At 40.1% G+C, this 288,358-nt stretch overlaps 11 protein-coding genes across 14 annotated transcripts; 5 read left to right on the plus strand and 6 right to left on the minus strand.

Annotated features, from left to right (window-relative positions):
• Positions 1-40,312: 40,312 nt before the first annotated feature.
• On the plus strand, positions 40,313-52,111 carry LOC137278121 (uncharacterized). Its single transcript, XM_067810261.1, has 5 exons — positions 40,313-40,488; positions 42,551-45,312; positions 47,509-47,631; positions 49,359-49,515; positions 50,676-52,111. Exons 2-5 carry the CDS (start codon positions 42,583-42,585, stop codon positions 50,867-50,869), a joined length of 3,204 nt encoding a protein of 1,067 aa, XP_067666362.1. The 5' UTR covers positions 40,313-40,488; positions 42,551-42,582; the 3' UTR covers positions 50,870-52,111.
• Positions 52,112-54,146: 2,035 nt separating this feature from the next.
• On the minus strand, positions 54,147-54,524 carry LOC137278906 (uncharacterized). The gene has a single exon (XM_067811407.1). The coding sequence runs from the start codon at positions 54,522-54,524 to the stop codon at positions 54,147-54,149; it is 378 nt and encodes a 125-aa protein (XP_067667508.1).
• Positions 54,525-54,928: 404 nt separating this feature from the next.
• On the minus strand, positions 54,929-55,948 carry LOC137278907 (uncharacterized). Its single transcript, XM_067811408.1, has one exon. It carries the CDS (start codon positions 55,946-55,948, stop codon positions 54,929-54,931), a length of 1,020 nt encoding a protein of 339 aa, XP_067667509.1.
• Positions 55,949-64,833: 8,885 nt separating this feature from the next.
• Positions 64,834-113,481, plus strand: LOC137278122 (sacsin-like). Of its 2 annotated transcripts, none has more exons than XM_067810263.1 (9): positions 64,834-64,927; positions 67,770-67,823; positions 71,882-71,988; positions 72,342-72,467; positions 73,020-73,167; positions 80,588-82,108; positions 83,216-94,197; positions 101,130-101,418; positions 112,325-113,481. In XM_067810263.1, exons 2-8 carry the CDS (start codon positions 67,814-67,816, stop codon positions 101,415-101,417), a joined length of 13,182 nt encoding a protein of 4,393 aa, XP_067666364.1. In that variant the 5' UTR covers positions 64,834-64,927; positions 67,770-67,813; the 3' UTR covers position 101,418; positions 112,325-113,481. The 2 variants fall into 2 exon arrangements, with proteins under 2 accessions (XP_067666364.1, XP_067666363.1); XM_067810262.1 differs by lacking the exon at positions 64,834-64,927 and adding an exon at positions 65,623-65,683.
• Positions 113,482-131,925: 18,444 nt separating this feature from the next.
• On the minus strand, positions 131,926-161,342 carry LOC137278130 (ADP-dependent glucokinase-like). Its single transcript, XM_067810280.1, has 5 exons — positions 161,145-161,342; positions 151,425-151,650; positions 150,576-150,641; positions 135,243-135,659; positions 131,926-134,363 (listed from the first exon to the last, which is right to left on the minus strand). Exons 1-5 carry the CDS (start codon positions 161,315-161,317, stop codon positions 133,815-133,817), a joined length of 1,431 nt encoding a protein of 476 aa, XP_067666381.1. The 5' UTR covers positions 161,318-161,342; the 3' UTR covers positions 131,926-133,814.
• A 214-nt stretch (positions 161,343-161,556) lies between these two features.
• Positions 161,557-177,917, plus strand: LOC137278123 (metaxin-1-like). The gene is made up of 7 exons (XM_067810265.1): positions 161,557-161,699; positions 165,130-165,199; positions 165,522-165,598; positions 168,809-168,901; positions 172,789-173,045; positions 173,554-173,711; positions 177,218-177,917. Exons 1-7 carry the CDS (start codon positions 161,616-161,618, stop codon positions 177,484-177,486), a joined length of 1,008 nt encoding a protein of 335 aa, XP_067666366.1. The 5' UTR covers positions 161,557-161,615; the 3' UTR covers positions 177,487-177,917.
• Positions 177,918-190,961: 13,044 nt separating this feature from the next.
• On the minus strand, positions 190,962-195,177 carry LOC137277835 (matrilin-3-like). Its single transcript, XM_067809797.1, has 5 exons — positions 195,114-195,177; positions 192,765-193,319; positions 192,261-192,362; positions 191,409-191,510; positions 190,962-190,984 (listed from the first exon to the last, which is right to left on the minus strand). The coding sequence occupies exons 1-5, from the start codon at positions 195,175-195,177 to the stop codon at positions 190,962-190,964; spliced, it is 846 nt and encodes a 281-aa protein (XP_067665898.1).
• A 32,720-nt stretch (positions 195,178-227,897) lies between these two features.
• On the plus strand, positions 227,898-234,360 carry LOC137276888 (acetylserotonin O-methyltransferase-like). Its single transcript, XM_067808535.1, has 7 exons — positions 227,898-228,124; positions 229,668-229,839; positions 230,463-230,603; positions 230,784-231,005; positions 231,245-231,385; positions 232,113-232,235; positions 233,295-234,360. Exons 1-7 carry the CDS (start codon positions 228,035-228,037, stop codon positions 233,516-233,518), a joined length of 1,113 nt encoding a protein of 370 aa, XP_067664636.1. The 5' UTR covers positions 227,898-228,034; the 3' UTR covers positions 233,519-234,360.
• A 3,507-nt stretch (positions 234,361-237,867) lies between these two features.
• Positions 237,868-242,710, minus strand: LOC137278908 (beta-1,4-galactosyltransferase 4-like). The gene is made up of 8 exons (XM_067811409.1): positions 242,690-242,710; positions 241,150-241,390; positions 240,800-241,032; positions 240,480-240,670; positions 239,341-239,460; positions 238,995-239,099; positions 238,367-238,501; positions 237,868-237,913 (listed from the first exon to the last, which is right to left on the minus strand). Exons 1-8 carry the CDS (start codon positions 242,708-242,710, stop codon positions 237,868-237,870), a joined length of 1,092 nt encoding a protein of 363 aa, XP_067667510.1.
• A 2,116-nt stretch (positions 242,711-244,826) lies between these two features.
• Positions 244,827-251,474, plus strand: LOC137276889 (uncharacterized). Its single transcript, XM_067808537.1, has 2 exons — positions 244,827-244,965; positions 248,233-251,474. Exon 2 carries the CDS (start codon positions 248,259-248,261, stop codon positions 251,385-251,387), a length of 3,129 nt encoding a protein of 1,042 aa, XP_067664638.1. The 5' UTR covers positions 244,827-244,965; positions 248,233-248,258; the 3' UTR covers positions 251,388-251,474.
• A 10,836-nt stretch (positions 251,475-262,310) lies between these two features.
• LOC137276890 (uncharacterized) lies at positions 262,311-276,503 on the minus strand. Of its 3 annotated transcripts, none has more exons than XM_067808538.1 (7): positions 276,382-276,503; positions 268,500-268,581; positions 268,275-268,382; positions 267,623-267,754; positions 267,046-267,257; positions 263,796-263,935; positions 262,311-262,829 (listed from the first exon to the last, which is right to left on the minus strand). In XM_067808538.1, exons 1-7 carry the CDS (start codon positions 276,433-276,435, stop codon positions 262,724-262,726), a joined length of 834 nt encoding a protein of 277 aa, XP_067664639.1. In that variant the 5' UTR covers positions 276,436-276,503; the 3' UTR covers positions 262,311-262,723. The 3 variants fall into 3 exon arrangements, with proteins under 3 accessions (XP_067664639.1, XP_067664640.1, XP_067664641.1); XM_067808539.1 differs by lacking the exon at positions 276,382-276,503 and adding an exon at positions 272,627-272,707; XM_067808540.1 differs by lacking the exon at positions 268,275-268,382 and having other exon boundaries at positions 276,382-276,483.
• Positions 276,504-288,358: the final 11,855 nt, after the last annotated feature.

Raw genomic sequence — 288,358 nt, forward strand, 5'->3', positions numbered from 1 at the left:
TGATCAGTGGATTGTCTGGTCCAGACTCGATTATTTACAGACCGCCGCCATATACAACATATGTCATATTTGGGATTTCACTTTCTTAGTAAAGTACAAATTCTAGTACTTTTTTCGGTTGAGTCCCATCCGGGATTCGAACCCGCACCCTCAGAGTCAGGCACCTAATCGCCAGCACACAAAGTCAGCCGCCTAGCCCTCTCAGCCACCGCGACTTCCACAAAAATGAAAGTCGGACAACTGGTAGTCTAGACTGCGTACTTTGTGTACCCCTCTGATGAGTGTAAATTGGCACGGCTCCCACGGCCGAAAGCTATGATTACACGATGCCATTTAGAAAGTGGTCAAATGCAACATATGTCATATTTGGGATTTCACTTTCTTAGTAAAGTACAAATTCTAGTACTTTTTTCGGTTGAGTCCCATCCGGGATTCGAACCCGCACCCTCAGAGTCAGGCACCTAATCGCCAGCACACAAAGTCAGCCGCCTAGCCCGTTCAGCCACCGCGACTTCCACAAAAATGAAAGTCGGACAACTGGTAGTCTAGACTGCGTACTTTGTGTACCCCTCTGATGAGTGTAAATTGGCACGGCTCCCACGGCCGAAAGCCGCCATATAGCTGGAATATTGCTGAGTGCGGCGTAAAACTCAACTCACTCACTCACTCTTATCAAAGACATGGGGCAGGTTATAATGCGTGTATGTTTTCCATCTTCTGATTGCGTGGTAGGGCACTGGATTTAGACTCATTAAAGCATTGGCTCCTGGGGTTTGAGGGTGCGAGGTGTACTATCTCCAAGGATAAAGATCCAGAGGGGCTTGAGGTGTCGGGAAGTATGGGGTTGGGGGTTGCGAGGTGTACCATCTCCAAGGATAAAGATCCAGAGAGCTTGAGGTGTCAGGAAGGAGTCCACTTGTGACCGGCCGTAACAACCTTGTGTGCAGACTCTTCCACTCTTGTCACAACCCCTAGTGTACAGTACACAACCCTGTGCACTTAAAAAACCCACCGATACGTCAGTAAATGACCAGGTGGTGGCCACATGAAAACGTGAAAATATCTACTTGCGGGTACAGCAACGGCAGTACATTTGTACAAAGTACTGTGTCTATGTGTCCCAATCCACCCAGGTGTAAATGGGTACCTCATATGGATGTGAAAACCGCAATAACTTGGTGCGCCTAATAATTGCAAGACTGGTATGGTCCCTCAGGAGTTGAGACTGATAATCAAGTCAGGGCCGTAGTTAACTTTCCTTAATAAGGTGGCCACTATATAACGTTAAAAGAATCATATGTTAATATATACTTTGATGCATGAAAAAGTAACCTGTAAAATATTCCCCCTTGGAGACTATACTTAAAGAGCATTTATGCATAGCAAGTTAATGTGCCTAAATAATGAGTTTGCTCATATATATTAAGCAGATAATACAATTTTGTGTTTCTAAACGTTGAAACTGCAAGCTCAGTATTCAGTGGAGTTTATAGCTTTATTTTCATGAATATTATTGGAATGAGTTTAACAAGTTGATGACGTCACTTTCACCATTCACAGGTGTAAAAAGTCTCTTTGGCTTTGGTGAGACATGATCTTCCATTACTTAAATGTCAATTATGTAAAACTAACTGGCAACATTGAAAGTCCTCCCGGCAAAATTGTATATTGTTGATAAACTTTGCAATGAACTTCGTAAATATATACGAATATGATCAATTTGCTGTTAAAATATTTGCTGTTGGAATTATGAACAGTGTTGGAATGATAAATAACCATATTTTCTAGTCAATACATATGACGCGACAACCTGTGTCCAGCCCAGCAAGTGTGCTCAGACTGTGGTCAGTGATTGAAGCGGACGTAGAAGTTACCTGTTGCTACTGTCTCTGTTGAACACTCAGATGTAAAAATATCGTCCAACAACTACTTTGTCGGTGTTTCTTTACTAACTAGTATAAGACATGTTTAGAATACAATGGTAATTTTATCATAATATGAAGTCTATACAAATGTGTTGTCAGTCGGCAAGCGTCTATTCCTGACTACAGACAGCGAACAAGCTCCACCTAACAATTTCTTACAAAATGTTTCATGGCGTGTTTATTTCATTGTCAGTCAGTGTAAATTTGCATGGAAAACATTTAGAATACGGACACAAATAATTTCAGAGCGTTATAATGTCTATTTATATCAGAATTCTGACACAATTCCCACACAGACAAAAATGGCAGCCGATATTCAGTGCGCTGTTTCACTGAAACGAGGTTGACAATAAAATGTCTAATTTGTTGTCTAAAGTCGGGAAATGTGTTAAATTGTAAACAAAACGTATATTTCCAGGTCGTCAACTACAACTGGACACTGCTCGAACCAACACAGACATGTGCCACAGACGGTCAGCTGGTCAACTCGCAGCCCGCCACAGAACGCAGACACAGCGGCAGGTTAAGGAAATATGAGGGTACATGTGCCTCCAACTCCATCCTCCTTCCTCCATCCCCTCTACTGTCACCCCTGCCCCACACACCCCACAATACTGGGAGACACACTCTAGGGCGGGTGTGGTGAGTAGAGGGTGGTGGCTTGTCCTGGAGGTGGGTGTGGTGGAGGAGAGCCAGGAGCTCCTGGTGTGTCGGTGTAGGGAGATGTGGCACACACCCGGGGAGTCTCTGTACCAGTGTGTGGCAGCAGGGGGAGGAGGGGAAGTGTTACAGTAACACAATGTCTGACACACCCGGCACACAGGCCACAATCCACTATGGCGTTGTGCTGGATGTGGGGAGGGGGAGACTCGCCTTCATCGACCTGGACAGAGAGGTTGTTTTAGCCAAGGTGGATGTTGAGTGGAGGGAGTCTCTTCTTCCCATGTTTGGTGCTGAGCCGCCAGGTCTCTTCACAGTCAACATGAAGGTGATAAGTAGGGCAGATATCACCATGACTGACACCAAGAAGTCACTTATCTATGACGCCTTGAATTAGACAATAAAATAAACACGGCATTGTGTAAACATGTAAGTGTGATTTATTTATTTAAATTGTCAAATGTAATTGTAGTGATTGAGGCAAGAATGTAACGAGGTCAACTAAATGTGAAAATGTTCAGATTCGAATCTGAAGTCAAAGTTGAGGTTGAAACATGGAAAAATGTAAGTTTGCGCGTCCACGTTTTCACGATACCCCGCTTTACAAGCGTCATAGAGATAAATATCCATCCATCCATCCATCCAGACAGACAGACATACAGACATACATACATACATACATACATACATACATACATACATACATACATACATACATACATACATACATACATACATACATACATACATACATACACACAGACACACACACAGACACACACACACACATTCCATGCAGTGGTCGCTGGGCCCATTTTCTACCAACACGACGCTGCAGCGTTCGAAATAATCGACGGCCCGGAGGCCCAGCGCCGATTGTTATTGCATCGGGCCTTCAGTTTGAAATATGTTTACGCCCTTGTAGCCCTCAGTATATTTTCTCCAAAAAGAGTCTTTGGAGAACCATCCATGAGTGAGTGACGAGAACGATTAATTACAAAAATACAAATAAATTGATAGCACATACGTTGTAAAAACCTGTCAACGAAGGACAGACTATAGAGGACAATACAATATAAAAATGAACTATAGGTAGAAGATAGATGACTATACTAAGGACCATGGGGACTTACAGTACATTTGCTTCTTGCATGGACTCTAGCTGGATTTACATCGTCCCTTACCTATTAGACAAATCTAGTCATAGAATAAAAGAACACTTATTCTACGATTATAAACCTGGAAAACTTAAATTTACATAAAATGTTTTGGGACTTATGTACCCTCTCAGGAAGACAATGCTTTTACAGTACTTCAACCCCCTTTGAGGGTACAACCACTAACCATTTGAGTTACTATTTTAATCTTCCAATCACAAAATATTTTATGTACTTACAATTCATTCAACAAATCTAATTCCTTTAAAATGCAATAATTAAAGGAGGACTAACATTGCTGAAAAGATCCTTCATAGTTCGTGAATTAAAACACTGATCCCGTGTGATGGAATACTCAACACAATCAAGCAGGACATGTTTGACTGTGATTCTTTCATCCCAAGGGATGCAGAACGGAGGATCCTTGCTTCTCAAAAGGTATTCATGAGTATATCTCGTATGGCCAATACGACATCGCTGCAAAATGACCTCTTCAAATATGGACTGACAACCCAAGTGGGTATACCCAATATAAGGTTTTATTGCATGTAATTTATTTACACCCACTTGGGTGTCCCACTTCTTTTGCATCAGATCACGGATATACGATCTAATTGTAGCTTTATAATCAGAGTATGGAATAAGTGGTGTCATAGATTTGTTGAATGCTGCCTTGGCTGCAAGATCAGCCATTGTGTTATCAGCAAAGCCTACGTGGCTTGGTAACCAACAAAACATGATGTCGTACCGGCCAGTAGCAAGATCATTATACATTTCTATCATTTCTATTAAAAGTGGATGTTTACATAACAGGTTTTTAATTGCCTGGAGGCAAGAAAGAGAGTCTGAATAGGTTATATACTGTTTATGTCTAGGATGTCTTTCAATATATTTGAGAGCCGTTCATATAGCGTTTGCTTCTGCTGTGAAAATAGAACTGTTATCCGGTAATCTGAAAGATATTGTTCTGGATCCAATGACAGTGTCACAAGCAACTGCGCCACCATCCTTGGACCGATCTGTAAATAAAGATTTGTATGTACTATAGTTAATTTTGAACTGATTATATTCTTGCTTATATTGTAATTCACTTGTTTCCGTTTCTTTAAACCTCGTTAGTGTTAGGTCAACTTCGAGTCTTATTAGCTGCCAAGAAGGAGACGAAAGAAGACGGGAAGGAGATATATTGGCTAGCTCAATGCCGCCAGCAGAAAGAAAATGTTTCACTCTTGGTCCCAGAGGCGGAACAAGAGAAGAATTTTTATTGTATAGATCCTCCTAAAGAGGATTAAAAGACAGTTAAATGCAGGATTGGCCTCCTTAGAATATAGTTTTGTTATATATTGTAAGGAGAGTTTTATACGTCGTTGAGTAAGAGATGGCTCATCGGCCTCGACGTACAATAGGAGGAGTTCTAAATGACCCAAGACAAAGTCTTAGACCTTGATGGTGGATAGAATCAAGTATTTTGATGTTGCTTTTACAGGCTCCCCCATAAACGATGGAGCTATAATCAAGTTTCGAACGGATGAGAGATCTGTTTAGGTGGAGTAGGGCACTTTGGTCTCCTCCCCACTTAGAACTGGAAACAACTTTTAACAGATCAAGTGCCTTCCGGCATTTAGTTTTAAGGGATTTAATGTGGGGTAGAAACGTTAAGTGTGAGTCGAAAATAAAACCCAAGAACTTGGCCTCCTTTTCTACTTTATGCGCTTAATACTTTCTGCAGAAATGCAAACAATTTGTTTTTGTTATAGAAAATTTAAACTCGTTTCCAAGTGACCATTTTTCAGTTCTATTGAGACAAATCTGTAATTGCCACTCTTTTGCATGCATATTTCTGCCTGAACAAGAAACGTTAAAAACATCCACAAATAATGATCCATCAATTGAATCGCTTAAAACCTTAGATAGTCTATTGATTTTAATACTAAATAAAGACACAGCAAAATACTGCCTTGTGGGACACCCTAATCTTGATGAAAGTAGTCTGAGAGCGTTGATCCCACACGTACTTGAAACTGTCTGTCAGTTAAGAAAATAGATATGAATTGACGCAAGCGCCCTCTCAACCCAAAAGAGTGTAAATCTTTAAAAATACCAAGCTTCCAAGTAGTACCATATGATTTTACAAAATCAAAAAGTTTGATTCTGCATGTTGTTTTTTAATGAAAGAATTTTTAACAAATGATTCAAAACGACACAAGTGGTCAATTGTGCTTCGGTCTTTACGCAACCTACGTTGTATATCAGTGATGAGATGGTTGGTTTCCAAAAACCAAACTAAGCGATTATTCACCATTCGCTCCATGGTTTTGCAAACGCAACTAGTTAAGGAAATAGGTCGATAATTTGATGGATCTTTATGATCCCTGCCAGGCTTTGGAATAGGAACAAATATGGATTTTCGCTATGAAGGGGGAAAATGTTGCGTTATCCAAATATGGTCAAAAAGTAACGTTTCGAGACATGATTCAGGCAAGTGTTTTACGATGTGGTAAAGGATATCATCAGGTCCTGTTGCAGTATCGTGAGCCTGTGATAGCGCAGCATGAAGTTGATGCAATGAAAATACCTCATTATAATCTTCACCATTATCAGATATAAAATTCGCTGTTTTCTTTTCTTGGTGTGTTATTACATTATTTAAGTTATGTACAGTCAGATGAAGGCAAAAATACTTTTCTGCTTTCTTCCTCTCTTTCCTAGCCTGTTTGCATTCATCATTATACCACGGTTTATGGATGTGCGGGTTTACAGAGGACTCGGGAATAGTTTCATCAGCTATATGTTCTAGTTCGTCCAAGAACATTTTAATTGGATCAGGTACATCCATGAAAATGTCTGGCTTCAGTTCTTCAAGGCAGGTGGCCTGAAAAATAAGGACCAACTGGCCTTTGAAAAATTCCATCTTGTTACAGGCGGATCATCGGAAGGGCTAATTGCTGTAAGTACTGTTGGAAAATGGTCACAGCCACAAAGATCATTATGAACTGACCATTCATATTCATTATAAACGTTTGAATCAGTGAGTGACTGGTCTAAAGAAGAATATGTTCCCGTTGCAGGGTGTAAATATATGTCAGAGCCATCACTGAATGTACATAAATTATAATTAGAGATAAACTCTTCAAGAACTTTCACTTTACTGTTGGTATCAGGACTTCCCCATAATGGGTTATGTCCATTGAGTTCACCCATTATGATACAATATTTTGGTAATTGGTCAAATAAATCTTGAAGATGAGTCTGGTGAAGAAAGGAAGAAGGAGAGATATACAAGGAACAAAAACAAAAAGTTATATGTAAAGTAAGACAAACAGGAACAACCTGAAGATTGGCTTTAAGAGGAACAAGGCTATGAATCATACCATGTCTCATCAATATGGAAGATCCACCAGTAGTTTTGTCACCAGGGGGTGAAAAAGAATGATAAGAATGGTATTTACGCAACTCAAACTTATCATTTTGTTTGAAGTACTTTTTTTGAAAACTAAATGCTGATAGTTTATAGTCATGTGCTAGTAATTGTACTTCATTGAAATTGGTCCTAAGTCCTCTGCAATTCCGTCGGATTAAGGAGTTATTGTTCATTTAATAGCAGGTGGTAGTACTGGGGACAGACGTTTCCCCTTCCGAGGCGAACTGCTTCTATTTCGTGCATGGCAATGAGGAGAGGCGTCCATGTCTTCTAAAAGTTGAAACTTCCTATGTGTTTGTACAGGATCACGTGATCCCTTTGTACTCGATCAGATTTTTGTCTGTAATCTACTTTTTGGCATTTTTCACAACAGGAGATATTGTTTGCGAGCAACAACTGCAGAATATAGTACATCTGGTGGCTGAGGGGAGGCTACATTTATTAAGTGTTTTGCCTCATGATACCTGACAATCTTTTGGATTTGGATTTTGATAGTGTCATATTCACGTTTCCAGTTATGACATGACTCTGACGAAGACATATGATCTCCAAGACAATTGACACATTTTGGAGAAGACAAACAGTCAGAACCTTCATGATCATCTTTACCACATCAATAGCGTGTTGTACGATTCCTACAGGATTGGGCACCGTGATCAAACTTTTGACACTCGTGACAACGAAGTGGGTTTGGAATATACTGTTCCACTTCGATGTTACAATATCCAGCTTTTATGTACTCTGGGTGTTGGGGTTGTGAAAAAGAAATTAAGTATGTTTTGGTATTTAAAGTTTCTCCATTTTTCTTAAACGTGAATCGTTTAACACGAGTGACTCCTTGATTTTGCAGTTCAGTAACTATTTTCTTTAAACTCATGTGGGCAAACCGGCGATCTCTGTCTCTCAAAATGCCCTTTGCTACTGTTCAGAGACTTGTGCGGAGAAACTGAAACTTCAGTATTGGTGAGCTGTTTTGTGGCAATGAGGGTAGCAGATTGTTTTGCCATTTTACACTCTATGAGGAGAAACCCTGATCTAATTTTTCTAACAGCTAACATCATCAACAAGTCAATAAATTGCTTTTGATGTCGCAAATGGATTTAGTTTTGGCGGTTCACCGTCAGTAGAATCTACTCCATGTATTTGCTCGTTTATGTTTTTTTATGTTGAGCAATGGTTGATAATGGAAAGTTCACCATCCCAACTCCCCTACCTCCACCGAGTGTCGAATGGACAATCCTATACACCAGATGGTCTCCGACTATCAGCACCAAGAATACTGAAATCGTATACTCCAGCAGAAGATTAATAGAAAATTAATCGATCCATCAGATTGGCCCATGAGCCACCGCCTTCTGGGCATAAGACTCTAGGCAAAGTTCATAACATCATTTCAAATCCAAACGTGTTATGTGAGTGAAAAGCCAAGGCCAAAATTGAAACAATACAAAGTCAATCAAACAATCAAACTTTATTTCTCTACAAGGCCATCGGTCCACAAAGTCAAATGTGTGCAATTACATGAATAATCCACGCCAAAGTGGTGTGTAGAACAACAGGAACACAGTTGCAGGCCCCTATTGCCCTCAACCACAAGGTTCCTTTCCTCCACCGACACAGGGCCGCAACCCACGACAAACGGGTTGGTGGACCAAATATCCCCCTGGGTTCACAACGGGGGTGAACGGCTCTCAGCGTTACCAAGCACCCACCACGAGGAGGTGGCCGTTCTTGGGTGCTGAACCATCCATGAATCATCACGTTCCGGTACCTAACAGTTCTACTTTCTGGTATTTCAGCGCTATGCGCAGAGGAATGACAAAACCAGTCTTGACTAAAAATACAAATTTCTGGTTGCCCCATAGTGTTCGTTTATTAATTTCATGGAAATAGTGTGGAGCAAGGCACAATGTAGTTTATTTTGTTTTTATTGGGTTGACTTAAACAAACTGGGCCTGCAGATTTCATTCAGATCCTATAGAGTAGAGACCAAAAGGGATTGAATACATTTGGTAGCACCACCATTAGTTATCATTCGGAATATCCTTGGAGTAAAAGTTCACAGCGACTTGTTGGAACATATCGACTGGCTAACATGTAAAGGACGCGTGTGTCATTGAAACGTGTCTGTATCAAGCATGAGTTACCGAATCCAGCAGAAAAAGGTTAAAGGTTTCTCAGATATCACGTTCATGGGTCATGTAACCTTCAGATACAGATTCACTTTGTCACCTTTCTACATGTAATTTATCTTATATACATACCAGCATTAATCAAACCCCATCCCCTGAATGTGCATATTTGAAAAAAGAAACAACAACGATGAAATAAATATCTGAAATTTATATTTGGTAACATTTACTTCTAATCTGAAATGAATGCACCGATAAGGGTATATAAGCAATCTTGTAAATATGGTCATACGACCTATAGAGTCGACTATTGACATCGTGGTTAGTGTCCAAGCTAGTATCAATGTTGCGTCAGGACGACCTTGAGTCATGCACGCCAATAACTTACCATCGTTTATTTTTAAACGCCTGCGTCTTGTAATGTCTAAAATATTAAAACAAAAATAAGCCTTGCTCGTAAATATTTTCATCTGATTTCAAACACCAAATAATGAACTATTCCGCCGATCACATTCATGTCCACAAGAAATATTTCCAAATTTCACTTCAACACCATCATTTGATATTCCCTCAACTATTTTGACAGACAAATAGACGGTCCGCTATGTTACATAAACGTTATTATAATTAGGCATTCGTTTTTGGAATTATGAGAGACTAAAAATGTACAAAGTAAATTTACTAAAATACAATTGAAAAAAAAACAACATTAAATGAATAATATGCACCGGTAAAAGCACTTTATGATATATAATATCCTTACATAAATTTAGATGGCTTTGCAGGTTTTGGCACTTACATGTACAACTGTGACAGTGCACAATATATCTTTGTATTCTTCATATTTGTATATTTATTTGTATGTATGTATTTTGTAGATGTTTGCCACTTATATCTTTCTGTGAGTTCACATTCATTTTGAAGAGCTGCAATTTTGAAATGTCACATTAATTAGCTTTCATGTCATGGTTCAAACTGATGTAACGCACCTGGCAAGAATAATTAACACAGGCCATATACCATTGAACATGTCACTCTTAAAACTCAAGCTATTGTTTATTGCACCAGTAAATGTCTTAATGACACGTGGTATAGACATCCAGACCACAACTGCAATAAATCCAGTCTAATTACCCCAAGCTAATTAGCCACAACTACTGTTGTCACGGCCAGGTGACATCAGCTGTAGGAAGTTGTAAAACAAACCATAATTAAGTCGTTGTAATAATCCTGTCACGGTCACGTGACTACCCTTCCGAAAATTCATTTCGGCTTGTTCAATCAGTAACCAATAGTAAAAATATCCGATCTTGGTCAACCAATCAAAATGGTAATTAAAACACCGATTGTACCTTTTTGGCCAATCACAAAAGAATTCCAACATTGATCAGTGGTGTTTCGGCTATAAAAAGAGGTCAGTGATTTCTTGTCTACACACTTGACCTCACAATAAATTTTGAAACATCTCCCTGACTGATCATTGACTTACGGAATTCTACATTCTATTTAAGGTAAGCTTTCTTGTACAACTCTTATATTATTTAATGCCATGACTAAAATGTCTTATTTATGAATAGAAAGTGGCAATATCATGTATATAGTGTCTTTGCATGAACATCGTCATGCATAATGTCAAAGTCGTTACTGACTATGTAATATTGTATTTGCATGAACATCGTCATGCATAATATCTCAGTCGTTATTTGAACATGTAAGTGAAGTAGATGTGCTGTCATGGATTAGTTGTGCCTGTGTTGCACTCATGTATGGACACTTTAGGTGTACTTTGCATCATCATTATGCTGATAGTGAACTAAAGTGAATATTTGGTTCAATAGCAAATATCATTTATATATGTTTTACATAACGACAGCTGAGGCACAATTGAGATATGTGTTAAAAGGATTTGTATGAATATGCTTGCCCATTATGATTAGTATTTGATGTTATGTTGAAAAAGGAAATGTTATAACTGTTACAGATTTAAGCTCGACGATTTGAGACGCTAATTCCCCATCAAAATGTGTATATTCGATTATTGTTTAAATATCTTTTATGTATATGTATTTATGTATACACACTTGACCTCACAATAAATGTTGAAACATCTCCCTCACTGATCATTGACTTACGGAATTCTACATTCTATTTAAGGATCTAAGCTGGTTACCCCACACGAACCAGTTGACACAACATTAAGGCCGTCCAGGATAAAACTTAACATCACCATCTTGCATATTGCCATCAGGCCACTTATCATTACATTTAGTGGAAACATTGTTAATAAAAAATCATTATCAACGGGGCATTGAAGTAATACATGTATCTCATCTTCTTCACAGTTGGTAAATTAAAACACATGACTCATTGACGATCACGTTCGTGTAGCACCCAGTTTAAAGTCTAATCGGTGCAACCCCACATCTGAATACTTCATGAGATCTTCTGTTTGGTCTCAAGATTCACGACTGACGCATCGTCAGATACGTCGCTGGTGACAAGAACGGCGGCGTTGGACCAATCATAGTTGGACAAACGTTGTGTATTCGGATGTTTCAGGGTCTACCTCGGACTGTTGCAGTGCAGGGTAGAAGGAATGAGGCTATCATAACACAGAAGAACTTTTGGCTAATAGCTCAGTAATGGAGAAGGATTGGGTCACTGTGGTTGGCAGAACATCTATGATTTACACGGTTGGCACTGCCACGATGACAACATCCTGGAGGCACACGTGGTGCAATTTACACGTCCACATAGACGTCGTTTTGTCTTTTTGGACCACAATGGAAGAGTGAGTAAGCATGGTTTTACTCAGCTTTCAGCACTGTCCCAGCAACATCACTGCAGGGGACACCAGAAATGGCCTCATGTTGGGAAACGAATCCGGATGTCGGCATGACGAGCTAACGCTTCAGCTGCCGAGTTATCTTAACGCAACCACAGTGGACGAACACATATAACTCGTTTTGTTAATGAGTACCTCCAAGAGGAGAACGTAACCACCTATGATTAGCACTTCACTGCAGGAAGAATGGGATGGAATAAACTAAGTTGACATGATACTTTTGATTTTGAGTATGCCTCTGCATTGTCTTGAGAAAGGAAGCGCATTCAGGCGGTATTAGGTTTTTAGACCACGCCCTAAAATTAAAAACGGGTTCAATCAGATTGTGGAGTGTTTGATTTCAGTCCTTACTCCTGGATATGTAACTGCTGTTGACCATTATTTCGTAAATAGACTTCATTCATCCAGGGCATAGATGCAGTCTGCAAATACATTTTTCACCCATCGAATGGATACCTTTACACAATAACTTTCAATCTCCAAAACCTAAGGGTGATCTTGGACATGTAGCACCAGCCTCTGAATATACCGTTTCGACTGGAATTTTCAGAGGGTTCTTTGAGTACAGTAAAGTAAACGTATGCCCATAGGTGAATCCAGTTTCTCTATGTAAGGCAATCGCCGCGTGATTCCCTGCGTATGGATACGCAACCATGACGTCTCCATCATAAAGCGTTCTGAAAATTTCGTATCCCACTTCATCATTATCAGCGTACGTTGGTCCCAGTTTCCACCCCTCATTGGTTTTCTGAAGAACACCATAACAGATGACGTCATCAGAACATTTATCTAAGACTACATAGACAGTCGCCGCTCTAGCAATGGTGCACCTATAGAAGTAAGTAGTTCTCTTGTCTGTATGTCTCTTTGCATTGTATTCCTCGACACCATTCAGGGATATATCAGTTAATGGAAGTATGCAAAGCCGAGTTTTCAGTGCAGGAGAAAACATCATACTGCTTTTTTCTTGGTCTCAACATCAGAATTTCATAAAAAGATCTGAAAAGTTTAAAGTTATTGTGAATAGTAAGTATTAAAACGTTTCTCCGTTGAAGTTTTGATACCGCTGTTCCCACCAACGTCATGACTATCCTCTGGTGGTAATGCATCTTCTCTACCACGCCTAACCCAACTTGAGAAGTCTCGTTGTCGATGACTTCGAAAACGGCAAAACAACCTAGATATGCAAAAATGTCAACAGATGACTTCGTGTAATAGTATGTCATTGTTTGTACAAACGAATTATACATATCAGGATAGGTGTAACAGGGGTTTTAACGTCACGTCAAGTTAATTCATTATTAGCGACGTGAATGCACACGCGAGTGGCTTCTTGCTGTCGCATGAACTTAAACCGGTTTCACTGTGCTCGTCCAGGATAACATTCAGATGAGCATCTAATCTAATCGAGTCACTTAGGATCTGAGTCAGGGATGTTACTGTAGGTGTTCACACCAGATATTGACATTATGGTCGGTTATTGATACCAATATGATTTCTTGTGAGGTGCACGCCAGAATGTTGCATATAACGTCGTAACGGATACGTCACTTTGATATGGGTGGCCGGAAGCTTAACGCCTGAGAATGTCTAGGACTGGCCCACAACGAAGCACATGACGCATGTGGTCTCGCCTTAGGCAAGTGAGTTTGTTCAAAATTGCCTCTGTTCACCCAGCAGAAAATGGTAATAATATGCCTGCTTTGTTAGCGCTATGGGCATTCACCTCGTGAGTGGAGTTTGGCGCAACGGAAATGCACATATTATCATTATTAATGATAACACTGGCACTATGAAAAATATCAGGTGTGTATACCTTTAATCTGATCTTTGATCTCTTAAAATATTTTTGCTCACAAATAATCCTGCCGTCGGCTCCTTCAGCTGCCCACCGTCTCAAAGGCTTTATTGAGATATTCGATTGATAGGTTCCACCCTTCTTTGTTGACCAGCTCAGCCACACGTTTCACGTCAGACCGAAGTGCCAACTGCCTGATGAGAAAGCCAGCCATCATCAGTGAGCAGTACATCAGAAAACGTTAGGACTAGCTCTCTTGCTGACAGGTAACAGGTGTAACAGCTTTACACTTGGGTGGCATATATATTCAAACAGTTGCTACGTTTATCAATACACATAAATATGTAGACACTATGATCTCACAGCTATGGCAAGAACTATAGATTCAGCTATAAAACGCCTCAAAGTGTTTTGCATGAACCTAAAGACTGAAATCTTAACTCAAAATAGCTAACCAGTGCTATTGTATGACTGTTATATGATAATAAAGGTAGGATGCACACATATATTTCTTGCGATAAATATCAACAGCTGTATTCAGTTGAACGTCGGGTTAACAAGCTCTTTAAAAAAATCAGTTACATTTGATAAAACACATTGCCGCATATTATTTGTTTCTTGTGTGATGGTGCCCTCAGTAACCTTATAGCTATGAGGCGGTGGGTGTCGTATATTAAAGTATGAAACATTTGAATATACAGTTAACAAGTACATCATGCTACCTTTACTTCGTGAGCAGGTTTAACCTTACTATCAATGTTTGTTTCTTTGGATTTGGTGATTAGTCGGATTCAGGACAGTGGGATGTTTTCATAGCGTCCCGGTCTCAATCTGAAGTGGGGGCACTCCAGTCCGGAACTTAGCAAGGGCACTCCTGTGGGCACGAGGCATTTAAGATATTCCTCAGCAGAATATTCAGATTTAGATATTCAGATACGCAACTTATTCCTTCCATTTTGTGTGAAGTCGAATTTAACCCGATTGTTCCGCGTCAGTACATAATCGTCAAATACAATTTTTGCATAGCTCTAGAAAGAATCTCTATATCACTGTTAAGATTATAAATATAAGATAAATTATTCCTTGTCATAAAGTCTTCAATTCTGTTGGTCCAGTGCCGTTCCCATGTATGGTGAGTCTAAATAAAACCACATCTCTTAATGTCGTCTGGGTGCATATTACCACTCTAACTCTCTACATTCTCTGAGTAACACCTGTCACAAGACCATTTGTGTTGGTGCACATTAACGGTGTTATGCAGTTGGTGTATTCACGAAAGCTCATAAACGTGTCAGTAGATTGGCTGTGTTGTCAATAAGTGTGGATTGGAGCAAATACTCAAACGAATTAATAAATGAAAAGATTAGTATAATCCTATACAAGACGTATGTTACAGAATGTTTAAATGGTGTGTGTGTTAGAGAGAGAGAGAGAGATAGAGAGAGAGTGCGTGCGTGTGTGCTCGTTTATGTTCGGCGTACATACATTGTAAATTTATCATTCATACATAAAACATAACATAAACAACTGTACACTATGCTTTGCATTTGGTAACTGCGTAAATGTAAGAAATTCATAAAGTGCTACACAATCATACATCATCAGTGTCCACAATAATAGTTCATTTCATACACAATTGACTTTAAAGTCCAACAAGATGGGAAAAAGCTTTTCCATACTCTCTTATGGTCTTCCTTTCTGTTTGAAGATGTTGTTTTAGTCTGTGGTGACCTCGGTGAGCATCCACAATTTTACCATCAAGACACCAAAAATAATTAACTTAACAGTTAATACAATTAGTTTGTTACCTCTTTGCATGGAATATTTAGAAGGGGGAAGTTAGATGTAATATGTATATAAATGGTTGAAACATATTTAATCGTGAAGACAAATGTATTGGTAAACAAGTTAGAAGCTTATGATTTGATACCTAAATAAATATGTGAATAAATAAATATATGAACATATATAGGAAAATGCAGTTGATCATTGCACTCTAACATACATACATTTTTTGCCATCGTGAATTTGAGACTTTACATCTACAAAGCCGTTCAGAATGTCTGTCAGCGATATTTCTTAAGAGGGCACATTCAGCTCAGGTGAGTATATTACAGATAACGCAAGTATATCATTTGTAAAATCAGTAAGGCAATCCTGATGATGCCATGCGTTCCTTCAGCAGCAAGGTTGTTGGGAACTCTTACACTCAAGACTACTATATCATTTAGCAGGGAGCTCAATACACAGAGATGTAGAGTATCCCTGCATTTAGTAACTGTTTAGTATATTGAATTCACGACATGAGAACAACAGCCCAGCTAATTGGATAATCAATTATTTATTACATGTCATCCTTCCCAGGTCTTAATCAGGCTATGGGGTGGAATATATTCCCCAAGTTGTGGTTACGCTGAAGGATGACATGTTGCGTGTAATTTCACGAAGCAAGTTAACATTCAAATTTTGTGTTTTTGATTGTTTTGATGTATCTCTGATAATAATGTGTAACATATTTTCCCCAAATTTGTAAATGCAATATTTTTGCATGAGCTGCAAGTTGAACATATGCCATTCTGTATTTTAAGAGGCACAAGGTGGATAATAACTTATTAGTATTCGGTGTTACCACTATTGATCACGATATAAAAAAAACATTATATGAGCTACCAATATGCCAAATATTCCACCACTATTATTACTAGAAACATATATTCCATTACATTCCATTCACTTCTGATTGTTCAGTCATTTCTTTCTCAATATCAGTACAGAGTCACAATTCATATTACATCTATTACATTATTTTCAGAAAGTTTCGTTCCACGAGATACCCGAAGTAATACAACATATCAATAATGCCCTATGTTCCAGGGTGGGCAGTTGTCTCTGGAGGTTTGATGTTTCTTTTTCGTTGGGAGCAGTGTCTGGCCAGCACTATATTGCACCAAGTTCAGTTTAGTGATTTGCATCTCGGGATCAAAATGAAATTTATCATCTCATTATTATCATCCACCATTGGGATGGGCCTTTCCAACAAGTTACTCGAACCTCCCATGCCAACCCTCCAACCTGTTATTTGTCCTGTGCACATGTCTGTCATGTTGTTCCATTTCTGATAGTTATTGTTTAGTTATGTTACATATAGCAGTACGTGTTAACTGCAACTAGCCCATGTACAACAAGTGTAGTCCCACGAAACATAAAAATATTACGTTAGGTAGGTACAGTTCATTAGGCTGCATGGGACTTCACGCCTCAATAATTTTATGGGATTATGATTATTGTTGCTGTCAACAGAAACAGTAAAAATCAAATATAATTGTGAAATCTACTAAAAGGTGATCTATCCCATCTGTATCACTGGTTTTATTAGTAACGGTTGGATCGACCACAAGATTTATTGCAACATATATTTCCTTGTGTTATGTGATCGCAACACAATCTGTATTTTTAGTATATTATCACAGGTGACAAGGTGATATTATTTATGGTTATTGTTATTCACTGTTCAATACATCAAAAGTTTACGAGTCGGAATTCTTTTCTTAACCGCTGGTGTATAGTGAAAGAAACACCCATGCATCTTCACTTCACCGAACACAGTAGTAAGAGCATCAGCATCCAGTATCCTACCCCTAACAGAGTGACCCCTGTCCATTGAACAGTGATCTGTCCCACTCGTGTTTCACGCCCCCTTTACCTCGTTAATTATGTCATCTGGGCAAACTGTAATTAGCCTTTGGGGTTTACTAGGTGTGAATTTGAGGTCTCGTGAACCGTTTTACCATCACGCACCAGTTATCTCCCCTTGTGGATATTTACAAATTTTAAATGTCTTGTAAACATCATCTTTCCAAAATTGTAAATATATTGTAGACATCATCTTTACAAAAAAGTTACAAGCTTATAAATGTGAACTTTTTTCCAGTGCTGGTTCTCTTTGTGAACGCCAACTTCCGATGTGCGAGACGGGGTACAGCTTACACCCTGTTCCAAATTTCCTGTGACAAGCATATATTCATTAAACACAATGCTAGCGCTGCTTCCAAATTGCGCAACCGCCAAGTAGGACTTCTGAGACCGGGCCCCAAGTCCTCGGAACAGGCTTAAGTCTGAGTTTTGACTTTAGAGTTTTAACTTAAATTGAGAAAACGCATGAACTGAAACAGGTATTAAACTCAAATATAGTAGACAATCGAGCTTGGTGAATTGAATGCCTAAGTTGTTTGGACGTATATATTTTAAAATGCATCTGAGTTCAATATTCCACTGTTTGAAATTGTCTCTGTTTGAGACTGAGTAAAAACTGAAGTTCGTTTCGAGAATTCAGGGCCTGACAAAGAGTCACCAGTCTCGCGACGTGCCGCGACCTACTTATGAGCCCTATAGTGACAGGTTTTTCACTGCAACGGGAATGAGGCGTATTCTCTTTGATCACGATTTAGAGATTTGCTTCAAAGTTGGCATTCAGATAAAATGTATGCGATGCTGGACTAGGCATTTGATTGGTCAAACTGTATCCATTAACCAGTATCTTCCAAACTGAAATATAAGATTCCTCTGACTGGTCAAAATTGTGATAATTAGCCATACTCAACAACAGACCAGCGTAAACCCATGGTGTCCACGTTCCTCTTGAATTTCCCAAGAGCAAAGTCCAGTGTAAACATGTGCCACGTCGTCACTGAAATAGGTTATGCATCAGTCATTAGGTAGACTTGAGAGTGAGTGAGTGAGTGAGTTAAGGTTTAAGATCAGCTATATTGTGACTAAAACAGAGTATAGATTTATGATGATTTAATGATAATGATAATGATAACGATAACGAGCAGATATTTAACTGAACGATTCAGCACGGCGTAGAAATTCGAGGAAGACAAACTGTATATTTGTATGATAGAATATACAATTATGAAATACACATATCATAATATAGTCCGCTTTCGAATTCTAAATTTAATTTCCTGAATCCCAGCAGATGACTAATGAATTCATGCTAGCATATTTGTGAAACATATTACTAAAAACACTGTAGTGTTCAGCCGTGGATCATTGCATTTTATGAAGAAATAACATTCAGTTACGATGTGTTTGTGCATAATTAATGACTCAGTTATTTGTTTTTGACTATTAACTCCTACAAATGTAAATAATATGAACTACAGCTGAGGTGAGGTGACATCTTTTCCCTCTTCTGTCAAGCAGATATTCCTTTCCCCTCCTTGAGCATTCATGTAGACATGCAGGAACGTTACATGTAGACATTCTCGAATGGTACATGTATACATGCTGGAACGTTACATGTAGACATACTGGCGCGTTCATGTAGACATGCTGGAACGTTACATGGAACCATTCTCGAATGAGACATATAGACATGCTGGAACGTACATGTAGACATACTCGAATGTTACATGTAGACATGTTGGAATGTATATATGGACAAGCTGGAACGTTCATGTATACATGCTGAAACATTCATGTCGACATACTAGAACGTTACATGTAGACATGGTGGAATGTTCATGCAGACAAGCTGGAATGTATATGTAGACATCCTCGATAATTTATGTAAGCATGCTGGAACGTTAGAGGTAGACACACTGGCACGTACATGTAGACATGCTGGATCATTACATGTAGACATGCTGGAACGTTACATGTACATATGCTGGAATGTACATCCAAAACGCTTGTATGTAAATGTAGACAACCTGGAACTTTCATGTAGACATTCGGAAATATGCAAGCAGACATGCTGAAACGTTCATATACTAGTATATGCTGAATTGTACCTGTAGGTATGCATGAGCGTCCATGTAGAGAACCTGAAGCATTACATGTAGACATGCTGGAACATTATATCTAAAGTACACAAGTACACATGCTGGAGCGTTCATATGGACATTCTGGAACGTACATGTAGACATGCTGGAACGTTGCATGTAGACATGCTTCAAAGTACATATAGGTATACTTGAACGTTACATGTAGACATGTTGGAACGTACATGTAGACATGCTGGAATGCTGCATGCAGACATGCTTCAAAGTACATATAGGTATACTTGAACGTTACATGTAGACATGTTGGAACGTACATGTAGACATGCTGGAACGTTGCATGTAGACATGCTGGAATGTACACCTAGATGTAATGAAGCGTTCACCCTGGAACGTTAGATGTAGACAGGCTTTAACGTTACCTGTAGACATGCTGAATCGTACCATAGAGACATGCTGGAATGTACATGTAAACATGCTTTAATGTGCATGCTGGATCATTACATGTAGACATGCCGGAGAGTTCATGAAGACATAATGGAATGTACATGTAGACACGCTGCAGCGTTCATGTAGATATGCCGGCATTTATATGTAGACGTCTTTGATCATTACTTGTAGACTTTGAAAAACGTAACATGTAGGCATGCTGGAAGGTACATGTAGGCATTCTGGAACGATACACGTAGATATATCGGAAGGTACATGTAGGCATGCTACAAACTCACATGTACACATTCCAGAAAAGTTACAAGTATACATACTGTAACTTTCATTCTGACATGCGGGGACGTTTCATGTAGACATGCTGGAATGTACATTCTGGATCATTACATGTGGACATGCTGTAGAGTTCATTTAAATATACAGGAATGTACAGGTAGAGTTGCTGCAGCTTTCATGTAGACATTCTTTGATGTACATGTATTCATGCTAGAGCGTCCATGGAGAGATACTGAAACAGTGCATGTACACATTCTGGAATTTTGTACGTAGACATGCTGGAACGTTATATGTACACATGCTGGAATGTTAAATGTAGATATGATGGAACGTTCATGCATGCTACAGTCTGACATGTAGTCATGCAGGAACGTTTCAGGTAGACATACTGGAACGTTACATATAGACATGCTTGAGCATTCATGCAGACCTATTGGAAAGTTATATATAGACAGGCTGGAACGTTACATGTAGACAAGCTGAAATATTCATGTAGACATGCTGGAACATTCATATAGACATGCCTCAAATTTACATGTCGACATGCTGGAATGTGCCTGCAGAGAAGCTAGAACGTACATGAAGACATACTGGAACATTCAGGTAGACATGCTGGAACGTACATGTAGGCGTGATGAAACATTCTGGAAGATTACGTATTGCCATGCTGGATTGTTACATGTAGACATACCGAAACGTTAATGCAGACATGCTGGAACGTTTCATGGAGACATGTTGGATTGGACATGTAGACATGGTTGAATGTACATGCTGCATCATTGCATGTAGACATGCTGTAGAGTTCATGTAAACATACAGGGATGTACGTGTAGACTTGCAGAAACATTGATGCAGACATGCAGGAACGTACAGGTAGACATGCAGGAACATCCATGTAGACATGCTGGAACGTAAAATGTAGACATCCTGGAACGCTACACGTAAACATGCTGGAACTTTACATGTCGACATGCTGGTACGTTACATGTAGACATGATTGAGCGTTCATATAGACATGGTGGAATGCTACATGTAAATATATTGGAGCGTACATGTAGGTATATTAGAACGTACATGTAGACATGATGGAACGTTCATGCAGACATTCTGGATGGTTACAAGTAGACATGCTGAAACGATAAATGTAGACATTATGGAGCGTTATATGTAAAGATGCTGGCAGAGTCATGTAGACATGCTAGAGGGTTGATGTAGACATGCTGGAATGTACATGTAAACATTCTGGGTCAATATATAAAGAAATGCTGGAACGTAACATGTAAAAATGCTAATACGTTACATGTAGACATTATTGAATGTTCCATGTACGCTTGCTGAAACGTTACATGTAGCATGCTGGAGAGTCACATGCAGACATGCTGGAACGTTACATATAGGCATGTTGCAACGTTACACGTAGGCGTACTTGAACGTTACATGCAGACATGCTGGAACGTTACATATAGGCATGTTGCAACGTTACACGTAGGCGTACTTGAACGTTACATGGAGACATGCTGGAGTGTTCACAGAGACAGCTTTAAGGTTACATGTAGACATGTTTAAAAGCACATGTAGACACTATTTAATGTACATCTACACATGTTGGAACGTTACTTCGAGACACGCTGGGATATTCATCAGACTTGCTTAATCTTTACATATAGACATGCTGGAATGTACATACGGGAAAAGTACATGAAGACATGCTAGAGTGTACATGTATACATGCTGGAGCGTTACATGTGGACATGCTGGAACGTTACATGTAGAAATGCTGAAACACTGTAACATTGTGGAAGGTTACAAGTAGATATGCTTAACCGTTATATGTAGTCATTCTTTGACTTTACTGAAACGTTACATGTAAATATTCTGAAACGTCACTTTTAGACATACTGGAAAGTTACATGTTGACATGCTGGAATCTACCTGTAGACATGCTGGATTGTTCGTGTAGACATACTAAAATGTACATGTAGACATGCCGGATCATTATATCAAGACATGCTGAAAGACATGCAGGAACATTCCTGTAGACATCTTTGGGCGTAAATGTTATACATGCTGAAACGTTACATGTAGACATGATGGAACGATACATGTAGACATGCTGGAACGTAACATGTAGACATTGTGGAAGATGACATGTACACTTGCTGAAATGTTACAGGTAGACATGTTGGAACGTACATGTAGATGTGCTTGAACGTTGCATGTAGACATCCTGGAATGTATATGTAAACATGCTGGAATGTATATTCAGAGAAGCTGGATCATTAATTGTAGACATGCTGCAACATTTATGTAGACATGGTGGAAAGTACATGTAGGCATACTGAAACGCTACATGTAGACATGCTGGAGAGTCACATGAAGACATGCTAGAACACGTATGTAGACACGTTGGAACGTTACATGTAGAGTGTTCATAAATGCACGCTGGAAGGTTACCTGTAGACATGTTTAAACGGATTTGTAGACATTCTGGAATGTACATCCAGAGATGCTTGAACGTTACATGTATACATGCTCGGACATTCATGTAGGCATGCTGGGACATTCATGTAGATATGATGGAATATATACATGTAGACACGCTAAGTACATGCAGGAACATTACATGTATAGACATGCTGGAATCCACATGTATTCATGCTGAAACATTATATGTAGACGTTCTGCAACGTATGTAGACATGCTGGAGCGTTACATGTAGTAGTATACATAATAGCGGCACGAGACCAGGTGAAAGTAATAAGTAATTAATATCAATAACAAAGATCTAGACCCCTATTAGAAAACACCAAACCTAAAAATGACACAAACCGTCTCCCATTAACATAAGCTCACAGTGGAAGGGCGACAACCACTGTGGGCTTGTATTCCTATTACTACACATGTGTCTAAATAGGGAATCATTCGATAACTGGGTCACAGCAGTGCGCGGTCGCGGTGACTGAGAGCACAATGAAAATATATAGGGGTGTATGTCTGAATAACCATATCAGTAATTATGTGTTACATTTGTTATAGTTGCTTTATCGATACGGGCTCAGTGTCGTATTCATTTCTTATGTAATCGTCTAGGTAGGCTTCTACACACACACACACACACACACACACACACACACACACACACACACACACACACACACACACACACACACACACACACACACACATATATATATATATATATATATATATATATGTGTGTATGTATATATAAGTGTATGTATGTATATATATGTGTGTGTGTATATATATATATATATGTGTGTGTGTGTGTGTGTGTGTGTTTGTGTGTATGTACACGTGTATGTATTTTTTTCCATTTCCAGTTTTATTCCCTCTCTATAACGTATATAGTACAATGATATGCATATATTCACTCGCATACATACATGTATACACATACACATGCATATACACATGTGCATACGTATCTAAATAGATACTTCTAATATTTCCCCCTTCAAATGAAAAGGGATGGGTTGGTTTACAGACAGGAATTCTTAATATTCCTTCACTCTGCACATTACTAATACAGTCGTATGTATTCAAGTATACATAATTTGGGTGTCCCCTGAAAAGAAGGTTACAGGTAGGTGTTGTAGTTCTTTCATTGTGTACACAGGCAGAACATGCATGTGTAGGCAATGTAAATGTGTTTCGGTCACATTGGGCATTTTATGTTTCACCGGGTCATGAAAATAAAGTATAATCTTATTTTGTTTCAAATAATTTATGAAAGGATGACCAAAACAGAAAAAATGCTATTAGAAAAAGTTCAAGCTGTTTATCTGGTGGCTACGTAGTATTTTATAATTTCTCTTTGGGCGTGCTTAAAGTGAATACGTTTATTTTTCATACATTGGTGTGCAACCACTTGTTTTGTTATCAGACACACAACATTTAGTGGGTTATTGCGTTTTCACTGAAATCCTAAAAGTATGTTTTCTGCGTTGAATGTAATTTTTCCGACTGCAGCAATGTTCAGCCAAGTGGGCAGACGTCCTGAAAGGTCTCATACATGGCTACACTCGTAAAACAGATGCATGACAGACTCCACAAACAGTACACATGATGGCATCTCTACGCACAGTCTTGTATAGAATACGCTGGTTGGTACTATTCCATAAATTATTTTGTAATGCAACCATATGAGGTCACTACTGTTTGTACATCTGTGTGCCATTAAATAAATATGTCCAACATTTTGGAGTTACACGGCCTCTGAAATATTGTTTCCCACCTGTTATGTGCATATGATTTGTTGTAACCTGCGTCAATCAGTGAAGTGTAAAATAACTTTGGTTCTCTTCACTGTACTTTGCGGTTGAAATTCATTAAAGGGAATCCTATTAGACTGCCTGGACTTTATAAAGGAAAACTTGTTCCCCACAGAGCATATTATACTCTGGCATCTTGAGAAATTACTTTTAATATCGAATGTCCTTTGTAATTCATGTGAATAAAAAACATACTAGCAGGATCAAGCAAATCATATACAAAGTGTATTCCTCCTTTGTACCAATTTTAATAAAAGACTGTCTGGTCTCCAATTTCGAGAAAGTTGTTGAACCATGTTGAAATATCCTTATTTTCCAGCTATTTATTTTTTATCCAAGTATTTCCCCATGCTTCTATGACATCCTTCCGGACGGATTTCTAATTGTAGGGACAATGGTTTTTGTGATATATTGAGGATGGGCTAGCCATGTCATATAGTTTTCGAGAACACAATTATCAAACAATGGTTTCCATTTACCACTTTCTTCTCGTAGTCGTTTTATCCAAGATATTTTGGGGCAAAAAGTATTTCCTTTCTATTTGGTACATTTAGTCCTCCATACCTCGATGGCACGCTTAAAACATCTCTTCTGATTCTTTCTGGTTTACCTCTCCACATAAATTTAAAACACTTTGTAATTTTTAAGTATCATATCAGGAAGCGACAGTATGGCAGAAAAGGATGGTTAAGTTTAGAAAGTAATAGTGATTTCAGAATTATATTGCTTCCTATTTTATTTAGACTGCAAACTGACCATAGATTCATTTCCTGTTCTATCTTTTTCAATTTTTCATAGTAATTCAGTGGCTGTGCCCCTTGCATTACCTTTGTACGAACTTAGGTAGCACTGATTGTATCCCCACTGTTGTGACCCGTGAAGGTCCCGGGGTAGAATAGGCCTTCAGCAACCCATGCTTGCCATAAAAGGCGACTATGCTTGTTGTAAGAGGCGACTAACGGGATCGGGTGGTCAGGCTCGCTGACACGTGTGACCGGTTCCCAATTGCGCAGATCGATGCTCATGTTGTTGGTCACTGGATTGTCTGGTCCAGACTCGATTATTTTTTACAGACCGCCTCCATATAGCTGGAATATTGAGTGCGGCGTAAACCAAAACTCACTCACTCACTCTTACGTAGGTTGTTGAATATGTTTTCCCCTTTTCAATGCATTATTCAATCCCCTACATTTTAGCGACATTATCCTAGATATTCTATCAATTTGATATACTGTGAAAAGCATTCATTAATGCATACATCTATAAGGCATATAAATATAGTTGAGAGTGGGTATTTTCCCGAATTGAAAAGGAAGTAAAAAGATAAGTACTTCAGAAGTAAGAGTAAAACTATTTCTTCCGTCTGGTAGGACATAAAAATGATTTATAAAGGAATCGCGTCCTTCGCATGGATAATATGCCTATAGATACTTTGTAAAGTTCGTGCAATCTTTATATTTGTCACTTCATGTCACGCCACGGCCGAGGTGAGTTATTACACCCTCCTGTCTGAAATGGATGTTGTCATTTTTTACAAGTATGTACCTTTCCTGTGTAGTTTCTTTGCTAGGAAACATATTCTCCTAAAGGTTCTCGATTTCGTGTTATTTATAATAATATATACTCTTAAGAAAGTAGTGTAACTGTACTTTCAATGTACGATTGGCGAAATCGGGAGATATATGGGATTGAATCAAGGTTGATACAATAATGTTTTGAGAATGCATCACCACATGGATTTCATTCAGAGGAAACCTGTTCGTGCAGTTATACCCCTTGTTAGGTGACTGGAGTGTATGAAAATGACAGGTAAAATTTTCAGTTAGTAGTGTGATTTCACCCTGAAAACCCTGACCATGCACAGATGCGAGAAAATTACTGGAAAAAAATGGTCGACCGTGATTTATCGACCTGCTTGAAAAAAACCGTCAAGATTCATAATGACACCCCATGTACGTGCAGGAGGCTCCCACGTTGTGCACGTGCTTCCCATGCATTGGGTTTGCGTGTGGTGATAACGTGAAATAATGCTGCATACACAAGATGAATGTCATTCTAACGTTCCCCAATGGGTTGTCTTTCTACCAGACTTCAAAGCTCAGGTTCTCCTACTCAAGTAACACCTCATATATAGTGACTGGAGGAGTACCTGTACTGTTGATACCCGGGACATTGGTTTGCGAGATCCTCCAGTTGCTCGCCTGTTCCAGCCGGTTCTGTAGTGGCGTCAACGGGTAGTCTGTGGATGCGTCATCTGGATCCTGCGTCCAGTGTTGCCATGTGTGTGGGCTTGTGAGCCGCCATGGCCACTTTGGGTCCACCTTTGCTTACCAAGGACGAGTTGAAGGTTCAGCTCGCTCGGCAGAGGTACCAGTGGTCACTAAGCAGCATAGCGTTTGCTCGTAACTCAATACGTAGGATACCCTATACACTTTATACTGTCTACACACCACCCCAATGGGCGTCCATACAATGTGCATTCTAAAACCGTCACAAAAAGCATAGTACTTAATAGAATAGATGAAATTTACTAGTCAGCCACCCTTTGATTTATCCGTCTTATATACTTCTTACCACCATCACAGATACCTGCGTTTACAGATAAAACTTACGATATCGTTGTTATTATGAACTTGAAATTGTCATTTAGATGGACCAAAGCATCGATGGCCAATCGTGAGTATGCCACGAAGGTATTCGTGGCAAGTACGTAATTTGACCAGCATGAACTACAAACAGCCGTAAAGACAGATACATGCCTTGCACCTTTGCTGTGTTAGCTTCAGAGATACTGGTCACAGATTTAGTCCGATGCTCGTTATCACTGTGACCATTAAGAGGTTTAACATTGAGGAACGTGGTCAGTTGGTCTGTAAACTTCCAGTTTTCAATAACATATGCCATTTAAAAATGGTAAAACTTTGTCCAATTTTCCCGTGTTAATACAATCAGTATGGGAACTGTACCTCTGTCTCACAAAACCGAGGCCTAGATGTATCCCTGTAGCAATTAATACGTGAACTATACCTCTATAATCCACAAATCGCGGCGTAGATTTATCCCTGTAACAATGAGTGAACTGTACCTCTATCCCACAAAATCACGGCGTAGATGTATCCCTGTTACAGTCAATACTTTTTTCTCTATCCCACATTATCGTGGCCTCTACAGCCCGTTTGAATCAGAAACGGACCGATGAATTGCAAATTCTATCATTGTACAAACTTGCCACAAAAATATAAGTAGTACACATGTTTATCATTTACTAATACCAAATATCCTTCTGACAACTGAAAATTGTCCAGACTCCACCTAAAAAAACTGTTTAAGAAGCTAGCAACAGCTAAGAAACAAGCAACCGCTACCTTTGTTGACACTGGCAAGCTCGGTTATAACGGCGGCTTAGCTGATTGGCTACTGTGAGAATGCGGAGGCAGCAAAGGGAAGTAATGAAATTATCGGGCCGACCCGTAGATGCATCCAAGTTCCACTACACTATATCAATATCACATGCTCCCCAAGCGAGGACCGTTTGGAAACAAGTCAAACGGACAGAGGTCTGTGACAGCTGTGATTGGATGAAATAGTGTAAGATGTTTATGTGTTTTAAAAGCACATCCATCCAGTAATTAAAACTGACCACAATTTTAAGTATTCAGTGCTGTCATTTTTATCACCATGACTCATGCTTATGTGTGCACCGATATTTTCAAGTAGGTGACGTTTGGTGCAGAATGAAGGGTTGATGTGTTCCGCTTCCTGTGATGGGAAAAACAGCAGGACGAGTTGGACAGAATTTGTGTTTTATTGTAGTTTAAGGGTCAGACTGTAACCCATAGTACATGGCTTGGGTGTTAATAGCTTGGATATTTGTTTTAAAATATAAGGTTACTATGGAAGTCTATGGAAAAAACATTTGGTGTTGTGGAACCTCCAGGGTATAGTGAAAACTTATCGGAACGTATACCCTGGAGATACTGAAGGTGGGGAAACACATGCCTGATGAAAAATGAAGTTGAAACATTTGATGATTAAAGTGTGCGATTTTTCCGTACTGAAGCCGAAAGGGGCAAACCGTGTTATACCATTAATAAATTCCGTAAGCGGGCATTAAAAGTTTTAGGAGTATCAGCAAGGGTGCTGAAAAATGTTCTGGAACACAAACACTGTCAGAGTGATGCGAAGCAGGTAGGAGTCATGTCAAAATCACACAAATTAAAACATTTGGACAACTTTCGAAGGAACCTTGTAAAGCAGTCTATCAACACGCTCTATTCTGAAAACAAATACATGTCGCTGGAATTTTTGAAAAAGCATTTGAATCAAACACAACCTAAGACTATCAAATACATGCGCTGGAAATTTTGAAAAAGCATTTGAATCAAACACAACCTAAGACTATCAAAGTACACACTCTGGCAACTCTTACACTCTTTCGGGTATCGTTGTAAGAAAATTTCGGGGGAGAATAGTTCAGTACTGTGTGAACGCCCTGATATCGTTCGCTTGAGAAATTATTGTCTCAGGGTAATCAAGAAGAAACGCGAGGAAGGGTTCGAGCCAATGTACTTGGACGAGACCTGGGTCAATGTCTCGCTCACTGCCAGCAGTCAGTGGGTACCCGATGGGGGTGATAAGGGGTCACGTAGAAAGCTGACTCCAGGGAAAGGAGAGAGACTAATCATTCTCCATGCTGGCTGCTCCAGCAGAAGTCTTTCTCCCAGGCTGCGACTTGGTATTCTGGGCAAAGTCCTCAGATATAAAGACTACTATTCCGAGACGAATGGGGCGGTTTTCCTCGACTGGGTTAAAAACGGGTTGGCACCAACTGACAGTAAAGCCCCAACTGTCGAAAAGGTGATATAATATCATGGCTCGTCAAATTTCAGATCACACGGCCTTCAAAGGCAACGAAGAATCAGCTGTATGAGATCATAAAACCCACAAAGGTGAACCTTTCTACAAAGATGACAGTTACATAAAAAGTAAGTGTCGCGATATTCTGCGACGTCCACCCTATCACTGTGACCTTAACGCCATTGAAATGATATGGGGTATTGTCAAAGGAGATGTTGCCAGATCAAACACAACTTTTAGATTAAGGTAAAAATAGGTTTTGATTAAGGAACAAAATCACGACTGAAACTTGGCAAAACTGTGTCAACAATGTAGCTAACGCCATTGAACAAGGTTACCGGTCTCGTGATAGCTTACGACAGGCAACTGTGGCACTACTTGACATCCCTTTAAGTCGTGATTTGACACCACGACAGACGAGAAACCTAAAGATCTCCCAGAATAGATTTTGAGATGTCCCTGCCATGATTGGCTGTTCCGTTTCTGTGGTTTCACCTCGCCGACAGATAACAACTTTTGCGTTTTCAATGATGATAGTTTCTTACACACCTTTTTTGGAGGAAAGAAAGCTGCTTGGTATTAGTAAACGGTACACATGTGCACTATTTATATTTATGTGGCACATTTTGTACAATGATAAAATTTGCAATTCATCGGTCCGTTGATTGTAATGTCCTTGCTAGAGTGTGATAAGTTTTAGTTCAGATTTGCTGTCATTTCCTCGTTATCTGCTGCGTCCTGGCGTGTGTAGATCCCCTGTCTGAGCACATTTATGGGTGCACTCTTTTATTACCAGTTAGACTTCAGGTGTTAAGGAAGGTAAGGTAGGTCGATGATCTCTGTGTTAAAAGGAGTATGTCAACGATTCAGGGAGAAACAGATACTTTATACGCTACCCACAATAATTCAGGGAGAAACAGGTACTATATATACTACCCACAACAATTCAGGGAGAAACAGATACTTTATATATTACCCACAATAATTCAGGGAGAAACAGGTACTTTATACACTACCCACAACAATTCAAGGAGAAACAGGTACTTTATACACTACCCACAACAATTCAGGGAGAAACATATACTTTATACACTACCCACAACAATTCAGGGAGAAACAGATACTTTATATATTACCCACAACAATTCAGGGAGAAACAGGTACTTTATACACTACCCACAACAATTCAGGGAGAAACAGATACTTTATACACTACCCACAACAATTCAAGGAGAAACAGATACTTCATATGTTACCCACAACAATTCAGGGAGAAACAGGTACTTTATACACTACCCACAACAATTCAGGGAGAAACATATACTTTATACACTGCCTACAAAAATTCAGGGAGAAACATATACTTTATACACTACCCACAACAATTCAGGGAGAAACAGGTACTTTATACACTACCCACAACAATTCAAGGAGAAACAGGTACTTTATACACTACCCACAACAATTCAAGGAGAAACAGATACTTCATATGTTACCCACAACAATTCAGGGAGAAACATATACTTTATACACTGCCTACAAAAATTCAGGGAGAAACATATACTTTATACACTACCCACAACAATTCAGGGAGAAACAGGTACTTTATACACTACCCACAACAATTCAAGGAGAAACAGGTACTTTATACACTACCCACAACAATTCAGGGAGAAACATATACTTTATACACTACCCACAACAATTCAGGGAGAAACAGATACTTTATATATTACCCACAACAATTCAGGGAGAAACAGGTACTTTATACACTACCCACAACAATTCAGGGAGAAACATATACTTTATACACTACCCACAACAATTCAGGGAGAAACAGATACTTCATATGTTACCCACAACAATTCAGGGAGAAACATATACTTTATACACTGCCTACAAAAATTCAGGGAGAAACATATACTTTATATGTTACCCACAATAATTCAGGGAGAAACAGGTACTATATATACTACCCACAACAATTCAGGGAGAAACAGATACTTTATATATTACCCACAATAATTCAGGGAGAAACAGGTACTTTATATACTACCCACAACAATTCAGGGAGAAACAGGTACTTTATATACTACCCACAACAATTCAGGGAGAAACATATACTTTATACACTGCCTACAAAAATTCAGGGAGAAACATGTACTTTATACACTACCCACAACAATTCAGGGAGAAACATATACTTTATACACTACCCACAACAATTCAAGGAGAAACATATACTTTATACACTACCCACAACAATTCAGGGAGAAACATATACTTTATACACTACCCACAACAATTCAGGGAGAAACATATACTTTATACACTACCCACAACAATTCAAGGAGAAACATATACTTTATACACTACCCACAACAATTCAGGGAGAAACATATACTTTATACACTGCCTACAAAAATTCAGGGAGAAACATATACTTTATATGTTACCCACAATAATTCAGGGAGAAACAGGTACTATATATACTACCCACAACAATTCAGGGAGAAACAGATACTTTATATATTACCCACAATAATTCAGGGAGAAACAGGTACTATATATACTACCCACAACAATTCAGGGAGAAACAGATACTTTATATGTTACCCACAATAATTCAGGGAGAAACAGGTACTATATATACTACCCACAACAATTCAGGGAGAAACAGATACTTTATACACTACCCACAACAATTCAGGGAGAAACATATACTTTGTACACTACCCACAACAATTCAGGGAGAAACATATACTTTATACACTACCCACAACAATTCAGGGAGAAACAGATACTTTATATATTACCCACAACAATTCAGGGAGAAACAGGAAACAATATATACTACCCACAACAATTCAGGGAGAAACAGATACTTTATATATTACCCACAACAATTCAGGGAGAAACAGATACTTTATATATTACCCACAATAATTCAGGGAGAAACAGGTACTTTATACACTACCCACAACAATTCAAGGAGAAACAGATACTTCATATGTTACCCACAATAATTCAGGGAGAAACAGGTACTTTATACACTACCCACAACAATTCAGGGAGAAACAGATACTTTATATATTACCCACAATAATTCAGGGAGAAACAGGTACTTTATACACTACCCACAACAATTCAGGGAGAAACACATACATTATATATTACCCACAATAATATAAACAGTTCTTGTCGTATGGATGCTTGTTTGAAGAGACTCCCCCTGTAACATCAGCATCTATCAACTGCTTGACCCATCAGGTGTATTACTACTCTTGAGCTCGATGAAAAACAAGATCGTCTCCGCCACTGACTTATCGAGGCGTTTCCCATTCTCCCGGCATAACGAGGAAGTAACGTTATGAAATGTAAGGAGAGGAATCCAGAAGGAAAGGGAGGGGAAAAGTTATGATTTCTTCAAGTTGGTAAAAACTCACCAATATTCGTCACACTGGAAGACATGGATTTCTCAGAAACAGCCGTGGGATGGTCTGCCAGTGATGCTGAAGGGCCGGTGTCAATGCAGCACTTGCCCTTGGTCATGGCACCACTCCTTCGACTATGTTCAGTTTGGCTCAAGTCTTTCTCCTCGACGTAAAACCGTTGACGTCCACCTGCAAAGGATACGTTAAACCGTTTGGGTGCAGACGGGACGGTGTCTTGTCCCAACTGTCCTTTTTGTAGGATCAGCAACTGTTTTCGCATCAGATTTCGCAAATGTGAGACTCGGATATTGCGGTCCTGTCGAACTGTCGTCAAAGGTACTGCGCCAGGTCGTGGACAAATGCGACACTTCCGGTGACCCGAAAACGAGAAATGTCAAAGGTTCAGAGAGAGAGAGAGAGAGAGAGAGAGAGAGAGAGAGAGAGAGAGAGAGAGAGAGAGAGAGAGAGAGAGAGAGAGAGAGAGAGAGAGAGAGAGAGAGAGAGAGAGAGAGAGAGAGAGAGAGAGAGAGAGAGAGAGAGCGTGCGTGCGTGTCCCAGGGAAAATGGTGTTGATGTGGCAAGTGCTTTGTCTGGGATCCCAGAGATCTACATGGAAAGTATAGCATGGATGGGAAATTCTTGCAGATTGACTGGTGCTGTACCCTGAATGCAATGGAATGTTATACACACGGTTTGGTGTGTAATCCTCTGAGGTAGCCAGTGCAGACATCGGAGTATGTGTTCTCGTTTCGGGCACATGGCTACAATTCTTGCTGCTGTGTTTTGTACAGGCTGTAGTTTGTTGGTAAATCCGAAGGGAGATCCCGTTAGTAGAACGCTGCAATAGTCCAGACGCGATAATACCAGTGACCTCACAAGCTTAATTGTAGCATCTTTGAGATGAGCTTTCGGATCTTGCTGATGTTACGGATGTGTATGTAACATCTCTTGGCTAGTCGATGTGAATGCTTCTCAACTGACAGCTTGTTGTCAAGAGTGGAACCAAGGTCTTTGACTGTAGGACTGGGGGTGATCTCGTTGCTTCCTACTCTGAGGTTGGCTGAGTGAGATTGGTCTTCTCGGTGTCTGTTCTTCGATCTGAGGAGAATTGATTCTGTTTTTTCCTTGTTGAGCTTCAGCATATGTATGTTCACCCAGGTTTCCACGTTCTGGCAAAAACCGGCAGGTGTATCCACAAGTACTTTAGCGTCATGATGAGTTGGTTTGAAAAGTGTGTACACTTGGGAATCATCTACAGTAAAGTGACGGAAACGAATGTGGCTGTTTCAGGCCTAAACACCACACCCAAACAAGAACACAGTAGAAAGAAAAGAAAGCCAAAAACAGTTGGGGAAGAAGGCAAATACTCAGCAATACTTCATTTTGTATATGTTTTGGACGTACGGCAAGTCAGTATGATGTTCTCAGCTATATATACCATTCAAAAGTAACGGATACTCCATTTTGCGAGTATGCCACTAGCCAATGCCAACGCATATGAGAAAAAAGGGACATATATCGATACAGATGAAACATTTCCCATGGAATATACTGTCACATTTTCCTTTAATTTCTCTTCATCATCCGTTCCCTCCTTGGCTTCACCAGTTGCATTTTATCAATCATGTAGATCCAATGTCTACACAGTTTTAATAGTATACATGTAAGACAAGCAGGTATGGTATAGACATATATGAGACCAGTAGTATCATCGAAAGGAATATGCCCTCTTTCAGAACATTCATTGTTGACCGAATCTAATGTTAAGCCACAGGCAAACAAACTGTAGCGCAAATGAAGACTGGTCATTTTCTCTATGTTGCGCTACCCATTGGCACTACAGTTTGCCTGTGGTTAAGCAGAGATGTAACTATCTGCGATCCGGCATGTCAAATGCATGATGTCCAAACGTGAAAAAATTCTATTCTTGGGTGACAGTAACCTTGCCTGACCGAGCTTGGATGACCTACCTGTCCAATGGAGCGCGTGTGGAAAGGATAATTTGATGACTTGTTGATGATATTGAACAAGACCACGGACACCCCTTGTATGAAAGATATGGATAATGTAGCTATCAGCGTTCAGGTAGCCAGTAGGATTTATATTACGTTGTTCATAAAAGTATCATAATAGTCATGCAATCAAACAGCTGCGTGGATGCAAGAGTCTTAAACGTCACATGCAGCCAAAAAATCAAACATGATTAAAACACAATTATCACTTATTCATGACATATAATGTACACATGAGCATTAATGAAGCACCATCCATATTCATGCAATAAGATTGTGTTTAACACAACACATTGGTCATCATGATATGGACACCAAACACATGGTTATAATTTCGTTAAATTACCAACACTGTTGCTACTTTCGGCTGTAATTTATTGACGGTAATATGGGGGCACTAAAAACGTTATCAATAATCATGTCCAAGACTATGGTCACACAGATTACATATGTGGTCCAAAGTTCACAAAGTTCTCAAAAAAAAACGTTCACTGTTCAATCCCAAGTCAACAGTAATTGTGACATCAGTATTTGGTGTATCCTCCTATCGCACAAATGCTGCAACCCTCCTCAATGAGCATCTGTAGATTTTGAACAGGTGGATCCGCTGCTTGAAACGTACGCTTCTCGCAAGCACTTCTCAGGGCTTCTCGCAAGCCAAGGTAATCTGTCAACTGCGTTGTTGAGCGTTGTGCGAGTATGCTATAACAGCTCTTGAAGGATGGGGCCTAGCATTTTCGTCCATAAATACTGGCCGTCTGGCGAGGGGGTGGTTATCAAAATGCGGGACAACAGCAGCTTCCAGTACTTTCTGTTGGTGTCTCTGACCATTGAGTGTCCCTTGAATGGTGATAAGATTCAGCTTACAGTCATAGGAGATACACCCTCACACCATTACAGAGCCACCGCCAAAGGGTTCAGCTGCATGGATCATCCGCTGTTGATAAGCCTCATTACTCCTTCTCCAAACTCGCCAACGGCCATCAGTAACACGAAGAAGAAAAAGGCTTTCATCGGACCAATGGATCCTGCGCCATGTCCTCAGATTGTGATTTTGCCGTTGATTACACCACGCCAAGCGTTGAGCCTTGTGTCTATCAGTGAGTAAGGGACGTCTGATTGGACGAGTCCAGCGGACCTGAGCCTTCCTCGGATGGCGCTGGTTGGGAGACGAGCACCCACTCTCCATTGTTCTCCGAGATTTTTGGCATTGGTCATGAGCCTGCGTCTCACTAGGCGAACTAGGGCACGGTCATCCCGGGGAGTGGTCTTTCTCTGCCTTCCTGATCGTGAACGATCCTTGACGTAACCAGAGGCCGCATGTTTCCTTACAAGGCGACTAATGACAGTGTGACTGATATTCAATCTGGACCCAATGCCGCGACAGGACAAACCAGCTTCATACATACCAGTAATCTACCATCTGGTGTTTTCTGAAAGCCTCGGCATGTCCAAAAAAGTTCAATTTCAGAACTGTTCACTTATTGATGTGTCGATAAGAAAGCAATGGAAATACTTCGTTTCACCTTTTTATACCCCTTAGTCGCTTGTACCATGACAGAACATTAGCATGAAAAGCATACATTTGAGTCAGCAAGTGAATTTCATGCTAATTGCAAGTGTATTTAGATATAACTGGTTGACTTCTCTGTTTTGATCTTTTTTTTTTGTTATAATCGACAATTATTTTTGGTGGTGCTTAATTAATGCTCATGTGTATACAACTGAGCTTGTAAAAAAACAAAACAAAACAAATAAACAAAATTATAAGCATACAATCGCGATTCAAAAGTGCAATATTTTGTATTTGGGCTTGCTTCCCTCGAAAAGAAGCCCTCGGAAGAGCGTATCCAATCATAGCGGGTGAGCGTGCACTCACGTGTAACGACGACATGTGATTGGCTCGTTCATTTGCTGATACACTGAGGGCTCATTGTGTGTACAGAAAGATGATCTGTTTGATGGGTATTTTAGAAGTATAGCGAGTCACAAGAAAGTAAGATTCTTCATGGATTCTTTTACTGTACTTGATGCGTCTTTTTAGTGTGGATTACTATACCGTTGTCAAACAAAATCATGCACACTAGAAGAAGTTGTTATCCGTAAAGAATGTATGTAGGAATGTTGGGTTTTGTAAATATATGTTCTCCGAATTTGAGTTCCATCCAGTCAAAAATCATCTCAGTAGAGATGGTAAACTACTGCGTGACAGGAAACTCGTTCGTCCAAGTACAAAGCAGGACTTGAAACTCCACCAGTTTCCGTTAGATCGAGTCATTCGAGAAAAATGGATGTAGTTTGTTTGCAACCCACAGACATAAAAACATGTCGCGTATACAAGTATCACACCTGCCTAATTACATAATTTTGCAGAGACAGGACTCAGGTGCACGAGTCATAAATCAATTTATTTTGTTTATGGCGTGTAGCCTGATAGGTGTTAAGTTGATATTGCATGTGATCAATGATTGAAGCTGTGTATTGCATATTGTATTGCAGGTAGACAAATAGGTGTCAGTAAGCCAGACAGTGAGATTTCTCTGAGACAGAGGCTGCTTTTTATGTAACGAGTAGATTATTTACTTGTTTGTGTACACAACCAAGATTAGACTACTGCTCGCGTTCTCATACCCAAGGCATGCATACTGTTTCAAGCTCTGCGAACCTATTCACTGCGCATGCTTTATGGGCGCAGCACAGCTGTTGAAATTACTTTTCTCCCCAGCGTTGGGGGAAATTTTGTGAATCGTTTGAACTCCGATTTCAGGGGCTTTTCCTTCATCGCGGTTTTTTTCACTTTCTAGGTTGAATTGGCATTTTTGATGAATTGTTTCGGTGAGTGCATACCGAAAGGTAAAAGTTTTGTTTTATGTTGCATGTGACTTTTAATGATATAGCGATTTAATGATTATGTTAAAATGTTTTGTTTTGAGTTTTCCGGAAATATAACATACACATACTCATACACGCCCGCAAGCACATATGTAGACACATTGTTCAAAGTGTCAATCCTGTCGCTCAGATAGTATTCAACAACACATCTTTGTGGATGTGTGTAATGGATATCACCTGGGTATCATTCACCAATTGTCACGCAGCCAAATCCTCATGATATACTGACCTACCCTAGCTGTAGCAAACTACTTAACACGAGCTACAATACTGCATTAAACATACATAATTAGAACATTTCTGGCATACATTTCCACACCTTTCAGTGTGTGTTATTTCTTCTTGAATTCCAAGTTAATTATTACGTCGTGAAAACACAGAGAACACGTAAAACGTGTATATACACAGTAACCTGATCGGGGTTCCTTTGGGGGAAGGTATAGGTATATAGCACTTATCGACTGTCTTCTGACCTGGATAAATAGAAATGTCCACGGTACGATAATGTACTCGGTGAAAGGATAATGTATATACATGTAATAAGCATTCTGCCACACATTCTACATGACATCACCCATTGCCGTGACAAAGGGTGTAAGAAGTCCCCTCAGAACCAGCAAAATATAACACTGAGAAGTCTGATATTTGAATATATATGTATTCAGCGAAAACAAAGGCAAGATACAAAAGATTCACAAGAGAGGTTTCATGTAGAATACAGTTGGGTCAATCTGAAGTAATGGTTCACAAATATAATGTCAACTCACCAAAGTCCTGATGTGAGAGTGAGAAACAGTTGAGCGGTCAGGCAGCGGTTATGTAGATCAAGCGTTGGCGGAGATACAGAGTTATCTCTGTGTATTTCCGTGTCGACAACATTGCAACAAGCCTTTAAACACACACACACACTAATGTAGAACATGGACAGTTTTAAGATGTGTATAAACTTGATACAACGACATATACGTATTCCTATACACCTCATATTCAACTTCTATTAGGACTTCAATACTTCGCTTATTCAATTTCAGTTTCCGGTGTATGATGTTTCTATCGAATACTATCGCTCCTTCTTCAATGTATCTTTTATTTCTAGTCAGTGTTACCTTTTCTTATTTCATGCTTTTTCCTGTTTGCTTCCTTTAGCAACCCATGCTTGCCATAAAAGGCGACTATGCTTGTCGTAAGAGGCGACTAACGGAATCGGGTGGTCAGGCCGGCTGACTTGGTTGACCCATGTCATCGGTTCCCAATTGCACAGATCGATGCTCATGTTGTTGGTCACTGAATTGCCGCCATATAGCTGGAATATTGCCGAGTGCGGCGTAAAAATCAACTCACTCACTCACTGTTTGCTTCCACTGTTGCATCAAGTGTTATTTTAAAGTTTCTTAACGCAATTGTCTTGCCAACACAGCGAGTGAGTGAGTTTAGTTTTACTCAGCACTATTCCAGCTATATGGCGGCGGCCTGTAATACTCGAGTCTGGACCAGACAATCCAGTGATCAACAGCATGATCATCGATCTGTGCAATTGGGAACCGATGACATGTGTCAATCAAGTCAGCGAGCCTGACCACCCGATCCCGTTAGTCGCCTCTTACGATAAGCATAGTCGCCTTTCATTGCCCAGACAACTGATATTCATACCTTGAAATGTACAAGGGTTATAAACACGTGATTTCGTGAGAGAAGACGCCTTGGCGTGGACAACGTGCCATCTCTACTGGTCACCTCTTTCAGTGGCATTAAACTAATGCCACAATAACATGACAAACGTTAAGCATAACAACGTATTTTACTTCGTAGAACATCCTGCTTGACAACGGCATGAGAATCTGTTTCGAAACATCGCACTTACGACATAAACGAGGTTGTTATCCACTAGTTTGTCAATTTGAAAGTGTGAATATGACATGTGTAAACGGTGATGTCGTCTGTGTGGTGTCACCACCAAAATTGCTCGATACAGTCCATTTGGGTCGAAAAGGGGCAACAAGGTGTTTGAGAGGCCTGTGCACAAGTGCCGATAAACTTGTGCTGTGCCGTCTTCATTCTTTTTTTTTCATTCTTTTTTCACCTGGTTGCCCCTCTTTGCACTTCCCCCTCGTAAAAAATAGTGAACTGTATCAATATTTGAATGATAGTTTGTGAAACAACTTTTTTTTTTATTTTTTAGAAATAAATCTGCAAAAAAGCCCCACACTGTCCACTGTTCCCTGCACCATTATCAGTGCACAGCTACATACTTGACCTCTTTATTCTGACTAGCCGTGGCAAGGCAAGAGAATAACTGAATCAATGGTTTACTCACATGACGTCACAACATAGATCCAATCAAAACTACCTTCACCGTGTCCTCTCAAAAGTAGGACACACATATCCGGCTGCTTTCCTTAAAGCGACTCACTTACATCTCCTCCCACTTTGTTGAGACGTGTACAGTGACGGTGATGGGGCGGACATTCTAACCTGTTACTACCCTGAATGTTTACAAGATGATTTCCTAATTTCTTTCTCTGCGGACTGATCGGGATGAACAACCGACAGCGTAAGTACATCAATTAATCTGCATCTGTTGTTTGAGAATGAGAACATTCATACTACTGCATTATACTATTTTGCTGAGGGTCACCACTCTAAAAGTCAAACTGTTTTCAGCTGATATTCCGGTATCAAGCCGATATTCCGCACAGACATGGTTAATAAACACAACCCCATTGTCAAGAAAGAACGGAACAATAATCAGATAAGATAAGACACAAACTGGAACCTTTTAAACAACTTATTATTGAGTCGTTCCAGTGTTCAGGTCTCGTGTCACTGCTCAGTTGGCGGAAGGACAGCGCACCGCGAAAGTTTGGTCATATGCGCGTTCCATATCAGTTAGGTAAGGTTGTGGTCTGGTGATCGAGTGGACCATTCGATGCTGACAACAGTCTCCTGCTTTAAATGGGCGTTGAAGACCTGTCATCATATCCGTCATACAGCATGCTGTTGGACATAGGGTCGGTTCTTCCAGTAGAAATGATCCCACCTCAGATCACGGTTTAGTCCCATTCAGACCATAGCAGCGTTGGAGAATCTATGATGTGGGTCCTGTCAATGGCAAGGAGGACAACCTCGCGTGGACGATTGGACAGTGTTTGTTGGAATTCCGCAGATCGTTTCTCCGTGGTGGCACTGTCAGGACAAAGAGAAATAGTGATTACCAGTGTGTGTTTACCCGAGCGTGGTGATGTTTCCACGAGTAATTAAACTTGTCACACAACTATATAAGTATGAATCACCAAATAGAGAGGGTTCACCGAAGAACTGTGTGCTCACTGTATTAGACATGCGTATCGTCAAAAGTTTATCCTTAACAAACTTTGAGTAGTATGTACAGACAGTTGTACATATCTCCGTCCGATTACCAAATGGGCCCTTTGTGTACACATGTGTGAAAGTCATTCTGTGACATCAAGTACACACATAGACATAGGTCACCCTTTTTATCACAGTCCTCGTGACACTGTAATCTCGCGATTAAGAGCGTGTTATGGACATTGGACGGGCTACAAATAGGGCTTACATATCCGGATGGGCGGATGGTGTGGCGTGCAATAACACGAACACACAGAATCAGTGACAAGGAGGGCTTAGTGGGTGTGTTGTAATTTCACCCCCTGTGCAACCCAACAAATACCCGATGGCGGGAATTCCCCGTTATATTCCATTTCATCAATGTGCTCCTAACAGATGATCTGATGATATATCCGGGTTGAAATATTCAGTAGGACTTGAAATACTAGTGACTCAGAGGTGACTGCAACAAACAGGATTGTTGCTGAAATATATTTCCTTTCTGTCTAGTCGTGACAGCAAGATAATGATTGCGTCCTAGTCTTCGTTTTCTGGTGTCCAGGTCAATGTTGACATATGGCCGACATGCAAACACAGTTTCCACATGGCTAACACCGGGAAGTAAGCCGCTTGTAAACCCTACCTCTCCTGTTCTTGTCACAACATCAGTCAACCTGAGTACTCTAGAAGGAAAGGCTGAAAAGCTGAGACAGTACCAGAGAAGAAATGTAAACATAGCTCATATAACCCAAGATAAATATAGAAAAGTATATTCTGAAATTTTATGAAGTACACATGTTCATGAAGTCATCTCAACTTAAACGTCACGATATAGCTGAGATATTGCCGACGTGACGTTAAATACTAACTTACTAACTAACTCTACTTGAACATTTAACGTACCTGTTAATTTGGATGTTTGCGTGTTTGGTATGATGATTTTCTTTTAATGTGAATAGTACAAAATGATTGTCTGCGTATCAGATGAGTAATAACCTCGGTAGGCCTGAGCGTGTTCCTAGCAATTTGTTCACAAGATACTGCGTAGGATTTTAATGACGGGTGTCAATCGATGTGTCAATGTGTGTTATTCAACATTCAGGGAGTATCCCAGTTGTGAAATATTACTACTCTCGGCCATCGTATAGGCGGACACAATACGGTTTAATGCATGAGCAATGGCGTGAAATACATTTTGCAGCTAATTCTGTTTGGACCATAACACTTTCCAGAAAGAGGTTCGGGATGTGTCTGTTACTGTTTTTCAGGTTACTTTACTGGCCAGGCGCGTTTACCATGAATGATGGCAGAGAATCAAGCCATCTACCAGATGGGCATCACTCCTGGCATGGAGTACATCATGGGTCCAGAAGGCAGGCAGGCTGAGCAGGAGGCTCTCCGGGAGGACAAGGATCGCTCCTACAGGGTCATCCTCAACATCGTGGGCAGGGAGAGACAGGGCAAAACCAGTCTCAGGAAGATGTTAGCATGGCAGGAGTTCAGAGAGGATGAGGAAAGCACAGTTGGTATTGATCACGAGTTAGTGGAAACTGTCGGGGTACAACCGGCGTCATCCTGGTCTCTGCTTGATATCCACATGGCGAACGAGAAAGAGTTTGATGCAGTCCTCGGAAAACATGTCTTGGGAAGACTGAAGGAAAAAACGTCGAGGCTCACCGTTGGAAAAGTTGTAGCACCAGTGGTGTGTTTTGCTAAAATTGCGGCTGTGACTTATCCTATTCTTGGATTATTTCTCTGTGCTGTTTCAATGCAAAGCTTGAAGGGATATCCCTGGGTCGGAATTATTGTAATTGGACTGTTTTGTGCTTCAGGTCTTGCTTTTGGGACACGAGAAGGATTTGGAATTGCAGTAGGAATATTCCACCAGGTCCTTCTCTGTGAGGCACTTTTGAGATGGGATGTTGGTGGGACGGTATTCAATCATTTGAAATCCGAATTTGGTTCAACATGTGCAATTTTCATGGGATTTTTGTGCTACGGTATAGGAGAAACATTTCTGGCCTTTTCGTTTGGAATGTCACTGGGAGTAGGTATTGTCTGCACATTCTGTCTAGCTCAACCACCTCAAGCGACCGGAGAAGACCCATATCAGTTATTCCTGTCTCCTCGTCTTCACATGTTCATTATGGGGTGCTACGTTGGACTTGGATCTGTCAGCTACAGGTCTGTGTTGTTATATGTTGTAGCTCCACTTTTAGCCATTGTGATACAAGTTCTACCAGAAGACTATGCCTTTCTCTTAATGTGTGGATTAGGTACGGGGCATTTTCATGCAGTTGGACTCTCGGCAGGACAGAATACCTACTGTATCATAAACACACATATCAAAAGAATCACGGACAGTCCTAGATGTCGTCGATTTATTCGTCACTTTCTTGGATCCATACCGGGAACATTCATGATCTATCTATTCAACTGGAAGTTATCAGTCGTCTCATGGAATTATATTTTTATGTCCTTGTCTGTTGTAGCGGTTATCGAAATTTTGAATAACCTGGCAACAGGGACTAGAGCTTGCACCGTCAAAAATCCAAGTAAGGTTATCGAGGCGAGAGTAATAAACACCAGTCTAAAACTAGTGCTCCGTGACTTTGCTGGTCATCCCCTATACTACACCGCTCATCACCTATACATGACTGGGCAGTGCATGTACCTTCTTGTGTTCAGTATGCTGGACGCTTCAAGAGACTTTGACCTAGCTTTTGCATATCTTCTGCAATGGCTTTACTCTATCTATGTCCACCATGATTACCCAGACATCAGGGTCTTCATTGTTGGTACTCACAGAAATGACCCATCCCTCAATCAGTCTGTGATCATAAAACTAGGCCAGCGACTGAAAGAAGCATTGCCAAGACAGTTTCACAACATAGTGGTGTGGAATGACAATGACACTCCTCTATTCCCTGTGGAGAATTCTGTAAGAAATGACAAAGATAGCGATCACTTGAATCTGCGAAGGAGAATATTGAGAGAAGTAAGATACATTAACGTTAAGAAGTACCCAATAAAGTACATCTACTTCTTCAAACTCATAGAGAAATTTCGCAACGATGGGATATGTATAAAAAAATATGAAGATGTTTATGACATATGTAAAGGAAACGATTGTCTTATTGATTCGGAAGAAGATTTTGAAGAACTGCTAAAGTTCTTCTCAAACACAGGAGAAATACTTTACATTTCAAAAGACAATATCCTGCGGGAGTTCATCATATTGAATCCTCACGCCATTGTGAAAGTCTTAAGTCAGTTGACAACTGTGCCGAAAATGTCTCAGCGTGAAAGGCACATACTTCAGGATTGGGAATGTTTAGAAACATTCGGCATATGTACCGAGAAGCTTTTCAGAGAAAATATACTACGCTCACATCAAACTATAGACGTCTTTGGGGGTTTTGAAAGGGCAGCGTATTTGTTCGAAAGTTTCAATCTACTATGCAAGATACAAACAAAACCAAGTCAGACGATGCGAGATCGGCTGTATCTCATTCCAGCGTTGCTACCTAAGACCCTTCCTCTGCCAGATAACTACTGGCCAGATACAAGCAACGATCACATATTTTTTGTCCAGTGTGTGCCTGCTCTTCCACTCCCAGCATTCCTTCGACTTGTATGCAGATGTGCTGCTTTTGATGACAGTATTATATCAGACGACCAAAGTATAGTCCTTAACGCGTGTCAGACGAAAGCACTCTTTTCTTACAAGGACAAGTTCAGCTATAAACTGGAGATGCTAGATTCTAGTACTCCAAACTATCGAGACGAATCTCCAGACACTACGTGTGAGAACACGATTCCAAGCACTGATGCTGAATCCGTGCAAACACCTGTCAAGCAGTTCCTTAGAATCGTAATACGTTGTGAGAGTGGTACTGATTATGTTCAAATGTTATATCTTCTCTGGGACCTTTTGAAAAGAATCGTGAAAAGAGACTTTGCCAAATGTAAGCTGAAGCTTGGGGTTGCGTGTCCATGCGAACCACCTCACCAGGACATGAAACATCAGGTTGGTCAGACTGTTTAACATGTTTCATAATGCATAAGTCCAACGTTAATGTGGAGAATTGGAATCATCGAATTATTTAACATTCTTGTCAGTGATCAATGCGACATCATATTTTTATTGGTTATCACGCCATGTTGGAATTTCCTGTACCACGATGGCTGAATAAACCTGATGCTCCTCATATGGCAGCACCCAACACATCTGTGACACATATACACCAATCATTTGATGTTACACTAGAGATATAGTACAAAGAAATATATAAAGTGAAATTAAACCAGCTATTGGTTACACCCCATTGTGCCGTCAGTCCAAGGCAGAAAAGGTCATTATGTGACGCCATTCTAGATATACACGCGAATACTTATCATGTTAAAAAGGTGAGGATCCTCCATGTCCTATCTCCTGTTCTGCTCGACTTTTCTATTTTTTCATCAACACAAGGGATAAATGTTTCAATGTGAAATCAATCAAGAATCAGTTATTAATGTCAGTTTTCGTTTAAGTATCAGTTTGTTTGTTTTTTAAATAGACTTTTTGAAAGTGTTTGCTAAATATTTTTTGTATGTAGATAAAAATCAGAGCGCTTAAAGTGATTGTGTATATACAGCAAGATTCATGCAGGAAATGGCGTTCTATAGCCAATTTGACATTGCTTTGTTGACAGTTGTGAGCAGTTTTAGATTTGCATGCCAGTTTCATAACTGATTCTATGACATTCTAGTTGTATTAATTGTCCTTCCGATATTTAACTTTGGAGGAAATTTCAAAACTTATTGAGATGGAAAATCCTTTTTGGAATGATGTGCTAAAAGCATGGAACCTATTTCACAAACAACATTATGTTGACCCAAACAACATTAAAGAAATTCTATCCCAACCACAATGGTTCAATCACAACTTCAAAAACTCCACACACTTCTTTTTAAAAAATGGGCAGAGAAAGGGATTGTGAATATTAGGGATATATGTGATGAGAATGGATTACTATCAATAGAATCTTTAAGAGAGAATTATCATATCAAAGGTACTTGTTTATATTTCAGATACTTACTGAACGTATTACCCTAATCTTGGATACTTTAAAGCGGTGTCACTCTATTCCAGTCAGTATTATGAATATTACCCAATGCCAGAAATATTTGGTAAAAGCGTCAAAAGGCTGCAGAGTTTTTTTTATGACAAACTTATTTGTAATGATAAATGTCCAAACATTTGTAATGAATGAAACCTTTTTGTTTCCCGAAACTGACTTTGATTGGAAAAATATGTTTATAGTATATAGAAGGGGATTGCAAAATACAAAGCTTTTAGACTTTACACAACAGTCTGTGTTGTTTTTGCAAAGATGTAAATGAGGGTGTCATGTTTACTGGGACTGTCAGGTGACTCAAACTTTTTGGATAAATTGTAAAATTCGGCTTAATTTTTATTCACATCCATTGGAATTATAAAAAAAACATGATTTAGTTTGGTACTCAAGGTGAAAATAGATTTCTAAATCACATCATCATTGCTGCAAAGAGACATATTCACATATGCAACATTAAAAATATGCTTCCAAAAATAACTTTATACATAAAAACTCCATGAGAATTATTCTTTGTGGAAAATTATGTATCAACAAAAAATAATAAAATAAAAAACGTCCATCATAAATTGATCTTGCTTGCCCCCGTACTTCAGTGACTCATGCTGTACAGATTGGTACTTTACATTATCTATACACCATCTATTTAATGCATCATGTATGTTTATAAAATTATCATTACAATAATATCTCATATGTACATTATGTAACTGTATTACTTTAAGCAGTATCTATCGCAGCCTTGCACTTGCATATCTGTATTATTTTGATCTTGGGAACCAATGAAAATATAAAACAAAATATATATAAAAACAAAGTGCCCTTCGTCGACATATTTATTTTGTGCATTTATTATTATCAGAACAATATATTTAAAAAACAAAATGCCCTTCGTCGACATATTTATTTTGTGCATTTATTATTATCTATTATTATTAAGTTTGTCATGAATGTATAACATGTTTAGTCACCATTTGGCTGAAATACTGCCGATGTGACTACAGATCTTCACTCACTCACTCACTGCTATGGGCATGTCAGCATTTGCATTTGCTGTTGTATGTATGTGTGCCAAGTTGAAGAATATTTACAATTACCTATTTCAGACGAGGTTTCACATCCTGTCACTTGGAGACGACGACGTTCACGATGGAGACACTGACAACCAGTGTCTCAGGGTAAAACACCATTGGTGCCGCGGCAGAAAGGTGGCTATCAGAAACGGAAAGGTAACGGACGGTCAGCAAAAACATGAGAGGGTTAATGAGTCTTGTTTGTACTCCAATTTTAGGTGAAAGTATTTTCTACTTCCGGTTAATTGAAATACGTATTCGTAAATGAACTAGCGGGCAAAAGAAAGTGATCATCCTTGTTAATGATCAATAAAATCAAAGCAGAACATGGAATGTTTTAAGTTATAGTACATATAATGAAGCCAGTAATTAGGACAATGCACCAATAGTGTCTATGTGAATCTCATCACAGATGAATAGCACAGGGGTAGGACTAGCACAATTCAACACAACAAGAGTCAATCATGGAATGTCTCAGTCATTTCAAGTCTCTGGTCATGCATACACATCCTTAATACCGAGTTAGACCACCTGTAGGAGCAATACACGCTCAGACTCGCCGCCTCATCGACGCCGTTAGAGGACGAAAGCCGTCATTCGAATCCTATTCCAGTCATTCTTGAGCGTCTGCAAATTCTTGTCGTTTCGCTGGGGATCGTGGTCGTCTTCTCACCTGGCGATACAGGTGATCCCACAAGTGTTCTATGGGGTTAAATCCGGTGAGCGTACGAGCTGGCCATGGAAGAATTTGGATATTCTGGGCGTTCAAGACGTTCTGGACAATCCGCGTTGTATGGGGCCTGCTGTTGTCGTGCTGCAAAAGTGTTCGTAGCTGTTGCTGGCAAAGAAATGGTATTGGCATGGGTTGAAGAATGCCATCACTATATCCTTGTGCGTTCAAGTTTCCACGTGTTACGACCAATCGTGTGCGTTGATTCCCACAAATTCCTCCCGACACCATCACACCGTCTGCTACAAAAAGGATACCCTTCTTGGACGCCGTTCGGCGCTAACCTTTCTCCCTTGCGAGGGTATACTCGCACCCGGCCATCATTATGGAACATGGTGAATCAACTTTCTTCTGTGAAATCTAGTCGCTGCTAATTTCGTACCAGCCAGCGATTTACAGTCCTGGCCCTTTGTAACCTGCTACGACATCGAGCTCTGATACCTGCTGCACCGTAGCACGCCGTAGCACATCGACTGATGACATGTCCAAGAGCCGTTGCCATGATGACACGGTAGCGTAGATAAAGAGTTCGCAAATGACGGTCTTCCTGTCGGGTCGTCACACGTGGTCTGCCTGACCGTGGCCTATCTTGGGTGCTGCCAGTCTGCCTGTAACGCTGGAACAGTCTGATGATATTGCCACGTGTACAGTTCAGGGTCCTTGCAATATGGCTGTTGTTGGCGTCCATAGCCCTATACCTATGGCCCTCTCCCTCTCTTTTGCGCTGTTAGCCGTGCCATAATTTCAATGGTTTTCTTTCAGCGTATGGCCACCCATTCGTTGCCTTTTCATACCAGTTCTCGGCAAGCATTTTGCAAAATCTCCGAGATGCACGTTTTGATCTTTTCGCAAATTCATGTGCTTCTACTCAGCCAACATGCTTGCTGCGATTGAGCGCACGATTAGTCAGTGCCTGAGCTGACCGTTTCGGCCTAAAAGGGTTTTACTAAGTTGAACAACTTTGCCAAAAATTCTAAATGAAAAGTGTTTTCTTTCTTTTGCCCGTGAGTTTATATATTTGTCAAATACTGTAGTGATAAGAGCTGCCTTGTTGTTTAGCGTTTAAAATGAGAAAGTAATTAGAAATTCACCTTGATCAAATACATTAGCTGCTGATCAGCATACTTACGCTGTAACACATGGATGACTGTAGGCATCACTTGTGCTCCAACAAGAGCGGCAAGTCTTTCCTGCTGGCGGCTGCAACATGACGACACTTCTGAGTGACCTCCCATATGTTGTGACAGGACGGGTATGTGACTACCTCAGTGTTCCGAATGCCCTGGGTAAAGACTGGCGATACCTGGCAGGTAAGAATAACGTTTGGACATTGTTATCCACCATTGCGTTGTGACAGATTACATGAGATGGTTCTAGAATCATGTGAATTGTATTTCGTGACACTGTAAATTTATGTCAGGGATTAAAATTACAGTGAATATTTTGTCGGGAGCGTACCCAGAAAAACAGACCGGCCAAATATATGTCTTCTTTTGATGTATTTGTGATTTGGTCAAAATATACAGTAAAACACACCTTCAAGGATTTTTTATGCAATTGTGGCAGTAAACTGAACCTGAAACCAATATTATATCAGTAAAATTATATTCCAGTATCCAGCATTTTAGCTGCAGCGTTTACCATAGTCCGTTTGGCGAGACGTACGAGATAGGATGGAGACGGCAGAGCGCTGATTAAGGATTAAATAACTATGGGCACTTGAGCACGAGCTTCTCCAACATCAGGCTCTGCCTCTCTCTGCACTTCTCCCTCGTAACAAACAGTACACTGTGTCCATATTTTAAGGATTGTTTGTTAAGCAACATTGTTTTTTATACTTTTAGGACAGAAATTCTGCAAAGCCTTACAGAGTTGGTCCGATGTTTTGATTCTGATCAGCGTTTTATTTTATGTTTATTAGTCTTCGAGTTAGACTGCAATTCACTGGTCCGCTTTTGTGTGAAACAGACCACATATATGATTAATGGAGTGTCGAACAGTGATGTGTCAGTTTAATCGCGCATAGCTGCAGGAGATTTCACGCGGTGTATAAATAATACACTATAAATAATATATATGCATCCATTCTCTGTCACCTAACATTCATTTAGAGGCCATGATTATCTTTAATGCAGATAACGGGGAGTTCGTGATATTTCTCACAATTCGCCGACCTTTTAAGGAAAGCAATATTGCATGAATGAGTGAGTGAGTTTAGTTTTACGCCGCTTTTAGCAATTTCCCAGGAATATCACGGCGAAGGACACCAGAAATGGGTTTCGCACATAGTACCCATATGAGGAATCGAACCCGTGTCTCTGGCGTGACGCCCGAACGCTATAACGACTAGGCTATCCCACTCTCCCCAAACTGAATGAAAATGGCAAAAGAGTGAATAAAATAGATTACAAACTTATGTCATTTATGTCTGTAGATATGTGTGCATACGTTTTTACATTCTTTGTGTTAGGAATGCTTGGAAAGACGTCACACGAAGTTGAGCTCATCATGTTTCGCTGCCCCAAAGACCCATGTTGGGCGCTACTTAACGACTGGATCTCAACACATCCTCGAGCTGCTGTTGCCGACCTGGTCGTCAAACTGAAGGAAATGGAGCGTCTGGATGTCATCAGCGCCCTGGGAGTAGACTGGGAGAACGTGTGACGGTAGTCCATGGACGAAGGAAGGACATAGGGTGTCTGGGTGAGATCAGCGCCCTGGGCGTAGACTGGGAGAACGTGTGGCATTAGCCCATGGACAAAGGAAGAGACAGGGTGTGTGTATATAATCAGCGCCCTGGGAGTAGACTGGGAGAACGTGTGACGGTAGCCCATGGACGAAGGAAGGACATAGGGTGTCTGGGTGAGATCAGCGCCCTGGGCGTAGACTGGGAGAACGTGTGGCATTAGCCCATGGACAAAGGAAGAGACAGGGTGTGTGTATATAATCAGCGCCCTGGGCGTAGACTGGGAGAACGTGTGACGGTAGTCCATGGACGAAGGAAGAGACAGGGTGTGTGTATATAATCAGCGCCCTGGGCGTAGACTGGGAGAACGTGTGACGGTAGCCCATGGACAAAGGAAGAGACAGGGTGTGTGTATATAATCAGCGCCCTGGACGTAGACTGGGAGAACGTGTGACGGTAGTCCATGGACGAAGGAAGGACATAGGGTGTCTGGGTGAGATCACCGTGCAGGGCGTAGACTGGGAGAACGTATGGCATTAGCCCATGGACAAGGAAGAGACGGGGGTGGGAGGGGGGTATATCATCAGCGCCCTTGGGGAACGTGTGGGGGAACGTGTAACGGGATCCTAGGGACGACGTGTGGATATGAGCCGGGTCCTGCGCTTCCTTTATTTAGAATATGTGATGGTGATCTTCAGTTCAAGATCGTGACTGAACGCATTCAGTAGATCATAGAAGAACTGGGTCCCGATCCTCAAATCTTTCATAACGTTACGACCTGTCGTAACTCTGTAGTTCATCGTGGGCTTACGAATGTCGTAGAGCTACGAACATTTCTTGAACTGGGACCCTGGGCTCAACCCGCTACAATGGCTTTTGGCTTCAGTGGCGTTACCAGTGCCATCAAGGTTCCAAAGCGAAAGCATGGTCTACAGCGCACTCTGATCACAATTCTCACAGGTGCAATACTCGTACATTCAGCTGTAATGGCGGTCCACGTGGTCAGGAGATTGTTGAGAGCTACGATCGTTGACCAGGATAACACATCATTTACAGCATCAGCAACAAGCACGGTTGGACGTGCAATATCTGCAAGTGTTATATGTGCAGGACTTTAAACTCCGGTGATATATTTTCACAATATATGGAATAGGTAATGGTGTCTCCTATAATTTTTTAAAATATTTTTACTCTGTATTCCAATAAATAGTTGGTTATATGATTCATTTCTTGTTACCTACGAATCAAGAGTCGAGAGACTGCACATGTACATTGATGAGTGAGTTATTCCTGCATAGGTCTCAAGTAGACAATAGTGACCTGCTAAACAAGTGCTTGATTTCGGAATTCTTATCCCGGCCTGGTGAGGATAGTTCACACTCTGCAAGGACAGACTGTAATACTTTACCACCCCAAGTCGTCTTATTAGACATTCACGGAAGACCCAACTGTATCAAACTTTAATGAACCTTTAACATGTCATTAATACTCCATTGCGCGGGTATCCATTACCGGAGATTTCATCAACCCTGCAATGTACCGTGATGTTCTTACTGACTCGTTATCTCAATAAAAGTGCTTCAAACTTGGTTCGAAATCCTAACTCCCTGTGAAAAATAACAACTGATCATGACAAGGTTACTCTGCCATACGGCCTCATGACCAAAGCACATGAAAGTACATTTCAGCATTGTTCGCGTGACAGTTCAAGTTGGTAGATTTCTTTTCAAGTATATGGACAGTTTTTTCATACACTACCCATTAAAAGTTTAAAATCACTGGTGTAAATGTAGCCTCTTACTTCAGTCAGTTTTTAAAAACTAGATTTGGCAAAATAGTCCACACTATTTATAGGTACAGTAATTCTACTGCAGTGGTGTGCACAATGGTTCGTTTCACTAGTCCCACTTTTCACTATCCGAACGTTTTTGATGAAAAACGGAAGTGTTCGGAGTAACGCAGCCAGACTGTACTGTTTATACATGAACTGACGTATTGTAAAACAAATTCGTAACATTGAAAAGATTATTGCCATGAGCTCAATAAATGATGAAATTCAGTGAAAATTTGAGAATTTTCAACAACATTTCACACCAAAACGCAGCTGTTCACATGCACGATATTTGCACATGCCTTTCAGCAGTTTGATGCATGATCACCGTGCAACTGATTTGCATAAGGATTACAATTGATTCCCCCAAGTCAATGGGAAAAGTCTTCTTCGATGTAACCATATATACTGAAAGGCAAAAGAAACGTCGTAATATTGGAAGTGGCATTGAAGTATCAATGGAGTATTGGAACCTATTGCTTTTAAAAAGAATATATGCATCGGAAGTCAAGTTGTTTCAAAGGCATTTAGAAGTTGGAGGAATCAAACTAAAAGTGCTTTATGGTTCTTTATGGTTTCTTTATTATACAAGGTCACAACGTTTCGAGACAGATTCTAGTCTCTTCTTCAGGTGAAGTGAGGGTAAAACTAAAGGGTTGCAGTATATATACACATAACAGTAGACTGATAACAATGGGTAACAAGATATACAGGTTTCTATTGATTGATGTGCAGGCTTCGATTGATAGATGTACAGGCTTCAACTGATTGGTGTGCAGGCTTGTGTTGATTAGGTTAACGAGTTACAGGTAAAGATGTTTGGATAAAGGTTAGTCACTGAGGATAAGGTGGTTCCATGCATTGGGTAAGTAAACACCTCCGTCTCTGTTGATTGAGGGATTGTTCCGCTTGATTGCAATGGCTTCTAGGAGCTTCCGTTTTTTTTAAGTCATTGGCGTTCCTAACTAATGTCCTGGTGTTGTCCCAAACAATCTTGTGATTGGGGTTGTGCATGATGTGTTCACATACAGCAGACTTCTGATCCAAATTTTGAACTGATGTTTTGTGTTCTTTTAACCTGATAGCCAGTGGTCGACCAGTTTCACCAGTATGTGTCTCTTTACAACTGCATTGGATCTGGTAGATGCATCCTGCTGGGTTGTTGCATTTAGGTGTTGTTGGCCCACGTCCATTAGCTGATAGTAGCGTTTTCAGGTTGGTGTCGCTACGGAAGGTGACGTCTATTCCTGTTGTTTTCTTGATGAGACGGCTGATGCGATGACTTATCTGGCCATGGTATGGTATGTTAATTCTGATGGGGGAAGGTTCTGGTTTAGTTGACTTGGGAGTTTCTTTCAGGGTCTTGGTGATGGTGTTGCTGACTAGATGGGGTGGGTACTCGTTAAGGTCTAGGAAGGTTGGTTTCAGGTGTTGTGGAGGCTGTCTGGGCTGCAGACCGCTTTTGCTCTTCGTGCCAGGGTAGCTACTATGCCTTTCTTGATCTGGGGATGATGGTTGGACTGGTGATGAATATACTGATCCGTATGTGTTGGTTTACGGTAAACACTGGTGGCAATGGATTGTTGGCGTCGGTGGAGAAGAATGTCCAGGAAGGGAAGCTGTTGGTGTGTCTCTTCTTCCATTGTAAACTGAATTCTTGGGTGTTGGGAATTCAAGTGTTGCAGCAGGGCCTCTGGATCTTGGTTGTCGTCCAGGAGAGCTAGGACATCATCTACTTTGCGGAACCAATGCTTTGGGGTGAATGGTGCAGTTTTCAGGGCAGTTTCTTCAAAGGCAATCATGTATATTTCTGTCAGTAGTGGTGATAGAGGGGATCCCATTGGCAATCCATGGATCTGTTGGTAGAGCTGGCCATTCCAGTTGAAATATGAAGTCTCGAAGCATTTACTTACGAGATCGACGATGCTTTGGGCTGTGAGTTTGGTGTCTAGGTCTGGTAGAGATGTTTCCAGTCTAGTAGATAGGATGTGAATGGCTTCTTTGATGGGTATATTGGTAAATAGGTCTACCACGTCGTAGCTGACTAACTTTTTTGTGTCACTGGTGTTTCTCAGCTGCTGTACGAGGGATGCCGAATCTTTCACAAAGGAGCTGCCAGTTTTTCCCAGTGGGGCTAGGATGCAGGATAGATGTTGGGCCGTGTTGTAGTAGACGGATCCTCAAGAGCACACAAGGATTCTAGTCTTTACAGGGTTCTTTTGACGGTGGCACGGGCATATGGCGGTTGGGAGTTGTTGGGATTGAGGTGGTTGAATATGGAATCACTGATTTCTCGGTTGGTATGGAGGGTCTTCAGAGTTTTCTTTAGCTGTCTCTCTAGTTTGGCTGTAGGGTCTTTGTTTAGAGGTTTGTAAGTTGTGGGGTCTCCCAGGGTCTTGTCTACTAGCTGTATGAATTCTGGAGTGTCCATGATAACTGTGGCTTTCCCTTTGTCTGCAGCCGTGATGGTGATCCCCTTGTCCTTTCTAAGTTCTTGTATTGCTTTCCTCTCATCTTTGGACAGGTTGTTCTGTTGGCTTGGGGTTTTGCGGATGATGTCAGCTATTTGGTGTCGTAGGTAGTCCACATTGCCATTAGGGGCCAGTTGTTGCAGTCCTTTCTCTATGTCGCTGATGTACACATCTGGGTTGGGACGTGGGTTGGTCAGCACATAGCTTAGTCCTTTGGATAGGAGTGAGATCTGTGAGGTTGTCAAGGGTTTGCTGCTCAGGTTTATTACTGTTTTGTTCAGGTAGTCATCTCTGTTTTTCCTAGCTGTTTTGTTCCTGTTTTTGACATTATGGTTGAGGAGGTCTTGGAATTTCTTGATGTGGTTGGTTCTGATCTTGTCGTGAAGTGACTTGGATGAGGTGGCCGTGATGTTCTGAATCTTCTCATATATGTCTGACTCCAGTTGGTGTTTAAGGGTTGACTTACCATTCTGTATGGCTTGGTGGAGGTGACTCCTGCCTTGCCTCAGGTTGCTTATCTGGTGTTTCAGTATCTTGCTGCTGGCTTCATGCAGGATCTTAGCAATAGCTGGTGCTGACCGTCGGAGGGAGGTTTTCAGTTGCAGGCCTTTAGGGACTAGTTTGTTATCCCGGCATCTCAGAAGGAATGTAAGCTGGTTGTCATTTCGAGTCTTCTTGATTAACAAGTTGGTGAATCGGTTGAGCGCTGAGACTGCCGCATCTCCATGTTGATGTATAAGTTGTTTCAAAGGCATTTAGAAGTTGGAGGAATCAAACTAAAAGTGCTTCATGGTTCAACTTCTTTATTACACAAGGTCACAACGTTTCGAGACAGATTCTAGTCTCTTCTTCAGGTGAAGTGAGGGTAAAACTATGTACAGGCTTCAACTGATTGGTGTGCAGGCTTGTGTTGATTAGGTTAACGAGTTACAGGTAAAGATGTTTGGATAAAGGTTAGTCACTGAGGATAAGGTGGTTCTATGCATTGGGTAAGTAAACACCTCGATTGAGGGATTGTTCCCCTTGATTGCAATGGCAAACATCAGGAATAGACGTCACCTTCCGTAGCGACACCAACCTGAAAACGCTACTATCAGCTAATGGACGTGGGCCAACAACACCTAAATGCAACAACCCAGCAGGATGCATCTAACAGATCCAATGCAGTTGTAAAGAGACATATATTGGTGAAACTGGTCGACCACTGGCTATCAGGTTAAAAGAACACAAAACATCAGTTCAAAATTTGGATCAGAAGTCTGCTGTATGTGAACACATCATGCACAACCCCAATCACAAGATTGTTTGGGACAACACCAGGACATTAGTTAGGAACGCCAATGACTTAAAAAAACGGAAGCTCCTAGAAGCCATTGCAATCAAGCGGAATCAACAGAGACGGAGGTGTTTACTTACCCAATGCATGGAACCACCTTATCCTCAGTGACTAACCTTTATCCAAACATCTTTACCTGTAACTCGTTAACCTAATCAACACAAGCCTGCACACCAATCAGTTGAAGCCTGTGCATAAGTTGAAGCCTGTACATCTATCAATCGGAAGTCAAGTTTGAGTGAAACTTGAATCGTGGTTGTATAGCCTGTTTTGTCCATTAAAGTATTGTTAGAGACTGAGGTTTGACATGTTTTTGTTTCGCAAAAGGGAATAGTTTGCTCAAACACAACACTGAAATCGAGATGCACGTGCATCCATGCATTCGGGCGTGTGCTGTCGGCTTGAAAGACAGTCGTTCACTTGATTTCTGAACACAGCATTTAGGGCCAGGTTTACGAGAGATCAGCGACAACAAGCTACTGGACTTCTGGTCAACGCTGGTCAGCGTGCTCGAGCCATTGCTAATGACTTCAGTTGCAGCGTACGAACGAGAGAACATCCTTCACAGCGATACCTGTCCAAATTCTTAACCTTGACTCCAAAATAAATGTAAAATCCTTGCTCAATACGTTTAGAAGAGAACTACCTTGATAGTTATCTCGATCAGAATTATCCCCCTTCTTAAAGAGAAGTAGAACGCGACGTCAACAACTGATCTTCCCGCTTGCAACATACCAAGGGCACGTTCACAAAATCAAACCAACGCTTCATGAATCCGGGAACTGCCCTTTATCTAACATTGAAAAGGATATAACTTCTAAAGGGGTAGTAACACAAAGCCTACTTTTAAAGGACCCAGAGGCTATCCCGTATGGACCTGGCGCATTACCGAATATCAAAGAATTAATAATATTGCTTTCCTCATCTCACCTTGTGTAATGGGATCTGACAAAATATCAGAGTTATTACAATCAATACATTCGGCACAATCATGGTTGGTAATGAAATCAATGACACAATCTGTAAATTCTCAAACTGAGGAATTATCAGGCCTTTGAAATAAGAAGACCACGATTCAACAGTTATACTGTTGCCAAAAAAATTCACTTTACACCAAATATACTTTACAGTTATTTTTCTCCTTCGCTGCTCAGTTAATTTCATAAACAATTTTGCTTGAACAAAGCGCATTTTTATCTTTACAAATATTGAACCTGAGCACTAAAGAAAGCATTTAAAGGCATTTCAATTATGGTCAATCGAACGTTCCATACATCCGATTTGAATAATTTCCATTAGCTAACAAATTCAGATTTTATGTAACATATGGTGTTTATTGTACTCAATATTCCGTGAAGGTTTGATACAACCAGGAGTCGTATTTTCCAACAAGTGAAATAGTTGAAATAATACTCGTTTATTTTACTTACGCTTTGTGCTACATCTTACAGGTCATATTTATCAATAGACTTAGAATTAAGTTTTGTGATTCTTTATACTGAACTATTTTTTTAAAAAAATATGATTTATAGCTATATGTGCTTGAGTGGGAACTAAGGTATGCCTTGAGCTTCGTTGCAAAGGTGATTGTCTTATTGGCGATTCTCGATATACACGCGAATACTGTAAGTCTCCATGATCCTTTGTATCTGTACAGTCAATATCTACAGTCAGGCAATGTGTACAACATGACTTGAATAACCATAAACTATATACATTGCCTGATTCACTCATTAGGTACATTGCCTGATTCACTCATTGTGTACATTGCCTGATTCACTCATTGTGTACATTGCCTGATTAATTAACCCAATTACGGTACACATTGACTAATTATTGAACAGGGATTATTGAAAAGACAAGATTAGCATGGGTTTCGTTCTGTTTGGTTGAATAAGTGGCGAATATCTAACACACTAATTAACTGAGCCACTAATGATTTTATTTCAAACGGTTTTAGAACGCAAAATGTTCTGATGTGAAAGAAATATTATCAGCTACGGAACACAAAAATACAAATCAATAACAGGACTTTAGTAAAACAATATCTACAGGAAACACATTAAGATGCAAGATTCGAATCGTTTGATTCACACAGGTTGGCTGAAGTGTACGATCCGATAACCATGCTTCGATCAGTTCAAAATTAACATCGAGGTGTTCGATAAGATGCCTACGTCATTCATTGGTCCATCGGGGCCCCTGGCTTGATGAACCTCGATGTTTGTCTTTGGAACATAACAAACATCGAGGGTACATCAACACATTACCCCACCCCCTCCCCCATCACCCTCGTGACCAGTGGACAGCTAATAGTGTCTAGGGTGTGTACTGACATCAGTTGAGCCTGATGTCTTCTGCAAGTCTTTATTTCAGCTATATCGTGAAGAGGCAAGGAACAGCCCAGTACCTTGTAAACAACAAGAAGTTAACATCCATAACAGTTTACCTTATTCCCTGGGCTCTCGGTTCCTCAAAGCGATCGTAACGCTACGCCAGTCGTAACATAGACATACGTACTGGGCCCAGTTGCTAAATACTAATATCTACATGCCTCTCAAGAACGTGACTATTGATCGCCAATAACTGAAGATATGTCTGTCTGTCTGTCTGTCTGTCTGTCTGTCTGTCTGTCTGTCTGTCTGTCTGTCTGTCTGCCTGCATGCATGCCTGCCTGCCTGCCTGCCTGCCTGCCTGCCTGCCTGCCTGCCTGCCTGCCTGCCTGCCTGCCTGCCTGCCTGCCTGTCTGTCTGTCTGTCTGTATGTATGTATGTATGTATGTATGTATGTATGTATGTATGTATTTATGTATGTATGTATGTATGTATGTATGTATGTATGTATGTATGTATGTATGTATGTATGTATGTATGCATGTATGTGTGGGTGTGGGTGTGGGTGTGGGTGTGGGTGTGGGTCAATGTCTACAACCAGTCAGTGTGTACATTACCTGATTCACTCAATCATTGTGTGCATTACCTGATTCACTCAATCATTGTGTGCATTACCTGATTCACTCAATCATTGTGTGCATTGCCTGATTCACTCAGTCAATGTGTACATTACCTGATTCACTCAGTCACCCTGTACATTGCCTGATTCACTCAGTCACTCAGTCATTGTGTACATTACCTGATTCACTCAATCATTGTGTACATTACCTGATTCACTCAATCATTGTGTGCATTGCCTGATTCACTCAGTCATTGTGTACATTGCCTGATTCACTCAGTCAATGTGTACATTACCTGATTCACTCAATCATTGTGTGCATTGCCTGATTCACTCAGTCATTGTGTACATTGCCTGATTCACTCAGTCATTGTGTACATTACCTGATTCACCCAGTCACTCTGTACATTACCTGATTCACCCAGTCACTCAGTCATTGTGTACATTACCTGATTCACTCAGTCACTGTGTACATTACCTGATGCACTCAGTCATTGTGTGCATTGCCTGATTCACTCAGTCATTGTGTACATTGCCTGATTCACTCAGTCACTGTGTACATTACCTGATTCACTCAATCATTGTGTGCATTGCCTGATTCACTCAGTCATTGTGTACATTGCCTGATTCACTCAGTCAATGTGTACATTACCTGATTCACTCAGTCACCCTGTACATTGCCTGATTCACTCAGTCACTCAGTCATTGTGTACATTACCTGATTCACTCAATCATTGTGTGCATTGCCTGATTCACTCAGTCATTGTGTACATTGCCTGATTCACTCAGTCAATGTGTACATTACCTGATTCACTCAATCATTGTGTGCATTGCCTGATTCACTCAGTCATTGTGTACATTGCCTGATTCACTCAGTCATTGTGTACATTGCCTGATTCACTCAGTCACCCTGTACATTGCCTGATTCACTCAGTCAGTGTGTACATTACCTGATTCACCCAGTCACCCTGTACATTACCTGATTCACCCAGTCACTCAGTCATTGTGTACATTACCTGATTCACTCAGTCACTGTGTACATTACCTGATGCACTCAGTCATTGTGTACATTACCTGATTCACTACTGCAGGCAGGTATGCAAGTCACTTGCCTATCACATTTTCATGGAAAATCGATTAGATCCTGAATTACGTTTCAGCATTTTGCAGTCATGATAACGGCAGTGTGTCATCAGTGCGTCAACCAGTGGTCTACATCGGTACGAGAAGATAAACGCTGAAATAGTTATAATAGCTTACCACGAATGTATGATAGGCAAGTCACAATTCCAGTCACATTACAACCCCTTTCCACTTGCTGCCACTTACAATCTCATTTCCACTAACTTCGAATTCGTGTCATCGGGCTTCATTTCCAATTCACACTTTTCAAACTGTGTCTTTCAGTTCGCTGGTAATAATTCAAATGTTTGAACGTGAAACTTTGCCGTTACAGGAACGTTGTGTTGTTTTGCTCTGATTCGCAACCCGATGTTAGCTTGGTTGACTGACAGGTGTTTGGGGGTGCTCTATGATGATTAGCTAATAGTTTGGTAGGCCTGTCATTTTATGTAAATGTGTCATCTGAATCATGTCACGCCATAACCGAATTCTTACACCGAAAATGTTAATCTGTGGAAACAAAGATATCTGTTTCGATGAATTTAATTGTGTTTAAATAAAATATTGTTGAAAGCCTGTAGTATTTTTCGTTGAATTTAATTATAAGGATTGACTGTGCACTTCTTTCGGGAATTCGTTGCATTGAGGTATGAAACTAAAAACCAGTGTGCAAACTTTAGTAGGAATCCGGTAAAGTTTGCAGTCAGTCCTTAAATGAATACTTTTTCTCTGATGATACATCTATGTATGTATCTGAAATAGGATCCCTATCTTTCGACTCTAGAAGAACGTTAGCAAAACCCACTCAAACCCATCCATGCGTCGTGCAAATGACGTTAGTGCCAAATCAGGTTTTGCACGTGCAGTCGATCACGTGATCTTCGCATCGAGGTTTTCTTCATTTGCACGTGCTTGCATTGGCCCCAAGAGTTGAAAAAACACGTTCAAACCACAGTTCTAACGGTACTTTAAATGCCATGATTGTCAAATGTGCAACGTGAACGTTGCGTGTTGTAAGCGGGAAGATTGGCGTCGCAAGAGCAATGGGATGCAGCCGTCGTACTGTGTTTGACTTGCGAGGTCGTCTACAACGAACTGGCACCACTTCTGATCGCTCAAGGTCGGGTCGTCCACGTGTGACGTCACGTGCAGAAGACCAAATCGCCCTACGTCACCTACGTGCCGGCTACACGAACCAGGGCTGAGATGTTTAGAGGTCGACTGTCCTCATAGACCATTCGTAATCGGTTGCGGACTGCCAATCTCCATTCTCGACGTCCATATTGTGACTTGACATTCTGTATACTCATATTTTGGAACGGCGGTGTAGCCTAATGGAAGTGATTGTGGCACTGTCTGTGTATCAAGTACATCACTCAGATCTCAGCAATGAAATAATAACAATTTAACCATTGAGATCTTGACATATAGCTGAAGTCAGATCAGTCGTTCGTGTGCGACATACATATTATCCATCATATGTCCAATGGTACACAAGTATGGATCAAGGTTTCTTTCACATAACACATACACTAGTCTTGTCGTCTGTTATCTACATTTTGATTCCTGCGGTTGGGAGCAGACTTTCCTCACTTCAGTTGTACTAGGCTGGATGTTTCCTCGTGTATGAATAAGAAGACCACCTCCAATTTGTTGGGGTACGCCTTAATGGCTTGCTTCTTCAAACGCGTTGGTTACCCTTCCGCATGGATGTTAGTTCCAGGACCGTCACATCTGAAGACGTTCCACATGTCCAGTGGATATAGTCCGTTTGTCCAGGTGGACTCGAAGTACTTGTGGAACTCCACAACATCGTCAACGGATGGAGCCTGTTTCACAATGTGTGACAACACATGTCTGACCTGGGAAACAGGGATAAAATGAAGAGCTAATATTATCCTGAACTACTGTCTGACTGTAGAATCAGCTGCATAGCCTGTAGCTAATTTCACATTCTGTAACTTTCAACACAAGCACTGTGCATAATGAAAATCAAGAAAACTTTCCCTACACTTCTAAAGTCCTGCTTCACAAGGGATGGAATCAGATGGTAGCTTAAAGCTGTAGCCTTGTCCAACAGCATGTGTAGAGTCTCGTGTAGGTTTCAGCAGTCTTGTTCGGCAGGAAACCAAACACCAGTGGTACCATCACTCCAAGAACAAATGTTCGAATGGTGAACAGGGATGGTAGAACAGAGCAGGTGATGTCTGGAATATTCCATCTACATGCCGACTGAGTTCTACAGGCCAGCATTAGAGGCGAATACGATGATCTTATCCTCCCCAGCACCATCCTCTCCGAGAAGGAATCGATCACCCAGTACAGTTGACGTCCACTCGTCCTCCAGGCTTATCTAGGTTCTTCTTCATGGCATCTTGGGGAACCACTTCCTCCGCTCACGGTACAGCACTGACCTCACGTTGATGAAATGTGGCAGGTTGGTAGCAGTCTCTTGTAGGGTGGTTAGTCAAAAGACGAACCTTCTCCTCCCCCTAGATGACCTGCTTCCTCTCTCGCCCTCTTCCTCATGTTGCCCTTCAATTTCCTCGCTGCTACTTCTCCAAAGTTGGGTGGGTGAGTGTGACCGTGACTGCTATGTTACGGAATCATATTGAATTTATTGCGACATGGCCACTTTATAAGAGCAATCTGTCCTGCCTCAAAACTTCTCCTCAGCGTTTCCTTCTCACAACCCTCAGCTGCTTAATGAACATTTCCTCCTGATCTGTGGTCCGTGATTCTCTATCATCTTCTTAAGTACCAGTGGGCAGCTACTAACAACCAGCAATTAACTGCTACATAGTTAAAAAACAACCTTCTCCTCCTCCTCTCCCAACTGACTACTAGCGATTAACTCTTGCATGGTTAAAAAAACCTCCACCTCGTAAGTATCTGTAGTCACCTACTGACGACTCCACCCCTCTAGCCCGCTGTTGTTACTAGCCACTAATTAGTACCTCTAGTTAAAACAACAACCGCCAGCTGCTCAATGAACCAGCTGCTGGGGAGTCAGTACAGCTAACAGAACAGCCACACGAGAGGAAAGAAGTACTAATTGATGGCTTGTAACAATAGGGAGGTAGAGGGACGGGGGCTAGCTAGAGATGCCGTATACTCGACATTCAACGACGTAGACCAGCCGAGACGTAGAAATGCAGCAGATGGATTAGGAGGGTCACCGACAAAGTGTTTAATAAAACACTTCAAATTACACACAATATTTCACAATCAAAACAACTCTCTTCTTCCTTAACATTTACAACAACAGAATTGATCAACATTCAACTACACATACTACCCGAGAAGCAGCAATGGAGAAGAAGGAAAACAAGGATAGTACACACCATTAATTCACATTCACTACAACTCTGTGCAACCTGACGGCTTCGTTGAGTCTGTCCTTAATGTGTGCATGCATGAGCTGTCTTTAGTTTCGTATCACTGAAAACAAAGCATAACAACTTTGCTATACACAAAGCAAGTGATTATGAACATTAATATGTTTCGAAATCGCTAGTATTCAATTATTTATTCATGTCTACGAAACGACCGTCTACGAACCAGTCTGGGTTACGAATCCACGTACGTACAGCGTCTGCGAACTGGTTCAGCCTACTAAAACCCCGCCTCCTGAGTCTGAGATTACAAGCACTGGATTCATTCACGAGTCACCGTATTGTCAGCAGATTTGTCACCATACCAGTGCAAGCCCACAAGTAATAGGCGACATGAACGTGCATTTTATCAGACCAAACCCTCTGTAAACAATCATCATTAAGGCGCACTTGCCTTTTGTACTATTTTCTTTCTTTGCAGCGACGCTACAATGGGTAGCAAGAACGTTAAGGTTCCAGACAGTTACTCTCTCTCTCTCTCTCTCTCTCTCTCTCTCTCTCTCTCTCTCTCTCTCTCTCTCTCTCTCTCTCTCTCTCTCTCTCTCTCTCTCTCTCTCTCTCTCTCTCTCTCTCTCTCTCTCTCTCTCTCTCTCTCTCTCTCTCTCTCTCTCTCTCTGACAAATCATGCACGAACACAGTTGAAAAACATTAGGCCTACACTGCAAATGCTATCACTGTACGTTAATGGCTTGATCGATGGTCCCATTTAGATTCTATCACTCTTCATATGCCTGTGCCCGAATAAGGTGTTTTGAACGTATTTCCAAGAACGATGGGCGCCTTCGGTGAACTATGGCTGGTGTTCCAGGAAATCCACGGAGTTATATCATCACGTGACAGCTACATTACTCAAAATCTGTTTCAAACGGTGGCGATATCACACATGCAGTTATCAGCTATACGCTTCAAAACGATTGTGTGAACACACTGTGAGTAGGAATCTGAAATCCAGTGACTGTTGCTAGATGCCTAACTTTCCTTGTCATTGTCATTCAAACATCGCCTATAGCTATTCATATTGATGTCAGTCTCAATATCGTTTATATATTCAGACACAATATATTCAGTCCAGTACGATCGTCACGAAGATCAATCCATAGTCTTAGCTCAAACAAACTGCTAAACCACTGCTGCAACGACGAAAGATTTGAAGGCGTACATGTATGTACAGTATGTACATTTCAATGGCCAACTGTAATTACTGTTTGGGGAATAGCGTGGACATATAGAAAGGTGACCTTATTGGACTAATTCCTAACCGTTCGAAACCTTTGAGTTGATAGTAGGTAACATCTTAAATTGACAATACTGAGACCGAAATACCGAACTAGATATGCTTTCCGTATTCAGTATCAAAACTCCTTAGCTGAGAGGACACAAGCGATTATGTCACAACGCGGGCTAAATATAGCAAACACTTCTGATTGGTTCAATAAGTGGATAGGAATCTGAGTGACGCGTTGCACAGAGAACCTCCTCATAATGTTGCAGGGTACCTATGTACTTTTGAAATGTGCTTTATTGCCTGCCCACCCAACTGATTCACTAAGTTTCTCTTTCGTCATGTAAGTGTGATTGTGTTGACTTTTATTCTTCACTTTTAGGTTATTGAAGTTGATATTATTTGACAGTGAGTTTAGTTTTACACCGCACCCAGCACTACTCCAGCTGTATGGTGGCTGTCTGTAAGTAATCGAGTCTGGACTAGATTATCTTATGATCAACAGCATGAGCATCTTTCCACACAGTTGGAATACGATGACACGTGTCAACCAAGTCAGCGACGCTGGTCGACCACCCAATACCGTTAGTAGCCTGTTATGACTAGCATGAGTTAGTAAAGGTTTATTCTAACCCTGGATTTTTACAGGTCTCGTGATATGATAAGATATGTGTACTTTTTAACTGAATGTTTTAACTTTATCAGTAGTTTGTCCTTTCATCTTTCCTACCGGCAGACCATTAATTGTTGTATTCTGCCTTTTCACTTTTTACCTTCTTAGTTGCTCAACAATTACTATTCGTGACTTTCCCCGTCGTAACAACTGTGGGGCTGCAGATAATTATTTGGATCAGGGATAATCTGTATATAGATCTAGTCTCCCTGTTTTGACTCAGGGTATTTCATTCCCCAAAATGAAAAATGAGGAATAAAATGCCAGATGGTAACAGAAGGAGGAGCGTTTCATGTTGCATGATTTTATTACTTTTCCTTGCTAACCGAAACGGTTTTCCAATAAAAAAGAGTTTCTTTTGGTTTGTCTTAATTGTTACTGCTGACGGCAGGCAATAAATGACAATGCATGGTGCATTAAATGTTTTTCTACGTTAGTTTTGGGCAATCACGTAATGTATCCCAGTGTTAGGGGTTTTCAACGGTATCAGACAAAAACGTAATTTTCATCTTTATTATCATTTTAAGTTTTGATTTTGCTAACCTTGAGTGATAAAGGTATATTCATCTATTTCACAAAAAAGTATCGTGTGTTTCCAACAAAAACAGCTTTTATAACATCGTATCAGCGAAACTGCAGTCGCTTGTCACATCCGGGTATTTTTGTATGTGTTTTCGACGGTGAACCATACTTTTCCCTCCGCATCGCGAGAGGGTGATTTGATCACGTGGCTTCCTGTTTCATACATAACCTGTCACTAGCAGACGACTGATCTTGTTGTGTTTTGCTAGCTATTTTATGTTATACAGACAATTGATTTTGCATCTGAAGTGGTATTAACGATCGAGGGTAAATAATGTTGTTGTTTATCTGCTCTTTACATAACTTAATTACTTGATTTCAATTGTAAATAAAACGTCTCACGACAGGAACTGGGCATCCGCCCTACCGATGAAAATGTGCACTCCGATCGTGCACAGCTAGCTTTGGGATACAGTAGCCCTGAAGCTGAGTTAATACTGATCCAGACCGGTGTGATATTAATGCTGTTTTAGGGTTAAATTATAAACTAACTGTGGAGTAGACGTGGATTAGTATTAATAACGGAGATCAAAGGGCAAAACTCCACGAGCTTTGCTTCGACGCAAACAATCTTTACGGATGTGCAGGATTGAGAGCTGAAGACAATTTTTGTGAAAGAAGGGGTGCGCACTTCATATTTGACCCGTTTTCAATGGTTATTTGATAAGCTTTTAGATCCAATGAGGTGGGGGCGGGTTGGGGATGCAGGGGAATCTCATAGCGATCGATAATGCCAGCCAATGAAAGTCTTCGTTACACTTTTAAAGCACACACCCATTCGCTCTGACTGAGTTCGGTATTCAGGGTGCTTAATTCGTTTTGAGGGTAGTAAACCGAAGTACAAAATATTGCACTGTTGATTTGCGATTATACTCTTATAAATTTGTTTTTATTTGTGGGTTTTTTCATGATCAACAATATATATTATATGCCAAGAATAGGTAGTAATTAGGTTTTAATTATGTTCATTTATTTATGATTTAAGGATGAATTACACGTATCCCACATATATGAACCTGAGTTCATAATGAATAAAGTTCTGTGATATTACTTTTAAGGCAGCACAAATGGATACAAAATAATAGAAACTGAAACATTTAAGCAGGAATATTTCAAACAAATTCCCCTCTAATATATCCCACAAACTGGACTCAAAGATATACATATAAGAATATGAACAAAAGCAAGGAAACTATTAGTACCCAATGTGAAAGTTAACATGTCTGTAAAATTCACTGATTCAAATGATTATCTGTCCCTGGCGGTAATCCTTGCCCTGTTTTCAACATTTCAGTGGTGAGAAGTAAGTTGTGTTCCCGGTCAGAGGGAGTCCACACCATGAGTCGGGGTAAGTTGACATCACAGCAAGACCATATATGTGTGGTCTCTGTTGACATATTCCTTGTTGTGTGTGTGTGTGTGTGTGTGTCTGTCTGTCTGTCTGTCTGTCTGTCTGTCTGTATGTATGTATGTATGTATGTATGTATGTATGTGATTAAGGCTGGTTGCAAGAGGTGTACATATTCTTCTGGGCTGTGAGCACTTTCCATGCTGCTTGTTGTGTATGTGACTAAGCTTAAGGCTGTATAATGATTCCAAGATTGTTCTATATTCTTCTGGGCTGTGTACAGTTTATATGCTGCATGTGTGGTTATTTGAAATCACCCTGATGTTTGTCTTCAACATGGCAGTCCAGCACTGTCACCTAGGGGTTATTAGATGTCACAAGACGAGGTGCCAGCTGAGACAACTCAGCATGACATGAACTGGAGCCACAATGTGCATGGGTAGCAAATATGGATTTGGATTCCATTTCTGAGTGTCAGTTGACCTTTGACACACATTTCATTTATTTGAACCTGTTACGGTAAACAAAATCGACCCCATTTTCCGTTGGTATATTTTGGAAACTCACAGAGGTAATTATGTGTATGCATAAATATTTTTAAAGCAACAACAAAGTTCCATTCATATCCCCAAAATAGCAATGAACCTTCAGTTCTTTTGGCAACCAAGGCAACCAAACTGCATGCAATATGGCAACTACTCCCTTGTTGTAATCCATGTTGTGTGGTATACACCTTAGTGACACACGTGTCATCATTCACCTGATGTTGAATTATTGAATTTATAACAGGCATAATAAGTAGTAGCACCACTCTGACATTACCTGATGAAGGTTCCCATTTGATATTTCTCATGTCTGTGATAACTATTAGGGTTGGGTATTGCCAAAAATTTTGTACTGCAATATATTGTAATATGTGTTGGCAATATGTATTGCAATATATTGTGAAAGTGTAACACATGGTTTAAGGTAACAAAATGACTGTTGCCACTGGCTGGAATCAGATGTGATTGTACAAGAGATCAATTGGAAATGCTTCCAAATTGAAGACTTCGCTTTAAAGTTCGTAACTCGAGGAAAAGCATCTTGCTTTATTTATATGACTTAAGAGTCATGCAAATGCAATTGTATGTCCAATAGAGATTTTTAAATCTATGAACTATGTACAGTGATATAAAGGAAATATGACTGTTATTAGTATTTTTGACTACATCACATAAATTACTGATCATGGTCACTTGAATTGCTGATAGCTGAACTGTTTCACGAAAAAATGTACTGCAATATATTGTATTGCAAACTTCAAATTGCAATATAATCGTTAATTGGTATTATCGCCTACCCATAACAACTACATTTAGTCAGGTCTGATGTGGCAAATGTATTGGGTGTTATGTACTCCGCATTTGGAAACAACAAGAATGGAATTATCAGAGGGGTTAAAAACACTGAACAGAGGATTAACTGGTAGTACACTGTGTTATATTACACAGTGGATTTGTCACAACTTAGTATTTGTATCAGCATGTTTATTTATGCAGAATGAATACACCGATATCCTTTCAACATGTGTCTATGTAACAATGTCATTTCTTTAACCATCCATTATGGATTGCTCATCGTTATACAGCCTCGATATATCTCCAGGGTATACATTCCCATAAGTCTCATGCAACGATGGCTCAGCCCGATAAATGTAATACCTCCCTTGGCTGGCTGTTTATCCAAACAGATGTCTACGCTGGGAAGTTAAGCGAATTCACTTTCGCATTTTAAATTATCTAAGCAATTAAACTTGGCAACACACACCATGCAGGGGTTCTCTGAAGGAGGTAAAAAGAGTTCTTATGTGTATCTTTTTAAAGTTTCAGACCTATCAATTTGTCAGTATGATTTCCCTCAAATCTGTGTCATACTGCGTACAAACCTTCACAGCTGCAACCACTATCTTTGTTGACACTGGCAAGCTCTGTTGTAACAGTGGCTTAACTGACTGGTTGATAAGAGACTGTGGGAGGGTATAAAATTATCAGACTGACCCGTAGATGCATCTAGGGTATAGTGGAGACTTATGTTGGAACATATATCCTGGAGATATCAAGGAGGATTGTTATCGAACTGAACGAGTTTTTTAAAGATGCCTGGACATTATGAAGAAACTACCTCAGCTTATCAGTGAGACTTGCCAATGCAAAAAACAACTCAAACGCACCTGTAACAAAATTGTGAGACCATTTGAGAAATTATCATGAGTTATATGCATATTTTACAATTCTAGAATGTCAAAAGACATGTCACATGGAACACATTTCTTTGTTAGATGTATGTGAATGGGATATTGTTCCTTTGTGTTAATATTTATGGGTATATTCCTCCAACATGGTAATTGCTGTAGATATATTAGCTGTAATTTATAATCATGATCTGCGTTTGTTTTCATTCATTTGTTGCAACACTGATGGACAAGTTCTCAAGGGCAGACATGTTGATCTAGGCCGTTTACAGGTTTCCCAATGGCAGACATATTGATGTCGGCTTTGCACATATTCACAAGGGCAGACATATTGATCTGGACTGTGAGCAGGTTCTCAAGGGCAGACATGTTCATCTGGGCTGTGCACAGGATCCAAAGGGCAAGCATGCTCATCTAGGCTTTGCACATATTCTCAAGGGCAGACATGTTGATTCGGACTGTGCACAGTTTTCCCATGGGCAGACAAGTTGATCTTGGCTGTGCACAGATTCCCAGGTGCAAACATGTTCATCTGGGCTGTGGACAGATTTCCTAGTGGCAGACATATTGATCTGGGCTGTGCAAAAATTCCCAGGGACAGACATGTTCATCTGGGCTATGTTCAGGTTTCCAGTCGCAGGGCCATATTGATCTGGTCTGTGCACAAGTTCTCAATGGCAGACATGTTTATTTTGCCTGTGCACATATTCCCAGAGGCAGACAATTTGATCTGGACTGTGCACAGGTTCTCATGGGCAGACATGCGCATCTGGGTTGGGAGCAGATTTCCAAGGGCAGGCATGTTCATCTTAGCTGTGCACAGGTGCCCTAGGGCAGACATGTGCATCAGGGCTGTGCCCGTATTCTCAAGGGCAGACATAGTGATCTGGACTGTGCACATATTCCTGGAGCAAACATATTGATTTTGGCTGTGCACATATTCCCAGTGGTAGACATATTGGTCTGGATTGTGCAGAGGTTCTCAAGGGCAGACATGTGCATCTGGGTTGGGAGCAGATTTCCGAGGGCAGACATGTTCATCAGGGCTATGCACATATTCACAAGGGCAGGCATATTCATCTGGGCTGAGCACAGATTCCCATGGGCAGACATATTGATCTTGGCTGTGTACAGATTCCCAGATACAGACATGTTCGCTAGGGCTGTGCCCAGGTTCCCAAGGGCAGATACCGGTATGTTGGTCAAGGTTTTGCACAAGTTCCGAAAGGGCAGACATGTTCAAATTGGCTGTGCACAGATTCCCATGGGCAGACATATTGATCTGGGGTGTGCACAGGTTTCCCAGTGGCAGACATAGTGATCTCTGCTAATCCCAGTGGCAGACATGTTGATCTGAGCTGTGCACAGATTCCCCTGGGCAGACATGCTGATTTGGTCTGTGCACAGATTCCCAAGGACAGACATATCGATCTGAGCTGTGCACAAATTCCCAAGGGCAGACATGTTTGTCTGGGCTGTGCACAGATTCATCTACTATTTCCCTGTTTCAAACAGCAAAATTTATTTGCCAAACCATCAAGCATCGAAGGCACAAAAGGGCACTTATAATCATAATTACATATAATCTGAAATATGGGCAGTAAGAATTCTCTCTCTGTATTGTAAACTATGAGATCTGTTAGAGTGAATCTGCACTAGTCAGCCTAAAATTACTTATGATTTTTCTATTGTGTTAAACTGCATGTTTTCTGTGCATATACAAACTTACAATCTGACATGAAACTGATCATTCCACATGTTACCCCTGATACATGACATCTTCACTTAACAAGCTTCATTGTCACATCACTCTCACTCTGTTTAGAATCTGACTCAGAGGATGATGGCTACACCTGCATGGAACTGCCAACCCTCATCAGGCAGCTTAAATCTGTGCTAGACCAGTACCCTGATGATGGACAGATTCTCAAGGTAAGTCAGTGTTGAACTGCTACCCTGATGATGGACAGACACTCAGGGTGAGTTTATGTTGGACTGCTACCTTGATGATGGACAGACACTCAGGGTGAGTTTATGTTGAACCAGTGGCTCTATCTGTGGGATGAAGAGTCAGTGTCTATACTGGTTTGTCCCACTGATTTTGATTTACATGCCATTATTAAAGATGTAACAAGAGGTTATGACAATAACAATAAAGTGAAACAAGCTGATCAACAAACACTGATAGAATCAAATTCAGCTCTCTGATATGGTGTGTCTGACCACAGTTTCTTATCACTGGCCATTGTTTAAATTCAAATACCTAAAGGTCTTGTCTTCAACAGGAGCTCATCCAGAATGCAGAAGATGCAGATGCCACCGAGATGCGAATTCTGTATGACACTCGAGATATCCGGCCTAATATTGATCCAAGGCTCCGCAAAAAGAGGCAGTACCTGGCCTCATTACAGGTTTCTGTAGATCATTATCTTTGCAAATGAAATGTGTTACCACATTCTTTTTACACCTAAACAGACAGATCAAGCTTTAAGTTAGCTGATGTTGTGTGTAACAGAATATATCAGAATATATGTTAACATATTAGCTGATTATACAATGAAATCTATTTCAGAGTGCTCCTAACTGAAAGAAGTGCACCTAATGCAGTAAAACTCATGCTAATCTCTCTCCTAGACAAGCCAAGCCCTACACTTGTTCTGTTGGCAGTGAGGTTGTGTCAGCATATATACAAAGATGTCAGTTTGAAATTGTCTTAAGGGTGTTGAGTAAGCTTGGCACATGTGTGAAAATGTATTTGTTTCATAAAAGCAACATGTCTAAGACCCAGGTTTGATTCCCCAATGTGTGAAGCCTATTTCTGTGTCCCTAGGTAAGATATTGCTGGAACTAATCTTCACAAGTAATGCACTGTGCTGTGTTCAGGCCCCAAATGTTCACAAGTAATGTACTGTGTTGTGTACCGGCCCCAATGTTCACAACTAATGCACTCTGCTGTGTTTCAGGCTCCAGCCCTGTGTGTGTACAACAATGCCTTGTTCACAGAAAAGGACTGGTGTGGAATCAAGATGCTACATAACAGTGTGAAAGAGGAGGAACCACTCAAAGTTGGGCGCTTTGGGTTAGGGTTTAAGTCTGTGTTCCACATAACAGGTGAGTATGCAGTATCTCGCTGACATTGTATTGATAAACTCATGAAGCTGTGAGCAATAACAACTGACAAAACCATGCACAATATGTGATATGAGTGTCATATAGCAGCCTACAAACATCTGATGGAATTAGCTTCAACCACAGGCAAACTGTAGCGCAAATGTGGTTGTGCAGCATAGGGAATATGACAAGTCTTCATATATGTGAGCGAAGCAAGCAAAGGTTGGCAATGTCCTTCCATCACTTTGGATTGAAAAATATTTTCATCTCAAAATGAAGTATAACTTCATGTCGTACATATTGCGTACATTGTCTCCCACTGAGTTTCATAAATATCTATTTGTGTTGTTTACTCCCAAAGTAAGACAGGGTATGGCATGATAACAAGACCTATGCTTTAAGGGTTGAGTCTCTGTCGCCAGATTGTTAGGTGATTAGCCTCCTAGCTTGGAGCTAGAGGTGTTCATATGGCCACATCAACTGTCTCCTGTTATGACGAAAGGGTTTATTAACCCTCTGCACAGTTCAGTCACACATCAAGTACATCCATGTCAATCTGCTCTTCATCTACGATGTCTTCAAGGTTCCGAAACTCTCAGACCATCAGGCAGCCTATGGCAGTGCAGACAACCATAGAGTTTGCAAAACCTCAGATCAACATTCAGCATATTTCAAGTCTGACTTCTACAGGGTGTACAAACTCTCTTAGACATCAGTAGATAATAGAAAACCCACTAGCAGTCACAAACTCTAACTCATCACCACTGTGATCCAGCCAGGTTTGCGAATCTTGCGAGATTATACCACTTTTTGAACCACCTAACCGTGACATCAGCATTTAATCCAGATGACTTCATGGACAACATTACCAGCAAAGTTACCCAAGCTATGGAACGTCGTCTTGTGTCAGATAGACCCAGGGTGCTGAAGTATTGTCTTGGTTTATGGATGCTTTACCTGTACCTTCACCAAACCAGGCCTCTAATTCTGTGTATTCAGAATGATTATCACCATCCTGCCGAAACCAGTACCGTTATCTCAGCTTGCAGAGAAGCTAAAAGTAGCATTTGCCAAGCTGGTAAGAATCAACAAGAGAAGAAACGTTTATCACTCAGAAATTGCCGTTTCATAATATGGAACCTTTCTTTAAGGTGCCACAGCTATTGAGTTAAGGATTGTGAAGTAACTCAGCTTGATACTACTACTAGCAGGGCATTCTTTGGGTTAGCAAGGTTAGGGCCATCAATGAGGCAGTGATTTAAACGGTCAAGCATGAATGGTTTGTTAGAACTTTTAGTTCAACTAAAAGATCAGCAACATGTGCGATTCTTACAGGCTGCATCTACAGTCTGGACAACAACATACAACTGTGGCTCATTATCATCATGGATATCTGCTAAATATCTAGCCCTGACAGCAGGATAAACAATGTTTATCTTGGAGCTCTTTCACCGATATCAACAACATCCTGTATATGTGCCTGTCCACAGGAACCTTCCTTACCATAACTAGAATATGCATCAAGGTTGACTGATCAAACACAGATTATCTACGAATATAAGGGGAAGATGCAAAGACAAGGGTGCATCATTATCACTGCATATTGCCATCCTTGGCAAGGTTGTTGTCATTGCTGATGCCTACCACCAAGGATGAGAAAAGTACAAGAAAAAAGTTTTGAGGGGTGATGCCTAATTTGCAATTGCCTTTGACAGTTGTGGCGAAATCAAGATAGAGCTACATACCTTTGCTTGTTTGTCGCTAGAAATGGAGAGTCCTCCCTTTTTGAAAATTGACCCATGACCATAAACACTTGTAACCAAGCCCATTGCAGTGCTTCAGCCAAGCATCAGCACTGCACCATTCACACTAAAAAATATGCAGTTACACTTTTTTTCAGTGTTAGATGGTACTCACCCCGTTTAATATAATCCACAAGTCTTCGATACCATGGTAACCATGAATCGCAAAAGTTTCAAATGTATTGGCACACATTTTAGTATACTGTTAAGGTGCCAGCTGGCAACTCCTAGCTGGCGACATCCTGGCTGAAGCATTGCCATCTTTGCATCAGCAGGGACTTGGCAAGGCATTCTTCCTTGACGATGAAATCCAGGCAAATCAACAAGCAGACCAACTCAGACGTTGGCTACTGTGAGTTTATTATCAGACTACTGACAGTTACCTGGAATTACGGTACCAGAAGACCGGTAGGCACGCATCCAAGCAAGTGTACCAGATGCCATGAACACCATTGGTGGAGCCAGAGGGGGATGTAGGGGAGCACACTTCAACAAGGAAGTTACCCCAGGAACATGGTCTCAAAAAGAAAGTACTCTAGTACTCAATATATAAATCACTGACAAGTCAACAGTATAATCTGCAGGGCTCTACAAGACAGTTCAACTATATGACAAGTAGGACTCTTCAAGATCAACGCCACTGTTTACAACTGACATTCCATCTGTACCGGATCTTCAAGCCTTGGCTCTTGACACACTAATCTTACCGTGGAGGGACTGAACATGTATGCATTCCAGCAGCCAATTCTGTTACCACAGGTTCTACAGAAGATCACCCATCCGTAAGTTTACAACTCAATTGGCCGTGCCTTAGTGGGCAGCGATAACCGGGGTTCCAAACAGAAAACAACTCTTGGGAGAACCAATGTTGCATCCACCAGATTGGACAATTCTACTTATCCACCCTAACACAAGGCAACCACATGGCAATCAACCAGGGCTCCAGTTTCACGCATTTAACATATGCATTGCCTGAGAAGAAGAGGGTACTTCCTCCGAGCAGCTAAGGCAGTTACACTGGCCTTGATACAATCACCTCAAATTCTCTACAATAATAAGTGGAAGAGTTTTGACCAGTTTTCTGTATGCAAGGTGTTTTCAGCTGTGAAGGCTTCACATGCATAACAGCAGAGTTTCACTCGAGAGCTACTAAATACCTGAGGAATCTACACTCAACATACGTGGCAGTGATCAACTCCATGATTGCCATGGATTTAGGGGTAAAACTCACCAAAGTGCCAGGAATCGTTGACTTACTGAGATCATTCAAGTCAGAAGATGAGTAGAGATTCAGAGCACCGGCTTGGGATATCAGCGTAGTGCTGCAACATTTGACCAGTGACAGTTACGAGCTGCTGAGACAAACCACACTTAAATGGTTAACACAAGAGATGTTATTTCTCCTTGTGCTGGTAACAGCAACAAGAATTTAAGAGATACATGCTCTTGACTGCAGAAAAACTAGGTTTGACACTGGACAACATGCAAATGTCCATTTAGGACTTAAATCAGTGAGATAGACAGTTCATGTACTGGCACTATTTATGATATTTGGACCGGATCTGTCCTGATGTCATTCCACGGACTATTGACTGTTGAAGTCTTCCAAGCTGTGATCTTGTTTTTTATTAAAGTTGTATCCTATGAGCTAGGTTAGAAGTTAGGGGTGGAGTCCACCTGGGACTTAAATGGGACTTTAGAGCAAATTATCCACTACCAGGTCAACCAGACTGACAATTCCACCTCCCAACTTTTCTACGATCATCAAACCAGGTGGTACACAAGACCTGTCCCAGTGCCCAGTGAGAGCCCTGAAGATCTACTTAAAAGGGAATGCTAAAAGTGGGAGGAAGACTGCTTTTGGAAGTCAGACACAGCTAGTGTTCACCAACCATTATCTTTGGGATATCGCTTCTGAAGATGTATCCAGGTATCCAACAGTTTGGACCATTCACAGTAGTGCAACAACATGATTTCAGCTAGATGAAGAGAAACTCACCCTTACCATACGACTTGTTAACGCAAGACAACTGTTCCATTGCCATTGTCTGAAAGTCCATGTTCTCCTGCCTTACGAGATAAGTTAGCACATGAGTGAAATAGACTCAGTTTGGGAGACAGCCCTTACCTTAACAAATGGGTGGCGATTCAGTTTTGGTAATAGGCCTTACCTTTGTATATGGATTGTCCCAGATAACTAGACATTGTTACATACTAGTTTATCTTAATACATGAATTTATAAGATTATCTTCTTTCATTAATGTAAGAGAAGGTGGCACCCTGATTACCATCAGAATTTTGGGTGCAGGAAGCTGAAAGAATCCCTGGGTGCACATGATCAGAGAACACTACACTGACTGATCAGTCACTGTGAATTCAGATGGGTGTCTGATTCAATACCTATCCAGTCCAATTCCGTAAGCAAATTCTATAGCTTTAGTCAGAATAAGGAAAAATGTATAATTTTTATGATAAACTTGGTATTTTATACTTATCCTGACTCCAGATTTGAAGGGCCATCCCAACCGTCCCCTCTCAGCACTACAGACTTCACTGTAGGCTTCACTTTCAAGAGAAAGTGATGAGAGCATGGCTCAGATCACATGGAACCGATTTGGTGGGAAAGTGGAGGCAACTCAGGGGTGAGCAATTTTCTGCTCCCCTCAGGGAAATAGGAAGTTTCCATGTAACCGTTGAAAGGAGAAGGAATTAAGCAGGATAAGTCAGGATAAGTATAAGTATAAAACATTAATTTTGTCATGAAAATTACATTTTAGAAGTATGTAATTTATTTGCACGTTTTCCTCTACATATGTGTAGAAATGTATTTATGATCATAACTAAAGTATTGCAACAGAGTAAGGTTTTTGTGTAATATGGGGTAGTTTGTATGCATGGGACACTTCATTTCGGTCCAGTATTATTGTGGCTGCTGTGAATATTTTGGACCAAAGTTACTGGTATCAGTGGACCACACAATGTCTCCACTACAGTTACTATAAACATTACTGAATGACATTTTGAGTAAAATTAATGAGCCAGATTACACAAGTCCAGATACTCAAAGGGCATGTAGTATTAAGAGATAGTAACCCAATACCAATTTACTGACACTCTACAGACTGCACAGGGCACAGAGCATCCATATCACAGGAGCACTCAAATCAGTTGTACACTCTAGGCCTGTCAGTTGAACCCTTGAAATTCATCTCAGCCACATACAGTGAGTTCTTCACCAATAAGGTCACAGCCCTGGGAGTTTTGTTTCCTGACTCAATACCACCAATGACAGATCATGAAAAAGTTGCAATGCAAAGTCCCGAAGCTCCACAGTTTAAAACCAGATGCAAGCTTAAACTACCTTAAACGAAGATAAGGATGTAAACCAAGGCAACGCTTGCAGTTGCTCTGTGGCTAATTATGATGATAACATCCCACATAATGGCATGTCTAAATCTACAAAGCATCCGGAATCATGGATCTTGACCATTTCCTGTCTACAAATGTTGGCGTAAATGATTCTTTGGACAACTCACTTTATATGAGAGATTTCTTCATCAATATTAAGTTTTAGTACAGAGAGGTCATATCTGTCACTCATCAAGATATCATTTATATCCTGTTAGAACACTATCAGGATGTCACTACCAGGATATCACAGTTCCAGAAATCACTCTAAGGCAGTAGAAGTCGCTATTTGGAGAGCTCACATCCATGCCAGATCTAACATCTGAGATTCCTTCAGAACTGTATGATTCCCCATCAAGAGAAACAGCTAGACTGTCATGATGCCTACTGATATAATGTTCATAACTACACATGGAAGATGAATCCCGACAATGTCATACACGGGTCTTGGATTGTCATCTCTTCACAGATGCTTCACTCATAGGAGCTCATGTAGAGGACAAGAGGGCACTGGGTTGCTGTGAGATTTAGATTAACCAGTCCACTTTGACATATTTGAGATATCTGCCATCTGATGGATTGATTGCTGTTTAACGCAGCACTCTGTAATATTTCAGCTATCAGTCATCTGGCACTAGACACTAATACTTAAGAAATTACTGGTTACTATAAACAACACCACCATAGTTGCCTATATCAAAAGTTTAAGAGGAACCCACTCTCAAGACCTTATGGGCTTTATAAAGGAACTTGGGACAGTCAGCATTGCAATATACTGGCCAGAGTGACTGTAAGTGAGTGTAGTTTTACACACACTCAGCAGTATTCCAGCTATATGGTGGTGGTCTGTAAATAATCGAGTTTGGACCAGGCAATCCAGTGATCAACAGCATGATGATCAATCTGCTCAATTGGGAACCAATGACATGTATCAACCAACTTAGTGAACCTGACCACCCGATCTCATTAGTCACCTCTTACAACAAGCATAGTCGGCTTTTATGGCAAGCATGGGTTGCTGAAGACCTATTCGGCCCCACAATTTCATGGGTCCACATATTGGCCAGACTTGTCATAGAAAAACATTGTACACATGATGTACAGATGATAAGCATTAAGGCTATTTTCAGACTAGATCTTGACAGGTAAAATGGAAACATTGTGCAGATGGGATCGTGAGTATTTTCAGAGTACAGCTTGACAATTAGAAAGGAAACATTAGACAGGTGGGATCATGGGTATTTTCAGACTGCATATCGACAAAGTTCATATCACTAAGGCTGATGGATATTTTCAGCATATTTGAGGCATTAGGACTGGCATTCATTGAATGTTCCTTTACCATTACTTATCACAGTGTAGCAACTACTGTTACACAGAGAGTAGGGTAATAGCTCACTCTGCTGCATTACCTGTGGATGCCAAGTCTGAACAAATCAGTTGCAGTGACAATGATATATAATTGAGTAGGCTTGCTCTTTCCCAAGAGATAGCATTGTCTGAAAATTATCAATAACTTTGGAAGAACAGCTATTGAAAATGGCAGTAGTTTTGTGCAGGATGTATACGTCATGGTAAAAGCTTATAGAACATTTTAATATAAACATTGAAATGTGATTAATCATGTTGGTATGCTGAAGTATGCATGTATCAAGCCCAAAGCTGGATATTGAAAGAAATATTAATCTTTCCAAGCATTCAAGAAACTGGTTAAGTTTAACAGGTAAACAAAACATGTGTCCAACTTACAGTCAACCAAACATTGGTGCCAAATCATTTGTGCAGAAATGGAAAGTTCACTGGTTCCTGGTGAATTGATCTACCAAGTTGTCTCTATGGTTTGATTATTTGATAAGGGTTTACTTTGAATAAATGTGAGGACAAATGATAATGTCACAATTCTTAAACCTTGCATGGTTGCTTGAAACAAATACTTGAATCATATGATATAAAAAGATGTTGAAAGAAAACTTGTTGATGCTGAAATTGACTTTCTGATCTTAGGAAAAACATTCAGCACAGAAGGATCATGACTGTGTAAAATTGTGTTATAATTCCTGAAGTAATTATGACAAATATAAACATCTTTTAAGAAAATAATTGATCTAGTGTAACAGTATTAGTTGACATTTTATGTTGTTGGCTAAAAGAATGAAAGCGCTAAAATGTCATGACAATTCTACAGTTATTGTTTCTTTTTTTTTTCCAGATTTCCCTTGTGTTATAAGTGGGGACACTGTGTTATTCATCAACCCCCATGTGAGGAATCTGGACAGAGTCTGCTATATGAAGAAACTCATCTCTCTTCCAACAGAGACTAAGCAGACCCTCCTCCAGGTCTTCCGCGGGACATTTGGCTTCACAGATGATGTAGCGGAAGGAGGTTATTATCAAGGAACTATCTTGTGGTTTCCCCTCAGAGTAAGGGAGTCAGAGCTGTCAGATAATTGTTACAATAAGGAGAAGGTGATGGATCTTTTCAAGGCATTCAAGGCAGAGGCTTCCATTACCCTCTTATTCCTGAAGTCCATGGAGAAGATACAGTTGTACCAGAGGCTTTCAGAAGAAACTCTGAACATTGACTTCACAGTACAGCTTTCTCCTGCCTGTCTCCAGTCAGTCAGAAAGGAGAAGAAGACTTTCATTAGTGAAGTGAAACAGTTAAATGGAGGCATACCACCATCATCAATTGAAGGCCAGCTTAACTTGACTGTGGAAATACAGGAAAGGGGAACAAAATCTGTCCAGGAATGGATTGTTATTAACTTTTACAAAGGAGGACATTTGAGTGAAAAGTTCAGACAACTGTGCAGTGATCCTAGCCTTTCCTACTCCCCTTATGTGGGTTTGGCAGTCCCCGTTGGTCAACTGTGTGAAGGTCATGTGTTCTGTTTCCTCCCACTTCCTCTACAGAGTCGCAGTCCCACAGGTCTGCAGGTTCATGTCAATGGCTTCTTTGCCCTGAGTCAGAATCGGAGACATGTCAAGTGGCCCACAACGGATCAACTGCAGAACCAGTCACACACAGACAAGGCTATTGAGTGGAACAAGTGTATTGTGAGTGAAGTGCTACCAGAGGTTTATTGTAACACTCTCAAATGTATCATTCAGTTCACCAGAAAACAAGGAAATCCGAACAAAATGAAGCAGCAGGTTTATGGAATGATACCAGCAGTTGCCAAAGTTGATGTGAACTGGAGGCCAGTCCTCTCACTGTTCCATGACCAGCTGTATCGCAGCATACCATTCCTGTTCACTCCAGTCAAGAATGGGACTTGGATAAAACTGCAGGATGGTGTCCTGGTGGATGAGACCAGTGAACTCCGGTCATTGATTATTGATATATTTACCTTGTACAACACAAACATTGTACCAGTACCATCATCACTATTAAAGACTCTGCAAAGTCAATTTAGCAAAGAGGTAAACATTGTCACACCGAAAACTATCTGTGAAACTCTGAGATCAGATGACAAGTATACATCACTTCCAAGAAGCACAAAGCTCACTCTTGTACAACACCTACTGGGGTCAGATCAGTATGTGCTCCTGAAAGACCTATACCTGCTACCAGTTGCTGATGGAAACTTTGCTCAGTTTGGGAAATGTGAAGTTGTCATTAGTGACAACCCAACAGAAGTTGAACTCTTTCCAGGCCTTTATCATCTGTTTACAGAAACAGGTCTTCCAAGGGATTTACACAAGGCCCTCAAGAGGTGTGCACCTGATGGTAGGTTTAGCTGTGTTATATTTCAAGCTTATAAGTCAGTTAATTTCATTCAAAATGGATTTCTGCCATTCAGTTTCTGGTAAACTTGTTAAGATTTGTGTAATTGGGGATGAGTGAGTGAGTTTACGCTGCACTCAGCAATATTCCAGATATATGGCAGCAGTCTGTAGATAATCGAGTCTTTACCAAACCACCTACACAGGCATTTAGGGCCTCCTTTCTCAAATCACTAAGGTAATCATAAGGTTAAGGTAACCTTTGTGAAGGTCAGCGTAGATTATGATCAACATGCTCACTCAGCCAGTGGACAAGTTTCTCTGTGGCTGTAACAATTGTCTTATATTTTCTAACATAGAATGTTGTGTCAAACAGTAAAATATCTCTGCTGCTACAAAACACATTTACAATGTTTAAACATACAACTTTATCTATATGAGATTGTATTTGTTGACCATATGCACTTATGATGTATTTCACTAACAAGATTATGCCAAGGATAGTCTACCAGTTTTAGCAAGCTTATTAACTTTAGCTATAGTGTCATAGACAGAGAGCTGTTGTATGAACATTTGTTAATCAGTGAAAGTTTCTATGACATATTAATCACTCATTTTACTGTATTCAATATTTGTATAACCTTCTGTGTTCTAAGCTAAAAGATTAAAAGGAACAGATAAATTCAGATCCTGTTTCATGGTCAGTGTCAGACTGATGTACCAGACTGCCTCTCTACCTACTAATCATTGATACCCTGGAGCAAGGGTCAGGTGGTGAGGTAGCAGGCTCAGTCTGGGGGAAAAGTCTGTATTATGAACTTACCAGCCCAAATGTAGTTGGTCAAACTTTGACTAGCCACCATCACCATCTAAATCAGGGGTAGCATTTTTCTGTTGATATGTGGATTTCAAGTTGATTGATTCTGTGAATCATCTCTTAATCTGTTTAATCCCCCTGAATCCCTCATTAGGTAACACAATAACAAATTTTCAGCTTTTAATAGATTTTTTTCTGTTGCCATGCCCACTAAAAGATTTAAATCTAAATTGTAAAATGAAAATAACATACTTGTGAAAGGTAAGTATAGTTACTTCTGTTCCTATCTTACAGGAGTCCTTGGGCTGTCTGTGATGACCTCTGCCATATTTCCGGGGCTACTACGCCAATGTCTACACAAGCATTTTCCTGGAGGTAATGCTGAACTTCCTTCTCAGTATTTAAACCTGAGCTGGCTTAAACAAGTGTGGACCTACATAAAACATCATGGGATTAATGCCCAAACCACATTCAGAGATCTTAAGATACTGCCTGATGTTGACAGCACAGGGAGGGGCAAACTACACAGCTTTGATAAAGTGTTCATCGTTCAGTCAGTCACAAACATGGGATCACTGCCAACAAATCTTGGCAGTGCACTACAGAAGTTAGATATTGTCCATCTAAAGCATGTGCCTGACTTTGTTCTTCAGAATCCATATGTCTTTGGGAAAGTTATCCAATACCCAACACAAGCTGGTGTTATGAGTGCTTTGGAGAAACTTTCAGAACATGCTGGCCTAAACGCAGCTGTACAGAGATTCAACTCCAAGGCTGAGAAACAGGAGAGAAAGGCCTTGTTGGATTACATGAGCCAGTGCCAGATGTCTCACAAGACCATGGTGGTTTTGAGGAAGTTGGCAATATTTACAGCTACAGATGACTGTTACTGTAGTGTGGAATCCCGCTTGAAACTAGCACCTGATCAGAAAATACCAGTACAGTATCCAGAGATATACATGATGTGTTCATCGCATTCAGTTAAGAAGCTGGCTGTGCAACTTGGTGTACCACAGGAGACCTTTCTTAATGTCTGTCAACAGATCCTTAACCAGATGCTTCACAAGTTATATACTGGTCATCAAATCACAGATTTTATAGAGTTTCTCATGGAAAGTCATCAACAAATCATACAAAAAACCAAAGGGGCTGTTTCACAGATAGAATATTTGTCATCTAGAAATGGTAGAGATGGCCTGAAAGCATGTGATCTCTTTAGTCCTGACAATGATTTCCTTGGAAAGCTGTTCTGTATGGAGGACAGGTTCCCAGCCCAGATACATGTACGCACAGATACACTGGAGAAAGGTCTAAGAATTATTGGTCTTAAAACAGAAGAAGATATAACAGAATATGACATTGTGACATCTGCAAGCAAAATAGAAGAGTTGGTTCAAACTGGCAATAGATCTGATGCAGAAGTGAAAGCATCAGCACTGATCATGTGCCTAGAAAGGAACTTGCAAAGATACTGTCAACCATTACTTTGTGCACTCAAAGTGACAAAATGCATTCCATGTCTGCAACAAAAACCGGCCACATATCCTCCTTCTTTGCCATGGAAAGGACAGTCAAGTTGTCCTCTTTTGTGCTCAGAGGATGTCTACAGTTGCCAGTATTCATCAGTTATTGGATCTGTTTGTTCAGTTGCAAGTGCCATTCCTACAAGCGTTGAACCTATTTTAGGACTCTGCAGACATCCTGAACCACATCAAGTAATACAGCATCTAAAAAATATAGGAATTGTCTACACGAGTAGAGAACATTACCACTACATGGACCTTTTGGAGAAAATTTACAGCTTCCTGCAATCACAGTGTTTGTCAGGAACAGACCAGAAGATGTTGGCATGTTCACCATGTGTCTGGGTAGGAGTTGAAGATGGATTCCAGTATCCTAAGTCTGTCTACATACCAAAATCCAATGACTTGGATCTGAAACCATACAGATTTCCTCTGCCATCTGTGCTACATAACTGGAGTTCATTACTCCAAGGCTGTGGGTGTCACCAGAGTCAAACACCTCACATGTTAACTGGTGTTCTGGAAGAAATAAAAGAAAAACATGATGGTTTCAAAACTTCAAACACAAAGAGACCAACTGATGTACAGAATGACCTGAAACTTATTCTGCAAATTCTTAATGAACTGAAAAATTTCAAACCACGACCTGACAGAGTGTACTTACCTGTCCATCAGAAAAATGATGAGTTTCTTATGCTGCTTCCAGCAAAACAGTGTACTTACTGCAATGCAGACTGGCTTAAGGATCAGACCTCTGATGACACTGAGGATGAAGAAGATGAAATATGGTTTGTCCATTCCAACATATCTGAGACTACAGCACAACAACTTGGTGTTTGTTCCTTGACTGAGCGTGTAATGGATGACACTGATGACTTTGATATGGAGTATCACCAGTCAGAACCCTTGACTCGCAGGCTGAAGAATTTGCTTCGTGAATACACTGATGGGTTTTCAGTCCCAAAAGAACTGATACAGAATGCAGATGATGCTGGGGCTACAGAGGTTTGCTTCATGTATGATGAGAGACAGAATAAAGATGCAAGGACATCACTTATGAATGAGAATATGTCTGTACTCCAGGGTCCTGCATTTTGGGCTTATAATAATTCAAGCTTCAAGGAGAGCGACTTTAGCAACATAGAGAAACTCAGTGGAGCAACAAAGGAAGAGGACACAACCAAAGTAGGCAAGTTTGGATTAGGATTCAACTCAGTCTATAATCTAACAGATGTTCCAAGTTTCATAAGTTTGAACAATATGGTGATTTTTGACCCACAAGAGAAGCATTTGGGGAAACCAGGATTGAGAGCCAACTTGAAGAGTGTTAAAAATAGCAAAATGTTGCGAAAAATGAGTGGCCAATTCAAGCCTTTTGAGGGAATATTTGGTTGCCAGTTCAGAAGACAAGCACCTGGTGAGCCAATATGTGATGGCACTCTGTTTAGGTTCCCTTTAAGAACACAAGATCAAGCATCTGAAAGTGAAATAAAGGACTTGTCCTATACAGAATATGAAATGGATGAGTTTTTCAAAAAGTTTGCTGAAAGTTCTGGAAATCTTCTCCTTTTCACACAGAATGTCTCATGTGTCAAGTTCTATCATCTACCACCTAATGGAGACCCTTATCATCCCGAACTACTACTCCATGTAAAGAAAACAATTCAAAACCAAACAGTCCTGTACCCTGTTGGATCATCATTGACTGGACACAGTGTCCTGTCATATGCAGCAGAGATGTGGAAGAAACAACCTAGTGAGGGTCTCAAGATACGAGAGAGAACTGATATCCATCTCCAAATATTCAGCTGTGGTCTGACAAGGAAGCTAAAGCTTGTGGCAGCTTTAAACACTGTTCCCTGGCTTATTATGTGGGTTACAGGTCAGAAGGAGTCTGGAAGCTTTGCTAGATCTGGAAAGCTAAGGGGATTGCTCCCATTAGCAGCTGTTGCCCTGCCGCTGAGGATGGAAGGTGGAACAAATGGAGTTTATAAAATGAATGAATGCCCAACAGGATTCTACAAAGAAGGACACTATTTTTGTTTTTTACCATTACCAGTACATGTTCCATTTCCTATTCACATCAATGCAACATTTGCTCTCACATCTGACAGGAGACAGCTGTGTACTCAGACTGAAGATGACAAAGAGCTCTATGAAGCTGTTTGGAACCAAGTGTTGAAGCAGGATGCAGTGTGTAGATCTTACATATCTGCACTTGTTGAGATGCCAGTTGACCTTCAATCTGATATATCTAGGTTCTATCAGCTATGGCCACATACATGTCAAACTGAGGATCCCATGGTGAAATGTTTCTATCACGTAGTTGTTCAGGAAGATGCACAAGTGTTCCTTTTCCATCATGATGGCAGAGTCAAGAGAACAAGTTTTCAACGAATGAGATTTCTTAACCAAAGGCTTCACTCTGATGCAGTTGTAGGAAACATAGCATTCAAAGCAGCTATGCACTTCTGGAACAATACAGACAAGGATATTGTTGATGTCCCTGGCAGAATTTTAGAAAGCTTCCAAGCTGCAGATCTCTCAAATGAATTAGAATCGAGATGTATGTCAACCTTTGAATTTTTTTCAACTGTTTTCTTCCCAAATATTTGTGATGCATATTGGACAACTGAAGACAGGGATAAGCTAACAATATATGCTTTGAACTTGCAAAATTCTGATATCCATCACCTGATGAGGGCAACAGCATGTGTTCCAGCATGTCCTCATGGTGTGCTGAAACAGCCAGGACAACTTGTACACCCACATGGAAAGTGTGCAGAAATGTTTTTGGATGAAGATGAATGTTTTCCAACAGGAACAGGTCTACAAGGTTTCAGGGAACCTCATCTACTAGAAAGACTCTGTGAGCTGGGAATGGTAAGGGATGATCTCCCAGGTGAGTCTCTGCTTGAGAGAGCTCAGTCAGTGGCTAGTCTTCACCAGAGACAACCACAGAAGGCAGTGGAAAGATGCTGGAAGATTGTTGGCTACCTTTCAGGGACTGTTTACTTCAGTAGACAGTTGGTCAAGAAGCAGCGTATTGCTGACTACACTGAAGAAGTCATGCAGCAGCTCAAAGAAATTCCCTTCTTGCCTATTCTGCAGCATCCTACAAGATGGCCACTGTCATGGAAAGCAGATGAAATCTCACATCAGGTCTTTGCTAAAGCAAATGAAATGTTCAGCAGTGAGGTTTTGAATTTGGTTGGCTGCTCAAAACTTGTCATTGATTCCAGTCACCCTGGTTACTTGAGAAATGAAGAAGATGTGTTAGCACGGATTGGGCTACATCATAAAGATGAAATTGATATTGATACAGCAGCAAGACAACTATTGTATGTTGCTGAGAAGATCAATTGTACAACAGATCCATCATTACTCAAGCAATTAAGTGACATGTGTTTAGAAATATATTATTACTTGAAACATTGTTTTGAAGAAACAGAAACTGAAGATAATATTGAACACAGAACCACTACACTTGAGATGCTTAGAAAGGAGTGTGTCATATTAGTTGATGAACAAATGGTGCGACCTCATCAGGTAGCTTTTCAGTTGTCCCAGGATCTCTCTCCTCATTTGTATCCAGTTACCAGAAGCCATACTACAATATTTAGACATTTATTTGAAGTTTTAGGAGTGAAAGATTGCTTTGATGTTCAAGACATTTTAGGTGTTGTTCAATCCATCTCTGACGATACTGCACTGGAGAAGCTGACAATAGAAAATCTCTCATGTATTGAGAGACTGATGATAGCTTTGATTGACATCTTACCAGATCAGTATGACAAGAGTGAAATATCAGATATAATGCTTCCAGACAGACATGGTTATCTGTACAAAGCATCATCACTTTGTTTGGATGACTGTGAATGGGTTGATGAAGATGATAGCATGGTTTTTCTTCACAATAAAATCCATCCAGTGGCAGCAAAATGGTTAGGAGTAAAGGGGAAAAGAGAGGCTGACCTTTGTGATCATATTTCATCAATTGAATCTTTTGGACAAAGTGAAAAACTCACTTCCAGGATAAGGAGAATCCTGTCTGGCTATCCCTGTGATGTTTCAATTATGAAGGAGTTGCTACAGAATGCTGATGATGCTGGAGCCACAGTACTGATGTTTATCAAAGACTTTAGGTCTCTCCCAACAACTAAAGTATTTGGTGAAAACTGGTCCTCTCTACAGGGTCCTGCGCTGTGTGTCTACAATGACAGCTTCTTTACAGATAAAGATTTTGCTGGCATTAAGAATCTTGGTGGAGGTAGTAAAGGGGATGACCCATTGAAAACGGGACAGTATGGAGTTGGTTTCAATGCAGTTTACCACCTGACTGACGTACCTTCTTTCATGACGGTAGGTCCAACTACAAACAAAACTGTCTGTGCTCTAGATCCCCATGTCAAGTATGTTCCACGGGCCACATGCAAAAACCCAGGGGTAAAATTCAGCGATCTTGATAAATTAAGAGTGACGTATAAAGATGCATTTGAGGGATACCTGGAAGGATGTGTTTCACTTCGAGAAAAAGGGACACTTTTCCGCTTTCCTCTGAGAACTGAGGCTATGGCTGAGGATTCCGTAATTTCAAACAAGGAAATAACAACTGACATGATAAAAGATCTTCTCGAAGAGTTTAAGAAAGATATGTTTGATTCTGTTCTATTTCTTCACAATGTGAAAAAGATAGAAATTGCAAGTATTTCAGCAGATGGAGAATTGTTAACAGAATATTCACTTGAATCAAAAATGACAGAAGGAGATGCAGAAGAACAAAAGAAGTTCATGGAAGACTTAAGAAGCCAAGTTGTAGCAAGAAAAGGCCTTCCTGCATTAACACCCTTGGAACTGAAGTTTTCACTAGAGGTACAGGATTCAACAGGCAATAAGCAGAAATGGTTAATTGTTCACAGAAGTGGATTTACCAGTGACAAAGTTATCCCTGTCACTGTCTCTTCAGCCTGGGAGAGAGGCGACATTGGCCTGCTTCCAAGAGGGGGCATTGCAGTGCCAATACCACCCAAATCAGCCCATTCAGGATCAGTTATCAAAGGGAGAGCATTTTGTATCCTACCACTACCAGTGTTGACTGGCCTACCTGTACATGTAAATGGCCACTTTGCTCTCGACCATGAAGCAAGAAGAAACCTGTGGCAAGGGGCACAAGACTACAGGTCTGAGTGGAACAAACACATTGTGGAGGCTATAATCATTCCTGCATATCTCTCTGCATTGGAAACAATGAAAGCCAAGATGTACTGCACTCAAAAACTTGAAGTAAAGGTACTTCAACAAAATCTGCAAGGCTATTATCTGTTTTTACCAGATATTTCAAATGCAACGAATAATCTCTGGAAGTCCATGGCCATTGGTATCTACACAGACATAGTACAAAAGAAAAGTAATCTCTTTGGTGTCATTAAACCAGTACATGGGAAATTCTCTGATTGTCATAAAGACAGAACATGTAACATAATAGCCTGTGTGAAGTGGGTATCAGTGAACAGTGATGTTAGGTTTCCAGGTTATTTTAATGACTTGGAGTCTTACTACCATATTGAGCAGTCACATTTCTTTAGACAGTTCCAATCTCCAGCATCATCCCAGAAGATGTATGATGCAGCAGTAGCAAGAGCACAGAGACACACACAGAAACTGAGTGAAGTTTTGCGGGATCTCAACATGAAGGTCATTTATGCTCCATTTCAAATCTATGGTCAGTTTAAAAAAACTGAACTGTCAGAGAAAGTTAGCTGTGTAACACCGGAAACAGCTCTCCAGTTTTTGAAATCATATGCCGATGAAAGTCAGGATAAATGCACACTTGGAACATTGCCAAGAAAGCTTGAAGAAACACCATACAGATCAGTAGAAACCTTGAAACTTCTTACTGGATTCATTGTAAGAGCAGATTCCTTTGCTTCAGAAATCAATGGCCTTCCTTTGGCAATGACCATCTCCAGAAAGGTGGCAGTGTTCAGCACAAGTGAACCACTGATTGTGACAAGTTTTACTGACTTACTAACATCTATACCAGATGTTGCACTTCATCCTGAAATAGCTGACTTCTATATGAAACATATCACACAATCATCTTCTCTGATAGCTATGGAGATTGGAAAGTTTGCATCAATGCTTCCAAGCATCCTGGCTCTCAAAACATTTGCATGCAAATCTTTGATCCCTTGGGAACAGAATCCTCATTTCCCCTCACATGTTTGGATAGCTCGTTTCTGGAAGTATCTTAACATAGAGATCGATAAGGTTTCTGAAGAAAACAAAACTGAGGGATGGTTAAGAAATCAGTTGGAACCATTGTCAACATGGTGTTTATTGCCTGCAAGGAGAAATACCTTCAATCTCTTTCTCAGTTCCATCAAAGATTCTTCTAAAGTTATTGACCTGGACAGTGTCACAGAAAACACATGTGCTGGGGCACTGAAAAAAGTGAACATTCTTCATTTTAGTGAGACAATGTTAAATAATGAAACGTTTTTCAACGTTGTTCAACTTGTTCCAAAATTAGTGGCAAACTGGAAAAAGCCTGATGCAGTTCTCTTTGCTCTCTCAGCAGTAGACCCTTCAGAATGTCAGTCAGTGTCGGAAACTGAGGCAGTGTCATTCTTATACTATTTTAGTAATAATTTAAAACGTTTGAAGCAGTCTCAAGACTTTCCCAACTCAGAGGTCAGGTTGAAGACTTTGCCATTTTTCCCTACAGTGACAGGTCAACTGGTGCCAGCGGTGGGGAATGTGTATGCAGTGAAATCCTCAGATATGTTACCAAAAGATGGCTTGGACCACTGGAGTGAACTGACAGGTACAACTCTCCTCAAGTACAATGAACTATTAGATATACTAATGAAGTACCTTGGGGTGTCAGCACTGACACTAACAGAAGTGTATTACAGGTTACTGATACCATCCTTCCATCATTTTCCAAGTAGCACAAAGCCCATCCATCTTGAATTTATTAAAGAATCACTTCTACGGAAATCTGAAAACTACAACAGTGAGCAATGGCAGTTGATAAAGCAGTTGAAAATGTTGAAATTTATTGAAACAAGTGATGGAACGCTTCACAGAGCAGAAGAATTTTACAGTAGGAAAGAGGTTGTATTTGCTACAATGTGTCCTGACTCAGCCTTTCCACCTGCTCCTTACAACGAAGATGAATGGTACAACTTTCTTGTCCTCATTGGACTTCAAGCAGTTGTCAGTGTTTATCAATTTGAAGCCTTTGCAAGACAAGTGGAAAGATTAGGGATGAAAGGAATCTCCAAGGATGTTGCAAGAAAGTCTGAAATTCTTATGGAGCATCTGTGTAGGAGAACACAAAAAGAAAATGAAGGTATCCTTGGCAGTGTGAAGGACATTAAATTTCTTCTTCCATATGTAGTGGAAGAAGAACATGAATGTGGTACTATCTTGACCCAAATCCACCCCCAGTTTCAAGCTGCAAAGTCTCTGGTTTGCTTTTCTGAATCACTTGGGCCACAACACTGCTATTGTGTCTGGACCAGTTGCACAATGTTCCGCACAAAATATGATCCATCAGAATCAGAATATAGAGACAAAAAGAAGATTATTCATTCACAGCTTGGGATACCAGATTCCCCTCCAGCAAATATAGTTGTTCAGCATGTACTGAACATCTGCACCTCAGTGACAAAGATGCAGAAAAAAATACCAATCCAAAGTAAAGATATTGTTGAATCTTTGCAGAAAGTGATGAAAGCTGTGTATGAATATTTAAGGGACACTGGAATTTCAGATACAATAAAGGAAAAACTGACTGCCGCCTGCACGATATTTTTGCCAGAAGAAAAAATCTTTGTACCTCCAGATGAAGTAGTTACACGCCTTAGCGTGGAAGAAGTTATAGATGGTTATGTCTATTCAGGTCCGCTGAGTTATGGTGAGTTTTTCCCTGTGTTTGAAGCACTGGGAGCAGCACAAACTGCTTCAGCAAAAACATTTGTTTGTGCATTGCAGAAGCTACATGGGCACGTTGGAAACAAGGAGTTGAATCCAAATGAATTACTTGTTGTCAAAACTGCAGTGAAATTGTTATTCAACAATTATCTTTGTAACGACACTGGAACAAGTCTTGACCTCTGTTCACTGTTTCTACCAAATTGTGACAACATCATGACTCTATCAACAAAACTGGTATTTTCTGACAACAGTTCCTTGAGGAGAAGGGTGGAAGAGCTGAAACTGAACTTTTTTGTAGGATTCAGAGAATTGGAGATAGATGTTATTGATCCTTTGCATACCATTTCGCTGCTTCCGCCAAAACATAGACCCACAATACTGAGTAAAGTCATGAAAGAAGAACTGACAGATACATGTATTGTATCAGCATGTAAAGGTAGCATTTCATCTAAGATTCTGGCTGTGATCCAGACACCTGAATTCATATCAGGACTTGTACGACTTGTCAACCATGAGAAAATCATGAAAGAATTAAGACCACTAGAAAGAGCAGACTGTGAGACACTTGAACATAGTTTGTCAAATATTGAGCTCTTTGAAGTTGAGCATCTGGACACTTGGATTATCTATGATGGAAATGCTGTTGAAGGAAGTGAATCTCCCCAGACATGTGTTACTGTCAAGGAACAACAATCACTGCGCATATACATTTCTACAAATGCTATGACTACAGATGAAGATTCTTTATATACCCATTTGTCCTTTGCCATCAATGAGCTAACAGGGTACCATCTTGATCGAAACTGTGCAACACTTATGAGACTGTTGAAATGTGAGCCACAAAAGATACATGACATACTAGATATGAACAGTATCACTGCTTTTGATTATTCCTCAAGTTTCTTGTACAGAACTGTATTCCCACCTCCAGGTACTATCATCCCTGAGAAGTTCCACTTCATGTTAGACAACAGTTTTTCCTATTTCAAGGAAGGGGAGTATGCAGGATATGAGGTGTATGATCCTCTGATTGATGATGAAGTTGATGACATCACTGAGGGGATGCAAGCTGGAGATGTCTTCATAGTGTATGTGATTATAAAGAAAGTTGTGAAATTGGGCGAAACTCCTCTCCAAGCCAGATACATTATTGAAGGAAAAGATGGATTCACAAAGGAAGTTTGCGCCACACAGCTTCACAAGTTTTTCAGAGATACAGAGGATGGGATGATAGAAAGAAGCACTGCATCACCAGACTGCCCTCTCAATGTTCCACAAGCCTTGGAGGATGTTTTGAGAGAGATTCGAAACATTTTGAAAGAAGCCTGGGCTATGTTTGGTGAGAGGGATAGGAACAGGGTGAAGAAACGTTTGTATTTCAAGTGGCATCCTGACAAAAATCCTGACCGAAGTGATTTTTGCAATGAAGTCTGCAAGTATATTGGTATATACATTGAAAGACTGGAGAAGGGACTAACCATTGACGATATTCATGATGAATCTGATGGAGGCCGTTCAACAGATTATGCATGGTTCCAACGGTTTAATGACAGAACTTCAAGACACAGAACATATCAGAAGGAGTATCAACACACTCACCAGAACTTCAGAGGAGGCAGCTATGGATTTGGATTTGGATCTGGATCTGGATCTGGATATAGATCTGGTTCCTACCACCAGTCTACAGGAAACCCTGATCTATCAGAAGCAAGGAGGTGGCTGCGTCAAGCCAAGGCAGATCTGGATGCTGGTAGAGCAGTCTTGGGTTTGTCAAGCGCATACAACTGGATCTGTTTCATGGGTCAGCAGGTAAGAATAGTCTGTTCAGATTGTGATACAATATCACTGATCTTTGTGTGTGAAAATAAGTACCCATCCACCGTGTCCCACAACAAGAGACTGGCTGCTGAGACTCAGTGACTTTGTCAGTTGTTGGTACACTGATAACATGATCTCACCCTCATAGTAAGGAAGCATGGTCACAATATCCATCTGTTATTTGCCCTGTCAAAATTTAAGTATAGCTAGGATTTTGTATGTGAGGCATTGACCAGCAATTAATCAGTTAGGAATTCTTTTGTCATTCTCCACAAATGGATGAAAAACAAGTGCATATAGATTAAGTCACTATATACAACATCTTGAGTTCTGCTGTAAGGATCTGTGATGTGTCAGAGCTGCATGGCACATTTATGGCAATGTCAAGTGTTTATTTCTAGTGCGATGACCTCAGGCCCATATACATTGCCGATTATACAGCTGTATATACAATGTATATTATACATATTATTGTAGTCATATACTGTCTATGTGATATCTATCTATTATCTATGTGATATCTATCTATCTATTACATGTATTTTCTCTTAATTTATATGCATGATATAGGAATTTACTTAATCATCCGTTGCTTTACTACATCATCCGTTGATAGAAGGGATCTAAATTTGTACATATTCGGATTTTGATGAAACACAGAAGGGAGGTACTTAATTTGTAGCATGCTATATAATGTACAAATGAATAAACAATGGTATTCGTCTTCAGTAGCTAAATTACAATATGGACATAAACACTGAGATTTATCTATTCCTAACCATCTCCCTTCGTTACATTTTAATCTTAATAAACCACATCTGAACTTAACAAATATATTCCTAAGTCGTTTGTCAATAGTGCAATCTAGATATTTCTCAGGAGGTAAAATGGTTTTATATTCACGATATAAACAATATCTGGAGCTATTATTCAGAGTACAAGTCCAAGACTGGAAAAACATATTAATAGCAACATTTTAAAGGCATTAATAAAGGCGGATATATCTCCTACAGATTGGAACATCCACACATAACCCAAACCATGTTAGAACAAGATCTTACGAATATACGATGCATAAGTCGTGTAACCATAGTTAGAATAATATAATTGCATTTTATATACCTTGAAAGGTATCCGGTTTTCATGCATAACTAAAACTTGCAGCCAATATCTTAATGTTTTACACATTGCATTACTATAAAGTGGATAGCTGCCGCATTCCCCATATACAATGGCATTCGGGGTATGGGGGTTAACTTTAAGAAATCGTTTACATGCATTTAAATGCACTCTTTCTAATTTATCAAATGTTTTTATACCCATATTTCTGCCCAATACAATAAGAATGGTTGTATTTGCATGTCAAATATTTTGAAGAAGACATTACTATTTATCATTCCCACTTTACTTAGAATAATAGTAACTTCCATTAGTGCACGCTGTTTCGTCGTTAAATCATCAATACAACTTCCCATTTTATGATTTGAGGAAAATAATATACCGAAGTATTTGTAACTATTTACTACAATAATTCTGTTTTCACTTGTTTTCTGTTTTCACTTGTTCATGTTTAGCTAAACCTCCACCTCTTCGAAAAACAACAATGTTGGTTTTATCGAGGTTAACCTTTAGACTGAGGTGCTCCATAAAATCATGTAATATGTTCAGTTGGTTTTGTAATCCATGGATAGTATCTAAGATAAGTACAACGTCGTCTGCAAACATGAGTTATAGAATATCTAGCTAATCAGGGAAAAGTTGTATGCCAAATTTACCATACTTTGATAGCTCATCTGACAGTTCACTTATGAAGAGAGAAAACAATACTGGGCTAAGAACGCAGCCTTGTTTTAGACCTACTAGACAATCAAAATAATTGGGAGTGTTCATTATTACATCTAGCACAAGCCTTTACAGAGTGATATATACTAAGAATTGAATTCAACATTTTTCCTCCCATGCCAGTTTTACATAAACATTTCCATAGTTTTGATCGATCAACAGAATCAAAGGCTTTCTTGAAGTCTATAAAAGCTACATATAATTTCTTCTTCTTCTTAAGGAGACACTTTTCTATAATTCCATTTAAGATAAAAATATGGTCTGTGGTTTAATATCCCTGTCTAAACCCTACCTGGCTCTCTGGTGTCTTGTCTCTTATATTAGACCAATTCGTAGTACGAATATTCAAGATAGTTTGCTCAACACACATAGGAGGGATATTCCTCTATAGTTGTCTGGGTTACTTTGAATACCCTTTTTATGAAGAGGTACAATAACAGCTTTACACCAGGCGTCTGGAAAAAGACTCTTGTCAAAGAGCATATTGAACAATTTCACAAGGAAAGGCATGATAATATTTTCAGAAGATTTTAGCAGTTCCACTATTACTCCATCGTGCCCAGCCGCTTTATCCCTTTTTAGGTGATTGAGACATGAGCTTATTTCACACTCAGTGATAGGAATGTCTAGAATGCATTGATCAACTTCATCTAAGAAAATAGTTTCATCAATATTAAAATCTTGATTGCAAGATACATCTTCGTTCGGTTTCAGATCACAATATAAGTTCTTGAAATGATGGTATAAGATTGGTTTATCGATAGGACAACTTGAACTTTTAGTAGAGATGCTTCAAAGTTCCCTCCAGAATACAGATGGGTTGTTGATTGATGAATATAGTTTGAAGCTCTTTTTACGTTGATACAGATATTTAGCCTTTCTACATTCATTCATATATCTGTTACGCAATGTACAGTAGTGTTGTTTACTGGTAGGTAACTTGGTACCTCTATAGCATCAAAGTTCACGTCTTACCTCGCATTTCGCATATCGACAATTATTATTATAAAATGTCTGGTTATTTAGCTTGTTGGGTTTTTTCTAAGCACTTCAGCAGCATTTAGAAGGTTTCTGACAAATGAATTCAAAGACAACTCTATATCGAGGCTTATCAGTTCTGTCAAGGAATTTACAGATGGTTGTTGAGCATGAAGTAAATCTAGGAAATTTCTGGCAAGTTTATTGTTCCATTTGTATCCAGAAAATGGCTCATCATTACATTGATCATCGGTATCTACAGGACTGGCATGTTTACAGCTCAACATCAAACTAACTGGTAAATGTTTTGATTCGATTCTTGAGTGCCCGAGAACATATTTACAAAATGTATGAATATTTACAGAAGCTATGAAATAGTCTATAACACTACACCCAGTTTCTGAAATATATGTATAACTACCATCTTTATCACCAGCAGTTCTACCATTGCATATATACAGGTGGTGCTTAAAACAAACATCCAACAACTTTCGCACAAACATATTTACAGTTCAGTCACTAGAGTTCCTGTGATCTATGGGGACACTCTGCTCCTCCGGGAACGCTGCTCTGTCCACACCTGGCTCATCAACAGTCTCAGGGAGGTTGTTGCCACACCCAACATGTGCATTTAAGTCCCCGCATATTATTGTCTCAAAGCTGTTGTCTCAAAGCTGTGTGTTATGTGTTAACCACTGGTCGAGAGCCAGAGGGAGGAACATACATCCCTATTAAGAGAATATCTTTATCCCCTTCTACAAGGGATTTATTTATCCTAATGCCAACCGCATTGTCTATATTCAAGTTTTCATGTTGGCAGTGATTAGCTATTGACGTGTGTACAAACGTATAAACACCGCCTGATAATCTACCAGCACTAGCTAGTCTATGTGCTTTAGTAGCATAAACATTATATGCCGAGAGTTGCGGGATGTCACTAATTCTCTCAAGGAACATCTCTACAATACACATTATGTGGAATTTTACGAGGAACTGAATGCATTCGGGATCATGTATTTTAGATGTTAAGTCATCTGCATTCCATACATGTATTGAAAGGTCACCAACATCATAAGAAATATCATCACCTGTTGTATTTGGTGAGTCAACACTGGCCCGGCCACTTCCCTATTCGTCATCCATAGCCTGCGAGGAGGGGATACCACGTGACCCTGTAGTGCCCGAGGGATAGGGTACCATTTCCTGCGTTGTGCCAGTCTGTGTAGCAGGTGTGCGCAGAGGTGCCAATGGAACCCTGGTCCTCCTGTTGTCACTGGGGGCTCAACTGGTATTGGTGGACTTCATGTGGAGTTGACCGTTCTTGTAGTACCCAATTAAGCCTCTTTTTCTCACGTCTGCCAATGTCTCTCATTGAAGTTTTGTTAGATTGTTTGCAATACCTATGTTAGACTTCCTGAACTCTTCCCGGTGCCGCAATGCTTCGATCTTGTCGTCTGTGCATGCAAACTTCGCAATGAGGGGATGCGGCATGGTTTGATGGTCTCTCCTGGACCCAATATGATATGACCAGTACAATGTCACTATGCTCCCAAGTCTTTGTTTGGACATGCCTTGTGAGTAAGTCAACAGTTTTGTTCTTGCTGTTGTCGGTTACGATTCATTTTCACTCTCGTTCACGCCATAAAAGACAACATTGTCCCTTCGACTGAAAGATTCAAGTTTATCTATATAGTTGTCATGCGACTCTAGTTTATCCTCTAGTTTCCAATTAAGCTCATCTACAACACTGTATATAATAGATTGTTCCTGTGATAATCTATCGATATCTTTGCAGTATATCCATCACAGTATGTTCTAGTGTGGAGCATTTGTCTGATAGGTCACTCAGTTGGGATTTCCATGTTGATATTTCGGCAATAATGATCTGTTTGAACTCTTTTACCTCATTCATGATGTCACACCTAACAGAGTTTAAATCTTTCATAGTTACATGGGCTGGACCTGGATTACTTTCAACGTCATTTGACAGAGTAATCTGGAATTGAGTGACACTAGCAGATGTTATCCTGTCTCTTAGTGAGTTCATATCGCAAATGGTGTGCTTCACTACCCAGGGTATAAGGTGTGACGTCATCTATGTAAACACAATTGCTTGCAGGCGAGTATATCAAAGTGTTTGCTAGGGAATCAGGAGCTGTTGAGTGTAGACACCTGGTGGCATGTGGCTTACAGAAGTAGGTGTAGAGTGAGAAGTAACATGCATGCCGATGTCCGAAGCAGGGATGTCTGAGGCCGATGTAAGAGGTGTGTAGTTCATGTCAATGGCAACATGGCCTACCTGTCTCCAGCTGGGTGGGTGCACAAAACCACTAATCCTGGCCCGGTAGCTCTGTAGATCGATCATTTTTTGGTCCCCGTCACTGCTTTATAGTCTATGATTTTTCATCCGTTGGTAGTTACACCTATTGGCGGTCTCAAATGTACTGTCTCAATAATGTTTGTAATTATTGACCAGCTCCAATCTATGTGCTACACTCCCAAGGCAATGACACCTGTATATATTCTGTTTGGAAAAATTGAAAATGCCAGTCTGTATTTCTTTATGTTTTCCACATTCAGTGCAATTATGATGTATATGTCGTAAGTTCACAGTGGTGTGATGTATTTCTAAACCTCAGATAAGGTGACAACTACATCAAGATGAGTTCCTTTTTATTGTACAAATTTTATACTCAGAGATAAAAATTGTTGTGACATGGAATATTTTCATTAGTTATCTTATGAATAAATTTTTTGATTTAAAACAGTGCAAGAATGTGTGGAAAAGTTGTTCATGTGTCTGGTACCTGACACAGTGATGTAACTGATCAATCTTGGTGGTTATGCCAGCAAAACGATCAAGTTATAGATTATGTCTGTGTGTCTACAATCTGGTTGTCAATTCTAACACCAGAACAAGTCAGTCATCTTCAACCCCCGTTTTAGCACTATCGAAACAATATTCAGATACATCACAAAGATAAGTGCACTTCAGTTTTGAACTCTGTGGAAAAGTCCCTTTACTAAGATTTCATCTGCTCATTGCAGGGAGTGAAAATTTGATTAAGACAACGTGCATTCACCATTTTAGACACATTATTTAATCACCAATTGCAGAGTTTTGAGTAATTTAAATCTCAATTTTTCTAACTGTGAGAATTTGAAAAAATATATGATTGTGATCACTGGTGTTTTTGTTGTTGTTTGATCAAATCACCAATAATTGTTATCAACGATCGTTGTCGACCATATCATCACTAGGAATGCTAAGGAAAATGTACATACAGTGGAAGCTGCCAAAACTGGCATCTGTTCAATCCGGCAAGTTGTCAACATTGGCATAAAATCTCAGTCCCATCCGTGGCTTGTACATTTATCATCAGCTCTACAATCCAGCACATTGTCTACACCAGATTAATTCTTAAGTCCAAATGAGTGCCGGTTTAGACAGCTTCCACTATAAATAAACACCGAAGTGAGCTTTTAGCCTGTTGAAAAGAGTTGTATCAAAAGCATGTTACACATGTTGCCTGTGTTAGGTCTGTAACATCACCTATAGTTTAAAATCAGCTTTCTTATACAAATCCCTGTAACCAATAACTTATGTCTTGATGAAATCAAGGGAATCATGTCAGGTGTGAAAACAAACACAGCACTCGGGTCAAAATGTAAACCAAGCCAATTTCAAATATTAAGTGTGTATAATTTTCTCATATTGGGAGCAGTCCATTATTCTCTCATTGCATAGCTTGCTCATGCGTTTTCGAACATGCATGGGGAGATTATTGTAGTAAAAACTAAGGAAGCAAGAAAGATATAATCCATTGATTTGCTACATTCAGCACGATACATTATAGTTAGGCATAAGATTTCAGCGCTTATACATGTATTAGCTTTCTACATTCAGTGTGATAAAATGGCAGAAATATTTCCATGCATTGATATTAACTGGTACAAAAACTCACAAAAAAGGAATTTGTAATTTTATCCTGTATGCTTCACCCTTAATAAACATTTTTTAATATTTTGAATTTTGGGATGTTGTTGCATGATGATCTTTCACATTAACGCTTTCAAACCAGTTTACATTTGTTTGTCGACAGGCTGCTGAAAAGGCCATCAAGTCCATGTTATACAATAAAGACTCCAGAGAAGCTGATGCGATGAGGACCCATGATTTATCCAGCCTATCTAGTGGTTTAGGTAACCCTTCCCTGACACGCCTGGCCTTCCAGCTACAGTCTGTTATACAGGACTTCAATCGCCTGCGCTACCCTGACAGACTTGCCTACCCTAGGATACCAGCTGATGTGTACACACGGGCTGATGCCTCACAAGCATGTGAGCTTGCAGGCAGCATTGTGCGTCTAGTAGAACAGTCAATACACTAAGGTGAGCACTGGAAGCTGTAAATATCAGTGTCACGTCAAAGACTGACACTGATGTGATTATAGACCATGTGGTATACAAAGACTGACGCAGATGTGATTATAGACCATGTGGTATACAAAGACTGACACGGATGTGAATATAGACCATGTGGTATACAAAGACTGACACAGATGTGAATATAGACCATGTGGTATACAAAGACTGACACGGATGTGATAATAGACCATGTAGTATACAAAGACTGACACGGATGTGATTGTAGACCATGTAGTATACAAAGACTGACACGGATGTGATTATAGACCATGTAGTATACAAAGACTGACACAGATGTGATTGTAGACCATGTAGTACACAAAGACTGACATGGATGTGATTGTAGACCATGTAGTACACAAAGACTGACACAGATGTGAATATAGACCATGTAGTATACAAAGACTGACAGGTATGTGATTATAGACCATGTAGTACACAAACATTGACACGGATGTGATTATAGACCATGTAGTACACAAAGACTGACACGGATGTGATTATAGACCATGTAGTACACAAAGACTGACATGGATGTGATTATAGACCATGTAGTACACAAAGACTGACACGGATGTGATTATAGACCATGTAGTATACAAAGACTGACACAGATGTGATTATAGACCATGTGGTATACAAAGACTGACACGGATGTGATTATAGACCATGTGGTATACAAAGACTGACATGGATGTGATTATAGACCATGTAGTACACAAAGACTGACAGGTATGTGATTATAGACTATATAGTATACAAAGACTGACACGGATGTGATTATAGACCATGTAGTATACAAACATTGACACAGATGTGATTATAGACCATGTGGTATACAAACACTGACACGGATGTGATTATAGACCATGTAGTATACAAACATTGACACAGATGTGAATATAGACCATGTGGTATACAAATACTGACACAGATGTGAATATAGACCATGTGGTATACAAAGACTGACACGGATGTGATTATAGACCATGTAGTATACAAAGACTGACACGGATGTGATTATAGACCATGTAGTATACAAAGACTGACACAGATGTGACTATAGACCATGTAGTATACAAAGACTGACACAGATGTGAATATAGACCATGTAGTACACAAAGACTGACACAGATGTGAATATAGACCATGTGGTATACAAAGACTGACACGGATGTGATTATAGACCATGTAGTATACAAAGACTGACACGGATGTGATTATAGACCATGTAGTATACAAATACTGACACAGATGTGATTATAGACCATGTAGTATGCAAAGACTGACACAGATGTGATTATAGACCATGTAGTATACAAAGACTGACACGGATGTGATTATAGACCATGTAGTATACAAACACAGGTGTGATTATAGACCATGTGGTATACAAAGACTGACACGGATGTGAATATAGACCATGTGGTATACAAAGACTGACACAGATGTGAATATAGACCATGTGGTATACAAAGACTGACACGGATGTGATAATAGACCATGTAGTATACAAAGACTGACACGGATGTGATTGTAGACCATGTAGTATACAAAGACTGACACGGATGTGATTATAGACCATGTAGTATACAAAGACTGACACAGATGTGATTGTAGACCATGTAGTACACAAAGACTGACATGGATGTGATTGTAGACCATGTAGTACACAAAGACTGACACAGATGTGAATATAGACCATGTAGTATACAAAGACTGACAGGTATGTGATTATAGACCATGTAGTACACAAACATTGACACGGATGTGATTATAGACCATGTAGTACACAAAGACTGACACGGATGTGATTATAGACCATGTAGTACACAAAGACTGACATGGATGTGATTATAGACCATGTAGTACACAAAGACTGACACGGATGTGATTATAGACCATGTAGTATACAAAGACTGACACAGATGTGATTATAGACCATGTGGTATACAAAGACTGACACGGATGTGATTATAGACCATGTGGTATACAAAGACTGACATGGATGTGATTATAGACCATGTAGTACACAAAGACTGACAGGTATGTGATTATAGACTATATAGTATACAAAGACTGACACGGATGTGATTATAGACCATGTAGTATACAAACATTGACACAGATGTGATTATAGACCATGTGGTATACAAACACTGACACGGATGTGATTATAGACCATGTAGTATACAAACATTGACACAGATGTGAATATAGACCATGTGGTATACAAATACTGACACAGATGTGAATATAGACCATGTGGTATACAAAGACTGACACGGATGTGATTATAGACCATGTAGTATACAAAGACTGACACGGATGTGATTATAGACCATGTAGTATACAAAGACTGACACAGATGTGACTATAGACCATGTAGTATACAAAGACTGACACAGATGTGAATATAGACCATGTAGTACACAAAGACTGACACAGATGTGAATATAGACCATGTGGTATACAAAGACTGACACGGATGTGATTATAGACCATGTAGTATACAAAGACTGACACGGATGTGATTATAGACCATGTAGTATACAAATACTGACACAGATGTGATTATAGACCATGTAGTATGCAAAGACTGACACAGATGTGATTATAGACCATGTAGTATACAAAGACTGACACGGATGTGATTATAGACCATGTAGTATACAAATACTGACACAGATGTGATTATAGACCATGTAGTATGCAAAGACTGACACAGATGTGATTATAGACCATGTAGTATACAAAGACTGACACGGATGTGATTATAGACCATGTAGTACACAAAGACTGACACGGATGTGATTATAGACCATGTAGTATACAAAGACTGAATGATTATAGACCATGTAGTATACAAAGACTGACACGGATGTGATTATAGACCATGTACTATACAAAGACTGACACGGATGTGACTATAAACCATGTAGTATACAAACACAGATGTGATTATAGACCAAGTAGTATACAAACACTGGCACGGATGTGATTATAGACCATGTAGTATACAAATACTGACACGGATGTGATTATAGACTATGTAGTATACAAACACAGATGTGATTATAGACCAAGTAGTATACAAACATTGACACAGATGTGACTATAGACCAAGTAGTATACAAACACTGACACGGATGTGATTATAGACCATGTAGTATACAAACATTGACACAGATGTGATTGTAGACCATGTAGTATACAAACATTGACACAAATGTGATTATAGACCATGTAGTATACAAAGACTGACACAGATGTGATTATAGACCATGTAGTATACAAAGACTGACACGGATGTGATTATAGACCATGTAGTATACAAACACAGTTGTGATTATAGACCATGTAGTATACAAAGACTGACACGGATGTGATTATAGACCATGTAGTATACAAACATTGACACAGATGTGATTATAGACCAAGTAGTATACAAATACTGACACAGATGTGATTATAGACCATGTAGAATTTCAAGAGTGAAAAAAGGTGTGGTCTCAATGACCATGGTCCTGATCTGTTTGTTACACAGTTTGAAATAGGGGCGCTGTGGTATCCTTTGCTTGTCCTGCTGAAGACCTGGATTTGTTTTCCCCAGATTGGTACAATGCGTGAAGCCTCTTTCTGATGTCACCTGTCGTGATATTGCTGGAATATTGCTAAAAGCAGCGTAAAAGTAAACCCAGGGGCATGTTCATTTCAAACTTGGAATCCAAGAGACTCTCAAAGATGTTTGATGTGGTTTATATCAGGACTGCTTGTGGGTAGTGACAGAGAGCATGATGTTTCGATTGTCTTTTTATGCAAATAGACTGTGAGATCCAGTGATTACTCGTTTATCATAATGTGGCATGACAGCAATGTCCAGTACTTTGAGTGTGCCAGGTACTGAAGTTGGACCCAACTTGCAGTTATATGAAACACCACCCACCATCACTGACCCACCACCAAAGGAGTGTGCTTTGTGGATCATCTCCTGGTGTTATGTATCATGGAATAATACTTTATACTAAAATTCATCATCAATTAATACCACTACAAGCGACATATTATGATTCAGATATTAGGAAAATACTCATAATAGTTTCATCATGATCAGTAATAGCATGAGAACACTCCTGTCAAAGGTACTAATCTCACAGACATACTTTTCAAAATGGTATGCAATTTCACAGATGTTCTAGATAAATCCTAGCCAGATGTGTTATGGACTCAACTGTTTCACAAACCTTTCAGTAAGACAAGAGCTATGGCTAGATGGTTTTATTATCTGCTTTAATAAAATAAACTTGTCATCACCTATGTTAGAATAATGTGAAGCAAACACCAACTGATGTCATGAAGACATGGCCCAGAGCAAGCAATCAAGCAACCACTCAGTGTGCCAACAAGACTAGTGTGAGTTGATATAGGATTAGCAAGACTGAGTATTTTCCCTGTGTAGTAATTTAAATGGTTGTTGTAGGACACACCAGTTTGCATTTCATTGGTTATTGTAGGGCACACCCATTTTGTATCATTCAACGAATCATAATCTTTTTATTGTTTCAATTTTAGATGAATAGTCATTAATTCCATTTGATTATCAGTAGGGTTTAGACCACACAGGTAAGCCCTCAGCCCAGAGGGTTGTACTGACTCTCTGTGGCCACCTGATGTTATACCATGCTTGTGAACAAAATTGTGATTAGCTTCTTGTGACTTCCGATTCTTTACTGAATTAATGAATAAGCAGACCAGCATGCCAGTTAGAGAGGGGGTTTCACCGGAACCCACTCTGGGACAGTTGTCATGGTCAGTGTTATCTCCTGGTTTTCTGTCCGTGGATGACCTTCTCACAAGCCAACAAATAACCGTGTGGTTAGTGTTCAAGTTATGTGATCTTACGTGACAGTAACCTCCCATCATGTAAAACTATAGTGTATATATTATGATTATTAATCTTTTACCAGATGTGCTTGGTGTCTTTTAGAACATATGCCTTCTAGCATTGAGATAAAGTTTGGCATGTACATTCCAATATGATAGGGTATCATTGCCTGTTTAGAGCAAAATAATTCAAACTGTTTTGGATTTAGGTGATGCTTAATCAGTGCTATAGTAAGTGTATAGTAAGTTCCAGTCATTGCATGAAACATAGGATTAATGCAAAGACAGTTTACTTCAAACAGCAGTGATCATTAGTAATGATTCTAAGAGTACTATATAATTGTCAAAGTCCTCAGTATTTGTGGCTATTATCATAAAACAAGAATGTTTTGAATTATCAACATGAATCCAAGCACTTTATAGTCAGTTATCAGTGTTTAGTTGTAGGGGTGATAGTTTTCCTCCACCATTGTCCTGCACATGTACCAGGTGTCAGACCTCAATTGACTCCTAAGAATACCCATCCTTGATATCTCCAGGGTATATGTTCCGATAAGTCTCCACTATACCCTGGATGCATCTACGGCTAAGCCTAATAAATTTATTACCTCCCTTGGCTGGCTTTTTATCCAATCAGGTGAGTACGCTGGGAAGTTGAGCGAACCAATCACAACACACTTTCGCTTTTTAAATTATCTAACCAATCAAACTTGGCAACACAAACCATACACAAAATCTCTGAAAGAGGCAGAAGCAGTTCTTGCACATGTGTTTTTTTAATTCTCATTAATGTCTCAATGCGAAGAAACCTTCGCAATTGCAACCACTATCGTTATTGACACTTTCAAGTTCAGTTGTAACGGCGGCTTGGCTGATTGGCCGAATGTGAGAATGCGAGCCAGCAAAGGGAGGTAATAAAGGTTTCGGACAGAGCCGTAGATGCATCCAGGGTATAGTGGAGACTTACCGGAACGTATACTCTGGAGATGTCGAGGATGAAGAATACCTGGCTTCTCGTACATCAGTACCAGATTAGCCTGCGATGGCAGTAGGTTCCAAGATAGAGTAATCTCTTCAAATGGATAAAACCAGAATGCACTAAGTAGTGTAAATGGAACGTAACTTAAAAGGCCTCAATACTTGAAAATCCCACTGAATTACTAATATATTGCCTTCACATAATGTTATTTTAACCAGTGTTGCTACTTGTTAGAATTCCAAATCAATTCCAGATATCATTTCTTATCCTGTTGACACCATCCCCAGCTCTTATGGTGATGCTGCTGCTCTTAGTAAGAGAGTGGATGGGCCTACAGCTGTTTGTTGGGGTGGCCATCACTCAGTAGCTCTTATGGCCCGTACCTTTCAGGACATCTTTATTTGAAGCCATTGAACAAGAGACTATCTTCTAAATGGCATGTTGCCACCAGATTCAGCTGGAATAGTTTCATGGTAAAATGCTCAGTCATCTACAGTCTGCAATAAGTACTAAGAAATATGATTTAATGATGCATAATGCTTGTAAAATGTTCAGTATTTGTGAAGCTCACTACCCTTGCGAAAAGATCATGAATTCTTCATGAATTCTTCATGAAGACTTCATGAAGTTTCTTCATGAAGAGTTCATGAAAACTTCATGAAGAATTCATGAACATTAAATGAGACATCTACTTCATGAAGAGTTCATGAAGATACTTCATGAAGAGTTCATGAAGATACTTCATGAAGAGTTCATGAAGATACTTCATGAAGAATTCATGAAATACTTCATGAAGAATTCATGAAATACTTCATGAAGATACTCCCTGAAGAGTTCATGAAGATACTTCCTGAAGAGTTCATGAAGAATTCATGAAGATACTTCCTGAAGAGTTCATGAAGATACTTCCTGAAGAGTTCATGAAGATACTTCCTGAAGAGTTCATGAAGACCCCCCTGAACTGTTCGTGAAGACTTCCTGAAGAGCTTTTTCGGCCTTTTTCTGCAACACAAGTCACATAATCTGACCATGCCATGCAAGCTGGCAGGCAACATATAAATTCATCACCAATAGATGTAACATAAATTAAATATCAAGCAGCAAAGAGGACACAAACAGAAAACTAGATTTTGATGGGATTTCCTTTTTATTCAAATCTTCAGCAGAAAATTCTGATTAATTATTTAAAAACAACACAAAAACCTGTATCCAAACATTGTGCTCTAGAATTAAAGAAGCTGTCATCCATATATACTTGTTCTATCTTTACTACAGCTTGGATGTCAATCAGTCTGTATCCAGGAAAATGAACTCATTAGGAACACCATTTCATGCAGTAGATTGTAATATACAATTTCAGAAAGTGTAATCCCTTCAGACTATATGTTTTTTAAGTAGACAATGAGAGTCACAACCAAAAGAGAATTTACAACAGGGCCTTTAATCATCTACCTGGAAGTTGTACATGGGGCATCACAATTTATCTCAGAAGACACAGGATGGAAGAACCTTCAGGAAGAGCAGTGGTAACATCACTGAAGATGCCCACATTGGTTTAAGAATGGTTAGTGACTGAGTGAGTTGAGTTCCAGCAATATCACGACAAGGAACCCAAGAGAAGGGCTACATACATTGTACTCATGTTACGAATCAAACCGAAGTCTTCAGTGCGAAGAGTGACCACTTTGGCTCAGGAATATAATCATCGAGAAATTCATCTTTGTGTTTCAACATTTGCAGAATCGCCCCCATTTCCTCAGAATTGCCCTGTGGAAATCTGAAAAACATTGCAACCAACAACATTTAATCATAGTCTTTCCATTTCAAAGAGTCTAAAGCAAATACTGAAACTTTGTTGTTTCAAAAAAAATTGCTCAAAATGTTAAGTATATATAACTTGTTTCAGATAATTTTTCACCTGATTAATTAAACTATTTTAAATAATTTAATTTTACACTGATGACCTTAAATTATTTTTTTTAATACAAAGAGTGCATATCAAGTAACAAAACTGGCTTCTAAATCACTAGTCTACATTCATAATCAAATATATTCTGAAATATCTGCATTTCCCAACACTTAAAATAATCAGCACATCATAAAATAGAAAAACGTATCTTCATGTAACTGAACCTATTTCCAACTCAAATAGATGACTAAACATTGTGGCACATTCACTTTTAATTGACAATCTGTAATTATTCCAAAAGTGAATACAAAAACGACAGAGAGAAAATGAAACATCCCTGAAAGTGCCTATAGCAATTATCTCCCTTTTCATTGGAATTTATTTTGTTGTTTATGATCTAAACCAAACAAACTTAGCACCAAACTAGCACCTTGAACTCTGACACCATCTGCATGTGCTCAGATTTAAGTCACCAGCCTTACATGCCCCTGTGTAAGTCCCATCGTACACAACGTTCACATTATCATTCCGTACACATTACTGATTTTCCTTCTGAGACTAAGAGACATACACTGCTATATGTTTAAAAAAAGTTTCTGTCATTCTCCTCAAAGCTTATCCTTTCACCAATGTTTGTTTATGCATATTCCGGCACTCAAAATAATTTCAAAATTGTTGTTATTTACGTACCGCTCATGGAAATCACCTTGGGATGCATCCATAGGCAGTTAATCTAGTCGGTTCCTTTATCTTGAGTCAGTTCTTGACATATCCATCGTTGTATTATCCACGAAATGCGCTAATCGCAAATTTATTAGTGATATTCATCGCCTGAATCGTTGTCTGTTGGCGAAGTTGCATTTGGCGCCTTCTGCCTCGCTCTCGCGCTCGAAGACAGCAGCAATGGCGTCATGCCGGGAAACGGTCGCGTCTTTCCGTACAGAATGTTGCAAGTTTGAAGTAAGGACATTTTTTGATAGAAAAGAAAAATTAAGTGTAAATATAAAGCTTAGATCAGGAGTAAATCGTGTCTATAAATAAAATAAGATGTATGATTATTGTTATCCGTTCTTAAAGTCGGAATAGATTTCGGAAGAACGAAGGGCGGGGCAGTTTTGGCGCGAAAGTTACTCCATCATACCGACAGTGTATAATTTCTCATCTTATGAACAAATAATGGCAAGAATTACAATATTTAGGTATCAATATCGAAATTAGAACTTGTCAATATACATGTCGTATTATTGTCAACGGCGGGGATCCCGTAAAAACATGTTCTGAGTTCACGTTCCGTTGTCGATCATAACTTGGAAGAATAGTTTATAATGCACTTGTCCCTGGTCATAAATTTGATTTCATTAGTCTAAACTGACGTAGTTTTAGGGTCATATCGTGCTGGACAGGGAGTGACAGTGGAATGTGTTCTAAAATCGAGAGCATTGAATGTTTTCAACGAAAAGATCAACTTGCGGGTTTTGAAAGCTGTCAGAAGCATGGCGATATCAAAATATTTTTCCACGTTTCTTTTTTTTCTAGTACCGAGTCGACTGTTAATGTTTTTGACAGTTTTATGTTTTTGCTTCGTTATGAACTTTGCGGAAGACGTTCTTGCGATAGTAAAGTATCTGCATGCATGTCCGATCGTGAGCAATCACGGGAGAAATTCAAAGAAATGAGACGATTTTGACAGGAAAACTTTACTTTATGGAGTAAATATGAATAAGGAAGACAAGTAGAAAACTTCCACAGTACCAACTGGTTACGCAGCTATTTTAGGAAGGTAAGTTTTAACTTGAACTGTCCCTATGTTACTAAAACAACTCCTGTTAGGCACAGAATCGTTTAGCGTTCTTTCATGCATTGTTTGTTGTATAAATTATGAAACAACAACAAAAATTACTAGACAAAAACTAGTAATGCCACGAGAGATTGGATTTACAGATAATTTAAACTTAATTAAATATGTGGAAAGTATGTTTATGCCTCATCTGTAATCATTTACATAACAACTTATGTAACATGAATAAAAGTATTGTAGCTTGTAATATTTATTCTGTATTTTCTTTTTCATGTAGTTTACTCTGGAAATTTGTAGTGAATAAGACTAGACTTACTTCATGAACAATAACTTCATGAAGTAACATATAACTTCATGAAGTGTAAAATAACTTCATGAAGTTGAAGAACTCTTCATGAAATATGTCTTCATGAAGTAACAAAACTTCATGAAGTGTGAAATTACTTCATGAAGTTGACGAAGTCTTCATGAAGTGTGTCTTCATGAAGTAAGTTCATGAAGATTAAAGCGAAAGTTGATGAACACTTCATGAACTCATGAACTGAGTTTCGCAGGGGTAAGTACTGGAAGATTATTTTTGATTGTACTATATTATATTTGCTCAAGGGAAAAACTAAATTGGAAATATTGTATTTCAATTTCAACGAATGTCAATATCCTCAAATTAGTATGATTATTTAAGTCCCAAGACCTAGTTATAATGGTAGAATCCTTTGAAGTGGTTCTTTTCAGGACAGTCAATAAAGGTTATCCATATGTAACTCCTTGAGGTTCAAGGCACAGGATTGTCAGTGCAGAGTTGACCTAAACATACCACCAATAAACCTACGGGATAGAATTTGCTAACATCAACCCATGTTTGTGCCAGGTGACTATTTCAGTGATTGTCTGTGTGAATAGCAAGAGATACTTCTTGGGGAGTTGACTATTTTGTCTTTTGTCTTATGTGAACTTTGTGTCAGACATGGCTAGTCAACTCTGTCTGGTGTCATAGAAAACGGTGCATGTGTGGTCATGAAGCTCTGTGATTGGTGTAATGTTTTTATTGTCCTGGCAGACAACTGCCACAGACCAGCCAATCTCCATCATCTGTCTGTTTACAGGTTCCACATCGTTTGCAATGACGCCTTCAACTATGACACTGGTTGTATGTTATAGCACCCTCACACTGAGACACTTAATTGTTATAGTACCTTCACACTGAGACACATACTGGTTGTATGTTATAGCATCTCTCAGTGAGACACTAGATGTATGTTATAGCACCTCTCACTGACACAGTTGTGCTTTTTGTTCACAGGTGGGATCTATGGATACAGGGATAGGATTGCACTCTGATGGTCCAGTACTCATGGACAGCAGAAGAGTGTGGACTTTGTGTATTGGTGGCAATTTCCTTCAGGTTGCAGGACCACTTACAACAAATCTTCATACATCCAAATGTCATGACATTCACACACTGTTGTTAGGGTTTTTTGTAAATACTAGTATTGCTATAAGACAAATCATTTCTCGCTCAACAATTACAGAGGAAATGTATGGTCATTTTATGTTTTTAAAGATTGTAAAGATATGGTTGTTTTTACTGATTGACCAGAAGAGATACTTAGACTTGACATTTGTTTTTTATATCACCATCATCCTTTTTTTGTAAATTCTTTATTCAGATATAACAACAACATTGTGGTTCTAATTTATCTATTATGTAAACTGTGGACAGTATTTATGTAAGGTGCATTGTTCTTGTTTTCTGGAAATGTGAACATTCAGTAATCTTTCCCTTTACTATTGAATAACACAGTGTTTTTGACAATATAACATCTTAGCCATAATTTGATGTCATATAGGCAATGTCTGCATTACTGAAATATTGATGGAAATGTTTCGTGTTTACACTTGTGGACTGGGTGTGTATGTGAGTGTGTGTGCATATATGGGGAAACTGACTATTAAATATATTGTTGATGTAATGACTTGTAAATATTGCCAGTTAGAATAAAGAATAGTCAAACCTGTCTAGTTATTATGTTACAGGTGTTTGACAGATGATGTAAATGGCACAGCACCGGTTAATGATTAACTTTGTTGGCACATGCTTCTTGAATAAAGGGCTATCCCTTTCTCTGCACTCCTTCCTCTTAACAGTGAACTGTGTCAGTACTGTAATGATAGTTTGTTAAACAACTTTTTTATTTTAAGAAGAAAAATTCTGCAAAAACCTCACAGAGTTGGTATGATGTTTTCGTTATGATCAGCATTTCATTGGGTATTTAATGTTTATTAGTGTCCGAGTTAGATTGCAATTCATCGGTTTTCTTGTGAGCCAAAAGGACTATAGTTTTTGTTTTCTCATGGCTTGTAACTAGTGCCTCTTGGGATAAAGAACAGTAAAACCTCTCTAGTTCTTTTTTTGTGTCATGATGACTTGTGATTATTGTTTTTGCCTTTTTGGACAAAGAATGGTGAAATCTTTCAACTCTTTGTGTTTTGTTATGATGTCTTGTAAATGTAGCCTTTTTGTGAAGAATGGTAACACCGTTCAAGCTCTTTTGCTATAATGACTTGTAAAGATTGCCTTTTGGGATGAGGAAAAGTAAAACCTTTCTCATTCTTATGCTGCATTGATTAATTATGTAAATATTACCTTTTGGGATGAAGAAAGGTAAAACCATTCTAGTTATTGTGTTGTAATTACTTGTGATCATTTACTTTTGCCTTATGAAGTGAAGAATTGTAAACCTTTCTAGTCCTTGTGATTTATAAACATTGACTTTTGGGATGTATGATGGTTAAAACCTGCATCCTTTTGGGATGAAGAATAGTCAAATCTCTCTGGTTCTGGTGTTATGATGATTTGAATATGTTGCCCTTTGAGATGGAGAACAGTATAAAATCTCTAGTTCATGTTTTTGTGTGATACTTTATGATTATTGCTTTTGAGGATGAAGAATCAGGAATCTTCTCTTGTCCTTGTGTTATGATGACTTGTAAATATTGCCTTTTGGAATGGAAAATGGTAAAACCTCTCTGTTTCTTGTGTTTTGATGAATTGAATATGTTGCCTTTTGGGATGAAGACAAGTATACCACGTCTAGTTCATGTTTTATGACGCCTTATGATTTTTGCTTTTAAGGATGAAGAATAGAGAAACTTATCTTGTCCTTATGTCATGATGTTTTGTAAATTTTGGCCTTTTGAGATGAAGAATAGTGAAATCTGTGTAGTTCTTATGTTATACTGACTTTTAAATATTGCCTTTTGAGATGAAGAATATTGAAATCTCTCTAGTTATTATGTTACAAAGACTTGTGAGTATTTTCTTTTGTACTTTTGGAATGGAGAATGGTAAAACCTCTCTATTTCATGTGTTATGATGGCTTGAAAATGTTGCCTTTTGGGATGAAGAATAGTATGCCATCTCTAGCTCATGTTTTATGATACCTTATGAATATTGCTTTTGAGGATGAAGAATTGGAAAACTTTTCTTGTCCTTGTGTTATGATATCTTGTAAATATTACCTTTTGTGATGAAGAATAGTGAAACCTCTCTACTTCTTGTGTTACGATGACTTGTGAGTATTTTCTTTTGCCTTTTGGAATGAAGAATGGTAGAACTGTTTAAGGTCTTGTGTTATAATGACTTGTAAATATTGCCTTTTGAGATGAAGAATCATCAAACCTCTCTGGTTCTTGAGTTATGATGACTTGAATATGTTGCCCTTTGAGATGAAGAATAGTATGCCATCTCTAGTTCATGTTTTTGTATGATACCTTATGATTATTGCTTTTGAGGTTGAACAATCGGGAAAGTTCTCTTGTCCTTGTGTTATGATGTCTTGTAAACAATTGCCTTTTGTGATGAAGAACTATGAAACCTCTGTAGTTCTTGTGTTATTCTGACTTGTAAATATTGCCTTTTGAGATGAAGAATACTGATATCTCTGTAGTTATTGTGTTACGATGACTTGTGAGTATTTTCTTTTGCCTTTTGGAATGAAGAATGGTAAAACCTCACTATTTCTTGTGTGATGATGACTTGTAAATATTGCCTTTTGGGATGAAGAATGGTGGTACCATTCTAGTTATTGTGTTATAATTACTTGTGATCATTTCCTTTTGCCTTTTGAAACGAAGAATTGGAGAACCTTTCTAGTCCTTGTGATTTGTAGACATTGACTCTTTGGATGTAGGATGCATATTGTGTTATATTGACTTGTAAATATTGCGTTTTGATATGAAGAATCATCGAACCCCTCTGGTTTTTGAGTTACGATGACTTGAATATGTTGCCTTTTGGGTTGAAGAATAGTATGTCATCTCTAGTTCATGTTTTTGTATGATAGTTTATGATTATTGCTTTTGAGGATGAAGAATTGGGAATCTTCTCTTGTCCTTGTGTTACGATATCTTGTATACTTTTGCCTTTTGGGATGAAAAATAGTGAAACGTCTGTAGTTCTTGTGTTTTACTGACTTGTAAATATTGCCTTTTGGGATAGAAAATGGTAAAACCTCTCTGTTTCTTGTGTTTTGATGAATTGACTATGTTGCCTTTTGGGATGAAGACAAGTATACCATGTCTAGTTCATGTTTTATGACACCTTATGATTTTTGCTTTTAAGGATGAAGAATAGAGAAACTTATCTTGTCCTTATGTCATGATGTTTTGTAAATTTTGGCCTTTTGAGATGAAGAATAGTGAAATCTGTGTAGTTCTTATGTTATACTGACTTTTAAATATTGCCTTTTGAGATGAAGAATATTGAAATCTCTCTAGTTATTGTGTTACAAAGACTTGTGAGTATTTTCTTTTGTACTTTTGGAATGGAGAATGGTAAAGCCGCTCTATTTCATGTGTTATGATGGCTTGAAAATGTTGCCTTTTGGGATGAAGATTAGTATGCCATCTCTAGCTCATGTTTTTGATACCTTATGAATATTGCTTTTGAGGATGAAGAATTGGGAAACTTTTCTTGTCCCTGTGTTATGATATCTTGTAAATATTACCTTTTGTGATGAAGAATAGTGAAACCTCTCTAGTTCTTGTATTACGATGACTTGTGAGTATTTTCTTTTGCCTTTTGGAATGAAGAATGGTAGAGCTGATTAAGGTCTTGTGTTATAATGACTTGTAAATATTGCCTTTTGAGATGAAGAATCATCAAACCTCTCTGGTTCTTGAGTTATGATGACTTGAATATGTTGCCCTTTGAGATGAAGAATAGTATGCCATCTCTAGTTCATGTTTTTGTATGATACCTTATGATTATTGCTTTTGAGGTTGAACAATCGGGAAAGTTCTCTTGTCCTTGTGTTACGATGTCTTGTAAACTATTGCCTTTTGGGATGAAGAACTATGAAACCTCTGTAGTTCTTGTGTTATACTGACTTGTAAATATTGCCTTTTGAGATGAAGAATACTGATATCTCTGTAGTTATTGTGTTACAAAGACTTGTGAGTATTTTCTTTTGCCTTTTGGAATGAAGAATGGTAAAACCTCACTATTTCTTGTGTGATGATGACTTGTAAATATTGCCTTTTGGGATGAAGAATGGTGGAACCATTCTAGTTATTGTGTTATAATTACTTGTGATCATTTCCTTTTGCCTTTTTGGATGAAGAATTGGAAAACCTTTCTAGTCCTTGTGATTTGTAGACATTGACTCTTTGGATGTATAGTTACTGTGTTATAATTACTTGTGATCATTTCCTTTTGCCTTTTGAAATGAAGAATTGGAAAACCTTTCTAGTCCTTGTGATTTGTAGACATTGACTCTTTGGATGTAGGATGCATATTGTGTTATATTGACTTGTAAATATTGCGTTTTGATATGAAGAATCATCGAACCCCTCTGGTTTTTGAGTTACGATGACTTGAATATGTTGCCTTTTGGGTTGAAGAATAGTATGTCATCTCTAGTTCATGTTTTTGTATGATAGTTTATGATTATTGCTTTTGAGGATGAAGAATTGGGAATCTTCTCTTGTCCTTGTGTTACGATATCTTGTATACTTTTGCCTTTTGGGATGAAAAATAGTGAAACGTCTGTAGTTCTTGTGTTTTACTGACTTGTAAATATTGCCTTTTGGGATAGAAAATGGTAAAACCTCTCTGTTTCTTGTGTTTTGATGAATTGACTATGTTGCCTTTTGGGATGAAGACAAGTATACCATGTCTAGTTCATGTTTTATGACACCTTATGATTTTTGCTTTTAAGGATGAAGAATAGAGAAACTTATCTTGTCCTTATGTCATGATGTTTTGTAAATTTTGGCCTTTTGAGATGAAGAATAGTGAAATCTGTGTAGTTCTTGTGTTATACTGACTTTTAAATATTGCCTTTTGAGATGAAGAATATTGAAATCTCTCTAGTTATTGTGTTACAAAGACTTGTGAGTATTTTCTTTTGTACTTTTGGAATGGAGAATGGTAAAGCCGCTCTATTTCATGTGTTATGATGGCTTGAAAATGTTGCCTTTTGGGATGAAGAATAGCTCATGTTTTATGATACCTTATGAATATTGCTTTTGAGGATGAAGAATTGGGAAACTTTTCTTGTCCCTGTGTTATGATATCTTGTAAATATTACCTTTTGTGATGAAGAATAGTGAAACCTCTCTAGTTCTTGTATTACGATGACTTGTGAGTATTTTCTTTTGCCTTTTGGAATGAAGAATGGTAGAGCTGATTAAGGTCTTGTGCTATAATGACTTATTGCCTTTTGAGATGAAGAATCATCAAACCTCTCTGGTTCTTGAGTTATGATGACTTGAATATGTTGCCCTTTGAGATGAAGAATAGTATGCCATCTCTAGTTCATGTTTTTGTATGATACCTTATGATTATTGCTTTTGAGGTTGAACAATCGGGAAAGTTCTCTTGTCCTTGTGTTATGATGTCTTGTAAACAATTGCCTTTTGTGATGAAGAACTATGAAACCTCTGTAGTTCTTGTGTTATTCTGACTTGTAAATATTGCCTTTTGAGATGAAGAATACTGATATCTCTGTAGTTATTGTGTTACGATGACTTGTGAGTATTTTCTTTTGCCTTTTGGAATGAAGAATGGTAAAACCTCACTATTTCTTGTGTGATGATGACTTGTAAATATTGCCTTTTGGGATGAAGAATGGTGGTACCATTCTAGTTATTGTGTTATAATTACTTGTGATCATTTCCTTTTGCCTTTTGAAACGAAGAATTGGAGAACCTTTCTAGTCCTTGTGATTTGTAGACATTGACTCTTTGGATGTAGGATGCATATTGTGTTATATTGACTTGTAAATATTGCGTTTTGATATGAAGAATCATCGAACCCCTCTGGTTTTTGAGTTACGATGACTTGAATATGTTGCCTTTTGGGTTGAAGAATAGTATGTCATCTCTAGTTCATGTTTTTGTATGATAGTTTATGATTATTGCTTTTGAGGATGAAGAATTGGGAATCTTCTCTTGTCCTTGTGTTACGATATCTTGTATACTTTTGCCTTTTTGGATGAAAAATAGTGAAACATCTGTAGTTCTTGTGTTTTACTGACTTGTAAATATTGCCTTTTGGGATAGAAAATGGTAAAACCTCTCTGTTTCTTGTGTTTTGATGAATTGACTATGTTGCCTTTTGGGATGAAGACAAGTATACCATGTCTAGTTCATGTTTTATGACACCTTATGATTTTTGCTTTTAAGGATGAAGAATAGAGAAACTTATCTTGTCCTTATGTCATGATGTTTTGTAAATTTTGGCCTTTTGAGATGAAGAATAGTGAAATCTGTGTAGTTCTTGTGTTATACTGACTTTTAAATATTGCCTTTTGAGATGAAGAATATTGAAATCTCTCTAGTTATTGTGTTACAAAGACTTGTGAGTATTTTCTTTTGTACTTTTGGAATGGAGAATGGTAAAGCCGCTCTATTTCATGTGTTATGATGGCTTGAAAATGTTGCCTTTTGGGATGAAGAATAGTATGCCATCTCTAGCTCATGTTTTATGATACCTTATGAATATTGCTTTTGAGGATGAAGAATTGGGAAACTTTTCTTGTCCCTGTGTTATGATATCTTGTAAATATTACCTTTTGTGATGAAGAATAGTGAAACCTCTCTAGTTCTTGTATTACGATGACTTGTGAGTATTTTCTTTTGCCTTTTGGAATGAAGAATGGTAGAGCTGATTAAGGTCTTGTGCTATAATGACTTATTGCCTTTTGAGATGAAGAATCATCAAACCTCTCTGGTTCTTGAGTTATGATGACTTGAATATGTTGCCCTTTGAGATGAAGAATAGTATGCCATCTCTAGTTCATGTTTTTGTATGATACCTTATGATTATTGCTTTTGAGGTTGAACAATCGGGAAAGTTCTCTTGTCCTTGTGTTATGATGTCTTGTAAACAATTGCCTTTTGTGATGAAGAACTATGAAACCTCTGTAGTTCTTGTGTTATTCTGACTTGTAAATATTGCCTTTTGAGATGAAGAATACTGATATCTCTGTAGTTATTGTGTTACGATGACTTGTGAGTATTTTCTTTTGCCTTTTGGAATGAAGAATGGTAAAACCTCACTATTTCTTGTGTGATGATGACTTGTAAATATTGCCTTTTGGGATGAAGAATGGTGGTACCATTCTAGTTATTGTGTTATAATTACTTGTGATCATTTCCTTTTGCCTTTTGAAACGAAGAATTGGAGAACCTTTCTAGTCCTTGTGATTTGTAGACATTGACTCTTTGGATGTAGGATGCATATTGTGTTATATTGACTTGTAAATATTGCGTTTTGATATGAAGAATCATCGAACCCCTCTGGTTTTTGAGTTACGATGACTTGAATATGTTGCCTTTTGGGTTGAAGAATAGTATGTCATCTCTAGTTCATGTTTTTGTATGATAGTTTATGATTATTGCTTTTGAGGATGAAGAATTGGGAATCTTCTCTTGTCCTTGTGTTACGATATCTTGTATACTTTTGCCTTTTGGGATGAAAAATAGTGAAACGTCTGTAGTTCTTGTGTTTTACTGACTTGTAAATATTGCCTTTTGGGATAGAAAATGGTAAAACCTCTCTGTTTCTTGTGTTTTGATGAATTGACTATGTTGCCTTTTGGGATGAAGACAAGTATACCATGTCTAGTTCATGTTTTATGACACCTTATGATTTTTGCTTTTAAGGATGAAGAATAGAGAAACTTATCTTGTCCTTATGTCATGATGTTTTGTAAATTTTGGCCTTTTGAGATGAAGAATAGTGAAATCTGTGTAGTTCTTATGTTATACTGACTTGTAAATATTGCCTTTTGAGATGAAGAATATTGAAATCTCTCTAGTTATTGTGTTACAAAGACTTGTGAGTATTTTCTTTTGTACTTTTGGAATGGAGAATGGTAAAGCCGCTCTATTTCATGTGTTATGATGGCTTGAAAATGTTGCCTTTTGGGATGAAGATTAGTATGCCATCTCTAGCTCATGTTTTTGATACCTTATGAATATTGCTTTTGAGGATGAAGAATTGGGAAACTTTTCTTGTCCCTGTGTTATGATATCTTGTAAATATTACCTTTTGTGATGAAGAATAGTGAAACCTCTCTAGTTTTTGTATTACGATGACTTGTGAGTATTTTCTTTTGCCTTTTGGAATGAAGAATGGTAGAGCTGATTAAGGTCTTGTGCTATAATGACTTGTAAATATTGCCTTTTGAGATGAAGAATCATCAAACCTCTCTGGTTCTTGAGTTATGATGACTTGAATATGTTGCCCTTTGAGATGAAGAATAGTATGCCATCTCTAGTTCATGTTTTTGTATGATACCTTATGATTATTGCTTTTGAGGTTGAACAATCGGGAAAGTTCTCTTGTCCTTGTGTTACGATGTCTTGTAAACTATTGCCTTTTGGGATGAAGAACTATGAAACCTCTGTAGTTCTTGTGTTATACTGACTTGTAAATATTGCCTTTTGAGATGAAGAATACTGAAATCTCTGTAGTTATTGTGTTACAAAGACTTGTGAGTATTTTCTTTTGCCTTTTGGAATGAAGAATGGTAAAACCTCACTATTTCTTGTGTGATGATGACTTGTAAATATTGCCTTTTGGGATGAAGAATGGTGGTACCATTCTAGTTATTGTGTTATAATTACTTGTGATCATTTCCTTTTGCCTTTTGACTTGAAAATGTTGCCTTTTGGGATGAAGAATAGTATGCCATCTCTAGCTCATGTTTTATGATACCTTATGAATATTGCTTTTGAGGATGAAGAATTGGGAATCTTCTCTTGTCCTTGTGTTACGATATCTTGTAAACTTTTGCCTTTGGGGATGAAGAATAGTGAAACCTCTGTAGTTCTGTAAATATTGCCACTTGAATTGGAAAATAGTAAAATTTCTCTGTTTCTTGTGTAATGATGACTTGAATATGTTGCCTTTGGGATGAAAAATAGTATGCCATTTCTATGCCATGCTGTTTCCACCCCTGATAATTCATATTTACCTATCTTGATTTCAGAAAATATGTAGAATGAATCAGTGTAGATTTCATTAAATGTGTATAGTTCCTGATACTTTAATCAAATATACATAATCCTTATAATTGAATTAGATATACAAAATCTCTGATGGAATCAGGAAATATTCATAATCACTGAAAAATTAGTAAATGTACATATTTACTGCTTATACATTATAGTGTAACATATAGCAGCTGAAGGTTATTCCTGGTCAAGGATCACTTTCCAGACTTTCTCAACAATGTCAAAATCATAAAGCATCATCTCCTAATATTCAGTCCATGTCCATGATGCTATCAGGGCTAAACTTTACAGTTGGAGATACTTGATAATAGTCTGTTACTTTGCATACAATCTGTCTAGGTCACAGTGAATACCACTGGTGTCTATTTTAGGGAATACCATGGTCTACATTACAGTGAATACCACTGGTATCTATTTTAGGGAATACCATGGTCTACATTACAGTGAATACCACTGGTGTCTATTTTAGGGGATACCATGGTCTACATTACAGTGAATACCACTGGTATCTATTTTAAGGAATACCATGGTCTACATTACAGTGAATACCACTGGTATCTATTTTAGGGAATACCATGGTCTACATTACAGTGAATACCACTGGTGTCTATTTTAGGGGATACCATGGTCTACATTACAGTGAATACCACTGGTGTCTATTTTAGGTGATACCATGGTCTACATTACAGTGAATACCACTGGTATCTATTTTAGGGAATACCATGGTCTACATTACAGTGAATACCACTGGTATCTATTTTAGGGAATACCATGGTCTACATTACAGTGAATACCACTGGTGTCTATTTTAGGGGATACCATGGTCTACATTACAGTGAATACCACTGGTATCTATTTTAAGGAATACCATGGTCTACATTACAGTGAATACCACTGGTATCTATTTTAGGGAATACCATGGTCTACATTACAGTGAATACCACTGGTGTCTATTTTAGGTGATACCATGGTCTACATTACACTGAATACCACTGGTATCTATTTTAGGTGATACCATGATCATGGTCTACATTACAGTCAATACCACTTGCCTGTATTATATCTCACATCATTTGCCTAAGTTACAGTGAATACCGCTGGTCCATTACATTGATATGAATTTTATTAATCCTGATTATGAATAACACTGGTCTGTATTTATTGTGAAACTGATATTTATGTGTGAGGCACATTGGATGCAGCTGACTGAGCTGTGATGTTTTGTTTTCACAGTTGACTACACGACCCAGTGTTTAACATAATGGATACTCCCACACTATCAATAACTGATGAGATGCATGTTGCTACACTGATACGTATAGATATGCATTAACAATATGCTGTAATCTGTTTACTTCACTTGATACAACAATGCAGCGGAAGGGCAGGTAAGCACCGGTAACCAGCGCCAACACCCCATGGGTAGCAACCACTTCTATATCCCCAGTTGCCCATAAGTCTGACCCCTGCAACAACCACCCCCACCCCTACCCCGACCCCAACCCCAACCCGGATCGGTCCCTGATATTATACCATGCCCCTATTTACCAAGTTGGCTCTTGTACCAGTGTGCTGTAAGATGGGAAATCACCTCATTTCTTGCCACAACTCAAGAAATAGTCCTAGTTCTGTACATTTATAGATACACATATCTGCCGTCACTGTTACATTACAGCTCATAGAATAATGATGCTGGAAAAACTTTTAAGGTATGCATAACTTTTTAGCATGAAGGTACCTCGCTAATACCGTTCATAGGAAGATGTGTAAAAATAATGTTTCACAGAAAATAGAAGTGACAAGTTAAGAAATGAGGTTGTTGGTTGGCTCTTGAAAGAGTGGCAGTTTGGAATGTATGTCACTTGCACCATTCGCCATTATTCCATTTTCCCAAATAATAGTGACACGTTATGGTGACATGTTGATTGAAGCAATGCTACATGATTGTTACGGCTAGTCCGTGTCTGTGTATTATATTTATTGACGCATCACTATAATTGTTCATAATATATGTGTAAAGAGAAATAATAGCCTTACTATTCCAGTGCTCAAACTGATATTGACCACCAGTACAGTAGGGTTGGAAGTATTAAAATTCTGATCAAGAAATTCTTTACAACTTACTGTTCAGTTTTATGATAGAGATATATTCTTTTACCTTTGTTGAACTGACGGTAAATTTCATACCATATCTGACTGTTGTCATTAGAAAGTATGCCTTTTAGTGGCATTTAGAAGTTGTTGCAGATGACCAAGATCTTTTATGGATTAGGCTTCTTCATTCTTTCTACACAATGTTTCAGGAGTTTCTTCATTCTTTCTACACAATGTTTCAGGAGTTTCTTTATTCTTTCTACACAATGTTTCAGGGGCTTCTTCATTCTTTCTACACAATGTTTCAGGAGCTTCTTCATTCTTTCTACACAATGTTTCAGGAGTTTCTTTATTCTTTCTACACAATGTTTCAGGAGCTTCGTCATTCTTTCTACACAATGTTTCAGGGGCTTCTTCATTCTTTCTACACAATGTTTCAGGAGCTTCTTCATTCTTTCTACACAATGTTTCAGGAGCTTCTTCATTCTTTCTACACAATGTTTCAGGAGCTTCTTCATTCTTTCTACACAATGTTTCAGGAGCTTCTTCATTCTTTCTACACAATGTTTCAGGGGCTTCTTCATTCTTTCTACACAATGTTTCAGGAGCTTCTTCATTCTTTCTACTCAATGTTTCAGGAGTTTCTTTATTCTTCCTACACAGTGTTTCAGGACTTTCTTTATTCTTTCTACCCAATGTTTTTAGGACTTTCTTTATTCTTTCTACCCAATGTTTTTAGGACTTTCTTTATTCTTTCTACACAATGTTTCAGGGGCTTCGTCATTCTTTCTACACAATGTTTCAGGACTTTCTTTATTCTTTCTACACAATGTTTCAGGAGCTTCGTCATTCTTTCTACACAATGTTTCAGGGGCTTCTTCATTCTTTCTACACAATGTTTCAGGAGCTTCTTCATTCTTTCTACACAATGTTTCAGGAGCTTCTTCATTCTTTCTACACAATGTTTCAGGAGCTTCTTCATTCTTTCTACACAATGTTTCAGGAGCTTCTTCATTCTTTCTACACAATGTTTCAGGGGCTTCTTCATTCTTTCTACACAATGTTTCAGGGGCTTCTTCATTCTTTCTACACAATGTTTCAGGAGCTTCTTCATTCTTTCTACTCAATGTTTCAGGAGTTTCTTTATTCTTCCTACACAGTGTTTCAGGACTTTCTTTATTCTTTCTACCCAATGTTTTTAGGACTTTCTTTATTCTTTCTACCCAATGTTTTTAGGACTTTCTTTATTCTTTCTACACAATGTTTCAGGGGCTTCGTCATTCTTTCTACACAATGTTTCAGGACTTTCTTTATTCTTTCTACGCAGTGTTTCAGGAGCTTCTTCATTCTTTCTATACAATGTTTCAGGAGCTTCTTTATTCTTTCTACACAATGTTTCAGGAGCTTCTTTATTCTTTCTACACAACATTATGATCATTACAGATCAGAAGGTGAGGTGAAGTCCACAAAATATCTTGGTCATGATTAGAAATGTTCTGTACTTTTATTTTGTGAATAGTCTGGCCTACCCTAGTAGTGATCAGAGATTTTAGATATATTTTGACATTGTTTAATACCTAATAGTTTGTACTAATGATTCTCTTATATATTTGAAAAACATTAGCATTTTGGTTCACCTTCAGGCCATGAGAGTTTATGTTGATAATATGATTGTTTCACCTATGATGACCCCCTGAACTGTTTTTCAAAGTTGAAATCTATATTTGAATACCAATTCAAAATGAAATAAAGTGCCATGATACAAACCTGAAAAAATGCATAAGTTAATAAAAAAAATGCTTTTTAAAAATGAGTTCTTGTCATGTTTTCATTATTAGCAGCCAGCAGCCAGCAGCCAGCAGCCAGCAGCCATATTCACAACATCTTGCAGTGTGCACTGGAGAGAGCTTTGTTGAGACTTAAAAGCAATCCAGTGCAGTAGTCTATATCAGGACCAGAAAAATCACCTGAGAGGGCTTTGAACACATTCAGTGTACTTTTGGATGTTTCCAGTAAGGTTCAGAGAGCATGTTTTAAGAAAATTTTTCTACTTGAGCTTCAGTCGAAAGATCTGACTTAATCAAAATACTTATAACTTTGAGCAAGTGTAGAAACCATAGCTTGGGAAGAGCTGCTATTAGCCTCTCTGTCTATGATCCCTTACAGTTGTTGCTGTTTGACACAAAGTAGCATCATTGAATTCTAGGCCCTGTTCTCAATTCGCTTGAAAGTGGACAGAGCTGAATCTGACTTAAAGCATTTACCACTAGAACCTCTTCCCGAGCGTGATACTCAAATGTTTCTTCTAGACAGAACTCAGTCATGTCGTATTTGTTTCTCCACATTGCTTGCATTTGTCAAGTTGAATCTAGATCGATGTAATACGTGTTCTGATTGGACAGAAAAAAGGGAGATAAATCTGCTGCCATTTTATGCTGCTAGGGGATTTTATGAGAACCGCGAAATATGGCAGTATTAGAACAGAGGTTCGTAGGAAGATATGACAACTAACCTCTGTGGGAAGAGAATGCATAAGACAGGACAGCCTTTTCTGCCACTCAGTTGACTTCTTTCAATCAAGTATATTGATACTGAGAACCATGATATTGTGGCACCACCGATTCCAACCTGGGGTTCCAGAGAGTGACGGTGCTTCCCGCCTACTGTGTCAAATGCAGGACTCAAATCCAATAGCACCACCATTGTTATTTCTCCAGAATCAAAAATGTATCTGAGATGATAATAGAACCCTGAGAAGAAAATTCTCAGTGAAATGAGACTGAAAGTCATAATATATGGTTTTTTTTACAATAAAAAGATATTGTTCACCAACAAAAGATTCATAAGCTGCAATGTACAGAATAAGTATATACGGTAAGAACCATCAAAGCAAAGGGTGGGTGTTGCAGTGTAGGAGGGTGTAGTATACGACAAGTATGGTCAAATATAGTGTGTTCACGTTAACAATGTTGTTGGGATTAACAGGCGTGACAAAAACATAAACAACAGTAATGCAATGAGAAGCACTTTATTAACCATTTGAACCTTTTTCCCCAACAAAAGGCACAGGCTACTTTTGTTGCTGAAATATATATAAATCCTACTACCTGTGATATCTGAGAATAACCCAGATAGGTTTTCCTTACAGATGAACAAAATGAGGTTGATTCATATATGATCTGTCAACATTGTTTGCGCCATACTAAACATCTTGATTGTGGTAAAAGGGTCACTAATTCCAGAGGTTCATTTTGACACTGATCATCATGAATGACAACACCATATACTGTGCATTGTGTAATGCGGTAACATGTGGGAGTATCACAGACATGTTCAGCTCAGTTCCCTTTTTGGTTTGAACTATGACTATCTATTCTTATTCATCATAAAAATATATCCATACTTTTCACTGTGTCCAAGCCATTCCCCAACTCAAACTGAATTGCCTTGCTTCACACCTCCATCATCTGTGTAGCAGAACCACAGGGAACTCAGGTGGTACTTTTACTGATGGAACAGGTAAAAATACCTGGCATGATAATATCAATGTCTGTCTATTGTCAGATAGATTTCATTAATGAACAGATAAAGAGGATATTTTTGCCTTGAAAACATTATTATTCTTTCGATAAAGATCCACCTCCAGTCCCCAGTAACTATGTCATTATCCCCATGGCTACAAATTCACTTAATCAGAACAATAGCATTCATTGAAACAATATACACCTGAATATTTGCAAGGGTTCATGAGTGCCGATGGGGGACACGTCCCATAAAATCAATCCAACATACAGGAACAGTGGATCTACACACAAGTCATCCACTATTCATTTTGGCAATGCCGATATATCAGTAATATTCCAAGTGGCAGTTTTGTACTGAGGAAAGATAAAGAGCATTACATTAGCAATGTTACATTCAAGCACTCTGGTTATGCTTATGTGCAAGCACTCTATTTCAGTTCTGGTCTAATGGGGAACATTGAACATAAACTTAACTCAAATACAAATCCCCAATGACATCCAAACTATCTTCCTCGAACCTCAACAACATCAAAAGTTTCTTGGAAGAAGTAAATTAATCTTCATTAATCTGCTTACATGTAACACATCTCTGATTATATATGCACTACAGCTCACCTGGATATGTTAAAACGTCTTCACCAAATGCAAGTTTCCATAAATAAACATGTCAGAAGCGTGGTGTATTGGATTGTATTGGACTATAACAGCAAGCTGTACTACTGGCATAGGCTATTACACCTAAACTGAAACATACACATACAAACATACAAACAAACAATATTCAACGGGAATCACAATCAGAAGTTTCTTGTTATATAATGGAACAAATATTAGCTCTTTCTGTATTAAACAGCAGATACAAGTTGTACAACACATGTGATGTACTTTCAGTGCAAATCACTGCAGTATCTGTAGGGTACTGTTTGAACTGAATTGTGGACTGATACGCGAGGAAGGACAATTACCAGATTGCCACTGTATTTACAAGTCATTTGTAGAAACACAGCTTGGCTATTTCATTATTTATAGCAAAGGTAGCATATCTCCTCAGAAATTCAAAGCTAAAGTGAAATGTCGCGTAAATGAAGATGAATTTCTTCAGTACATTTTGCTTTTTTAGTATGAATGTGCATGGAAAGCCTGTGAGTGTGCCAACTCCTAATGCTGCCTCAGATGTAGCTGAAACTGAAGACCAGCAATAAATACATCCAGCCACACAAAACTCAAGAGGATCGAGGGCAATTACAAGGGATAATCATATGGAAAATATGATAATACTCATTGCAATATAAGTGCAATAATAAGAGCTGAAAATTATTTCAGGAACAAAGGTGCTGTGCAAATACATTGAAAATCTTATTCAAACCACTTAAACAAATAAAAGTCATTGCTGATGGCAAAATGGAGAATTTTACAGATTCTGTGATTTCTGGGAATATTTTGTTAATGTGAAAGGAAATGCAGATGGAAACGTTTAAAGAAGAAAGTCCAAATAAGGTCATACTATAAAATATTACAAAAGTCCCGAAACACTGTGTTTAGCTACAATGGTAACCCCCAGACACTGTGTTTAGCTACAATGGTAACCCCCAGACACTGTGTTTGGCTACAATAGTAACCCCCCAAAACTGTATTTAGCTACAATGGTAACCCTCATATCTTAATGGTAATAACACTTTATGTAAAGCACATGGCTATGGTTGAAATGAAAAGGGAAAAAAATCAACATCAAAATTCAAAATACTTAAAAATAACTGGAACTTTCACGTTGAGTCATACTTCTAACAACATGATGGACAAAAATGACTCATTATCATTTCAAAAATACAGCTGCCATTGTGAAAATAGCTAACATCGATCGATAAACACAATATTGGAGGGATAAGCAAGAGCAGTTTCAAACTCACTGTCTCTGTGGTTTCTAAGGAGACAAATAGTTCACAGTAACAGAAAATGCATCTACTGAGAATAAAAGAGAATGGTCCAAAGTACAAAGGTCAACTGAAGGTCACAATTTAAGACATCTAAATAACAGAATATATACTCAGAAGCAACTAGAAATCCAGAATATTTAGTCTTATACTTGAATACCAACTTCTATATACCCCTCAAGAACCTCACCTTTATTCATCACACTGGAACAAATCAAAATGCAATGCCTCAGGGACATTATGCTCTAGGGTGGGAATACAGTTGAGACCCCATCGCTACTGACCATGTGAAGTTGCCTGTGAACCCCACTGTGTACTGTGGCTTTCCATGTAATAACATTACATTCCAGCAGCAAAGTTGAAAATGTTGAGTGCTTCTCAAACAAACACTGTTCCCTAAAAATTGATATTTCGAACTTAGAGAAACTTGAATGTATGTACAACAATTTACAAAGCTATATTCTGAACAATTAAGAAGTGCCAACTTCTAACCCAACATGAATATTTTTAACATTATAGGAGTGTGTCACAATAATCAAGCCTCTGTCAATCAAATACACAGAAACTCCAGTTTGTTGGAACACTACTTGACCACATCATGCATATCATGTGAAGCCTAAACAAACAGCCAATGCAACAATCTGACAATCTGTTCAGAAGTGGAGACGTACCACTCATTGTCTGAAGGAAGAAGGCAAGTAGATTCTGTTATTACAATAACGCAATGTAAATTAGTGGAATCATATGATTACACAGACTACTGGTTCAAATAACACATACTTTATCATGTAAATCATGGTGCACATGGAAACAAATCGATGGGCAATGGAACAAGCTGTTAAACTTAACACACATATAATAACAACAACTTTTCACACAACTACAAAAACCCTGCTGTCATTCTAATCTATTCCTTTTCAATCAAAAACATGTGGTTGTATGATGTGTAACTGAACATCTCCACGGGTATGATGACTGAATGCTGACAAAGACCTACCTGCCAACTGCCATTAAGACCAAGTCAACTGGCAACACACTGTACCATCCTGTACAGTCAACTTGTACAGGCAACTAAAGGACAGACACAAACATACATACTTACATACAGTCAACTTCTCATCCAACAAGGGTATTTCAAAATCTAATCTAATCTTAATGCACAGCTTCAAAGTTTGATTTAAAACAAAAACAAGAATGCATTCCTTGCATTTCCCCAGATGTGTTAAAAATGACTCTCGCCAAGACAGACTAACATATGTTTAACTTCTGTTTATTTTCCAGCTATCCAGTATTCCCCCTGGAAGTTATGACTGTACGATCTGTAAATATAGTAACACCAAGCTGGTCCCACTGCTGGTCAGTGTAGTACTGCAAGATTCCACGTTTACTCTCAGTTTCAGTACGATGGAACGTCTTGATAAATGAATGTCAGCAACTGTGTGGCTGGATGTATTAATGGAGATGAGGAAACGAATCTTTTTTAATATGATGGACAAAATACAAATAGATCAATGGACTTTTTTGGTTTTCTGATAAAAAAATTGCCTAAAAACATGGACTGTGAAATATTCCATATGGCCCTAACAGGATGATCCTCTGTGGTTACATGAAGCAGTGACCAACATACAGGACAGGACACATGAATCTGTTCTCATTGACTGTGAATCATCTCATTGTCAGGGCTTTGAAAAGGCTATAATATTGAACATGTAATAATTTAAATTTGTGGACATCTATTTTGGTGCACCTATCACTTCCAGAATTTCCGCTACACATAAATATGTGACATAATATTTTGTGTTTGTAAACTAGAAGTCATCTTGTTTCTCCTACTGTCACGATTCCGAAATCACAATCTTCAAAGCAGAGTTTTTTAACAAACGTAATTTTACTCTTCTGCACTAATGCAAAAACATAAAGACGAAAATAAACCCTAAAATATAGTTATCATTCATGTCACCGATCTGCCGGTCATCTATATTGGAAAATGGTAATGTTAAAATGTCATGACCCCAGAAGGTGGGGTGTTGTCTGGGGAAAATACCTGTGGAAGCCCATTTCAGACACAATTCATGCAACTTCACAACAAATTTTCATGAACAATTACCAAGTAAAAACAATTAATATGACTTTCTTTAATTCAAATCAAATGGTTTTGATTAATGAATCACAAACATATGCTTGTGTTTATTCAGTAAAAGTCTCCCAAAGGGATGTAGCATATTATTTAAATTTTCTTTCAAGATTACTGGAACTTTTACTTGCTTAAATGCATTTTTTTATGAAAAAAGACAAAAGTAGACAAATTCTTAACACTTCCTGAAAAGCACTTTATCAGAATAGTGAGACATGAACTTCAATAATACATCAGTATCAAGTGTTGGCGTTTACTATTCACTATACTGTTTGTCCTGATTTTAGCTATCACAAAAATTGATGTCGTGCGCAATTGACCTTGATACTGTCGTGTGGGTGCTGGCTTCTTCCTGCTACGATAACGATGTGTCAAATGCTGAAATGTATGTTTTCAAGAACATTTTACAATGATAAAATATTGATTAATAATTGTTGATTTTCATGCGCCTTGTTAATTCCGCATAGGTGTGCATAGGTGCATGAATAATGATTACGCGAGGTTATATACGTAACATGAAAGACTTTAATTACCCCCTACACCATAAATACACTCTTTGCCTTTCCTGCCCGACAGCTTGGTCAAGTATAGCTGTGGAATTTTTAAAAGTATTTCTTCTTAATGTTCATTCATCTATGACAAATTAATATAATTTGTTCAGGATAAACAATAAAGTTTCAAAACCTAGCACAAACTGAAGATGATGATGGGCAACCGAGGACCACTATGGACACATAATGTAATATGCAAATAACAGAACATAAATGTTGTTCAAGTATGCAGACACATGTAAATATATTTCAGACTGAAATTACTGTAAACATATTCCAAGGTTGTCAAACATGGTCATTGTAAGCATGGTTCCAGGAGGAAATAATGGGCATCTGCTACCGGAATGTTCTGGAGGTGAATGTAAAGAACGTCTTCTCAAAGAGGTAGGATTAACAGAATGGCACGAGCCATCATTTGTCCAGTCATCGAGATTCATGGACCACCAAGCAGTGAGTCCTCGACAGCCTAATAGTCTTACGTACCAGACATAAGACAGCACAGGCCTGACATACTATGATTGTTCTAAAACAAGCAATATATTTCTGCTTTTGAGAGAGAACCTTTTCAACACTCACCTGAATGTATGGAAATGGTCACTGCATTTGTAGCAAATGGATTTTAACTATTGGATTGTCAAGTAAAGGCAGTGATGAAAAATGCTATTTGTTTTGTTCAGCATGTAAAGGATTTTGACCACAGTAAAAGCCATAACATGGGAATGATGTTTGCCCAGTGTAAGCTGTTCTGCCGTTGTGAACAGTATTACAGTCATATCATTGTAATCAAAGGTCACATGCAACGTAAAACTTAAACTTTGCAAATTCTAATACCTGTCGGTATGCACTGAAACAAATCATCAAAAATGTCAATTCAACTTAAAAAATATGCAATGAAAAAAAGCCCGCAAAATCAGAGTTCCAACAATTCACTAATTGTTTGAAAAAGTGGTTTTAACAGCTATGCTCTGCTGCGCCCATAACGCATCCGCAGTAAATAGGTTTGTGGTGCTTGACACTGTATATCTGACCAGAGTATGAGGTCCTGAGCAGTTGTCTAATCTTAGTTGTGTACACCAACAAGTAAATAATCTACTCATTACATAAAAAAAGCAATGTTGATTGTGATAAGCAGACTCTGTCACAGAGACATCTCAATGTCTTTTTCACATATATGTTTGCCTGCCTGTCTGCTAATGCAGTGCAAATCTTCAATCACTGACCACATGGAATTTGAAATTAACACCTTTCGGGCTTATACAACATAAACAAAGAGCTATCTAAGCATATTGGCACATGAAACAGTGGCCAATGAAAAAGCTTCGTTACACATGAGTGCACGCATACCCACCTGCTCTGACTGTTTGGCATCGCGGCTGAATAAGTGACAAATGTATTTGAATTATGTTTGATTTTTTGGTTGCATGTGACCTTTAAGTTTTATCTCCACTGAACGCCCAGAGTGAAACAGGTTTTCAATGAATGCCACTTGGGTGGCTTTTAACAAGTGACGCTAACAAAGTCATAACTGGTGTCAGTGTTGAAAATGTTTCATTGCTGTCAGTATCAACTACATGCAAAACAAACACTCACTTGTATTATGTATATTGTTCCTATTTACGACATTGCATGCCAAGCCTGTCATTAAACATGACACTTACAACCATCGTGAAAGCTAACTTCCAAAGCCTGCATCTGCTAACCTACACACAAGTATGCCACCATATGCCCAATACGCTGGGCAAGATCTGTGAGGTGGTCATGCTCAGTGTGCTCAGTTTTAGTTGCTTTAGATCAATAAATCAATAAGACAGGGAGTCTCTTCTATGTCCTTAAGGTTGAGACAGATAATTAACGACAAACATTCAACAATGATAACACACCATATGAGATTCAGATATTTCAAGTTCTTGAGTTTCTGCAGCTGTGAAATATTTGACTTCACCCAATATGTCTCAGAAAAAAAGGTTGCATTCTCTGATGACATAAATATTTGTTGAAAGTACAAGAGGTAATCACTATCCACATATCAACATCAGCTTGGCACAAATTGTGAATACATTAAACCAGTTGTAGAAATAGCATCCCCTAAACCAACAGTTTTAAGAGGATGCTTACATACTAACACAGGACTAAAGACAAAATTTACCCCTTCTCTACTGAACGAAACTACAGGTCTGGCAGGATTAAAGTCCCTGTCTATATCACCTGAAAACAGCTTGTATCTAAGCGGTATTTTGATATCAAGTATATCAGCTGACAAATATGAGACATTACAGGCTTGTATTCCAGCTATTCTTGTTCCTGCAGCAACAGAGGCCACGATATTGTGCCAGCGACCTCCTACAGTGGCACTGATGTGGTACGTAAGGGAGTGGAAGTGTATCCGTGTAAGACGTGAGGACGGGTTGTGTTCAGAGAGGCCATATGTATGGAGAAACCAGAGAAGAATGTCTGAAATCTTGTGCACCTCGGGCTGGGCAAGTTGGTGGTCTGTGTCTTTGCTGTGTGGCCCACCTCCTGCCCTGGAGGAAAACACCAACTCTTGTTCGTTTAGGCCCAGAGAGTCAACATGCTTCAGCACCTGCATCACAAGCAGAGACCAATATTTAAGCAATCACTGGACAACCTAAAACCGCTGGCACTCGACTCTGATATATCTGGAAGTATGAGTATATATATAAAATATATCTATGTTACATATATAGGTTATACTTATAAATACATCAGAGTCGAGCGCCTATGCCTAAAACCATGACTGACATACAGACCCAGTGTGGTTTGAGACACCAGTGCAGTACTAGTACAGATTCTGGCAAAACCTGTGTGATCATAGACACCATCAGTTTCACTAGGCTGGTGATGCCTGTGTCCTCAACAACACCATCAGTTTCACTAGACTGGTGATGCCTGTGTTTTCACCAACACCATCAGTTTCAATCGACTGGTGATGCCTCTTTTCTCACTGACACCATCAGTCCCACTATACCGATGATGCCTGTGTTCTTGGCAACACCATCAGTTTCACTATTGGGGTGATGCCTATCTCACACTATTAAAATCACCACTATCAGAACTTGCAAAGGCCCCGATTAGAATGTATCTTCAGTAACACATGCTTGCCACAAGGGGTGACTTAACAGGATCAGGGGGGTCAGGCTCGCTGACCTGGTTGACATGTGTCATCGTTTCCCAATTGTGCAGATTAATACTCATGCTGTTGATCAATGGACTGTCCAGTCCAGACTTGAATATTCACAGACCATCCCCATATAGCTGGAATACTGCTGTGTACGGCCTAAACTCACTCACTCATCACTTTCAGTGGGGAATTATGATGAAAATGGAAGGAAACATTTCAATAACTGTATAAAAAACCCATGAACAATGGACTGTATGAGTCATTTCCTTTGAATTATATTTTCTGGGAAGCCCTGGTGAAGTTACAATAAAACAGACTTACGTTTTCCAAAATGTCTTTCACATAGCTCTGTGTAGCCATGCTTGCAAATTCTAGATGAATGGGAACAGATGAAGGTATCTGCTGTAACTTGGAGGACAGACGTGTTAAGGTTTTGCTGAAGAACTCACTGTCCTGACCATCAAGTAAGTGAAGGCCTGACAAGAGGATGAGGTCAGGAGTGAAAGTCTCCAGACTGTTGAAGAAGGTGTCGAGCATGGTGAGTCTGGAGTTGGAGAAGTCACAGCTGGAGATGAAGCGGTTGGCAACAGGGGCGGAGTGTTCCCCCCATACTTCCCCAACCTTGTACTCCATGATCAGATGGAACTCATCCTTAGAGATGAGGCTGCTTTCAGGAATAGACAGAGAAGTGGGCATCATCTGTTGAAGGATGGGTCCTACTGGACCAACAAACTGAATCTGAAACACCCAATGTTATTGTGTGAGTAGTGACAAGTAGGCATTATAAGTGTTTCATGATTCCACTGAGGTTAGGCAAAGGAGTGTGTATGACAGTATCTCTCTTTCGAGATCCTTCTGGGCCAAAAGTATGATCCAACTGTCTGAATCTAGGTAAAGGAGGACAACATCAGATGAAACTATTCACGTAACTCTCTTACAGCCCTGACTGCAATACTTTTGTGGCTCCAGAAACATTAACAGTTTCAGTCAATATCCTACCAGGGATGGCTATATAACAGTCGAAAAATAATCATGCATAATGTAATGTGTTATTTTCAATTGCACATGAAACCTTCCATATGTCTGTTTACAAGTTGCACACATTAAGAGTAGTATATACAATGGGGGTTTTAAAACACTTTCAAGAAAAGTCTCTACAAAGCCTTATTTAGTAAATAAGGCTTTGGTTGGGGCCTTAGCTCTTGCTACTATTACCCCTACTACTTAATGTGTGTTGGAGGTAACACTGTGCCGTACGGTACGATCAATAATTCTTCTCTTACAAACCCCCTACCCGGCCCATCCCTCAAGTAGTATAAGTTAGGTTCGTCGGCTTTCATATCCACTTTATCTATGTTGTAAGTTTTGACTGACCATATAGGATCGGTGGCCCGCTTACGGCTATCACCCTCGTGTTCCCCCGGCTGGTATAGATACCTCACTAGGGCCCTATCTGGATCCCACTTTTTAAAAAAAAAAGTCTCTACAACGCCTTATTTACTAACTAAGGCTTTGGTTGGGCCCTTAGCTTTTGCTACTATTACCCCTACTATAAAAGTTGGCGGCCTATGTCATGTTTATATCGATGAAACAGTTTAACGTGAACCGCCTACGATCACTTTGGTGTTCGTAATAAAGGCTTGCTGGGCTTTTTGTATCCCCTGTTCTATGTACTTTTTTTTCTCGTCTTCGCTGATAGCAGACTTACGAGACTTGGACTGAATATCTTGTTTCATTCCGTTATATTTTGTGAGTTCAGAGAGGATTGAACAAAACTCCTCTTCTGAGATCTTACTATCAGAGAGTGCCGTGGAAATACGCTCACTCACTGTGTTGAGCTTTGCTTCAGCCAGAACCCTGATCTCGTCGTGTTTCAATGCCTTACGATGAAGTCTGCGTGATACTAACTTAAGCGCCAACCCTGCCAACCCTGCCACCCCTGCCGTTATTTCAATACCTAGCACTATAGGTGCAGCCACGATGGTAGCCAACAATCCAACACCTGCCGCCCCTAGTCCCATGCTGGTTGCCATAAGGGTAGTGTCAGCCCCGTCCACGATATTGAAAGCTCTATTGTACTTTTTACATAGTGCTTTCCGCGTGTCACGGTCTTGTTCTAGTTGACGTTTCACATCACATAACTGCCTCAAGTGGAACCCATCTACGGTTTCCAGCGTCTTCGCTACTTCCTCTACGACTGGGTACAGACCCATCCTATAATGTATATTTTGAAAGATATTTTAATTGGGTTTCAGTTAAAAGTCTATCAATGAATTTGAAGTCTACAAGTTCTAGACTACTAGTCAGGGCAATAGGTGAGAGGCTAATAGAATTTCCTGTTGTAATAGAAACCCCACGGAGGCTTATTAAGTGGTTTATAGGACCCGTGGTATCCCGTTGTATAACAATACAACAATATCGGTCTACGTAAGACCAGTGTATTGACACCCCGGGTAAAATTTGGTGTACTATTGGGGGGTTTCCATCGAATAAAGACGTAAAGAAGACTTCTATGATGAGGGTGAAAGGGGAGGATATTCTATCAAGATTACTGCTAAATGTTAATTTATTGTTTGGATAAGCACTTAACCCCTTTTTTTCGTAACCAATAGATTCTATGTGTACTAATGCCCTCTCCGGAATGAAATCCCCGGCCCAGATACCGTTGTTCTTAATCTTAGAGACCAACCCATTATTTAATGTGATATAAGGTGAGGTGAATGTTAAGTTGATCAGCCATTTGGGCTCTTTTAAATCTGGTAACGGCACCCGTCTGTACACGTTGTCTTTGAAGTGCAGGATGTATAATTCATCTTCCTCACCAGGCTGATCGAATCCCTCCGTATCTCCTAGGTCGTTAAGCGTAGTGTTGGGATGACTGGTCATTATTATACTATTACGATATAATTTCCAACTGGTTTTCTGATAATAATTCAGGGGTGAACTTCATACCCATGAAGTGTATGTTGTCAGGCAGGAAGATCTTGGTTAGTGATATCTTGTTTTCCACGATCACGTTGACCCCCTCCAGACTGGTGTTGGAGCCGACATTCACCCGCACGTAAACGTTGCAAACTTGATACTGGTGTCGTTTCACCCACCCGAGTTTGATCCCCTTCACGATCTCGACATCATTCCCCGATGGTTCCCCTAGGTAGACTTTGATGATCAGTGTTGAGTTTGCCGGTAGACTCTCTAGTATCTTGACCACGCCTTCGAATTCAGACACCAACTGCAATGTCACGTTTTGTATGGTCAGTTTACTCGATAGCATGTGGGCTGCCATAGTGTTGAGTGGGCTGACGACTACGCTACGTCTCTGAGTTGGGACATAAGCCACGAGCAGGGTTCCATTGTTCACGACTTTGTTTAGGTGGTTGTCTTTGTTATCCGTGAACACGTAAGGGGAGCCGAGCCTAATATTGAGAAACCAGTCGTTATCGGGTAACAACACCCACTTGTCATCTTCGGTGAAGACGAGCATATATGGCTTGTTTCGGGCGACGGTAGTGCTCTCAACATCGTCTAAGTCGAATAGTTTACCCCCGAACGATGGGTATATTATCCAGTTATCACCGGTGTTGACAAGGGCGTACTTAGTGTTGACTGTTGCTCTTGTGGTATCTACTATATCACTTAGGGTTCCACCGGAGACTTCAACGCGTTTGTAAATGTTGTTTTTCAGTTGCAAGGCATACGATTTACCATCTACTCCGGGAGCGTCGAAACCGCGCGTGTCTCCGAGGTCGGAGATCCCGATATTGACGCATTTTTTCACTCCGGGCCCTTGTGCGCTGGTCATTTTACATGAAGCGTTAAGCTGAGGTATCCTATATTTAAAAAGGATTATGATTTATATCTAACACCGATATTATCAGCTCAGATATGTTGCCCTGGGTTAATCTCTTATACTGCCGTGGTGAAAACGACTCGGTTCTACCGTCGTTGTATTTCTCAGTTTTCACCGGCACTGCTCTCAGTATAGTGGAAGGGTGACCTCCTTGAATGTTGTACGTTGTGCTCACCTGACCGAGATGAATGTACAGCTCTCGGTACGGTACTAGATCGGGTAACTTCGTGCCTGTGACGGTTGTTGTTGGTTTTATCTCGTCAGGAGACATACCGAGTATCCTCGCTAATGGTCGGCCGAGCCTCAAGGAGGTTCTTCCGTTGTTGATTAACACCACTGTGCCGTTTGAGTCGTTCATCTTGAGTTCGGCTCCCAGGGGTTTGAAGACCTCGTCGTTTAGAGAGCACACGCTGTAGTAGCCGTCAGTTATCTGACTGCGAGCCCCACTGACGAACAGCTTATTGTTGCTGGCGTTGATGTTAGTCCATTGCGGTAGGTAGGTGATATCGCAGAGTGCGACTTCGAGTTGACCTGACGTGTTATCGATCGCGTGCGTCAGCTGAACGGCCTCACCGCTCGTTATTCCTGGAAGTGTTATGTACATATTATAATATATAATTTATATATTATAATATGGATTTAGCACACTTGAAAATCGTGGTGGCAGGTAGTACGGGGTTTAAAACAACCTTTATTAATATCTTTGAAAACTATATCGTGTCCGTTAATAATGCGCAGGCGGTGGTAAACTGGAATCAAAACCCAATGCAGTTTTGGCAGAACCAACTCAACTTTGCTGTGTGGTGTGCGACGACAGGGTCGGGTGTGACACCAGACTACGGTATAGACGAACTGAGTAAGGCAGTCATTTTGTTTCATATTTATTATCAAACGAGACGAATATTGAAGGAAATAAGTGCTCCTCTTCCCCAAGATAAAGCGTGGAGTATGACGAATAACCCCTATGATAAACGCGCTTATGAACGTGTTTGTGGGGAGTTTGAGATTCCAACGAATAAAGACTTTCGCCTTCCTGGTGTGAACCATGGTCTCGGTATAGTTCTCGTGTACTTCTACAGGTCCGGAACATATCAGGCCGGTTCTAAAGATGGTTCATACAACCCAAACCGTCATACATTTACAGGCCCCACAACGAATGAAAAGATCCATGTCAGCTGTATAAAGCAAACCAATCCTGATGCAGCCACAGCCTGGACTAAAATGATCTCAAAAACATCGAAAGAATTCACTCGTGCTGGTACAATACGCTTGAACGACTCGATTCGAACGTACGTGTGGGCGCTGTTGGGTGCGCAGTCGATGACGCGTTCCAACATCCTCGGTAAGGGAACTGCTTACGACGCTCAGAAACAGTTCGTTGCCAACGTTGAGGATGCTATCAATTCTCCAGTTGATCTCCCGCGGGCCATCGACCGTTACCAAAACGTGTTAGAATACGCCAGATCGAAAGTCAACTACGTGTTCGGCGTGGGGCTGTACATGGCTCCGAGTGATATGCAACTGAGAGTAAAAAAAGTGGTGGGTTATAACAACAAAATAGTCATAGCCACGGCGGATCAAAAGTTGGGTATCAACCCCGATATTAACACCCCCTATATCCCACACATCCCACCACGTGAAACGGGTATAGTGGCGCCACCCCCGGAGTCTAAAGTTCATGTGGAGGTACCCCCCACACACCCCCATATTCAGGCCTCCAATCACATCGATAATAAAACGGCCCTGGTGGTTGGTGGGGTAGCTTTGGGACTTATTTGGTTAAAAATTTCTTAGCCGCTACGTACACCAGACCCGCCACGGTGACGATGGCTGCCCACAGGTTTTGACTGAGCCACGTGGCAGTTTTAGCCAGAGCGCCCAACAACCACGAGACAATGCTACCCAGGATGCCGGGAAGGGCTTCGGCGGCTTTACCAGCCAGTTTAGCTAGGCGTTCCCCGAGTTTTTTTATCCAGTCTTTAACACCACCGGCAGGTGTGGGGGGAACTCCGCCGCCGGCAGGCCCCACAGTACCCCCTGTCAGTGACACCACCAGGGTTGATATGATGAAACCCAATGCAGTCAGAATGCTGGCGATGGTGATCCCTTGCTCCCGGAACAATATCCGAATCCTGTCTGCTAACGTGGTGTCTCGGTGGAGGACTTGATTGATGGTTTCCCGCACACGGCTGACCTGGGATCTAAGCTTTTCTTTGAAGGAGGACGCTGTCTCCAACCAGGTCTGCCTTTCATCTTCCAAATTACGTATTCGTTCCTCGATGGTGGCTTTCATAGACTCGTCCTCAGTTTCACCGAGTTTTTTCTTTTCATAGGCGATGTGGTCGTCTATCTCACTCATTTTGGCCGTGCTTTTCCAGAGCTGACCACGAATGGTTTGCATCAACAGGTCCAACCCCCTCAGTTCCCGAAAGGTAATTTCGAGACCCGGGAAGGGCTTGTTCTCGTAGTCGGTCAACACTTTTTTAATATCATAAGTCATGTTTTGATCCGATGGGGCGTCCCTGATACCTTCCACACTTTGAACTAACTTCGGAGGAAGCTTAGGTCGCGCGCCACCGTAATCTCTGAAACCTAGTTCCTTTTGGACAAACTTAATTTTATATTTACCTTTCAATGTTGATAAGGCAAGCGGTTCTCTCGAGTTTTGATGCATGAGATCGATCCCCGGGTGAGCCTTCAAACGCAGCGTGCCACCCGTATCAACAAAAAACTTGTCATATTCCCTTCCCAACGGCTTGATGTTGTCTCTATTTTCAACTGCGTCGTAATAACCGTCGACGGCGCCCTTAATGAGTTCGACATCCGGCTGTAGGCCAGTACTGAATGAGGTCTCCTGGTCATCATCGAATGCCTGGGCACTATCGCCCGGCATCTCCGTCATATCTATGTCTTCAGCCATTAGTATTAAAAATATATTTCATTTATATAACAATGTACGGCAGAAAATTAGATCCTTTCAGAAGATTGAGACAGCCATTAGGCGCCAGAGCCGTGCGCCAGTCGGTGACCATCACCAACAATCCCAGCAAGATAGACCAGAATCAAACTCTGCTGGTTAGATTTCCAAACCTTGGTGAGAATGACCTCATTGTACCAGGCACTGTTCGACTGGCGTTCAATATCACGTTGACCTCCGACAACGACAAACACGAGCTAGTGCGGAACGTGGGTCGAGCTATCATCAAGAAAACGACCGTCAAGATCAGCGGTAACGAGGTGCTGAGCATCGACGACAGCGACGTGTTTCACTGCTACGGGGATCTCTGGAAAAGCGAGGGAGAACGAGTCAATGATGTGTACCAGGGTATCAGCAAATCAACCCGGTCGCGCATAGGGTATGCCTTCACGCCAGACCAGCTAGACAAGCTATCGGACGGTGAAAAGGCCATCGCTCGAGCATACGGGAATCGATTCTGCGTGCCGCTCGACTTCGAGTTGCTCACGGGACACGCGCCGTTTTACCAGGCCGCGCTGGGTGATAGGCTCGAATACGAGCTCACGTTTAACGACTATAGCAAAGTAGTGCGTACGCCGAACGGTGATGAGGCCAGTTATGCCATAGACAACATCTCTCTGGAGTTCGACAGGGTCACTAGCCCGGAGCTGGCCAGGCAGGTTCGAAGCCAGTACTCTGGGAAGATGGCTATCCTGTACGATCGCGTACTGAGGCATAGATCAGTCGTGCAAGATAAGAGCGACACTGTGTGGAATATCAACCTGAACGTACCGGCGCGATCGATGAAAGGTATCCTGGTCGTCCCAGTGGAGGATTACGAGCCATTCCGGAGGGACAGCGAGAAGTTTTTCAACCCCGAGATTGAAAAGGTGGAAGTGACCATCGAGGGCGTGCCCAACCAGCTGTTCAGTCATGGTATGAGACCACACCAGCAGTGGGATGAGATAAAAATGCTACCAGTGGGGGATTATATAACAAAGGACCTGGACCTAGGCTCCGTGCAGATCGGTGAATACCTGACCACCAAGTACGCCCTATGGTTGGACATGCGATCCACGGATGATGATAAACTGCACGGTAGCGGGCGCCGTATAGATAACGGCAGCGAAGGGATAACCATCCAGATTACTAAGAAGGCTCAACCCGCTGGTAAGTTGAAATTATATCTGTACGTTATTATGGACGCGCAACTTAATATAGACAATGGGAGATTCGTGCAAGCCATCTACTGATGGGGGGTGTCCCCCACTACCCACTGACCCACACTGCGCCATAGTGTGCGGGCAGACTGGCTGTGGGAAGACCGTTTTCGTGTTGGATATGTTGGAGGGTTACTACAAGGATGTGTTCGATAACATCGTTATCATGTGCCCTACTCTGAGCATGAATAAAACGTACGCGCGACCTTGGGTGATGACGGACCCGGACGTACACAAAATCGACCCTGGAACACGCCTGCAGGACTGGTTGAAAGCTCTTCACGAGAAATTTAAAGGGGAACCGACGCTGTTCATACTGGACGACTGCAGCGCTAATCGCGAGATAACAAAAAAGAGAGACATGCTATCGTACCTGGCCTTCTCCGGCCGGCATGCAAATCACAGCGTCTGGGTGCTAACGCAGAAGTTCAACTCGGTGTTGAAAGACCTCAAGGAGCAGACGCGATGGGTGGCCTTATTTCACTGCAAGGACAGGGATTCGTTCGAGGAGTGTTTGAGAGAGAACGATGTGATGAGTAAATTAGAATGGGAACGGGTGAAGAAACAGCTCGCTGAAACTAAACACGCTAAGCTCGTGCTCAAGACCGACCAGCCAGTAGCATATAGGGTGTGCTAAAGCTAAGCAAAGCTAAGCAAAGCTAAGCAAATGCTAAGCAAATACTATAGCTATGATATTTGAAGTGTTTGTCGTGTGCAACTTAACCTTCATTTCTCTGTGTTTTTTCTGCATCGGGTATTATATAGTTAAAACTAAATCTTACTTGTTATATTATAAGATGGAGTGTGAGGAATTGCTCGAACAATTGTTGGTGGAGGGTTCCCCCACTGATGATAAGCGAGAGAAACTGGTGGCGTTGGCTGTTGGTGGCAAAGCCAAACATTACTTTGGAGACTACACTCCGGATAAAATTCACAAAATGTCAGCCGAAGAAATCGATAAGCTGTATGCTAGATACGAGTCCCGGCTCGGAGCAGAAATGACAAAGACAATAGGATCGGCTATGACCCAGATATACACCGGTATTGTGTCATACTTCCTTCCCATTCCACCAGAGCGCCGACTTTACCTGTGGGAGGACCTCGAGAAAGACCCTTTTATCGAACACGCCGTGAGCTCTATCAGCTGCGGGCTGTACCACAGATATGGTATGTTGTTGGCTCCAGTGACGGCGGCGATTATCACGGCAAAGCATTGTCAATTTGAGAGAAAAAATGATAATAATAGTATAGATGGATGCCAGGGAGGAGGAGGAAACCCCAGTGGGGGTACCCCCCACAGTGAGGGAAGTGACCCCTTCACAGGAACCAGTGGGGGAAGTGACCAGGCAGAAGAATCCTAAGAGAGTAGCTGCCGGTAAAAAACGGTGGTGTAACCAACATAAAATTATTACAGTGACCAACCCCCGACTGTTGTTGGTTGTAGGCGTAACTGCTGCCTTGGCTATCTCGTGGTTATATACACGTGAGGGAAACCCTCACCATGAGGTGGTACCTGAGGTGGTAACCCCCACTGTCGACCCGCATATCATGTTATAATTTAAAATATTTTTATATATACATAATGTCTGAGGGGAAAACGTTCGTCAACGACGCATACCACGCCACAGTGGTCGCCAGTCTAGCAGTAGGGTACGCTAGGTTGACTAAAATGGTGCTTAAACAACCAACTATCAAGCTAGATTTCAACCTGCAGGATATGGGTATGCTCATAATGAACCTTGGTATGGCGATGGCCACAAAAGACATCCTAGTAAAACAAGGGATAATACCTGATAATATAATGAAATAAATATAGGATGGCCACGATAGCTATGATGGTCGGTGGGGCGTTAGTGAATGCCCTGGCATTTTCCGGGAGTAATTTCCTCTTCTCGAAACTACGAGATGATCACGCGGCTGAAATACAGGAAGAAAGGAAGCGGCACGATCTCGCTACTGAGCAATTACAAAAGGCACAGGCCGAGTACGCTAAAAAACGCCTCCAGAGGATCGATTTTATTAACGAACAACTCCAGCGTGAAAACCATGCCGTTCAAACATTCAACGATGTCGATGAAGCAATGAAAGAATACTACCTACTAACTGGTAAACGATTGGAACCGCTCAATAAACCCACACTCGCTCAGTACTACACACCATCCAAGGGACAAATGAATCGTGAACTGGGCTTCATAGTGTTGGGTATAACAGCTACTGCGTTGGTTGCGAAGCAATTAAATTAAAATACCCATATAAGTAAACATGAGACCCACTCCATACCGATGCGAATACATACTTATGGGGAAGACCGAGGCCTGTGGTAGGAAATGCAGGAATCAGGGGTTCTGTTGTTTCCATATGGGAAGTCCTAACTACACGTGTTCTGTGTGTGGTATCGGGGTTAAAGGACACTACTGTCTATGTAAAGCTCACGGAGCGAACGTAGTCAGACATCAACTCATCTACGAGAATAAAAAGGACTACATAAAAGAACGTAGGCGACTGCTCAAGATAGACTCCAAATAAATGTTCTCCCTTTACTGTGACCCAATTAGACATTGGTTATGTTAGGTGTAAACACTATGACTACTGTACGCGAGCTCAAGCGGGTCGCAAAACAGAGAGGTGTGATCGGGTATTCTAGAATGCGGAAGTCAGCATTGTTGAGATTACTAGGTTTAGAAGCCCCTCCTACGGTAAAACAATTAAAAGCTCAAGCAAAACAGCTTGAATACACGGGTTATTCAAACCTGGGGAGAGCCGGGTTAGTCGAATTGTTATCACATACCCCCGTAGCACGTCCCACTGTAAAACAACTGAAAGCCGAGGCACACGATTTGGGTTTAGGCGGGTATTCCCGTATGAGAAAACCACAGCTTGTAGAATTATTACGACAGAATAGAGCTATTGACCTACAGTTCATGCGCACTGAGCGCGCTGTAGGCAACTATTTGAGAGGTTGGCGCATGCATGTTGATAGAAACATAGACATTACAGATATCAAACCTCTGATAGCTGATAAGGTCAACCAGGAACTAAATAACCTAGGAAGTATCAAGTTTCAGATCACAGTGAAAATGTCGCTCGATAAGCAGGTTGGGGGCCCCACAGGGGCCACTGAATATGTTCAGCCTTACTTCCGAGGTAAACAAGAGGTCGTCACACATACAGAGACCATTGACGCATCAATCGATACCAGTTTTCAGCAGATACGAGAATACCTAGAACGCTACACACACTTGGGGTCCGGGTGGGCTGTAGATAAAATCGATAATGTCTATCTAGACATAGCTAACTACGTGCCATTCAGAGGCGGATCATACCTAGCCTTGCCCCCCTACTATAGGAACAAACATGCCATAGTAAACGTTAAGAATAGAGGAAACGATTGCCTGAGGTTAGCTATCAGGTCAGCCTTATTTCCAGCTGACACTAATCCGAACAGGCCCTCTAATTATCCTCAGGATGATGGGCTCAACTGGGATGGTATAGATGAACCCACCCCCATATCCCAGATCACTAAAGTAGAAAAACAGAATAATCTGGCTATAAATGTCTTTGGGCACGAAGGTAACACAACAATAGTACACAGGGTCAGCGAAGTGAAGGATCGCCAAGTTATCAATATATTCATGATCCAGCGAGGTGACAAGTATCACTACACATGGATAAAACACTTTAGCAGGCTGTTGTATGACCAATCGGCACACAGAGAAAAGACCCACTTCTGTGAACGATGCCTACATGGCTTCACACGAGCTGATTTATTAGAATCCCACCGGGAGGATTGCCAAGGTGTGGGGCAGACGGCCATACGAGTCGACATGCCTAAGGAAGGTGATAATATCCTAAAATTCGGTAACCACAAGAACCAAATGTCTGTGCCTTATATCATATACGCCGACTTCGAAGCCTTGGTGGTGGGGGATTCCCCCAGTGGTGCCGCCGGTAGCTTCACCCACAAAACACACAAGCATAAAGCCTGTGGGTTTGGATACATTGTCATCCGTTGTGACGGGGAAACGAAAGCTCCGGTAGTGTATAGGGGCCCTGACGCGGCTGAAAGGTTTCTAAAGTGTTTGCAGGAGGAAGAAAAAATTATTAGGAATGCATTGTATAGAATAGCTCCCATGCGTATGACCCGAGCCGACAGGCTAGCTCACGCTAGTAGCACTAACTGTCACGTGTGTGACTCACCACTTAACGGTGATTCGGTGAGAGATCACTGCCACATAACTGGTAAGTATAGAGGCGCCGCTCACAGCGCGTGCAACCTCAAGCTTAAAATCAACCCTAAGACAATAAACATCCCCGTTGTCTTTCACAACTTGAGAGGGTACGACTCACACTTGATCATGCAGGCCATCGCGAAAATCGATGGTAATATAACGTGCATCCCCAACAACATGGAGAGATACATCTCCTTCAGCTTAAACGGACTTAGGTTCATTGACTCGTTTCAGTTCCTCCTGTCGTCACTCGACAGTCTGGTCAAGGCCAACAATACCTTCCCTATCAGCGATCGATACACAGACGCCGAGACTAGACCCCTGCTTATGAGGAAGGGTGTGTACCCCTATGAGTACATGGATAGTTGGGTCAAGTTCACCGAGACCAGACTACCCCCTATTGACTGCTTTTATAGCAAGCTGATTGAGGCGTCCATCTCACGAGATGATTACTCGCACGCGACTAACATATGGAATAAACTGGGTTGTAAGAACCTGGGTGATTATCACGACCTGTACTTGAGGACAGATGTACTACTGTTAGCCGACGTGTTTGAGACGTTTAGGCGGACGTGTTTCAAGCAGTATAAACTCGACCCCGCATGGTATTACACCAGCCCAGGTCTGTCGTGGGACGCCTTGCTTAAAAAGCAATTTGGAGTTAATTTGGAATTGCTCACAGATTACGACATGCACCTATTCATTGAGAAAGGCTTGCGAGGTGGGATTTCCATGGCATCCAAACGATACGCGAAAGCAAATAATCAATACGTGAAAGGTTACGATCCTAACAAGCCAACCAATCACATTCTCTACCTCGACGCAAACAACCTGTACGGCTGGGCCATGAGTCAGTATCTACCTACAGGGGGATTCGAATGGGTACCCCACGTTGATGTTATGGGGGTTGCACCAGATTCGAACAAAGGGTATATCCTCGAGGTTGACTTAGAGTATACCAAGGAATTACACACATCACACAACAGCTACCCCCTGGCCCCCGAACGTATGAGGGTTAACCCAGACTGGATGTCTGAGTACCAACATAACTTGTTAGGTGGGCGTGTGACAGACGTTGAAAAACTCGTGCCTAACTTAATGAATAAGACCAAGTACATCGTTCACTATCGCAACCTACAGCTGTACCTGTCGTTGGGTATGAGGCTGACCAAAATACACAGGGTGCTCATGTTCGACCAGAGCCCATGGATGGAGCCCTACATCAGAATGAACACAGACCTACGAAAAAAAGCCACCAGTGATTTTGAGAAAAATCTCTACAAGCTCATGAACAACTCGGTGTTTGGTAAGACTATGGAGAACCTGAGGAAACGCGTGACCGTGAAGCTGGTTCGGTCGAGTGAGGAAGACAAGCTCAGGAGATTGATAGCCAGTCCGGCATTCAACCGTAGTAAGATATTCACAGACAACCTGGTTGCCCTACACATGAAGAAAAGCCACATAAAATTCAACCGGCCTGTTTACGTGGGGATGAGCATCCTCGATTTATCCAAACACCTGATGTACGACTTTTACTACAACGAGCTCAAGAAACAGTACGGTGACAGGTGTGAAGTGCTGTACACTGACACGGATTCCCTGCTGATGGAGATTCGAACCGAGGACGTGTACGAGGACATGAAAAAACACCTCGATTTATACGACACCAGCGACTACCCTAAGACCCATGCCATACACAGTACGGTAAATAAAAAGGTCCTAGGTAAGATGAAGGATGAGTGTGCTGGCACGCCCATAGCCGAGTACATAGGTTTGAGACCTAAGATGTACTCCATACTGAAAGCCGACAATAGTGAGATCCGGAAGGCTAAGGGGGTTAAGAAGTATGTGGTGAAACAACACATCAAACACGCCAGATTCAAGGAAGCCCTGTTCAAGACCCGTACCTTTAGGCATAAAATGAACACACTTAGAAGTGATGGACATAAGATATACGGACTGACTATAAACAAGACGTCCCTGTCGCCTATGGACACTAAACGTTGGATAGCTATTGATGGGATAAACACATACGCGTATGGACATGAAAAAATTTGAGGCTATTTACTACAGCCCGCGTGGGTACTGGAAAGGAGCTAGCGCAGTAGATAAGCTAGCTAAAATAGCGCGAGTACCCCCGGAGGAAGCCAAAGTGTGGCTTGAAAAACAAGCCCTGTGGCAGATCTATTTGCCGGCACCACGCTACGTGCCTAGAAGGAGGTTCGGTATTAACATACCTAATAGCGTTCACCAGGCAGACCTACTGTTCCTACCCCACGACAAGAGGTACAAGTATGCCTTAACCGTAGTGGACGTAGCCAGTCGTTACAAGGAAGCCGAACCCTTGACCACGAAAGATTCGGCCCAGGTAGCCAGAGGATTCGAACGCATATACAAACGCAGTCCGCTGACGTGGCCAACAGAGCTGCAAGTTGACCCCGGACGGAAGTTCATGGGTGCCGTGTCACAACTGCTAGCCAAACACGATACAAAGGTCAGGCATGGCACGGCCGGAGCCCATCGCAGCCAAGCCATAGTTGAGAGATTTAATAGGACTTTGGCTGAGCGCTTGTTCGGCCATCAGTATGCTAGGGAGATGGTCACCCCTGGAAAACGATCGACTGAATGGGTCACGAGGTTACCCAAGGTGGTGTCGGCAATCAACCATGAAGTCACCCGTCTCACCGGTAAGAAACCGGCAGACGCTATCAAACTAAAATCAATAGTTGCAGAGTCGGCCGCTCCATTGCGTGGGAAGGAGAAACAGATACCAGATAGGGCCCTAGTGAGGTATCTATACCAGCCGGGGGAACACGAGGGTGATAGCCGTAAGCGGGCCACCGATCCTATATGGTCAGTCAAAACTTACAACATAGATAAAGTGGATATGAAAGCCGACGATGGATGGGCCGGGTAGGGGGTTTGTAAGAGAAGAATTATTGATCGTACCGTACGGCACAGTGTTACCTCCAACACACATTAAGTAGTAGGGGTAATAGTAGCAAGAGCTAAGGCCCCAACCAAAGCCTTATTTACTAAATAAGGCTTTGTAGAGACTTTTCTTGAAAGTGTTTTAAAACCCCCATTGTATATACTACTTTAAGTCAATCTCAAAACACATTAGAAAGTATGAAATTATGTTACTTTAACTTTATGTCCTTTACTATTGACACAAAGGCAGTGGCCCATTGTAGATTCGGTAAATAGGTAATAATCATGAATATGGTCCATTGTTCTCTATCCCAATCCTTAAGTGTTCCTTTACTTTTTTCCAGGTTTCTTCACAAGCTTTGTATCACAAAGCTTGTGAAAACAACTGGAAAGAAAATAAGGGAACACTTGTAATTTCATGTGATCACTTATTTTTTCCCCTCAGTAAATAATGGTCATGAATCTCACCGCAACATCTGGGAACAGCATAGATGCCTTTGCAGCCATCAGTGCTCCATTGCCACCAATATACAGCTGAATCAACACAAACACATGTACATTACATAGAAATCATACAATATTGATTATCATCCACTACAGCTTCTCAACTTACATTGATTTGTACACTCATCATGATAGGCTCAACAAGTAGGAGAAACAACTCTCAGGCCCATGGAAATTTATCAGATAGGCATTTATTTACTTAGTTATTATTTTTTATTATTCAGCAACTGAGCTGTCTAAAATATATCATAATTTGGCAGTAAGATGATGTACCCATGTTCATTTGCAGTGTATGACACTTGTGGTAAGGTGGGGTGCATTGGGGGGGTTGGGGGTGTCAGTGAAAAGACTTTAGGCATGACAATACACATATGGCAGTTGTCCTCTGGTTAAGACTATTAATAGTGTATTGATTTTCATTTGCAAAAGTAACCTGGCATGGTCACATTTGCTTGTTTTGAGAGATATTCATTGGTAAATCTGCTCATGTTCCATTCCTTCCACTATCTAGCTAAGTACAGCAGAAAGAATCTTATTGCATGACAGCCGGTTAATAATCAAGTTTGAACCAGACAACACAGTGATTGAAAGCATTGTCATCAGACTATACTAGTGGAACATAGAGACACACTATCAGCTAAATTACCATGTCTGATCACCAAATACATTCCTGTTGACGTCATGGTATCTACTAATTACTAGGACACTAGGGATAACTCCCACTGCAGAATTTACCCGAGTTTACAAGACACACCATTCATTCTCTATAAGTGTAACATGCCCAACAAAGCATCTCTAACATGAATTTGATACCTCTTTCATCTGAAACCTCTCTGCCTCCTCAATAACCTTGAGGAACGGTTCTGGCACTGTAAATGTTCTCTCAGCTGCTGATCCCTTTCGGAAAAAGAAGGCAAACGTCTCCTGCAGGTCACTGATGCTGGTGAGGACCTGGTGATTGACAGCGTTGCCTGGGGCCACACCAAGGTTCCGCAGTAGCGGCACACCAGGAATGATGAGGTCTACATTTGAGTTGATCCTAAACATAGCAGATCATACTTTACTTCATGAAATTGTTGGGGTCATGGACTCACATAAATACAACTGCCCATCCCCATCTTAAAAGTATACATGATGAGGCAAATGACTAGAACATACTTTATAACCTGGTCTCATGGGGTCAGTGCTAGTGCTCACATGGTGGACATACATTTCTTCATTTTGTTGCAGCTTCCACTCACCAGATTTCTAATGTTACTTTAGATAAACATGTATGTACAAAGTACCCAGATTTTCAAAGTTCTCTTAGCACTAAGATAGTCATAAGTTAATGTTAATGTATGGCACTTACGACTATCCTAGCACTAGGAGAGCTCCGAAAATCTAGGCCCTGGTATCATCTGGAATACTATTCAATAGTAGGGCTGTGCAATATTACCGGTAAACCGGTATATACCGGTATAGAGTCCCACGATACGAATATCGCGATATTGGTTCGAATTCTGCAATATATTGGGTCATCCAGAGTTAGCTCCCCTTGAATTATCTGCCCTTGATTTCCCTAGCAACAAAATGGCGGATGCCCCTCGAGAATACGAGGTAATTCCTAACAAGCGTGGAAAAAGTGATGTTTGGAAATATTTCGGACTCAAAAAACGCATCTCTGATGGTAAGGTTGAAGAGAACATAGCTGTGTGCAATAGCTGTAACGTAAATGTCAAATACAGCGGGGGAACAAGCAATCTGAGCTCCCACATTCGTATTCACCACAAGAAACAGATTATGTCGTCTCAGACTGTCACTTTGGGGAAAGGGAAAGTGAAACTTGAGCCAGAAGTGCTTACCGAGTGTGCGCCACAGTGCTTACAACAGACTATCACCCACGTGTCCGAAAAAAGAGCGATGTCAATCACAAACAAGATAGCACGTTTCATCGTAAGAGGACTTCGGCCGTACTCGATTGTAGACGATCATGAATTTCGAGAACTCCTGTCTGAGTTAGATGTCAAATACCGCTGTCCCTCACGGTATACGTTTGCCAATAAAATCATTCCACAGATGTATGAAGAGACAAAGAGACAAATTCTGATACAACTGAAGGAAGCTGAACAGGTATGTGGTTTGTGTAGTAGAGTCATTCTTAACTGCTTCAACTTGCTTGAATGTTGTGTTGTTTCACTGACATAAAAAAAATCATAAATAATTAAAATATTACATTTGGGGAGAAGATTCATGTACATATGGAAGCCACATCACAGTATCTTTCAATGATCAATTAAAATTTTCGACTGAATCTTTCTTTTATTTATCATTGAATAAACGAATTATCAATCTTACTGCCTGTAACTCTGCACAGATTTTGTTCTTTGAAACCCACCATTCTGTATAATTACATAGGTTGCGTTAACAACCGATGGCTGGACGAGTTGTGCTACAGATAGCTACCTGACTATCACTTCATGCCATATCAACAAGGACTGGGAAATTGTCAACTTAGTTCTTCAGACACGTGTCCTCAATGAAAGCCACACAGGTAATTGAATGTGTAAATATTAAATAAGCATTTGTTCTTTTGATAAATCACTGAATGCCGTATCAATATGGTGGCACATTGGGATAGTGAATGTTACAAGCTGTCAAAAAAAAATCCAAACTATTTTACAAATTTGTATAAGGAATTATCTATGCAAATTTATTTATGAATCCATTCCATCCAAACGAATCCCTTAAAACATTGCTCAGAAACCCATTCAGTAATCAATATTAACTGAAAGTGGTTCAATATTGATTTTACTTTTTAAGATTCCAGTTTTAAATATACATTTGTTTGCATGAATGTTACTAAAAATTACTGAATTCGTCTAATTTGATCAAGGATTAAAATTAATATGATATTCTATATTTCATGTTGCAGCTCAGAACATTGCTGATGAATTACAAGGTGCTGTAGAGAATTGGCGGATCAACACTACTGGTGGTTTTCCCCCTGTCACTACAGACAATGCAGCAAACATAACTAAGGCTGTAAACCTGTGCAAGTCCAACCTCCATGTACCATGTCTAGCACATACACTCAACCTCGCTGTGCAAAAGTCCCTCAAGGTGAAAGAGGTGTCACATATCCTAGGAAAGATGAGAAAAATTGTTGGATTCCTTCATCGCAGTCCACCAGCAAATCAAGTCCTGCGAGATAGGGCTGTACTTCTCGCTCTCCCAAACCATGACCTTATCATTGATTTGACATGGTGGCAAGATTTTTGGAAATGCGGGAAGCTATCATTACTGCGCTTGTGGCAAAGGAAACTTCCAAGACAAAGGGAGATTTACCGTCACTAACTGATAATGAAATCAGTCTTGCAGAGGAGGTTGTCCATTTCTTAAAACCAATGAAAGATATGACAACACTTCTCGGCTCTGAAGGTACAGCAACTGCCTCTGTCATTATGCCTCTGAAACATCACCTTCTCACTGTTGCACTGAGACCTGACGATGCAGATAGTGCCACCATCAAGGAAATGAAAGAGATCATGACATCAGACCTTCAGCCAAGATATGTCAAACAGGCAGATTTGCTGTATTGTGCATCAGCAGTGGATCCAAGGTTTAAACATTTGCCTTTCCTCAGTGATGAAGAAAAGTATGATGTTTTTAAAAAGGTCACGACTGAGACTGCCAGACTGATTACAGAAAAGCGCAAGCTACTCACTGTAAAGACTGAACCCACAGAATCTATCCCTGCTCTCCCTAACCTCCCATACATTGAGGAAAATGTGCCTGTTGATGTGAAACCTGAATGTAAGGATTCCACAGACATCACTACTTCATCAAAACAAGCAGTAGACTCTGAAGGTAACAGTTTCACCAGTAAACCTAGTCTGTTGGAGGGAATCCTTGGTGACGTATTTATTGTTGATGATGAACCTGCCCAATCGCCTTTCGATTTGGCAAAACGTGATGTTGACAGGTACTTTAATGACGGCCCGATTCCCCTCAGCAGTGATAGTTTGGGGTGGTGGAAAGTAAATCAGTTGAGGTTTCCAATCCTAGCTGTGTTTGTGAAAATGATGCTCTGTGTCCCAGCCACAAGCGTACCCTCTGAACGCGCATTTTCCACAGCTGGAGACATTATTACACCCAACAGAGCTTCACTGAAGCCCGACAATCTGGACATGCTTCTGTTCCTGAAGAAGAACTTGAAGTGAACAGTTTGTGTGAGGAACGATTTCGCAAAGTGTGCAACTGAACTTTATTTTCGTTTGTGGTAATGGGTGCATTTCCACTAATGTGGACAACTTTGACAGATTACTGGTGGCAGACTTGCCTTTGATTCAACTAGTTTTATGTTTCCATAGTGTTATCATTTGTTACAAAATGTTATACTTTTCTAAATTTAGGTCAGTCTGGAGACTATTAAACAACCAAAGTGCCCAAACATATTTATTTTATTTCTGTTACCTTTATTATTGTGTTCTCAAAACTGCAATACTTCAATTAAACATTCCATGTTGTCTCCATATCTTGTTATTTATCTGTAAACCACTGGCTTACAGCGATACACACTGGGAACAGGGCGCCTGAATGAATGGTGTAACAGTAACTTAGACCTTGATGCCACACACAGAGAGCTATAATGAATTTATGATGTATGTATATGGGCAGAAACCTCCTAGTCAATATATCGCAATATATTGCAATATCTCTAAAATTATTGCAATATATCGCAATATGAAAATCAGGGCAATATCCAGCCCTATTCAATCAATAGTAATCACAAATTTAATTACATAACACCATGATCCAAAATATAAAAGAGAGGTATATTCTTTACAGAGGTAATCTATACTTTGGAATAAGCTATGGTTCCATGGGCTGTGAGCTCTATACGGTATTATAGTATTGGAAACTGATCATACCCAGAAAAACTAAAGTGTGGAACACAGCGATAAGTATACTTCCAACACAGACAATCTGTACACAGACAATCTGTAATCATGTTTACAAGTTTATCATAAAAAGCAAAAGATTTCACAGATCATACTTAAGCATTTTCTAAATTGCTAGGCATAAAAGTAAAATGAGTAAGTGAGTTTAGTTATGCACCGCACTCAGCAATATTCCAGGTACATGGCAGCAGTCTGTAAATAATCAAATCTGGCCCATATAATCCAGTGATTATCAACATGAGCATCAATCTGCACAACTGGGAACCAATGACATGTGTCAGTCAGTCAGCGTGTCTGTCCACCCAATCCTGTTAAGTCACCTCTTACGACAAGCATGGGTTACTAGCGGCCAATATTCCAAACCGTACTTTCATGGGTAGAAAGTTAAAAAAAAAGTTCAGGACCATGATCACATCACAGTTAATGAGTGCTCATTTAATGCCATCATGTTGGGCACTGGTGCGCAGTAGAGTTGAAAAAGTTATGTGTTGTAGTGTACTATTTGGTAAACAAAGTGTGATTCTCTTGGCTACAAATGGATGAAATAATCTAACCAACAAACATGGGGAACTAAATATGAATATCTTAAAAAAACTTAATATGAAACTTTAAATTCTATTATATATAGTATCTATTACTATTCCAAGATTGCTGCTCTGTTATAGCTGTTAATTTGATGAATTATCTCTTCAAATTCTATTTAACTATATAGCTGCATCCTATCTGGACAAGCTAATACAATCTTGACAAACAGTCACCTTACTCGAACAATCCTGTACACAATACTGGTCGATTCGTCAGTGTCCCAAGTGGTCAAGAACACATGGTCTGCCTGCACGTGAAAAAGCATGGTTCTCGGTGACCTGCGAAACATGGTGCGTCTGTGCAATCTGTCCATATGTTTGGTCTCCAGACCAGGCCCACTTACTCACTCGTTTTACTGTGTTGGCTTTTGGTATCATAGTATTTGAGTCTTGTTACATGTTCAAATCTGTCTCTAACATTCACTGCTACTGGGTTGGTACTGATATAAGCATTGAACTTGTTTACCAATCTGTGTTTCTATTGGAAAGGAAATAAAAATGTTAAAACAACAGTGTGATCCAGACACGTAATATCATACATATAGTGAACAATTTGAAGGACATAGTTATACTAAACTACTCTCAAATCCATTGAAAGGATTGCTCCCTATGAGATGTGTAAGAATCATGTTTTCATGTGACTGAATCACAAAGCATGCTCAACAATATTTTCCATGCTTTTTAAGTGAACAATTGCATTAATATCTGCATGAAATGAATGATTATTCAGATTGCTTGCTGGGCATCACAACCTGGGAGGTGGTGCAGGTGAGAGCCATGCAAGATGATACTTCAACAGTCATGACACGTTGAGAACATGAAATCATCACAATTTATCATGGCCATGTATTCAGAGTTGTGCACTTTACCTGGAGCACTTTTTAAAAAAAATTTGCACTGCTGGGGCTTGAATGGGCTTCAGTGAGTTACTGACACTGTTAATTAGTAACATAATTACCAGTAGCTCTACCACAGAACCATGAGCTCCATCACAGTTAATGAGTGTTTATTTAACGGGTCATTGGTACCTGCAGCAGAAGCACGAGAAATGAAAGTGTGACGTACATTGATTTGTTTTTTTCTTGTGTTTCTGCCTCATGATGACATATCCTTCCCATTAATTTTTTTTTTGCACAATTGGTTCTGGGACTGTACTGATGAATCACAGATGCAACGGAGTGTGTTTCAATTGGATTAAATCAGTCAAACCCTAAACCTAGGATTAGTTTGCCTCAGAAGATCACAAATGATCAGAAAAGGTACCAGACCCTCACACAAAGTCTAACCCAAAGGATCAAAAAGGGTGCCGAACCCTAAGCCCAAAACTCATGGTTGTAGTGGGTGCAACTTTAAGGACTGAAAAGAGTGCCAAACATTAACCCAAACACTAACCCCAAGGATTTCAACGGGTGTCAGATGATGCAGATATTGTAAAGGGTGTAAAGGGTGCCAAAACCAAAACCTTAACCCCCTGGATGCCACAGGGACATATATGTCCTTCCTCTACATCCCTCACTTTGAAGTCCAATAAAATTCTAAATAAACCACGCATATATAAATACTTCACAGTTTTGAACTCTTTTCTTTTCGTTTCTTGATACCATCCACTATTATCTCAGACCAAGATAAAGTGCATAAACTGCCTTTCAAAATAGGTTTCATCGTAAATGTTGTCATTTTTCAAACTGTACAAAATCGAGATTCATAGCGTTACTTGCAGTATGTTTTCAAATGTGAAAATTGGATAATTACTGGGAGTAATGAATTTCAAAAATAGCATATTAATGATCACTGATATCAAGTTTTCATGTAACAAGTAATGATAATTCTGAAACGATTCTGGGTTCATCGGTTGGGATGTTTTCGAAAATACACTTACACGAACACCAAATTGCACATTCCGACATATTGGTTAGTGTTTACCAAATCACGTTTCAAGAAGGTCGGTATTGAGACGCCTATAACATTACGTATATTTCATAGTCAGCTGCGACAAATGCATCATTGAATTCCCCACACATCTTAGAATCAAATTACATATGGTCTTTGTCACCAATACCAACTGTCTAGGTAAAACGAAATGAAAGATAATTGGTATTAAACCTTGTGCTCTAAAGACAGCACTTGTTTGAAATGAAAACTAAGAAAACATTCCAATTTTACACTGCGTAGCATTTACGGAAATTTTCCAACATCCAGCCGTCGACTCATTGCTTACAATGGCTCAATACGTTTAGTACATTCAGGGGAAGAGTATCGTAGCAAGAAATAGCAAATTAAAAATAGATACAATGAAATAATGTGATAATTCATAAGAAACTGTCAAACTTTTAGTGCAGTGTGACACCATGACTGACGTAAAATCATGCAGAACAACAACGGTACTTGTCGGCATTTCTGGCTTCTTCCATCATTTACAATGTAAACGATAAAAACATATAACAATACACAGATAGTCAGAATAATTCTGATTACTTACATTCCATTTTGAAAGAAATCAGTCATCGGTTGTGATGTCACTAGTCAACTTTGTTGCACATATTAGGCAATTTCTTTGAGGTGAAGGTCAGATGAACAAGAGTAAACACAATGCCCACACTATTCCGATTGCACTTTTAGTATTGTGATGTATATTTTGCGCATCGTTCAGATATGTTTTCATGAAACTGATATCAGCATCTACATATATCCATGTTCAACACCATATCATATGTGGATTTCTAAGATGCTTCGGTGAAAGATCAAAGGCGCCGACAATACATTATCAAACGATAATGTGCACTTTTTGCATTACGTCACAATGTGTTGACATCGCTGCGCCATTCCAGCCTGCCCCCCTTGTAATCGAACTTTTTTGCATTACGTCACAATGTAACCAACGTCACGATGGATGTCAGTTGCCATCGCCTCGTACAGTCTCCCACAGTAAACTGCTTCGTCGCATCCCGTTTCTTGGTTTGCAGTTGCATCACACAGCTAACATCACTGGTGGAAACATTACGCTTATGTTTTCCGAAGGATAAAATGTCTCATAGTTCAACACAAAATTTTACGGAGACACGGTAATGTTTGAAATGTTTACATTCCCACAATGCAATCGTGGAATGTCACATGACTAGTCAGCTTCAGCTGAATGTACTGATCTAAACTTAGTTGGTAGTAGAAATGAGACTGTCATATTGCCTTGCAACATGTAAGAGAATCACAGATTTAATAAATATGATCTAGTGAAGATATTTACCCCGAACATAAACCGTCACCAAACTGTTCATCCTTTGTTTTTCTAGTAACGTTTGTCTTAATGTAGGGGGTTGACACGTCAAAAGAACAGCCCTGTGTGAGGATTCTTAATTTAGGTCACAGACACCATCATTTGTTTTCTGCCATAGCTTAATCGAAATTAGGCTTAGAAATTAGAAATAATTTCATAATTATAAGAAGGAAAGTCTATTTCCTAAATGAATATTCAATGAATATTCAGGTGTTGTGAAATTTTCATTTACGCTAAACTGATGCTCGACAGGTGCACATGTTGCTCACAATAAGATATGTAGTAAAACCGTGTAATTGTTGGTATATTCAGGACACTATTTCAGTGGTAAAACCATTCATTTTATATTTTGGCTAGAAAGTGTTGAATTCTGACACAGAAGCCGTGATCTTTTACACATTGAGTGGAAATTAGGTTAGATATATACTACTCAGCAACCAGAGTCGTCTTTTTCCGACATCACAAAATGCACAAAACATGCTGTGACGTCAACTCAAATATCGCATTATTTTCAGTTATTTCATTACATTTGAAAACGTGGCTGTTACTTTGTTAATAATGATGCAAAATTAATCAAAATACATCTACACAAACAGGAGAATATGGCAATCTAAGAACTAAATTATGTATCGGATAGGGACATCCAAATCGCTATTACCTGCTTTTTTATGTAGTACACTGGCATCTTTTCTTACAAATTATGAAACTACCAAAAGGTATCCTCTCACATTTGGGGACCTGTATTGGAATAGTTTGGTTCACTGTGAACAAAACATAATGAAGATAAACTGTCCGCATCCACAGCAAATTCTCTCCATGTGATCCGAGTTACATTGACCTAAAGTAAAGCATAGTGGAGTTATGCCCCTTATCTTTATACATGCATGACCTCTCTGTCGACATTTGACATCATACTCATAGCAGAAAATCGATTTTTGACATTTATTGCAGGTCATTTTTGATTTTGTGAGTATGACGTTATGCGTTTGCACATCCATCTATTTCATATACACTTATGTCGTTCAGATATGAAGCTGTATTTTCTTGACTCACACTTTCCGTAATGATGCCAAATAAAAAAAATCGTAGCAGAGTGCTTTTATTGGTGCACGATAAAAAAACAGAGAAATTTACAGTTTTTTAATGCACACAAAAGTTTTGGAGAACCTTTAGCACTGTCTATTTCTCAAACCCCTGAGGTAGCCACAGTTACATTTATACCAACGGATAGGAAATTAAATATTCTACATTTCTGCGCAATTTCTGTGCCGTACGCAGATCTAGGACCACATGAGCGCAAATCTTGCACAACGTTCACTTTTCAAACAATACGAAAATGTGCGCCTGAAAAAACTTCGACATCCAGGGGGTTAAGGATTGTAAAGGTTGTTTGCCTCTTAAGAAGAGATCAGTGGAGCCTAAGACAATAAGTGATATTGCGGGGCAGCAGGGCACGCTATAGAGAAATAATTGACTGGTGCTGCGCTGTGGCCTGAATTTGTCTTAACTGTTGGACCCTCTCGGCTATGTTCATCCATATTTTCCTTCTCAGTGTACTTATCTGATAGAAGTGTATGGACATTTGAGACTAAGAGTGCGAACTTATGAATAATATGATTTACTGAAGATGACATAATCCACATGTCCGGGGACACAGAGTATTCTGTAGTCTACAGTTGACACTATTCACTTTTCTTTTCTCATGTTAACTGCAAAAGTTCTATATTTTACTCACCCAACTGCAACTCTTTCAAACTTTCTGATCGGTTCTTTAATTTGTTTTTCCCAAGCTTCAATCACACTCCTTTCGATGTCATTTAAAAACTCATCGGAATCCGAATTCCACACGGCAAATATGTATGCAATACAGATGGCGGAAACACCAGCTATTAATGTTTTAGGAATCATAATGCCACCATCCACAGAGATGATGTTAGCGTTCGGCGAGCCTGTCAGCGCCTGACAACACACACCTATGTGACCCGGAAGTGATACCGCTAAGCAAATAATTTGTATTTCCATACGACGTATTTAGCGCTCAGGACACGAATCATTCAGTTTTAATAGAATCGCGTGAATACGTGTTTTCATTTTTTCACGATGTCTCCACCATATTTTAATGTTACTAAGTATAATCTGACACCAACAAGAATTATTCCGCCCCTACCGGAAGTTATGTTACATCTTTCGGACCACATCTTTCAAAATGTCTGACGATGTTCTTGAACTTCAAGTGTGGAAGGGAGATTGGGGTCTCCCTTCCGTTGATCCAAACTGTCTTGCAGTGCTAGTACGTCATATTATCCCTTACTACATGTTGGACCATTTTTGTAAAATTCTCTAACTGTTTTATCAATGTCTTCACGTGACCGAGATCATTCAACTGAAGGTCTGAATCCACACTTGCTAAACTTGCTTAAAATGTGCCGAGACAGCTTGATTAATGTTTCTTGCACTCACTTGAAGCCAGTAACTTGGTATTGTCACTAGTCTAGGTCTGAATGAGGGCTAATGAATGAATTTAATGAAGTCAAAGAATATTTCTGCTTTAATTTCACTCTACACGGAAACCATAATATATGCAGTGACAAAGTTTGAGAATGAGAGGGAAGTGTGTTGTGTGATGTCAATAGCAAAAGTTGTGCAACAATAACAGAGCTTCAGATTAGATTTGGCCCATGTGGGTAATGTACCCACTATATGTTTACCCACTCGTGGTATTCAGTTCATTCTTCGCCTCCATTACCCCTGCCAGTTTCGGGCTCAACGGAGTGAAGGAACAAGAATAAGTAGAAATTATGAAGATATACCATATTGCCTAATTTTATCATGATTGTATTTGTCTTAAAGGGGCACTGATGCGGAGCGAATAATACTTCTCGCCAACTGTCTAATTACGAAACCAAACTGCAAATTGGTCAGCACCCACTCCCTCGACCATGATGGACAAAGGGACTGGCTCCAGTCCATATTAGCAGAATTTCTTCACCTAAACAGTCAGGAGGCCGGATGCCCATCACATGCCATTATCTAAAAATACCCATGGTATTCCTTGTCTGATCGTAACAAAATATCCCAGCAGTGTAGTTTTTTTTCGGATGCTTGGATGGTATAGTGACTGGTCCAATTTGATCCTATTTCTGTGTTTTTAACCTTGATATTTAATCATGTTATGTGAAAAATATGAGGTCTACAGGCACATAGCAAGCCATTTGTTTCAGTCTGAAAGATTGCAAAGCTTTATATATAGATAGTTTTGAGTGTTGGTTCAGCTGTGATAGCAAATATCATACGTAAATTTTGGTTGCTGTGGTAACTACCCTGGTTTATTATTTATGATGATAAAAGCACACAGTTGATTTATTTGAATTCGTAAACTAAAACGAATAATTTGGCTTTGGTAGAGAAATCTGAAAATCTTCTTACGTAAAAAAAACCCTTATTACACCTGTTGACTCAAGTACACAGCAAATGCCTGTATGTATTCTTTATGTAACGAAGTTCCGTTGGTATCCTCAGAAAAGTGTTAAGTGTTTTCAGGCTGCATGCGACACAGATATTACATATTCCTTGCTGTAACTTGCGTTTGATGGTGTAAACCTACACTTGTTATTTGTCATCATTCTTTTGATGGTCAGTTAATGAATTTATAACAGGTATAATTAGTAGTAACACCACTCAGGTTACTTAACAAAGGTTCCCATTTGGCATTTCACCTGTCTAAAGTAAATACTCAAAATTATAAATTAAGGTCTGTAATGGCAAATGTATTGTATGTTATGCAATATGTGCATGTAAGTGATGCAAGAGGGTTTATCAGCTGGGTTACAAAAACAAACATCGATCAAAGGATTAACCGATAACACACTGATTGATTAATTACTTTTATCTTCTACAGCGGATTTGTCAAAGGGCAGTGTGTGTAGATGTACTAATCTATGCTGACTACACCCTGTTGTAAAGTACGAGTGTGAAAACAACATCCTCCCTTCAAAGAATTAATTAGCCACCCTTGCGTTGATTGATTGCTCATTATTGGTTAACTAAATTACTTAGAATAGTGGACATCATACAATTAGTTGCCAGGTGTTCTGTCTTGGGTGACCAAGGAGAGGTTTTTCGGGTTTTCACCAATGTGAAAGACATGAAACAATGTGTTACTTTTTCACAAATTAGACTGTTGTAAGACACACGACACAGAGCAGGATTATTTACCAGCTGCAGATGAATGGAATATCGTTCTGTTATGTGGATATTGATGGATACATTCCTGAACAAGGTAGTAACCTGACATTGTTGCTATAAAATTAGTCTGTTTTACATTCATTATTTGCATTTTGTTTTAATTTATTTGTTGTAGCATTCAGCAGAATCTACTTGACAGAAAACACACACTAGATGGCGCATAGGGCGTGTGTGAAATAAGATCCACATTGGCAGTCTATACTATGTATAAATCTTGCTGTCATGTTAGAAATTTACTATAAGTAAAAGCAGACCGTATGTTGTTTTTATTAATTTTCAAAAGCATACAAATATGACAATAAACTAATTAGGGTTATGAGACAAAATACAGAGTCGTACATTGGCTTCGTTATTTTTCCGTCCTAATAGTTTTTTACCACTTCTACCAATGACAGATGATTAACCTTCAAAGTGTTTCATTTGTTTTCATAATACATTTGTAATGAAGTAAAACTGACTTCCTCTTAGTTGATCTGTCTATAATTAAACTCTCAATTTCACATACAGACTGCGCAGCAGAGGTCACGAACTAGTCAAGAATTCTGGAATATTATCTGGGTACTCGCGGGAGAAAAACAATGGCAAAACTTTACACCAGTCCATGGAAATTGCTCTGCATCAGTGCCCCTTTAAGTGTCGGCGTTACTCTTAGATCTTTTGTAACGTTTATTCTACAATAAACACACGTCTGGCGTAGTGGGCGTATGAAGCATGGGAGGTAACTCTTAAAGTATTCCATACGGAATAATAACTTGTTCCTTCACTGCTTTGAACCAGAAGCTGGCAGGGGTAATGGAGGCGAAGAACGGTCAGATGTACCACGAGTTGCGCTTCAGTTAGGCTGAACTTAGTGTAACAGATAGTTCACACTTTCACATATCAACTGCATAAATTGTGGAGATAAATGTGAAGAAATGTTGTTGTTTTCTTTTTTTTTTTATTTGAGACAGTACTATAGATGTTAGTGAAGGGATTTCCATTGTCAAAATGTACTTAAGATAAATTATTAAATAAAACTTTGCTTTCCAATAATGGAAAGTACTGCTGAAGGAGGTCACAGCCTCATTGTGAATTTCTGTGCCAATCAATTTTATCAATATTTTTGTGTGATACGGTGGCAACTGTGAATATCGCATGAAAAATAAGGTGTAATATATATATGTTGACATACCAGCATGCACATGAACTGATTTGTAGAGATCACAGTGCCCAATGCAGTTCCAGTAACACTATTTCTTGGTATACCCAAGAAGTAAGTGACCCTGAATATAATGTAAATAAATCAACCATTCACCCATGCATTAAAAAAATAAATAAAAAAACAGGTCAAACACAGAACATTCACAAGATAGAAGTAAAGAATAATTTCTTCAATTTATCACTTGCCGTATGCAGCAATGTGTGAATCCCTGAAACTGATTTCTTGTTGATCATGTCTAGCTTGTTTTGGTTACATTATGTTTTTCATTGTGCAGGCCTACTGTAGATTTTCTGGTGTTCCTGTGCGAGTGAGAAAGACAGGAAATACTTTCAGGTCCCCTTCAGGTATTTGCTACTATATGTTTTAACTGATCAAGTATGTCTCTGAGGCTACAAATTACAATGAGCCCACCAATATCTCATTTTAATAAATAATACCCTAGTTCAAGTAAAAACCATTTATGAATATTCATTTCTTCAAATTCCAGTGACACTAACATTAACAGTGCTGTGTGTACATGATCATACTATAATATGTTTTTGTAAGTCTGCATATTTGACACTTTATGTACCAAACTATCATAGTGATCTAATTATTTTATGTAGGAAGTATTGATCATTGCTAAGATTCACATGTGATACATAAAACCATGCATCCTTTCTGCAGGAGAGTTCCCCATGCTAAAGCATAAAGGTGTCACTGAGACAAAAGTTGCAGAAATACTCAGTTTTCTGCGTAAAAAGGTATGTAGGTAAATTTTTACTGTGACTGATATTCTTTTGAGAATATTGTTGAACTTATTTTTTCTTATCTTGACTCATGCTTATTTGCTTGTCTCCCACTTCCGTTCAAGAGTTAGTGGAACATCTGAAATCCTTGGAAGTTCCCTTGATGTATAATCACACTCACCCACAGGCAGCCTCACTTTCCTGTATGTTTTTGGTGCCAATATTGGTCATATGATCAGCCATATTTGCCACTCTCTCCTCCTTTGCCCAACAGGAAGGTTGTGTAGGAGACTTGGGGTCCCTATACAGCACTTTTTCTCCTGTTCTTTTGGATTATTATCTGAAATTTGCTGTACATGGTTTTCATTCTGTATATTTAATTGTATGTGTAAAAAATGTACGATGCAGTAGTTCTCAAGGAGGAGATTCTACTATTTATTAACATCACAGAAGGAAGGATTCTCCCTGCATCTCCTTGTCATCGTTGACAGCATTATGCATCATGTTCACCCTTAGTTTGAGAAGAACGTACACCTGCACGCAGGTACCCATCACAGCAGGAGGAATTCTCAAAGATGGATCAATCTTCACGCAGATGTAGGAGGTCCTGACCAACTGAGCGCATTAGCGCATGCGTTTAAGGAATTACTTTCTGAAGATTCACTCCTGGAGGATATATAATCACAAGGAGAGATTCAGACATGGAGGTTGCATGATTATACATCACTGCAGGGATATTCGTTGTCACAGCTCCTAGGTAGATTCTCGAATGAAGACGTGGAAGTTATTTTCTCCTATGTTGAAGTAACTTTTTGGATAGCTACTAGATTGGATTTAGATTCTTCGTCAAAGGAATCTTAACAAAGCTTTCACTTATAGATGGTTATTGAGGAATTTGACATATTCACAGTACATCCCATCGATCCTATCTCCAAAGTACCAAACAGTCTCAGCGCAGCCTCCAACAAGCTACGAAGTATCAAAACCAACATGTACCTCCCTTTAACCCAAAAATGTTTCCTTTACACCACATGGAACCCATCACATAGGTTCCAAGGAGTGATGAAGACTATAAACTTGTCAATGACACTCTTATTAAATCTTTATAGTGGATGACAAGAAGTTAGCCTAACTAGACACCACTACTCGTTGTACCTTTTATGGTCTGGGTAGATCTAGAGCTATTAATGAAGCATTGATATCTAGATTAAAGAATTCAAGTTCACAAGAGGACCGGATGATTTTGTCAGCCCTTCTGACACAGAAAAAGAATCAGCAATTTATATTGGAGCACCTTGCATCTACATCAGCAGGATTATCTCTGTTGAGAAGACATGGACCTTTATCATCTTGCAACTGGAGTGACAGATTCACCAAGCATTTACTTTGATCCTCTTAGTCTGCACCTTCCATCTTTAGTGAGGAATTGAGGAAGTTGGTAGATCAGTCATGCAGGAGTCCAGTGAAGTTATGATGATTACGTCTGTTGATACTTTGGCTGCTGTCATTCGCCAGCATCATTACTCCAACAAGTCAAAGTTAAGAGGAGTTCAAAAGGCAAGAGACAGAAAGCTTTCCAGCAATGGAGGAGGTCATAGCTCCTTTCGTCATTCGTCAGGGAACAACAGGACTACCTGGTGTAGAGACTCGGACCCTACAGGTGGTAGACAGTCAAGTCGCTGAAAATAAGGTTCTGAATGGCTGAAGCAATCCACCTCTAGTTGTTCCCGTAGCTCACCCTTATCAGGTGCTTATCATTTGACTTGTTGATACCTAACAAGGTTGTTGGTTGAGAGTCCATGACTAGCATAAGTGATCGTATTTGGATAATTTGTGGTACATTTGTTGTAACTTGGCAGAACGCATCTAGTAAAAAGGTACGATATACATATACACCTAGTTAGCAACGCTAGTTATATGACCACACATAATAATTTGACGGTGTGGATACACCTGAGACGAAGAAACAGGAGAATTACAGTGCCCTTTTAGTTCCTTGGGGGTATATTCAGGACTTTTGAAGTAAAAAGAAAAAGTATGTAATTTTCGGAATAAAACTATAGGCCTTCAGCAACCCATGTTTGTCATAAAAGGCGACTATGCTTGTCACAAGAGGTGACTAACGGGATCGGGTGGTCAGGCTCGTTGACTTGGTTGACACGTCATCAGCTCCCAATTGCACAGATCGATGCTCATGTTGTTGATCACTGCATTGTCTGGTCCAGACTCAATTATTTACAGACCACCGACATATAGCTGGAATATTGCTGAGTGTGGAGTAAAACTAAACTCACTCTTTCACTGAATAAAATTAATATATTATGCTTATCCTGACTCATGAGGTAAACCCTTTCAAACTCCCCATCATGGGATCTGGATTTTCCTGTATATCCTTGTGTTTGGGCTACGATGTTTCAGAGAGAGAGAGACAAATATGGCCAGTCGTGTGACCAATACTGGTACCCAAACATATAGGAAAGGGAAGCTACCTGTGGGTGAGTGTGATTATATGTCCTCTTTTGAAGAAAAGGAACTTCAGGTGATTTCAAGTGTTCCATTAACTTTCAGATAGAAGAGAGAGACAAGCAATTAAGCAAGGGTCAGGATAAGTATAAGATATCAAGTTTATTCAGAAAATTACATTAATAGAGCGTATTAGATTTTATTTGAATATGAGTGCATACAGAAAGGAATTATTGCATACAGATTCTGAGCAGACCAAATAAACGGTGTGATCAATGTAGTATGTAAATAAGATCTTTCTTTTCCACCGATTTCATGCTGTGATATTGCTGGAATAGTGGAAATGTGATTGACTTGCACAAGGTGGATGATATGATTCAGGTTCTCGCTTTTTACTCCCACATACTGCAATGTAATATTTTTACGGCAATATTACACTGATGTAATCCCGCTAGAAGTATGACGTCATAAGGGTTCACAGTTATGATGTCACAATGCCAATGCCGCTTTCGCAGTAGTACTAGACCTTGTTTGACTCATGGAAAGCTGAGAGTCATCATATTGAGAGCTGAGAGCCGCAGTTTCCATCAGTTTATGTTGGAGAGTAATAAACAGAATACTTAACTTGCTTCCATGCCATAACATTTTCACTAAACTCATGAAAGATATAGTATCAAACTTGCTTTCACTCATTTCGTACCAATCATTATATCGTGTAATGAAAATGGTTGTTTAGTATACTTTCTGTATACTCTTTTTCAGAACTGGGGTTCAGATTTTGAACTGTCCAACAAACAGAGTGCTGATGTGATAGCTTTCTCCTCACTGCTGGAAGAAAAACTATTGCCAGCTGTTGTAAGTCAGTTACATTACTTTACAAGTCATTATCTTACAACACACATAAATATTGCTTTCTGATTGGATAAGTGCACATCAGTTGTTTTCAATGTACCCTGCTGCCACTGGCAACTCATTTGGTACTGTGTGGTAGTACTTCTGTATCTCAAATAGAATCATGCATGGTGCACAGAAATTACCGATGATTTACAAATGCAAATCAATGGAAGGGAGATAACTAAATTTGTTCTTTTTGTCTTGGAAAGAGCTAGCAACAGCTGTGAAAAGATACTAACTTGATTGACTTTCAGTTTAAATTTATTAATAAGAATATATACACAAAAAAAGAATTACTGAAAATGAAATTAGTTGATGATGAACTTTGCTCTTTTTGTAACTTAGTGTCTGAAAATTTGATACATATTTATTGGGAATGGGAATGTGTGAAAACATTCTGGTTGAAACTGAAAGAATATATTGACAATAACATAAAACAACAGAAACATTTACCTGATAAAAAAAAAAAGCTGTGAAAAGATTTGCCTTCTAATAAATAAATTTTGACAAAACATTCATATGTAATCCCTGTGAATATTAAAGAGAGGGAATTACACCATGGTGATTTTACTGAGAAAATACCTGCAGGGAAAAACAGCAAGATGCAAGATTCAGATCTCTTGATTCACACAGGTTGGCTGAAGTGTACAATCCAATACCAATACCCATGCTTCCAAACAGTTCAAAACTGTTGAGGCATTTGGTAAGATAAATATGTTGTTCACTAGCCCTTCGGAGCCCATGGGTTGATGTATTATCGATGTTTGTTTTTGTTCCCCTTGCTCTTCAGGCTCAGGGAACATGCAGTCTAAGTAAACTTAGTCTCAGTGTATTTTGTTACATTCCACCACTGAGTCTAACAAAACCTAGTAGAAGGTCACGTCAGGTAGCCTTTGAGCAACCAGTGACCGTCCAATCAAACATGAGATGGTTAAATAGATTTAACCAATCAGACAACAGCTACTATTTAGAAATCGGGGGACTTTCACAATATTCAGGTCACTGACACAGATCTCTCCACAAACAAAAATCTGCATGTAAATACAGTTACTTGATCTGCAGTATATACGCTTTGGGGTTTCTGTTGACATGGTTACCATTAGCTAATATTTCCACAAGATGACATCCTTGAATATTGCCAAAAACACTATTTTCAGCGACCTTTTACTCACCGTTGTCATGGTTGTACGTACACCCTGGGTATCACCCGGAAGGGAGCGTACGCTAAATGGCATTCAGAATCGTTCGGATACGAACTTTTTCGAGATAAAAGGTTCAAAAGTTATGTGCGAATGTCCACTTTCATGATTTGGTAAGCTGTGTTCTGATTGGTCAATCTCAAAACCTGACGCGACCTCCCATAAGGTTTTGTTAGACTCAGTGGTGGAGTGTAACGAAAAATACTGAGGATAAGTTTACTGAGACTGAGAGAACATGTGCACAAGTGAGATGTATTGTACAATACAAGCAAGGTTATGTCGTAAAGCAATCCACCCCACTGCCAATAGCAACTCATTCAGAACTTCATGATAGTTACGTTTTCATCTCGATTAATATTACATGACGCATGATGCATGGAAATTACCAATGTTTCGCAAATGGAAATCAATGCAAGGAGGATAACTCAACTCTGTGTTGTCTGCAAAATTTAGCAATGGCTATGAACACATTTGACTCTATTTCCAATAAATAAATTTCGACAAAACATTCAAATGTAGTCCCTGTGAAGGTTAAGAATGGGAATTACATTCCGGCGACTTTACTAAGACAATACCTACAGGGAAAAACAGCAACATGCAAGATTTGAATCGTTTGATTCACACAGTTTGACTGAAGTGTACGATCCACTACCCATGCTTCAAACATTTCAAAATTAACATTGACGTTTTGAGTAAGATAATTACATTGTTCACTGGTGCCTCAGGGACCATGGGTTGTGGTATGCTCGGTGTTTGTCTGTGTTCCCTGAGCCCTTCCATGGTCGAGGGTACCTCAACCTGTGATCGATGAACAACTTATAGTGTACAGAGACTGCCGGGATCTCATCCCCCCACTCCACCACCCCAGTCATGATCATTGTGAGCAGCTGATATTTTTTATGAAGCTTAGACCTTTTTATTGACCTTTTTGTGCCAGTTTTTCATTCATAGGATAGTGATAAATATTGGGAATTCCTTTGTCTGTAATATCATCCTTTCATTGTAGGGATGGCAAAATTACTGAAACAACATGCTTTTCAAATCTTGCTATTTTGGACGCATTACGAAATCACCATTCACAGCAGTATCCGTGAAGATGCAGGGTAGAACAATTCTTCAGCTTACTTGGTTGACTCATGTCATCAGTTCCCAGTTGTGCAGATCGATGTTCATGTTGTTGATCACTGGATTGTCTGACATTATTTACAGACCACCACCATATAGCTGGAGTATGGCTGAGTGTAGCATAAAACTAAGCTCACTCACCCATTCACAGTATTATTTTGTGTATTTTTTAAAATCTAAATATGAAATAATTGCCTAGAGAATCAGAGTTTAAAAGAAGGTAATGAATAGTTAGAAACCGTATCAATGACCCTAAAATCACAAAACATGTTATGGGAAATAAGAAAACATGAAAAGATAAAGTGATCTTTCTGCCATATTGCAGCATGTCTATAAACCTATGCTATACAAACATTTTACAATGAAATGACAAATGGTCTTTGTCACCGATACAAAATGTCAGTCAAAATTCCAAACTAAACATTTATATTTACAAATTTATGTTTCATAGTTGTGACAAATGTCACGCTCTGTGGGGTAGGCTTCTGTTTCACTGATACATATATTGGTAACAAGGTAAATGTCATGTGTTAATGCCATATGTTATCAATATTTTTCATGCTGTTGACAGTTTTGTTGTCCCCAGCATGGAATGTATTCAGACATGTACCCAGCAGCATCTGCATGTACATCCCAAGTTGAGACAATATCTCATGAAATGTTGTACTCAGTATCTTCACACGTGGTGACAGCCTTCATTGATGTTTTATGCAGACACCAGTCAATTTTGGTGAAATTGATTTTATTTTCAAGGTCATTATGACAATCTTACCACTTTTCAAACTCTTGTTAAATGATATTTCATGCACTGTTTTACGCCAGTCTGAGTAAACCTAGTCTCAGTATTACTCATTACTCTCCTACACCGAGTCTAACAAACCCTAATAGGAGGCCGTATCAGGTAACCTTTGGGCGACCTATGACTGTCCAATCAAATGTGAGATAGACAAACCGATTGAACCAGTCACACTACAGCTACTGTTTAGGATTCGGTGGGACTTACAAATTCCCTGGTCACTGAAACTGATTTCTCAACAAATGAAAATCTGCATGACACACTGATATTTAACCTCCAGTATGTACACGATGGAGTGGCTGTTGACCTGGTTACCATTAGCTAATATTTCCACAACCGGACATTCTTGAATATTGCCGAAACACTATTTTCATAGAATGTTTTATTCCCTGTTGTGGCATGCTCAATGTGCATCGCCCAGAAGTGATCAAGTGGAAAATAGCATTCGGAATCATTCAGGTACAAAGCTTATTGAGGTAAAAGTTAAAAAAGTATCAACTTTTGTTGTTAAGCAAGCTGCATTCTGATTGGTCTATCTTAAAGGTTACCTGACGTGACCTCCTGATAGGGTTTGTTCGACTCAGTGTAGGAGAGTAGCTAATAATAATGAGACTAAGTTTTCATAGACTGTGTTGTTGCCAATATCTTCAAATATGATGACGGCCCACATTGGGGGATTACACAGACACAAGTCAATTTTGGTGACCTTGACCTTGTTCTGCTTGCAGTTGCATCTGTGGTGGATAGATGGAAAGACATTCACAGATTTTACACGACCATGGTATGCTAGAATCATCCCATTCCCCCTGAATTTCTATGTGCCAGGTCGGAAACAGAAGGATGCCAACCTTCGTGTCTTCCTTTCTAAAGGAGGGGAGAATCTCACTGACAGTGAAGTAGAAGGGAAGATTTACAGAGATGCCAAAGAGTGTCTTAATCACTTATCATACAAGCTTGGTAATCAGGAGTTTTTCTTTGGGAAGACGTGAGTTCAATTATGAAATGTTAATTCTGTGTTACGTGACTGCCTGTATTTATTGTCAATGATGTGCTTTTGCTTGATGGTACATTGAAGTACATGTAAATTAAAAAGTAACATATGTCATATTTGTGATTTCACTTTCACAGTAAAGTACAAATTCTAGTACTTGGAGGCTGACTTTGTGTGCCGCTGATTAGGTTCCTGACTCTGAGGATGCGGGTTCAAATCCCGGATGGGACTCAACTGAAAAAAGTACTAGAATTTGTACTTTACTTTACTTAATGGCATTGTGTTAACATAAATTAAATAGTATTTAAGATCTCTTGAAACAAATATTGATGCTATGGCAAACTGATCCCATTATTGTCCCTTTTGTGAGTGTGACCTGTGTCTGTTGTGTCTGCCTTTACCACCTGTCTTGCTTTCCCTCTCCCTATGATCTTGACCTGATGTATCTGTACGACTTGTCATGTTTTCCTATCCTGCCTGATGTGTTTGTTTGTTCACACAGACCCTCATCACTGGATGCGTTAGTGTTTGGCTATCTGGCCCCAATACTGAAGGCACCTCTACCAAACAACCAAATACAGAACCACTTAAAGGGCTGTGACAATCTGTGCAGTCACGTCAACAAAATACTGCAGAGATATTTCCCTCCAGATCCAGAAGGTATTTATTTTGTTGTAAAGCCTTAGTAGGTGAATGTATAGTTGTTATTATGTTTATCAAACAGTAACAATACACAGATTTTAACTCAGTCTCTCATTGCTCCATGTCTAATTGCTCAGTTAAGTATTGTTGATCTCCACATTGATATATCTAGAATTCAGTGTTCTGTGCTCTCTGCAGGCAGTACATAAATACAGTGAAGACTTTTATGGATAGACAACTTCTTTCTTGGCATGGATGCGACGTTTCGGTATCGAGTCTAACACTGTTATCAAGCAAAAGATGTAAATCATATGCACAAGGAGAAATACATACATAGCAGGGAGTTTATACAATAGAGGATGTTGATGTACAGGATGTTGACATGAGGCTTGTTGTGATAAATCATGATGAAATCCAGGTTTGATTACAGTCTGTTTGAGTGAGAAACGAACCGATGAATTGCAAATTTTATCTTTGTACAAAATTGCCACATAAAATAAAAGTTTTTTCAAGAAACCATCATCATTGAAAATGCAAAAGTTGTTGGTGGAGAAAGACAATGTTCAAATATTAGAAAGCTATTGGGTATTAGTATCTGATGTGTACTATTCATATTTATGTGGCAATTTTGTACAAAGATAAAATGTGCAATTCATCAGTTCGTTTCTGACTCAAAAGGACTGTAGTTGATCCTAAGCTGTAGAGTTGTAATAACCTTGATCTCTGTTAGTAGTATAGGGAATAGTGATTCTAAAACACTTTACATATAGGGTGTGCTAAAGCTAAGCAAAGCTAAGCAAAGCTAAGCAATTTGCTTAGCTTTGCTTAGCTTTGCTTAGCTTTAGCACACCCTATATGTAAAGTGTTTTAGAATCACTATTCCCTATACTACTTAAGCAATTTGCTTAGCTTTGCTTAGCTTTGCTTAGCTTTAGCACACCCTATATGTAAAGTGTTTTAGAATCACTATTCCCTATACTACTCTGTTAACATTGCATACATTCCAAGAAAGAAGTTGTCTATCCATAAAAGTCTTCATCCTCATCATACCAACTTCTAAAATGACACTTAAAGAAAGTAAGTTTATGTTTTTGATAGAATGATCTTTGTATTTTCTGTTGTAGCTTTTGTTTTAATAAGTCACCATGTTGAGATGTATTGTAACAGTATATTCAATGCAGTATCCCATGAGTAAGCATCAGCCTCTGCTATGTTGGTCCTGTTACCAGGTACAGATAGGCAAGCTGTCTCTACTGAACCGTATGCTAGAACAGTATTGTGTCACTAGTTCTGGTTCAGTTGGGGTATTTCAACTGTCACATAGTGAGAACATAAGGCTTAACTTAACATCTACCTTTGATAGACAGAAACAATTTTGTCTTAAGAGTATTATGTTAATTATGGAGCATGCGGCCAATGATTGAACACCACGTTGACAAAAACATGAGCACTGTTTGAACATGACCAGTTGTATCATTCAAGTACTTGTTATGAGTGGTAGATCCGTGACACTACCAATAGAGGGAAGATGACTCCTGGAAGTATCACCTATCTCCCACAGCCTTTGTCCATGGTCAGCTGCATCATACTCAGACAGCAATGTCAAAGGACTGGATCATGATAATGCTATGTGGTTTTAGTCATTTGGGAGCACAGTTGCAAGTTCCATATTACAAAGATATGGTGCCTTAAAGGACATTTTAAGAAATCTTAAACTTAAACTTTCATCACCCAGAGTCCATGTTGTCTATTACTACAGTGGAAGTTGTCTAAACAGGCACTCATTGTGACTGAAGAAACAAACCGGTGTAGACAATGTGCTGGATTTTAACGCTGTCGATAAATGATTTTAAGCCGGTGTTGACAACTTGCTGGATTTGACAGATGCCGGTTTTGACAGTTTCCACTGCATGTACATTTTCCATAGCATTCCTAATGATGATATGTCATCAACGATCTTTGATAATGATCATTGGTGATTTGATCAAAACAACAACAAAAATTCCAGTGATGACAATAATACATTTTTTTCAAATTCTCCCAGTTAGAAAAATCGAGATTTAAATTAAAAATTAAAACTCTGCAATTGGTGATTAAGTGATGTGTCTAAAATGGTGATATATGCAATGTATGTAGCCTTAATCAAATTTGAGCAGATAACTTCATAGTAAAGTGAATACTCCACAGAGTCTAAAAACCATGAAGTGTACTTATCTTTGTGATGTATCTGGATATTGTTTCGATAGTATTAAAGCGAGGGCTGAAGAGAACTGACATGTTCTGGTGTTAGGATTGACCACCAGACTGCCACAGACAAATAGACATCCTGTTCTCACTGATACAGTTCTGTTGCCATGAGTGTTACTGGCTGATGGTATACATCTCAAGCAACAATGGTGGAACCAAGCAATGTTACGTATTCCAACCTTAAGTAATATACAATCTCATCTTGTCATTAACACATGGTGCTAAGTAGGCATAACATGTATTTTACTCAGAAAATGTGTAACATACATGTATATGTCAGGATTTTGACTGCCACAATACTTTGTTGTGTCGTGCAAGCACGTGTATGAAAGCCAGTTTTTCCACCTCTGCAGTTTGGGCCAATGGCTCATAAATTTTCATGAGTTATCTCCCTTCAGCTCCAGCCCTGAAAGTAGGCTTGATGTAAGTGGACCCAGTGGCTGTATTTTGTGTCATATTTATCATACCTTTCCCACTGACTAATCTGATTACACATTTCATACTAGATGGTGTTATGTTCAGCATGCTCAGTATCCACATGGGAGAAAGTATTGCACAATTAGTGAGCAAGCAATGTCATTGAAAGGTGTTTGTTAATGGGTCTGTCAGCAATGTCATTGAAAGGTGTTTGTTAACGGGTCTGTCAACAATGTCATTGAAAGGTGTTTGTTAACGGGTCTGTCAGTAGTGTCATTGAAAGGTGTTTGTTAACGGGTCTGTCAGCAATGTCATTGAAAGGTGTTTGTTAATGGGTCTGTCAGCAATGTCATTGAAAGGTGTTTGTTAATGGGTCTGTCAGCAATGTCATTGAAAGGTGTTTGTTAACGGGTCTGTCAGCAGTGTCATTGAAAGGTGTTTGTTAATGGGTCTGTCAGCAATGTCATTGAAAGGTGTTTGTTAACGGGTCTGTCAGCAATGTCATTGAAAGATGTCAGTTATTGGGTGTATAGCAGCAATGGCAGTGGTAAAATGCTATCAAAGAATCTCAGCACACATTGTCTAATATCCTAGATCATCCTGGGTAGTATAGCTGTTTTATTATGACAAATACCCTCAACCATTGTCCACCATACATTTGTCAGCATCTGTCTTGACTGTTTTTAGCATCAGGACAAAAATCGGGTTCAGTGTGAAGCTTTGCTTCATTGTGTTTACAGAATTTAGATAGAAGCATAGGATAATAATGGATAATCATGGGTGATTGTCAAGTAGCTTGTTACATTGTAGCATATACAAGGCACTGAAGTATGAGTAACTTAATATTTGCTGTTATCTAGAGCAAGAAGCAAAGAGAAAGAAAGAAGCAGAAGAGAAACGTCGGAACACAAGCACTGATGCTGCAGAGTTCCCCAACAAGAAGAGGAATATGGTTCTAGCAGCCATCTTTGCACTCACCACAATGGTGGGATATGCGTTCATGAGTGGACTCATACGACTGGACTTTGCAGAAGAAAAGGCAGACACTCAACAAAGTCAGACCAAACCCCCAGACTTCCAGGCGTTTGACCAGATGTTTGAAGATGAAGGTGACAATGAGGAGGAGTAGTCACTTTAAGTAGCAAACAATCAGTGTGTCCAGGTATGGAGCCATGACAACAGATGGCGAGAGGATGACCATCAGCAAGCATTTAGATGACAGCATGAACAATGTCCTACAAAATCCTAGCTGTCATGTAAGGGTCTGACATGTAGGTCACAATATCCGTAGTCAGTCACACAGTCTGGTCATGGTAGCATGCTGTCTTGCAGTAAGAAGAAGATCTCATAAGGAACTATAGTGTCTGAGTTGCAACATATGAGTTGTGTATATTTGACTGAAGAGAAGTATGGTACATATACTGTTTATAGTGTGTGCTTCACTGTGGAAGCTGGGCATGTAGATGAGTGGAAATGTGTGAGTGAGATATCCCCAAGATCTGCATGTTGTGTACACTTTGCAAATATGTTTCAAATATTGCATAAATATTTCCACTGGAACTGTATTTTTGTTCTTCCTTCTACATACCCTTGAATTTGCTGCAACTAAGCAAGTGGTCCATTCTCAAGGTGTATTGCAACATGACATGAGTCTTACTTTTTATTGGCTTGTTGGCAGTATCATATCCGTTTAAGACCACTTGATCATCAGAGTAGGAGAGGACAGTCAAACTGTTTTCAGATCTGAAACTTCGTAAGTAATCCTATGAACAGTTTGAAGTTTAAAGGTGTCCAATCACTGATTCACACCTATAAATCACTGTACTTAAATAAATGCATGTTTATCTCCTAAATATTCAATGCAATGGAGGGCTTCATTACTTCTGCCTGGTCACAAGAGATTCTAAAAGGGAATTTAGCAATTTCATTAAAGCAGAGGTACCTGAGTACACTTTCCATCACTGACATGTACTGTCCTTTGTGACTCCTTGTGAATAGCACCAGTGGCGCTATCTTTTGTTAGCTCATGTCTTTCCAACTGCCTAATTCCACATTGCATACCAGGGCCTAGATTTTCAAAGCTTTCTTAGCACTAAGATAGTCGTAAGTTCATGTTAATGTATGGCACTTACGGCAGTCTTAGCGCTAAGAGAGATGGTTATGTTCTTCAAGATGAGATGGTTATGTTCTTCCAAATGAGTGACCTCCCTTGCTGATGGTTTATTCAGTGTGCCCAGTATCCACATGGGGTAAGGTATTGCACAATTAAGGGGGCAAAAGCAGTGCCACTGAGAGGTGTTGGTTAATTAAATTGGGTTCTGAAAGTATGAAAAGATTTTGAAGATATCTGTCAAACAATGTACGCATGCACTTCAAATCCTGAAATCGAAACCGAAATCACCATGTTGATAAAGGACAATATTTCACTGGACAGCACATCGACACATTATCCATCCAAATATATTCAGCAATGGTGAAATGTGGACTTCGGTCAATTATCTCGTTTGTGCCAGGGTAACTCCACATTAGTGAAATTGAGCTAACTTTGTCCAGTCAAAATGAAAAATGCACAGGAACTTTCTAAAGCAATTCAGCCTCAGTTTGCAGAACACAAATGTACACTTACTACTAAACCTTTAGCGTGTAGATGGTGGTTCTCTTAGAAACAAGGGCATGTTTTTCATAGTCACAACTTTGCAGTGACTAACTTAACTAAAGACAAGAGTTTTTATGGATACCTTCTTTACTGTGACGAGTCACGTTTCGAAGTGTGTTCTTACTTCTTCATCAGATGAAGCAAGAATATATCAGATGACGAAGTGAGAATATATCAGATGACGAAGTGAGAATATATCAGATGACGAAGTGAGAATATATCAGATGAAAAAGTAAGAATATACTTCGAAACGTCGTTTTTTATGGATGACAACTTCTTTATAGTGAAGAGTCACGGCGTTTCGAAGTGTGTTCTTACTTCTTCATCAGGTGAAGCAAGAATATATCAGATGACGAAGTGAGAATATATCAGATGACGAAGTGAGAATATATCAGATGACGAAGTGAGAATATATCAGATGAAGAAGTAAGAATATACTTCGAAACGTCGTTTTTTATGGATGACAACTTCTTTATAGTGAAGAGTCACGACGTTTCGAAGTGTGTTCTTACTTCTTCATCAGATGAAGCAAGAATATATCAGATGACGAAGTGAGAATATATCAGATGACGAAGTGAGAATATATCAGATGACGAAGTGAGAATATATCAGATGAAGAAGTAAGAATATACTTCGAAACGTCGTTTTTTATGGATGACAACTTCTTTATAGTGAAGAGTCACGACGTTTCGAAGTGTGTTCTTACTTCTTCATCAGATGAAGCAAGAATATATCAGATGACGAAGTGAGAATATATCAGATGACGAAGTGAGAATATATCAGATGACGAAGTGAGAATATATCAGATGAAGTAAGAATATACTTCGAAACGTCGTTTTTTATGGATGACAACTTCTTTATAGTGAAGAGTCACGGCGTTTCGAAGTGTGTTCTTACTTCTTCATCAGATGAAGCAAGAATATATCAGATGACGAAGTGAGAATATATCAGATGACGAAGTGAGAATATATCAGATGACGAAGTGAGAATATATCAGATGAAGAAGTAAGAATATACTTCGAAACGTCGTTTTTTATGGATGACAACTTCTTTATAGTGAAGAGTCACGGCGTTTCCAAGTATGTTCTTACTTCTTCATCAGATGAAGCAAGAATATATCAGATGACGAAGTGAGAATATATCAGATGACGAAGTGAGAATATATCAGATGAAAAAGTAAGAATATACTTCGAAACGTCGTTTTTTATGGATGACAACTTCTTTATAGTGAAGAGTCACGGCGTTTCGAAGTGTGTTCTTACTTCTTCATCAGGTGAAGCAAGAATATATCAGATGACGAAGTGAGAATATATCAGATGACGAAGTGAGAATATATCAGATGACGAAGTGAGAATATATCAGATGAAGAAGTAAGAATATACTTCGAAACGTCGTTTTTTATGGATGACAACTTCTTTATAGTGAAGAGTCACGACGTTTCGAAGTGTGTTCTTACTTCTTCATCAGATGAAGCAAGAATATATCAGATGACGAAGTGAGAATATATCAGATGACGAAGTGAGAATATATCAGATGACGAAGTGAGAATATATCAGATGACGAAGTGAGAATATATCAGATGAAGAAGTAAGAATATACTTCGAAACGTCGTTTTTTATGGATGACAACTTCTTTATAGTGAAGAGTCACGACGTTTCGAAGTGTGTTCTTACTTCTTCATCAGATGAAGCAAGAATATATCAGATGACGAAGTGAGAATATATCAGATGACGAAGTGAGAATATATCAGATGACGAAGTGAGAATATATCAGATGAAGTAAGAATATACTTCGAAACGTCGTTTTTTATGGATGACAACTTCTTTATAGTGAAGAGTCACGGCGTTTCGAAGTGTGTTCTTACTTCTTCATCAGATGAAGCAAGAATATATCAGATGACGAAGTGAGAATATATCAGATGACGAAGTGAGAATATATCAGATGACGAAGTGAGAATATATCAGATGACGAAGTGAGAATATATCAGATGAAGTAAGAATATACTTCGAAACGTCGTTTTTTATGGATGACAACTTCTTTATAGTGAAGAGTCACGGCGTTTCCAAGTATGTTCTTACTTCTTCATCAGGTGAATGAAACAACATACTTCGAAACGTAGTCACTCGTCACAATAAAGTTGTCATCCATAAAACTCTTCTAAATGCCTTTCAAAGACTCTAACTTAACTAAATGTACATAGGGAAAAAGTTATGCACCATCTAGTGTGTCAGATGTTGAAGAGGACATAAACGACCATTGAGTGAATATGGTATGTGAAACGTAGGAGACCCAAACAGGCAATGAAGAGCAGACATACAGGAACACCTGTACTGATTGCTTTACAATCTTTTTATTGCTTTGAGGTCATAGCAATTAACGACTGAATTTTCATCAAAGTGAAAGCGGGCTGAAACTATGGAGCTGGCATATCTATTGGTGACCATGTGATGATGGCATTTGTCAACAAACTCACATTTCTTGTCTTAAAACAAATTACAGTCAATAACGTGCATATCCTCTATTTGCCCGGATGACAGCCTCTGTTCTCCGACCCATACCCCTAACAAGACGTTGAAAGTGATTCATGGGTAATCTCTGCCATTCTTCATGCAGTGCTGCCTCCAATTGCTGAAGGTTCAGTATAGAATGATCTCGCGTTTGTATACGTCGTCCAATAATGTCCCAAATGTGCTCGATCGGGTTGAGATCAGGACTAGTAGCAGGCCAGTCACACCTTTCAAAAGCATTCTGTGAATAAAGTTGTTCACTGCGATTGATCGATGAGGCCTAGCATTATCATCCATGAACACAGGTCTGGAGGCAAGAGGGTGGTTATCAAAATGAGGAATGACGACAGGCTGGAGCACCTCCTGGATGTGCCGTGCACCTGTGAGGTTGCCCTGAATCGTCCCAAGGTCCAACTTACAATCGTGGGAATAGCATTCCCAAACCATTACTGAGCCCCTACCGAAAGGTACATTGTGAAGGATGTTCTTGGCACTGTATACTGTATTTTTACGCCTCCAAACGCGTACTCGCCCATCATTGGCATGAAGCATGAAGCGACTTTCATCGGACCAATGGATCCTCTTTCACGACCTTAGATTCCAGTACCGTCTCGCTTGACATCATATCAATCGCCGTCTTTTATGGTCATTTGTCAACTAGGGGACGCCTAATAACTCGCCATGAAGCAGGTCCTGCAGCTTTAAGTCGATTCTTGACAGTCTTCGTGTTCAATCGGCGATTTGGTAACCACTGATGTTTCAGGACTGTGCTTGATGCAAATGGAAAACGTCGCACCAGCCGTATAAGCGCTCTGTCTTCACGACGAGACGTCACATGAGGTCGTCCAGAGCGTGGACGGTCCATGACTTCATTGGTTTGAGCATGTTTTCGAATTAATCTGTTTATTACTGTGTAATGGAAGCCAGTCTGCCTTGAGAATGCTTTGAAGGACATTCTTGCTGCACGAAGACCGATAAAGATTGCCATCGTTGTACTTCTGATATCCTCCTATAAGCCATTGTTGAGGGAAATGATAAACCATCTCAGAACTACCCATTAAATAGTGAAATTGTCAGGCAAGATTATATTGCAAGTTGGAAAAATCATGGGTCTTTAGCTTCTCGTGCATGGTGTGTTCAGTAGTAATGCTCGGTTTCCATGAACATACAGGTCAAATGCTGCCCAAAGACTGTTTTTATATATATAGTCAGTGATATTTCAACTGCTTAGTACTAAGACGACATTATATCTTTTTTCTTCTGGGGGTGATTAACCTTTTTCCCTATGTATTTGTATCCAAGTACATGTACATCTGTTTTGGGGTATAGAAATTGTATACCTATTACGAGAAGAAAGCAGGCAAACTCTAACGGCTTAGTCCTGGAGAGGCGTATGCTGCGGGACCAGTGTAGTCAATGAAGGAGGCAGCTTAGCTTTTTAATGAGTCCGATGTATTTTCAATAGCTGAGTGTTGTGATAACTGAAAACCTACATGTAGAAGATACGTTACCTATTCTGTCACTTCATTTTAAGTCAAATGATTTTTATTAGTGTCAGTATCAATACAATAGATTTGTAGTAAAGTTTCAAGTGTGCATTTTATAGCTCAATGGCTTCAATTATCAGTACACGGCGAAGAAAGACTGAATTCTATCGCTAAAAACTTCTTTGACATATTCGTGTAATTTCCACACGGGAAGTATGCCTTTTGTTGAAAGTTATTTGCTAGTAATTGTTATAGTTTTATAACTTTTAAAAACTTGTCTGGTGTATTTGAGGTGTGTGAAAATCATGATCTGATTTGCTATTGAAATAATACAGTGCGTTGTTTGAATGTTTCTACTTATGGTGCTGAAACCGTCTTTCACATACACCTTTAATTTTTATTGGGGAGATATACCATCAGGTGAAAGGTGCTGGCAAGTTATTTATTCTTTCATTCAATCACGTGTATTTCTTTCTTTTTCTATATTTCTTTTTCATACATTCACATATATTTTTTGCATAATTCCGACTGATACAACAAACTGACTGAAGTACTATTAAACACAGCCAAAGCTGCGTTGGGAAGGAACCAAGTCCTTGTGTGCGTTGGAGCATGACGAAGCACACGTTAGTGCAGGTGGTAAATAAAGCAAGGGAGTGACCTATCCCTGTTGTAGATTATCCCTGAATAAAGAAACTACATCATGTAATGTTGTGCTATTGTTTCATGCGAAAAGAAGCTAACATGATTCGTGGTGTTTTCCTTAATTACCCTTTAACTGTTGATATGAGTCAGTTTCACTTACCCAGCACTTTCTGTTCTAGTGTCCCAGTTCACCGGAGCGAGTTAATCCCCTACAACAAAAGGTGCGCTTTTTATTTTGTTCCCTGTGGTATTTGGTCACTGAGGTCTGTGATCTTGAAAACTTTAAAACTTTAATTTGAGAAATGACAGTGACGGAATGTTGATCGGACACATTTATTGCAGGACACCTGACACCTATTAATAATTTACATCACCTTATGTCCATACTATGCATCATCTTAACGTCATATCAAATACCCTAACAGACATCATCTTAACTACATGAGACCTATTCTTATATACATCAACTTAAATACATCTTACATCTTATATACACATCTGTCACACATTACACATAAGTATCCAGCTAAGATGCCATACACAGTCTGCATACCCAGTCACGGACAAATCACCAGTCTGCAGTCAGATCTTGAAGGTGGCAAGTCGAGTGTCCACTTCAATGTAGCGCCTCTTTATTTGTGGTGGCTTGGCACCAGTTCTCAGCTGCAGAACAGACGATTCTGTGAAGACCTGCTCTTTCTTTAAAACAAAAGTCTATAATCTTGTATATGTTTGGATGGCTCTCGATAAAGTCGGTGAGTTTTCTATGCCAGCCCACGACGTGCTTTGTCGCATGTGCCCTTCGGTGTCGTGATGGTTCCATGTTGCCCTCCCATGGTCTCCTCCTACCCAGTGGGATGTGATATAGTCGCTGAAGCTGTTGACTGCTTCACCTGGTGCGGCATCCTCCTGGACATGGAACCAGACGTCACTGATGTCATCCGCAGGGAAGAGCTCTCCGAACCAACAGCCTGACATCTGGACAGTCATTGTAAGCACAAGTCAAGCCAACTTTCTGTACCTTCTTCCAAACTGCTTGTGTATAGTGGAACACGCAACCCTTCATTTGTCTCTGGAAACATGGTGTTGAACGCATTCTAGGCGGCAGGGGAAGATATGACCTTGACTTGTGACAGCGGCTTCAGTTTTTGTTACCAGTACCAAGAAGCGATTATATGTTGTTTGCTTCTTATTGGGTAGAGGTCCATAATCTAAGGGGCACATCGTCTCTTCGACGAACTTATGAATGGCGTGTATTTGTTAAAAAAACGATGGGCACTTGTCAAAAGTGCCATTGCAAATCACACCTCTGTTTCTGACAGGAACCGCAGGTTCTCGTCCCTGGCCTAGATAATGACTTTATCGTGGTCGCCATCAGATTCAAGCAGGAAGTCCTCCCCAGGTGCTGTCTTGGTGGAGGAGTGAGGTCAACTGCCGGACGCTGCTGGGGAAGAGGCGGTAAGTTTTTGGCTCTGGATCGGTACAGTGCACGTCTGATGCTGTTAAAGGTTGGGATCTTACCACCGGATCAGTGTTGTTTGACCTTAGCCCTGTAATAATGAAATATAATTAGAAAAATCTATCGCAACAAACACGGAAAGTATCATGCAATTATAGATATACAAATTATGGATATACAAAAGGATTTACCATGCTTAAAATATATTTGACATAGAAAGTATGCGTGTATAGTGGTACATGATAAGTCTTGGTAAGTGGAAGGAATGGGCCTCAGTTGTTGACGAACCATGTCCTCCAAGCTGATGATGAACTTGTCGATAGCAATCTGTTGTCTACAATGTGGTTGTGATCGCCTCTGTAGGGTGTCAATAGGCCATCTTTGGTGTTGACTGTGACTCGGCAATCCTTGTCAACTCAGCTAGCATCAGTGGCTGATTCTGGACTTGGCGTAAACATCTCTCCATTTATCCCAAACCTGCTCGATAGAGGATAGGTCTGGAGAAACAGCGGCTAGTGGAGTACCAGAATGTTCTGCTGTCTCAGGAAATCTGTCGCTACATGACGGACACATGGGTGGGCATTTTCTTGATGTAGCGTGAAGTTACGTCTCTGTCCGTGAATGGATGGCTGCACATGAGCCCAACTGATCCGAACCCTGTATCCGAGATTGCTATTGACAATGACAAGAGTTCCATGTGATGTTCCCCATACAATAACGCTCTCACCACAAAACTGGCGATGTTGAACAACGCACGTGTCAGCATATCGTTCCCCTGGACGTCTGTACACCCTTGCCTTGTCCTTTGATCTGTCACGATGAAATCTCGACTCCACCATCCCAATCTGCTCTCCAGGGACACTATTTTCGAAGCTCTCTTAGAGCTGAGATAGTCGTGAGTGCCATATATTAACAATAACTTGCACGGCAATTTCGTGTTGACATCCATTCAAAACCGAAAGGCTGGCACTGCAAAACGACGTTTGTAGAACGTCAGTGCAGCTGAATACATATGCCAGAATATGTCAGGCAGCGTGAAGGTCCCCAGATAGTGATGAAACAGGTTACATATCCTTATGGTGATGGGTCAACCGTAAACCAAACACGCGACACAAACACCTTTTGACTGAAGCTTTCCATCTAGTTTGTGCACTCATGATAGGAAAGAAAATAAACGGATGAGGGTTTTCTGCGATCTTGCTGGGGGCAGGATTGATTGCCTCGGGTTCCATTGCAGGTACCCCCCGCAGGGAAACATAACGAGAAAGCTATGCATTGCTAAAAGATGAAGTCTGAATGCCTTGAGAGACCACAACGAGTCATACTGGTACTGTCATCTTTATCAGAGCAATCAAGCAGGGTCTAAATAATTTGCTGCCCGTCCCATCCTCTGCACAGAAATACATCGAAGGATCTTAGCATTATCGTGATATCGTACGCAGATCATGTATGCGCTGACACTACGGATAAAGTATTTCAGGGTCAAGCTGGATTCAGACAGGGCTACACCACAACTGATGATATATTCATACTTCAATCCGTTGTCCAAAAATATTTGAATTCAAGAGGTGGAAAAGTCTATGCCCTATTTGTTGATTTTGCTAAGGCGTTTTGTTCTATCAAGAGAAATATATTGTTGGGCCTCTTGCAAACTCATGAACGTAGCCAACAAATGAAGGTAGTATGTACGAAAATGTCAAAGTGTGTGTAAGAAACAATAACGTAGTCTCAGAAACTTTTATTTGCCATTTAGGTGTCAGACTAGGCGGTATTTTAAGCCCCTTTCTGTTTCAATTTTTGTCGATAAATTAGCTGTGCAAATATGTGATAACTGTACAAACGGGATCCAGTTACACCCGCCTTAATCCAGTTATTCCTGTTACTCTTCGCTGATAACATTGTCTTATTTTCTAACACCGTAAGTGGCCTACAGAAACAAACTGATCAACCTGAAATCTATTCTGATGAATGGAATTTGGCAGTTAATAGGCGTGAAACAAAGATCATTGTTCTTAACAATGGCGGAAAACTTTCAAAAACGGAGAAATGGACTTATTAAGACGAAAAACACAGTACAAACTTATATAAATATCTTGGCGTCTATTTTTCAAACCATCTTTCTTGGACTAACCACACAAAACAGGCATCTGTGCAAGCCCTTAAGGTTTTGATAAACATAATTAGAAATCTCAAAATTTGGGGGAAATATCATACAAAACATTCTTCAAAATATTTGATACTAAAGTAAGCCCAACACTGCAATATGGATCATAAATATGGGGTCTGAAAAATTACGAAGCTCTAGGAAAAGTCAATTTATATGCTTGCAAAAAATACCTCAGCATGAAATCTAACACAGCACTATGGTGTATGGCGAGTGTGGCAGATTTCCGTTATACATTTATTCTACTATCAAAGTTATGAAGTACTGGTTACGTTTGCTAAAAATGCCATGTCATAGATTTCCTACGAAATGTTATAATATGATGATGATATAGTCTGGTTCATAATTATTGAGAATTTTTCTTCTTACTTTGAGCTATCCTAACACCTCAACTGATTCACTGATACTTAAAACTAAGTAATAGTATAAGGGAAGTAACTCATCTTGGCCTACTGAGTATAGTACAATTAGAGTTACCTCCCCTGAATTTGTAGCAGACGTCATTTTCCTCAGCACTGTCAACAATGTCTGCTGAAGATAAAAGAAGGTTGATTTTTGAGTTGTGTAATCAAGGAATTGATGATGTAAATACATTGGCAGAGAGAACAGGAACTCCTCTTTCTACTGTGTATAGGATTAGGAAGAATTTTAAAGAGGGAAAGGATTTGGGGCACCAGAAAGGAGCAGGGAGACCCAGAAAATTGGACTTCTCAGATCGCGTCCGGCTGGGAATTTTAGCGTCTAAAAAGCAAAGGGCAAGCATCTCCAACATCAGGTATGAAATGATAGAAAGGGGATCAACAGTTGTATCAAAATCTACAGTTAGAAGAAATTTGATTGATCTTGGATGGGAGAAAAAGACTGGAATTCCTTCTCCTCTCATGAAACAAGAACATAAAGACAGGCGTGTTGAGTGGTGTTTGGCACATGAAAACTTGGACTGGGAAAATGTGATTTTTACTGATGAAAGCTCAATATGGGTATATTCCAATAATGTGAAAATATGGACAAAGTCTGCGTCAGCACCGTTGTATCGACGACCTAAATACAGCCCAAAGTTTCATGTATGGGGAGGGATATCCTTATTAGGAACGACCCCGCTGTGTGTGTTTGAGGGAAATCTGACAAGTCAACGCTACACTAACATATTAGATAATTTTCTCCTTCCAAGTGCACATGTGTTTTATGGAAATGACTGGATTTTGCAGCAAGATAATGATCCTAAACACACCGCAAAACATGCCAAGCAGTGGTTTCAGGAGAAAAATGTGACTGCATTACCATTTCCTGCATATAGTCCTGACTTAAATCCCATTGAGAACATTTGGGGGATGATGAAGGAATGTGTGAATCAAAAGGGGTTGACAAAAATTGAAGACATGAAGAGAGAAGTGGTCCGATACTGGGACAGCATAACTCACGAGACACTAACCTCTCTGATAGGAAGTATGCCTACTCGTCTTAGACTGTGCCGTGAAGCTCAAGGAGACTTGATAAAATATTAAATTGTTACCTACACAACATGAAAAGGTCAGTTCAATTTCACAATACATTCAAATTTATCTGATTTGTTCTCGTTTAATAATATGAAATGATTTAGCTATTCTCAATAATTTTGAACCATACTGTATATGACAAAAATGGGAAAAGAAATCGGGTGACTAATGTAAGGGAATTTTTACTCAAAACGGGATATGGTTATTTTTGGAATAATCAAAACGCCCAGCCAGAAAACTATTTCATTACGTCAATGACCCAAATAATGAAAGCTATCTATCAACAAACATGGCTTGAATCAATCTATCTATCCTCGAAATGTCTGTATTATAAACATTGGAAATCTGAACTATGCAAAGAATATTATTTATCAAAAATCACTGTAAAGAAAATTCCGTGTGGCTTTATCTCGTTTTCGCTTCTCATCGAACGAGTTGTTTGTTGAAACTGGTCGTTATATTAACATTCCTCGTAACCATAGAAATTGCAACCTCTGTAACGATTATGTTGTAGAAGATGAATACCATTTTCTTTTCATATGCTATGGAAACCTTAGAAAGAAATATCTAGCATCCTACTGTTGTGCTCATCCAAATGAAACAAAGGTGACTATGTTATTAACAAGTGAAAACACTCTTGAATTACAGAACCTGTCAATGTATATCTATTTTGCATTTATACAAAGAAAATCTACTTTAAATTTGTAATTTGTAAATATTCCACACTTGCTTTTCTGCTGCTCAGTCGTGCCGTGTATATAAATGTCCTATAGGCCAGTGGCCTTGGAACACAAGGGAAAAGGGATAGTAGGGACTTTGTCATAGGAGGGAGCAGGAAGAATTCTTCTAGTCCTCCTAAATAATGGTATGAATAAGCAACAGTTCATCGCTCTCCCTAATCGAGTCCAGACCTTTGATACACATGCCAACAAACTCCAAAGTTGACAGTCGTATGCGGTGGCCTTGCATACCATCTCTTTGACATTGGCACTGGTAACAAGACTAGCTCAGTCCCATAGTCCACACTGAAGAGAGTTGAGGGAACTGCATGCATATACTGGTTGTGACACCACGAGTGCTTTCAAAGACACGAGTAGGTGCGACTACAGAATATACTTTGTCAGAAAAAAAAGTGATGCTAATTTCGTGCTGGGCTGGAGCATACCAGCAGAGATGAGGTCTTTGTCTCAGACTGTGATCTATTCCAGAAACAACAGACCGTGCTGTTACAGCTTCGTCACTGGTTAGAGTGAAAACTTCTAGTCTGTGTTAATGTCAATACGATTTCACTCGCTAACTATTAGTCCATATGTAATCATGTATTATCTGAGGGTTCGCCTTAGAAACACGATGTGCACATGCACCTGTTAACGCCAAATAGAAAAGATCGAGAATTTCGTTTTAATGAATATTGTTCCTACAATGTGTACTGTAAAGTGAACTTTTGTCTCCTATTATGTCACCCTTATCATTTTCAATTTTAGATTCAATTAATTTCATCAAAGTTCAATGTCTAAGCCAAATATCAATACTATCGCAGCAGGTATTTTCATGCAGGCTTCCATATGTGATGTTTGAGCAGTGATCAATGAATTAATATTAGCATGTATCCTTATCCTACATCACCCTCCCACACGTAACCCTATCCTACATCACCCTACCACATGTATCCCTATCCTACATCAACCTTTGACATGTAACCCTATCCTACGTCACCATCTCACATGTAACCCTACCCTACATCACCCTCTCACATGTAACCCTATCCAACATCACCCTCTCACATGTAACCCTATCCTACATCACCCTCTCACATGTAACCCTATCCTACATCACCCTCTCACATGTAACCCTATCCAACATCACCCTCTCACATGTAAGCTTATCCTACATCACCCTTCCACATGTAACCCTATCCTACATCACCCTCTCACATGTATCCCTATCCTACATCACCCTCCCACGTGTAACCCTATCCTACATCACCCTACCCCTTGTAATCCTATATTATATTGCTCGTGAAGAGGTCTTCACCAAACCGTGGTTGCCACAAGAGGTGACAATGTTTGTCGTAAGAGGCGACTAGCGGGATGGAAAATTGAAACTGAAGTGAAGGATAAATTCCGTTTATTTCCAACAAAGCAAACGCTGCATCTCACAACAACTGGCTGTTCCTGGCTGGAAATGGCTTTACATCAGCGGGCAACGTTCGTCTGAAACACGGGGGATGAGGTTACCGAGGCAGGGAAACCAGCAGTTCCATCAATTATTACATTTTAGCTTTAAAGATAATATTGCAGAAGTCATACATGAGGACATTCATTATGACGATTTCATGTTCAGTCACTGTTAAAACGATTCAAGGGTGCAAAAATAGAAAAATAGAAATGTTGAAGCGATCTTTCTCTTTGGAAGGAAACCATTTTACAGATTGAAGATGTTTAGATAGTGTGTATGTCGCAGTTGCCTAATGTGAGGAAGGTGTGTCATACACCTGCTGTTAGTCGTGTTATCGGGAATCGATACTGACATATCAGATGGATTTTTGTTTGGGTCTCAGGCATGATCAATATACAATACGCTGTCCCTGGTTTGAGAGATCGCGGTGAATGACATGGTGCTATATGTACATCCTACCTGTTTCACAGCAGGTGCCAGTAACAAACCATTGACAGATGCAGGCATTACCGGAACACGTTCCATTGTTGGCACACTCATCACATACCCCACACTTGGCAGCTGGAACCAAACAGTCGGGGGAGTTAAAGGTACTTGTTTCCAAGCATCAAATACGAGTTACTGTGTGCCCCGGAAGATGATGGAATTATTAAGGTGCACTAATGTGCACACAAAATCGGTGAACTAATTAAGATACATATATATATATTAAGGCTGACAGATAAGTTTTGAACACACTGGAAGGATATACATGTATATAATTGTGAAATCTTTCCCTGCATATGTCATTTGTTGCCACGCATGTATACCCTGCTAATCCTATCAGATACCCAATATAATATGTGTCTGTGATAGACATGTTGGCATTCCCCCACCATCTACTGTTTTTCTGTAAGATTACATTTTCCTTACAATAAGTCTGATTCTATCCTCTGTAAAGCCTGTGGCATTTATCTGGAATACATCCTAGAGGTGGAGGTTTGTGTCTATGTATGAATTTCTACAAAGAATAATCAAGCTCCAAACGTAATCCTGGGTGACCAGCTCAGTACGTTCTAGACGTGAAGGCCTGGAGGTATGGACGGTGTATTCTATATTTCAGGTGTATTACTGCTCAGTTGTTGTTTTAAACTAAAGTCGTATTAGCTGTCTGTCAGCAGCAACAGAAATAACAAACTAACCTAAGTTATATGTATGTTTCAGGTACACAATCACTGATCGCAATCACTCAAAAATAAAGACGATTTGAATCGTTTTCCAAATAAATCTAAAGACAGTTTAAGAAAGCGGATTTGGCTTTGAAACACTTACTCTCACAGCACGTGCCAGTAAATGAAGGCGTACACTGGCACATGTCGCCAGAACAAGTCCCGCCATTCAAGCATTCAGAGCAAGTACCACAGCCAGTGCTACCTGCAACACATATATCACTGATGACAATAAGTTTGAGGTCCCTTCCAAACCCTAATACCCCGAACTCACAAGCCACCCTATCCTTAACAACAGCAGCAAGCCCCCTGAACAGAATATCAACAACAATTAACATAGATTGTTTATGAAAGTGAGTGAGTGAGTGGTATGGCTTTACGCTGCTTATGCAGCCAATATTACAGCCATATCATGGCGAGGGACACCAGTAATGGGCTTCACGTGGGAATCGAACCCGGGTCTTCGGCGTCACGAGCGGACGCTATAACCATTAGGCTACTCCACCGCCCCTTATAAAACTAGATATATGTGAATCACTCTATGAAATCATTGGAAGTAGACGGTCTCAAACCCAAAAACAGAATATGCATCTGTATCAGTACTTACAAAGAAGGTCCCTGAAGGTAGTAACGAACGTAAGGAACGAAGCTGAAGGGTCGCAGAGCATATACTGGCTGTCAGGGTCGGACGCCAGATAGTTAAGCGTTGGGTAGCTGACCCTGCGGCCAAAGCACAAGACATATATCTCAGTTTGGCCATTGTTCTTCAGAGAGTCAACTGCACTCTGGACAAGCGAAGGTCGTGATCGCGATAATGCATTAGTGACAAAAATAATAATATTGGGGGCATCGGGGCGGTCGCCAGCCGAGGCTGTAAGCATGTATCGGTTGACATCTCTGATGGCTCTGTGCAGGAAATCGGGTCCGTACATAGGTCTGATCCATCGTATTGCATTAGCAACACTTTGCCAGGTTGAATATCTGTTGAGGTGAAAGTTAATCCTTTTTCTCCTGGCAAATGTCATTGCTCCAACTCGGACCTTTTCGTCTCCGATATCAACGTTGTTCACTACTTGCATTGCCATTTGTTTTAGTTCCCTGAATTCGTTCCGATGATAACATGATGTGTCAAAAATGAACAGCAGGTCGATTTTATTACAATCTGAAAAAATAACGATCATATCTGAACACATGGAAATTGCAAGGCAAGGTCTGTCAAAAACATGCAGCAGGTCGCTCCATCCAACATGAGACATTAAAGAAATTGTGTATAGAATGTTTTGTAAGATTTCGGATTATATCCCATAAAGAGCTGTTTTTAATGTATCACCAGTTATGAAAGCAATGGAATGAAATGTCTTCAAACCTACTCCATCTGCTGAAATGGGCACTGTGTATATGTTATAATTCAGGAATGGATCACTGACGTTACGTAGTACGTCAGAGGCTAGCGTATCTAATTTCCCCAACCCCTCACTCCCACCCCCGACCACCATCCAAGGAACTGGGTACGTCACCACTGGTCATTTTTTTTATTCACAAAAAAAACAGCCCAAAAGGGAGCATAATTGAAGCTTGTAGGATGCCCACTTCTTGTTAATGCCAAACCTACACATTTTACACAGATATTTTCTTGTCATAAGCCCTGTCAAGCCTAAAGGAAATCCAAATAACAGATCAAATATAATCCTGTCTAAACATAGGCAGCTTATTATCTTTTGTTTGTGTTCTGGGAAATGGTTGACAGTGTTAACCTACAGGTCTCCCGCTGGAGATGATTTGATGATGTTTGGTGCCAGTTTCGTAAATCAGTGACATAGATATTAAATAAAGAGTAGATCTTGTTATGAGTGGAAATTGTCTATTGATACACATACGTGTATATTGCAGAAATAATTGTTTTTCACAAATGATTTGATCTATAAAACACATGGAATGTGTAATTTATGGATGTCACAGAGTCCGGTATATCAAACACAATCAGTAGGTAGATATACTGATGTTACAGAAACAGGTTCATCGAACACAAGCAACAGGTTGGTGTGTAGATGTTACAGAACCTAGCATATCAAATACAAGCAACAGGCTGATATATGAATGTTACAGAATCCGGCTTATCAAACACAATCAAGGGGTTGCTATATGGATGTTACAGAAACAGGTTCATCGAACACACGCGACAGGTTGATATATGAATGTTAGAGAACCTAGTATATGAAACACAAGGAGTAAGTAGATATATGGATGTTACAGAACCTAGTATATCAAACGCAATCACTGGGCAGATATATGGATGTTACAGAACCCGCTACATCGAACAAAAGTAACAGGTTGATATGTGGATGTTACAGAACCTAGTATATCAACTCAATCAACAGGTTGAAAAACGGATGTTACAAAGCCCGGTCTACCGAACACAAGCAACAGGCTGATATATAGATGTTACAGCACCTAAGACATGGATCAGTTTAATACATGGGTATCGAACATGTGCAACCATTTGAAGATTCACTACCTCATCAATCATCGCAGGATCATTAACCAGCCTCATTGACGATTTAGTACATAGTTCATTTAGCCACTTATATTCCTTCACACTGGCTTAAATACAGATTATAATCAACGATTCCAAAAATATAGCAGTTTGAGATACTAACATCAACAGGTAACTGATTAGTTTGAAACTAGATTCCTTTGGTTTGAACCTGCTATTTTGTTAACGTCACCGATCAGCCGTTTACAGTGTGAACATATGCTGGGTGTATTGGGAAGTGTATGCATTACTGAATAAGCCTAATCAACATGAAAGATGATGACAAAATTTCGATTTAATGAGAGAATTATCAAAGAAAGTGAACATAAACAGAGATCAGCATTGTTTAATAAAAGAATAAGACATTGCAATTGATATGAAATGTAACCGTGTATATGTAAACATTACAAGGGTTCAACTCACTTTGCGAACATAGGACACTTGTTATCATACAGGAGAAGATACACAGACTCGTGAGAGTTCCCATCATAACAGCTAGGATCACTCCCATGTATTGTATGACTACACAAACACTAGGAGGCGACCTGTAGGTTAACCAGATTGGAACCAGTCCATGCAGATGCTTGTCACATGTGTCCAAATGAAATCACAGCTATTTTCGCATATGACACGTGTGGATATTTATTGATTTGAATACACAAAATAGAATAGTGACATTTTATTATGATGATCCCAATGTATATCATTACTAATAACATTCCTACTTCATAAATGTTACCCCAGTGTTATTGCATTTTCTTTTAATGCGATAGGATGACTTTATGTGAAATATTTGTTTAGATTGACAGAAACAAGGAAAGGTGTCTCTGCGCCAATTAGAAGAGCAAAGATGTTTGTGTTATACAATGCTTGCTTACATATAATAAATTCTAGCCCTAAAGACAGCATTTCCCAGACACAGTTGGTTACCTATATAAACAATACTAATGCATAAGGTCAATAAATTGGACATTTTGTTAAAGACTGCATTTAGTAAAAACCAATTACCGATTTTTTACTGTTGATGATGTTGGTGAAGTGTCTGGACCACGAACACAATTTGACACATGGAATTATTGTGAAAGTTTTGAAACTGTTGTGTTACTGCCATCCTTTAAACCAAAGTGTTTAAGTGAGTGACAAGTTATAAATGTGACAAAATGTATTTTACTGCACACGGTAGTAGATGGTATAGACATCACTGGTTGTATACTCCCCACCAGTTCCCAGCCCCAGGTGTTCAACATCTGGATGTCCGTTTACATCAGTGTTGGAGGTGTTTTCCATAGTGAACACAAATTTATATAATTGAGTGAGTGAGTGGGTGGGTGATTGGGTTAGTGAGTGAATGGTGTGGGGTAGTTTACTTTACTATAGCATGTCGTAACTGAGAGGCATTGTAAATTAAACAGGCTATATTCCTAACAACAGATGTTAGTTAGAAGACATAAGTAGGGAGGAAGGAAACGAGCTACTGAGTGAGTTTCTTAAATAACACTTTTCTTTTATCTCAATATTTACTAAAATATCTAGTTCACCGTGTAGTATAACTATCACCAAACATTACCAGATCATCACAAGGAAACAACAGTAAAATATCTGGACATTATTTTAACAAATATCAAAATTGCATTAAGGGACAACATCAGTGACACAAATTCTATGTGAAGCAACTTCCGTATTTTAGCTAAACCATATGTTTCACAATGGGTTAAGTCAGTGCAATATGTCGCCATGGGTAAGGTGCATCAAGTGCACACTTGTTGTTTGTGGAATGCAACATCAAAGTCAAATTTCTAATGGTTTTGGTTTTCACGCCAACGTCTCTTTTTGAAAATTCATCATCTCTTCAGATATGGCCCAGAACATTGGAATGGCGACTTTGGAATAATTATGAACTGGAAGAAGAGAAGATAAACCTTTTGCTCGAAGTTTGGTTTCATAAAACCTTTGCAGGTAAAATCATTATAATTGTCAAAAATGCACTTCCCTGATCAAAGAACATGGTATAAGTAATACATATAATAATGTAAGACACAAGTCCAGCCATGAATGAATCTGCTGAAACCATGCATCGGGACCATCAACGATGGTTAAATTCAAATGTAACCAAGGTTACATGGCCAGACATGGTCTTGTAATGAAGGGTCTTGTCTCATTTCTTTGAAATTACCTGTTTCTTAACAGTCACTGGGGTTTAGTGAATAATGCCAAATGTGTTTTAATATATCCCTCCAAGATTCCAAATGTGGGGTGAAAATGAATCTAGGTCTCCTTTAGACTTGCGTGCTTAATGTTATAGTGTCTAATTCAGGACAGCCATCGTCCAAATATTTCTAAAAACCCCAAACTGTGTAGCCAAGCCATATGACACTTACTTGTTCTTATTTAGTGAGCATTCTTAACCTTTATCACTACCGCAGCGTGCATTGCCTTGTTAACCACACTTCCATTAGTTACTGTATATGACCATTATGGCCTTTATTGGTCATCCCCCTTGTCTGAGTCCGTCATCACATCAACTTTGTTTAAAACTGTCCATTGTTTTTTAAAACTGTACATATAGGCTCACATCTACATAGAGTGTGGAGTCCGGTATTCCTACTGTGTAGGGAGGACGGCGAGCAGGATTATGCCGCTCGTAGGAAACAGGGGTTGAGCAGGAACTCCGCTCATATCATTTATGTATACTTGTTTGTCATGTATTGTGTATAAGCAACTAAAGAAGTTTGAACTCAACGTATTTATTCAGCTTCATCAACGCACACTCCATCTTAATTATGAGCTAATTCCCAAGTCACCGTACCCAACGCGCTCTATGAACGCGTTGACACTTGCATACATGTATTTACACTGTGCGAAGTGGAGTTGGCAGGTTGATATTTACTCTCACACAGGAGTATGATTCTGTTTGAGAGGGCTTTCGACTCGTGGTGGTTTCAACTCAGATATGTTTGGTTATAATGATTCTGCTTGAGTTGTTTATCATGATATATGTACTTACAATCTGTCGGTTTCTAAAAGAAAACACTAAAATAGAACCAAACGGAAATAACTGACTTCTTGTGAAACTTGTTGAGACGTTGTAGATGAAGATATGAACATGGTATCTCAACGCAGTCAGTGCCATCCATTGTACCATCTCTCCATCTGCTGCATTCTCCTGTATATCTGCTGGACATGAACCCGAAGTGATATTTGGTAAAAATACTTTTATTCTTTTTTCAGTTGCCACACAGTCTAAGTAAACTTAGTCTCAGTGTATTTCGTTACACTCCACCACCGAGTCTAACAAAACCTAGTAGAAGGTCACGTCAGGTAACCTTTGAGCGACCAGTGACCAATCAAACGTGAGACGGTTAAATAGATTTAACCAATCAGACAACGGCTACTATTTAGGGATCGGGGGGACTTTCTAAATATTCAGGTCACTGACACAGATCTCTCCACAAGCAAAAATCAGCATATAACACAGTTATTTGACCTGCAGTATATACGCTTTGGGGTTTCTGTTGACATGGTTACCATTAGCTAATACTTCCGCAAGATGACATCCTCGAATATTACCAAAAACACCATTTTCAGCGACTGTTTACTCCCGTTGTCATGGTTGTACGTACGCCCTGTGTATCACCCGGAAGCGAGCGTGAGCTAAATGGCATTCGGAATCGTTCGTATACGAACCTTTTCGAGATAAAAAGTTCAAGAGGTATGTGCGAATGTCCACGTTCACGATTTGGTAAGCTGTGTAAGGTTTTGTTAGACTCAGTAGTGGAGTGTAACGAAAAGTACTGAGGATAAGTTTACTTAGACTGAGTTGCCACAATGGGTGTTTTAAAAGATACACTTAATGGAGATGTTAGTCTTCATTTTGTAAGTGTAGTCTTCATTGTAAACCAAAAGTTACTGTGTTCTGTAATCTGATTGGTTGAAAAACATGATTAAATGGTATTAGATTCCCGGAAACTGAAAGACTATTCACCGCGTATTGACACGTAAACAATTGTTTTGTTGTGTCATCAACAGTGGTGACGTCATTCAAATCATATTGTGACGTAAAGTTAGAATGACGTCACAAATGAGCAACTCCAGATGCTACCATGGGAACCAGCTGAAACGGCCAGCTGATGACACTTCACTGCTGTGTCCGTATTCGATGTAAACGAATGCAGACACTAAAACCCCTTTGGTTTACTTTTGTGTTTACAATGTCGATAAACATCATGTGTTGGCCAATTTCCGGGTGTTATTGAGTATTTGAAGCACGGGAATATTTCATTTGAAACCTCCGGCTGACGCCGTCGGTTCCAAATGCATTCCCGTGCTTCAAATACTCAATAACACCCGGAAATTGGCCAACACATGATGTTTATCTCCTAATTTACCAACTTCACAAGTACTTGTGACGAACACAGGTATAAATACCGGATAGCTACTTGACCCAAAATAGAAACAAAGACGTGTGTGAGATTTATGATAACTATTTCACAAACAGAAATTATTTTCCAATAATATGACTGAAAATGAGTGTAATGCTCGTCATGCATTTGTCTCAGTTCATTTGGAAACAGTAAAGGGATCAAAATTACAAATTATATGCTCAGAGTACGTGCACAAAGTGCATGGAACGTCTTCACTAATAGCGAGTGCGATCACATCCATACACGCCAACACACGTCTCCCCAATGACGTTGGAAGGCGTCGGATGACGTCAGCAGGAATTCTGTATCTGTACCACAAGTCCAAAAGAGTCTGTTCACGTTCATCGGAGGTTGTACACGGAATCAGCATACACTCAAGATGATTCAAGGCCAAGGCAGTAACTCTGCGTTAACGTTGTGCTGGTATTCTCGAACACTTCTGGCGCAGTCGTGCTGCAAAATGACTCATCTGTAAAGAACACTCTCACTTAGTTACGCCGCTCACACCGACGTACAGTTTGTGTCCACGGCAATCTGCGTTAACGGTGTAGACAGGTCAAGGCCATTCCACTGAAGGGACTGTGGACTTGTATGCCAGCCATACCAAGTCGTGGAAGGAGTGTTCGTCTGTTGATGGCGTGTCCTAGATCTGTCGTCGCCGTTGTGGTCGCCGTCACGAATCTGATCGGGAGGTGGTTCTGCCAGGTGTAGCGGTCTTCGGCTTATGATCTCTGCAATCTTGGGCCGGGGAAAAGGATTATCAATTTATTGTTGGAAGCCTGGCTGCAGTTGAAGTCACCGTATTGGCCATACCGATCGCCCAGTCGGTTGCGCTCACGTAAGTCATAGCATATTCGTAGCGGTTAACTAGGAAAGCATATACTGATTTATAATGGATTATGCTACTATATGCTTTCTCTGAGCAACATCGGCATTTATACCAAAGACATGCACGTGTATTTGCACCAATGTCCAACTATTATATATATTCTTTATTCCCCGAGAGGAGAGTTACATGGGAAGTAAGTTATAACAGTTTTACATTATATCCGCATGCTAAATTATAGTAACTTGTAGATTTAAAAACGTTGGTTATATTACTCATTTTCGAGGACATTTATTTTTTTTAAGTGATGTAAGCCTTTCATTACTACTTCAGAAAATGTGTGTTCAATGTCCGGATTTGGCACAGGAGGATGACAGGACAGTAAACAGCATACTAATTCCACATCGGGCTTCTGATTATGTTGTTTTGATAATTGCACGATTAGCAGGGCGTTTTCGGACAGCCGCGTTGTATCGGAACCGTGCTTAATGTTTGGGCTTAAGCCTGTACAAGCGTTTTAGTTTATATACAATTACTTTAAAAGTGACTTTCTTTTGCCCGGTAGTTTATATGCACTGAAACACATATTAGAGTTAGAACACCGAGATATATATGCGCCATGAGGTGTTAGACTACCAAGATACATATGCCCCATAAGATGTTAGAAAACCAAGATATATATATATGCGCCATAAAGTGTTAGAACACCGAGATATATATGTGCTATAAAGTGTTAGAACACCAAGATACATGTAACACCGGAGACGCCGTCAGTGCTAGCATCACTGCGACATACAATAGTCACTATCTAGATATAACACCAGAGAGCTGTCACTGGAAACATCACTGAGATTTACATCAGTCACTACCTAGATATAACAGCGGAGTCAACGTCACTGGAAACATCACTGAGATATACATCAGTCACTACCTAGATATAACAGCGGAGTCAACGTCACTGCATGCATCACTGAGATATACATCAGTCACTACCTAGATATAACAGCGGAGTCAACGTCACTGCATGCATCACTGAGATATACATCAGTCACTACCTAGATATAACAGCGGAGTCAACGTCACTGCAAACATCACTGAGATATACATCAGTCAGTACCTAGATATAACAGCGGAGTCAACGTCACTGCAAGCATCACTGAGATATACATCAGTCACTACCTAGATATAACAGCGGAGTCAACGTCACTGCATGCATCACTGAGATATACATCAGTCACTACCCAGATACAACAGCGGAGTCAACGTCACTGCATGCATCACTGAGATATACATCAGTCACTACCTAGATATAACAGCGGAGTCAACGTCACTGCAAACATCACTGAGATATACATCAGTCAGTACCTAGATATAACAGCGGAGTCAACGTCACTGCAAACATCACTGAGATATACATCAGTCACTACCTAGATATAACAGCGGAGTCAACGTCACTGCATGCATCACTGAGATATACATCAGTCACTACCTAGATATAACAGCGGAGTCAACGTCACTGCAAACATCAGAGAGATATACATCAGTCAGTACCTAGATATAACAGCGGAGTCAACGTCACTGCAAACGTCACTGACATATACATCAGTCACTACCTAGATATAATATCGAAAAGCTGAGATCGCTGAGATTTGTGAAATTTCGACCCCTGTTGTGAGCTCAAATACTGCTTAAAGTGGTTTGAGTACATTCACACAGGCTTGAATCGTGAGTACAGTATATGGCAAATGTTTGATGCTGTTAATAGCAGGTACACGTGATTTGTCCTTTCATCGTGTTCACTCCATACAAACCCCATCTCGTGTCCCACTACATCTCGGGTTGGCTGCCCATGACGTCCCTGTCGCTGTATGGGGCACCACCTGGGACTCAACCCCTGCAGGCGGCATTACCTATGTTAGATTCAAGTCGATATTTACACTAACATTCTGCCACAAGAGTGAACGTATTTTACAGAAACACTGTAACAGTTATTAAAATACGCAAGTGCATAAAACGTAATAAAAAAGAAAAGAAAAACAAAACAAAACTTTAATATCCACGAAACTATAAATCTAGACTTGTCACATGTATTCTAGAAATGCGTGGGCTGTGTATATTTGTTTCAGGCTTTGGCGGACAGACCGGGCATTGCAGATTCTTGCGCAAATATCGTTTAGTAAGGGTGATTTGTGGTTGGCGACAAAACATTTTAAAAGTGTTTTGCAGATTTACCCTGAACTGAAGCAAATATGGTATGCACATTTTACGATCATATCGAAAGGACATCTGAAGGCCGTCTTGCAGTTGTTTCGTGCTGAAATATGTGGTTATCACTTTCTTGTATGGAGCATATACGGCCTGAGTCCTTTATGCTGGAGTTATTGAGATGTTTAATAAATTGTAAGCACATCTGAACGTAATTGAAATGAATATGCACTCGGTACATTACTGCCCATGCGTACAGGCGATATGTGGACCAGACACGTCATAGGTGTCAAGGAATTCTCTGTCGTAAACATGGACACTGTAGACTTCGCGCTCTCATCAAACTGAACTGATCTGAGCTGTTCATACATTGCCTGTTCTTGTGTGTGAATTGTGCATGACGACGAGGATACATGTGTTTTCATTTATTGGTGGTCTGCAGTGTCAGTTCAGTCACTTTGTGTATATATCTATCGTCATATATTCATACTCGATTGCATTTACCTACGAGGATAGAATACAATGGTACATATGTCTTTACTGCATCTTTAAATTACAAAAGCATATTGGTTCTTTTCTGGAGTCTAGCGGAAGTCCTGGTGGTGAAGGCACGTTAGAAAGTAGGTTTTAGTTCAGACGATGTTCATCATAGTCGATATGTAAATATGCAATGTAAATACGTAAATATGAAATGTTGAATGTTACGTAGATGGACGACTCACCACACATTAGATAGATATTACAGTGTCTCTCGTCATATATAGAGGATTGACCTGGGCAGGACAAGGTTCAGCAAACTTGGTTACGTATTACCCAGCTCAAGATCAGGAATGTTCCAGGTTCGTCATTTCACATGGGACAACAGATCCAGCTGATTTTGTTTAGGTATTTGTGAACATGAACGGGTCCAACAACAATTCAAAACAGAAGCAAAATATGCTGTCTCCTCCTGCTCCGAAGGGTTTCAAGAGATAGAAGAAGAGAACTGACTGGCAATTTAACGTGGTGGCTCTCATGTCCTGGTAATCTATACTTCTTAAAAGACAACACACACTAAAATGGTGTTGTTCCACCAGGCGATGCACAAGTCTCAATGTACATGTCCTCCTCCGTTTCCATCAAACGTAACCGTGCATTGTGTCACAGTACTTTCACATAGCAGCCAAAGACAACACTTCAACACAGCTCCACCCGCCACAGGGATGGTTTGGGTAGTTACAGGTAAATGGGAAACGGCGCTTACTAGCGCAGTTACAACGGCTTCTAAAGTTAAAATGAAACATATAAATTTGACGGTCTGAAATTTAAAAAATAGCATTACCCATTTAAGGGAGACAAAGTACTTTGTGCACAGTAACACACTCACTGTCCCAGTATTATGTTATAGTATACACTGGGGGCACTGTAAGGCAAAATGTCACTGTGTACTGATGTGAAAAACTGTATCTTGTATATCCTTTGTGTATGGATTCTGAATTTCCTTTGGGTTCTCATACCCTAAAACGAATATCACAAAGAGAAAACCAATACCAATGTCTTGGTGTTGTTATCATTCACGACAGCGACATCCAACGCTATTGCAATGGATGTAAGTCTGTTAACAGACATGATGAGGGAAAATAGGCTACTCCATAACTCTGGGTGTAAGTCTGTTAACAGACATGGTGAGGGAAAATAGGCCACTCCATAACACTGGATGTAAGTCTGTTAACAGACAGGGTGAGGGAAAATAGGCCACTCCATAACACTGGATGTAAGTCTGTTAACAGACATGGTGAGGGAAACTAGGCTGCTCCATAACACTGGATGCAAGTCTGTTAGCAAAGAGGCTGATAGGGAGGATATACTTCTCCATAACACTGGATGCAGGACTGTCAGCAAACATGGTGATTGGGGGGGATATACTACCCCATAAGGCTGTATGAAAGTCTGTTAACAAATAGGTTTATTGGGGGGACATACTTCTCCATAACACTGGATGCAAGTCTGTCAGCAAACAGGGTGATTGGTAGGATATACTACCCCATAAGGCTGCATGAAAGTCTGTTAACAAATAGGTTTATTGGGAGGATATACTTTTCCATAACACTGGATGCAAGACTGTCAGCAAACAGGGTGATTGGGGGAATATACTACCCCATAACACTGGATGTACGTCTGTTAAGAAACAGTGTGATTGGGGGGATATACTTGATCAATGATAATACAAAGACAAGAATATATTTCTGTTCACAACTGGCCTTATGATATACTAATATCTGGCTGGATGATATCCTAGCACACATATTTGCCCTTGGTAGTATCCGATACTGATAGTATTGGTCAAGTTAGAAGAGTATCTACATCCTCTCTACTTCGAAGAAACAGTCAAGAAATGGCGCTTTCTTTACCCGATTACCACGGACAACACAATTTGTACTTTCGATTATACATTCATTTATAGGTGAGTTTAGTTTTACGTCATATATCATGGCATATATCATATAGCAACATTTCAAAAGTTGCTGTTCACGCCCCATGTTATTGTAAGGAATCGAACCCGAACTTTCGGCTTTGTGAGCGACTCAGCCATGAGGCTGTTCCTTCGCCATGGTGTATTTTGTGCTTCAGTGAAAAAAGATTTGCAAATGATAAATACATGACATGATTGTGTCTTCATAACCAACCTCGGTGAGAACATTGACGTCTGCACGCGGTGGGTATTCTGCAAATGTGGGTGACAAGACATTTTAATGGCCTTGAATACGCAAAATCTTTCCGAAGACTTCCAGACAGCAAGGTATGACGTCCCGTCAACAAGACATCACAGGTAGCTGCAATACAACATAATAGGCATCAACAACTTCGCCGAATAATGACAGCAGATACCAAAGTACAATATTCAGTTGCCACTGGCCAGTTGCCACCACTTGCACTAGTCTGTTGTGTTTGGCGTTTGAATCAAACATGGTGCTGGTGTGTTTCAGCACCCGTGTGTTTCGCTGTTTTTGACAATGTTTCATTTCACTCAAGCTCAACGCATACTGAATCAGCTGCCTCACTGCATGTTCTAACATGTCGTTTAATGTATCCATTAAGCACACAAAAAAAGTTGCAGTTACTTCAGGGTATGACTTTACGGTGTTCCCATACTTTTTGTGTTTTTTACGCATAATAATAATAACCAGAATCCTCGAAAATGATTTTGGAAATGTTATACGATAATATTCGTATCGTTGTACAGCAGCTTCTTGGTGAGAAGAGATAATTTAGATGTATTATTGGAGACAGCATTTAGTTCCCAAATATACCATTCTCTGAGTCACCATAAGCCATGAGATCATGGAGTATTTTGTCTAACCTATACTCACCAAAAGGCGACGTGGAGAACCAGAAATCGATGAATTTTTCGGTCCTTTCCCCAAACATAACACATGGTTTTGGTATTTCTGATATAATTTTGTTTTGTAATAGTAAATGTAAAATGATGGTGTTAGGTGGAAGTATAAGATTCGAGCTATTACTGTAAGCCTTCATTGCTCACAATACCCTTCTATTGAATTTTACATTTCTTTTCAAATGTTGCATATTTGCAGCCAAGGGGGCTTTAGTTTAAACAAAATAAAGGAACCATACGAAAGGTTTCACCTTAATCATTTGATAATGTGCAAACAGAAGGGGAACAACATTTTCTCCTTGTTTAAAACCAGTTTGACGTGGGGCGAAACGTGTGTGACTACCAAGCTGTTTGCAAGTGTCACCCCAAGGGGGTGGTGAGGTAGTCTAGTGGTTAAAGCCATTGCTCGTTACGCCGACCCGGGTTCGATTTCCCACATGGGTACAATGTGTGAAACCCATTTCTTGTGTCCCTCGTTGTGATATTGCTGGAATATTGGTAAAGGCGGCATACAGCCCATTTTACTCAGTGTCCAGGAAAACGTTTCAGCGACCCTGGGTTTGCGAATGGCACGTGGCATGACATTAGAGGACACAACTCTTGATCATTGTTAATGGAAATTAACATCCTCCCTGGACCACATGGGTCAAGGCAAGTTCCAGTCTACAGATACACAGTAGTCACATCAGGAAGCAGCAGGATAATGCCCGTTGACATGCTGCATGAGACTCAGCGAGACAGGCTAACATCGCTTCAGACAGTGGTAACGGCAGGTGTTGATCTCTACTGATCTCTCGTCTGGAACATTGGGCACTGTTTGGGCACGTTCTTCTCAATTTTCTAAATGTTGACATATGACCGTGAAATATCACACGCTTACCGCATGATTACCCAGTTACTATTTGGGTATGATATAAAAAATAACATGGACATTCAGGACATGTGTCTAAATGTATATATATATATCTATCACCCGGGTATGTGTTGCACAAATCGGTTATCAGTGGCTGCACTGATTAGAATGTGTCTCTGTTGGGTTTACCAAGTACACATATCGTCTGTGATAACACCCATGACACACATTACGTTTGTACACTACAAAAAGACAATGTGACGGTAGATACGCTATTAATACAACGTTAATCCGGGTTATTGTACGTTACGCACCGATGTATATCCATAACCTGCCACCACACTCCAGCCTCAAATATTCACAATAGCTCCATTTTTCAATATATTATTTTTCGCGGAAATCCGCCTTTTCAAACGTTTTCGGTAATGTAGTAACGTCATTCCGCCGACAGGATCGCTACGTTCTGAAACTCGCCACATTTCAGTTCCGTACACCCCAATACACTGGTCACATGGTGTTACTCAGTTTAGTTCACCCCAATACACCGGTCACATGGTGTTACTCAAATCAGTTCACCCCAATACACTGGTCACATGGTGTTACTCAGATCAGTTCACCCCAATACACCGGTCACATGGTGTTACTCAAATCAGTTCACCCCAATACACTGGTCACATGGTGTTACTCAGTTTAGTTCACCCCAATACACTGGTCACATGGTGTTACTCAGTTTAGTTCACCCCAATACACTGGTCACATGGTACCGCGGTCAGGTCAGTCACACGTACAGCTGCGTACACATCGTGATAAGACTTCGCTTAAGTCAGATGAGACATTTCAGACGTTCCCGTAGGAATCTGCCTTCCACTTGAACATCGACAACATCCGAGTAGTTTGTAACACTCCTTCCTGAATGCATGGTTCCATAAACCACAGACAAAGGGACTCACCACGCAGTTGATCAGCTCGATGTATACAACAATGTCGACCAAAGCTCTCATTCCGAACTCCCAGGACTGGTTCTTGTAGTCGTCAGCGACCTGTGCGGAGACGACAAGGAAGACCGAAGCCGGCACATGGATAAAACAGTAGACTACAGACAGCACCAGGAACATCTTTGTGGACGATTTGGACTTCTTCAGCACTGCTGTACGTCCTGCCGGGGCACCTGAAGTCAGCTTTAACTGACACTCAATCCGCCTCCAGATCTTCCAGTATAATACCGTAACAGACAGGGATATGGAAATCATTTCCGCGAATATGAAAACAATCACAACAATATAAAAAACGGAATCTTTGATCATCGGTAACTGGCATGTTGCTGTGAGTATGTCTTTATGCTGCGTGCGGAAAGACACATTGACGGTTGCATGCTTCACGATAACTGTGATCGGCAGTGACATCAAAACTCCAAGCAGAGGTGTCACGGCACAAAGTATCTTTGCATGGACCAGAGTGACCTGTTTACACCCAATAGCACAGACACTCCGCTGCCGCTGAACTGCAACTACAAGCAAAATTATTCCCCCTGTAACTAGACTATAATGGATGCCAAAGACAATGGCATGCAGACTTAAGATTAATGGACTGTGGAATAAGTTTAAACACCATGATGACTGAACACATCGCTAGGCAGAGAGCAATGTTATAGGCTGCCATGAACTTGACAAACAATCCAGTGATTCCCCGAGGCAGCTTCACCTGGTACACATACAGGACGCAGCCATTCATCGGAAGTGCCACTATAAGGATGATTGATAACATTGTGATCAATGGAGAATGTATAATCACTCTGTCCCACAGCGGGGAACAAGACTCCTTCCAGCAGGCCGAGTTGAGACTGTTGTCATGATATTGGCATCCTTCCATTGGTAGTGTATACATTTACGTGCCCTTCGCTGTTTACCCGTGCATGTACCTGTGAGTTACAAGTGTACACAAATAATTGCCATCTCCTCGTTGCTGCAGAGTTATCGCTCCACCCACTGTGCTATGAAGACATTGTTGTTGCGAGAGATTTTTGCACTGTGAAGAAGAATGCCTAACACCTGAAACATGGTTATTTTGTGTTATGACGTGACACCTGCACCACACAAGAGAAAAGTTAAGCTTAGTTAAGCACAACATTTTCCGATGCGTTAAATGAGACATTATCGTGCACTATATGTTCATGTAACAGTACATGTAGCCGCATCAAATACAACGATAGTACAAATGACCACGTGACTAAAACACTGCGGTTTGGTTACGTGTTAAGTGAGTGAGTGAGTGAGTTCAGTTTTACGCTACACTCAGCAGTATTCCAGCTATACGGTGACACGTATTAAGTAGGTTAGCAGAGTAACATTATCTCACTATCAGTCGCAAATACAAAAAGAGAACATTACCGTGTGCCCCAAATCTTTGTTTCAAAACAACGGGATTACCTATGTTACAGACACCTGTTCTATACGACACATCAGTCAAATGCAACGGTTGGAGTGTTAGTTATTATCATCCGCTTTATAAACAAAGGTTGTTATCACATGATTCTGTACAATTATAGCATTCATAATTTGATACTGAACATTTCTATATTACCTTGATACCATCGAAGGTTAGGTTGTTATCCCCGTCGAATAATATTACGAGAATAAAATATTCAGTTAATTAAGCTCGTTATTTATCGTGTTGTCATACTCCGACATTCAGACCACCCATCAGAGTTACAATCACTCTTTAAACCGACAGCACGATTTATATTGCTGTCAGGTTGAAACTCTCCACTCTTCCTTTAGAGCTCCACAGGATGACAGTCTATATTTGCCCTGTTCCCTGCAGGGATCAGTCACAGCTAGAGATGAGCACTAAGGATACATCCTTACCATAGCATTTCTCCTCCTTTCCACCAGAGACCATATAATATAGTCTCCGTTTCTACAAACACAACACAATACCCAACTACAACATACTGGGATACTGACGGCATTAGCTGACCACAGTTTACTGAGCAATGCGCATCTACATCACCATCGACATCGTCCACAGCACCAGTTTCACCAACACTACAACGTAGATCAGCAGTGACAACAAAAACTCCATTATTAACATAGATTCTAGTTGGTCGTCAGGGGACACTCGGACAGTCAGTACTCAGGATAAGTACCAAGTCCATACTGGAGTGCCTGAGATGCACATAGATACCGTTCTGACTCATAGCGCATTGACAATCTTATATATAAATGTTAACTAAAACCAGTCTAGCAACTGACAATGAGTGCAAGTACCACTTCCTACATCACCGCCACAGTGTATATCACTACCATGTCACCACAACACTGATATAAACGTGTACACATGTATGATTGCAAAATCATCTGTCTCTATCTACACCGCCGCCACAATGTAGATCACGGCCACATCGCCACCACATGAATATAAACGTGCCACACAAATTATAAACCATTGCCACATCAAACATTATATGCTCGCTTCACAGTACAGTTGACGGTATACCAGGGACTAAAGGCTGCCCTGTACAGTGGAGGGTATACCAGGGCGCACTGGCTGCCCTGTACTGTTGACTGTATATCAGGGACTACTGGTTGCCCTGTGCAGTTGACGGTATACCAGGGACTAAAGGCTGGTCTGTACAGTGGAAGGTATACCAGGGGGTACTGACTGACTTGTACAGTTGACGGTATACCAGGGGGTACTGGCTGCTCTGTACAGTGGAAGGTATACCAGGGGGTACTGGCTGCTCTGTACAGTGGAAGGTATACCAGGGGGTACTGACTGCCCTGTACAGTGGACGGTATACCAGGGGGTACTGACTGCCCTGTACAGTGGAAGGTGTACCAGGGGGTACTGACTGCCCTGTACAGTGGACTGTATACCAGGGGGTACTGGCTGCCCTGTACAGTGGACTGTATACTCAGAACTGCTGGATGCATTTCAGACTGATTGAAACTACTGGACTGGATTTCACGATCTTCTTCAGAATACCCGCCCTATCGATTATATGCGCCAATCAATAAGGGCCTGTGTTCATGTCTGTTCTATAGAAGTCACTGACGTTATGCTGACAGGACTGTTTCACAGAAAGGTATTTATCAAAACGGCCTTGATCCCTTAGTTCATACAAATACATGTATCACGCCATTCTTAATGAGTAGTACTTGGAATCAAATTATGCTGAACCACAGAGCAGCGTTTAATGTGAATTTTTTGTTGTGGGTGTCTTGAATGAAATGTCCCATTCCAGATCCAGCTTCATTAGACGATATTCATTATTTGGATACCTTAAGCTAAGAGAGAGCCACCTTCTATTCGCATATGGCGTTCCTGTGTCTCATAAGGATTCAGCTGGTGTGCGTCAACTTGCTGACGTTGTTCACTAGTCATCTTGATCTAACTGAACCGGTTTACTTATGTTTCAAAAGCCGTTTCTAACGTTTGAATTAGAATTCGAAAAGGAAACAGCATTGCATTAACATCAGTAAACAGAGAAACTATAGCCTGTCAGTTATTGCTGGAAAACAGGAGGAAACACAATTGCAAATGAAAACATATGTTTATGTGAGCTGTGTATGACCACAGAAAGACGTCTTTCTCCAGTTCTAGTGTATGACGATGAGTCCATGTCATCAGATGCATGAGTCAATTTCATCAATTACGTAACTTCACATCATGGGATCTATATATATCTTGTTCATTTTTAACGTGCCAACTAATTCTCATAGTACAGCTTTGACCCTGTAGCATGAGTCAATGACCTTCAGGACTGTACAGTCTCAGGCCAGACTGGAATGCGGTTAACGCAGATATACACCTGCAATCAAGCGCTTCCTAGAGACATGACCGAGTTTACCACTTCACGTCACACAAGGCCACCAGTAGAGCAGACAGACCTAGAGATTGTTGTCTAACGCCCAGCGCTTGCGACCTCGGAGAGGATTTCGGCTGTTTGTTATCAAACACCGACAACGACCCAAAGCACCTCGCTCATGGTGTTTTTGCTGTTAAAGAGGTAGTTTGAACTACTCGGCTTCTGTGACGAACTATGTCGGTTATTATAGCTACCTACTTATAACTGACCGCATTATTCTATTTTGACCACCATTCGAGGACAACGATTAACAAACACTGCTATTCCATTCAAGCTCCACCTAGCTGTTACAGAAAAGTACACTCTAAAGTTGCATGTCTGAGCAAAGATTGGGGTTCAACATCGTGATTCTCGTGGTCTGGTTATTAAGTCACACTTCTGTCTAACCTTTCAACTTGTCATTCAGGGCGTACTGAGATCGTCGTCAGTGACATGGAACGCGTTTCTTTAGTTATACAACGGATGCCAACAGATGCATATCTGCTGTGTCATGGTATTTTCTGTGGGGACTAGAGGTCAGCATGATAATAGAGAAGTGTCACTGCCAAGTAGACCGTTTTAAAACACACAATTAATTCCGCACCAGTTACCAGTCAAGGACTGACTGACTTTGATGCAGTATGTCACATGATATTCTATGTGTAGAATTATTTGACGGTACGTCAATACCAGACAGAGTTAACAGTATTCCAGTCTCGCTGGTGGATCAACACTTTACGTCCGTAGTCACGGATCACTTCCTTCGGGTTATTCTACTTAAATTAATACAAAAGGTTACTGACAGACTACTCTGTGGGTGAGCAGCCTTGCATTACCTATGCCCCAGACGTTCATAAAAACCAGATCACATTCCTACCGTCTTAAGAAGCCCTAGGTATCGATCTACTTTTCGTAATATAGGCCAAGTTATCAATGTACATTTAACAATGAATTAATTTTTCTTTTCTCGGTTTATCTTATTACGATGATATAAATCTATCAAACACAGAACATAAATATGACTTTAAAATGATACAAAGACATAATGCAGATTCACTGATCTGCTGAGTTCAAATAGTTCTCCAAATTATACGAAATGTATCAGCGTTTATATCCAATGCCTGAAACTAACGAAATACTGTCATGTCATTGTTATGCCATGTAATATCCACGATAATGATTGCTTACATTCTACCACATGCATACTGTAATTGTGCTACAGGCCCGTGAACTCTTCAGTACTGACTAAACGGCATCGATGTTTAAATGATGTATCACACTGTGAGTCCACAGAACAGCGTTGTAACAACGAAAAGACAACGTTGTGACAACAAGAAATTGTTCGCTGAGTTATTAGAAAGCGTTTGGAATTACGGGTTCTGCTCGGAGGAGGGTTCATGTAAACAGATGATACACCGAATACTTGCAGAAATACATTCAACAAACAATGGAGATCCGCGGTTGTTTTTGGAGATACGCAGAAACCATTAGTTGAAGTGTTACAGAAACGTGCTGAACTGGTTTATGCTGTAACGGCAATGCAATGGATTGACGCCAGTTCCGGTCTCCTTATAATGTGAGATGTAATGTGAGTTCACCAAGATAACAGTGCCTCCTTTATATGCTATTTTCAATTAAAGATATCTGTTTGGAACATTATACTCTTCTGAGGTCTTGGAATATTGCACAGCCCTTTGCCAGTAGTTTGCGTGCCTGGCTGACAAGGATGGATGGATGACAAGCACTACCTCCGGGAATAACTTTCTGGTCGATATATGAACTCAAACTGTGATTCAGTTTGTATGACATCCGCTTTTCTGGGTGTTTCTTCCCTGAAGGATAGATGTCTTCTAAGATCATCGTTTTAGCTTAATAAGAGACTTTACGACTACAGTATATGGCCGTTAGTGTAGTATCAACCCACTTTCCACTCACAATCTGTACATGATTACCGGTGAGGTTATTTATTCTAAATATCATGTTTAGAGTCGTGTGCTATTTAGAGTGGTTGCTAGTTATTTCTGGACTCAAATTGGTGAATGTTTGGTCTAGTGCAGAAATACAGGGCACACATCCTCACCCTATAACACGAAGTGGAAATCGGCTATGCATGCGCCGGAGGTTCACCGTGACTGCCACGCCCTCAAGCAACTTCCCACACAGTCGGGCTTGGTTGTCTGTATCGACATATGCATTGCCGCGGAATGGCCCGGCAGCTGATATATGGCGGGAAACATCAGAGAGTAGGATGTACTCTGGTGTTCACTGATACTGAAACACCAGAAAACAAGATGTACTCTGGTGTTCATTGATACTGACGTGACGTGACGTGACGTGACGTGAAACAAACCTTTCTTAAACCAACCATGATGTAAGCATTTCCAGATGTTATTGTCCGACACCTTTATTTAAATTGCTCCCGGTTCAAGCAACATATATAATTCGTCTGGGTATGTTTGTAATGATAAACGTTAGATATTTGCCATTTATATCCTTTGACTAGAAACAATTCCTTTAAATTTGTCATTTAAACTTAATGATATTTCTTTCATTGTTAGCATGCCATTTCATGAACCAGACCTCATGTGACTATCGAGTCGATGTCGTGTACGAGCATTTACACAATACAGATAGGGGGATATAATTATTATAGTATATTTAAATAGCGCACATATCCACATGTAGAGGTCACAAATTTTAAAGTCCCATGCTGGGACCTTCCGTTCCGAAGTCGGACGTCTCGTTCACATGACCAAAGAGGTTAACCCCGTCATCTGTTGGGTGACTCCACGCAAGTACGTACATGGTCAAGGCGCTGGTATTTTCCCCTCGATTACTGAAAATAAATCTCAACGTCACAACGTGCTATCAGTCTCAACTACCTGGGGAACGTGCAACTCATGCAGCCACTATTCGCACCTTACGAGGTACCCATTCACAGCTGGGTGGATTGAGACACATAGTCACAATACTTTGTCAAAGTTTACTGCTTGCGCTGTACCCGCAACTGGCTGTTTGCGGCTATTCATGTGGCCACAATCTGGTCATATGCAAACGGATTCGTGGGTTCTCTTAAGTGCACAGAGATGTGTACTGTACATTAAGGGTTGTGGTAATACTGAAAGAGTCTGCACACAAGGTTGACTACAAGGTTTTTACACCCGGTCACTTATGGGCTAGATCTCGAGGTGGGTCAAGCTCACTGGATCACTAGCCTGCCGCCTTAGCCAGCTGGTCCACCCCTTGAGAGCTAATCATCGCTGGACACGGGTAAAACTATCGTAATGAGATTACCATCAAGGTAGTGGCGAGTGGTAGTGGCATACATGTTATGGCTTTTACGAACAGTTGCTTTATCGGTAGAATACGTTCATTTCAGGTACTGAATATTAGCCTGTCATAATCCATGTTAGGTTATCTCTTTCTGTACTTTCACTTTAATCACTAGTCAGTCAGTGGCGGTGAATAGGGATACTGTACAGTGGAACTGTTTTACATCGAGAGATATGACAGTCTAATGTGTGTAGCAATGCCTTACAGATGGAAGAATTCGGTCATCAGTGCATGTCCCGGAACACCCGAGATACATACTATCAGTTGTCAGTGTACGCCCCCGATCTACCCGAGATATAAACTGTGTTAGTAGTCGCCAGTGTACGCCACCAACGTACCCGAGTTATATACTGTGCTAGCAGTCGTCAGTGCCCCCGACCCACCCGAGATACATACTGTGTCAGTAGTAGTCAGTGTACACCCCCGACCTACCCAAGTTACATACTGTGCTAGCAGTTAGTGTACGCCCTCGACATACCCGAGTTACATGCTGTGTCAGCAAGCATCACTGCACGCCCTCGACCCACCCGAGTTATCTTTGTTTCCTAATACTGATAACAGAATATTAAAATAGGTGTTACATTATCTTTGAAGGTACTCAATATTGGAGGCAACTCTGGAAGGCTTTAGAATGACCCTTACTACAGTTACCTCCCCTGCCGTTGTGTAGCAAAAGGCTTCCTTTGTAGACGTAGAAAATTTGAGAAAACAAGATTTTGAGAATGACTAATGTCAAGAGAGCTGGTAGACATAACATTCCACTGTCTACAGTATTCAGACCTTTGAAGAATCTGGAATCCGGTGTTGGCATTGGGCAGAGAGGTCAAGGAAGTTCCGAACTATACGTTACGGGCCGCAGACGACTTGGTGAGATTGTAAGTAGGGGCTAACTGAAAAGCGTTGAGGATATCAGACACGTGTTAATTAATTGATGAAGTCCTCGGGTATGTAATGAAACCCTCAGACAAGAATTAAAAAGACTTTAGTGATTGAAAAAGTTCCCTCCCCATTGATGAAAGATGCACAAAATAAAGAAGGTTTATAAGAAAAAATACTGGGATAGGGCTCACGAAAATCAGGACTGGGATGATGTATTCTTTTCTAATGAAAGTTCTGTCTGGCTTTTTTTCCGAACTGTGTGAAAATTGGGACAAACTATACTATGAAACCCATCTACCAACTCCCAAAACATGGCCCGAAATGTCACGTGACGTAGGATATATGATCACGTGGAGTGGCGTCGTCGTGTACTTCAAGTGGACATCTGGCGAAGGAACGATATGTTGACATCTTACATGATCACCTTGCACTGGTCAAGACACTGTATGAAGATTTTCCAGAATGATAAGACATTCAATACACACTATACAAAACCATGGTCCCTTGTTTAGTCATCTACCTTCAATTGTAGGCGATCTATAGTCCACTTTTGTATTGTCTTGTCCAAATTTGAAAGCCAGTTATATTGATAGAAGCTACTTCTAAAATACTGTGATAGTCTAGTTAGGTTTACTGTCATTCCTTTCGTATACTAAATTTATATGAATGTACAACTTTCTTAAGTCGTCGATTATTGGGATACACAGACATGCTTTTTCTACAAACTTCTGTCGTGTATTGTAAGGCAATGAGATCTAATAACTGTAAAATAATCGTATCTCACCATAATCATTTCAGTAAAACGTCTGTAGTATCTATACATTTATTACACATTTGCCGAAACAACCATTTGTATACTGTCTGGTAAAACTATACTTCCTACCAGTGAACGTGGCCGGTATCATCCGTATTTGTTAGACAAATCCATGGTATGAGCGAGCTGAATGAACGCCAGACCGATCAGAACGTCTCTGCATGAAATACTGGATCCACTTTCCAGTGCTACCCCAACAGCAGCACAGTGTAACACACACCCCTCCCCACCGCCCCACCGCCCCACCTCCTCACCCCAGCCACCTTGTATGCGCCTGGTATGCACGTCTTACACTGACAGACGGAAAGGCCAGTGCAACCTGACATCAAAGCTACATATATAGTTATTTAGCGCTGCAAAATGAAAACGAAAGCATACGAGGAACTGTTTTGGTTCATGTCAGAGACAAAGCGCATCATTCTTTATTCAAGGTTTACAGCAACAATTACCAACATCAAACATTTTCTAGTCATCCAATCGTAAATGTTGAGCAGCCGTGAGACCACACTTTTCCCTTCTATAAAGTGTACTTTATTAGGTTATAGTTTTTTAACATATGACCTATTATTGGATCTGACATACACAGTTTTATCATTGGGAATCAGATTCTGGAAGAACGGATACATACAGAATCTAAATATACCACTTTGGGGGAACTTTCTTGCACAAGGTCAGGCACGAAAAACTCGGTCAGCTGTTTCGGCAACTTGTTTAGTCATCGCGTCACGTGCTCAGAGCGTGAATTATCACATTAAAGTTAAGGGTTGCGCCACAATTATCGGTGCACACAGACAAGTGGGTTACATGGATTGTGGGGGAAAGCGGTTGGTGGAGAAAACGGCCAGACCTCGGCATCTGGAATTGATGTCAGTGTTTACCGAAACTCGCGGAGCCTGTCACCTGATGCAAACCCACACACAGCCCCTGGATGGCTGCGACAGCAAAACTGTGTTATCTCGGTATTATTTGTCTATGCCCTTTGTCAGTCATTCAGAATTGTTCATTTCACTCTTTTTATAGCTTAAATGGGACGGTTCAATCACTCAAACATACAACTACACCCGTGCAAGAGAAATGCAAGCGTCCTTTTCTGTTATGCAGTGATCATTTCCTGCTGGCCGGTAGCACGGGCATGTCAAACTAGGTGTCAGAAAAGTCCCAGAAGCTTACTTCAATACGTCCTAGGTAATGAATTTGTGACGTTCTCTGACACCCTGGTATAGTCAGCCAGTCAGTATACAACCTACAAAGCACCCTACCTTTGTTAAGATGTCACGCCCAGCTGCACTATATATAAAATGCTTATTAATTGATAACAAAACGTGAAAATGTTTATGCATGTCACTCCATGAACTGTGTTACATTTACTATAGAGATGCGTAGGCGTCTGTAGGTGAAGGAAGAAATCACGCACATTCTTGCTGGTATACATTTTCCATTCAGTTTAATATTACAATCAATAACATATTTTGCGAGGTTAACTCATTCTACACATACTGATTTCGAACAGATACAGCCTGTTTAATAATATCTGACATAACATTGACTTGCATAGCTGCCTGACAAGCTGTGGCAATCGAGAGATAGTTGCTGCAATACGGAAGACGTTCTAACATAGTGACCCTGCTTTACATACAACACTGTTATCTATTTGTATTGCGGTAAAGAAAGCACTGGATGAGAAATGCCATTACAGCCTGACCGTCACGTGTGTGGCGGCGGCAACGTCACCTACATGCAGCTGTATCTAGACATTTGTCGTGATTATGTCACATCCGGTTTTTTAGATGAAAACGACCGTGCGTCCCAAATTCAGAACATTTGCATATTCCCGGTACCGAAAAAAACAAACAAACAAACAAAAAGAAATGGAAACTTTGCGTTCATTCTACTCAAAGGATGTGCAATAATAAATGCCGTTACTGAAAAGTATGTACGGAGTGTGGTGTCGAACATGCCTTACCGTCAGATTAGACTTCAGACCATTTGTTCTGTGGACGAGTATTTAGTTTATCACTAATGGAAATATAGCCTTCGTCCGATATAACATTCACCATAAGGTTTGGCGTTAATTGTCTCACACTTACACCGCTACATAACTGTGGACAGACAGAGTACATTACTGTGTAGCGTCACGGATGTGTGTGCTGCATGCGCGTGTTCTGGGTCAACCGTCAATACAATTGTGGAGATGAGTTATTGCCGGGTGTATTGGTTGTTAGGTTAGATGTTGTTTGGTGGACAAGTGCTGGTGCGCCTACGTCAGCACTATGACTCCGTTACTCACCAACAGGCACTCTCGGTGTCGTTTGAATGCATTGACCCACTTGTTTCATAACTCGGTGGCATAATTCATACTGATTCACAGGTAAGCGATCTATCGTAAAGCTGACAGACAGGTTGTCATTGACCGATTTTCCACATATAGACACGTACAAAAATACACACACAAACCGCGGTGTTAGACCAGTGGGTGAAATGAAATCAGTGGACTAGAGTGCGCGTATGCACATATTAGCTTAATATAAATGACCTTACTACCATTCCCACCTGAACGTTGATTCGTTATAATTAATTTCAGTCACGTCATGATCTTTCCTTTATTTACACGTACTTGCTAGAGCTTTAACAACATGCTGTTTCATCCTGTGTCTCGATACAGTGTCAGGTATTTAGAGCAGCCTTGGCTTGATACGTAAGATCAAAATTGGTTGTACTACCTATAGCAAGTTCGATTCAAATGAAACGGCGATCTGTAAAGTGTGGTCATCGACCACATGTAAACAAGTAGCTGTCCTCATGGTCACGTAAACTGTACGACATGATCAGAACAATGCGACATATCTTTCTACATCCATGTCATATATCAATACAAATTTCATTTAACAACATTTAGTTTCATGGAACTATATAAAAAAGGATACGTTTTTAACCGAAAAGACCCGTGAAGGCCCCGGGGTAGAACAGGCCTTCTGCAACCCATGGTTGCCATAAAAGAACCTGTGGTACACACTAGAACATGAACCAGGTTGAACCTGTAGTATACACCAGAACATAAACAACACGATACCTGTAGTAGACACCAGAACATGAACCAGGTTGTACCTGTAGTATACACCAGAACATAAACAAGGTGATACCTGTAGTATACACCAGAACATAAACAAGGTGATACCTGTAGTAGACACCAGAACATAAACAAGGCGATACCTGTAGTAGACACCAGAACATGAACCAGGTTGTACCTGTAGTATACACCAGAACATAAACAACACGATACCTGTAGTATACACAAGAACATAAACAAGGTGATACCTGTAGTATACACCAGAACATAAACAACACGATACCTGTAGTAGACACCAGAACATAAACAACACGATACCTGTAGTATACACCAGAACATAAACAAGGCGATACCTGTAGTATACACCAGAACATAAACAACACGATACCTGTAGTATACACCAGAACATAAACAAGGTGATACCTGTAGTATACACCAGAACATAAACAAGGTGATACCTGTAGTATACACCAGAACATAAACAACACGATACCTGTAGTAGACACCAGAACATGAACCAGGCTGTACCTGTAGTATACACCAGAACATAAACAAGGCGATACCTGTAGTATACACCAGAACATAAACAACACGATACCTGTAGTAGACACCAGAACATAAACAAGGTGATACCTGTAGTAGACACCAGAACATAAACAACACGATACCTGTAGTATACACCAGAACATAAACAAGGTGATACCTGTAGTATACACCAGAACATAAACAACACGATACCTGTAGTATACACCAGAACATAAACAAGGTGATACCTGTAGTATACACCAGAACATAAACAAGGTGATACCTGTAGTATACACCAGAACATAAACAACACGATACCTGTAGTATACACCAGAACATAAACAAGGTGATACCTGTAGTAGACACCAGAACATAAACAACACGATACCTGTAGTATACACCAGAACATAAACAAGGTGATACCTGTAGTATACACCAGAACATAAACAAGGCGATACCTGTAGTATACACCAGAACATAAACAAGGTGATACCTGTAGTATACACCAGAACATAAACAACACGATACCTGTAGTATACACCAGAACATAAACAAGGTGATACCTGTAGTAGACACCAGAACATAAACAAGGTGATGCCTGTAGTAGACACCAAAACATGAACCAGGTTGTACCTGTAGTAGACACCAAAACATGAACCAGACTGTGCCTGTAGTAGACCCTAGGACAGATGCAAGGTTATACCTGTAGTGGACACAAAAAGATGGACCAGGCAGTACCTGTAGTAGACACTGGAACATGAACCAGGCTGTACATGTAGTATACACCAGAACATGTACCAGGCTGTACCTGCAGTAGACTCTAGAACATAGACCATACTGTACATGTGCACTCTTCAAATAAAGAAACGCAAAATGAAATTCAAATATTATGCTTCCAATTTTGTACACATATTGAAATTCAAACATTTTGTAGGGATGCACATTGTTTCTGGAATGTTTTAGAAGATCATGCTTGACCAAACGGGACCAAAAATGATTTTGAATGGTTTCATCAATCAGGATTGTGATGATGTGCGTGGACGTCATTAAGCACGAATATCAGGCACAGTGATTGTTTCTCACGTGCAAAGCATGGGTACAGCACGTGACCATAAAAGACCACTCAAATGAATCTCACAATTTCATCTGACGGCCAATCGATACATCGACCATTATTCTGCGTCCGCACATCCTTCACCTTGTTGACCGTCAACGGCAGCTCTTCCAACAGGACAGCACCAGGCCCCACACTGAACTACCGTGGACTACCTGGGCAACAAAACATCAATACCCTCCCCTTGCACTCCAGATCCCTGGATCTAAATCCAATCGATCACCTTGGGGATTAGATCTATAGACGTCGTAATCCACAGTTGTTCCAGATACTGCAGGAGGAATGGAGAAGGATTCCACAACAAAACATTTAACGACTGATTCATCTATAGCACCTGGAGGTGGTCATACGAGGTACTGATGTCAACACCACCTGGTTCACAGCAGTAATGACTGTGATGACTGTTATTCTCGTGTAATATGGACAAGACAGCAATGCATTGCTCCACAAAATTTTATTTATGTATCTTTATTTTCCACTGCTCTACACGCCCTTGAATAACACCGAATTTTCACTGATATTTTGGTTTTGCGTTTCTTGTTTTAGGATGGCGTAGTAGACACCAGGAGCGCTAAGAGCGTTTCGAAAATCTAGGCACAGAACATGTACCAGGCGGAACGTGTAACGGGTTGTATAGCGTTTTATTGGTATTTTTGTTTGAAGAGACAGCACAGTTCCATAGTTGGTGACTTGTTACGCGTGACTGAATGTTATCAGTAATCCCCGTCTGATCTGTGCCACAACCCCGAAAAGTAACATGTCTTACGAAGTATACTGACCAACTTTCCCTAACCATTATGGGTGCGCATCGCATCGCATCGCATACGCATCTCTATACGCACCCCCCTCCACACACACACACACATACACACACACAGAGATATATACATAACACGCACATTACACACATGTGAGGGAGAGAATACGCAGCATTAGATAATGCCAGCAATCAGCAATCAGCAATCAGCAATCACGGTCACTGTGCCGGAGCGTGTTAGACCTTGTGACCCTGTAGCATCATGTCAAGTGTTGACTAACATATCACACAGGCACTCAAGCTAAACTGTATCACCAAGTTCGGCAAGTATATGCAAGCAGTAGAGCAATGAAATGAGGACATGAAACGTGAGAGGGATAATTGTGACGACCTGTAAGCTCGGTTTATGGCTGAAAGGAGAGTCGTGATCTAGGTTCTTCTTCTTCTTCTTCTTTATTTTTTTTTTTTTTTTTTTTTTTTTTTTTTTTTTTTATGTACAGCGGTGTAACATGTTTAACATATTCAATTCACGATGCTCAGAATGCAACATCATTCAGCTGTACATAATTGTGTTAGTACGTGTTGCCTCTGATTTCATGAGTAAGGTAAAAGTTCGCCCAAAGGAACGTTCTTAATGGAAACGCCACTCTCCGGAATGATTAACTTGGCGCGCCTTGTGGACTGGTCTATTAGATGTGATACGGGCAGGTGCAGGTCTATAACATGTGATGTCATAAGGGTATTTGCTGGCCTACAAAATGTCATAGGGACAGGTGTTGGTCAGTAGCATGGCATGTAAGGCAGGATGTTCTGGTTGAGACCATGGCATGTAGGACACAGATCTTTGGCGCGCTGGCCAAGGGCTTAACTTCTTTTACTTACTGGTGTTTGATATGACCAACTTGTCTGAGCATATTGTGAGAGTTATGCCATTGCTTAAAATCAGTAAGTGTATGTGGGATATTCTATGGTTCTGTATGTTATTTTATCAGATATTTGTCTAATATCCACACAGACATTGCAGACTTCAGAGTATGTTAATCTAGGCATGACAAAACACCATCTTTTTACAATGCCGGAAATGGTACACTTTTAATAATGAGCTCCATGCGGCGAAACTAGTGATGTTATACCGCTGTTTGTTTTGATGTGTCTGTTTTTAGAAATCGTGACTGTTTCTTCTGCACGACGACTGTAAAGTATGGAATGCTGTAAGGGACATTCTCGCTTGTTGAATTCTCGTGATCTCGAACTTTGAATTGAGGCTAAACGTCCGCCATCTTTTCGTTTCACAGTATATTTGGAGAAAAGTCTGTATGTGGGCTTGTAAAATATGGCGATCTTGATTTTCCAAATCAGTTCACACACAAATAAAAACATCTGAAATCGCAGAACGAGAGCATGCCTTCTTCTTGCTTACACACATGCTGACAATCTGACGTTTTTACATTCCCGTGTTGTCGAAGCTCCTCTAGGCGCCAAGGCGCATGTGCCTTTTACTAGACCTGTCGACATGCTTCTGTTTTGAGTTTTTCCTGTGTCATTATTAAACTTTCAAAATACATTTACGAAATATATAAACAACTATTTCCTTCCAAGTTGAGTGTGTGACGAACTTCGCCCTGTGTAAGGGCAAATAGTAGTCGTAAAGGTGAATGTTAACGTTGTTATCCCTAAAAAACAATCTAAATATCTAATAGAAACTTTCTCTTCTCCACGTTTACAACTCTTGAAAACAACCACCATTTTAAGTATATACTAGGCATCACTAATCATTAAGGGTCATTTTATCATATAGTACACGTAAAGAATAGATCCTCAGATATAACGGAACTAGGTGTGTCATCGTATTGACAAACATGATACATCGTGACATACACACCAAACGTTCCAACAGCACTTGCAACTTCAGTTGTATAGACACCCACGTTGTAAAAACTGACAATGTTTGTTTTTCTAAAATAGCACCTGAACACAAGGCGTGTACTACTTTCGTAAGTCAGTTGATGTTAGTGTTGTTAGTGCAGTGCGTGGAGATTCGTGAGGTACTGGGTGGGAATTAAGCACAAAACCCTAGACACATAGGGTGCTATGAACTGTTGTTGTGTTACCACATCTGTTTGCAAAAGTTCACTCATTGACTTGAAGGATCACAATTCTTCAGCACTTTAAACAATGGAAACTGTAACTACAAGTGAGCCGATATTGATGCTGTTTTGAACCTTGGCCAAATCACAAACAAACGCCAGTAACAATTACAGTAAAGGGTAATGCCGTAAACAATTATCAATTTCTCTAAATGTGCCACTACAATTCAAATTTCAGCAACCTCCCGCAGTTGTAGTGTCCGATTCATGATTTTGAATGATACCTTGATACCTCGGTGTTGACAGCACATGGTGTAACTTCAACTACCGAAACTGCCAAGACTCGTGCATGCTTTCAGCTGTCTGGTCAGATAATCACAGAATTGCTACTTGTCACTACTTGAGCAATCTGCTAGTAACTGTGGTCCTAACTTCACTATTATTGCATGGGATAGAGGAACTGGTCTACCGAGTAGACACACCGCTTGACTGTCTGTTACAGTGGGTGAAGGAAGGAAGGTCAGTGATACGCAAACTGAACAAAACTAGAAAACAGAAAAAGCCTTCACATGCCAGCTAGCTGCTATCCATGTTTTTCCTCAATTTGACAAAATTCACCGTTTGATCAAATGCTAGTTGGTTCAAATCACGTCACATGTGATGTATATATGTGGTATCAACACTATTAGGTCTTCGAGTCCACAAGATGGCGTCAAAGTCAGAATTTTGTATGGCGGCCATTGACCGCAGTTACTGCTTAGCACCTTCCTGGCACAGACTGGAGAAGTCGACGAAGTTGCTGTTGTGGAATTCTCCCCTGCTCTTCCCGCAATGCGTAGGCCAGTTGTGGAAACGCCTTAGGCGTAGTTTTAGCGTTGACGTACACGTCGATCGAGGTCATCCCATAGGTGCTCTATCGGGTTTAGATCCGGTGACAGGGAAGGCCATGGTAAGACACTGACATTAGAACTGGTAAGATCTCGGCCGTGACCCTGTATATGAAGTAGCGTAGTCACGCTGGAACTACCCTCTGTCGATTCATTATTGGAAGCATGTGCAAACACCTCGTTGATGTCCTGATTTGCTGTCCAATTTCCCTGACCCACCAAGTCTAAATCAGATCTTTGTGTGCTGGATAATGCACCCCACACCTTGGCACCGAATCTATCGAATTCAGTTAAGGGCAAAGGTAAACACGCTGTCTTCCATCTCTCCGGTGACGAAAAAAATCGTGATTCATAACTGGACCAGACTCGCATCCCGTTTCTAAGGTTCCTGTTGCGGACTCTACAACACCACCGCAAGTGATTGCGCCGATGGAAGACTTTCAAAACATGGGCGACAAGTGGCCTGTATGGTCGAATCCCTCCATCGCTCCTTCACGAAATATATTCCTTACAGTTCTGTCGGCAATTCATCACAAACCAGGGATGTGCTGTGCAGTCTCTACGGCGGTGGCAAGACGATGACGCATGTGAGGAACCCTTTGTTAGCGTTCCAGAGCCTGTCTGCTAACTCTCGGCGATCGTGATGCTCTGATGGCCTTTGAACTGCTGCGAACTGCGACTCAACAGTTTCAAGGCGGCGTATGATGATGGTTCAATTTAGGAAAGCAAAATCACCTATGCGTTAATTATTTGAAGAGTATACCTGGCAGTTCGCCACTTTGTACACTCCTATCCTGCTTTACAAACTTAAGCATTTGTCAAAAAACGGCTTGAACACAGAAGTCTGCCTCTCCATGTTCAAATGTTCAAGACAAAAGTCTAAAGCAAATGTCAACTAAAGTTTACTGAGAAAACGATATGTGTGACATTTAGCCAATTTAACAAATAGAGAGGAAGTAAGAACGGACACCAAACGTACTTCCCTTCTCAACCGCGGAAGACATTTAAACCATTTTCACCTGATCTTCTGGAATGCGTTGTAGCCCAACACTTTCTCATCTTTCAGATTGTAGGTCAGCACCTGACCTTCTGTCACGTTCAGGAGCAGCACCTTCCTTCTTTGACGCATTATAGCCCAACACCTTTAGACCTGTGAGGCAAAGATCAGTACCTGACCCTCTATGACGCATTGTAGCCCAACACCTTTAGATCTGTAAGGTTAAGTTCAGTACCTGACCCTCTGTGACGCATTGTAGCCCAACACCTTTAGATCTGTAAGGTTAAGATTAGTGCCTGACCTTCTGTAACACTCCATAGCCCAACATCTTTAGACCTGTGAGGTTAAGTTCAGTACCTGACTTTCTGTGACGCATTATAACCCAACACCTTTAGATCTGTGAGGTTATGATCAGTGCCTGACCTTCTGTGACAAATCAGATCTGTCAGGTTGAAGATTAGTACCTAACCTGTGATGCGTCATAGCCCAGCGCTAGCCAAGCACCTTTTCATCTACCAGTTTGTAGACCAGCACCTAGCCACGTGGTCGTTTTTGGAGTATATTGTATATTAGGATAGGATATGGTGTATCTGTAAGAACTGATCAATGCAGAACTATAAATGTGTTATCCGAACTGAATAATGACATGTATGTAGGGCTATATTTGTTGAATAGGGATATACCGTATAGGTTATTGAGGATGCACCTGAATATACCAGATTATCAATTGTTTTCGGGAACAGAGGATCTGATCAATACAATGCATTCACATACATAAGTAATACAATCCAATTAACGTTGTAGCTGTACATACATAGCATGGCGAAACGTTTGCGTCTCGTTCTGCTGAATGTTGAATGTTATTGTTTAAAGATAAGCTAAATTAAAAGATCCTAGAGGTAATACATTCGTCACACGGCTGCGTCTAAGGAAATACGGAATTTACAAGGGTTTTACAGTGTCGTACATCCTTTCAAAACTCCGTGTAACTAATATACTCTCCCGTGGAAGATACAGATATGTTTACGGCAATATTTAGCTAGTGTAGTACCTACGAGGGAGAACCTATCGGGGTTCATATTTTTCATATGGTTCCCTACAGCATGGTAACGTGACAACATTAACAAAGCCATGGCGCCACGGCTCTTATGTGACATTGCGTTGTACATGTGACGACGACGGCTAGCCAACCCATGTTTGAAAGTAGATTTGGGTGTATTTTACTAAATGTAACGACTTCGGTAATAAACAGAATATTATGTTCGTGCCCATAAAATACCATGTTTACGACACTCGTGCCTAAATATCGGTATATCCCTCGCTCTCTCTCGGGAAATACCAAAATTTAGGCACTCGTGTCGTAAAAATAGTATGACATAGGCACTCATATAATACCCTCTATGTAATACCGCTAGACATATGACGTCATGATTCATAGCTTTGACGTCACGATGCTAATGCCGCGATGCTACAAGACCTTGCTTGACTCGAGGAAAGCTCATCCTGTATAGTAGCAGTGTAGCCGTAGTTTCTGTTAATTTGTGTAATATACAGAATACTAAACTCGCTTCCGTGAAATACCATTTTTATTAACATGAAGGATTTAGTATCAAACTGGCTTTCGTTCGTTTGATACCAAATCATTATCTCGTTTAATAAAAATAATACTACACGGAAGGTCGTTATATGTTCGACCTGTATATACGAACCGATTACAAAATGTACCTTATATATTATGTAGCTGTATACATGTAATAACGCTGAGTCGGTTTACATGAGCTGGCTATTGCTACACGCTCTGAATACGAGCTTCGTAAATTGATTAGTTTTCATTTGTTGAAAACAAACGGTTCAGCCCGTGTATATTCTGCCAAACATGAATGATATATGTCTATCCTGCTTTTTGAAGATTTCATATATGTATATTAGATTGTTGGGTATTGTTTGTCTGACAGGCATTCTGTCATTCATATCAAACGTGTATTCCGGGTCAGTATAAAGTCATATATCAAGACAATTTTTCCAGTTTGTCAGAAGTGGAAATGTAAGTCGACGCGTGATCACGCAAGTGCTCACTGTAGCAATGCAAAAAGAAAAAAATCATGTCAGTCAACTGTTTGATATCATTGAATCACAACAGTAAGCAAAACGGGTTCTGTGTATACCTCGGAAGTAGCAGCCAATGGATACGGCCACGGTTAACTGCGATTGGCTGAGAACAAGGTTATCGGGTAGGATTACAACTGTGGCGCTCAGCCCGGCTTATAAAGTGCGTTCGATCAGCTGGTGATCAGCTGTTGCGAGAAGCCGGCCGGTGGAATTCCGAGGAAGCAAGCGGATATCGTGTAAGCATTAATATGGGAGATCTGGGCACTGACAATTACTTGGGATCCGACCCAGCATCCGACATCATTGAAGATATCATTTCAGGGTCTAGACGACACAAGGTAGGCCATGTCTCCATAGGTTGCCTCTGCTTATGTTCAAACGTATGTCCACCTGGTTAGGAATAAATAATCTATACTTTGTCATGCTCTTTTGTGCTCACTGGGCTCAGTGGTCAGTGTCTCTGGACTCAGTGGTCATTGTCTCTGGACTCAGTGGTCAGTGTCTCTGGACTCAGTGGTCAGTGTCTCTTGAATCAGTGGTCATTGTCTCTTGACTCAGTGGTCAGTGTCTCTGGGCTCAGTGCTCAGTGCCTCTTGAATCAGTGGTCATTGTCTCTGGACTCAGTGGTCAGTGTCTCTTGAATCAGTGGTCATTGTCTCTTGACTCAGTGGTCATTGTCTCTGGGCTCAGTGGTCAGTGCCTCTTGAATCAGTGATCATTGTCTCTGAGCTCAGTGGTCAGTGCCTCTTGAATCAGTGGTCATTGTCTCTTGACTCAGTGGTCAGTGTCTCTGGGCTCAGTGGTCAGTGCCTCTTGAATCAGTGGTCATTGTCTCTGAGTTCAGTGGTCAGTGCCTCTTGAATCAGTGGTCATTGTCTCTTGACTCAGTGGTCATTGTCTCTGGGCTCAGTGGTCATTGTCTCTGAGCTCAGTGGTCAGTGTCTCTGAGCTCAGTGGTCAATGTCTCTGGGCTCAGTGGTCATTATCTCTGGGCTCAGTGGTCATTATCTCTGGACTCAGCGGTCAGTGTCTCTTAGCTCAGTTGTCAGTGTCTCTGAGCTCAGTGGTCAATGTCTCTGGGTTCAGTGGTCAGTGTCTCTTAGCTCAGTGGTCATTGTTTCTGGGATGAATGCTTGGCATGTCTCTTGGCTCTCTTTACTCGGTGATCTCTGTGAGAAGCTGGTCTGGCGGCACAAATACGCTACATTTCTTCACTGATGCGGTGAAGAAAAGAGGGAATGTTTGGACGAATATTTACCGCTTGAGATGCTTAAACATGTTATGTACATAGTTTGTTAAAGTTAAGCAAATGCATGAGATGTGCACTAGTCAGTAATCACGGATCGTTGTTGTAGTGTTATAGATATTTACGTATGCTGGAAGATTGCACGTGAAGGTCTGCGTGCAGAAATCACTTATGTATATGTATATGGACATCTGAAATATAAATATACATTATATGGTATATATTTATAAATGCTGTGGAATGATTTGACTGTGTTGAAACAGTTATAGACTATTCCAGGACACGAACTGACAGAGGTAGCCGGTCCATCTAATGGCCATGTCTTTCTATGGCAGTAGCATACCCTTGTGGCCATATATAACATGGGTTTGAGGTTCCACTTTACTTGTTGAAGTCACATATTTCAACAAACAGATGTCATAGGCTGGGTTGGGTACTGAGAATCAGTTGTGAGTACTTGACTCCTGTATTTCCGTGGTACAGCGTCACTCTGAGTCTATATTGCCATGAACCATCTTGTAACAGACATAGATCAAAGCGTGATGTTTCATCAATCGCCTTCACATAGCCGCCCAACTTGGTGGCAACGAGTGACTAGGGCCTCTCTTGATAGTGTTCCACGTATGTCATTTCAGATTTTATGTCAGACGCTGGAAGCTGGTGTGTTTGATGAAATCGAGACGTTCAGAGGCCCCGTCTCCAGCGCAGATCTCGCCAGAAAGTGTCGATATAACCATGACGTGACGGAGAGACTTCTCAACACATTGGTGTGTCTGAAACTGTTGGAGAAGTCTACATCTACCGACGGTACGCTTCTCATTCCAACAATCATTTATCTGTCGTAACATTCCCTATTGACCATATTTATGTGATTTACTCGGTGTAAGGCTCATTGCATCAACCCCACCCTAATGTAAGACGCATTCCATCAACCACAACCTAATGTAAGACTGATTCCATCAACCACAACCTAATGTAAGACTGATTCCATCAACCACAACCTAATGTAAGACTCATTCTATCAACCTCAACCTAATGTAAGACTCATTCCATCAACCACAACCTAATGTAAGACGTATTTCAACACCCTCAACCTAATGTAACACTCATTCCATCAACCACAACCTAATATAAGACTCATTCCATCAACCACAACCTAATGTAAGACTCATTCCATCAACCACAACCTAATGTAAGACTCATTCCATCAACCACAACCTAATGTAAGACGTATTTCAACACCCTCAACCTAATGTAAGACTCCACAACCTGATTTATAACGAAATTATGTAAACATGGCGTAAAGTATAACTCATTTCAATAAACATAATCTAACGCTTAACCTGTTGTATCACTTATTTTGTTAACCTTACCCCGAAGCAGCAACTATTCTGTGTATAAGCCGAGCTTCGTTTGTTCTCTGTGTGCAGGCGTTGTTGGGTACAAGAACTCCATGGCGACAACCAGATACCTGTTACGCTCCAAGCGACCAAGCATGATCGCCTGTTGCATGAGCGAAGCCGCTATGGTACTTCCGGCACTAGATAATCTGGCTGCTGTTCTAAAAAGAGGTACATAATATTGTAATCGGAGTAAAGGATGTTTCCTTCTTTTGTATAACACATAGATACAACGAAACAAATTGCTAACGTGACGTAATGGACCACTATGTTGTCAACCATTCGGAAGAATGAGAGTTAAAACATTGAAACAAAGGTTTATAGCTACTACCTGATTGTATTGTAACTCAGGGACATCCGAGACTATTGTCCAGCAGCTGATGAAAGGGGAACAGAATAACAACATGAAAGGCAGTGACAATGCCAATACCACACCACCGAACACTGTGAATATCAACGTTGACAAACAAATGATGTTCATGTCGGCAATGGAGGGCATGGCGGCCTCTTGTGCTCCTGCCATTGCACGTGCATTTGACCTGAGTGGAAACAGGACTGCGGCAGATCTTGGAGGTAGGGTCAAATACCAGCATGCCCCGTTTAAATTACTACCAACCTCTGATGTTTCAATCATTGACAACGTGCACTAACAACCGCCTATATTCTAATCAGTACGAGCAAAGTACTATGTTTTATTTTTATTAACAACCTCCTGTGCTGTAATCAGTAACAACGTGCTCAAATCAACTGAGACTATGCAACAGTCAATCTTTGTCGCAGCCAATCACAAGTAAAAATTGAACGTGTTACAGGAGCGTTGGGGTGTATCGCCTTCGAGCTCTCACGGACCTACCCCAATATGTGCCTCACAGTGTTCGAACTGCCCCACGTGGCCAAGATAGCGAAGAAGCTTCAGCCTGAAGACACCAGAGACACCGTTCAGATTGTAGCAGGTAGGAGCAAGCGCTAGATTTGTTTTCAGAGTTGACAATCTCTACAAGTGACTTGTGTCTTGCTACAGGGGATAGGACTATTTGTTAGGTACTCGATGACCAATACTTGCCGCAGTGGACCAGTGTTAACTGATACTTTCTCTCCTCACATAAACCGAACTACCTATAGTGTTTAGTGGAAAAGGATACCGGTATTTCAGACGTAGTTATTTCAAGTTATTTAAGGATCAGCTTCAAATAATAAATTAAAACGAGGCTTGGTGTATTTTTGATCATAGAAGATTGAAACGTCAACGAGCTGACCATTCCTCCATTGCCAAAGTTTCTGTATTATTGGAATATACTCTCTCCTGGGAAAAGTACACTGAACTAGCAACACGGCGCTCAATTATTCTCCTTTTAGTATACACAGATCTTCTTGGGTAGGGTGCCATACTCAGGGCTCTTCCACCGTTGCGTAAGGAGGGGTACCCTTTCCCAGCATTGTACTTACGAATCCTCATTACTGTTCTTTCCACGAGTTTCTCCTTTTTTAAGAGGTCACATACCCGGGCGAGTTTACTTACCAAAGCGAAAAAGTTTCACCACTCGACGACCTACCACTGTGGCACAATATTTGACGAGTACGCCCTCTTCCCATGTGGAAGAACTTCGATCAGTGAATCAGTCCCTTTTCGTATGTGTGTGTCAAACTGCAAACATGTCAAAGCCACATTTCTTTGCGCAGGTGATTTCTTCAAGGACAGTCTTCCTCCTGCAGATCTGTACATCGTATCTCACGTAATTCATGACTGGGATATTGAGAAGACGGACATCCTTCTTTCCAAAGTGTTCCGCAGCCTCCCACCCGGTGAGCATACTGCCAGTATTGAAGGTCTTACGAACATACGGCATGGTCGTAGGTGCCCTGATAAAGAGCCCGGTAGAGTATCCCTGATTTAGGTACCCATGCATATTGCCATATCTGTAGGTGTCTCTGTATACTACCCTGTATATATGTCCCTGTTGTTGCTGCCCCTGTGTATTGCCCCTGTATACCGGATACCGCCCCTGAATACTTCCCTTGTTCTTGTGCCACTGTATCCCACCCCTGAATACTTCCCTTGTTTTTGTGCCAGTGTATACCGCCCCTGAATACTTCCCTTGTTCTTGTGCCACTGTATACCGCCCCTGAATACTTCCCTTGTTTTTGTGCCAGTGTATACCGCCCCTGAATACTTCCCTTGTTCTTGTGCCACTGTATCCCGCCCCTGAATACTTCCCTTGTTCTTGTGCCACTGTATACCGTCCCTGAATACTTCCCTTGTTTTTGTGCCAGTGTATACCGCCCCTGAATACTTCCCTTGTTTTTGTGCCACTGTATACCCTCCCTGAATACTTCCCTTGTCTTATGCCACTGTATACCGTCCCTGAATACTTCCCTTGTTTTGTGCCACTGTATACCGTCCCTGAATACTTCCCTTGTTTTTGTGCCAGTGTATACCGCCCCTGAATACTTCCCTTGTTCTTGTGCCACTGTATACCGTCCCTGTTGTTGCTTCCCCTGTTGTTGTGCCTATGTATTTTGTGCCTGTATACTTCCCTTTTTTGTTGTGCCCCTGTATACTGTCTCTGTATATTTCCCCTTTTGATGTGCACCTGTATAGTGCCCCTGTATACCTACCCTATTGTTATGCCCCTGTATACCGCCTTTGCTGTTGCTGTCCCTGTTGGTGTGCCTCTGTTACTGTCCCTGTTTACTGCCCCTGTATACTGCCTCTGTCTATTACCCCTGTATACTGCCTTTAATGTAAATGTTACACTTCTATAGTGCCCGGGGTCTCTGCATACTGGCTCCATATGAAATAATAACCTCTTCTTATTTATAAAATAATGAGATAAATTCTGAGGCATAATATGTCTTTTACAGGGGGAAGCTTACTTCTGCTGGAGAAGATTCTCAACGAAGATAAAGATGGGCCCTGGCCCTGCATCAGCATGGACCTTGTCATGGCAATGATCTCAAAGGGAAGGGAGAGAACTCCGTCAGAATACAGGACGTTGCTCAAGAAGCACGGGTTTTCAAACACTCAGATCAAATCAATACAAGGGTGCAATTACTTTGATGCTATCCTTGCAAAGAAACCGTTTTAGACATGCAGTTTAGCGACTTTCGTTCACAGATCACTGAACCGGTGAGGCAGATGAGGACTGAGGATGGAAAGGTGTTCATAATGGTCATTTGCCATTTACTTATTCACTATCACAACACAATATCGATGGCAAGACGCTACAGCCATTGTATTTATTGTCTTGCAACATTTAGTTAGTTCATATGTTTCCACGTCATGGCTTACTGGAGCCGTGTTACCACCTACCTGCAGTGTGTCCCCATTACCCGGACACCTCCGTCAGAGTACTTAACACTATTAGTTACACGGTGATTTGAAAGGGTGTACGAGACTGTAAGACCCTTCTACACCGTCCCGTACATTCTTTTAAAACACCGTGTGACAAATTTATTACCCTTAAGATAAGACTTTTGTACGAATCACGTGACTTATTTCACGGGGAGTACGGTGCATACACCCCGGCAAATCCGCCTATATGGTTTCGTATATGCTTTTGCTATTAAACCAGTTAGAATTTATCTTAAGGGTAATAAACGTACATGTACGTACAAAGGGTGTGGTGATTAGCGGGGTTCCACTGTTTGTTATGTAATTTATAGAAACTTCATGGGATCATGAGACGGCCATGTCGACGATGGAGCGAGATTATTGTATGTACGTGTTACACGTGAAATATTTTCTCGGTTTGTTCCAAGAACAACATTTTGTTGGGCGACAAGAGCCAAAATAGCATGTTTCAATGTGTTTCAATTTGTTATGAGATATACACATTATTTACGACTCTTCACGTCACTATGTATTTTACACTTTTATATCATTTTTTTGTAACATGTTGTCAGAAAATACAATACAATGTATGTCAAATAACTTTCTAGTTTGTATGAAGCAAGCGGATTATGAGCGTACTTGATTATGCCCAGATTATTTTGTTCAGCGAAGCTCAACGTGGAACGATTCCACCAATCACAAATCGGTGAAACCTGGAATATTGGAACCTTCAAACTAATTTAGCTGGCAAGTTGATGTCTGTAGATTAATGCAGAAAACTTACTACTGTCAGAAGATTAATATTCCTTCACATAAAACATACGATTTGTGATATACTACACACATACTGGTAAACATCACCACTTGTAATACCTAAAATCGCGTGCATCCGTTGAAAACAGCAAACGTCCACGTTGTATCAGGGTTGTCACTACACTACATTCCCGGACTCTTCATGTAAAATATACATTCAAACTGTAGCAGGTTCTGCTTGAAAACAGTTGAAAGACAGACTAAAATATAACATGGTCATCAGTGATGCAAACAACAAGGAGAGACGACTGGAATTGTAGCAATGTAATCCCCGATGTCTCCCTTGTGACTAGTCCAACATTAACGTATATGACGTGGCATGGTGCGAATATTGTGATCTGGATGGGTCTTCTCCATCCCTCTTTCAGCTCTGGGCCAAATCCTGCTTGCATAGTAGGTGGTGTTTAACAACATGCACGTCTCGCGATCACATCCGAGAGCTGCACCATTAGGAGACGATCAGGACTTTCAGCTGATGTTTTGTCACTGCAGATAACCAGTCGCGATACCTGTGCGCTGAAACAAACGTGAGCGTCTTAGCAAACTCTTTGGCCAGTCGTTCGATGAGTAACTCCAGTGGACTGGCAAAAGGGAATTCCGATTTGATTTAGTTGTTTGGGCTTGACATAGAGTATAATGATTAATCGACCTGAGAGGTGAAATGGCAATGCAAGATTTTCACCATCAGCGTGATATGATGGCGTTTCCTGTGCTGGTAATGAGTCGCGCTGCACTGCTCTGCACTCTCTGTTGGGTCTCTGAGAGACTGTGGCAGTCCACACACTAGAGCCTTACCATAGTCCAACCTTGATGTGATAAGTGAGTGGAATTGTCAAAATACACCTTGAAATTCTACTCTGAGTCAACAGCATTGGATTGTTTTCCTTCCGTATTGTGCCGGGAGCTCCGGGGTGATGTTAGGCCGATTCATGTGACAAGAGATTATCAGTTCTGTTTTATCCTGATTTAGTTTCAGCATGTTGACACAAGTCAGATATCTGTTAGACAACCCTCCAGTCTGACCGTGGCCTTCTCACAGTGATTGTATAACAAAACAGACTATGACACAGTAAACATGTTGCCATATGATAACTCCCAAACCTGTTCATGGATACTGCGATAAAAAGCAGAAGTCAGCTTACGTGATACCACGGATAAAGAAGATCAATAGTTTTTATGGCTCACAGAGTACTGACGACATGCCACTGTTGCATCAACATCAACAATAAACTCTGATCGCGTGCATGGATCAACCAAAATTTTGGTTTCAAAACCGACCTGTCTCTGGCTGTCACTTTCTGAAGCTTATCTGTCTTCTGACCACAGATCAGTTACCGACACACGCGACTCCCTAACCCAATCCGCGCATATACCTTAAACACACCTCACGGCTTCATATACAATGTCAAATATTATACTAACGCTTCCTACACAGGGTACTGGCGCTGACGGTTGAAACTTATGTGTGCGTTGGGTGGGTTGTTGTAGCTGCGGTCGGTCTGTTGGGGTGGTCTGTTGTAGCTGTAGTCTGGATATTTAGATGGGTGGTTGTTGTAGCTGTGGTCCGGCTATTTGAATGGGTGGTTGTAGCTGTGGTCTGGCTGTTTGCATGGGTAGTTGTAGATGTGGTCTGGCTGTTTGGATGGATTGTTGTAGCTGTGGTCCGGCTATTTGGATGGGTGGTTGTAGCTGTGGTCTGACTGTTTACATGGGTGGTTGTAACTATGGTCTGGCTGTTTGGATGGGTGCTTGTTGTAGCTGTGGTCTGGTTGTTTTGATGGGTGGTTGTAGCTGTGGTTTGGCTGTTTGGATGGGTAGCTGTAGATGTGGTTTGGCTGTTTGGATGGGTGGTTGTAGCTGTGGTCTGGCTATTTGGACGGATGGTTATAGTTGTGATCTGGCTGTTTGGATGAGATGTGGCTGTGGTCCGGCTGTTTGGGTGAAATGTAGCTGTGGTCTGGCTGGTTGGGTGAGATGTAGCAGCTGGGGCCTGGTTGTTTGGGTGGGTTGTTGTAGCTGAGGCCAGGCTGTTTGGGTGGGTTGTAGTAGCTGGGGCCTGGTTGCTTGGGTGGGTTGTAGTAGCTGGGGCCTGGTTGTTTGGGTGGGTTTTAGTAGCTGGGACCTGGTTGTTTGGGTGGGTAGTAGTAGCTGGGACCTGGTTTTTGGGTGGGTTTTAGTAGCTGGGACCTGGTTGTTTGGGTGGGCTGTAGTAGCTGAGGCCTGGCTGTTTGGGTGGGTTGTAGTAGCTGAGGCCTGGTTGTTTGGGGTGGGGTGTTGTAGTTGCCGTGATAGACTTGTAGTGATTGATGAGGCTTCGTGAGTAAACTTTGTTTGTCGGAATCAACAAATATACCAACATTACAAACAAATGATCAAAGATATTTGGTTTGGTTGAATGGAGTTATAAAGAAACATAAGCGGGACTGATAAGAGTGCAAACGTTTATATACTCCTCAGCAAATTGAATAAAATCATTGCTAACATGTCAACATTCTATACAGAGAGCCGTGGTACTAATCACTTTGCCATAGTTACAGCCACCAAGCCGCATCCATTTCCTAAACCGAGTGAGGGCTGTACTTGGGCGATTTGCACTGAACATAGACACATGTCTTGTAAAAGTGTGGAGCTTGCGCGTTACTGTAATCTTTGGCTAAGCAACAACACATTGATGTCGCGATTGCGTAAGGCAGAGAGATACAACGCTATGGGCTGCCTTGAAACAGGTGAGCCAGGGTTTTGCATGTATCCTGAATCACCCGGAAATAGTTACCAATAGCGACTTCAGTGATGGCATGTCCGCGGACGATGACGTCGCCTGCTAAAGAGGTCCGTGTTGATCATTGATGAGTGCTACGTCGTGCAGATCGAAGATGTCGGGTTTATTATGAGTGGCGCATTCTGCACTAAGGCTGTAGAACCTAGGTTGCATTTACAACACGAAGAAACCAGATAACAATGTACACCTACACTCCATTAACATCGTGAAAAACGCCTACATGTCCAGCACGATTATGAAAGGCTCTCTATACCATACCAACAGAGCATTTGTCCTGTCCCAGTCTGTCACCAGATCTCAACACCATCATGCCTTCATGGGACAGTAGAAGGCTTGGCCATAGTCAGCACCGGCGCTGCAGCTTCACCATCGCATCCTCATTGTCTCCATGGTCCCAAGGAAAACGGGTTTATATTAACTGATATGAAGATTGGCTTGCGGGGATAAACATGGCGAGATGCCCGTTCTAGCAGCAGGGACACCGTGCTTTTACATTAGTGGCAATGTCTCATTTACGGCATTTCCAAAGACCCACTGACGACAGCGTTGAAGAGAGCTCTGCAATAAATGATTACACGCTGGTTAATGAGTGAAGAAAATACGGATGCATGACATTATATCCCTCAGTGGTACTCCCTTCAAACCAGTGAGCGTTTACGTAAACATATAGAAGATGACACCATTACTTGGGGCAATGTCAAAATGTGGTAGACAGATAGATGATGACGTCATTACTTAAATTGGGCAATGTCAAAATGTGGTAGACAGACAGGTGATGAAGTCATTACTTGGAGCACTGTCAAAATGTGGTAGACAGATGGATTATGACGTCATTGCTTGGGCAATGTCACAATGTGGTAGACAGATAGCTGATGACGCCACTGCTTCGGGCACACTATACAGAGGTATCTGGTAGGCAGCAGATACAGTGTTAGGCAAGCAGATCAAATATAACGTCCTAAATGATAGTTAAATGTCATGCCTGCCTTTTGACATCCAGTGGAATCTTACCTGTAGTGTTGCGGGTCATGCCGCACTTTAACCCAAGTAAACAACAGTGATTTGTCGACACTTGTCACAGTATACGTCAGCGAGGTTAGACCGTCAATGGCAGCTCGTTTACCTGCCTCCCAAAGTAACTCTTTCCTGTAAAGATGTTTAAAACTGACGTATCTGAGAGTCAAGAATTCCAGAAGGTGAATACAAGAACAAATTTGTCAGTCGTGTGAGAAAATAAACACGATCATCAACCAATGGTATAATACCTGATTGAACGTCAGTAGGAGAAATTGTAGTGTTGCCGCAGATCCATCAGACCATCGTTATCCAACCCTTCCCGTATAACTGGTTGCTAAATGGCATAGGTTACACTATTGACGTTGCGTGTTTGAAAATTCCGCTATCTACTACTCACGAGCGAGGAGAATATACTGACAAGTGATTATGGGATATACTGAATCTTCTTACTTCATTTGAATTTCAAAAACTTTACGTTGTTTCTCGTGATACGAGCCGTGCCACTAGTATTTACCTTTACCGACGCATGTGGCTCTTATTCAGTAATTGAAACTGAAGATTTTCCTATGAAGATTGACTTGGTTGTCCTCGTCAATCGAGTGATCGAAGCTGAAGTATTTACCTGTGGCGATTGACTTGGTTGCCTTCGTCAATCGAGTGATTGAAGCTGTAGTATCTCCCTATCTGTATAGGTACCTCATACACTGGATTACTCAGGAGGTCTAATCTGGAACAGGGAAATATCTGGCAACATTAGATGTGACCATTACTTCGCCAACCCCGGACAACTGACAATTTGGGAAAAAACAGTCCTTATTTAGAGAGGAGAAGAATATGAGCATCTTGTAATTCGGGATTTAACGTATCCCCATTAACATTCGCTCGATAAGTGGCTTGCAGACACACGTTCTCTTCACTACAGAAATAGTATTGGCCGCGACCACGATTCTTCTGGCCGCTAACGTTACCTGAACCTCATGTCGTCGTCTTCTCCACCCCAGCCCATGTATAGGTTGGAGAAACCATTCACCCCACGGAACTGTTGCTCGGTGAAAGCTAAAACACCTCCGATATACCTCCGCATGGCGCTGAAACCAGACAAGATATTGCTTTAACTGTGTGAGACTTCCTGAACATGGCAGGAAACATACAACTATATATAATACAATAGGAAACAACAGCCGAATTCAACGATCAGTTCATTTACGTACCTAGATATATCTTCTTATTGTCATATAAGTTCTTATTGTCATTGTTTGATATGTGTTACACGACACTGACAAGGTATTTCAATATCGTGTATGACACGTTTATCGGATTCGTCTGGGTTGTGATCTGTTATTTGGATAGCCACTGGACAAAATGAATGGTCTGGTATTGGAAATGACTCGTGAATTGAGGTGAGTGTCTGCAACAATAGCTAGCAAGAGGTCAGCAACAGTGCCTGGATATATACACACAGAATTAATTAGCCTCAATACAGTAGCAGTGCAGTATGCATACAGAAAGTATTAACTTTAACACAAAAACACTGTGAACATACAGATACAGAAACTATTAGACTAAAACATGGTAGCTGTGCAGTATGCATACAGAGAGTATAAACTTTAACACAGAAATATTGCCAAGATTTAGATACAGGAACTATTAAACTAAAACACGGTAGCTGTGCAGTATGCATACAGATGGTATAAACTTTAACACAGAAATATAGCCAAGATATAGATACAGAAACTATTAAACTAAAACACGGCATCTGTAGTATGCATACAGAGAGTATTAACTTTAACACAGAAATATTGCCAAGATATATGCAGACACTAACTAAAACTAAAACATGGTAAATGTCTGTGTGGCCTTATCCAGTCATATTTGGCACAAAGTGTTATCAGCGGCAAAACAGTACATCGTGCACGACTTGTTATCACAGCAGTCTTGTATTCGTCATAAGGTTTTAGCAAACACATTTTATATAATACATTTCAGTGCAACATCAAAGTATGAATAGGTCTTAAAACAAATAAATCGTGTTTCGCTCATTGCTTATCTTTCGGTGAGTCGTAACATTACTAATAAACATGGCGGGTGTACGAAAACACGGACTTACTGATAATAGTACTTCCGGACTGCAGCCACCAGATGCACAACCTGGTCAGGGCGACAGTTGTAAGGTATTCGGTCATCTTCAGGAATCAGGTCCACGTCGTGGAACATGTAGCAGTCATACGTTCCAAGACGTGTCGCTTCAATGAAACCCGCGTTCATTATTAATGCCTTGTTGAACAACCCATCAGACACCTGGTAGAATAATCATAATATGGGTTATATCACTGGACACAAATCGACAACATTGACAAGATCTTCTGTTTTGCTCTACTTATTCATGCTGAGATGTGATGTTTCTCTTCCTGTGGAGATTGTCATTACCTGTTCTACCACATAGATGGTAAAGTCCCGGCGCTGTCGCAGCAGGTAAGGCACAAGGTTGTTCAGGAGTATCGGTAGGTGCTGATGTCGTTTTCGGAAAGGTATAATAATGGCTGTCTTCTGGTCGGCCACACAATGCCGCGGTCGGAAATGACCGGCACCAATACCTAAAGGGGTGAGCACTTTTCTCACTTCCCCATAGCTAACATTCTGCTTGTTTACTTGCAGTCGTCCTACAAATATATCCCAAAATTAGAACAGCGCAATCATTTGGTTGTCGAGGACATGCGCATACTACTGAGCGATCAAACCAAGGTAAGTCACATAAACATAAAACACCCAATACGAACCTTGACCAGGGTTTGGCAAACACTTTGAGAGACCCATTGGGATGACCAACTTGGTATTGATGGAAGTTGTTCTCTGTGAAAGCTGGAAATAGCCGTCTCGTTCATAAACCCAACAAAACATCATCACCAATATCAGCACTGGGGTCCAAGCAGAAGAGCGTCTCCTGAACCAGCGTAACAAGGTGATGAACACTCTTAACATCACGAACGGCACGCTAGTATGGAAGGAGTGTGGTGTGAGCTAGCTGCTGAGCATTGTTAGCTTTGTTTGTTAAAAGTTCGTAACGACCTGCTTGTTCCCGAAGCAGGGAGACATGTTGGTGTACCACGTCAGCAGTGTGCAGCACCGTGGTCTCAGGGCGAGGAACGCGCAATGACAGAATGCCATCTGTTGCTGACCTTTATCAGCAGAGGTGACACAACACCACGAACTGATCTTCATCTCCGTCACCACAAGGTCATCTGTTACTGGCCATTATCAGCAGAGGTGGCAAGTCTGGGTTCATTTCAGACCAGCTGTTTCTCCTTCTCATTAAGAATATAGCGTTGTAAAAGGGGAAAACGGGTATCATATGTATTTGAAGTGAAGTGTCACTGGTCACATGTACAAGAGGATTCGTTGTTCTCAAATTCAAATAGTAAATGAATACTGTCCACGACAAATCAGGAACTATTGCATAGACTCTGGAATGAATGAATTTTAAGGCAGAAAAATGGTCCTGAATAAATTATTGTTATGTTCATGAAATACAATATAATATAATGGAACTCAAAGAGTGTCTCCATTCACGGACCTGGGGTGAGACTTGCTACATATTCTAGACTTGCATAGGCTGTGTCGGGTATATTTATTTACGAGTCTGTATGGCGGAAAAATAGGTTGTAAGTGCATATATGTGAAAGCATGCCAGTAAAAGTTTCAGACTGAAATGTAACCGGTATATAAAAGGAATAATATTTTCCTTGCACAAGGTCCACATCATTTTTCTTCATCTACATTCTTCAAAAAGCTGTTTTTCATCCACCCGTTCCCATGGTGGTTGGGGTTCGAGATGGCCGGATCACTGATACTGTGAAATACATAAATATCAGCTGCTACTGTTACATGCATGGTTCTCAGACACACAGGAAATACTGGCTGATACTGTTACACTGATGAATAATACATTGTCATTATATGTGTCGCATTTATAGTATATGTGAAGTGCCTGGAGAAATTAACATGGCTTCAACGACAGCCGACTGTTTATCCATACGACTTTTTCACTATACATCGTGACAATTGGAATTCTTCCGTCACGTTCAATTCACCCGAGTGACGCCGTTTATGACTAACCAGAAGTCTTTCATATGCAGTGTTTAAAAGAGTACCAAAAAATTGAGTTTAGTGGTCCTTTAAGAAACCTGACGCCGGAACAGAGCCCAGGGCTCGTCTCACTCACGTATGTCAACTCCACACCCCAAGTCTTGTCTCACACGTTCAGGTCCCCCCTACGTAATTGAAGGAATTGCATCTCAAATGTAAACAAGCGCAGCCCACTCGCAAAACAATTGCAGCCATATCGGTAGTTTAGCGGTAATAACATAAACACAACGCTTGAAGTTTGTGAACCCAATACTTGGGCAGACTCCCTAATTCAGTCAGTACAACACACATCACTGACTCTTTTTCAGACCCCCTTTCACATCCACACACGTACTTGATACACATAAATCATGTGTCACCTATATGGTTCATTCTAAATGTGCTGAATGGATCGTGTTATCAATGTCGGTGACTGGGTTCGTTTCGTTCTACTGTCTCTTAAAATCAGATAAACCATGACAGCCCTGTAAATAGTAAACTTAGAGGAAATGTGTAGTAAATGGTGTATCAATTTGCGGTTGTTGCTGTGGTCTTACTATGGATAAAATCCTGAACAAAATTATGTTTTGTCTTAAAGGGACACTGATACGGAGCGGTGTTTTTCACCGACGGTCTAATTACGAAACCAAGCTGCAAATTGGTCAGCACCCGCTCCTTCGACCGTGACGGACAAAGGGACTGCATGAGCTCCTGAATTTCTTCACCCTAAAAGGTGAGGAGGCCGGATGCCCATCACATGCCGTCATTTAAAAATATCCATGATATTCCTTATCTGATTGTAACAAAATATCCCAGCAGTGTAGTTTTTTTCTGATGCCTGGATGGTATAGTGACTGATCCAATTTGATCCTATTTGTGTGTTTTAACCTCGATATTTAATCATGCCATGTGAAAATATGATGTATATATACACGTAGCAAGCCATTTGTTTCATGATTGCAAAAGACTGCAAAGATTTATATTTAGATAGTTTTGAGGGCTGGCCCAGCTGTCATAGCAAACATCATAAGTAAATTTTGGTAGCTACAACCCTGGTTTATTATCTATGATAATAAAATACACAAAAGTTGATTTATCTGAATTCGTAAACTAATAACGACGACATAAGAAAATTGTCTTACGTAAAAAAAACCAACTGATTATACCCATTTACCCAGCACACAGCAAATACCTATGTGCATTTCTTATGTAACAACGAAGTTCCTCAGGCTGCATGCGACACAGAGATTACATGTTCCTGGCTGTAACTTGCGTTTGATGGTATAAACCTACACGTGTTGTTTGTCATTCACTTGATGGTCAGTGAATGAAATTATAATGAGTATAAATAGTGGTAACACCACTAAAATTACTCGACATAGGTTCCCATTTGGCATATCTCCTGTCTGGAGTAAATACTCAACATTATAAATTAAGGTCTGTAATGGCAAATGTATTGCATGTTATGTAATATGTGCATGTAAGTGATGCAAGAGGGTTTATCAGCTGAGTTACAAAAACAAACATCGATCAAAGGATTAACTGTTAACACACTGATTCCACAGCGGATTTGTCAAAAAGGCAGTGTTTACGAGTGTAGATTTACGTAATCTATACTGAATACACCCTGTCGTAAAGTAGGCCTACTAGTGTAAAAACAACATCCTTCCTACAAAGAATTAACCGCCACTGCCTTGATTGATTGATTGATTGGTTGGTTGGTTGGTTGATTGATTGATTGATTGATTGATTGGTTGGTTGGTTGGTTGGTTGGTTGGTTGGTTGGTTGGTTGGTTGGTTGGTTGGTTGGTTGGTTGATTGATTGATTCTCATTATTGGCTAACTAATGGCAAACATCATACAGTTGGTTGCCAGGTGTGCTGTCCTTGGTGACCAGTCAGATTATGTATACACACCAGTGTGAAAACTTTTCAAACGATGTGTCACTTCTTCGCATATTAAACTGTTGAAAGACACAAGACATAAAGCAGGATTATTTAGCAGCTACAGATGAATGGAATATCGTTCTTTTATGTGGATATTGATGGATACATTCCTGAACGAGGTAATAGCCTGACATTGTTCCTATGACTTTCGTCTGTCTTAAATCCCTGCCCATGGTCAGTATCATAAACAACAAACCAAAACGTATATTTATAAAGTTGGATAAGTTCTTGAACTATCTTTATGAGTAGATATAACTAAAACCAGTACTGGGATTACTTAGACATGAGCTAAAGCACATGGGGGTAACGAATACCGCTCATCCTCGCATGAGGTCTCTCGACATACTTTGATTCTGCAGTACAGCTAGACGGCACGGTTACCCCCCTTTCCTTTGAACGCGGAACGAGGAGACACAGCCCAGACTTTGTATTGGCTTGGTGATGGAACGAAATGTGATCCTGTGAGGTGGTGTGGATGTGTATTTTGTATAAATATGACCAGGATCCGCTAAGGAGTGGCCAAAGGTAATATTTGCAGATGTCTGCAGTAACACGTATTCGGTGATTGGTACGCACTTTGTCAATTTATGTGCTATGTAGCGACCTTCCAACAGTCGGCCATGACGGATATGCTCCAGACGCCATGTAGCAGTCTATCTCCTGTGTACAAGTGCCTGTATTTCTTTAAGTTGGGTTTGACAGACAACAACGTTCGTTCGGTTGACAAAGCGAAAGGCTACGCTTGTGTCTGTCTAAAGCGGCTTAGCTGATGTTAACTGGAATGAGAATTTCTTATCAGTGTCTTGAGGCTGTACCGCATGACCCAAGTGAGGGAAGATTGTGACTAATGTGAGGAAGTCTTCAGTAGTAGTGATTTTACGAGCGCATAGTAGCAGTAGCGGGTGATCACTTCCAATCTGAGTGTTGGCGCTCATTAGACACAGTATTGTTTGACTGCATTGTCATCTGAACATAGAAATCATGAAGTCCAAAGGTTACGAGGAGGAGTGTAAGTTATATATTTTGAATCAGGGAAATTTTTATTAAAAATAAAAAAATTAAAAATTTAATAATAAATAATCTGCCTTTGGCAGACTTTGTACTTTGAAGTAGAAGTACATTCTTTAGCACGTGTTCATGCCAAAGGTGCAGGCAGGCAGTAAGTGACTCGCGTCGCGTATACAAGGGAAGCATGCAAGAGCTGGCTGATCTCTGTTAGCAGACATTTTAGACAAATCTTGAGGTCATTTTCTTTTTTACTGGCAAGAGTTTGATTTAAAACTTCATCTGAACGACAACAGTTATAAACACGAATTTTAGTAATGCTCCAAAACATCAGTTCAATCGTTAGTAATCAATTGGGAAATCCCAATGAAGTTCCTTTTCTCTAATTGGTCAATTCTGGACGCATGCATCGAATGTTCCAGATACGGTAGTGGGTAATTATGAATGCCATAACTGGGATATGAGCATGTGACAGTAAATCATAGTAAGGAATTTGTGAATGCAGAGAATGGTGCGTGCACTAATTAAATTGAGGGTTCCTGGAGAGCTGTGAAAGCTTTCCTGCCTAGGTATGGAACCACGAAAGGATTGTATGATAGTTATTTTGTGGAGTACATTGTGATCTAAAGAAATATTTACGTTGTTCTGATGATCCTTTTGTTATATTTCTTACATTTATCCGCCATGTATTTCCCCCCCTCCAAAACCCATTACGTATTTTAAAATCATTGAAAATGAAAATAAAGAAAATTATGTGCAAGATAATGATGACTTTAATGCAAGCAGGGATTTGTTCTTGTAAGGTAAGTGAAGGGTTTTGATATTAGAAATGAGATAAACATACATTTTTTATTAGAAAAGGAAAAGGAATGATAAGTAATATGTAAAAATAATGTAGGGGGGGATCTGCTCCCCCTAAACCCCCTTTTTAATTACGACTGTGAACATATCATATTTCAACGAAACAATACATTAGTACTGTGAAATTTTTATGACATCGTGATCTTAAAAAATGAATAATCACTGCAGTTGACAGTATCATAATACTATCCCTGAAATAATGTTGAGGAATGAAGGTCTAGAGTAGATTCTCCATTGGTATCCAAGGGTAATTTAATGGCTCAAACAAGGCCATAAAACAGCAATAGTTATTCGCCGGAGTAAACAAAAAATGGCGTCAGCATTAGTGCTTGCTTCATTGTAAACACTGCTTCTGCACATGTCTGTCACATACACTTCCGGGAACCCGTAAAGTGCAGTTTACCCAAATTTTTGTTCAACCAGCAACTTGAACACATTTGAATCTTATTTAGGGATCACCATATCTATTGGATAGGTGCAGTGCCTAGTTATATTTTGATATTTTTAAGTTGTCAAAGGTTATCACAAATTACATCTCCTAAACTTTGTGTGTATGTGTGTGTGTGTGTGTGTGAGAGAGAGAGAGAGAGAGAAATAATGGTTAAACTGTGTTTGGCCTAACTACTGTCTCACTCTCAGTGTAGCGAGTTGGAAAATGTAGAAAAAGGTCTTTAGTCTCTGATTAAACTTAGCTTCATTATAAACAATAGTTCACATAAAAAAAAATAATAATAATGCCAAAACTGTTAAGGATGTAGCTGCCAAGGAGTCCCACTATCACAATACAGAGAAACAGGTATGAGAGGTCAGGATGAGTATCACAGACAGTGGTTCGAGTTGGGCTGGGTAATAGAGATATCAGCTGAGATAAGATAATCTGTAGGAGAATTAAACTGGAGAAGCAAACAGCATTTATAGACAATATTCAGTCCTGTCCTCTCTGTATGTGTGTTTGTGTGTGTGTGCGTGTGTGTGTGTGTGTGTGTGTGTGTGTGTGTGTGTGTGTGTGTGTGTGTGTGTGTGAGTAAGTGAGTGTCAGTGTCAAGAGTAATCATTGTTAATTCTTGTTCATCCTCGATATCCAATAAATCTCCACTATACCCTGGGTGCATCTATGGCTCGGCCTGAGAGTTTTATTACCTCCCTTTGCTAGCTCTGCATTCTCATGGTATCCAATCAGCTAAACTGCTGTTACAACCAACTATGCCAGTGTCAACAAATGTAGCAGTTGCTGCGATGACGGTTTGTTTGCAGTGTGACTCAGATTTTGGAGAAATCATACAAACTGTCAGGTCCGAAACTTGAAAAATCTGTGCAAGAACTTCTACCTCTTTGAATTGTGTTATGTTTAATTGGTTTGATAATTTAATGAAATGAAAGTTGTGATTGGTATGCTCAACTTCCCAGTGTAGATGTCTAATTGAATAAAATGTCAGGCAAGGGAGGTAATGAAATTATCAGGCTGAGCCGTAGATGCATCCAGGGTATAGTGGAGATTTATTGAAACGTATACCCTAGAGATATTGAGGATGATTCTTGTTTGGCTGACGTTAAAAGTTGTGGTCGGGGTATTAGTGAGCCTTGATCACTTACTTTTTTGGCTTTCTAGTTATAGAAATGCACTTTATTAGGTAGAAAATGGAAATTAGTTAAAGCTGCACACGTCCAAATGACACTGTTCTGAACACCTCGAACACATTTGAGATGGGAACAGTGGACAACAAGACTGTACAGAGAAATACAGTTCATCCTGTTTCATGTGTTTTCTTCAATAATTGTTGAGTCCTCCTTTACCTACTTAAATCCATGTATTAATGGTACAAATCCTTAGTGCACAAATTAGTAAATATGTTGCTTTCTATTCTTCATGCATGTAGACTGTTAAATTGTTATTGATCTGATCGAAGTTATATCATCTATTCGCAGAAAAAGTACCAGTCAAGCAGTTTTCCATGATGAGTGACAGTTCAGCCTCTGACAGAAGTATCCAGCCTCTTGTGGGTGTTGACATTCACCCATCACAAACAGACTTTCCACTGGAAATGGATTCAGACAACAAGCAGGCTGTTCAGTCTTTGTTGGCCATGTCATCAGAAGCCATTGTTAGAGGTGTTCCTCCAGAGAAACAAAGTCATATGCTTCCACAGATAGACCAGTCAGGCTTTTCCAGCATTACTTCTGTTCATCATGTTCCAACAGATGCAGAACCAATCAGAGAAAGGTATGTTCTAGAGAAGGCAACAGGTGAGGCAATTGAGGTGACTTCACCCACTGGTGTTTCCCCAGATTTACCAGCCTCGAGAACATGTTATATCAGTGACAATACTGTATCAAGACAGGTAACAACAGATGGGAACAGTGGACAACAAGACAACTCTATATCAGGAAATGCAGTTCATCCTGTTTTATGTGTGTCTTCTTCAACAACTGTTGGGTCCTCCACTACCATCTTAAATCCACGTATCAGTATTGATTCAACTAACAACATGCTTAGTGCTCAGACACCAGCTACACCTGAAAGCAGTGTTTGTGTTTCATCTGCTGCAGTGAAACATGCTGAGTCTTCTGTCAACCCAACTGATGAGTCTTGTGCTGGAAATCCAGCTACCACTGGTCACACAAATCCCGACACAGTTCAGCAGAAGCAGAATGGCCAGTCTGTGCCTGAGGCCAGCTGTCCATTGGACAGTGACTCCACTACCACTCCTGCGCAACTGCACAGTAGAGGAAATATTAAGGAAACAGAGAAAAATAAAGAACAGTGTGACAGCAAGCAAGGTTTGCAAACTGAAAAACTGACAACAGCAGAAATACTGACCGATAAGTTTGAATGTTCGTTTACAGAAAGTGAGGACAGTGATTCAGATGGTGAACATTCAAAAATGAAGAAAAAAGATGATGGGTTCTTTCAGATAACATTTGATATGGATGATGATTCCATACTCTCAACAGAAACCAGTGAATGTGGAACATTCCTTACTTGTTGTGTATGTGGAAAGGAACTCCCTGAGACAACAGTAGCAGAAGCAGGTAAAGAAATGTGTAACACATGCAGACTTGTCAGATTCATGCCAGAGGAGACAAAAGCAAGGGGGAAAAGAGGTAGAAAGAAGACGTTAGCATCACCAGAAAGTAAGCTTGCAGTTAAACCAACAATTAACAAATGCCCAAGGACAAGTACAGTCCAAATAGAAAATAATGACTCCATAGCCCCTGTCAGAAAGAGTACAAGAAAGCGAGTATCAACAATTGTTATTGACCAAACAGCAGGGGACTCTGATGAAGATATTTCTCTCTCAGAAGATACAACTGCAACTGACTGTGCTGGAGAAGATATGTACACAGAGGTTAAACAGTTAAAGCCTCGCGATAAAAAGAGCATGGTACAAGAGGAAATCTCTAAGAGTAAATATGCTCAAGAGCTAAATTTGACTCCAACAGTGAAATCTGAAACAGATGGTACAACTGGACCAGAAATTCCTGCTGAAGTGATGTCACTTATCATAAAAGGGAATATGCCTCCGAGGAAGAAAGGTAGGCCCAAGGGTTCAAAAAATAAACCTAAAGCATTAAGAGCTGCTGAGAAAGTGGCAAAGAGGGATATGAAGTTCAACAAGAGATGGTACAGAGGACGTGGCCCAGTTCCAGATGCAAATCCAGATTCTGCAGATGGCCTTTGGGCATGTGAATTTTGTGGGAAAGCATTTCCTATTCGGAGAAATTTTCTTGCCCATAGAAGAAAGCATTCTGGGCGACATAAGTGTGATGAGTGTGGTGACACTTTTGAGTGTAATAGTAAATTGCAGAGGCACATAAGAAGACATCGTGGTGAAAAGCCATTCGCTTGTCACCTGTGTCCAAAAGCATATTCAGAAAACATGTGGCTTCAAAGACACCTTGCAACTCATCTATCTGAGGGACATGCTCCGCAGCCGAAACCCTATCAGTGCAACATTTGTGGACGCCAGTATACACACAAAGGAACAATGATCTACCATGTGAAGACTCACACTGAAACAAAGTTTTACCAGTGTGATGTTTGTGGGAAGCAGTTCACTCACAGAAGTTCTCTTGAATGTCACATTAAGACCCATACAGGGGAAAAGCCATATGTCTGTGAAGTTTGTGGCAAACGTTTTGCTGACCGAAGTGTCCAGCTCAGACACACACGATCACACTCTGGAGACAAACCTTATAAATGCAGTGTGTGTGACAAGGGCTTTACACAGAGTGGAACTCTCAATATACACATGAGATTACACACATCAGAAAAACCATACAAGTGCAAGATTTGTGGTACTGGTTTTCTGAAAAGATGTGATCTTAGCAAACACTCTAAATGTCATGTCGGTGAAATGCTAACAAAAAAAGCTAACTTAATAACATGCCGCGTTAATGAAGGTAGAGGTGCTGATATTCAGGAAAAAGCAGCTCAGATCCTGATAAATGCCTATGGTGAGAAGAGACCAGATGGAACCATTGAGATAAAAACTAGACGGCTTGAGCAGACAGTAGAGACTGAACAATATGATCAGGAAAACACTGCTGAGCATGTTCAGGAAGGACAGGTAACAGATATGATTCAGAGTGTAGGAGTAACTTCAGGCGACACTCACCATCTTGATCAACATGCAGTGAGTAGTCACCATGATGTGTCAGAGCAAGAACAAATACGGCAACATTCAGAAGACATTCAGCGTCGTGCATTAGAATTTCTTGCCATGAGGAGACAAGAAATTGAGCAGCAGCAGGGGCTAGAGAGACTACAGATCCTCCATCCACCACTACACAGGCCTACTATAGACCATGGTTCGTTGGATAGACCAGTCATGGATCATCATTCTGTAGAGATCGTCACAGAACAACAGACTTCAGATAGGCAGAGACTGGAGCAGCAGATTGAGAGGCATGTTGATCAACACCCAGTTGAAAGGCAGCTGCTGGAGCAGGTTGAGGGGCAGGTTATTGGACAGCCACAGATGATGAAGAACCAACAGACAGATAAGCAAAGACTTGAACAAATGTCACCTCCACAGCAGCAGCAACAGCAGGACCCCGTCTGGATGTGCAAGTATAACTAGTCACAATAGTCACATCACTCTTTGTGAAATGTCAAAGGTTTGACCGTCAACATTCATCACAAAGACCAAAGTACAGTGTCACTGAAAATTTACTCGGGACTTAAGGTTTCCCATTTACAGTAGGGACTTGTGATTTGTAATCACCCTTCATGAAGTGCTGTGAATATTACAGAGAAGTGTGAGAGTACATCAACAAGGATGTGTTAGCATGTCAGTATGTGTCAGTGTGGACCAGATCTGGAAATGAGACTCACAGAAATATCACAGCCTTGATGCATTGTTGGAAAACTTGACAGAAAATATTTGGTTTGAAACAGCCTGTAATTGATATAGCCATAAATCCCTTTTTTTCAGCAATATTATCATAAAAGTGCCACTCATTTCTGCTCTAATTTGAACTTGATTTACAAGTGGCATGTCTTGGTGTTAGACATACATAAAGGTTAAGCCAGAATTCAGTATCAATGAAGTTATGAAATTCATTAGTTCCATCATGGAAATACCTCCTTATAATAACTATGACATGGACCTACTTTAATTAATGTCAGATGTAGCAAAGAGCATGCTTAAACACACTTTTACTCCTGATTGGTTGCTAGTAGTGACGAGCATCATTCAATGCAAAGGAGCAGAGCAGATATGAAGTAAGCAGTGAGTGTATGTGCATGTAATTTGCTGAAGTGCTTCATCATTGTACAATGCATCATACTGTTTTCTTATAGGAGAAATACAAAAGAATCCCAGTAGTTTGCTGGGTGAAAGATAAAGTCGTCCGAAACATGTACACAAATTTTCAATTCAGAAATATGTATATTTATGTTCTAATGGGGAAAAGTTTCTGTTATCCGAGCTTAGTGCTTTCTGCATATTCCACTGGAACTTGCGTGACCTTTTCACTTGTGACGTCAGATGTGCCTTGAGTCCACCATACTGCCAAAAACCAAGCATCACACTAGTACAAAACTTACTTTCAAGACAAATTGACATCTTGATGCACTCACCACTGTGACATTTAGAAAATGTATTGAAAATATTAAAACATCCAGAATGATTTGACACATAAACAGTATGACAGAACCGATAAAACCGATTATTCAACAGTTGTTTATCTATTATCCATAGAACTTGTTTCTCCATTGGTTGTATATATGACAAACTTAACAGTCTGTGTTTCTGAGTCTTCCGATGTTGACTTCTAAGTGGTCAAGATCTTGAAACTGTAGCCTATTATAGCTTCTGTGGTATTCTGTTATCATGGTCAAACGTGTGTCAGACTATATCCCTCATAGACAGTGAAGTAATTTTCTCCATGCATAGATTATTTCATAAGAATAAACCTTTTTCCTTCACAGTTTCTTGTAACTTTTTTGATCGAAAAATTATGCCTGTATTTCTATATGGTTCAGAAATTTTAGGGGTGGGGTGTAGGTATAATGAATGCATAGAAAAGTTACAAACTACATACATCAAATTATTTCTAAATCTTGGCAAGTATGCATCAAATAATCGCAATATTGTGTGTGTGTGGTAGACTATGCGGTGCACATCTTAACTCGAATACTTTTTACATGAAGTTATGGTTAAAATTATTAAGAATTGAATCACACTGCAATCCTCACCAGTGTTATTTTTTCCTAAAAAATTGATAAAAATGGTAAACATACATGGGTTTCAGATGTCTCTCACTTTCTTGTGACAGCTGTTTTTTCATATGGTTGGATAGCGCAAAACAAATGTTTGTTAGTAGTTACACTCAAAGACTGAAAGAGTCTGTGATTTACATTCCCAGGTCCGGCATGACTCACTTTGTGCATCCACATTACTCTACTTTCAAGTCATTATTACAGCCTGAACTATACCTTACAGCACTATGTGACAACACCTTGATTCGTGCAATCAGTAAATTATGTATTGCACTGCAATAAATCGGTTGAGACTAAAAAATTGTAGAAATGAAAACATTTCTGTATGCACTATGTATGTGTGTTGTAATTTTAGGAACTCTTGAAGATGAGTAGCATGTATTTTTGTATGTGAAAGGTATGTGGAGCTCTTAATATCCAATATATCCAAGCCATTACGACTGCAGCAATTTTCATGAAACGTGTTCCTTATCATGAAGATGTACTTACGTCCTCCCAGTCACATGTTGCAACTATGTCATCACAATCAATTGTACTTTGGGCCACATACCCACAATACCAAATAAATGAATTGAATTTATCAACTGGTGCACCTGTTTTGATGGATTCTCTTTCAACTTCACTGGAAGTTTCTCTTGCATGATCGGCTCATATTGGTACAGTCCAACATATAGGTCAAAAATGACAACAGGGACATTTTTTAATAATTTGGAATCCATGGTCACGGTAAAGTTGTCAAATAAACCAAAGAGGAAGCCACTGGCAATGGGCACATCTGACGTCATGTCACGTGATACCCACCTCTACTGTCATGTGTTTCTGTAATACACTGGGATGCAAGGACATTTTTCACATTTTTATTGTAATTTCACAAACTCTTTGTGAAATTTGAATAACAGAAGGTGGATTTTAGGATGTTTATATTCCATATGTCAAAAAATAAAGTTACGTTAATATTCTCCTTTAAGCATTGTAGTTGATGATAATTAGCAGCCACGTGAAGCCATACTGCTTTATGTTGTATGTTAACAGCTTTGATGAAGGCTAATGGCCATATTTCTAAAATCTAGTTTACAAAAGTTTATTCTTCCATCAATAAAGTTTGTATATTTGTATTATTGGTCCCAGTTTGTTCAAGATTTGTGAAAGCTTGGGATCTGTGCTAGGTTTCTTCTGTTACATGTTTTTCTTCTGGTCCGCTGTTTATCTCAAGTGGTATGAAACTACATTCTTGGATGTAACTTAACTAAGCTACCACATCAAACTCTGTTTGCAATTCAGTGGTTGAGGTTGTTTTGAAAATCTGTTGTATGATAAGATTTAAGTATATTGTACAGATGATCTAAGTGCCTCCAAGAGTCTGTTAAATCCACACAACAGTGTATAATTCATGTGTGGCATACAAATCCATCTGACATTTATATTTATTGGAAATAGGTTCATATTTAGATAAGGCCTGTTGATCTCTGTGATCTGTATGGATAGCCAGCCCTACTAAAATTGGTTTAATTGCTCAGTTAGTTATCCCATCTAACTTTGTACCGTTTGATATGCTTAGTAACTGTGATTGATGACTAGGAAATAGATATATGTTGCCCAACAACTAACATATGGCCATTCATAAGTGTTAAAACTTTCTATATGACAATAGAACATATGACTAGGAAATAGATATATGTTGCCCAACAACTAACATATGGCCATTCATAAGTGTTAAAACTTTCTATATGACAATAGAACATATGACTAGGAAATAGATATATGTTGCCCAACAACTAACATATGGCCATTCATAAGTGTTAAAACTTTCTATATGACAATAGAACATATGACTAGGAAATAGATATATGTTGCCCAACAACTAACATATGGCCATTCATAAGTGTTAAAACTTTCTATATGACAATAGAACATATGACTAGGAAATAGATATATGTTGCCCAACAACTAACATATGGCCATTCATAAGTGTTAAAACTTTCTATATGACAATAGAACATATGACTATGATAATTGCAATGTGAAATGTCATAATACAGAAAGTTACTTTGAGATTAATGATGTGTTCTTATGGAAATGTAAACAGGTATTCCATCACCCTTTACTTCTCATAGTATCAATATGTTACCATTATTAATGACATTCATATCAAGGATAAAGCACAATGTCACTATCTGGTTTAACTTGTAAGACCTGCCTCCTCAGACTGTATCAGGCACTGGATTTGACCTTGACTTACTGCAGTAAATTCTTGATGGAGGAGGGTATGTACCCTTCACATAGTGTTGTACAGATAGGCCGTGGTTTCCCTGACTCATGGCCAGTGTTAACGCTGACGGTCCTTATGGGTGGTGGCCTAATGGATGATCACCTACATCTCATGCAACAGCCTTTAATGACCTGCCAGCATTACACATGCAAATAAATTGCCATCTTTAAGCAGCTGTCACATTTTTTTATTAACAATGATATGATCTGTTATCAGCTGTGGTGCAACTGACTGAAGCTTAGTATTTGCAGTGACAGGTACATGTACTGAATGTGATACCATTATTGTGATATGAATGTTATTGGTGATACAATGATTTTGATAGACACAGTTTTACAATTGAGATATCTAGAAGTGAGTTTATGCATTAATATAAGCATGGAAACTACCTAATATTATATTTCAGGTTCAGCAGGCAAATAACTCATAACTCTTGACTGTCTTGTACGGGCATGTAAGGTTGTATTACAGACAAGTAAATCATATATTGTGTTACTACTGTCTTCCTCCAAAATAATAATTTCCAAAGAGAAATGCCTAGTCCAATAAATTGTATTCATGTTTTGTATATGAATATGTATGTTTCCTTATGATCTGTATGCATGGTAAATGCAGTAAGGGAAAGGAGTCTTAGACTGTTGTTTAGCAAGGTTTTGAACTCTCTAGCAGAGAGCAAAGAGGCATTTCCTGATAAGAATTCTCAATATCAGGTAACTGTTTTGTTGACATTGTTTATTTTGTCTTTAATTGTACTACTTTGTGCCGTAATATTGCTCTCTAGGTAATATGTAAGTTCCAGAGAGTTTTATATAATGTCTACATTGGACCTAACGCTTCCACATTTGGCTGTCATGTATTGTCACCATGGCAACAGACAGACCAGCATATCTTTAGTTCTGTACTGAACACCTGTTACTGGAATTAGTGAATAGATATGTGAGAATATATTGACATGCTTCCATTGGAGGTCAACTTAATAGTGCTTTGTTAAACATAGGAAAATGTTTTGTAAACAATGATAATAGTTATGGCTCTGTATGCATGTTGTTGTGAACCAGAATGGAGATGTTTATGCTGTCAGCTTCATATGTATTGTAGATAGTATAGACTTCCCTCTAGAGGCCATACAAAAATATCAGCTTGTATATGACTAAAGGAAAAGTATGCATGTGTGAGGATAGTGCAAGTATCATATTATTACTGGAAAACACAGTGGTTCACTCATATAACCAGTTAAGTTATCCTAATAGTGCTCCATTGTAGAGGTTTTTCTTTGTGCCTCAGTATCACACACACTTTGGAAGATAGTAACACTGTCAGGTCAGTATTGAGTCTCTGGACAACTCTTTGTTAAATACCAGTCTACGTTAACTTATCCTCAGTACTTTTCGTTACACTCCACCACTGAAGCTAACAAAACCGCGTCAGGTAACCTTTGAAATTGACTATTCAGAACACAGCTTACCAAATCAAGAAAGTGGACATTCGCACATGCCTCTTGAACCTTTTATCTCGAAAAGGTTCCTACAATAACGATTCCGAATGCTATTACGCTCGCTTCCGGGTGATGCACACGACGTACGTACAACCATGACAACGGTTAGTATACAGTGGCTGAAAATGGTGTTTTTGGCAATATTCAAGGATGTCATCTTGTGGAAGTATTAGCTAATGGTAACCATGTCAACAGAAACCCCAAAGCGTATATACTGCTGGTCAAATAATTGTTATATGCTGAGTTTTGTTTGTAGAGAGATCTGTGTCAGTGACCTGAATATTTTGAAACTCCCTCCGATCCCTAAATAGTAGCCGTTGTCTGATTGGTTAAATCTATTGAACCGTCTCGCGTTTGGTTGGACGGTCATTGGTGTCTCAAAGGTTTCCTGACGCGACCTTCTACTAGGTTTTGTTAGACTCAGTGGTGGAGTGTAACGAAATACACTGAGACTAAGTTTACTTAGACTGTGTTAAATACCATTTTACTATTTTTGTGACACAGAGTAGACGTGTATTGTTATATTGTTTTAGTTACAATTGCATGAATGAAATTACCTTTATGGACCTGAGTGATCAATACAATAAAGACACAGAGTAATGCTGACAAACTTCTAGTTACTTCTCATTGTCTGCACTCAAATTGTAGCATGAGTTACATTTGGGTTTACGCTTTGCTAGTTAAGTACAGGTTCTAAAGTGCAGTCACCTGCACATAAAATAGCAATCTAACCCACTCAGCCTTAGAGGCTTCTACAACAATTGCTCGTCTACATCTGTGCCTTCGTAAGCCTCTTACATGTGTATAATGGCATATCTCGCACAGCCAGATGATATGAATAAACTATGCCTTTTAAAAAGTGGTAATATGTAATGTTAAGAAAGAGTAATCCCAAGTGTGAAACGTTTACAAGTGACCACTCTCATTAAGGCATTGTGTATTCAGGATAGCTGTTGTATGTCATGACTCATTAACCCATATCCATATGTATGGAGAGGGACTTGGTTCTAAGATGTCTGCACTGATGTGCACCACCAGATAATCAAGGGGACTCACAGAACCTATAACTTATATTCCTCTTGTAAAAGTACACTAGTTCTCTTTCTTCTCTAATAGTACGCCCATTCAGGTTTACATGAGTCTTGAAACTTGACATGGTAATTGCAGGTCATTCCATTAAAATGGAAGATATTTTCTCCACGACAGTCATTCATTTACAAATTCGGTGGATTATCAGTGATGATGCCCTGCAGGTAATCTGTGGCAGGCCAGGTAATTCGTGGAAGGACAACTGGTTCATGTCAGTAGTAGTAATATATTGTAGGACAAGTAATTCATGGCAGGTCATGTAATCTGTGCCAAGACAAGTAACCTATGACTGAATAACAGATATTTACTTGTACACATAACATTAGTTATTTTTTAAAGTGAGCACTAAATTGTTTGATGACTGGTGATGAAACCACATGTCAGACATCAGTCACAGTAACAGGGAGCCGAGTGAGTGAGTGAGTTTAGTTTTACACCGCACTCCGCAGTATTCCACCTTTTTGTCGGTGGTCAGTAAATAATCGAGTCTGGACCAGACAATCCAGTGATGAACAACATGAGCATCGATCTGCGCATCTGGGAACCTATGACGTTTGTCAACCAAATAAGCGAGCCTGACCACCCGATCCCCGTTAGTCGCCTCTTACGACAAGCACAGTCGTCTTATATGGCAAGCATGGGTTGATGAAGGAAAATTCTACCCCCGACCTTCACAGGTCAGCAGGGATACTAAAATAACTTTGTTGTGTTACGCAGACTCAAGCGTCAGAAAGGTAGCTGATTTTATTTAGAAGTAGAAAATATTAGCAATTCACTCAGATACTCGTATAGGCATATCTAATAAACAAACGGTAACTTTTGGGTGATCTTTGCTATGTTACATCGTTACATCTAATGTCCTCAGAATAATACAGTTTTTTTATGAAGTCACTTAACATCAATGCTGAACATGTCATTTTTCTTTTTCCTCAATTTTTTCTGCATGTATCGTTTATTTCCCTTCGTTATCGCATGGCAGGCGAGCTGGTAAAAGCGCCAGGCTAGTTATCCAGCGAGCTTGAGGTGTCGGGACCGAGTCCACACGTGACCAGGCAGGTAATCGAAATTCCCATCGACCGACTCCCGGGACAAGTCAGTTTCAGGCAATCAAATAATGGCATGTTACTTGTCTGTAGGCTTCCAGATAATTTCAGTTTAAAACTGCTAATAAACTTGGATTTCATTTCATATCTGCTCAAAATGGAGCTATTATTTTTCAAAATGATAAAATAAGTTAGAGTTTATCTTTCTTTGCTATGTATCATTCTCAATAAATAGTCCACTAAACATTAACATCAAGTACCATGTTGGTTTATTCTTTCATAATTACAGCATCTTGATTATGTCATAAAAATCAGGGCGAGCGGAAAATTAGTCAGGACAAGTTACTTTCTTGTGGTAAGTGAATTTTAACAAAGTTTGGAAACCCTGCCGGGTGTAAAACCCTTGGACTCTTTCGGTGTTGTCACAACCCTTAGTGCACAGTACACAACCCTGTGCACTAAAGAGAATCCAAGAATCCGTTTGTATATGACCAGATGGTGGTCACATGAATTCGTGCGGGTACAGCAATGTGCAGTGAACTTGGACAAAGTACTGTGACAATGTGTCTTAGTTCACCCAGCTGCGAATGGGTGCCTCGTAAGGATGAGAAAGCCGCAATGACTCGGTGCGCCTAGTGGCAGCAAGATTTGTATGGTCCCCAGGGAGTTGAGATTGATCATATGATGTGCCGTTGTGATTGACATCCAATGATCGAGGGAAGGAAAATACCAGTACCTTGTGCATGTTGTAGTAGCCTGGAAATGTGCGCTGTATAAATATCCTATAATAATCCATTTAATAATCCATCACTTAGTCAACAATCTGTATGAGCACATTGTTTCCCAGCTGTTCCTGTAGGGAACAGTACATAGACCTGTAGTAGACCGGTACATATTTGTCATAACATTAAAGTTGAAAGGTCCTAAAGTATTTATACATAGTTGAGCTAAGTATTTTGTGGTATAGTGTATTGCCTTCGTGTCATAAATAGTTATTTATTTGAGTATAGAATTACCAGTTGGAGCATACTATACTGTAAATGTAACAAAGCGCTTCACCAAGATGTGTTCATCTCTCAGATGTCGTGACCCACTGAAGGTCCGGCTCTCGGGCTGATATGGTTGTTTCAGGCTGGTGTGAGTGAATGAGTGAGTGAGTGGGTTTGGTTTTACGTCGCTTTTAGCAATATTCCAGCGATATCACGGTGGGGGGACACCAGAAAATGGGCCTCACACATTGTACCCATGTGGGGAATTGAACCCGGGTCTTCGGCGTGACGAGCGACAGCTTTAACCACTAGGCTACCCCACCGCCCCAGGCCGGTATGACTTGCGAAAGGAAAACTGCCACCCCCTATCCGTTTGATCACATACCACATGAAAGGCTGTTGAAGTATCATTCCGTACAAATTTACTAGCCAGCACAGTCTAAATCTTAACCCCACCGTCTGGCAGTCCATGTTGAAAATAACCCGTCCCGGGCGGTCGGACAACCAGCTATTTCGAACGCTACCAAAGGCTGGTATGGCTGATATGCATTTTCGGTCAGTTGTGTGGTCAATATGAACATATTCCGACAGCCATTATTGTATATCCAAATGGTCCAAGCTATTCATAGGAATATGATAACGGCTTTTATACACCTACACATTTGTCTCAAGATAATGCTAATCACGCTGTGGAATCAGTGTTTGCGAGCATTCAGGCCATGTGCTTGAAGAACATTCACCAACTTAACTATTGACATTTCGGAATAGCTGTAACAATGTCACTACTGCAAGAGGCAGGTTAGCCATTAGTAAAATGCCCCTCTCTAACATGAGTGATATTCGCGACGCCAGCATGGAGTTTGGTGATGTGGAGTGACGTAATGTTGGTCGCTGTACCAGTCTTTTTGAGACTGTTTGACTGGTGCGTCGCAGGTTTGAAATCTTTTCACGGGCTATCATTCCACTGGCATAAAGTGACGAATACTAAATCTATGGTGACTAGTTATCCATGGTAACCAGTAGAGTCGCCATACATGCTGTATGAGAGAGTTACCGCAATGCTCTTGGACGTCCTTGAAAACACCTTGACGAGATCTGACGGAGTCCACATCAAAAGGCGCACCCGTCGAAATACCAGCGTCATTGCCATGTTGCACCAGCTTGTATTCGCTACAAAGATGGATTATAGGCCAGGTGTAGGAGTATGTGTCCATAGCACTGGTCGATGAAGGGAGCGTTCTGGAGGTCTTTTTGGACCCAGCCATGGACAACTCTTTGACGTAATGTTTCAACAGGAAGAGTTGTGGTTGGATGCTTCTTAACATTTTATTAATAGCACCATCACCTTTTCTGTCAGTTTGATGTGACAGTACATTTTACAGCTAATTGTCTCATTTAAGAATTTATGGACGAAATACTGTTTTCGTTATGTTTGCTGTTATTCAAGTTATTTTCGCTCACCATTCGCTGATATGAAGAGCAATGTAAACGCTGTCTTCCACCAGACATTTCAAATTATCTTACTTATCCACAATGTTTATAATGACAATCAAACTGATTGACTGAGAATGTACACAAAATAACTGCCCCATCAAGTACACAACTGACGAATATATACCCATTCTCTCCATATAATGAAACATATTTTCTCAATTTTATCAGCTGTAAGACAACGCATGTAAATGCTGGAGTTACAGTCAAGTTTCAAGGTATAAAAGATCAGTTAGCAATTATAGATCATAAAAGGATTAATAGGAGAAAACGTCCGTTTCTATTAATCTGTTTTCTTCAATATCTGTTACCAGAAGGGGCTTTCCAAACGGTTCGGTTCCGATTCTGCATGGACGGAGGAGGTCTTTCAATTCAACCTTGTTGACTTTTGGCTCATTCGGCACTAAAGCAAACACGTCACCAGTTTTGCTGATTCCAGACTGGAACGTCGACGTCAATGTGTCCATTGCAGCACTCAAGTGTCCCAACCCACCAGACTTCCAGTGACAAAGTTTCGAATAGCGGCATGAAGGGTTATACTTTTCCGGTAGCTAAAACCCGCCTCAAAGGAAAAAAGGCTATATTCAGACAACCCTCCGATTCAACAGAATTGCGAACCACACTTACTCCAGGATATTTTCATGGAGATTTTCGAAAGCAAGCATGTATTTAAGTGTCCGATGCTGCGTTTCCGCACTCTGTATTCGTTCCATGGATACAGAAGATCATTTATTGGCGAAATCATATCAAGCGCACTAAAACTATTGATAATCCTTTATCAACATCACCTGTGCGTTTCATTGAATACGTTTCAGTTTCGAGTTTTCAATCTGGTAAAACAGAACCATGTACCATGCTGAAAGACCTTCAGACAATGAAATAAACAATAATATATCGTTAGTAGTAAATAGTCATACATTTTTTATTATTGCATTCATTACAGAACTGGTATTTGTATCTTGTCGTATAACATCCCTGTTAACCAGACATGCTATTGCTTGTTTGACATTTCTAATTTCAAATACTGTCCGTGAATCTGACAAGCACTTGTATTTCTTAACCAAGGACCAACAAACATGGAGGGGTGTTATTCTTCAGTGGTTACAACTTCTATTGGATTGTTTGATTCGACGACTTTTACAAGATTGGCTTGCAACAAAATCTATACTTTGACCTTTGAAAACAAGCAAACAGATGAACAAATGACAAACAAATTGTTAAAGCCATCCCAGACAGCCAGGAGTAAGTGTTTGTCGACGACCTCGTTGAATGAACGAGGTGCGGAGAATGGTTGTGACATTAAAGGCTCTGTGTCTCTTATCGCAGCAGAACAGTGACACTGCACGCCAGGACAGCCAGGAGAAGGGTCATTGCACTGGAGGCGCGGACGAGGGACGTGCGTTGTGGTGCCGGCGTCGTAGACCTGCAATACACATTAACCACGGAATGTTGTATTGGGTGTGACAAAACATCTGCCAAAGACAGCGCATTGTACACACGAGACTAAAACTGCATGTTGTAACTATTATGTATATTGTTACCGAAACTTGTACATGGAATGGTAGTCCACCTTATGTGCCTCAACGATCCAGGACCTATTGAAACTTCCAGTGTGAACAACGTCTATCACCATGCTACTGAAAATGTTCACCGGAGCTGAAACGTATAACATTGCATCACACTCAACTCCAGCCTAGTTACGTACTGACTTGATTAACCGGTGTGTGTCGTGTGAGAACATCTAGCCTGTCTAGCATTACACTCAACTCCATCCTAGTTACGTATTGACTTGATTAACAGACGTATGTCACGCTCAACTCTAGCCTATTTACGTACTGACTTGATGAACCGATGTGTGTCACGCTCAACTCTAGCCTAGCTATGTACTGACTTGATCAAGAGGTACATGTCACGCTCAACTCTAGCCTAGTTATGTACTGACATGATTGAGAGGTACATGTCACGCTCAACTCTAGCCTAGTTATGTACTGACTTGATCAAGAGGTACATGTCACGCTCAACTCTAGCCTAGTCATGTGCTGACTTGATTAACAGCTGCATGTCACGCTCAACTCTATCACTATCTGGTTTCTGTCGCTAATTTCACTACAGGTAGAGTTTAACGACAGCTGAGCGTGAAATAGAAACCTCAGATGCGTCCTTTCTTCACAAGATTCAGTGAAACATTAAAGTACTGAATACTAAGTTATTCCTGTAGCCAGTACAGTTAGCGTCTTGCTTTGCAAACATGTAAGAAAAACGATAACATAACACGTCTTCATGTCAGTCTTATAGTGCTAAATATCTGATAAATGATTTATTTAGTCCAGATATATGGTTGATTCCAGAGATTAATATATCGTCCACAAATCCAGAAGGCATGACCTACCGATCAACAGGCTGAAGCTGACCCACATCCTTGGACACTACAGTATCCGTGCAGCAGAGACGGATGGCAGCGTCCTGCCCACTGATATATAGGGGGTTGTATTGTAGCACCGAGGTCACGCAATATCCAACAACACCATTCTAAATGAAAGATATATAACCCCAAAATAATAGTTACTTCTGTTTTAACAACCAAAATGCAGAGGCTAAAATACATTTAAAAAGAAAGATTTGAAATGCTGATAGATAAAGAAGCAACAACCAAATACCTTTTAGCAGCCTGAAGTTAGCAACGGGTTTGTGTTTTGTTATTCGTCTTTCGGAAAACCAATGGCATGTTAGCCGAGGGTTCGTTATTCAAAAGCTCTACGTGGAATCTCTATAGTAGTGTTGTCATATACACATAGACTCATGAAATAAAATACTGCGGGTGTACCAAATGTGCGCGTGTGTTTAATTATACAGAATCTCTGAATAATGAAAAACTAAACTGCACTGGGATTTTTATTCATTGTATGCCCAATGTATGTTCAATGTATGTTCTATGAAATGTAAGACAATTACAGCCTACCGTATTTGTACAGGGTCCGTGGTTCGTTATTGGTCTTTCGAATAACGAATAACATGCTAGCAGCGGGTTCGTTATTCAAGCGCTCTATATGGAATTATTAGTGCTGTCATATACACTAAAACCCATGCAGTGAAAGATTGCGTGATCCATTCACAGGTGGACCAAATGTGTATGAGGTGTTGAGTTACTCAGACACTCTGAATAACGGAAAACTAACAGCACCTATGTTCATTATTCAATGTATGCCCATCAGTTTTATCAAATATGAGGTAACAAATATACCATAGTGTATTTGCAGAATAAAGAATAATGAATAACGTGTTAGCCGCGTGTTCGTTATTTAAACACTCTACATGGAATATCCGTAGCAGTGTTGTCATATGCACTGAAACCCATGCAATAAAGGATTGCGGGAACCATTCACAGGTGTACCATTTGTGCATGGGGTGTTTATGATACAGAACCTCTGAATGACAAAAAACTTACAACACTGGCTTTGGTATTCAATGTATGTCCATCAACTGTATCAAATGCAAAACAAGCAGAGTCTACTGTATTTGCAAAGGGTTCGTGTTTCGTTATTCGTTCTTTTTCCTATTTGTAAATGCCATATATTACTAATTACAGTATATCATTCAAATGGCTCTGTTAAGTGTTTCAGTAGAGGAGATCAGGGTGTCCATCGGGTATTTCGTTATTGAGAAGTTGATGCCGTATTTCCTCCATTACATTCTGGGTATACAATGCCTGCCTGCCTCCAATTGATGCTGTATATACATGTACGTGTAATTTTGGCTTAAGCGAGGTACTCACTGCACTTTGGATTAATGTTAAACACGGTAGAAGCAATGTTTATGATATGAACTTCGCTAATCTCTCCTTATTCCGACAGTTGACCAAGGTTTAAATTTCCAACATCTGTAGCTGGCTGATATTATCCGTTTTACCATGAGGAAGTGCACCTTCGGTATGTGTAAATTATCGCTGTCAAGGAGCCAGTCTGTAGTAGTTTGTGTCAACCGCTCATCTCATTCATGGTTTGCCTTAAGAATATGAATGCCTGAAAATTCTGAATGCGCTGGCACGCACACACAAAGACATACACACGCAGGCTGTTTTAAAGCATCAGCATTGTCACTTACCAAATGTCTACTTCTTATGAAGTTCATGCATATTGTGTGTTCTGTTTAGTACACAGAGGTAAAACACATGTCTTCCTGTGAAAATAAACAATAGTATACACTCCACCTTCCTCTATCCCAACACATGTTCTAGTTATTCAATATGATCAAGTAACCCGCACCAGATGAGGGGTTCAGTTTATGTAAAAGGAATACGGATATTTGGGACACCTGTGAGTGGATCCCGCAATGTTATATTTCAATAGTCTCAGTGTATATGACAGCGCTACTATAGAGATCCCATGTACAGTCCTGTAGATCGTCGGAAAAACGAACCTGCGGCTAGCACGTTATTCGTTATTCGAAAGACCAATAACGAAACACAAACCCTCTACAAATACGGTAGACCGTAATTGCCTTACATTTGACAGAACTGATGGGCATACATTGAATAACGAACTCAGTGCTAGTCACTTATTCGTTATTCAGAGGTTCAGAATAATTAAACACCTCATGCACATTGGTACACCTGTGAATGGATCCCGCAATGTGTTATATCATGAGGTTCAGAATAATTAAACACCTCATGCACATTGGTACACCTGTGAATAGACGCCGCAATGTGTTATATCATGAGGTTCAGAATAATTAACCACCTCATGCACATTGGTACACCTGTGAATAGACGCCGCAATGTGTTATATCATGAGGTTCAGAATAATTAACCACCTCATGCACATTGGTACACCTGTGAATAGACGCCGCAATCTTTTATTACATGAGTATATGTGTGCATCACAGCACTGCTATAGAGATTCCATGTAGAGCGTCTGAATAACGAACAAGCACGTTATTCGTCATTCGAATAACAAAAAACACGAACCCTCTGCAGATACGACATGACGTACTTGTTATCTCACATTTGAAGGAACTGATGGCTATACATTGAATAACAAACCCAGTAAAGTTCCCGTTATTCAGGGACTCTGAATAATAAACACCTCATGTACATTTGGTACAGCAGTCCTGTGAGTGGGTCCCGCAATGTGCTGTTACATGAGTTTCAGTGCATAACTACTGTAGAGATTCCATGTGGAGCGTATGAATAACGAAATCGCTGCGACCACGTTATTCGTTATTCGAAAGACAAATAACGAAACACGAACCCGGTAGGCTGTAATTGTCTTACGTTTGATAGAACTGGTGAGCATACATTGAATAATGAACCCAGTGCTGGTCAGTTTTGCGTTATTCAGATATATGTACGTTGAACGTAACTCAGATCCCCACATTCTAAGCAGTGGGTGGTATGATAGCCTAGTGTTTCAAGAGTTCCCTCGTTAAGACGAAGGTCCAGGTGCTATAGTCCACACGGGAACAATGCTTCAAGTTCATTTCTGATGTCCTCCACCGTGATCTGAAATATTGCTGAATGCCTCGAAAAACCTTACTCTCTCATTTTAACTGTATACTGACACAGGTGTCGAGAACTGCCACACACGGCCTATGTAATCAAAGAAACATGTCACCTATTTCTACATGCATTGAACTGTACTTACTGAATATGTGAGAGTCTCTGCTGGACAGTTAGAACTGGTGTCAATGCCGGTCTCCAGAAATGTTCCAACCCAGCCTGCAGGAGTGTCGGCAGGGACAGTTGTACTAAAATCACAAAGTCCTCTCTTGTCTTTGAGGAAGACACGTGCGGTACTAGCTCCCGGAACATTGATGTTGGTGATTATTTTTCCGGGAAGGGAGCAGACGAGCTGAACTGTGGATTAGTAGTGAAACATGCTTGTATTACCAATATCGATACAGTCATTTCAACTGGTCACAACAGATATATAATGTTTTACGCATGTTATTCAAAGATACACATTTGAACACGGCTCATTGTATCCCCAGATTTTGTTTCTAAGCTTGTGAAGGACGTTATAGTCGGGGAGATCAGAGACAATCATGAGATCCTGGAGTTGTATGAAAATGGCCTCTGCGAGTAGGAAGAACATTCACCCATTCTGTGAGTGGATACTGCGACGTTGGTGAGTTTGTCCAGATCGTATGATGAAGCTATTGGCTCAAGGTACAATCAATGCTTCATTTAGAACTTAATGACCAGAATGTAACTTTACTAACGCGTTCTGAACTGACACTTGTTTCCGTAGTGAGAAGGTGGACAGAAGCAATCTCCGTTCGTCTTACAGAAGAACCCTTGGGCAGCCTCGTTACACCCACAGCTTCTCTGATCCGCAGCATTAGTGGAGGTGTCTGGAGGTGAGAGTTGGACATACTGACATATACACACAGTAGCATTAGTGGAGGTGAGAGTTGGACATACTGATATATACACACAGTAGCATTAGTGGAAGTTAGAGTTGGACATACTGACATATACACACAGTAGCATTCAGACATACAGACATGTAAAAACACTGCAGCATTAGTGGAGGTGCCTGGAGGTGAGAGTTGGAAACACTGACATATTACAAACACCTCCACTAGTGCCACAGTGTGTATATGTCAGTATGTCCAACTCTCACCTCCAGACACCTTCACTAGTGCCACAGTGTGTATATGTCAGCGCTAAAAGGCATTCACACCACAAACTGTAGCATTAGTGGAGGTGTCTGGAGGTGAGAGTTGGACACACTGACATATACAAACTGTAGCATTAGTGGAGGTGTCTGGAGGTGAGAGCTGGACACACTGAAATTAGACATGTCTCTCTCTAAGTTTATGTAGTGTTAAACATCTACTGAGCATCACACAATTCCAGTGTGGAGCTGACCGTGAGAGCAGTCAAAGCCCCCTCTGGTGCCCGGACAGACACAGTCTCCTTCTGGGGTGCATCTGCCTCCAGCCTTACAGCCTGTACCCTTTCGAAGACAGTTAAACTCTGGAAGGACAAAAGTTATCGAAGCCAGATTATTGAGCATTCCTGAAAAGGGTTTACGAAATGATGCGGTATGGACGCGCGTTGTCCATGGCGGAAGTGGTGAAGGGGATGACTTACCTATAGAAACGGCGTGAACGCCGTCGTGCATTACAAGTGGCCAATACCACAGCAGCACCCCCATCACGGTGACACCGCGTATCTGGAATATGATCATGAACTGTTGTTACACTTTCCATCTCGTTGCACTTGTTTCTTTAATCAGTGTAATACATGCACACCTACTCTTTTCACATAATATCTGTTTGAAACGACTATGTATGAAAATGTATTCGAACAATAATTCCGAACATTCGAATTTGAACTGCGATCGAAGCCGAAAGAATACGTTAGCCATGCCTCACAGAACACGAAGTCCGAACTTTATGATGAGAATGTCACTGACACGATGGAACTGTGAAGGAGAAATGAACCATGCTGAAACAATGTTGAAAAGTTGGCAACACATGGTTAACACATGGTTGACTTAACGATGATTTTATACAAGAGAGACCCGTGAAGATCCGGGGTAGAATAGGCCTTCAGCAGCCCATGTTTGCCATAAGAGGCGACTATGCTTGTCGTTAAAAAGGCGACTAACGGGATCGGATGGTCAGACTCGCTGCCTTGGTTGACACATGTCATCGGTTCCCAGTTGCGCAGATCGATGCTCATGCTGATGATCACTGGATTGTCTGGTCCGGACTGAATTATTTACAGACCGCCGCCATATAGCTGGAACACTGATGAGTGCGGCTTAAAACTAAACTCACTCACTCACTCAGTGCAAGAGGGCCAAGAAACGTTAAAACAGCTGATGCCCCCGAGGATTCTTCCATGCTTCGCGCTTTCCGCATCCCAAATTATAACAAATTGGTCCAGACATCGTGATGTTATACCTGAATCTGCAGAAGAAGTTATAACAATTCTAGAACCAATGTGAATGGCACCTGGATATGACCAAGAGGCAAATATGTTCAACGATTTTCAGGCAACATTAAGGTTTTTGCGTCTGGAGATAATGGACATGGTTTACGACACTTTGACACTGGATATAAGTTCGTATATTAACTAACTGTTCTGTGATACTGATTCTGTTCAAGGTTATGGCGGTGTGCAGTGAAATCTAATAGCAGCGTCACAGTGTCAGTGTTATTGGTGTCTCCTCTGTGTTGTCAGTGGTAAAACGCCCCCAGCAGTGCAACATTATTTACTCCTCAAAAAAAAAGAAAGAAAAAGAAACTGACATAGGAAGAATTGAATTTCAAGAAAATATCTGACACAAACCAGTCCATGCTGAATGTGGGGAATGGTTGCAGGCGTCAAAACGTTTGAAAAAAAAGAAATATTGGCCTAAAATGCAACTTTACACTCACGACTTCAGTGAATCGCTCAAACACACCATACATGAAATGCACGTGCATCGTAAAATTGTGGTTCACCTTGAGCTGAAGTCTATGACTGTAGGTTTTTGAAAGACACATCGATGGTACTCCACATCCATTGCTTTAACCCACTAGAGACAAGAGAACTAAAAGACAGACAGAAGCTATACAGCAGCATCGGCCATTTATAGGGATGGGCATCACAGCATGATGTATCAAGGCACTTCTCTGTGTCCATACAGAACGTATCAAAACACGCACGTTAATCCATTTCTGGATGATGAAATCATTTCATGATTAAGGGAGTAAAATCTGTAAGAATTTACATGGTAGAATAAATCTGCTGTAGTAAATCTACTTGTATTAATAGCTGTAAAACGCCATTCAATGTAAAATAGGCAAATAGACGTTTCTGATCCAAGGCGCACCATAGCATATGTTGTAAGTGTGATCATTTCATCAAGTCAAAACATTGATTACAGAACAGCCTCGTGTCCTGTTTACCTGAAGGAGCAGGCAGATGGTTATCTGAAGGTACGAGTGTCCTATTGCTCAGCTTAGTGCGATAACCATTCCAGAAGTTTTAGACTTATTCATTTAACATGAATGTATGTATGTACATCCACTACACCAACACTAACGGTTCTATCAGTACATATAGGTACATCCACTATACCAACACTAACTGTTCTCTCAGTACATATAGGTACATCCACTATACCAACACTAACTGTTCTCTCAGTACATGTATGTACATCCACTATACCAACACTAACTGTTCTCTCAGTACATATAGGTACATCCACTATACCAACACTAACTGTTCTCTCAGTACATATATGTACATCCACTATACCAACACTAACTGTTCTCTCAGTACATATAGGTACATCCACTATACCAACACTAACTGTTCTCTCAGTTCATATATGTACATCCACTATACCAACACTGACTGTTCTCTCAGTACATATATGTACATCCACTATACCAACACTAACTGTTCTCTCAGTACATATAGGTACATCCACTATACCACCACTAACTGTTCTCTCAGTACATATATGTACATCCACTATACCAACACTGACTGTTCTCTCAGTACATATAGGTACATCCACTATACCAACACTAACTGTTCTCTCAGTTCATATATGTACATCCACTATACCAACACTGACTGTTCTCTCAGTACATATAGGTACATCCACTATACCAACACTAACTGTTCTCTCAGTACATATAGGTACATCCACTATACCAACACTAACTGTTCTCTCAGTACATATAGGTACATCCACTATACCAACACTAACTGTTCTCTCAGTACATATATGTACATCCACTATACCAACACTAACTGTTCTCTCAGTTCATATATGTACATCCACTATACCAACACTGACTGTTCTCTCAGTACATATATGTACATCCACTATACCAACACTAACTGTTCTCTCAGTACATATAGGTACATCCACTATACCAACACTAACTGTTCTCTCAGTACATATATGTACATCCACTATACCAACACTAACTGTTCTCTCAGTACATATATGTACATCCACTATACCAACACTAACTGTTCTCTCAGTACATATAGGTACATCCACTATACCAACACTAACTGTTCTCTCAGTACATATATGTACATCCACTATACCAACACTAACTGTTCTCTCAGTACATATATGTACATCCACTATACCAACACTAACTGTTCTCTCAGTACATATATGTACATCCACTATACCACCACTAACTGTTCTCTCAGTACATATATGTACATCCACTATACCAACACTAACTGTTCTCTCAGTTCATATATGTACATCCACTACACCAACACTAACTGTTCTCTCAGTACATATAGGTACATCCACTACACCAACACTAACTGTTCTCTCAGTACATATAGGTACATCCACTATACCAACACTAACTGTTCTCTCAGTACATATATGTACATCCACTATACCACCACTAACTGTTCTCTCAGTACATATAGGTACATCCACTATACCAACACTGACTGTTCTCTCAGTACATATATGTACATCCACTATACCAACACTAACTGTTCTCTCAGTACATATAGGTACATCCACTACACCAACACTAACTGTTCTCTCAGTACATATATGTACATCCACTATACCAACACTAACTTTTCCCTCAGTATATGTGTACACCCACTACATAAACACTAACTTCTCCCTCAGCACAGATACGTGTACATTCACTATACCAACACTAACTGTTCTCTCAGTTCATATATGTACATCCACTACACAAACACTAACTTCTCCGTCAGCACATATATGTACATCCACTATATCAACACTAACTTCTCAGTCAGTAGATAGATAGATAGATAGATAGATAGATAGATAGATAGATAGATAGATAGATAGATAGATAGATAGATAGATAGATAGATAGATAGATAGATATGTACATCCACTATACCAACACTAACTTCTCCCTCAGTACATGCATGTACTGGTTTGTATTACATGAGGGGTGGCACGGTGTAATCCCCTTCAATAGTGTCTAGAAGTTGTTCATGTCTAAGATATGGTGGTCTAAGTTTTGGGAGATAACCCATTTATTACATACAGCAGTAACTGGTCCCTCAGTACACACATGTGCGTCAGGTGGCAATGCGTAAGGCCAATGAAACTGCCCTCTCGGATCTAACAGTAGACATCGAGTTCAGTAGAAAGGAAAATCTTCCTTTAATCCTGACTCAGTTAGCTAATCCAGATGCAGTAAACGCTCTAATGTACAAAAGTAAGATGGAGTAACATAAGTCCTTACCCTGGCCATGTTCCCCGCTCAGCTACTCTGACCAGGATGAAGTCTCCAAGCAGGGGCTGCCCCAGGGGTACGCATTAAAGCAACTGCCATCGACGCAGTCAAGCGAGACAACCAGCATTGTGTGGAGGATATAACATCTATAGTTAACTATGATATACCGGTGAATCAAGAATGCGAACCACTTAAAAATACCATGCTTCACCAGACTCTCAGATAGAAAATATAATAAATCCGGAATCGTGGACGGAACAATGTCGCATTGCCACCTTTACTAAACGTGCCACAAACGTACTGAAAACGACAGTTCGAGAATTTGAACAATTAGAAGGTGAGGATTTGAAAATGTTTTTGGTTCAACCAAACTATACAATAAGTCTACACGGCATTTGTTTCCATGATAGCCAAGGGTTTGAACTCATTCACAACAATAACAATGTCCGTTATTGCTGAAGGAGCAGGCAGATGGTTATCTGAAGGTAAGAGTGTCAGCTAATGTGATGCACATACAACTCCTGTCAGACATCTACTTGAGGAGTGGATGGTCTCGGTGGCTGAGTGGGTTAGATAGCTGACTGTGTGTGCTGACGATCAGGTGCCTCACTTTGATAGGCTGGGTACGAATCATGGAGGTGAGTCAGATCAAGAAATTACGCCAATTGGTTATATCTACCTCCCAATTCAACATTTTTGATTATTGGTTTTTATCATTCTCTGGGATGATTATGACTGACAGACTTGACATCCCAGGATATACAGACACCCTGGATCTCACGCCATAATCACTCAAGCAGCATCAACACTACACTCACATCATACAAGTATATGTAAAATGTAAAATGTATGCTCAAATAATCCAAGAACATTCAATCAACCATGTATAATAAAGATAACAATATGACACAAAACAACAGTAACATATTTGTATTACCTTGATTCGATAAACATAAATTCATGAAGCGACACCAGGCGTACATAGTTCTCATGATGCGCCATCAGCACGTGAATAGTTCTCATGATGCGCCATCAGCACGTGAATAGTTCTCGCCATGCGGCATCAGCACGTGAATAGTTCTCGCCATGCGGCATCAGCACGTGAATAGTTCTCGCCATGCGGCATCAACACGTGAATAGTTCTCGCCATGCGACATCAGAGTGTATATTGTTCTCACAATGCGACATGACTTGATGCATACTTCTTACATTTATCGACAATAATTTAATGATACCACTGATTTGCAATGAATATGCTGGGCAATATCACAGTTTTGGGCTGAAACTTCGAATTTTATATTGAAATTACCTTCAGGTTTCAGAGCAGAGTTAAGCCCTACAAATATGCCCGTGAAACACACCGAGATTGTTAATACATTTTCGATTCTGGAAAATTACAAACCACATTTAATATAGTGTATTGCAGCACCGCGAGTTTCTAACGACCTGGAGCATACACTAAGTAGACTTTGAGTGGACGGTTTATCCGGTAAAGTGTCACAATGTCCATCCCCGACCACGCAGCTGACCGTGTTTTCTGAACCATTGTACATGGCTGACTAGAGAGTGTGAACCAGTGTTAGTCTCCACTCAAGCTGATAAGCCGGGTGTTGTATGGGCTGTCAACGTAAAAGATAAGTCATCCTTTTTTCTGCCAAATATACTGTATAGTAATCTCATTTTGCCGCTAGTTTTCTTCGTCGGAGTTCAGCAAGACGAATGTCGAAGAGCAATGTGGAGTTCGAGTCCGACTCTCTATCAGTATTATTGGAAGGGGGCAGCAAGGTTGCGAGATTGATGCTCATATGTATACATGTACGCAGTTTTCTGGACATTATCCAGAATGAAGATCTGATTGTAAGGGGTAATGACGGTGGAACCACTTAGCCCTAGAATGAAGGGTACATCTTACTCAGCAAATTGTTTCGGTTTGTGCCGCTGAATCTCGACCATTTTGTAACACTATTCTAGGTTTGCAAATAAACGTTTCCACATTGTAGCTAGTGACGTTTCTTTTGTCCGCGAGTATATTAACAGACAGTGTCCATTATCCCGCAGTCGTAGCTATTGAGGCGTACCTTGTTCAAGTAGTTGTCAGTACAAACAGGTCAGAAATAAAAGGTAACGGGAAAACTGGGCTTTTGCTGAAAGTATGGTAATGGTGTCCCGTTAATGCGAAAAATCAACATGATTTATTGTGCCTTAATGTTTTTGAATAAAAATACCTACACATGTACAGTTATGAAGTTTCAGGCAATAATTTTGTTCCCATAGGTTGAATTTGAAATGCGAAAAGCTAGAATATCTCAGTTCTTTCATAAAGAGAAGTCCGAGACACGAACACGAGAAGGCATTCAACGTAACACTGGCAGTAACACCACCACCCTTGCTATCAGATGATAGGGACACCGTTTCCACTAATATTCAGTATTACGGCGTGGTAGACGGGAAACGGGTTTCACAACGTGGGGTATAGAGCCCAGTCTTGGGCGTGACTAGGCGATCCCACATTCCTGGTGGTGGGAATGACCTAACGCGACTGTTGCACGTTATGTTTTATTATTTTAATGACGATGTAAAGGTCATGTGGCCCAGAATACATCAGGTAACATAGCATTACTATTTATATCTTAGCGTCAAATGTACAATGTCATACTTCAGTGGCCATCTGGCTGTTGTCTGACTTGGATTATCGGCAGCTAATGACTCTGCACTGGTGGCCATGATGGCAGTGGTTAAGCTGCGTTGATGTTATTTCTATTTACAGCAATGTCACTTTTTAGAGAGATATTCAACTTACGTAAGGCGGGAGGTATGAATACCCCTGATAAAGCCTTTTCCTGAATGCCCAAGTTATAAGTTTTAAACATCTTGTAAAACTTCTGAAAAACACATTAAAATCATGTAAAATTGTAAAATATTGACGGGCGGGCGTGTCCTGGTACGGTTTATCTCCTATGCAGCAAAGAATGTGTTCACAATGGGTATAACATAGACAGAGCTGTACAAATAGTTTCTGCATCGCGTCACTTCACTCGCATAAACGTTTAAATAAGATTATAAAGATTGCAATCAGTCAGTGCATCTGTCATCACAGGTCAACATGACACAACAGATGACACATGTGATATTGATTCATACAATATACTGTATTGATAGAGTATGACACAAATGTTAATTTGTGGCGTTTTCATGTGAACTACTTTGGCTTGTATGATTGCTATATTGAGTGGTTTGAACAAGAACTGTCTAACACATTTATAAAAATATTATTACTGCAACGGCGGCAAAAGTACTGACCTTGAGTTAAGCACCACATATGTGCCTGTGTGTAAGAAAAGTTGTGCAATAACTGACCATTCTTCTATTTTTTCTAGTCTTTAGGATGGATGAATGTAAGCATAATAACTTAGGAAACAATAGCTCCTATCTCACTGAGTTATCAGAAAAGCATGAAACATTGAAATGACCCTCCACTAAGTTAAAATGGGGTGTTTGAATACGTGAAGCAGCCACTTTGCGTGATCTGGACTTTTCTCCAAGAAAAATGAACTGGATTTCAACATTTTATACAACGAATACTTCAAATTATTTGCAGTAACATGGATTAGTTGATAGCGCATTGCCAGGAGAACCACATTCACACGATCGCCAGGCGGTTGAGCCACACCATTTCATTCTGTTTTAATAAATGTTGCGTTTCCCGTGCTATAACCGTTCTGACTACTTACATAGAGAAATGGCTTCTACCTCACAATGACTACCTGTGTATGCTCAGACATCAGCTTGACCATCAGCTTGACCATCAGCTTGACCATCAGCTTGCATATGATAGGCCTGTGCGGTGAGCCGTCATGTAGTCTGTCGACCCGCGAAGGTCCCAGGGTAGAATAGGCCTTATGCAACCCATACTTGCCATAAAAGGCGACTATGCTTGTCCTAAGAGGCGACTGACGGGATCGGGTGGTCAGGCTCGCTGACTTGGTTGATACATGTCATTGGTTCCCAATCGCGCAGATCGATGCTCATGCTGTTGTTTACTGGCGTGTCTGATCCAGACTCGATTGTTTACAGACTGCCGCCATATAGCTGGAATATTGCTGAGTGCGGCGTAAAACTAAACTCACTACTCACTCACTCACTCATATAGTGAGTCAACCCAACATTTGGGATTTTCGCAAATATCTTCTTTGTTATTTGTTTCAATATTTAACAGGAGTCTACTTTTAACACCAGGGCGATCGCCTATTTCATAAAAGTTACCCATATTACTATCAATATAATTTCCTGATCGTTTTGCTCACCTCAGTCCGGGCGTGAATAGTCATGATGCGGTGTCCGAATATGACTCGAATGGGTCTGTAACACTCACTTGCGACCAGCTGTTAATCAGTTCAGTTAACTAAAACCAAAACAACACCTTGGCTCATCACGACTTTGTATATTTGTGTAAGTAAGTCGGTTAGGAAGGACGGATGTCTTTCGCGTACTCAGCCACGTTGTTCTGAACTCCACGTCAAACAACGTACCTCCACACGTACCTCTCGTGTTCCCTCTTCGATTTCGCAGGAACGCCATCTTGGCACTCCTCGAATGAACGCGCGGGCCGTTCGATTAGGAAACTCGTGCAAAACACTTTGTGGAAAACGAACGCACCCGCTGTGAAAATCACTGACCAAGAACTGACAAGTGAACTGTGTTGCCCCACAATGTAAAGACCAGCGTTTATGAGTGTGTTGTTTTTTTTGTTTTGTTGTTTGTTTGTTGGGGTTTTTTTGGGGTTTTTTTGTTTTGTTTTTTTGTTTTGTTTTGTTTTTGTTTTGTTTTGTTTTGTTTTTTGTTTTTTTGTTTTTTTTTGTTTTGTTTTGTTTTTTTTGTTTTTTTTTGGGGGGGGGGCTGTTTTTGTTTTTTTGTTTTTGTTTTTTGGGGTTTTTTTGCTTTGTTTTTTTGGGTTTTTTGGGGGGTCCTCTTGTTTTGTTGTTGTTGTTTGTTTGTTTGTTTGATATTGTTGGGGTTCTTTTTGTTTGTTTCTTTTCCCCTTCTTTTTTCTTTTCTTCACGAAGGATGCTCCATTGCTATTTACGTACAGAACGCTGAAGGTCTTCAACATAGCACGTACAACATTGTACATGACTATCTCTCCTGAGAGTTCATCAGTGGGTCCAAAGTACCTGGGGTGCGTCTCAAAACCCCGCACCGAAGTTCAAATGTGTTGGGGTTTTCTATATCAGAGTGGGGAAGAGATGCAATATGACGATTCCACCAGAGAAATAAACACGTGTCATCACAAAAACTTTAAATTCAAGACGAACATTATATCCCTGTCTCTAGATACACAGTATGTAAACTCTACGTGAAGTCTCAGATACAAGCGTGTATCCAGTACAGTTCTGTCTCTTTGTGAAAGATGAGAGCACAAATGAAAGCAAACCATTTGTGTAAAGATGCGGTTCCAAATGTTATGTTGATTGACAGTATAAAATATGAAGTTATATAAAAACAATCATTTGTGATGATTCTTAACCAGCCGAACTATTTGTAACTTTGGAGCAAAGACAGGTGAACATAACGAACTATATTGTTTGCCCTAATTTACCCCCAGCTCCAACTGTGATGCCATCAATCACGTTACGCGTTGGGTTTTAAATCAAATTTTGAGCTATTATGATTTCATCATATACCTCTGATTTTCCAACACAGTATGCTTATCTCCTAATCGTCTCACAATGTCATAACTATATATAATGAAATAAAATGAAAGGATATACCTATATACATCACATTGAAGTAAATAATAGTTAAATGATGAGAACACTGCCGTGGAGAGAGAGAGAGAGAGAGAGAGAGAGAGAAAATGAGGAGGTGGAGTGAACAATATGTGTAATCCCGTCTTCAGTTCTATCTAATTCATTTCATTCACCCTAAGAAACAATACTGACTGTCGGCCCCTGTCCAGTGTACATTTAAGTCTTCGCTACTAAAATGGATATTCTGTTAACTTGCCAGAACATATTCTGCATGTATTGCTAAAACCCAGAACCTGCATCTCACTCTGCCCGTTGAAAATAGAAGGTAGAATCAGAATGCCTGAAGGAGATCGTTCACGTTGTGAAACAGTTGATTTCAGTGATGCATTTCATTATAGTATTCCCAGAAATTATTGAGAATCATGTTGCGTCATGTAACTCATTACGTTTATTAACTTCTGGCGTTTTACTTACATAAACATGTTAAAACATCATCCTTTTACAGTCTCAGTCTTGTTTTAGTACTTTGTTAGACCTCCTCGCTCAGCAATGCATGCCTGAATACGCCTAGGCACACTACCCATCAAAGTTTGTAGGTAATCGTGTGACAGGGTATCCCAATATTGGACCACCTCGGCCTTCATATCTTCAATATTTCTCAGTCCCTTTTGGTTTATTCTGTCCTTCATGACTCCCCACACATTCTCAATTGGGTTTAGGTCTGGGCTGTAACTGGGCCAGTCTAAAACTTGAACATTTTCGCCCGACAACCACTGTTTTGTGTAGCGCGCAGTGTGTTTTGGGTCATTATCATGCTGGAAAATCCAATCATCTTCATACAATGTTTGTGCTGTCGGAAGAAGGTGACCATTTAGAATGTCAACGTATCTTTCTTTTGTCAAGTTTCCCGTGAAAACACACAATGGCGTCACTCCGCGAGCCGATATGCCACCCCACATGTGAAACTTCGGGCTATGTTTTGGTCGCTGGTAGCTAGGTTTGACAGTATCTTTGGTCCAAATTTTCACACAATTAGGGAAAAGCCAAACAGAACTTTCATCCGAAAAGAAAACATTATCCCAATCTTGATTTTCATGAGCCCGACACCAGTTTAAACGTTTTCCCTTTTGTGCATCTTTCATCAACGGCGAGGGAATTCCACGTTTTTTTACCCAATTAAGTCTCTTTAATTCCTGCCTAACTGTTTCATTGCATACCTGAGGACTTCCTCTGCTAATCATTTCATTTCTGATGTTCTCAACACTTTTCAATTTGCCCCTACTCACAATCTGCCCAAGTCTTCGGCGATCCACAACACTGAATTTCCTAGGCCGACCTGCCCCTGCTTTGTGCTCTATCCCGGTTCCTGTTTGAATATTCTTCAAAGTTCTGTATACTGTAGACAGAGGAATACCATGTCTACAAGTTAACACTTTAGCATCAGCCTCACCCCTTTCAAAATCATCTAGAATGAGCTTTCTTTTCACTCTTGCTTTTGGAAAAATAATTAATTATTAGTTGAAAACTAGGAACTCGACGAAAATTCTGCGACACGAGTAAAACCAGTAAGTTACTATCTAACCCAAGCCTCTTGTCTCGAAATTGAATACCCTGTTGTCACTCCTCGTGGAAGTTGTTGATAATGTACATTGTATACCTATATATCAAGACGTATATAGCAATGTGAATGGTGTACCTCTCATGCTCCCGATACCTGCCCGAGCTCAGTATAACTAACTTTCAGTTTCAAGTCATCATTTGCATTTTTGCCATTGCTCTGTAATATTCGTCATCATTTAACCCTTTCTGTTCAGTTTATAGGCATAAATCTTACACAGTTAGATTCTTTAATTCAAAACTAGCAATATGCAGTTTCAAGTGACGACACAGCTTTTCAACAAGTTGCAAGACGTTTAAGATAAACTTGACAAACAAACGCCACGAGTGCTGGACCTTTATTATACCAAAGAACATGTAGGGCATGATACATCTGTATCAGTTATTTCACAGTAACTGTTTCCACATATTACTTGAACATAACGTCATACTGGAAGTACACATATATACTCTAGTTGTAAAACAACACTTCCTCTTTATTCTTATTCATACAAGAGTACGGGGACAAGAACGTTATATATCGGTTGTTACACAGCCAATTATGAGCTACTGTAGAACACGTACATATCAAAATACAGATTAGACTTGGGTAAAATCAAATATGTTTAGTGTACCCAAATATCACAGGTTTAGTATACTTCAGCATTTAGTGCAAAGGCATACAGTATAGTTGTATGCCAACTTGTTAAACTAACCTGATTTATAGTCTGTTTGCAGCGAAAACGTATCGATGAATTTCACTTTAAACAAACAGGGACATCGAATAAAGTGAAATTAAGATGGTGAATCCTGATTAATTACCTTACCTTGGCAACTGCACATTTTAAACTCAGGTTTGTATTCAACATAGGATAAAAGGTGTTCAACAAACTATCATAATTTCAAATCGCTATTATTGGTTTGTATTTCAAAGGGATACGCACAAAGTTAACACTCATCACACGTCTGGCGTGCATTTGTTTCGATGTTCCACATACTTCGCTAACCCCCTTGTAATACAAACCAGTAATTGCCATTTGAAACTATCTAAAGTGAAATTCATCCGTACGTTTTAAGGCAAACGGACTATAACTGGTTTGCTGTCATCTTGGGGTGTTTGCTGTATAGACCAAAAGGTCATCAGTGGAGTGTGTGCTGCCATCAGTTAATCACGGTATGATACTGTGTAAGTGCTTACAACACGGACATATTAACTACAGTATCCTAACAACTAGATAAGCACACAGAATAGATGAAAAAACATAAAGTACATATGCACAAGCTCTTTGTCACAATCCATTACCGCTTGCTGGTGCAGATGGACGTTTTCTGGTACGTTTTCTCTAAACAGAAACTTGTGCACGTATCTGTAGTACCTGCGACGACAACGTCTTCTTTAATCCTAATGTCCAAAGTCCGGTCACGCAAACCTCTGGATGTCAGGAGCAAACATCGAAGTGCTGGACTATATTGCCACGACGGGGAACAGTAGTCAGTCTGTTATATCTCATCGCTGTCCAGCTTGCGGCGCGCTATACAAAGCATTGAAGGGGATTAAGATGGGTTAAAAGCTTAGCCTCCATGTGTTTATCACAGTACTGAGAGGTAAAGTCTAAAGGAGATGTCTGTAGTTTACTGAGAAGTAAATACCGATACATTCTGTGATGTTACTTTATCTATGAGTCGTGTTTCACAGCAAAAACGACCGTTACTTTAGAGGATCGTCACAACGCCTCTAGACTAACAGCTATTCTCTGAAATGAACATATTTTACTGAAAAAAATGTTCATAGTGAAAAAAAATAATATAATGAAATGGAGCCCTGAGACTTTCTACATTATCAGAAGCTACTGAAATCTAGACTTGCCACATTTTCTATACTTGCGTGGGCTTTCTTGGATATATATACTTCAGGGTCTGTACGACAGACTACAACGCCTCTGAAGACTCCCGTAATGTCACACATTGCTCTTCAGAGTCTTCACTACAAGGCTGCCCTGGAGCAGGTATATCCAGTTGCATATACCTCGAGTATGTCGAGTATACAATAATGAGTACAGAGTTTTCATTATCTTGCGATAATAAACAGTGAATACATCACGCACACGGACACGCAAACGCAAACGCACATGCATGCGCACACACGTGCATACGTAGCCGCCAACGGCTGCAGGTGTATTCATTGTTATTCATTCCACATACATGAGCTTGCACACAAGGCAAATTAAACTGGTGGAAGGGAGACTACTCCTTATGCCCACACCTCCACAAAGACCTCTGAACGCCTGGGATGGACTTGGTTAATGTAGTGATGTATTTATTACACGTGTTGTATGTTATCCTGCTGTTGTGTATGTCAGCATTCATTAAGCTATGGTTATCCTGTAGACAGTCGTGTGTTTTACAAGAACGACCTTCCTTACATAAAGAAGATAAGCTCCAACACGTCAGTATACACAATATGTAGAAAAACATCATATGATAATCAGGTCTCTGGATATGAACATACAGTATCAGATTTACGTCACTGTTTCACCTTAACCACAGGACTAACATACCGTCAAGTTAGTACTGATACTGAACTTAACAACATTTAGTTATTAGTATAAATATCAGCACAGAGTTATTAGTCCATAGTGTTGTTAGTATTTAGTTATTAGTATTAATATTAGCATAGAGTTGTTAGTATATAGTGTAGTTGGTACTTAGTTATTAGTATTAATATAAACATAGAGTTGTTAGTATATAGTGTAGTTAGTATTTAGTTATTAGTATTAATATTAGCATAGAGTTGTTAGTATATAGTGTAGTTGGTACTTAGTTATTAGTATTAATATTAACATAGAGTTGTTAGTATATAGTGTAGTTAGTATTTAGTTGTTAGTATTAATATTAGCATAGAGTTGTTAGTATATAGTGTAGTTGGTATTTAGTTATTAGTATTAATATTAACATAGAGTTGTTAGTATATAGTGTAGTTGGTACTTAGTTGTTAGTATTAATATTAGCATAGAGTTGTTAGTATATAGTGTAGTTAGTATTTAGTTATTAGTATTAATATTAACATAGAGTTGTTAGTATATAGTGTAGTTAGTATTTAGTTATTAGTATTAATATTAGCATAGTGTTGTCAGTATATAGTGGAGTTAGTATTTAGTTATTAGTATTAATATTAGCATAGAGTTGTCAGTATATAGTGTAGTTAGTATTTAGTTATTAGTATTAATATTAGCATAGAGTTGTTAGTATATAGTGTAGTTAGTATTTAGTTATTAGTATTAATATTAGCATAGAGTTGTTAGTATATAGTGTAGTTAGTATTTAGTTATTAGTATTAATATTAACATAGAGTTGTTAGTATATAGTGTAGTTGGTATTTAGTTGTTAGTATTAATATTAGCATAGAGTTGTTAGTATATAGTGTAGTTAGTATTTAGTTATTAGTATTAATATTAACATAGAGTTGTTAGTATATAGTGTAGTTAGTATTTAGTTATTAGTATTAATATTAGCATAGTGTTGTCAGTATATAGTGGAGTTAGTATTTAGTTATTAGTATTAATATTAGCATAGAGTTGTCAGTATATAGTGTAGTTAGTATTTAGTTATTAGTATTAATATTAGCATAGAGTTGTTAGTATATAGTGTAGTTAGTATTTAGTTATTACTGTTAATATTAGCATATAGCTTTTAGCATATAGTTAGTACTTAGTTATTAGTTAATATTAGCATAGAGTTGTTAGTATATAGTGTAGTTAGTATTAATATTTGTATTAATAGTTAGTGCATATGCATAGCAGCATAACTTATGTAACGTGCATATTTGTACTTGTATGACAGATGTATTGGTTCTTTATATGCTATATGATATAGTGTAATCAATAAGGCAATAAAGAGCTAAATATTCTACCAAGTTTTGTGGGTATTAATGGTTGCATATGTGACATTTTGGAGAAATTATGTGGCCTCAAATGGACGAATTGTTTATTTGAACTCAGAGTGCATTTCACAGTTCCCATCATCATATTATACATTAATGCCTTAATGGTATATGTAATATGAACTTATCATAAAAGACCAAGTCTTATTAATTTGTAGGACAGTACAATGACATTCTAGTTTAGGATCTCAGTTACATGTGATTTTAAGCTCAAGTGATTCACCTAAATCATGTTTTCGTTTCATTTTGCAGTAGTTCATGTTAATACATGTTATACCGCGGCCTTTACCGATATGATCGCAAAACCTTGTATCAGGGGTGCACAACACACGCACACGCACACGCACACGCACACGCACACGCGCACGAACACGCGCACGCACACACACATTGAAAATGACCACTGAAAACGGCTGAAAAAGAAATGTGTTGTACCTCTTTCACAAGAGTGAGCACAACATGTACTACAATATTTCTTAATGTAGTGCAATATGCCGCAATATGAGAATAGGGGCAACATAGAAAATAATATGCTGAGTATGTATTTCTGGACGCAGCTGACCAACCAGTAAACAACGTCTATGGTTAGTTAGACTCATAAATGAGGAAACAGAATTCGAACTCGTCGCCACGTTGAATATTAATTGTTCAACAACACACAACCCTAGTGTACAGTACAAAACCATGTGCACATAAAATACCCCTTGGTAGATGACTAGATGGTGGCCACATTTCTACGTGCAAACACCAAGTTGCGGGTACCCAACGTGCAGTAAACTTGGACAAAGGATTGCGACTATGTGTCTCAGTCCACCCAGCCGTGAATTTGTACCTCGTTATGATGAGAGTGCCACAATAAACTCGGTGAGCCTAGAGAGCCTATCTAGGAATATATGAATCGTAGAAGAAATATATTCATTTACAACATTATAAATTACAGGGGCTATGTTACTCTTAATATTTTAACACATGATATTATTCCATCACTATTCACCAGTTAACATACTCTACCCTGCAATCTCTCCTTTCAGTCCGTTCATGATGCCAGGCAGGTAAATGCCGTGTGTTGTTTTAACTAACTTTAGGGGTACTGGGCTGTAGAGGTTTTGGGAGACAATCTTTTAGAATCAAACTACCAATCATATATAATTGTTAAGTAACACGCTAGGAAACCTGTGACGAGCTAGGTGCACAACTCCTTGCACTGTTCCGAGTAGGCAGGCGCTGCAGTGCAACTAAGAATATTCGGAGCAACTGTGTTTATATGGTGATATGGCATAGGACGTGCCACGCGACGCAGCTGTAGCCGACTGTCGCAACATACGTCGTCGATGTAGTAGTTTAAGGTACTGGGGGTAGTTTTCACAGGCCGATTATTCGTTTCACGTGAGAACGTCCGGTGGCTGATTGAAAGTCTGTATGTACATCAAGATGCATTAGCCAGTGAGAGGGACATCTGTGGGCCACATTGGTCGTTGCTAGTAACAACAGACCATGGTTAGGACTTAAGTGACCATCAGCTTATTTCAAACAACGACTCGAAACGATGCAAGGTCAAACAAGGCGAAGTTCATGAACTTATTTCGGGTACATGACATAAGGGGAGGGAGTCCTCATTGGTGGACAGAGAACGTGTGTGGCTTTAAATGGATCTTTCAGAATATGGACACATGAAACAGCCCAGTACTACAATTTCCAAACTGCTGGTCGCCCGTATTGAGCGAGAATGGCATAATGGCGGACAAGAGGCTCACTGATTCATTCTAGAGGTATTAGGTCTTCAGTCTACTTTGGCCATGCAGCACGCCCCACATGCCTAGCTAGCCCCCGCGCTCTGCTACTTCCACACCTCGCTGAAACAGGCCTCGCTCGCATCAGTTTGCGCTTGTATCAGGCCAATACACGAGTTCACACTATGTGGAGAGACAGTACATTATTTGCACCTGTTCATATTGGCAAGACCACTGTAACTTCCACGTACCTACACGTGTGTACAGACTGCATATGCACATATTATACAGACATGGCATCTGTGTGTATCTAGTGATATACATGCAACCGATTCATCAAGGGTAATACATCTGTGTGTTATAACGATATACATTTGGATGATTTCATCAAAGGCAATACATCAATGTGTATACGTGTAATGATATTCATATGCGATGATTTGAGCTTACATATCCAGGTGCAATGACTGAAAATCATACATCCAGGTTCATTGACTGAAGGGCATACATCCAGGTCCATTGTCTGAAGAGCATACATCCAGGTCCATTGACTGAAGAGCATACATCCAGGTCCATTGTCTGAAGAGCATACATCCAGGTCCATTGACTGAAGAGCATACATCCAGGTCCATTGTCTGAAGAGCATACATCCAGGTCCATTGCCTGAAGAGCATACATCCAGGTCCATTGACTGAAGAGCATACATCCAGGTCCATTGTCTGAAGAGCATACATCCAGGTCCATTGACTGAAGAGCATACATCCAGGTCCATTGACTGAAGAGCATACATCCAGGTCCATTGTCTGAAGAGCATACATCCAGGTCCATTGTCTGAAGAGCATACATCCAGGTCCATTGACTGAAGAGCATACATCCAGGTCCATTGTCTGAAGAGCATACATCCAGGTCCATTGTCTGAAGAGCATACATCCAGGTCCATTGACTGAAGAGCATACATCCAGGTCCATTGTCTGAAGAGCATACATCCAGGTCCATTGACTGAAGAGCATACATCCAGGTCCATTGTCTGAAGAGCATACATCCAGGTCCATTGTCTGAAGAGCATATACCCAGGTGCATATACAGTAGTTATACAGCCAGATGCACTGATTGATGGTTATACAGCCAGGGCCACTGATTCATAGTTATACAGCCAGGGCCACTGATTCATAGTTATACAGCCAAATGCACTGATTGATGGTTATACATCCAGGGCCACTGATTGGTATTTATACAACCAAATGCACTGTTTGATGGTTTTACATCCAGGGCCACTGATTCATAGTTATACAGCCAGGGCCACTGATTCATAGTTATACAGCCAAATGCACTGTTTGATGGTTATACATCCAGGGCCACTGATTCATAGTTATACAGCCAGGGCCACTGACTGACGGTTATACAGCCAGGTGCACTGACTGACGGTTATACAGCCAAATGCACTGTTTGATGGTTATACAGCCAGGGCCACTGATTGATAGTTATACAGCCAGGTGCACTGATTGATGGTTATACAGCCAGGTGCACTGATTGATAGTTATACAGCCAGGACCACTGATTGATAGTTATACAGCCAGGTGCACTGATTGATGGTTATACAGCCAGGGCCACTGATTCATAGTTATACAGCCAGGGCCACTGATTCATAGTTATACAGCCAAATGCACTGTTTGATGGTTTTACATCCAGGGCCACTGATTCATAGTTATACAGCCAGGGCCACTGATTCATAGTTATACAGCCAAATGCACTGTTTGATGGTTATACATCCAGGGCCACTGATTCATAGTTATACAGCCAGGGCCACTGATTGATAGTTATACAGCCAGGTGCACTGACTGACGGTTATACAGCCAAATGCACTGTTTGATGGTTATACAGCCAGGGCCACTGATTGATGGTTATACAGCCAGGTGCACTGATTGATGGTTATACAGCCAGGGCCACTGATTGATAGTTATACAGCCAGGACCACTGATTGATGGTTATACAGCCAGGTGCACTGATTGATGGTTATACAGCCAGGGCCACTGATTCATAGTTATACAGCCAAATGCACTGTTTGATGGTTATACATCCAGGGCCACTGATTCATAGTTATACAGCCAAATGCACTGTTTGATGGTTATACATCCAGGGCCACTGATTCATAGTTATACAGCCAGGGCCACTGACTGACGGTTATACAGCCAGGTGCACTGACTGACGGTTATACAGCCAAATGCACTGTTTGATGGTTATACAGCCAGGGCCACTGATTGATAGTTATACAGCCAGGTGCACTGATTGATGGTTATACAGCCAGGGCCACTGATTGATAGTTATACAGCCAGGACCACTGATTGATGGTTATACAGCCAGGTGCACTGATTGATGGTTATACAGCCATGGCCACTGATTCATAGTTATACAGCCAAATGCACTGTTTGATGGTTATACATCCAGGGCCACTGATTCATAGTTATACAACCAGGGCCACTGATTGATAGTTATACAGCCAGGTGCACTGATTGGTATTTATGCAGCCAGATGCACTGATTGATAGTTACACATCCAGGACCACTGATTGATAGTTATACAGCCAGATGCACTGATTGATGGTTATACAGCCAGGGCCACTGATTGATAGTTATACAGCCAAATGCACTGTTTGATGGTTATACATCCAGGTGCACTGATTGATAGTTATACAGCCAGGTGCACTGACTGACGGTTATACAGCCAAATG

This window comes from Haliotis asinina, chromosome 3 (assembly GCF_037392515.1).
Source record: "Haliotis asinina isolate JCU_RB_2024 chromosome 3, JCU_Hal_asi_v2, whole genome shotgun sequence".
NCBI classification, from domain to species: Eukaryota; Metazoa; Mollusca; class Gastropoda; order Lepetellida; family Haliotidae; genus Haliotis; species Haliotis asinina.

What these genes read in the sequence shown, in the direction of transcription:
- LOC137278121 (XM_067810261.1), top strand. Translation starts at nt 42,583, where the DNA reads ATGATGGCAGAGAATCAAGCCATCTACCAGATGGGCATCACTCCTGGC. An exon ending in TGGCTATCAGAAACGGAAAG is followed by an intron (nt 47,632 to 49,358) that starts GTAACGGACGGT and finishes GGATGACTGTAG; the next exon opens with GCATCACTTGTGCTCCAACA. An exon ending in AGACTGGCGATACCTGGCAG is followed by an intron (nt 49,516 to 50,675) that starts GTAAGAATAACG and finishes TCTTTGTGTTAG; the next exon opens with GAATGCTTGGAAAGACGTCA.
- LOC137278906 (XM_067811407.1), bottom strand. Translation starts at nt 54,524, where the DNA reads ATGATTGCCTTTGAAGAAACTGCCCTGAAAACTGCACCATTCACCCCA.
- LOC137278907 (XM_067811408.1), bottom strand. Translation starts at nt 55,948, where the DNA reads ATGCCTTTGAAACAACTTATACATCAACATGGAGATGCGGCAGTCTCA.
- LOC137278122 (XM_067810262.1), top strand. An exon ending in AGTCCACACCATGAGTCGGG is followed by an intron (nt 67,824 to 71,881) that starts GTAAGTTGACAT and finishes CACTCTGTTTAG; the next exon opens with AATCTGACTCAGAGGATGAT. An exon ending in CAAGAGGTGTGCACCTGATG is followed by an intron (nt 82,109 to 83,215) that starts GTAGGTTTAGCT and finishes CCTATCTTACAG; the next exon opens with GAGTCCTTGGGCTGTCTGTG.
- LOC137278130 (XM_067810280.1), bottom strand. Translation starts at nt 161,317, where the DNA reads ATGATTCCTAAAACATTAATAGCTGGTGTTTCCGCCATCTGTATTGCA. An exon ending in TTTGAAAGAGTTGCAGTTGG is followed by an intron (nt 151,651 to 161,144) that starts GTGAGTAAAATA and finishes TGCTATGTTTAG; the next exon opens with GATCAACTCAAATGTAGACC. An exon ending in AGAGGTTTCAGATGAAAGAG is followed by an intron (nt 150,642 to 151,424) that starts GTATCAAATTCA and finishes GTGTTGATTCAG; the next exon opens with CTGTATATTGGTGGCAATGG.
- LOC137278123 (XM_067810265.1), top strand. Translation starts at nt 161,616, where the DNA reads ATGTCTGACGATGTTCTTGAACTTCAAGTGTGGAAGGGAGATTGGGGT. An exon ending in AAAAACTATTGCCAGCTGTT is followed by an intron (nt 168,902 to 172,788) that starts GTAAGTCAGTTA and finishes TTCTGCTTGCAG; the next exon opens with TTGCATCTGTGGTGGATAGA. An exon ending in GAGTTTTTCTTTGGGAAGAC is followed by an intron (nt 173,046 to 173,553) that starts GTGAGTTCAATT and finishes TTGTTCACACAG; the next exon opens with ACCCTCATCACTGGATGCGT.
- LOC137277835 (XM_067809797.1), bottom strand. Translation starts at nt 195,177, where the DNA reads ATGGGAACTCTCACGAGTCTGTGTATCTTCTCCTGTATGATAACAAGT. An exon ending in TACTGGCACGTGCTGTGAGA is followed by an intron (nt 191,511 to 192,260) that starts GTAAGTGTTTCA and finishes GTTTGGTTCCAG; the next exon opens with CTGCCAAGTGTGGGGTATGT. An exon ending in TGGCACCTGCTGTGAAACAG is followed by an intron (nt 190,985 to 191,408) that starts GTAGGATGTACA and finishes CCCGTGTTTCAG; the next exon opens with ACGAACGTTGCCCGCTGATG.
- LOC137276888 (XM_067808535.1), top strand. Translation starts at nt 228,035, where the DNA reads ATGGGAGATCTGGGCACTGACAATTACTTGGGATCCGACCCAGCATCC. An exon ending in GACTGCGGCAGATCTTGGAG is followed by an intron (nt 231,006 to 231,244) that starts GTAGGGTCAAAT and finishes AACGTGTTACAG; the next exon opens with GAGCGTTGGGGTGTATCGCC. An exon ending in CACCGTTCAGATTGTAGCAG is followed by an intron (nt 231,386 to 232,112) that starts GTAGGAGCAAGC and finishes TTCTTTGCGCAG; the next exon opens with GTGATTTCTTCAAGGACAGT.
- LOC137278908 (XM_067811409.1), bottom strand. Translation starts at nt 242,710, where the DNA reads ATGGCTGCAATTGTTTTGCGA. An exon ending in TGGCTGCAATTGTTTTGCGA is followed by an intron (nt 241,391 to 242,689) that starts GTGGGCTGCGCT and finishes CTCAGCAGCTAG; the next exon opens with CTCACACCACACTCCTTCCA. An exon ending in TTTGCCAAACCCTGGTCAAG is followed by an intron (nt 241,033 to 241,149) that starts GTTCGTATTGGG and finishes ATATATTTGTAG; the next exon opens with GACGACTGCAAGTAAACAAG.
- LOC137276889 (XM_067808537.1), top strand. Translation starts at nt 248,259, where the DNA reads ATGATGAGTGACAGTTCAGCCTCTGACAGAAGTATCCAGCCTCTTGTG.
- LOC137276890 (XM_067808538.1), bottom strand. Translation starts at nt 276,435, where the DNA reads ATGGTCAAGCTGATGGTCAAGCTGATGGTCAAGCTGATGTCTGAGCAT. An exon ending in CGTTCACGCCGTTTCTATAG is followed by an intron (nt 268,383 to 268,499) that starts GTAAGTCATCCC and finishes TTGTCCTTCCAG; the next exon opens with AGTTTAACTGTCTTCGAAAG. An exon ending in GGGCTTTGACTGCTCTCACG is followed by an intron (nt 267,755 to 268,274) that starts GTCAGCTCCACA and finishes TCTCACCTCCAG; the next exon opens with ACACCTCCACTAATGCTGCG.